General features: G+C 45.6%; 1 protein-coding gene across 1 annotated transcript; it reads right to left on the bottom strand.

Annotated features, from left to right (window-relative positions):
• Positions 1-60,364: 60,364 nt before the first annotated feature.
• On the bottom strand, positions 60,365-169,186 carry TXNRD3 (thioredoxin reductase 3). Its single transcript, XM_085624416.1, has 16 exons — positions 168,870-169,186; positions 140,019-140,079; positions 136,565-136,674; positions 123,083-123,190; positions 121,660-121,732; positions 115,605-115,724; positions 115,052-115,194; positions 114,169-114,284; positions 110,595-110,820; positions 110,266-110,358; positions 98,154-98,230; positions 79,388-79,544; positions 72,502-72,609; positions 68,705-68,800; positions 65,779-65,913; positions 60,365-61,634 (listed from the first exon to the last, which is right to left on the bottom strand). The coding sequence occupies exons 1-16, from the start codon at positions 168,978-168,980 to the stop codon at positions 61,566-61,568; spliced, it is 1,803 nt and encodes a 600-aa protein (XP_085480542.1). The 5' UTR covers positions 168,981-169,186; the 3' UTR covers positions 60,365-61,565.
• Between the last annotated feature and the right edge of the window lie 119,172 nt (positions 169,187-288,358).

Genomic DNA, 288,358 nt, shown 5'->3' with positions numbered 1-288,358 from the left:
CCTACGTGTGCCTTTAACCCTTCACGGATTGCGGCATTCGGATTAGGGTGACCAACTGGCATGGGTGCAAATTCAGGATGGGGAGTGTAAAAATTCAGGACAATGGGTCAAAAAAATTCAGGACAAAAGGTAAGTTTTACAGACACGTCAGAGGAGGTCGCGCAATAGTATAAAAGTAAGTAAATAGACAACTACTTAAGTACAAGTCAAAATAAGTTTATATTAGGTTGAGACAATCGTGCTCTTCACGGTTTTTCAGTATGCCCGCAGCTTGCTACCTTACACGATTCAAAGCTCGCATCTCGCTCTAGCAGGCATTAGTCACCAGACAATATAAGTGAGGCCCGCTTTTATTGTTGATTGAAAACTACTGGCTATACAAGGAACTTTGCAGTGCCAGCCCCCGTAACCCCCCCCCCCCCCCTTTCCAGCCTCCCAGGGAAACACCCGATGCCCAGCCCAGCCAGTCCGGGCTTGCTACCACCCTCCAATGGTGCCCCTCATCTTCACATAGACCGTCTCTCATGTCTAAAGATAGGTGGGCAATCACCCAACTATATCAAATATTATAGTGCTAGTGCTACAGGGCTGTGCCAGGGGGCGATGCCGTAGATTTAACCTGGGCAAAGTTGTTCAAAGAGCCCATATCACGAGGGGCAATTTTTGCTATGGACCCTGGACTTTCAAGGTTCTTGTCTTTGAAGAAGGTTTTCGCCTTTTAAAATTAAGTATCGCACTTGGGAGAGGATGTGGCATAACGGCCTGAGCTGCTGACTTGGGTGCCAGTGGGAACCAGGTTTGAGTCTATGCATCAACATCCTGTGTTTCTGGGGAAAAAACACCTAATCTACCTGCTTGGGGTTAAACAGTGACATGAAACCCTCACGAGCGAATTGCAGAGATATACAAATCCTGGGTTTATTTCAGTGTGATGGTAGTCACGCCGGTCTTTTAATTGTGTATGTCAAAGTGAGATGACTCACGGGCGGGCTATGGCTCATACGGAGGAGACACGGGTGGTTCGGTTCACCTAGCCTTTCATGTTTCCAACATTGAATAAACTCCTGCCAAATTAGTTGGGTAATAGCTGCAGCACTACAAAGGCGTCACTGGGAAGTCGGTAACTGCAGGGGCGGTGCCAACGCGGCGATGACACAGCCGGCGCCTGCCCCCACGTGCAGCGATTGTACAGTCAGGTCATGCCCCGGAAGTGGAACAAGCGCTTCTGGGGCAACATGAGCAAAACGGGTCCTGTTTATTTCGGATTTGGGGGCTAGGCTCCTTTAAAAGGAGTGCGGAGCGGCGGCACGGTCTTTTCCTTGCCGCTCCGCTTCTGAAGCCAGCTGATCGGTATCTCCACGGGCCGGAGGCTTTGGGAAGCCTCCATTTCTTTTTCCGTTTCCTTTTCTGCAGGTTTTCCTGACGATTACAGGCAGACAGCTGGGGGGCACTCTTCTTGGATCGTTTTTCAGCATGAGGAAAAGCGGACAGCTAGGAACACTCTTTTTGCACCCCTGGTAGGCCTGCATTCCAAGCGCAGCCGGTAGCCACTCGGGTTAGAGTACATACTCAACCGACCCACTGGATTATCTTGTGAAGTGGCTCTGGCTGTGGGGGTGCTTGTGGGCCGAGCTGGAGCGGCGCGCAGGAAGCAGAGGAGGAACTGGGCGAGAGGGCCGCCTAAGTAGGGGGGCTAGCCTCGCCCCCCCACCCCCCACGGCCCGCCTCCACCTACACACTATTGGGAGGTCTCCTCCCTGGGCGTAGCCTCGCGCGCGAAGCAGAAGAGGGGGAAGGCTGCGACGGGCGGCCACTAGAGAGCTGCCCTGCTGATGTCCCACTGCGTGGGACGCGGGCAGCGGCAATCTTTTTAGCTGGGGCAGGCTGGTTATTGAGACCTAGGCCCACATTACCCTGATTGTAGTGCAGTTTATTTGGTGGGCATTTATTGGGCTGTATTAATTCAAGCTATGGCACCCAAGGCAAGGGGGGGGGGGGGGGGTCAGGTTCCAACTCGAATGGAGGAGTGGATGGCAACAATTATGCGCACAATGAATGATTTGGGTCAGACCATGGCTGAGAAACGTATGAAAGTGGATGGGCATGAGCAGAGGCGCAACTAGAGCCAAATTTCGGGGGGGGGGGGGGGGGGGGGGGGGCTGAACAAAAATTTCGGGGGGGGGGGGCTGCACTTTAAGCAATAGGCAGAGTGGAGCTGCAGGGGCTCTTAGAAGGGGTGAAACAACAGCAAGGCCTCATTAACATGCAAATGGTCTTTTAAAGACCTGTGAAGTGCTCGGGTGCGGCTGCTTTTTTGCCCGGGAAGGTGTCTCATCCCGGGCTGCCACACACAACGGGGGGGGGGGGGGGGCTGAAGCCCTTTGAGTCCAATGGGTGTTGCGCGCCTGGGCAGGAGCAAGCTGAGGACAGGCCCAGGTGTTCCGGGGTGGTACCCAGGGAGGCTTTCCCTCCGATACCCCGGGGATCCAAGTCCAAACGTGGGGGGGGGGGGGCTGTTTCAGCAGACTTGCCGAGCAATTCTAGGACCTGCAGTCCCAGCTGGGGGTGGGGAGGGGGGGGGGGGGGGGAGGGAGGGGTCACAGCCAGAGGAGGGGAATGAAGCAATGCCATTGGGAGTGACACCACCGGGGTGCACAGGTGGCCCAAGTCAGCCTAGCGCACCGGGGGTCCTGGTTTAGAGGGGGACTCAGTCCCAGCCAGTGGTACACCCCTGCGGTACCCCGAGTTTGGTTCCATGTCAACCCGATTTAGTAGCAAATCTAGCGGCAGTGCTCCCATGGCTAGCCAAGGCAGTGACAAATTCCTTCAGCAGGCAGTGGGGCCCGGTTAGCCGAAGGGGACGCAGTGGAGAGGGCCACGAATTTGGTAATGCAAGTAAAAAGGGCTAAGCAGGTGGTGCCAGCGGGGCATGGCAAAAGAGTGCAGGGAGAGACAAGAATGGCCCAGAGCTTCCCAAAACAGTCACAGCTGCAGGAACTGAACACACAAAGACGCAAGCGGGCACGTCTGCAGGTACGGTCCAAGTGCCACCAAGTTTAGGTTTGTAGGAGATGCTCACATCCAGAGTGTGTCTGGGGAGGGGCATCGCACAGGATGTCAAGGAGCAAATCTGGAAAGGAGAAAATGTGAACATGTTTTCTTTGTTAGTTGACAAGGATGAGAAGGAGGAGGCAAAAAAGTTAAGGGAATGGGCTCACCCAAGGGATCGGGGCAATTGGCCCACTAGGAAAAATATTGATGAAACCTTAATTAGCTGGATAAAGGCATTTTCAAACTGCCATGCGATAATGATCAAGAAATTCCCAAGGCTGGGCGCTGAATTGTGCTATCAGAATAGGATCACATGTGCACATGAGGAGTACGGGGGAATGTGTTGGGAAGAATATGACAAGGAATTTAAAAGGGCGAAGGCCTCTGACCCGGCACTAACATGGGATCAAATGGATGTAATTCTGTGGTTAAGGCACATGAAAAGCCCAAGCCAGGACGCTTCAAGAGGGCAGTCCTTTCGGTCAGGTACACCCCATAGCGGGGGAGGGGGTGGCAAGAAGGGAGCGTGTTGGGATTTCAACAAACGGACATGCACTAGGCCCAATGGTTCATGCAAATTCAAGCATGCCTGCTCTTTCTATGGCTTATCCTCCCACCCAGAATACAAATGCTTCAAAGGACAAGGGAGGTAAAAAAACATGATTGAGGGTTTATTACTTACTAAGGCACACTCACCCATAAACACAATGCCTTTGATTGCCTGGCTAAATAAATACTGCTGCCCAAACACAGCCCAGATGTTGTTGGAAGGATTCGGAGATGGTTTCAGGATTCCTGCTCCTGCCTATTCTGGGGTCTCTTACTGCTGCAATCGGCAGTCGGTGTGGGAGAACATGTCGGTGGCAATAGCTAAAGTGTTGAAGGAACTGCGTTTGTGGAGGCTGGCTGGTCCTTTTGACTCAATCCCTGTTGATGGTCTGCTCACCACTGGGCGTGGCACCCAAAAAGGACCCGGGGGAGTTCCGCTTGATCCATAACCTACCCAACATAGAATGTGCTTTCTGTTTACTACCAGTCCATCCACAGGATTTCCACCTTTTGGGGCTCCAGCTAGAGGGGGGAAGTTCTACATGGACAAATGCATGCCAATGGGGTGCTCGGTCTCTTGCTCATATTTTGAGAAATTCAGCTCTTTTCTGAAGTGGGTTTTCAGGCAGGTGACCGGGCACCACTCTGTGTTGCACTACTAAGATGATTTCTTGCGGTTGGGGGAGTCACATGAGTGTGGCAGAGCTTAAGAAGCATTTTGGACACACATGAGGGAGTTTGGGGTCCCCCGGGCACAAGGAAAAACAGTTGGGCCGAGCACACAAATTGAGTTTCTGGGCATAGAATTGGATTCTGTTGTGGGTGTGTCACGCTTGCCGTTGAGTAAGGTAGAAGGTTTAAAGCCAGCTTCGGCGGAATGTTTGCGCAAAGAAAAGGTCACTTTGCATCAACTACAGAAGGCAGTGGAAATGCTGATCTTTGCAAGAATAATCATCCCTATGGCCGCCCCTTTTCACGTTCCATCGCACAGGCAATGTCAGGGCTGAAAGAAAAGCATCACCACACTCAGTTGTCCAGCGAGGTTAAGCAGGATATGCGGATTTGGACGGCATTCCTGCATGACTTCAATGGCACAGTAGTATGGCCCAGCACGGCCCAATCCAGAACTTGGCCTCATGGCAGACGCTGCAGGGAGTAAGGGTTTTGGAGCCATTCTGGGTTCTCAATGGGCGGCGCAACATTGGCCCACTTGGTGGGTTGACACCGGTGTTAACAAATAACATTTAATTTCTGGAACTATTCCCCATTTTGGTGGCCGTGACCATTTGGCCACACCAGTTTTGTAATCAGTCTGTGGTGTTCTGGTCAGACAATATGGCGGTGGTGGAATGCATCAATCAGCAGTCTACCACGTGTAAAATGATGCTTCGCTTGCTTAAAGAAATCGTGCTGCAATGTATGAGATTAAATGTGATGTTTAGGGCTATGCATGTCCTGGGAATACTCAACCACGCGGCTGACGCATTGTCTCCTTTCATGATGCAGGTTTTCAGGTCACACCATCCGGAAGCAGAGGACAGTCCACCTTTTCCGGAGCATCTGTGGCAGCTTGGGTCCCCCAACCTACCTGACCTCGTGGCAGCTAGCCTAGCACCAAGGACTAGGCGGGCCTATGAGGGGGCCTTTACCACATACTGCGCATCTCTAGGGGAAGGCTGGGAAGGGGCGTGGTACGAGCCAGCGTCTGTTATATCATTCATAATGGAATTATGGGACGGAGTGAGTACTGTGGCATGCGCAAAGCACCACATGGCAGCAATAGCCTTTTTTGCAAAGATACTGGGTCATAGGGACTCCACGGGCTCATTCTTGGTTCAAAGGACTCTGAAGGGGGGGCAACGCCTGCAAGGTGCGCAGCCGGACATTAGACACCCGATTAACATTGAAGTGCTCTCAGCCCTCATGGAGGCATTGGGGAAAGTATGTAGATCCACCAGTGAGGTCCAACTGTTCAGGTCTGCTTTTTCCCCTCCCCTCCTATGGCGCTTTCAGGGTTGGGAATTGGTGGTGCAGAATAAACACGATTGGCAGGGTGGGATGCAATTTTCCCATGTTCACGTACAGGCAGGTTTAGTATCCTCATCAATCCCCAGATCAAAAATGGATCAGAATGGGAGGGGGATCACGTCATCTTGCACATGGGAGCTCATGCTGTCCGGTGGGCAACCTGGAGACTTGTATGGCCTGCAGGCCACGGGGAGACCATTATTGATTCACCAAGATGTGACTTCCCTCACGAGGTTTCAGTTTGGGAAGATTTACACATTGGCGCTGGGGGCATCAGACCTGGATGCAGCCAAATTTGGTACCCATTCTTTTGGGATTGGGGCAGCCACTGAAGCCACGACTCGGGACCGAGGGGACACGATGTTCAAAGAATAGGGCATTGGTCTTCGGACTGCTACAAGCGATATGTGCGGCTACATTTGCTCTAAGTATCATTGCTAATGTTTGGTCTTGTTTCACTTCTCTGCAGTTTCCACGTCCTGTGCCGCAGGAGGGGAACTAGTCATCGTCTGTCGGTCAACTGAGCCTCGCCCACTCCAGGTACCCGCCTGGGGGCCAGGCAAGTCTGGATCGTAGGCCATTCATACGTGAGCAGTTTGAAACAGCATTTTTTCACAGAAAAAATTGGGGACAGGGCCCACCAGGCGGGTTTTAAGGTGTCATTGCATGATCAAGGGGGATTGTGATTGAGTCAGTTTCGTAATGTCGTTGGTGCTTTGTTGCATAGGTCCCCATCGACACCCTCTACGGTATTAATACATCCGGGAGGCAATGCTTTGGTACACATGGGTAGGAAAGGAGTGGTGGAGAAACTAATCACAGAAGTAGGATGGTTGGCCAAGCAGTGCCCACAGGCAGTATTAGGATGGTCTCACATGATCCCGAGGTCCCAGTGGAGAGGGGGGGGGGGGGAGGTGAGTGTGTGGGCTTTGAATCAATCCGTAAAGAAGATTAATAACAGGTTCGATAAGCTTTTCCGGTCGCCCAAACTGCAGACGATTGCACATGGTTGCCTCGGGGGGGATGGGGGGGGGGGGGGGGGGAGAGGAGTTTTTTTTCTACAAGACAGGGTGCACCTTTCTAAATTGGGCAATTATTTTTTCGTGGAGAATGTGCTAGCCTGGATGTTAGGGGCAACGAATAGGGCAAGACCTTTGTGTCAGCAGCAGATGGCGGGCAAGATAGTCGGTCAACTATACTGGCCTGTGGCAGTAAGGTCATGATTGCTAGGTCAATTTTTACATCTCTTAGTAGGCATCCCATTGTTTAATGGGGACGGGGGGGGGGGCACAGTGGTCTCTCATCACACTCCAGGGGGCGCTTGCAGCCGGAAGGCTGAAGGGTGCGGGGTAGGAAGTTCCCTTCCGGCAGGCCCCTTGGGCCAACCCCTGCGCAGGCACATGGGCGCCAATGTGGCATAACAGTCCCTGGGAAGTAGTATTGGAGGGGATAAGGGGTGACCACGGAAAGGAATCGGATGGGCAAATGGGCCTCCTGCGCAAGGTCACTCTGTTAAAGGGGGACCTGGCAAGTAGTTGGGAACAGTCATGACATTGTTTTCTGTGTATCCCGGATGAGCCTACGTACAAAGTGTACATATTCCAGTTTTAGGTAAGGTATGGCTATGTATTAGACTCATGTTAAGGCTAGCCATAAAAGATGTGTAAATATGTGTATTTGAAATGTTATTGAATGTGTTTGGGTTTTCTGCGTATTAAAATTGTGTCAAGTATTTTTAATTATGATTTATTAATTTAATAAAATACAGTCGGGGGTATTCGACCCCTGATCAAAGTTCTGTGTTTGGGGATGTTAGAAGCAACCATCCCGGGATCCCTGTCTGGAGGGGAGTTTGGGGGGGGGGGGGGGTCAACATTTCAACCAATGGGAGGGGACTCGGCAATACCTGGCCATATTGTGGGTATGCTTAGAAAACAGACTGGTGTAAAGAACAAGCTACTTACCTTCGGTAACGATGTATCTGTAAGAAACATTAGTTAGATTCCTCACCTTAGAATATACCCAGTCGTCAGGCTGGATCCGGAAAGATTTTTGTAGCAATACCCCTTGCGCGTCGGTACGCGTCGTCTGCGGCTCCGCGTCAGTCGTCGGCGTCATGCGCCGGAATGATGTCGGAGCACTTAGACGCCGCCCTCGCGCGCTGACGTCAGTTCTTATACATAGCTTTCCGCGCCAGGGACGCTAAGCCATGCAAGAGACCGACACTGGTGCCAAAAAATCTAGGGCCCTGAAAGGGAGAACCTTAACCCTAGATGTCGGTTCGCAGAACGGGGAGGCTGGGTGAGTCGGTGAGGAATCTAACTAAACTAATGTTTTACAGATACATAGTTACCGAAGGTAAGTAACTTGTTCATCTGAAAGAAACACGTTAGTTAGATTCCTCACCTTAGAATAGATACCCCAGCAATACCAACCCCGGAGGTGGGTCTGCGAACCAAGATCACACCAAAAAGTCCTGGAGAACAGAACGGCCAAAGCGGCCATCTCTCCGGACTTGGCTGTCCAGGCAATAGTGCTTGGCGAACGTGTGCAGTGAAGCCCACGTCGCCGACAGATGTCCTGCAAGGGGACTCCCCGTCCCAGGGCAGTTGTCGCCGCTATGGCCCGGGTGGAATGGCTCTCAGCCCAACAGGAGGGACCTTTTTCGCCAAGGAATAGCAGAGTTTAATACACAATACAACCCATCGCGAGATGGTCCGTTTGTGCACAGCTTTAGCCTTCTTAGCACCTACATATCCAACAAAAAGTTGGTCGTCCACCCGGAACTGTTCTGTGCGGTCCAAAAAGAAGGACAGCGCACGTTTTGGGTCCAGACGGTGGAGCCTCTAAACATCTTTTGAAGGAGGCGGAAAGAAGGTGGGCAGCGTGACAGATTGCCCGATGTGAAAGGGAGTCATGACTTTAGGAAGAAAAGAAAGACGTGTCCGGAGGACAACCTTATCCGGATAAACCGAAATGAAGGGAAGCTTAGCTGACAGAGCCTGGAGCTCACTCACCCGCCTAGCGGAGGTGATCGCCACCAGGAAGGCAGTTTTCAGAGTCAGTAGACGAATGGGACAGTTGTGAAGGGGCTCAAAGGGAGCGCACATCAGAAAAGTGAGAACAAGGTTCAAGTCCCACTGAGGCATTACGAATGGAACAGGAGGGAACATATGAGTAATGCCCTTGAGAAAACGTGAAACAGGGGACTTGAAAAGAGAAGGCTGATCAGGAAGCCTTAAGAAGGCAGAGATTGCAGCAAGATAACCCTTCAAGGTGCCCAGAGCAGAGCCATGCTGGGCTAAAGAAAGAAGAAAGAGGAGAACCTCAGAAAGAGGGGCGGAAAGGGGATCCACAGCCTTTGCTGTGCACCATACCACAAATTTGTTCCACCGGCAGGCGTATACCGTCTTTGTGGAGGGACGCCTGGCTGCCAGAATGACATCACAGACTTCAGGAGGCAAGTCAAATGGCATCAACTGTCGCCGCTCAATCCCCACGCATGGAGGTGGAGGCTGGACAGGTTCGGGTGGAGGACCGTCCCCTGCTGCTGCGACAGAAGGTTCTCCTGAAGAGGCAGTCGTATCTGGGGAATCAATTGACATACCGAGTAGCTCGGGGTACCAGTACCTTCGTGCCCAATCCGGAGCCACCAAGATGACTTGGGCCCGGTCGCGCCTGATCTTCTTCAGCACTCTGGGCAGAAGTGGTATAGGCGGAAAGGCGTACAACAGACCGCAACTCGACTCGCGACGAAAATAGTCTCCGAGCGAGTGCCGCCTAGGAAATTCCAACGCGCAGAACTGCTGACATTGCGCGTTCTCTTCGGTGGCGAATACATCTAACCAAGGCTCTCCCCACTGCAGAAAGAGACCTTGCGCCACGTCCGAGTTCAGACGCCATTCGTGATCCATCATGCACTGGTGGCTGAGTTAGTCTGCTCTGGCGTTGAGAGCCCGCCAGATGTTGAACCACCAAGGTGATGCCCTGATGTTCCAGCCATGTCCAGAGGCACAGAGCCTCCTGACAAAGGGTCCACGATCCCACCCCGCCCTGTTTGTTGCAATACCACATGGCGGTGGTGTTGTCCGTTAACACCTGCACAACACTCCCCCAGACAGAGGGAAGGAAGGCTTTCAGTGCAAGTCAGATCGCCCTCAGCTCCAATAAGTTGATATGGAGCCGAGTCTCCGACGGAGACCAGAGTCCCCTGATCTCCACCTCTCCCATATGGCCCCCCCATCGCAGGAGGGACGCATCAGTCACTACGACATGCTCCGGTTGGGGTAGGGAGAGGGATCTGCCGCTGACCCAATCTCGATTCGTGAGCCACCACTGCAGCTGGTTCGCAGTGCCCTCCGAGATCAAGACATGGTCGGACAGGTTGCCTCGATGCTGGGCTAACTGAAACTTCAGGTCCCACTGCAGAGCCCGCATCCGCCACCTGGCGTGAGGTACCAACAGGATGCAGGAGGCCATCAGCCCCAGAAGCCGCAGCACCAACCTGACCGAAACCCAGGACAGAGGCCGGAAGATGGAAATCAGGGCCTGAATGTCCCGGACGCGCTGTTCCGGCGGATAGACCCGGAACGGCGCTGAATCGAGAGCCGCCCCAATGAAAAGGAGCTTCTGGGAGGGACTCAGGTGCGACTTCGGCACATTGATGGAGAACCCCAGCGAGTGCAGGAGGTTGGCCGTAGTCTGGAGGTGGGAGACGACTTGCTGGGGCGAGCCCGCCTTCAACAGCCAGTCGTCGAGATAGGGGTAGACTGGAACCCCTGATCTGCGCAGATGAGCTGCGACCACCGCCATCACTTTCGTGAACACCCGAGGGGCACTGGTGAGGCCTAAGGGGAGCACGGTGAACTGAAAGTCCTCCTGACCCACCGTGAACCGCAGGTAACGCCGGTGGGCCGGCAGGACGGGGATGTGGAAATAAGCGTCCTGCAAGTCCAACGCAACCATCCAGTCTCCAGGGTCTAGGGCAGCCAGAACCTGAGCTAAAGTGAGCATCCTGAACCGGTCCTTCCGGAAGAAGGAGTTCACGCTCCTGAGGTCCAAGATCGGGCGTAGGCCCCCTTTGCCCTTCTTGGGAACCAGAAAGTAGTGGGAATAACAACCACGACCTACTTCTGGACCAGGAACGCGCTCGATGGCCTCTTTGGCCAAGAGGGCCGAAACTTCCTCTCGTAGAAGATGCAAATGATCCCCCGACATACGGTGGTTCAGCGGTGGCATGGCTGGAGGGGTCGTCTCGAAGGGGAGGGAGTAGCCCCTTCGGACGATTTGCAGCACCCACCTGTCCGACGTGATGGAGCGCCAGTGGAGCAGGTGATGGCGAACTCTGCCGCCCACTGGCATTGAATGGGCCTGAAAGCTCGGACTAGGAGGGCTTTGAGGCAGATGCTGCCAGGGTGGATGTGGACTGACCGGCACGTTGACCTCCAGTACCGCCTCGATGGAATCCACGTCCGCGACCGCGTGCAGGTTGGTTCTGCGGCCGGGCGGATGTGAGGAGGCGCCCCTTCCTTGGCCACGAAAGGCGGAAGTATGCGGCCGCGGGGCCGAAAGACCCAAGGACTTGTATGCGGCCGCGGGGCCGAAAGACCCAAGGACTTGGCCGCGGCCCGGGAGTCCTTGAACCGAGCCAGCGCACTGTCCGCCTTCTCACCAAAAAGGCGAGTGCCATCAAAGGGCATGTCCATGAGGGAACTCTGGACATCCCCCGAAAAGGACGTGGACCTCAGCCAGGCGTGACGCCGAAGCGCCACCGGGGTGGAAATCGCCCGACCCAGCGAGTCTGTGGTGTCAAGTCCACACCATATGGCGTGTCGTGCTGCATCTCGACCGTCAGCAAGTGCTTGAGTGAGTCGTGCCCGGGCCTCCACCGGGCACAAGGGCAGCACGTCCTCCACCGTATCCCACAGAGAGTGGGAATAACGGTCCAAAAGGCAAGCGGTATTTAAAGACCGCAGCCCCAAACTCAGGGACGAGAACAGTTTCTTGCCAAACTGTTCCAACCTCTTGGATTCCCGATCCGGAGGAGCGGATGGGAAGGAGGATTGGGAGGTCGAGGCCTGGATAACCAGACTCTCGGGGGTGGGGTGTTGGGAGAGGAAATTGGGGTCGCCCGGAGCAGGACGGTGGTGCCGGGCAACATTCTGGTCCACAGGAGGAACTGTGGAGGGCTTAGACCAAGTGCCCTGCAGAACGTCTATGAGGGCCTCATTAAACTGCAGCAGAGGCTCAGTGGAGCTTGCTGTCGGTTGAAGGACCTCTGTGAGGACGTTAGTCCTCACGGCCACAGCAGGCAACTCCAGCCCTAGGGCTTCGGCCGCCTTGCGCAGCACCACTGAAAAGGCTGCACCCTCCTCCGAGGCCACAGTCGGAGGAGAGATGAAACCAGCGTCCGGGAAGGTATCCAGACCGCTGGCATCCCCCAGTTAGTCTGCCCAGTCCTGTGAAAGTTGACCCTGGAGGGCCATAGGGTCCCACACACCTCCCAGTCGCCCCCGTCATCCGATTCCTGATAAACAGGAGGAACGATCGGAGCCGGACGGTAGATGAAACGGTCATCCATCGACCCGCACCGGCGTCGGGTCCGGACCAGGGCTAAACCGGGGAACGGCATCGTCCGGAGACGGCGCTGGAGATGGAACTGGTGTCGGCGCCGGCGGAGGAGGCGTCGTGAGGTCGACCGGCGCCGACCGAGATCCAGGCCTGGATCCCTCGGGGACATGCGGCGTCGGGGCCGGAGCCACCGGCACGCAAGGTCACACAGTCGAACCTGCGGGGCCCGAAGGTGCGCCTACAGGCGTTGACTGCAGAGCCAGGCCCCTCACATGGCCGAGAGGAAGGCACTGACCTCCGCCGGAGTCGCGTCAGACCCAGGGACCGGCGGGTATGGGGACGGACGCGGCTCTGACGGAGCCGCGGGGGTGGGACCACCCTGACCCTCAGCCGAGTCGCGCGACCGGCGAGGGAGTCCGAAGAGCGATGTCGTCTCTTGGACTTCTTGGAGTGCTTCGACTTAGCCGAAGACCCCGACGAACGATGACTGCGGCTCCGCGATCGGTCCTTGGACATCCTCCTGGACCGGGACCGAGAGCGGCGCGGAGCCGAGTGCCGAAGCTCGAGAAGCTTACGGGACCGCTCCTGCCTAGCTTTCGACGTCAAGGCCTGGCAATCGAGGCACGACTCCGCGTCATGGTCGGCCCCCAGGCAATAAAGGCACCGGCGATGGTGATCCGTCACCGACATCAGGCGATGACAGGCGTCACAGGCCTTGAAACCAGGCATCCTACCGGCACCAGAGTCGAGTCGATAGACCAAAAGAAGTCAAAAAAATTTGTCAAAAATTGACTAGGAGTAAGCTCTTCCCGGATCGGCGCTTACTGGCGTGGAAAAAAGAAGAAGAACTGACGTAAGCGCGCGAGGGCGGCGTCCAAGTACTCCGTCATTCCGTCAAAAATCTTTCCGGATCCAGCCTGACGCCTGGGGATATTCTAAGGTGAGGAATCTAACCAACGTGTTTCTTTCAGATACACAGTTACAAACAAGGCGTGGCAGTTAAATATGCAACTTCAGCTCTAATGAAATTGTAACATCAGATAATGTGCATTGTTAATGGTCATGAGAAGGGTAGACAGAACAGAAGTCCTATTAAAAGAATAAAATAGTGGCGCACGCTTTTCTTGTTGCGGGAGTACTGCCTGGTAAACTCTAAACTTGATGTGGTCTTTAGTACAGGTCAGCACAATCAACTTTCACGCCTCACATGAAAACAGAACGTTAATCCGGGTCTCCAAACGCATGGAGAAGACAGCTCTTGTCAGAGTCTCCATTACAAAAAATGGGGTAACCCAAAAATGTCAAGGACCTGGGTACAATGTAATACGAAAAACAATGGTCCTGGACCATAAATCAAGATAGGTAGTAGTTCCTAGCTTAGTGATATATTCTGAGCTACATATAATCTATTTTGGTAGCTCTTAGTATCCAATACAATATTGCTCATAAGGTCAACCATGCAACAAAACGATATCCACAGTTAGTAAAGCTTTTTATTCTTTTTTTATAAAAGATTTTTAAATTTCCATTAACAATTGTGTCAAGGTTGTTCCAAGGGGAACGTGCAAATAGTAAGGGTGCTTGAGTAAAGAGAGTGAAAAAGGAAAGAAGGAATTATTTCAGAGGTTGTGACATAAGAAAAATTTAAATAAGTTAAGCAATGGACTGGTTGTCATTCACCATCCAAGTGCAAAAACCTGGTCACGTGTATCGGTTTATACAATAAATAAATCAAGCGATTATACATTCATTAGAAGCCAATTCTAATAGAGCACGTGGGCAGATAGGCGTATCCCAGGTATGTATGTATGGGGCGTCGACGTTTCGATCCGTCTTGGTGGCCTAGTGGTGGTTTGAACCTTGGCCTTGCGGATCTTCCTCAGGACTGGGGAACAACCTGGAAGGGTTGGACCTAGTAGATTGCCTAAAATTAATGAGATTGAAGTAAACATGTGTTGCATGGGAAAATGATTAAAAACCCTGTAAGAAGGCCTGTGAAGGGGTAGGGAGGGCTTACCCGCTGTAATGCGCGAAGCAAATCCCTTTAATGGAAATCCAGTGGTGTACCACATATGGCTGTCCTCCGTTAGTAAGGTGCCACACAGTAGAACTGGTGGGGGCTGTAAATATGAAGAACCGGCTGTCAATTAATGGAGCCAATCTTATAATTAGTAAAATGTACGCATGAGAGTGAAGGAGGGTTACCTCAGTTGCGTGATGCCACCCACTTGCGTTCCAAAACTTGTTTCTTTTATTCTTATTTCACCACGTTTGGAGTCAATCCCGGGCTAAGGACGGGGATATATAAAAAGGGGGTGTGGTTAGAAGGCGAGTGTGCCCAGGTACTCTTAACAAGAGGCAGACGATCTTCCACACAGGCTAAAATTACCTTAGCCGTTAAGATCCGGCAACCATCCGTAACGCGTTGTGTTCGTCTACTAATCACCGCGCGGACGTCTATTTAAAAGAGGCGTCGACGTAAGGGCTACGGTACCGGGGCGTGAAAAAGGGGAAAGAGTTAAAAGACTCGAACCGGACTGCCGGTTGCGAGTCCTCCTATCATGCGTTCATAAGGAGTCAAGGTTTTTCTTAAGATTGCTGAAAACTTTAATTCGAGTTAGTAATTGTATCAGCATTAAGCCTCCGATATATATACTTCAAAACCGAGAGGTGTCCCTTATACTTCTGTAGATAGTATGGAGCAGGCATTGATTAAGACAGTCAAACCTAATTACAATTTTACATATATTAACAAAAAAACAAGAATTAATAATGAAACATATTAGCCATTAGGTAAACATCATCTAAGTACGTAGAACAGTGTTGTACAGGGATAATGGTTAAACAATGTGTACAACAGAATTTATCAAATTACGCGTGGTAAACAAAACTGGTTGGGTGTGGTACATGGTGGTTAAACATCATAGTTAGACAATATGTACAACAGAAATTTATCAATTGCACGTGGTAAACAGCGTTACAAGGTAAGCTACCATAGCAATTAGACATTGGGTGTTGGTCATGACTAACTTATTAAGAGGCATATTTGACCTACTAAGGCCCCGGTGACTACATGACCCATTATGTATGTGTTCCACAAGGGTGGACTCATCCAATGTTCATCCAATATTCATAATTGAGATCTGCTTACTGATTTCCTCAAATTCATTCAGACCCCTGGCGATCGTGTCCAGGGAGTGTATCCACCTGCATTCTCGTTTGCTGAGTATACTATTGAAATCACCACCTCTTGGGTTGGGTGTGACCTTCTCAATTACCCGCCATCTCAGGCTATCTGCAGGGTGTTCAAAAGCAGAGAAATGGTCCACGAGGGGGGCACCTTGTGTCTTGCAGCGTATGCGGCTGCAACGCTGCAGGATGCGACATTTGACTTTCTGGATTGTCTGGCCCACGTACAGAAAACCACATGGGCAGACAATGGCATAGATAACTCCCGTGGTATTACAGTTACTATGTACATTGAGTTGATATGTCTGATTGTTATGTGAAAATTCCGTTATCTCTTTTGTCAGTGTACAGGCCTTACATGATCCACATTTATGGTGACCTCTAATCGGCGGAATTCCCCAAAGTGTGTTTTGATTTGCTGTACGAGGTGTGGGGAGTAGAGATTTAACTACATAATCTCTTATATTTTTGCCCTTCCTGAAAGCGTGTAAGGGTGGTGGCATATTACCCAAATCTTCCGCTATTAAGTGCCAATGTCGATTGATAGCCTTTTTAATAGCACTGCTTTTCGTGTTAAATGTCGTGACACATACTAGACGTTCATCCTTGATGTTTGTTCTAGGTTGTGGGGCTAATAAGAACTCTCTATGGTTGTGCCAGGCCCGTTTACGTGCCTGTTTTAATAGTCTGATGGGGTATCCACGTTCTAAAAGTCTAGCTAAAAGACTTGCTGACTCGTCAAAGTAATCCTCTTTTTTTGAACAGTTCCTACGTAACCTCAGGAATTGACCAAAGGGTAAGTTATCCCTGAGGTTACGCGGATGGTGACTAGTGTAACGCAGTAGTGTATTTCGTTCACTGTTTTTCCTGTAGAGACTCGTGTGCAGTTTGCCTGACTCTGACTTGATAATGATATCCAGGAAGTGTACCGCTTCTCTATTAGATTCTAGAGTAAATTGAATGTCAGCTGAGCATGTATTGAGCCAGTGGTGGAACGTAACCAAGTGTTCATCGTTTCCTTGCCAAATGATTAGTACATCATCGATGTAACGTCGCCAAAGTGCTATATTGGCCCTATAAGGGTTGAGATCACTGAGGACAAATTGATTTTCATAATCATTCATATAGATAATGGCCAGGTTGGGAGCGAAGCTTGCTCCCATCGCTACGCCTTTAGTCTGGTTGTAGAAACTACCTTGAAAGGTGAAGTAATTCCTGGTCATTGCGATCTTGAGTAGTGAGATTATGAACTCAGTGGGAACTTCATGTGGGGCAGGTCTGGTGTTAAGTGCCGATTCCATGCTGGTAAGTGCTGAATGTTGTGGAATATTAGTATAGAGGGACGTTATATCCATAGTGGCCAATAACTGTGTATTGGAATCAAAAGGGCGTTCGTCCACTAATTGGATTGTTTGCATCGTGTCTCTAAGGCAAGTCGCAGTATTCTCAGCGATGGGTTTTAAAAATACATCTACGTATTTACATAAGGGCTCTAAAATTGACCCACATCCAGAGATTATTGGTCTGCCCGGTGGATCCTCCATACGCTTATGTATCTTTGGGAGGGTGTAAATAGTCGGTATTCTCGGGTGTTTGTTATTTAAATATTCATACTCAAGTTTGTTTAGAAAACCGGATTCTAAAGCCCGTTTTGTCACATCACTTATGATGTTACTTATCTCATGTGTGGGGTCCCTGCTGAGTTTAGTGTAATTACCTTCAACTGACAACTGTGCTAGGATCTCTTTTCTGTAATCATCCACGTTCTGAAGGACGATTGCACCGCCCTTATCCGCGGGTTTAATCACGATGTTGGTGTTCTTTTTCAGGGTTTCTAGGGCCTCCCGTTCTAGTTTGCTCACGTTATATTTCACATATTGTCTTTTAGTCAATATGGAGTCAATGTCCCTCATGACTACCTGTTCGTATGCCAACAATTTATGTGACATAAGGTGAGTAGGTGGGTTAAACTTGGAGGGTGGTCTAAGGCCACTGCCTGAGAAGACCGGGTTGTAGGGAGTCTTAAGAAAATAGTGTTTAAGACGGATCTTCCTGAAGAATTGGTGCAGCTCAATTTTCAAGTTAAAGGTGTTAGGCATGGAAGTTGGTACAAAGGAAAGGCCTTTTTCCAGGATTCCCTGTTCATTGGGTGTCAGTGTATGGCCTGATAAATTGACTATCGGGTTTTTGGGTGCATGGACTACCATCTGTAGTGCTGTCGTCGGGTCTGTATTTCTCCATGTGTCTCCTGTTGGAAGTGTTTGTTTTTTCATTTGGCCCCTCCCCTGATTCCATGTTCTGCCTCTGGGGCCCCTGGGTCTGCCCCAGGGACGTCCCCGTCCTCGCTGTCCCCACCATGGTTCCTCCACTAAAAAAGGGGGCTGTTGATAGTTCTGCCCTGTAGGGGGTGCACCTGTGTTTGTACCTGAACTTGGACCTGCACGTTCTGTGTCACTATCAGCGTTACTGCTGACTGATGATCTCGAGAAGGTTGTGTACCTTCTGAATCCACTCCTGCCTCTGCTAGAGAATGTGCCCTGTGGTTCCCTTACGTAGTAGCCCTCCTGTAGGTATGGATAAGTAGCTAGTTTGTCATATACCTTGATGTCCCTGGCTACTTTGTCTAATTTGGTGGCTTGTGTGTAAATGTCGAATTCACGAATGGTTCTTTCCAGCCTTTCTAAAGCTTCCTTAGCATTAAGTAATGCCTTGTCCTCAATGATCTCTTTCTTCAGATCATGTATCTCTTTAGTTAGACGTTGCACTTCTTCCACCGCAGTTTCAATGCCAAGCACCATCCAGTGCCTGGAACAGTTATTTGAAACAAAGCTAAAATTCTCTTTGAATTTTGGGTTATCAAGGAAGATGGCTGGTTCATTCCTTACTTGTAACCCAACAGGGATGATATTGGATTTAAGATATTTAGCTAGAGTGTGTCCATGTAGACGTGTTCTATGTCAGATAAGGAAACCTTATCTTATAGCGAAGACTACATAGATAAATTATTGCAAGAACAGGAAGGCAACACTTTTCTGGGTAATACCACTACGAACATAGACCTGACACTCAATGAAAAAGTATCCAAATTAGAACGTCTAGAGAAGAAACTGATTAGAACACGTCTACATGGACACACTCTAGCTAAATATCTTAAATCCAATGTCATCCCTGTTGGGTTACAAGTAAGGAATGAACCAGCCATCTTCCTTGATAACCCAAAATTCAAAGAGAATTTTAGCTTTGTTTCAAATAACTGTTCCAGGCACTGGATGGTGCTTGGCATTGAAACTGCGGTGGAAGAAGTGCAACGTCTAACTAAAGAGATACATGATCTGAAGAAAGAGATCATTGAGGACAAGGCATTACTTAATGCTAAGGAAGCTTTAGAAAGGCTGGAAAGAACCATTCGTGAATTCGACATTTACACACAAGCCACCAAATTAGACAAAGTAGCCAGGGACATCAAGGTATATGACAAACGAGCTACTTATCCATACCTACAGGAGGGCTACTACGTAAGGGAACCACAGGGCACATTCTCTAGCAGAGGCAGGAGTGGATTCAGAAGGTACACAACCTTCTCTGGATCATCAGTCAGCAGTAACGCTGATAGTGACACAGAACGTGCAGGTCCAAGTTCAGGTACAAACACAGGTGCACCCCCTACAGGGCAGAACTATCAACAGCCCCCTTTTTTAGTGGAGGAACCATGGTGGGGACAGCGAGGACGGGGACGTCCCTGGGGCAGACCCAGGGGCCCCAGAGGCGGAACATGGAATCAGGGGAGGGGCCAAATGAAAAAACAAACACTTCCAACAGGAGACACATGGAGAAATACAGACCCGACAACAGCACTACAGATGGTAGTCCATGCACCCAAAAACCCGATAGTCAATTTATCAGGCCATACACTGACACCCAATGAACAGGGAATCCTGGAAAAAGGCCTTTCCTTTGTACCAACTTCCATGCCTAACACCTTTAACTTGAAAATTGAGCTGCACCAATTCTTCAGGAAGATCCGTCTTAAACACTATTTTCTTAAGACTCCCTACAACCCGGTCTTCTCAGGCAGTGGCCTTAGACCACCCTCCAAGTTTAACCCACCTACTCACCTTATGTCACATAAATTGTTGGCATACGAACAGGTAGTCATGAGGGACATTGACTCCATATTGACTAAAAGACAATATGTGAAATATAACGTGAGCAAACTAGAACGGGAGGCCCTAGAAACCCTGAAAAAGAACACCAACATCGTGATTAAACCCGCGGATAAGGGCGGTGCAATCGTCCTTCAGAACGTGGATGATTACAGAAAAGAGATCCTAGCACAGTTGTCAGTTGAAGGTAATTACACTAAACTCAGCAGGGACCCCACACATGAGATAAGTAACATCATAAGTGATGTGACAAAACGGGCTTTAGAATCCGGTTTTCTAAACAAACTTGAGTATGAATATTTAAATAACAAACACCCGAGAATACCGACTATTTACACCCTCCCAAAGATACATAAGCGTATGGAGGATCCACCGGGCAGACCAATAATCTCTGGATGTGGGTCAATTTTAGAGCCCTTATGTAAATACGTAGATGTATTTTTAAAACCCATCGCTGAGAATACTGCGACTTACCTTAGAGACACGATGCAAACAATCCAATTAGTGGACGAACGCCCTTTTGATTCCAATACACAGTTATTGGCCACTATGGATATAACGTCCCTCTATACTAATATTCCACAACATTCAGCACTTACCAGCATGGAATCGGCACTTAACACCAGACCTGCCCCACATGAAGTTCCCACTGAGTTCATAATCTCACTACTCAAGATCGCAATGACCAGGAATTACTTCACCTTTCAAGGTAGTTTCTACAACCAGACTAAAGGCGTAGCGATGGGAGCAAGCTTCGCTCCCAACCTGGCCATTATCTATATGAATGATTATGAAAATCAATTTGTCCTCAGTGATCTCAACCCTTATAGGGCCAATATAGCACTTTGGCGACGTTACATCGATGATGTACTAATCATTTGGCAAGGAAACGATGAACACTTGGTTACGTTCCACCACTGGCTCAATACATGCTCAGCTGACATTCAATTTACTCTAGAATCTAATAGAGAAGCGGTACACTTCCTGGATATCATTATCAAGTCAGAGTCAGGCAAACTGCACACGAGTCTCTACAGGAAAAACAGTGAACGAAATACACTACTGCGTTACACTAGTCACCATCCGCGTAACCTCAGGGATAACTTACCCTTTGGTCAATTCCTGAGGTTACGTAGGAACTGTTAAAAAAAAGAGGATTACTTTGACGAGTCAGCAAGTCTTTTAGCTAGACTTTTAGAACGTGGATACCCCATCAGACTATTAAAACAGGCACGTAAACGGGCCTGGCACAACCATAGAGAGTTCTTATTAGCCCCACAACCTAGTACAAACATCAAGGATGAACGTCTAGTATGTGTCACGACATTTAACACGAAAAGCAGTGCTATTAAAAAGGCTATCAATCGACATTGGCACTTAATAGCGGAAGATTTGGGTAATATGCCACCACCCTTACACGCTTTCAGGAAGGGCAAAAATATAAGAGATTATGTAGTTAAATCTCTACTCCCCACACCTCGTACAGCAAACCAAAACACACTTTGGGGAATTCCGCCGATTAGAGGTCACCATAAATGTGGATCATGTAAGGCCTGTACACTGACAAAAGAGATAACGGAATTTTCACATAACAGTCAGACATATCAACTCAATGTACATAGTAACTGTAATACCATGGGAGTTATCTATGCCATTGTCTGCCCATGTGGTTTTCTGTACGTGGGCCAGACAATCCAGAAAGTCAAATGTCGCATCCTGCAGCATTGCAGCCGCATACGCTGCAAGACACAAGGTGCCCCCCTCGTGGACCATTTCTCTGCTTTTGAACACCCTGCAGATAGCCTGAGATGGCGGGTAATTGAGAAGGTCACACCCAACCCAAGAGGTGGTGATTTCAATAGTATACTCAGCAAACGAGAATGCAGGTGGATACACTCCCTGGACACGATCGCCAGGGGTCTGAATGAATTTGAGGAAATCAGTAAGCAGATCTCAATTATGAATATTGGATGAACATTGGATGAGTCCACCCTTGTGGAACACATACATAATGGGTCATGTAGTCACCGGGGCCTTAGTAGGTCAAATATGCCTCTTAATAAGTTAGTCATGACCAACACCCAATGTCTAATTGCTATGGTAGCTTACCTTGTAACGCTGTTTACCACGTGCAATTGATAAATTTCTGTTGTACATATTGTCTAACTATGATGTTTAACCACCATGTACCACACCCAACCAGTTTTGTTTACCACGCGTAATTTGATAAATTCTGTTGTACACATTGTTTAACCATTATCCCTGTACAAAACTGTTCTACGTACGATGATGTTTACCTAATGGCTAATATGTTTCATTATTAATTCTTGTTTTTTTGTTAATATATGTAAAATTGTAATTAGGTTTGACTGTCTTTTTTTTTTTTTTTTTTTGAAAAACCTTTATTGACATTGCAACCAATAACAAGTATGGGCCTACAACCCCCGGGGCCGGCCGCTAAGCAGTCAGAGTAACAAAAATCAATATTTATCACAGGCAGCACCTCGGGGAGCAGAATCTCCATGTTGGTATACTCTCGGCCACTAAACAGCCCAAGTAGGAGACATGATACAAAAGGTTTTCATTTTATAATAAGGGAGAATGGAAGGATCAGGTGCCAAACAGTTTCCCGGCAGCAAGAAATGGCAGGCAGAATAATAAACGTCCACAATAAACAGCAATTTATCTAGTCAATGGCGCTGAAACAAGAAGTACAGGATGTGGAGGAATATCACGGCCATTTACACCTGCAGTCCCCTGCCCTAAAACCCAGAAAACACCACGGAAATTGTGGCACACATGAAAACGCAGCGATTAACGACGAAGGAGTTTTACCATGCTGATCCCGGAAAAGAAAGACAAAGAAGAATAAGAGAAGAAAAAGGAGGCCATGGAAAAAAGGAGGTTAAAGACTAAAAGATCCCCTCCCCCAACCCTGCACCTCTGCAGATGAGTACGGCCCCCCCCCCCAGCAGCGTGCCTGTCGCCCCGGAACCAGACCCGAAATATAGAAGAAACAGAGAAAGAGGAGTAGGAAAAGAAACCCCACCAGACGGGGGGGGTAGAGAGAATATTAAGAAACTGGAGGAGGGCCTTCAAAACATGCCCCTGGCTTCTCCCTCCCGCACAATTTGTTTTCCCCTAAAGCAAACATTAAGCAACACAGAATCGACCAAGTCAAAGAAGAATGGGGAGCATTATGCGCCTAATACACTAACAGTTATGCCGTGAGAGCACGCAACCCCTGAGCCCGCCCGCCTATTAGATGACTACCTCTGAAGGATCAGCCTTATCCTTGGCCACTCTTTGCGAATCTACCCATGCATACCCATCGACCCAGTGCCATGTCCAATGCTACAAAGAAGAGGAGCGTCCAAAGGAGAACAGGAAGCGACACACACAGGTAGGGTGGAAGTCTCTGATCACCGACACAGTCAGCAGTATGGAGAGTCATCTTTCCCAGTGCTGCCCCAGGATCTGCACCGCACACAAGGTCCAAGAAAGCGAAATCAGCCAGAGCAGGCGACCGTTGCTTGAATGTTGCCTGGGTTGCCGGAGGCCGCGCACGGGACAAGGCCACCACCCCCCACTCATGTCCAATACCTCCGGAACAGACCAGACCCACAGCCAGCCGATCACACGTTAAGATACTGTCCGGAGTTTCCAGCTGGTCACTATCCACAGGGGCGGCCACGACACTGTCCTCTTGTGTGCGGTGTAGGAATTCCCCGTGTACCTGGGGACAGGCAGGCAGCAACTGTTCCAACGCTGATGTCACCCCATCAAGCTTACTCCCCAATACCCAGGCGCCGTGAACCAAGGTGGAATGGAGGGCACCGAGAGCCTCGAGAAGATCACCATACCCCAGCACAGCTCTCGGCGCTCGCACCGCGACGCTCCTCATAGTCGCACACTTCCAATCGTGCTGCGACCCAGTGTACAGGATAGTAGACTTCGTCCTGTCAAGATGGCCGCCGGGTAGGGCCAACCCAGAGTGGGACCAGGACTCAGGGACAAGCGCCTCAGGTTCCATGTCACTGGAATCAGGGTTTCGGGGGCAGGCAAAAAATATATCCGGCGTGTGGTCACGGGCAACAGTCATCCCCTCCACGGACCTGCGCCCGCGAAAATCCGGGAGCAGTCCGCGAAAATCCGGGCGAGTTACGGGCGGCGGCCGGGCGGCTCACCGGCAAAGGCTGAGACAATCACCGGGGAATCTTGGATTAGTCGCCTCGGGCATGCACTCGTTCCGCTACGCTTAGTGGTAGGAACGACCACGGCGAAATGTAGGCCGATATTCGCACCGCTCCGGCTAGGCCGACTCCACCTAGTCATCAAAGGCCGCTGTTGTTGAACTGCCGCCCGGCCATGTTGTCCACTCGAGGTCCCGGTTCCAGGGTTGTACAGGCCGCAAACTTCAACTGGACATTTCTCCGGCGATACCGCCGCCAGAAACTTCGGAGTCACACGATCGGTTGCCGCTATCATTCACCAACACGGACATATAGCGCAGGCTAAGGATCTCATGCAGGATATCTGTGCGGGACGCGGAGGTTCACAGAGCCGGGAGCCTACGCTGCCGTCCCGGTCGCCATCTTGGCTCCTCCCTCCGGGTTTGACTGTCTTAATCAATGCCTGCTCCATACTATCTACAGAAGTATAAGGGACACCTCTCGGTTTTGAAGTATATATATCGGAGGCTTAATGCTGATACAATTACTAACTCGAATTAAAGTTTTCAGCAATCTTAAGAAAGACCTTGACTCCTTATGAACGCATGATAGGAGGACTCGCAACCGGCAGTCCGGTTCGAGTCTTTTAACTCTTTCCCCTTTTTCACGCCCCGGTACCGTAGCCCTTACGTCGACGCCTCTTTTAAATAGACGTCCTCGCGGTGCGCGGTGATTAGTAGACGAACACAACGCGTTACGGATGGTTGCCGGATCTTAACGGCTAAGGTAATTTTAGCCTGTGTGGAAGATAGTCTGCCTCTTGTTAAGAGTACCTGGGCACACTCGCCTTCTAACCACACCCCCTTTTTATATATCCCCGTCCTCAGCCCGGGATTGACTCCAAACGTGGTGAAATAAGAATAAAAGAAACAAGTTTTGGAACGCAAGTGGGTGGCATCACGCAACTGAGGTAACCCTCCTTCACTCATGCGTACATTTTACTAATTATAAGATTGGCTCCATTAATTGACAGCCGGTTCTTCATATTTACAGCCCCCACCAGTTCTACTGTGTGGCACCTTACTAACGGAGGACAGCCATATGTGGTACACCACTGGATTTCCATTAAAGGGATTCGCTTCGCGTATTACAGCGGGTAAGCCCTCCCTACCCCTTCACAAGCCTTCTTACGGGGTTTTTAATCATTTTCCCATGCAACACATGTTTACTTCAATCTCATTAATTTTAGGCAATCTACTAGGCCCAACCCTTCCAGGTTGTTCCCCAGTCCTGAGGAAGATCCGCAAGGCCAAGGTTCAAACCACCACTAGGCCACCAAGACGGATCGAAACGTCGACGCCCCATACATACATACCTGGGATACGCCTATCTGCCCACGTGCTCTATTAGAATTGGCTTCTAATGAATGTATAATCGCTTGATTTATTTATTGTATAAACCGATACACGTGACCAGGTTTTTGCACTTGGATGGTGAATGACAACCAGTCCATTGCTTAACTTATTTAAATTTTTCTTATGTCACAACCTCTGAAATAATTCCCGCTTTCCTTTTTCACTCTCTTTACTCAAGCACCCTTACTATTTGCACGTTCCCCTTGGAACAACCTTGACACAATTGTTAATGGAAATTTAAAAATCTTTTATAAAAAAAGAATAAAAAGCTTTACTAACTGTGGATATCGTTTTGTTGCATGGTTGACCTTATGAGCAATATTATATTGGATACTAAGAGCTACCAAAATAGATTATATGTAGCTCAGAATATATCACTAAGCTAGGAACTACTACCTATCTTGATTTATGGTCCTTGTCAGAGTCTCAGCCTTCTTAAGGTCTGGCAACATGACATATTAAGCACACATGTTCAGATGTTGCTAAGTACCTTGACTTTGTTTATTGACGGTAATATCAAGAGCGCTGCGGCACTTCTGTTCAGGGCGAGTTGTCTCACATTATCTTATTTGTTAGGTGCGCTTCACTTGAAGTTTTAATTTGACTCTGTCTGCATCCCGCCATCCCGGTTTATTGACTGGCTGGTTAATAACCTTGCAGTCTGCCAGTTACTACCTTTGATTCTGCATATTAATCAGCTGTGATTCTGAGTTTGGGGTTAGTGCTTTGTGGAGTGGCAGCGGATGCCCAACAAGTTAAATGATTCTGTTTCGATCCTTGCGGCTCTGTCAAGGTGTTTTTCTATTAAATCTTAACATTGCCTCTCTTTTTCTCCATGAAATCTCTCTCAATTAAGTATCAGCCATCACAAAGCCACACCCACAACTGCACCGGCAGGGTTTTGCGCCGGGCGCTACCGGCTGCACTGTTGCGGCAGGAGGTCAAAGCCCCTATCTCTAGAGTGGTGGGGGTAGGTAGCCTAGGACTAGATAATGTCCCCAGTGTGTCTTGATGGCTCTCCATGTGCAGCAAACTATAATGTACAGTATCCCTCAAGACCTATATTGCTTTAATTATCGTGGGTTCACATTGGAAAAACACAACAACCTAATACATATATTTTTATCTTCTTTTTATTTAATTTCTTTTGTTCATTATTTTACGTACAGGTAAAATTCATCTCTTATTTTCCAAAAAGAACATAGACATTAAATTACTATTTTCATATATACAAGACTATCCAAATTATATAGCAGGCTTTTTATATAATTACACTTTTGGAAAAAGCAAAGTTGGTATAAAGTGCAATTGGCTATTGTCTTATACAAGCCTGCACTAATTGGCGTTACTTCGGAGAAGAAAAGAAAACATCCCCACACCATTTACACCTCTACACACTCCTCATTCATATCACTCTCATACATAACATACACTCTACCCACCCCAGAGCCCGGCAACATGCACAGAAAGACCAAAAACAGGGGTGAGCTGCTCAACCCTCGGTTGTTGTGCTGTGCGCTGGGGTGTGTCATACACACTGGTCGACGCGCGTTTCAATGGCTTATTCTCCGTTAGTTGCCATCTTCTTCAAGACCTGTTACTGAACAGTATGGTAACGGGCATGGATGGGGGAATAAAAATTTCTGCAAAGAGAATACAGAATATTACTTACGTGAATTATACATAAATGGTCATGTTGATTTTTTCAACCCACGAGAGAATTCTTAAATTTTCTCCCAAAAAATTTTGACTCTAGAATATACATACTGTCAGATTTACAAATGTGCCACTAGAAGAGGGTGCTCTAGTTAAATTAGGAAAAGCCTCCCCGTGAAGAGATTCTGAAGAGAACACACTCAAAGAAGAAACAAAACCGCAAGTCCTGGCACTGGGATCAGAGTCCGGTGTGGGCCAGAGCACATTACTTGTCTATATAGGTTTTTTTCGTTAAAAAACTATGATCTCTTCTCATAATCACTCTACCCCAGAGTGAACTGTTATGTGCAGAGAAAACCCATCTAAGCTATCTCCCCACTACTCACAGATACATTACTTTACAAACCTTTGTGCTGTGTTGGCCATCTCAGATTTTTTTTGGATCCAGAAATACAAAGTCGTTTTTCACGCAAAATGTCCTTCAATTATTATCTGAGGGAATGGGACTATAAGTGCCAGCCTTTTTGTGTTTACTTCATATCTGCATATAATAATAAAAAAAATGTATTTTTGTACAGAGAGAGTCACTGATATTACTGAACACCTATCCTTAGATAATTTATTGGTAATAACACAATAACAACCTATATTTTTACATTGGGAAATTTTAACCTTTAGTGAGTAACATACTTACTCAAGCGAGATTAACTGAGTTTTCCTTTTTATTTTGTTTCTTTTATTTTCGTTTTGTCCTTTTTTGGGGAATAGGCCACGGCGTTGTAAGTATCGTTTTGTTGATCCCCGATTCTCTTCTGCCAGGTGAACCTGGTGTTGCTATGGCGGGAGAGGAAAGAGGGAAAACGAAAATCAGCCTATTAGTTAATAGGGTTTAGTAAAGGACACAGGTTGTATGTGAAACTACTACAAAGTCTCTCCCTCCGCGGCCTTTATGAGTAGAGGGATGTTTTCACACGAGGAGATTGAGTTGTTATTCCTACTAAGTGCTAAGACGGACATGAATGCATGAACGAGCTCTAGCTTACATGTTTTTATTAAAATTTGTAAGGTATCTCATTTTGTGAATCACAAATATGTCTAGCAAATTGTTACGTAGGAGTCTCCTGATAAAATTTCCATAAAGTTTTCCAAAGGCCATGTGTACGACATAAGTTTGCTATTAGGCTATTTGGAAACAATTTTACCGATTTTGCGAGAACCAGTCATAGTCCCCTCTTTCTATCGCATGTCTTACCTTGAAAAGCTGGTAAATTTCATACGTGACTCCGTCCGCACGTCCAGTCGTTCTGCTAGGAATCAGGAGGTGGCTACCGCCTTTTTATATTCAGCGTATAACTAGGAAAAGGGTTTCAATGTCAAACACCTGCCGAGTACTGTGACATCATCAGACTGCGCGGAACCTCGCTGTGGGATTGTGTGAATATCTATGCTGTCAGCGTCGCCATCTTGGAGTGGATATTCCCTAATTAAGTAATGCAAAAGCGCTTTGTCTCTACGATGTTATAACCCTCAGATCCTGTATTGGCTTGACTAAATAATACATGAGGAAATAAGAAAGCTGAGATTGCCCGCAACGGTTTTACAACCAAATTCAATGAATCTGTTTGTTCGCCACTAATAATAGGCTGATTCCTCATTCCTATTGGCAAAATCCTCGCGCCATCTTGGAACGGGATGATGGTGATTGCTGTTTTCTGGTTTCAGGTCATGTTATTTAGATAAAATGTTATAGTACAATTTTCACACGGATACTAGTGGGGCAAGCACAAATTGTGACAACCATGCCACTGATATGTGCTCTCCATCATGCTTAGATAAACAGTGTCCAAGTTATCTAGTACTGAGTATGGGTCATACATCATCTTGTATGCCACACTATTTCTTCATTTAAGCCTGTCTTTACCGTATCCAAGGTATAGATCCAATAGGTTTCTCGCATTCTTCGTATTTCTTTCATATCTCGGCCTGGAGTTTGTCTTACCTTCTCTAAGATTAGCCACCTCAGTTCATTTTCATTGTGTCCAAGTTCTATACAATGTTGGACCATTGGACATAGTGTTTTTCTAGTTTTTATCGCTGACCTGTGTTCACTGTAGCGTGTCCTAAATTCACGGCCTGTCTCCCCCACGTATCCTAAATTGCAGGGACTCCATGTGCAGTACAACACCTCGGAGAGGTGTTATGTTGCAATCTATGGCTATATGTTATGCAGCTTTGCTTGAAGGTGTCCTGGCTTAGCTCTCAGGAGCTTGCTTTCTTATGAACATCATGTGTAATAAGTCTGTCAAACACATGACTTCCCAAATCGCAGTAGCTCACACGCTTTTTTACATGGGTGCTTTGGATAAGCACATGTGGGTTATTTAACAGAACTAGCAGAACCACCCCTGCTGTGGCGCCCAGTTGGCTTCCCTACACCGAAAGTAATTCTGTCAGCCAGCTCCACATCAGCTGCCGCAAGCATATCCCTGAAATGAAGGAAATGCATTAAAAAAAAAATCGTCTTGCGCTATATTGTGACATAATTCACAGGATGCATCCCCCCCCTCAAAACTAGGTTGCAATGTGGGGAATTGCAAAGAAGAACAAGTTACTTACCTTCGGTAACGATGTATCTGTAAGAAACATTAGTTAGTTAGATTCCTCACCTTAGAATATCCCCAGGCGTCAGACTGGATCCGGAAGATTTTTCATCAGCAATACCCCTTGCGCGTCGCTAGGAGTCGTCTGCGGCTCCGCGTCCGTCGTCGGCGTCGTGCGCCGGAATGACGGAGTACTTAGACGCCGCCCTCGCGCGCTGACGTCAGTTCTTGTACATAGCCTTTCGCGCCAGGAACGCAGAGCCATGCAAGATACCGACACTGGTGCCAAAAAATTCTAGGGCCCTGAAAGGGATATCCTTAACCCTAGATGTCAGTTCGCAGAACGGGGAGGATGAGTGGGTCGGTGAGGAATCTAACTAACTAATGTTTCTTACAGATACATCGTTACCGAAGGTAAGTAACTTGTTCATCTGAAAGAAACACGTTAGTTAGATTCCTCACCTTAGAATAGATACCCAAGCAATACCATCCCCGGTGGTGGGTCTGCGAACCAAGATCACACCAGAAAGTCCTGGAGGACAGAACGGCCAAAGAAGCCATCCCTCCGGACTTGGCTGTCTAGGCAATAATGCCTGGCAAACGTGTGTAGCAAAGCCCACGTAGCCGCCTGACAGATGTCCTGCAAAGGGACTCCCCGTCCCAAAGCAGTAGTAGCCGCTGTAGCCCGAGTGGAATGGGCGCGCAGCCCAACAGGAGGGTCCTTTTTCGCCAAGGAGTAACAGATTTTGATGCACAAAACGACCCACGGGAGATGGTCCGTTTGTGCACAGCTTTTCCCTTCTTAGCACCCACGTATCCAACGAAAAGTTGGTCGTCCACCCGGAACTGTTTTGTGCGGTCCAAATAAAAAGAGAGCGCACGCTTTGGGTCCAGACGGTGGAGCCTCTCTTCCTCTTTGGAAGGATGCGGAGGCGGAAAGAAGGTGGGCAAGGTGACAGACTGCCCAAGATGAAAGGGAGTCACCGCTTTCGGTAGAAAAGAAGGACGAGGCCGAAGGACAACCTTGTCCGGATGAACAGAGAGAAAAGGAGGCTTGGATGATAGAGCCTGGAGCTCACTCACCCGTCTAGCCGAGGTGATGGCTACCAGGAAAGCAGTCTTAAGCGTCAGAAGACGAAGAGGACAATTGTGAGGAGGCTCAAAGGGAGCGCACATCAGAAATGTGAGAACAAGATTCAAGTCCCACTGAGGCATTACGAAAGGAACAGGAGGGAACGTATGAGTAATGCCTTTAAGAAAGCGTTGAACCACAGGGGACTTGAAAAGAGAAGGCTGATCAGGAAGCCGTAAGAAGGCAGAGAGGGCAGCAAGATAACCTTTCAAGGTGCCCAGGGCAGAGCCCTGCCGGGCCAAAGAAAGAAGAAAGAGGAGAACCTCAGAAAGAGGGGCGGAAAGGGGATCCACAGCCTTTGCTGTGCACCATACCACAAATTTGTTCCACCGGCAGGCGTATACCGTCTTTGTGGAGGGACGCCTGGCTGCCAGAATGATATCACAGACTTCAGGAGGCAAGTCAAATGGCATCAACTGCCGCCGCTCAATCTCCACACATGGAGGTGGAGGCTGGACAGGTTCGGGTGGAGGACCGTCCCCTGCTGCTGCGACAGAAGATCCTCCCGAAGGGGCAGACGTATCGGAGGATCGGTCAACATACTGAGTAACTCGGGATACCAGTACCTTCGTGCCCAATCCGGGGCCACCAAGATGACTTGGGCCCGGTCGTGCCTGATCTTCTTCAGCACTCTGAGCAGAAGTGGTATAGGCGGAAAGGCGTACAACAGACCGCAACTCCACTCGTGATGAAAAGCGTCGCCGAGCGAGTGCCGCCTTGGAAATTCCAACGCGCAGAACTGCTGACATTGCGCGTTCTCTTCGGTCGCGAATAGATCCAACCAAGGCTCTCCCCACTGCTGAAAGAGACCTTGCGCCACTTCGGAGTTCAGACGCCATTCGTGATCCATCATGCACCGGCGGCTGAGTTCGTCTGCTCTGGCGTTCAGAGAGCCCGCCAGATGTTGAACCACCAGGGTAACGCCCTGGTGTTCCAGCCATGTCCAGAGGCGCAGAGCCTCCTGACAAAGGGTCCACGACCCCACCCCGCCCTGTTTGTTGCAATACCACATGGCGGTAGTGTTGTCCGTGAACACCTGCACGACACTTGCACTGAAAGCCTTCCTTCCCTCTGTCAGAGGAAGTCGGATCGCTCTCAACTCCAACAGGTTGATGTGGAGACGAGACTCCGCCGGAGACCAGAGGCCTCTGATCTCCGCCTCTCCCATATGGCCACCCCATCCCAGGAGGGACGCATCCGTCACTACGACATGCTCCGGTTGGGGAAGGGAGAGGCTCTTGCCCGTGACCCAATCGCAGTCCGTGAGCCACCACTGCAACTGCTTCGCAGTGCCCTCCGAGATCAAGACATGGTCGGACAGGTTGCCGTGATGCTGGGCCCACTGAAACTTCAGGTCCCACTGCAGAGCCCGCATGCGCCGCCTGGCGTGATGCACTAGTAGGATGCAGGAGGCCATCAGCCCCAGAAGCCGCAACACTAGCCTGACCGAAACCCAGGATAGAGGCCGAAAGATGGGAATCAGGGCCTGAATATCCCGGACCCGCTGTTCCGGTGGATAGACCCGGAACTGCGCCGAATCGAGTACCGCTCCGATGAAGAGGAGCTTCTGAGAGGGGCTCAGGTGTGACTTCGGCACGTTGATGGAAAACCCCAGCAAATGCAGGAGATCTGCCGTAGTCTGGAGGTGGGAGACGACTGCCTGGGGCGAGCCCGCCTTCAACAACCAGTCGTCGAGATAGGGGAAGACTGGAACCCCTGATCTGCGCAGATGAGCTGCGACCACCGCCATCACTTTCGTGAACACCCGAGGGGCACTGGTGAGGCCGAAGGGGGGCACTGGTGAGGCCGAAGGGGAGCACGGTGAACTGAAAATGCTCCTGGCCCACCGTGAACCGCAGGTAACGCCGGTGGGCCGGCAGGACGGGGATGTGGAAATATGCGTCCTGCAAGTCCAACGCTACCATCCAGTCTCCAGGGTCGAGGGCAGCTAGAACCTGAGCCAACGTCAACATTTTGAACCGTTCCTTCCGGAGGAAGGCATTTACGTCCCGGAGGTCCAAGATAGGGCGTAGGCCCCCTTTGCCCTTCTTGGGAAACAGAAAGTAGTGGGAATAACAACCACGACCTACTTCTGAGCTCGGAACGCGCTCGACGGCCTCTTTGGCCAAGAGGGCCGAAACTTCCTCTCGCAGAAGATTCAAATGATCGTCCGAGATACGGTGGTGCTGCGGTGGCATGGCTGGAGGGGTCGTCTCGAAGGGGAGGGAGTAGCCCCTTCGGACGATCTGCAGCACCCACCTGTCCGAAGTGACGGTACGCCAGTGGAGCAGGTGATGGCGAACTCTGCCGCCCACTGGCGAGGAATGGGCCGGAAAGCTCGGACTAGGAAGGCTTGGAGGCAGATGCTGCCGGGGTGGATGTGGGCTGACCGCGTCGTCCTCCAGAACCGCCTCGGCGGAAACCACGTCCGCGACCACGCGCAGGTTGGTTCTGCGGCTGGAGGCTAGGCGTACGTGAGGAGGCACCCCTTCCTTGGCCACGAAAGGGGCGAAAGGCGGAAGTTTGCGACCGCGGGGCCGAGACGCCCAAGGACTTGGCCGTAGCCCGGGAGTCCTTAAAGCGATTCAGCGCACTGTCCCCTTTCTCACCAAAAAGGCGAGTGCCATCAAAGGGCATGTCCATGAGAGTGCTCTGGACATCCCCCGAAAAGGACGTGGACCGCAGCCAGGCGTGACGTCTAAGCGCCACCGTGGTAGAAATCGCCCTACTCAGCGAGTCCGTAGTGTCAAGCCCACATCGGATTGCATGTCGCGCTGCATCCCTCCCATCGGCCAGAGCCTGGGTAAGTCGTGTCTGGGCCTCCTCCGGGCACAGGGGCAGCACGTCCTCCACTGTATCCCACAGAGAGTGGGAATAACGGTCCAAAAGACAGGCGGTGTTCAAGGACCGCAGACCCAAACTAAGGGAGGAGAACAGCTTTTTGCCAAACTGTTCCAGTCTCTTGGAATCCCGGTCCGGCGGAGCGGTCGGGAAGGAGGATTGGGAGGTAGAAGCCTGGATAACCAGGCTCTCGGGGGTGGGGTGTTGGGACAGAAAACTGGGGTCGCCCGGAGCAGGGCGGTGGCGCCTGGCGACGTTCCTGTCCACAGGAGGGACTGTGGAGGGCTTGGACCAGGTGCCCTGCAGAACGTCAATGAGGGCCTCATTGAATTGCAGCAGAGGCTCAGTGGAGCTTGCTGCAGACTGAAGCACCTCAGTGAGGACGTTAGTCCTCACAGCCACGGCAGGCAGCTCGAGCCCAAGGGCTGCGGCCGCCTTGCGCAGCACCACAGAGAAAGCAGCACCCTCCTCCGAAGCCACAGTCGGAGGAGAGATGAATCCAGTGTCTGGTGAGGTATCCAGACCACTGGCCTCCCCCAGTTCATCTGCCCAGTCCTGTGACAGCTGAGCCTGAACGGCCATGTGATCCTCGGACTCCTCCCAGACGTCCCCGTCATCCGATTCCTGGTAAACAGGAGGAAGGATCGGAGCCGGACGATAGACATAATGTGTCTCGAACGGCGCCGTACATAGACGCCGTAACGGCGTCGGGTCCGGAGCGGGGCTGAAGTGGGGCTCGACGCTGAGCGGAGCCGGCGTCGGAGGTGGTACCGGTGTCGACGCCGGCGGAGGAGGCGTGACGAGGTCGACCGGCATCGGCGGGGACGACGAATCACTCGGGAACCTGCGGCGTCGGGGCCGGAGCCGGCGACGGGGCCAGAGCCGCAGGCATGCAAGGTTGCCCAGTCGGGTCTGCAGGGCCCGAAGGCGCGCCAGCGGGCGTCGACGGTGGAGCCAGGCTCCTCATGGCCGAGAGGAAGGCACTGACTTCCGCCGGTGCCGCGTCAGTCCCAGGGACCGGGGGGTATGGGGACTTGCGCGGCGCCTCTGGCTCCGCTGGAGCCGCGGGGGTGGAACCACCCTGACCCTCGGCAGAGTCGCGCGACCGGCGAGGGGAGTCCGAAGAGCGGTGTCGCCTCTTGGACTTTGAGTGCTTCAACTTACTTGAAGACTTGGAGCCAGACGAGCGATGATGACGTCGGCTGCGGCTCCGCGACCGATCCTTGGACCTCCTCCTGGACCGGGATCGAGAGGGGCGCGGAGCCGAGTGGCGAAGCTCGAGGAGCTTACGGGACCGCTCCAGTCTAGCCTTCGAGGTCAGGGCCTTGCAGTCCGAACACGACTCCGCGTCGTGGTCGAGGCCCAACCAGTAAAAGCACTGGCGGTGACGATCCGTAACCGACATCAAGCGGTTGCAGTCAGCACAGGCTTTGAAACCAGGCATCCTACCGGCACCGGAGTCGAGACAAGATCAAAAAGGATCAAAAAACTTAGTCAAAAAAGACTAAAAGGGGTAGCTCTCCCGGATCTAGCTTACTGGCGCGGAAAAAAGAAGAACTGACGTCAGCGCGCGAGGGCGGCGTCTAAGTACTCCGACGACGTCATTCCGGCGCACGACGCCGACGACGGACGCGGAGCCGCAGTCGACGCGCAAGGGGTATTGCTGACGAAAAATCTTCCGGATCCAGTCTGACGCCTGGGGATATTCTAAGGTGAGGAATCTAACTAACGTGTTTCTTTCAGATACAATCAAGATTAGGGTAGCTTGACTTAAGTGCCAAATATTTATATGTGGAGTTTCTCTTTTCTTTTTAAGTGTCAGCAGTCTTTAGTGAGGACTTATGGAGTACAACACAATTAACGTATAGTGGGCTTTGGGTCCTCCGCAGGCTGGTGGCGATAGCTTTTTTCCATCTCAGTTCCTTATTCCCTAGTCAATTGTTTCCCTCCATCGATTGTGTTTGTCCCATCCCTAGAGCATGCTAATTTTACATGGTTTTCATATAAAGTGACTGGAGACTCTGCATTGCGGATGTGATGCTTCATACATTCGGATCAGATTATCCAGGGTGGGGACTTCTTGAAGTGAAGACCTACAGTAACATCCGTAAAATTGGCTCTTTTGTTTCTTTTATGGATGTCAGTCACCCCCAAGAAAGGAATAAGCATGGAAATAAGGTCCAGGGTCCCACTTTCCTCGCATCAGAGCCTGGAAGATGCTGTCTTCTGATCTACTTCCTTGCAGAGCTGGAAGCCCACTCTAGCAGTTAGAGATGCATTGGGTAACTCGGCCTCCCAAGATTGCGGTGGGACGGTCGACTAGTACACCCCCCCTCTCCTGACCCCCCTCTGTCTGTAAAAGAAACTGCTTAATCTGCACCAGGGGTTGCTGGGGGGCAGAAGGCATACCAGCACTCAATTTTGGGGCCTAGAGTGAGATAAATTGGTACGGGGAGACCGATGGGGGCTGGTAAGGTCGTCAGCTAGAAGCAGACTTATACAGCCTAGAGCTCAGCAGCCTCGATCTTCGTAGCATCGGCATGAGCTCCTGAGTAAAACTTGGGGGCTCAGGACTTACTTCCTTTACATCCAAAGTTGGTTCCGAGTAGGAGGTGACAGTCAGAGTACATCGATTCTCAGCACAGGAGGTAGATGCCTTCGAGGGTCATAGGAATTGTGGGCTTAGGGCCCTGAGCTAGGCTCCTCCAGGCAGTCTAGTTGGTTCCATTTTGGGTTACTGGTCCTCTTTGCTGACACCCCTGACCAGAGGCCGCTAATTTGTTCATGCATCCCACTTCTTTATGGGTGGGGGGGGGGGGGGGGGGGACATGGGTTGCTCAGTTCCTGGGTCTGGTGGGGGGAGGCAACGCAAGGCAGGACCCACCCCAGCTAAGGGTGGTACTGTGGGTAAGGAAGGTTGGAGCAGGGGTTGCCAAACCTCACCAAAGGGCAGCAACGGATCGGCAGGCACCGGTTATTCACATGATATAGGCATGCAATTTCTTAGTGGGCATTGTTGGTAGCCTGGCTCCAAGTAAGGCGATTTGCATAACTCTCCAGGAGACTTCCACATTGTTGGTGAATTAACTTCATTTTGCTGACATTTAGGTATTGTTAAGCTAGAGCCACCTTGCTTTAGGAATTCGAGTGCGGAGGTTTGTCACCCCTTTAAGCATGCGAGTCCACAATCTGCCTATAGAAGGTAGGCAGACCCAACAGAGTGACATAAGTTCAAAATAGAAGTCAGTTTTCCCGCCTGTCGTGCTCCTCTGGGGTTTAACTGTTCTTTGTATGATCAGAGGGGGAACCAGTAGGGGTTCAGGGGATGCATAGTATTTGGCTTGGTTGAGGCAGTAGAACATACGGAGGCAGTAAATGAATGTGGTGGGATACCCCCTGGCATGCAGGTCTGGGATCAGTTGAAGGTTCTTACCTGGGTCAGTTGCGCAAAGTGATGCATGCCACAAGGACATTACCATTCAGGAACATGCTGAATTCATGTTCAGTCTCCGGGTTCAGGGAGGCCAAACAAATCCTCCAGAGGCGGGATCCACCCGTTGGATATATAGTCATTAGTAGGATATGAAAATGACAGAAGGTCTGAGGAGTGCTTCACCTCTGGACAAGAGGGTTGAGCGGGGGTACGTTTACGCTTGCCTCCTACTTGGGAGGAAGCAGAGATCACTGGGAATAGTTACAGTACCGGGTTGAAGTGTAACATGTTAAAAACAGTGAGGTTGGTATGGCCTCTGCTGGTAAGGTGCTGGGTGTAGCCAGCCAGCGGACAAATACCCTTTAAGGAAGGGGAGTTAGAAACATATCTGGAGGTACCCATAGAGTGGGGTCCCGGGGATAGGGAGCGGTCCCATAGGGAGGCAGTGCTTTGGACATGCAGGGGCTGGAAGCTCTGCAATCAGGTGCACAATCATAGGGGCCTTTATGGAGGAGCTGAAGCAGTAGTTGGCGGGAGGAAGAGTTCGCCAGTGACCTCTTCGCCCTGTGGCAGAATTTCTTGCAGCAGAAATGGGGGCTACCCCAAATGTGGACCGATTTACTGAATTTTCCCCTAGGAGGGTTGTTGATTTGTGTGGGCACTGGGCAGGCAGGAGGGTGGGACTAACCTACTGGTGGTCCTGGACCTTTCTGCCCTACCCCGGGTTGCCATAACTTTAATAATTTGGGGGATTTTGCCTGGTGACCGGTATCCCCTGGCAAGGACGAAGCACTATGCGGTGCCCTGGTGGATGTGTAGGTAAATGGAACTGCGGACACTGCCCATCCCTCAGAGTGATGGAGGGGGAAGTTCCTAATACGGTATGCCCTTGGTTGAGGGCGTGGGCGATGGATAAGGTAAATGGCCTGCTGGCACTTTGCAGAATTCTGAAATGTTCTGCTGTAACGGTAGGTAGAGATACTGTTGAATTGCTTGCACAATCTGAGCTGTTTATTTGCCTCATGCCCTGCTTCTCATAACAATTATGTATGATCTGGCTGATCTTAGGGCCTGTATTCTCATAACAAGGTCTGCTTAACTACGGTTATCATTTCACAATAAGTCTATGAATAAAAGGCTACGCCTTTGGTCAAACCACACTAATGGCTGTTGTCTATCTCCTGGAGTGTTGATTCAGGGTAGGGATGGGGGGGGGGGGGGGGGGGAGTGAGGGAAAAGAGACAGCGTGATGCATGTTGTGAGTGCACTATCAGGAAAGAATGAAAGAAACAAAAAAAGTGCAGACAAGGACAAAATGGACACAGTGCTGGAAATAAGTGTAAGAGAAGGAAAATATTTAAGAACGAAAGACATGGAGAGATGAAAGAAAAAAAGTAAGTAATTGGGGCGCCATCCACATCCCCTCTATTATTACTGGGGTGAATAGTCCTTGTTTTTTGTCCTCCAGAATCAGAATATTTAAACAGCGTCCCTTCACGCCTACCTACAGACTTATCAGTTGATTTACTTGAAATCCGTGCAGTACAATGAATGATGAAGCTCCATTTCTTAAAAATCTCTTGGACACCCTGCGGAGGAGGGTCAGCCACTTAACACAAACCTCGATGCATTGATTTCATGAGGGCCCATGCGCATTCTGGGAGACTTCTATGATTCAGACCTCATTTTCTTGAACTGATGGGTGAAATAGGCCATTTAAGTACATTGTTTTCAGAATTACCATGTGGGGAGTACCTTCGCTTACTTGGGTATATGGTTGAGAGCGAGTGGTGTAATATTTTTCAGGCAACTCCCTGGAGAGTCCAGCCCTGGTCTCCTTTCAGTTTATTTTTGGATATGCGGCCCTGCTTATTATAGGGAAAATCCAGAACACATTACCCAGAGAGCAGCGATGTGTGTTTTTAAAAACCAGGAATGGATTACCAGCACTAGTCTCAGTCACTGGACAGCCAAATTCATTCCTCTTTGGTGACTGGTCAATGGGCTCAATCCTCCCAAAACCCAAACTAGTTTAAAGTATATGCTTCCCCTTTGCCGGTTCAATTACAGTTCATGTGGGCGCTCCCCAAATTCTAATTTCCAAACCACCCACCAAAGAATTTTATATATATATATATATATATATATCTATCTTGCTCTGAGGTTTACCACACTCTTAGGAATCACTCGAACAGCTGTGCAGGTTCACCTCTAAACCTTTAATTCATGGTTCGGGCGGTATGTAGCATGCAGGAAAGCAGTTAGTTCGTCTCGCCTTACGCGTTTCGAATTTCTTCTTCATCAGAGGTTTTGACGAAAGAATGCGTGCCTCTCTCCCATAGCGCTGTTACTGGCAATGACACGCCCCTCAATGGTCACGATGTCTGTGGCATTATGGGAGTTAGAGTTCATTTATACCATGGATGGTGCACTGTCTTTACTGCAATTATAATTTAAAGCTCTATATGAGCCCCCACATGCAATGCCGTCCTCAATCCATCACAGATGCCCCGCAGTGAGGTGAGTATATCTCGTACCTCGCGGCCCCCAGTGATCTTGGGGTGGTGCATTCCTTACGCCTGGGCTGCCGCAAATAAATCTTGCTCTGAGGTTTACCACACACTTAGGAATCACTCGAACAGCTGTGCGGATTGAGGACGGCATTGCATGTGGGGGCTCATAGAGCTTTAAATTATAATTGCAGTAAAGACAGTGCACCATCCATGGTATAAATGAACTCTAACTCCCATAATGCCACAGACATCATGACCATTGAGGGGCGTGTCATTGCCAGTAACAGCGCTATGGGAGAGAGGCACGCATTCTTTCGTCAAAACCTCTGATGAAGAAGAAATTCGAAACGCGTAAGGCGAGACGAACTAACTGCTTTCCTGCATGCTACATACCGCCCGAACCATGAATTAAAGGTTTAGAGGTGAACCTGCACAGCTGTTCGAGTGATGAGTGATTCCTAAGAGTGTGGTAAACCTCAGAGCAAGATATATATATAGATATATATATATATATATATATATACACACACACACACACACATATACACACATCTATATCTACACACACACGTTTAAACCTTTGAGATCATGAGGAAAGGGAGGGATAAAGCTTGTGTGGTGTGGTGAAAGGATTAAACTCAATAACTGGACTCTCATTGCCTGGTGGTCCTTGCTGAACAAAGGATGCGGCAAGTTAGCGTTGCCCATGGGTAGGGCATTAATTAAAGGGGTCCCACCTACGTGGAAAGGAAGGGGTACTCCAGGAAACAGCAACTTTAGTATGGTGTGTGAGAACCCTACCCTTTTCTTCAACTATCTGCACGGTGCAGTTGGACATTTCAGACACAATTTGGTAAAATTTAATGATTTGTGATTTCCCTTCTCTACACTTTTTCCCCCCTGTTTCCTGGTATTCACTGTATTTGTATTTTCTCATTACTGGCTTTGCCTAATGAGGATTAACTATAGAGACAATAATTGGAATATATGATCAAGTGGCAGGTGTTCCCTATTTGGATCGATTGCAGTTTGTAATTACCAGTTGTCAATTCATTCTGGAACAGTTACCAATAGAAAATCTTTCCCCATGCCCACAAGGGTTTCTTCATGTATGTATATATTTTTCTTGGTCTCTTGAAACACACTCTGCAAGATTGCCAGTATTTTCACTTTATTTTTCACTTTATGTCTATGTTCAATCTACAATCTTGGGAAGATGTGTCTTTCGATGTTCCGATATGCTTTACCTGTGTTTTACATTGATGCAATTTATGATATACATCTGCAACTTAATCTATACATTTGGGAAGCGATCTGGTGATAGAATGAGAATTGTATGCTATTCTCGTGAGTATACCGCCGGTGATTTGGTATGGAGTTCCAAGACATAACAGGTTTCCAGTCGCCTAAGCGGTTTCTCGCGGTTCCCACCACGCAGGGATACTCTGACAAGGACAAAGTATTTAAGATGGTCCAAATTGTTGTGTACATCTTTGAAGTGTCTGGATACTGGGTATGTGGGGTCGCCGTTAACAATGGCTCGCAAATGCTGTAGGATACGTAGGTGGACTTGGAGTTTGGTACTCCCCACATCTCAGGCCAGCCGCACTGGAGTACGTAGACTGCAAACTCCGTTCTGCAAGTGAGTCGGCTTATAATGACGAGGGGTTCGTTGCGAAAGGTGGCAACAACTTGGGCGATATTGATCCCAAATTTGCATGCTCTGCAGCTGCTGCATTTGAGAAACCCTTTGGTGTCCGTTAGCCGATCGGATTTTGGAATGTATTCAGGGCTGCTCTTGACTAAAGCATCATGCATGGAGAATGCACGTCTGTGTGTAATGGTAGGGCGTTGTGCTACAAGCGCTCCTAGGGTGGGGTCAGCTAAAATGATCTTCCAATGTTTGTTGATGATAGATCTTATGGCTCGCTCCTCATCGCAGATCCATACATTTCTGTGGCTTTATTTTACGGGACGTGATGCTCTCCCTGCTCAGCATATATGAGGATCTTATATGCGCCTCTTTCTCGCTGAACTATGCGCTGCATCACAATGTTTGGTTAATATATGTCACTATAACGGTGAAATCCCAGAGTCTTGAACATTTCTGTGTGGACAGTGGTTCAGATAGCAGGACGTTTACATTGTGCAGAAAATCAACAGATGGTGGTTGAGCAGCCCACATTTGGAGTGGCCGTGAAATGTGGCACGTGATCACATCATGAATTGTGAAAGAGGCGATCCTTTGAATTGAACTCCTTAATGCTTTAATTCTAATGGGCAAAGACCCGAACATTATTATTATTGTGCAGTAACATTTCTAAGTTTATTTTATTACCAATCTGTTATTGAATGCTTGCAGGTTGAAATATTTTGATTTCGTGCAGCGCGAACACTGGACACATTATGTTTAAATGGTCATTTTGTCCTGCCATTTACATAAATGTCTTCACAATTTCTTACAGGCACTGCGCGCACGTTTGAAATGAGCAAGTTTTTTCAGTGCTGCATTTAAATGTTTACATATTCGGGGTTAGCACTATGTCTATTACTAGAGGGGTCCTTTTAAAAGCTGTAACTGGGTGATTCACTGATTGAGAAAGGCTGTGTGCAGCCGAAACGAGTGTTTTCAATCTGGGTCCGGAGTGACCACACTGCATTAAATCAGCCATGATTTGGCTCCTCGAGTGCGGGCTCCCTTTTCTTTGGTGAAGTTGGGATGTTTGTTGGAGATTATATATATATATATATATATATTATATATATATATATTATATATATTCACTGAAAAAACCATAGGTTTCACACAGGTTATAGTTAGCGGAAATTTTACTGATAAAAAACCAATGAAATTCCCCCGTTATAGTTAGTGCAGGCAACTATAACTCACGCGACCGCAATCCTCTGCTGATGCTAATACTGTATTTAGACACTTATTTGCCCATGTCTTCTTCCATACATTTTTAGCTATACATATATTACAAATATTTTTTTTTCATAAAGACACATATGTCATCAGCAGAAGATTGCGGTCGCGTGAGTTATAGTTGCCTGCACTAACTATAACGGGGGAATTTCATTGGTTTTTTATCAGTAAAATTTCCGCTAACTATAACATGTGTGAAACCTATGGTTTTTTCAGTGAATTTGCAAGGTTTTTTAAATGCTAATTCCCAACTATAACGTGTGTGAAACCTATGGTTTTTTCAGTGAATTTGTACGGTTTTTTAAATGCTAAGTTACTTAACGCCATTCGTGGCGTGCACGCCCACTTAACGCAGTTCGTTCCGTGCGCGCACCGTGCGCGCCCACTTTACGCAGTTAGTGCCGTACACGCAAGGTGGGTACGCGGTGCGCGTAGCGCACCGTGCGCACATGGAGGACATATTATGCGCTTCCTTGTGATAGGTAATCTGTTAAATTTAATTTGTAAGTGATGACAATAATACGCCATGCACAGAGTGTTTTTTTATTAAAATTTTTAGCGTAAGCGCACCGTACGCGTACGGTAAGCGTAATCGGCGAAATTTTCAAAAAATAAAAATTTACCGTTTTTGGCCTTAGGGGATCTTTGAGGACTCAACTAACATGGCTATGTGCATGGGCGCTGTCTAAACAGCCCCTTTATATGTTTTTTGCCTTTGTTTACAGCCCCCCCCTCAGAGTGCGAGAGAGAAAATGGCGGCCGCCGCTTCCTGGTTTCGACCGATTCGAATGTTTACTTAGATGTAACAGTTAATCAGAATCGCGCACGCGCACGCCACCGTACGCGTACGGTAAGCTTACGGTAAGCGTACCATAAGCTGGCTCAGATATATATATTGATTTAAAGGCTATTTTCTCAGAATCTACTGAACAGATTTACACCAAACCTACAAAAGGCACTTCCCTGACCTGAGGACTACCCCTCTGCCAAATTTCTAGTAATTCTGTTCAGCCGTTCGGGCTGTAGCCCTGTCTAAAGGTCCTATGGAAAAATGCATGGGAAAAACGCGTTTTGGGACCCCCCTTTTATCTCAGCCCCCGCTTGACGAATCCCCTCGAGACTTTCAGGGTAGGAGCGGAGCGTAGCGCCCCACCTATTTTGAGAAATTCGCGAGGATTCGTCGACCGGCGCCAAAGTTATTCAAAATAGAATGTTGCGGATTTCCTATGGAAACAGGGTCCTAACTATAACTACCTACTGGCGACCGCCAGTAGGTAATATATATATATATATATATATATATATATATATATATATATATATATATATATAAAGCCACAGGCTTGTGGTCGAAACGCAGAATCCCGACATGCTAAGACAATAAAACTTCATTATTGCATCTTTAACTGGAGTCTGTGCCCTAGTTTGGTATAGATATATATATAGTATTCATTAAGATTTGACCGCTTTGACTGTTTACGAAATTAATTATGTCAGATTTTTAACATGTCATTATTTCCTCGCTATATATCGAACAGTGGCTCTTAATCAACAGCTAAACATCCAGGCTTAAACAAATAGTAGTATTTTGTTCAGGTCTATACAAGTTACAGACTAGGTGTCACATGGTATTAGGGTACCCAATAAAATATACACTTTAACGTAACGCGATCATGTGACCAAGGGCACTGAGTTGGCCGAAACGAGTCATGATCGACTGCACCTATAATAAAAATAAAAAAAACGCTACATTGGCATAAATCTGCACAGGAAGTTGTCAGTTTCTCTCGCCGTGCTTGAATGCACACAGGAGTGGTAATTGTATATATATATATATATATATATATATATATATATATATATGTATTATCTACTGGCGGTCGCCAGTAGATAGTTATAGTTACAACCTAGTTTCCATAGGAAATCTCAAAATTCTATTTTGAATAACTTTGGCGCCGGTTGACGAATCCTCGCGAAATTTTCAAAACTAATGGGGCGCTCCGTTCAGCTCCTACCCTGAAAGTCTCGGGGTGATTCGTCAAGCGGGGGCCGAGAAAAGGGGGGGGTCCCAAAACACGTTTTCCCCATGCATTTTTCCATAGGACCTTTAGTCGCAGCTACAGCCCGAACGGCTGAACAGAATTACGTGAAATTTGGCAGAGAGGTAGCCATAAGGTCAAGGAAGTGCCTTTTGCAGGTCTGGTGTAAATCTGTCCAGTATTTCCTGAGAAAATAGCATTTAAAAGCATATATATGTGGGCGGAGCCTAACCACACATCTCATCCTGAGATCTGATTGGCTGTCAGCACTTCATCCAAGAAGTGTTGGCAGCCATCTTGGGACCAATATACATGATAGCACCTCATTAAAAAGCATTGCAGTTAATAGACGGTTTTAAGACTTTAGTTACATTATAAATCATTTGTTGATGGTACTATACTCATTTTAGGAATTGTGGTATGTTCTAAGGTGATTTCACCATGTGAAAAAGCCTTCTGCTGGGATATCATGATTGAGAGAAAAATATTTTCTCATGCTTTTACCACAGAGGTTTGGAAGGTGATCTATAAGCTAAACTGAGAGCTTATTTTCTGTAAATTCACATTATCTTTCTCAGTCATGTGAGAATGAAGTCTGACATTCTCAGTAAAACATGTACATCCAACAAGGGCAGAGACAGTCAGTTGATTCCTTTGTGTTCTACTGCAGCTTCCCAGAGTGTTCCAAAGAACTACTAGAGTGCTAACAGTCCTACTTATGATAAACGTATGGCACACCTGAAGCCATCTTGCTTGGATTAAAGTGGTAACTCTTAAAACATTTAATTTAAAAAGGAACAAAATGAGGGGGTTCATTTTTCCATAAAAAGTATGATTAGTGCTGCAGAAAGAAAAATTAGGGCACATTGAGTGACTTCTCAAATCCTCTTCTATTTTATTAAAAGATTCTGACATGCAGACTGAAACATGCACTTTCAATACCAGCAGCAGTTTTCCCTGGTGAGCAGTAGCTTTACTACAGTGATCTGATGAGCAAAAAGAGTGCTAACATTCTGAATTTATGGCAAATGTGTGACACATCTGAATGCCTTCTTGATGGAATCAAAGTAAAAAACTGAAAGTATTTCCTACTGAGGAGACTGCAGTAAATGAGGAAATTAGGAAACTTCATAACAAATAAGTCTCCCAAGATGGCCACCAGAGACAAAAGAGCCCAAATGTAGCCCAAATATCACCCAGATGTAGCCCAAGTATAGCCCAATGACAGAATGTCCCAGAATGTTCTTAAAAACAACTAGAGCGCTTACTGTCTTCATTATGACAAAAGTATGGCACACCTGAAGCCATCTTGATTGGAATAAACTGGTAACACTTAAAACATTTAATTTAAAAAGGAACACAATGAGGGGGTTCATTTTGCCATAGAAATTATGATTAATGCTGAAGAAAGAAAACGAGGGCACATTTTGAGTGACTTCTCAAATCCTCTTCTATTTCATTAAAAAATTCTGACATGCAGACTGAAACATGCACTTTTAATACCAGGAGCAGACTTCCATGGTGAACAGTAGTTTTACTACAGTGATCTAATGAGCAACTAGAGTGCTAACATTCAGAATTTATGGCAAATGTGTGACATATCTGAATACCTTCATGATGGAATCAAAGTAAAAAACTGAAAGCATTTCCTACTGAGGAGACTGCAGTACATGAGGAAATTAGGAAACTTCATAACAAATAAATCTCCCAAGATGGCCACCGGAGACAAAAGAGCCCAAATGTAGCCCAAAATCACCCAGATGCAGCCCAAATATAGCCCAATGACAGAAGTGTGCAAAACACTTATTATTTTGTGTTGTTGCAGTGTTATATAGTGCAGGCTTGTCAGGTATTGGAGTGCTTTACATGAGCATTGGTTACATCACACAAGAACAAATTCATTTTGGTTGTAGACATGGGGAGACTAAGTGATTTGACCAGAATCACAGAATGTCGAGCTGAAGCAGAAACTTCAACCTGGTTCCCCAGTTGCAAAGTCTGCAGTTCTGGAAGTAACACCACATCCTCTCCCCTAAGTGCAACATTTAATCAAGTGGTCAACTAGATAAAAAAACAAAGATAACAAATAATTTAAAAGTGCTTTGTCGCGATTTGAAAACTCAGAAAATATGTCCTTATTTTAGTCTTTTAGAGCACTAACCATAATTTTGATGCCAATAAGTCCCTCTCATATGTAATTTCTAAAGGAAATGCTCTAGGTATTACAGTTTTGATTACATCAAGATGATGTCAGGCGTTCCACACTTTTGTAATAAATATATGTTGGACCCGGCCTCGTGGCGTGGTCCTTAACCCCCTGGATTGTGCCCGTTCCCCGCCCCGGCCGTCACGGGCCACCCGTCTGAACTGCACCAAGGCCCTTCACCCGGAACTGCACGTGGTCGCATACTCCTCGTGGCTCCGCCATCTTGTTGGCATCCACGTCACACCGTGCACCAGCCGGCGCGACCCCGCTCAACCCGGCCTCGACACCAGCGAAGCCCCGACATCGAGGCACCACGAACTAGCCAGGGGGTGCCGCAGGAACCATTCATCGCCCCCGGCGGAGGACAGTATCAATGGGACCCCCAACTGTCCTCCCCTCTCGAGGCGTGATCGCCCTGCACCTCCCATGGGCCTGGCGCCTCTCCTGCTGGGCGTCTGGCCACCTCCACCCGGCCACTCCGCCCCCTCGGGTGCATAGGTCCGGACATCAAAGGGCTCCAGACCTATATCTGGGGCGACCCCACCACAGCTCAGGAGTTGTATCCCGGAGTCGAGAGCCCTGCTGATTGAATCGCGGCTGACCCTACGGAGAAGAACTCTTGTCGGAACCATCACGAGCCCTGCTGACTGCGTCGCGGCTCCTTCTTGTGAACCCTTTCTGAACCACCTAGAACATCGGAGCCCTGCTGACGCTGTCGCGGCCCAACCTCGCTGAAACCTTCCTCGGAGCCCTGCTGACGACGTCGCGGCTCGAGCTGAGCAGAAACCATCTTGAGAGCCCTGCTGATTGAATCGCGGCTCTCCACGAACTGTACGCCAGAGCCCTGCTGACGCCGTCGCGGCTCGACCCATCCGAGATCCGGAGGTCCTCCAGCTTGAGGATAAGAACTGGGCCCCAGGTACCCTCGTACCGCCCTCCTGCCAAAGACTGTCCCGTTACCCCTACCCTTCCAAAGAGACACTGAGACTTTTGGTGGATCCCTTCGTGTAAATATTGACCTCGTAACCTTTTTATTGCTGATAAAGAATTGCTTGTCTTGAGACAACCTCCTTGAGTCCGGTGTGGTGGTGTTACTGTGCTAGTACGTGATAGGAGAAGGATCTCCCAGGAGACTTCTCGGCAGCGCTCGGCTACTTCGTGCAGTGAGAGGGCCCCCCTTGGTGGTCTCACCGACTCCTCGGGGTCCGCCTTCCAACATTTGGTGGCCAGCGGCGGGATCCGAGCCGAACGCAGTACGTACCAGCCAGTACCCACTAGCTACCCATCCAAACGAATAGCATCATGAGCAGCCAGGAAAACAACGCGACAATGGAGTTCCAGCCCGAACGGCTGGAAGAATATACGCACAAAGAATTAAAACAGTTCTGCAAAGACAAAGGCATTGCAACCACCAGCCTAGGTACCAAAGAAGAGATGCAGAAAGCTCTGAGGGCATGGTTGGAGGCCGGGGCAGGCCCCTCCCAGGAAGAAGGGCCCTTGCCCCTGACGGAGACCACAGCAACCGCACTGACTCCGGCAACCGGAGGAAGAAAGAGCCTAGAAACCGGCCTCTCCGAAGAAGAAATACGAGAGAGGGAAAAGGTCCGGAGCCACGAGCTAGAGCTCGCCCGACTGCGGCTGGACGGCGAACTCCAGCTGGCAGAAAAGAAACTGGCCCTCGAGCAGCTACGCCTTCAAGAAGAGATAGAAGAGAAGAGACGACACCGGGAGTTGGAGGAAAAGAAACTAACTCTTGAGCACAAGCGCAGTCTCAAGGAGCTCGAGATCAAGGCCAAGAACGGAGGGACTGACACCCCCAGTACTAGAGACACTCTACCGCCTCCCGAGGCCAAGGTACATATCCCGAAAGAGGTCGTCAAGGAGTATTACAAGAATGACGACATCCAACAATGGTTTAAGGCCTACGAGGTGGCCATGACCTCCCATCGGGTGCCCCGAAAAGACTGGGGCGCAGGCCTGTGGGGGCGATTCCTGAGTGAAGGGCGGGACACGCTACTCCAGCTACCGGAGGAGGTGATGACCTCCTACGATCACATGAAGGAGGCCCTGCTCACCCGCTACGGGCTAACAGCGGAAATGTACCGCCAGCGGTTCAGAGACTGCAAGAAAATCCCGGGTACCACATGGGTGGAATATGTGGACTTTTTCAGTCGGGCCCTAGAAGGGTGGATCAAAGGAAGCAAAGTAACCACCTACGGGCAGCTGGTCGACCTCATCGTGTGGGAACATCTTTCCAACAATTGCTTCGTGGAACTGAGACAGCACCTCCTCGACAGCAAAATGACCGACCCGCGAAAACTTGCCGTCGAGGCCGATCGATGGGTCAACTCCCGGGTCCTCCGGAGCTCAATGGGGGAGTACCAGAGGAACCCCAACGGACCCCCACGCCAGCGCGGTGGGGGGGAGGGCCGAACAGGAACCGAGACCCTCCCGCCGGGGCCCCCAGGAGCCCCCCTCGAGGGCCACCGCAGCCACATCTCTCCCCGAGCCTAGCTCGAAGGGTGGGCCCGGCCCGACCCGGATCACGGCCACCAGTGACCTGCTATGGCTGCCAACAAACCGGACACTTTGCCAGCGATCCGGCCTGCCCTCTGAACCGAAGAAACGGGGCCGGCGGGCCCCCGCCCCGGCAGCTGACAGCCGCCGCCTTGGGGGGAGGAGAAGAGGAAGAGGAGGCCCTCGACCGAGAGAACACTGAGTGGGAGCCGGCAGCCATGTCCCTGGTCTGCCTGGGTAGCCGAGAGATGGTACCCTGCACCCCCATCCCAACCAACACCCAGAAGTACCGGCAGCAGGTCACGGTCAACGGGCCGAAGCCCTTCGCGACACAGGCGCCAGTATCACCGCTGTCCGCTGCCACCTGGTGACCCCTGAACAGATTCTACCGAATGTGCTGTGCCCCGTACGGACGGCCGACAACAGTGAAAGCCTATGCCAGATGGCCCTGGTCCCCTTCGAGTGGGGAGGGGTGACGGGCCTGCTGAAGGTGACAGTGCGCGACGACGCCCCGGTCGACTGCCTCCTGGGGAACGACTTGGAAAGTTCCCCCTGGGCTCAAGTAGAACGACGAGAGCACCTCCGAATGTTGGGACTGGCTGATTGGGCCTGCGCCATCACCCGGTCCATGACCGCCCAGGCCCCCCGCTCATCCTCGACCTCCGGGACCGCGCAACCCGAGGGGCTCACACCCCCTCCCACCAGCAGCGAGGAGGAGGCGGACACCGACCCTGGGCCCAGCGAATCCTCCCCCGAAGGGATGGCTTCTCCGAGCGCCCTACCAGAACCGACGCCATGGCAACACGAAGGGGGCCCCACCCGAGAGCAGTTCCAGCAAGAGCAACAGTCCTGTCCCTCTCTCGAAGGGGTCCGACAACAGGCGACCGCGCAAGCCAACGGTGACCAGACCGGCACCCACTGGATCTACTGGGCCGAGGGCCTGTTGTACAGTGAACAGAAAGTAGCAGAACTCGGGGCCAGCCGCGTGTTGGTGGTCCCCCTCCGCTTCCGGGAGTTCCTTCTCAACCTGGCCCATGACGTACCCCTCGCCGGACACTTGGGGCAAGACAAAACGTACAGTCGTCTGGTGACCCACTTCTACTGGCCCCGGATGCGGAGAGATGTGGACAACCACTGCCATTCCTGCCAGACCTGCCAAGCCAGCGGAAAGACGGGGGGGGTCGGGTCAAGGCCCCCCTCCAGCCCTTTCCCGCCGTCAGCACCCCGTTCGAGCGGGTCGGAATCGATATTGTGGGACCCCTGGACCCCCAAACCGCCCTGGGCCACCGCTTCATCCTGGTCCTCGTGGACCACGCCACCAGGTACCCGGAGGCGGTCCCGCTAAGAACTATAACGGCCCCTGTGGTAGGCCGGGCCTTGATGGGGATCTTCTCCCGAGTGGGATTCCCCAGCGAAGTGGTGAGCGACCGCGGCACGAACTTTATCTCCAGGTACATGCGGTCCCTGTGGCAACAGTGCGGGGTCACATACAAGTTCACGACCCCCTATCACCCTCAGGGGAACGGACTGGTTGAGCGGTTCAACCGAACATTAAAAGGGATGATCCAGGGCCTGGAAGAACCGCTCAGGCGGAAATGGGATGTCCTGCTGCCCTGCCTCCTGTTTGCCTATCGGGAGGTCCCGCAGAAGTCCCTGGGGTTCAGCCCGTTTGAACTATTGTATGGACACCCGGTCCGCGGACCGCTCAGCCTGGTCAAGGAGGGCTGGGAGATGAAGCCCCGATGCGCCCCTCCTGACGTCTACCAATACCTCCTGACCCTCCGAAACCAGACCCGCAAGTTCCGAGCCATGGCCGAAGCCAACCTCGAGGCCAGCCAGGAGGACATGAAGCGGTGGTACGATCGCAACACCTCTACTGTAGAATTCGAGCCAGGTCAGAAAGTATGGGTCATGGCCCCGGTCGAACCCGGCGCCCTCCAGGACAAGTGGACTGGGCCCTTCAAGGTGGTGGAGAAGAAAAGTCCCGTCACCTACCTGGTCGATCTGGAGTCCCCCCGGAACCCCCTCCGGGTCCTACATGCTAACAGGCTAAAACCCCACTTCGCCCGGACCGAACTGAGCCTGCTGCTGGCGACCGACGAGGGGGGAGAGGACGACTCCGAGCCCTTGCCCGACCTCTTGCAATCCGACATTCACGATGGATCGATCGAAGGGGTCCAACTCGCCTCGTCCCTGACCCCGGAACAGCGCAACGACTGCCAGCAATTACTGCGGGACTACGCAGCCCTCTTCTCTCTCACCCCGGGGGTGACTCACTGGTGCGTCCACGACGTCGACACCGGGGAGAGCCCCCCCCATATGACACAGAGCCTACCGGGTGCCTGACCGAGTGCGGGCCTGCATCCAGGCCGAAGTAGCGAAGATGCTGGCCCTGGGGGTCATCGAGCCTTCCGACAGCCCGTGGGCCAGCCCTGTCGTCCTGGTGCCCAAGGCCGCAGCTCCCGGTCACCCCCCGGAGTTGCGATTCTGTGTGGACTACCGAGCCCTGAATGCAGTAACCAAGACAGACGCACACCCGATACCCCGGGCCGACGAACTCATCGACCGCCTAGGGGCCGCTCGCTACTTGAGCACGCTGGACTTCACCACCGGGTACTGGCAAATCCAGCTCACCCCCGGCGCCCAAGAAAGATCCGCCTTTTCGACTCTGGATGGGCATTACCACTTTCGGGTGATGCCCTTCGGAATGAAGAACGCCCCGGCCACCTTCCAAAGACTGGTGAACAAGGTTTTGGCCGGGCTTGAGGCCTTCAGCGCGGCCTACTTAGACGACATTGCCGTGTACAGCAACCACTGGGCCGAGCACCTCCGTCACCTGAAGGCCGTCCTGGCCGCCCTCCAGCAGGCCGGGCTCACAATCAAGGCCAGCAAATGTCAAATCGGCCACGGAGCCGTGACCTACCTGGGCCATCAAGTGGGGAGCGGGCAGGTGGCCCCCCTCCAAGCGAGCAGGTGGCCCCCCTCCAAGCGAAGATAGATGCCATCCAGACCTGGGAACCCCCCCACTACCCAGACCGCTGTCCGGGCCTTCCTGGGCCTCACCGGATACTACCGGCGGTTTATCCGAGACTATGGGAGCATTGTTGGCCGCCTCACAGAGTTAACGTCCAAAAAGCAGCCCAAGAAGGTACACTGGACACCCCGCTGCCAAACAGCCTTCGACACCCTAAAAACAGCCATGTGTACTGCTCCAGTGCTGCAGGCCCCGGACTACCAGAAGGAGTTCGTGGTACAGACGGACGCCTCCGAGTATGGGATCGGGGCCGTCCTATCCCAAGCCGACGAAAAGGGGCTCGACCGACCAGTGGCCTTCATCAGCCGACGACTACTGCCCCGAGAGCAACGCTGGAGCACTATTGAGCGTGAGGCCTTCGCTGTGGTGTGGGCCCTCAAGAAGCTCCGGCCCTACCTCTTTGGCGCCCACTTCCGGGTCCAGACCGACCACCGGCCCTTGCAATGGTTAATGCGAATGCGGGGCGAGAACCCCAAGCTGCTGCGATGGTCCATCTCGCTACAAGGGATGGACTTTGACGTCGAACACCGGCCCGGCAATGACCACGCCAACGGCCTGTCCCGCTTCTTCCGCCTTGACGAGGAGAATCCCCAAGGAGATGGGTGACTCTCCATGCCTTCGGCTGGGGGGGGGGGGACGCCTGTTGGACCCGGCCTCGTGGCGTGGTCCTTAACCCCCTGGATTGTGCCCGTTCCCCGCCCCGGCCGTCACGGGCCACCCGTCTGAACTGCACCAAGGCCCTTCCCCCGGAACTGCACGTGGTCGCATACTCCTCGTGGCTCCGCCATCTTGTTGGCATCCACGTCACACCGTGCACCAGCCGGCGCGACCCCGCTCAACCCGGCCTCGACCCCAGCGAAGCCCCGACATCGAGGCACCACGAACTAGCCAGGGGGTGCCGCAGGAACCATTCATCGCCCCCGGCGGAGGACAGTATCGATGGGACCCCCAACTGTCCTCCCCTCTCGAGGCGTGATCGCCCTGCACCTCCCATGGGCCTGGCGCCTCTCCTGCTGGGCGTCTGGCCACCTCCACCCGGCCACTCCGCCCCCCTCGGGCGCATAGGTCCGGACATCAAAGGGCTCCAGACCTATATCTGGGGCGACCCCACCACAGCTCAGGAGTTGTATCCCGGAGTCGAGAGCCCTGCTGATTGAATCGCGGCTGACCCTACGGAGAAGAACTCTTGTCGGAACCATCACGAGCCCTGCTGACTGCGTCGCGGCCCAACCTCGCTGAAACCTTCCTCGGAGCCCTGCTGACGACGTCGCGGCTCGAGCTGAGCAGAAACCATCTTGAGAGCCCTGCTGATTGAATCGCGGCTCTCCACGAACTGTACGCCAGAGCCCTGCTGACGCCGTCGCGGCTCGACCCATCCGAGATCCGGAGGTCCTCCAGCTTGAGGATAAGAACTGGGCCCCAGGTACCCTCGTACCGCCCTCCTGCCAAAGACTGTCCCGCTACCCCTAACCTTCCAAAGAGACACTGAGACTTTTGGTGGATCCCTCGATCCCTTCGTGTAAATATTGACCTCGTAACCTTTTTATTGCTGATAAAGAATTGCTTGTCTTGAGACAACCTCCTTGAGTCCGGTGTGGTGGTGTTACTGTGCTAGTACGTGATAGGAGAAGGATCTCCCAGGAGACTTCTCGGCAGCGCTCGGCTACTTCGTGCAGTGAGAGGGCCCCCCTTGGTGGTCTCACCGACTCCTCGGGGTCCGCCTTCCAACAATATAGAATGTTAGCAATCTAGTTGTTCATTAGGATACTGTTGAGAGGCAGAGGCCAGGGGCACGGACTCTGAAAATTGAAGGCAGGTAGGAGGGTGCAAAGGCAACAATTTAACCACACTGAGCAGGCAGGAAGGGCCGTGGAAGCACAACAGACTATGGAGGGCAGTGGAAAGGGGGGCAGGGGCAACAAACCAACAATACAGGACTTGCAAGAGAGGCTGTGGCAATGTAATAAGACCATTGTGGGCAGAAGGAAGAGGCAATGGTAGTACAACCATACATGCCAACAGACCCGATTCAGTCAGGAAACGTCCAATGTTTTTAAGCTCAAATGGGCTTTATTTGATCTGTCTCCTGTCTACAATCTCCTCTTTTTCAATGTAACTCAAAGGGGAACATCAATACCCCAGTTTTTTTTCAAAATCTCCCTCTTACCAAGTTCAAAATGTTCGCAAGTATGGTACATTGGATCATGGAAGGAAATGGGGTAGGGACATGGACTTGGATAACAGAGGACAGGAGGGACATGGAGAGGTGCACCAAACTGACCCTGCAGGGCAGGCATCAGGGTTTGCAGCAGCACAATACACCACACAGGGCATGCAGGACGGGAGTGCAGCACAACAATCCATAGAAAGCAAGAGGGAGGGGACAGGACCATGCACATGGACAACAGAGAACAGAGAGGCAAGAGGCAATGGTAGCTAGCTGACCATAATGGACAGACAGGAGAGAAAGCTGCAGCATAACAGACCATAAAGGGCAGGAGGGACGGATCAGGGGCATTACAATGGAACAGACAAGCCAGGAGGGAGGGAGTAGGGGTCTGCACATGTAAACAGAGGGCTGGGGGCAAGGGGGCAGGGCAGGAGCAGCAAGATAGCCATGGGGGTCAGGCAGGATGGGCACTAGAAGCAAGACACACCATGAAGAGCAACAGTGAGACTGTGATGGCAAACACACAGACCATGGAGGGAAGGTGGGAGGGGGTAAGGGGCAGCTAACTGACCACACAGGGAAGTTGGGAGGGGCCATTGCAGCACAGAAGACCATGCATGGCAAGTGGGAGGGTTAGTGGCAGCACAATGGCTATGATGGGCAAGAAGGAGGGTGCAGGGGCATGCACAAAGGACGATGGAGGATAGAAGGGAGGGTCAGGACCTGTGCACAGACAAGAAAGTTCAGGGGAAGGGGCCTCACAACAGACCACACGGGGCAGGCAGGAGGAGCAGTTGCAGCACAACAGACCAGGGAGGGCAGAAGGGTGTGGCAGTACAATGGACCATGTAGGACAGGAGGAAGAGGATAGGGGCATGGCATGTGGACAGGCAGGGTGGAGGTGGTAGGGACAGGTTACAGTCATCTGACAATGCTAGGCAGGTGGGAGTGGCAGGTCCATGGAACATGGTGGGCAAAAAGGATGGAGCAGGGGCATGCACAAAGACATCGGAGGGCAGGGGGAAGGAGAATAGGGGCAGCAAGCTAAGCACAGAGTTTAAGCAGGAGGTCAATGATGGGGCATAGAATTGGGCAATGGAGGGCAGGAGGAGTGGACTGGTACATCATACTAAATTGAGGGCAGTGGCAGCACATCAGACCATGCATGGCAGGAGGGAGGAGGCTAGTCCATGGATTCACACAACAGAGGATAGGGAGGAGGGGGATGGGCAGCAAGCTAACTGTTCAGAGAAGGCGGGTATTAGGAACTTTATTGTTTTTAAAACATTGTGTCTGTGCGAACTACTTAAAATATGAACAAGTATGCAGCATAATCTCACTTTTATTCAGGAAGAAGAGGACGTTTGTGACTGACTCTGGGCTCACTTGGCAGAAACACGCCCTGACCCTCCACCCCCTATCGCAAAATGTAATGCCCGTGAAAAGGGTAGGTGAACACAGTGTTATATAGAACATAGTCCTGAGAGCACGATTGAAAATGAAAACTAGATATAGTGTATGCTATAAACTATGCACCAAAAAGTGTGATATAAGATGAACCGGGCGTGAAATATAATATGCAATACATTGGGCGCAATGACAGATTCATTGGAGAGCGCGAGATAGCACAGGCACTAGCGCGTGATATGCGCCTTGGAGTGTAATATGCACAGGGCAGTGTTGTGTAACCTAACTAGTCTCTAAAGTTGTAATATAAAATATGTGCTGGGGAGTGTAACGTTGCATATGCACTGTGACAAAGATATGGATCCCAGATTGTAATATGTATGGCATAGCACTGTGCGTTATAACATAGGCATCGAGGAAGGCACGTTAGATGGGGCAATATAACCCGTGCTAAGACAAGTGTGGCATGACATTTTCAATTGGTGGTGTTACAGTGCACATGGGCTAGAGAGTTTCATAGCATATGCACTAGCTAGTGGAATACAACACAGAGGTGTGTGGCACTCGGCAGGAAATGGTGGGTGTAACATAGCATTGGGCTCTGTCAGGAGCGCGCTGTGACTCAAGTGATGTTCGTCCCCTTTCCAGAGAGTAAAATAAAAAGTATTACACATCCGGCAGTGGATGTGTGCTTTGTTAACCGTGAGGGGGGTTTCTTGCATAGTTTTGATAGAATTTGTCGAATCCCCTTTGAATGGCTTAGTGTGCATGTGTATTAAATGTGCCCGTCAATAGCTACCCATGTTTGTATAAATAAACGACAAGGGTGTCTACCGGGATTAGGCACGGTAGGGCATCAGACATGTCAGAGCTTCACTAGTGGTGTAAATACATTCCACATGGATTCATTGTATGCATAGTCGCCTTTTAATGAATATCACGCAAATCGTCATGGTGATAGGTACGTACGGTTTGTCCAGCATGTCCTAGGTGTGTCTATAAATATATATATTTTTTAAAATAATAAAAAACAGTGGCCGGCCCTGGGGATTGGGGTCAAAAAAATATAATTAGGAGACAGGCCCTGGGGGATGGGGTCATCAGGGCCAATAAATTAGAATAAGGGGAACCATACAGCCCCCCTTCTTAAAAAATTAAAATAAATAAAAGACTGGCATCGTGCCGGAGGCCATGCCCCCTCCGTGCAGCACTCTGCAAACGCGCCCCCAACAGGCAACTCCAGTATGCGCCAGGGAGCTGCGCTGCAGACAGGTGTTCTGAGGCCAAGCTCCTTTCTACACATCTCTGCAACGCAGCTCTGTGGCGCTTACTGGAGGTACCTAGTGGGCTAGTTTGACCCTAGGGACCCTCAGGATTCAAGGGGACTTAATCTCTCAACTTAGAACAGCCACAGGAAGCGTTTACACAGTGGTGAAGGGAGGGGACGGGGCCTGAGGTGACGTGTGCAAACACGCACTATGGCACGTTTTAAATTGGGGATATAATTTCCCTTCAATACTGAGGGCCCCTGGGGGCTAACTAGCCCACCAAGTGCTTCCAGTAAGCGCCACTGAGCTGCATTGCAGAGAGGTGGTCCAGGCCGTGCCACTTTTTACACCTCTCTGCAACGCAGCTCTGTGGCACTTACTGGAGGTACCTAGTGGGCTAGTTGGACCCTAGGGACCCTCAGGATTCAAATGAACTTAATCTCCCAACTAAAAACGGACACAGGGCGTGTTTACACAGTGGTGAAGGGAGGGGACGGGGCCTGAGTTAACGTGTGCAAAAACGCCCGGTGGCCAGTTTTAAGAGGTAGTTTTAATCCCCATGCCCTATTATATACTAGGGGCTTACAGGGGAGGTCATGCTAATCACAGGGGGACCCCAACGCATAATGTTCCCTAGTGTATGTAGGTGTTTTCACTGTATTCTAAGTGTCTTTTAACATAGCACTGGCTCTAGGACTGGTTAGTCAGACTCAGTTACCACCAGTATCCGTCTGAAAAAGTTGAGGGTAGAGGATGATTTTGCAACAAGGCTTCTTTCTGCTCTTCTTTTTGTTCTTTCTGTGCATTTTTTCTTCTTTCTTCACATGTCCTATCTCTGTAGGCATAGTTAGAAATTAGCATTTAAAAAACCTTTGAAATTCACAGAAAAAACCATAGGTTTCACACGTTATAGTTACGAATTAGCATTTAAAAAACCTTGCAAATTCACTTAAAAAACCATAGGTTTCACACATGTTATAGTTAGCTGGACATTTCACACGTAAAAAACCAATGAAATTCCCCCGTTATAGTGAGTGCAGGCAACTATAACTCACGCGACCGCAATCCTCTGCTGATGACGTCAGATATTACATCACTGATGACATATGTGTCTTTATGAAAAATAAATATTTGTAATATATGTATAGCTAAAGATTAATGGAAGAAGACATGGGTAAATAAGTGTCTAAATACAGTGATGTAATATCTGATGTCATCAGCAGAGGATTGCGGTCGCGTGAGTTATAGTTGCCTGCACTAACTATAACGGGGTAATTTCATTGGTTTTTTACGAGTGAAATGTCCAGCTAACTATAACATGTGTGAAACCTATGTTTTTTTAAGTGAATTTGCAAGGTTTTTTAAATGCTAATTCGTAACTATAACATGTGTGAAACCTATGGTTTTTTCTGTATATATATATATATATATATATATATATATATATATATATACACACACACACACATATGCACACACAAGTTTGAACCTTTTTTGAGATCATGAGGAAGGGGCGGGATAAAGCTTGGGTGGTGTGGGCGAAGGGATTAAAGGAATAAACGTAATAACTGGACTCTCTCATGCCCGTTGGACTTTGCTGAACGAAGGATACGGCAACTTAGAGTTGTCCATGGGCAGGGCATTATTTAAAGCGGTTCCCACCTGTGCTCAAACCCGAGCCTAACAAGAAACGGACTTTGAAAAGGGCCATTATGACCCTTGTATAGTGCATACTGTGAAGTGGCCCGCCTCAAGGTGTCGGGGTGAGCGCAGGGTGAGGATGTGTTCATGACAGCAGAACACAGTTAAGAGCTCTGGAGTTGAATAGGAGTAAGGGAGATTTACCTATTGCACCAGTCAGTGGGTCAGCTAGGTGTTGATTACATGCTCATCCAAAACCTGGCCTCTCTGCACAGAGCAATGGGTGCATTATGTGGCAATTACAAACTTTGTCAAAGTGTGTGAAGGAGCTATACAGAACTGTTGAAATGTGGACAGAAAAAAAGGGAAAAGAAAATGCGGTGTTTAAATAAGTTATGAGATAGAAAAGTGGTACGAGATAGAAAAGTGGGGTATGTGGGGATGACGCAGGAAAGTACACATAGGGTAGATCGAAACACTGATGAAGTGTTAGAAAAGGGCGAGAGAAAAGGAGTGTACCGAACAGTGAGGAACTGCAGAGATAGTGGAGTGATTGAGACACTTCTAACACCACTATCCCTTTGCTGCCCTTAGTATTGTTTGATTCAGTCATTTTCATAACTGGAACATGTTCTTTTCTAATCACTCACAATATCCTGGTTATTTATCTGATCAGGCTAGCAAGCACTGGCAAAGTCAATAGACGCATGTTCCTTTTATGTGATATGCATGGATGCTCTTATAGGACACAAATCACCTGCATAGTTGTCACACTGCGTCAAGCACTGGATTCTAGTTCTTACCCACATACTGGCCAGATAGCACACTGCACCAAGTGCAGAATTCTAGTTCACACGTTTTAGGGCACAATACTTGAAAAGGGAGTAAAAATACACTTTGTCCACGCCACTTTTACAGACCCCACTCCATCTTTTATATCCCAATTAAAGAACGGTCCATGGGGATTGCGAACTGCACTGGTGAGGAGGTGTGCAGTTTCTTTTGAACCAATGTAGAGGTTTTTGTTCTCTACTCAATTCTCATTTTGTGGCTACTCCATGACATGTCATTATGCCCCGCCCAGTAAGGCTACTTTTCTTTATTCAAGATGGACCCCGCCTGGAATTACCAACTAGTCCATCTGTCATTTTATGAGGTCAGCAATGACCCCCTTTCTAGTGTATGCTTAGTAATAAAATGTGAGGTCCTTGTGCTAATAAACGTATCACATTTATTCTGAAATTAGTGTTCCCCTCGACCTACCCTAATGCACTGTGCAGACAGCGTATGCGCTCTTCCGTGCACCAGGAAATTTGCCTTCAGTGGCCAGGAATGGCTATTCTTTTCAAAAACACGGATAATTTTGTGACCGTTGGAACTAGCCCCACAGGATAAACCAGGTCAGATGAGAAGGTTTCACTGACCATGGGCACTAAACTAGGCCACTGCTCTCCAGACTTAAAGAGCTGCAGAATAGTTGATGGTCTAAAGCGCCTGCCCCGGTCAAAGTCATAGCTGTACTGGGGTGTCTTTGCTTTTTTTAAATGTTATTTCTGAGTCACAAAATACTAATACATGTATCATCAACTGCAAGCAGTCAATACTAATGTAGAATGCATTATATGGTATCAAACTATTTCAGTAATCACGACTCTACATAGTTTGGGCTCTTCCTAAATAGCATACCAATGTATTAAGAAAGACTCAATACAGGCTAACTTTTTTAGCCACAACATGGTAATCGTTTCTTAAGTTGCTCAGTCATACTTCAACACCTTGTATGGACCACTGATCAACAGACATTACACGTCAGCCGTATTAAACAATCACTTAAAATCACTGACATCATTCAACCATGGTATTTTATTTAAACTCCATAAGAGGTAAACTGTAGATAAATAGTTACAAATGTTTTAAGTCGGCATGTGATACAGTGCATTCATATACAATCCTCCGAAACATGGCATTGGACAAACAAATCCGGGACCATAATTCAGTAGATAAAACATTCTTGGTTTATGGGCCGAATTAACATGAAATTGAATATATCATTTACATAGACACATGATAAGTATTCTGAATAAGAATGCCAACAGCTTCTTCCATTCGCTTACTTTGGGGTGTTGAGCACTGGACACATTCTAAGAACAGATGAAGTGAAACTTCAATGGGGAAAAAGTGTCCAGAAACTGTGTGAGGGGTATTTATTTCCTTCACGGAAACCCCCCTTTTAATGATTACCAATATACATTTTATTTAAGGAACCCTAAAACAGAGAGGCCACTGTTTAAGTATGCATAAACAGGGGACGGCTGTACAGTTAAAGAATACACTGAACAAGTAACTCTAGAAAAAACATTGTCTTGAAATTGCCGCAGAGTGTTCTCTGAGTAAGGTGCAGCTTGAAAGACAATCCGCTTTTGGAAATGCGATTAGGGTCAGGCATCCTTAAAGAAAAAGTATAGTTAATATGTACAGATTTTGTATTATGTACTATTTGATTACATAAGCACTGGCCCTTGCAATAATGATCGGAACAGCGGCAAACACTTTAAAATGCTTGCACAAAGCAGTCCGGAGACTGTTGCTATGTGAGGGCAGAGACAACCTGTTGGGACACGTGAAATGAGGTTTTCCTGCGTAGCATTATGCTACACTGCACATCTGGCAAACGTCAGCGATGGGATTAAACTGCACGAGTTAATGAAGTTTCTTTTGTAGAAGCTCAGTCAGAAAAGAGGATATTCCTTGATCCTGCAAGGTAGTCATCCGTCAAAGCCCACCTCAAGAGGCTCCAAGCTAAGACTTCAAAAATGCACTTTAATGCACCACCATGCATGTCAAGACAGCACATTCAAGGTTACCCTGCTGTTATAACGTTCCCTTGCCGCATAATTTTATCTTGCATGAATCGTTTCAAACCATCTTGCACTTACAACACCTTATCAGTGGGTGTCTAGTTTTAACCTGAGTATATTAAGATTATTTGGAAACTATCCAGAAAGATAAAGGTTCATGGGCTGGAAACATATTTAACAGCAGGGCTTAACCTCAGCAGCCTTTTTGGGAGATGTCTGCTCCAGAGTTTTTGGTAACCTCCATGGTGGTGAAGACCTGCAAAGAAAACACATTTGTTAAAAATTCGTTCATACTAGATTTAGGACATAAAATGCAGGCTCTTACATTTAGGCAAGGATCTTAAAAACACATCTAGAACAGTACTTCGGTATGGACTCTTTCTATGTAATAATATGGCTAAGACTTCACTCGATGCCCCAAAGGTTCTTAGGACTACACAAATGTAACATTGGTAAGTAGGCACCCAAAGGCTACAACCTGAATGTTTATTAAGAGCCACCAAGCTTTGCCAATTTTTTGAGCATGACAAACATGTATGGCGTCTCAATCAGAGGAAGGGAGGGGGATATATTAATACAAAGCAGATACCATCTCATTAACTGTTACAGGTAAGAGTACTTTATCACTCCAGCATTAATTTGTTTTGTATTTGCAGATAGTGCTCTGAGCCTCTAAGGGGCAGGAAAGGTTTCTGGCAGGACAACTAAACGCGTGCATGTTTAAACTGGTGTACCAACTGTGAACATCAAAAGGGAAATGATCAGAGGAATATTTCAAAACTACAGGCTATGAACGACAGCCTGAACTTGCATGTCCCCCTTAGTCTGTTACAAAGCTGGGGCATGTACTTTTAAACATGACAAGATCTAGTGAAAAAATGGTATGATGTGCGAAGATGCATAAATGCTTTTAAGGATACGAAGAAAGAGGACTAATCCTTTAAGGGATCAAACTGAAAAATCTCAAATTATACTGGAGCACAAATGATGAGGGATTACAATTTTACTAAAGCAGCAGGTACTGGGAACTCCACTGTAAGGAAGTTGTACTTCAGTCCCATAATTGTTTGGTTCAGACCAAGGAAGGAGCAAAGACTGTTCTAGCTAAGGATGTTTAACATTAGCAAAATATCGAGCTCCTAACAACAGTCAGGCTTCATCTCAAGACTCCAAGCATTCTCGGATACACTTTCTTGGTGTTCCATGGCAAGGTAACCAGCAATTTTGGAATATAAGAGCCACGCTATTTTGATCTGGATTGTCCCTACTGTGTGGAAGCAAGTCAGTAGAGTCCTTCGGGTGGGAAGTTACTTATATGTAGTAACATTCTTGCAGCTTGGGACTAGTTTTGGATGCAGTGAATCATGCTGCCATCTAGATGTTGGGCTAAGAAGAGCCTGGTCTTTATAGGAATGGTTTTTAGGCAGGCAGAGAAAAAAGCGACTTGCGATGTAGTCAACAATATCCCACACTGTAGGCACCAGCTTCAGATTATTTCCCCCTTGCATCGTTCCTTGTGGGAAGACTTGCACATATTGCAATAGTAAACAGTGTTAAATTACCCCTTTTTACCATGGAGTTGAGCACAAGAGAAGCAGATGCCCCACACATACAACATCAAATGGAACTACTGAGGGTGTGCAGAGAATGTGGAATGCCATGAAGGACCCACATGCGCATGTGGGATAACCAAAGAACTCTGAATTTAGTCAGAAGCAGTTTCCAACCCTACCACTAGGTACCAAGAGTGGCCACAAGCTAAGAATGGGAGTGTAATCTATTTAGTAGTTGCCCACACTATGCAGCTTTTTTTCCATTGCCAGGCGGTGGCACAGTCAGAAGCCAGATTTAGAGTTTGCATCCTGTTCTAGGAACAATGAGCAAATTGGGCACAGAAAGCAACTTTTTATAGGCTGGGTCCAAAACGAAAGTATCGATTTAAAAAAAAAGATACCAATCTTGCAGTAGGTAGCTTATTGAATCGTCTAGAAAACAGACATCTTCATGCGTTAAATGTTATGCTTGCGCAGCCTGTTAACACTAAAAAAGTCAGTTCATCAAGTTCGATTTTAGTTCTCGGCTACCAGACTTAGCTGGCTGTATGCGAAAGCCTCCTGGGAACCATAAAAACGATTTTTTTTTTTTTTTATAAACACACGTAAGATTGGGCTGAGTCCATCTGCTGTTTACCACAGGTTGGCTACGTCACCTATCTGCTTGCTTCGTATTCAAAAGGCTTCCTTCCTCTCCTTGGGTTTGTCCCTTCCCTGGAGCATATCCTTTTAACCATCCTTTTGATTGGCTAACTTGTATCCTTGCATTGCTCACATTCAGGGAACTACTTTATTTTTCTTACAGTGCATGCCTTGTCATGATCTCTCCCTTTTGGGCTGCTTTTTACTCCTCCTGCCCTAAGGGCTCCATGCTACTCCCTCCTCCTTGGCTTCTCTTAATATGGTTTTAAAATTATTCTATCCAACCACCCCATCCGTTGCACACCCTGCTTGTTGCGCATCCTGCCATATATACATTTACTGCCGGACCTTCCATTTTTTTTTTTTTAAGGGCTTTCGTGCAAGTAAAAAATGCATGTAAGGATGTTACTGATGAATTCTGTGACCATACAGAGGAAAGTAGACAAAGCTAGACTTCCATTAAATGGTCATGTAACTCAGAGGTGACTTGCAATTTCCTATTAACATAAGGCACTGGATATTTTATTCCATATAATACATGTTCACACGCATCCCCGTTTCTACAGGCAGCTTAAATGCTTGGTGTAAAGTTCTTCCACATGAAAGAGTATGGTTACGGACATGAATGAAAGCAAAATATGTAGTGAGAAATAACATCAAAAAGCAGTCAGTAGTTATTTGAGGTTAATGTAAGTCTGACTAATAAAAATGATGTAGCTCTGAATCCAGAATCATTCCTAGAATGACCTACAAAGTGCACACCAAAAAGTTACCAGGAGAATAAAAGCCAGTCCACGATTTCAGTGTACTTCTGCTCCGACTTGCCTTGCACTTTAGTTGTTGGCTATTTAGGAGGCATTTGGCATCACAATATCTAATACGGTATTCCTGTTCAGCAGCTACATTATTTCTTTATTACAGGTGATTAGAAAAGTCACAACTCAACTGTAAACAGGAAACTGTAGACTGTCTTTAATACAAGGATTGTAAGCTCCCCTGTATTACATGCATAATTATTTTGAAAATGTGGATTCTGTATTTGACAATAGTTATTAAATTCATTTACATGTTATGTGTAGAATGTTACAACCCCTATAGAAATAGTATGGTGAACGTTCCAATCTGCTCTACAGTTTACATTTTTTTTTAACCCACTAGCCGAGTATTTTGTGAATTAAGCATAGTTAATATTCGTATTGATCCGAATACACTTCAGACCACCTGCTAACATACAGAACAAGCTGAGGCAAAGCCAGGCATTCTCATCTAGGATACCTACAGGCTTTGCTAATGCTTTTAGTTGATACTGCACAGCATCGGGAAAAGGGAAAATGATTTTGGTTGATGCAGTGCAGCATTGTGTGTGTGGGGGGGGGGGGGGGGGGATAATAAGTGTCACTGCACAAGTGTACACCAGTGTCATGACACAGCCGGACACCATTTTCTTCATTTACAGATCCAAGGCGGCACCCCCCATGGATTTGCAAAAAGGGAAAAAAAAGGGGAAAAAAGCTTATTGCACTGCAGTGTGGTCTGGCAGTAAAAAGCAGCTGGCAGGCTATCCCAAAAGTATAAAAAAATTAAAAAGCCATGTTGGGGGATGGTGTGGTCTTACAGGAGGAATTAAATGAAACTGTGGGTGGGCGGGAGTGGAAAGGAAGCAACACAGAGGGCGGGGATTGAAGCACGAGGGAGAAAAACACAGGGGGAAAAGGAGGTGGTATACAAGTGAAAGCCAAACAGGGAATGCGAGGGGTTGGGGAGAAGAACACTAACAAGAGAGCAACACAGACATGGGGAGATAGGCACAAGAGGGAAATCGGTGGAACCCACATACACACTGATGGAAAGCAAAACAGTTTTGTTTTTATAAAATGCCCAAAATTTGAGGAATGGAAGGACAGCAGCCAGTCAATTAGAGAGATGGTAAAGAGGCAGGTGAAAGAAGCTCAATATGAACAAGCTAGGACAAGGAAAGTCGTTGAGTAAGAAGAAAGCAAACAAATGGACAGGCTATAGGCACCTGATGGCTCTTGGAAAAGGAACAGTTCTTCGAGACATCTGCCCTGCCTAGTAAGCTCCACCTAAAAATGAACGGACCGTCCAATTCCCTACTTGTAACCTTAAATGCTTAATCCATTCTCCCTTTGTAGGAAAACCTATGGTAAAGTTTCATCATGTGCGGTTTAAAAACAGATCACGTACCTCTGCATTCGTAGGGTGAATACCAATGGTCTCGTCAAGCAACTGCTTAGTAAGCCCGCATTTCATTGCCACGCCAAAACCTTGGGTAACTTCACCAGCATTTGGTCCCAAAACATGAAATCCTACGACACGATCCTATAAAAGTAAACTGGGTAGTTAATATCCACAAGGAACAGACGATGTTATAGAGTGCTACTTGCATTTAATCCAAAAGTTCTTAACAAGGACAACCTAAAGGCATGACAACATCCTACAACGGAATAAGAGTACAAATATGCTAAAGATGAACCGGAGAAGCAATAAATAAAACTTATTAGGACATATATATATATACACATGTGTAAATTCTCTAACACAAACATGCATTTTAAACTCAAATTGAGCAACACCGTAATAACTCAGCTGTCCAACCTCCAAGATAACTGGTGTCATGGACTACTGATCTACTGGGATTTTGTAAAGCAATCCACATGTCCTTACAGTCACTTCTGGGTATCATCTTTAATCCTCTGCCCATAGATTACCTTCACAACCCAGGCTTTACATTCATATCCCATTCCATTGACTAACTTCATTCAAACGTCACCTCTTCTAAACACCATTTCTACCCCGGGCACATTTAGCTGTACCTGAAAAACAAACCTAGTCTGGACCCAGACAAACTAATTACTGTCCCCTGCCGGTTTGCTTATCCGTACCAAAATCTTGGAAAAAGTAGCAGCACTTCAATTGCAAATCAAAGTTAATTTGAAGTCACTCTAATTCAGCTTTCTGCTTGACTAACAAGTCCTACTAAGCTGCCTTTCCAACATTGCTGTAGGCGAGTTTTTATAAGGCATGGCCAGGCTGCAGTCAGCTTGCATTGACAGCTATTTATATTTGCATAATAAAAGTGCACATTAATTTTTCGTAAGTCTTTCACTGCCTGTATTTTTGCTTATTTCCTTTTCTGGAAAATCAACAAAAATGAAATCTTAACTGTTGTCTTTTCCAAACATAAAATGTAATATTTGTGTTCGAGGAAGCAATGTTCAGGATGGTCCTTTATTTGGTAGCTTTCCAAAGTTACCCACTGATGTCCTGTATAGGACATTCATTAGCAGAACCAACCATTGTCCTGCTGTTACTTAAAATGTCAATTTTATTTCCTTTATTAGTCATGCATAACATAACTAATGAAATGCATTAGCATTAGAAAGAAGGTGTCTCTAGAAGCATCTTGTTTACTAAAATATATAGATCTATGTGTTTGCAACATTGCTAGTCCAACCCAGTTATGCCACATCATACCATGTACTGTGTGGGGCTTCTGCTTCCTCAAAAATTAAAAAGCTGTATTATTTTAGAGATGACAGTCTAGTCAGACTTACATTAACCTCAAATAACTACTGTATTTCTTTGGCGGTAGACTTTTTGCTTTTCTAGTGAAGTTGACTAGGTTTGTCTATTTGATTTATACTTGGGCTTTCTACGGATAACTGAGCAGACGCCGAGTTAGTCTGTTACTTGATTTATACTTCTAGTCTGCTGTCCAAATAATCGTAAAAAGCTCTACCAGTCCGTTTACTGATCTGTCCTTCCTTGGGTTTTCTTCAGATGCAGATCTTAGGTTAGTCCTCTTGTAGAACTATATTTAGATTATTTTGATTCTGCTAATCTCCCCAATGAAGTTTTGCTTTCTGGATTGATCATTTTTTGTATACACCCATGAGCTTTTTAACCTGGAACCTCACCTTGCACTTGTTTATTAGCCTTGGACTACGGATTTTCAAGACAGTCACAATGCTGCTTACCGCCCCTCTACATCAGTTATTTTGACGTGGACCAAGGGATTAGTGAACCTTTCTGGTTTCTGTAAAATCATCCAAATGTGATCCAGATCCCTCCATGCCAAACAGTCAGCCAGTCTCATTACAGGGTTAAGATATATCCTCTTCAGCTTATATATGGAAACACTGCCGGTCAATGCTGACACCCAAACCAACAATATGCAGATAACTAATCTGCTCCTAGGACTTCCTGGTGTTTACCCTGCAAGATCACGACTCAGCTTCAATGATTTATGGAATGTTTGCCTTGCACTTAGTTAAACCTCACAAAAACTGAATGTTCTCTGTACGGCACAACCCAGTGAGCCCAAATCAATTAGGACTATCCCATAGTAAAATATGTGGCTCTGGGTCTTCACTAACACTAGCAGGAATCCTTTGGTCTTGAAACCTGCATTTCAAAACTGTAAACAGGAAGATGCACTCCAGCTGGCTTAAACTAAGTTCACTGCAATTCTTAAAACTAACATCCTACTCCCTTGTCAACGTCTTGTATCATCCAGTCTAGATGGTGTTAACGACAACTCACTCAAATCATTGAAGGCTGCACTCTATGTGGTCGTCCACCTAGGCGCTGGCCACAGACAATATTACCATGTTACTTACCTAAAACCCAAGTGTCTCATCTGCAAAAGCCTTTAAACCAGACGTGTGTCAGTAAGCTCGCCCTAGCAGGGGGCCTAAGATTTATTCATGGTCTCCAATTTTGCCTTTACATTCAGGATGTCCATCAGGCAAGGTTCCTTAAGATTTTTCCTGCCTCACGCCTAACTTCTGAAGTAAAATGTGCCTCCTCATCCAAGTCTGCCCTCAAGTTTCTGAAGGACCAAAAGTACCTCCAGACAGAGAAAGGTCTGCCTTGCAGTACTCCCGTCTCCATGCCCCTACCAGTCCTTTTAACAGACCAAGATTGCAGACACTCTCTACCCTTGCTCATGAGTAAGCCACATTCCTCCAGTTTTAACTCTGTTCTATGTAATATGCTGTGTTTTCTTTCGCCATGTACAAAGCTTCACCCACCCTCCACTCCAGTCCACTGCCAAAGGAGAATAAAAGAATGGGAGTTAAAGTAACTGCTTCTCAATTGAGAAACTTACGTCATCTCTCTTGTCACAAATTATCTTTGCATAGCAGGTGTTGTTGTCTCTCCCAGGCACTGTCCATTCCAGAGGCCAGAACAATGTGTGGTATACCTTAAAAAGCCAAAGTGGTAAAATTAAACATCTCTCAACTCTAGGCAGTGCACAATGTTTGGAGGTACAAGATGTTCCATATTCAGCATCAGGCGGACGCATCAATATGGTGTTCTAAAGTGAAAACAAAAAATACACCTTGATAGTGATCTAGTACAATTAGTCAGAGGACTCTCCTTCATAGGCAGCTAATGGCCTTTGCCCAAAAATAGAACCAGCTAAGCTTAGTTAAAGAATACATTCCCTGGAGAATTGAAGGTGTAGAGGGGGGGGGGGGTCATGTGGATGCCTGGAACAGCAATCAACCCCCTCCCAACCCCCCTCCCCCCCCTCATCATACAGCAAAGACTGAAACTAGTTCCTACACAAATTTAGGTGTTAGTTGGATGAGGTCATAAGGTCAGAAGAAAGCCAACAGACAGTAATGAAAACGTAACCAAGGTGATTTTTATTTTTCATTCTTCAGTCATTCTGCTCACCTTCTTTCCCTACTGATAGGGAATTGAATTCTACTTCTGCTGGAAGTAGAAGAAAACATTCTATAGCAAGCTTCAAACAACCAGTTTGTACAGAAGTTGTGTCAAAATCTACATCTTCAATGGATGGATGATTCAATCAATTCCCGTTATAAAGAACTATTATACTTAAAAGATTTCATATGCGTGCACGCATACTAAGACTGAGTTTGTTAATGGTATAAGAGATAGGGGAGAGCTGGCTAACCCAATCCGAATGAGTGATTAACCGACTAATGTGGTACAAAGGGATAAGAGCATGCAGTCTATAATGGCTAGCATCTGAACAAGCTGGGTGTAAGATAAGGACAGATATTGGCAATCTGCTGTGTTGAATGGCATGCCAACATCTCCGGTGCCAATGTGGTAGAAGTAGCATAGTGCTTTTTGGGAAGAACGGTGCAGCTGCATTAGTGCCAAAAAAACAATATTAACATATGGTATCAAGAAACTGAGTGAAAACTGACTCCACATTAGGCTTCGGGGATTTTGTCAAAGGCCTATTCTACCTCCTTTGACGATTTTGACGTAGAAGTCTACTAAAGAATGCATTAATCAAATTGAGGTTCCTCAGCACAAGTACTTTTCTTACTAAATTCAGTGTGAGCTTGTCATTTGGTAACAAAGGACTACATGTCCTGTGCTCAAAGATGCCAAAGTGTTGGCCTGCAGAAACCTTCTGTTGAACCAGCAGTTGAGGGACCTGAAACATGGGAAAAGACATCCCATAATGATAGGTGCTACCGACTTAAATTGCAGCAAGTTCCGAATTTCTATTACTTAGCCCAAGACACCTTCCGTCATGGAAACAAATTTATCTCCAATGCATTTATTCTACATATTGTATTTAAATCAATACATTAATGGTAGGCTGCAAAAAGAGGAAAGAAGGGGGAATGTAGGCGTCGTCGTGTAGGGCAAGTGAAAGTGAACAACACCGGTTAAGGAAGAAACAATTCAAATAATTTACAGCAACAAACTGGTAAAAGAAGACCAGTGTAGCGGGGCCTGTCCCAATTAGAACATTTTTACAGTCATGTATTCAAATCAACCATGCATCAAATGCATTTTCGTAGTTTAGAACAGGGAGACAGGTACAGGCCTCATGTGGGTGGAGGGCGTCAACGTTTTGACTCGGCTAACGCACGTAGAGAGTTTTGGGGCCTCAGCTGTGAGTCTTCTTCAGGACGGGGTAAAGCAACCTATTCCTGGTGCCAGGCTGGCAACACAGTTATGTGAAGAATCCAAGATAGGCTCGGCGATTGACTGAGGCACCACTGTGAGGTGCACGGCCATTCCTAAACCTAAGAAATTCTGAATGTACTGAACTAAGAACGCCTGACTTCGGGGGCCTACACAATCGAGTAACTTGGATGGTTCCACACCTTGTAGTTAGGAAGACTCGTTCGGGCTCCTGTCATTCTGGACAATCCAACTACTGCCCCTACCACCATTCAATGGTCGTTTGACAGTTGTTACCGGCCTATCTTGGATTCGCCACATACCTGTGTTTCCAGCCTGGCACCAGGAATAGGTTGCTTTACCCCGTCCTGAAGAAGACTCGCAGCTGAGGCCCCAAAACTCCCTTGGTGCGGTAGCCGAGTCGAAACGTCGACGCCCTCCACCCACATAAGGTCTGCACCTGTCGCCCTGTTTTATACTTCGAAAATGCATTTGATGCATGGTTGATTTGAATACATGACTGTAAAAATGTTCTAATTGGGACAGGCCCCGCTACACTGGTCTTTACCAGTTTGTTGTTGTAAATTATTTGAATTGTTTATTCCTTAACCTGTCTTCACTTTCACTTGCCCTACACGAGCACGCCTAAATTCCCCCTTCTTTGCTCTTTTTGCAACCTATCATTAATGTATTGATTTAAATACTATGTGGAATAAATTCATTGCAGATAAATTTGTTTCCTTGGCGCTTTGTTTTTGCTTTCCCATTCATTGTATGCATTTATAATGTATCTGTTGATTGCATATATACGTAGTAGCCTTCACTTGGGATTAGATGCCAGTGTTGTATATGTATGTATGTATGTATATATATATATATATATATATATATATATATATATATATATATATATATATATATATATATATATATATATATATATATATATATATATATATATATATATATATATATATACATACATACATATATATATACACATATACACACACACACATACACACACACCCCCCACACAGACTATTCATCTTAGAATAAAGTTCTCTACGAATGAGTCACGGACCATTCTCTTGTATTCCCGTATTGTACCTAGGTCTGGCGACTATTCTTGGGTTACCCCATTATCTGTAATGGTGACCTTCCGTCATGGGGCAGAGTGTAGGTCTCAATCAGTAGGGAAACCTTACTTGCTATAAAATTAAGGTGGTTTTAGTGTCTATTGATTCCAGAGTATACCTGGATGAGGTCTTTAAAACATGAAATGCTGGTAAACCAAATGCAAGATACAGGGAGGAAATCCCTACTTAAGCTTGAATCGAATATGTACAAAGCCTGCCTCTTCCAAGAAGAGGAGACTGTATATGAATAAAAAAAAAAGGACAAACAATAGGTGTCAACAGGCAATGAGGGTTCCAGTGCCAACGAAAACATAGCAGTTGGGGGACCACTTGCAGAGAAATATTTATCAGTGATTGCTCTTTTTAATAAAGAATCCTCGATCTTCAATACCCATACTAACATTAGGGAGGAGTTAAGGGGACCAGGAAAAACTTTTAGCAGGGAAGGAACCAAATTCTACACTTAGAACCTTGCTTACAGAATCTAAGATGACTCCTACTTTTGTAGGAAATCCACTGATAAGGACACCAAAGAAAGCTTTATAAAAAAAAAAGTACTGTTCATGAGACTAGGACAGCGAACAGTGTGAGATGAGCAAAAAGATAAAATACATTAACCATAAAACACTGTTGAGAATGACCTTAATTAGTGTAAATTCACCAATGAAGGATGCACTTGTGTGCACAACGAAAAGAAGAAGGTTAGTGGTTATTGTAGGAGGGTAGATCAGAGCTATGTTTCTGTAAAACGACAAGTTTGAAGCAGGATACCTATTTTGAAGTGCAGATATGTATCAGGGAACAATAAAAGAAAATCTTGATTGCTATCAAAGTTATTTAGATTCTTTACAAATCTAATTTTCACCTCCAAATTCTCCTCTCCAAACTGCTCAACGGCACGATCCTCTGAATATCCACAACAACCATATTCAATTGGAGTAAAAACAGTAGTCGGAACATTGACATAGTCACACTGAAATTGTAAAAAAAATAAATTAGTTTTATTCTTATGGAAATAAATAGAATGTGCTTAAAGATTCAGGTTATACCATATTACTTTGGACTTAAAGTACAATATGCCACCCAATTGCTACTACTGTGCTCAAGATGTTTTCTTAGTCAGGCTTACCGGTATGACCCCTGTCTGCAACACTCACACGCAAAAAGAAATGCAGGAATTTACGGAGTTCAAGTGACAGAAAATTGGAGGACATAGGTAGAGTAGACGCAGATCTCAATGTATAGGACTCACTGACAAGATTAACAAACCAACTTGCTTAATTTAAAAAAATTTAAAAAAAGAAAATTCTCTTTAGAACAAAATGCCCCCAATGTGTGCCACATGCAGTGCCTCATGTATAAGGGTGGGCGTAGTGGGGCTACGTGAAGCAGCACGTAGTGTGCCCAAATCTACGCACACTACGCGCTTCGCGTAGCCCCACTACGTGCCACCCACCTCCCGCCCGCCTTTTAAATAATATCAGCAATGTAAAATAAATTAAAGTAAAGCGACTTACCTTAAGCGCGGCGTCTCCGGGGCTCCCTCTTCTTCGTTTCTAATTTCTTCTGACAAATGTGCATGCGCGGACGCCCGCGCATTTCTCGCAAGAAATGCGCATGCGCTGGTGTCCGCGCATGCGCATTTGCCAGAAGAAATTAGAAACGAGAAAGAGGGAGCCCCGGAGACGCCGCGCTTAAGGTAAGTCGCTTTACTTTAATTTATTTTACATTGCTGATATTATTTAAAAGGAGGGCGGGCGGGAGGTGGGTGGCAGGCAGCTACGCTTCGCCCTCGGCGTGTGCGTAGCGCTGCCCTGCTTCGCCTACTTCGGAAAGTGCGAAGCAGGCAGCGCTACGTACACTACGTGGGCGAAGCGTAGTGCTACGCCCGGGGTTACTCATGTATAGGAATACGCGGCAGGAACAGATGAAAAGCTACAGGGCCATTGGGCTGCAATATAAGAGCACATACGGATTTAAAATCAGTACTAAGAGTTCAGGGGGAGTGGCTTAGTTTTGGAGCATGCAAAGGAGCAAGGTTTTTCACAGCAGACTGACTTGGGACCTTGGGTTTTCCAACAAACTAAACGTCACTTGTCACCACGAGGGAGTCAAGGCAATCAGATTATGGGGTTTTAACATTAAACTTTGGTGCACCAAAATTTGCATAGGTACAAAAATTACTTTAGCTCTCCGAGGGCTATCTTCGTTTGCATTCATGAACCTAGATTATTTCTACCTACGTTTGGGGTCCCCGTTAATTTTTATCAAAGAAACATTTTCTGCTCAACTACTTCCCCTGCATGGTTAGATATCCAAAGTCAATTACATAGTTGATGTAGACTTTCACTGAACTGTTCTGCTATTCAGTTTCCCTTAACATAGTGACTGGGGCACCATGAAATAAAGTCAACCTGTCCTCAAACTCTTGTGCAGCTATTCTAGGCACTCAAACATCAAGAGGTCTTGCATGGGGGACAATAAGTATACAAGAATCAAGGAGTAGGAAAGGATATCTATCCAACAGTTGGGTGAGGAATCTGCTTGAAGCTGAAGACATGAAGTGTAGAGAACAGCCTGACCTCAACCCTCCTGGGCAGACTTTTACACACATGGATCATTACTTGCAAATGACATGGATACAGACTTTCCACACTTATCTGGACCCTCACATAGGGCCTCATGTAGGTAAATAAATTTTACCGGTTCTTAAATACCGAGCCGTACCGAATCGGTAAATTAGAATCGGTAAGTTACATGTAGGTAAAAATTCGGTAACAGTTACCGATTCGGTAACAGTCGGTAAATACGAATCGGAATTCACCGATTCGGTAAATACCGAGGTGATAATTACCGAATCGGAAAATAACGAGGTGGTATCTACCGATTCGGAAAATACCGAGGTGGTATCTACCGAATCGGAAAATACCGAGGTGGTATCTACCGAATCGGAAAATACCGAATCGGTACGTACGGATTCGGTAAATAACATCACATGACTTGACGAAACAGCTAATCCTGTGCAACGACAGCCCACCCAACCAGGAACTGCCCACACCCAGGCAGGTGTACACAATTAGCCGAAGTGGCCACACCCAGGCAGGTGTACATAATTAGCCGACCCTGGAGAGGCTCGGAGTGCAGAGGAGAGGCAGGGAGCAGTTGCATGTGCGAGCGGGAAACGAACAGCATGTCCAGCCAGAGCACACAGAAAGACGGAGGGGAAAGGAGGAGGAAGCTCAAATTCAGCCCCAAGGAACTCCAGGTGCTGGTGGAGGAGGTGGTGAAGCAGCACCAGAAGCTGTTTGGGAGGCAATCCCTGCAAGTGCCTGAGGCCGAAAAGCGCAACATATGGCTGGCCATCCAGGCGCAGGTCAATGCTGTGGGAGTGACCCACAGGGAAATTGAGGTCCTCAAAAAGCGCTGGTATGACCTGAGGATTGTGACCAAGAGGAAGATGGGCGACATCCAGAAGGAGGCCAGCCAGACCGGAGGTGGAACCAACAGGGCACCTGCCCTCACCGAACTGGAGGAGCTGGTGGCGGCCACACTCGAGCAAGAGAGCGTCGTGGGTCTTGGGGACGCCGACAGCTCTGCCAGAGCCGCAACACACCAAGGTAAGACGAAAGCACAGCAATGTAGCCGCCCCTACCCCTATCCCACATCCCCCATTGTGACACGAGAATCACACTGCAGTCCACACGTGTCAGTGCAGACAGGCAATGCATTCCGGGAGATGTAGTCAGGGCAACACTAACCATGACGTAAATGTCACAGGGCAACAAGGCATGTCACGCACTCGAGGCACAAGGAGACAGAGGACAGATTGGAATGTGAAATGATTTATTGTGACGCTTGCAATGCAGCCCTTCGGGGACACTGAGCCAATGTTGTTTTTCTGTCCACAGATGTGACATCATGCAGTACAGGGCATGCTGCAGGGGAGACGGCACACCGGCCACAAAAATCACCTCTAGCCAGCACGAGTGCAGACCAGGGAGCAGGCCCACTTGCAGCCGCACCACCTACGCAGCCAGCCTCGCCGCACACAGAGCCAGCATCACCTCACCGAGAGCCAGCATCACCACCACCAGAGCCAGCATCGCCACTCATGTTCGATTCACCGGCCACATCTCCGCTTGCAGGTGTGAGAATGAGGAGGCGTCCAGCAGCCAGGCTACGAGCCTTAGACACCTCGTCAGACGACAGCATGGGCCCAGAAGACCGCACCGGGCCCCAGGAAGGGAGCCATCCCACTGTGCCCCAAACATCACAGGCAGCACAGACGGGAGCAAGAGGGCGCCGCAGGTCGCGTGTCCAGAGTCCACCAGCACCCACTGACGGCCATGGTGTCTTCTTGGGGCTCGAGGGCCAAATGTTGAAGCAACAGCGCCTGCAATCAAAGGCAGTAATGTCAGTCCAGAGGCACATGCGGGTGATGAGGACAAGCTTAGTCAACATGGACACAAACATTGGCGGCATGGCTGCGGGCATTCGGGACATGTCCCAGTCAATCCAGCAGTTGTGCAGCAAATTAGATGCTGACATCGAAGCACGGCGCCGGGAACGCCAGAGAAGGGACACTACCAGCAGGGCACTCAACCGTCTGGCAACTGCGACTTCCCTACTTTGCCGGCGCTCTGTGACGATGCAGGAGGGCCTAACACAGTGCTGCAGCGACCTGTCACGGGGGATGGTGCAGGTGACAAGTGCACTAGGGGTGCTATTGACAAGTCAGGCGTCGACAACTGCTGCAGGGGATGCTGCGGAGAGCATCGACACCAGCAGCAGCATCACACCCCCCGTCCCCGAAGCACGCAGGAGCAGCAGGCGGCTTGGGGTTGGCTCTAGTGAGGATGCACAGGCCGTGCAATCCACCACTGCAGCGCGTATGCGCAAACATTGATGTGGCCCTGCTTATCCACTTGCCATTGGGTGACGTAACCCTGGACATACTCATTGTATAGATGGCATATTGCCAGATTGGCCTGTTCATGTGTTCATGGCGTGGTGCCACATTAAACTACGTCATGACTTCTCACGACTCGCTGTGTCCCCTCACTTACTCAGAAATAGTTGCATGTGATCTCTGCCCGTCTCTCTCTCCCATCGATTGCAGTTGGCACTCTAGCTGCGCTGCCCTCTGGCTGGCCTGACTCATCCTCGTTGTCCTCAAAATATGTTAGTTCCACATCTGTACCTTTTTTCGTGGCAAGGTTGTGCAGCATTGCACAAGTGGCAATTATCTTGCAGCAGGTGATGGGTTTGTACTGGCGTGCGCCTCCGCTCTTGTGGAGGCAGCGGAACCTGCTCTTCAGCAGTCCAAACGTGCGCTCCACCACATTGCGTGTAGATTTGTGGGCCACGTTGTATCGTCTCTCACTCTGGGTTGCTGGGTGTAGGTAGGGAGTGAGGATGAATGAACGGCATGCATATGCACTGTCGCCTGGATGAGTAAAAGGGAACCATCAGTTACATGCCTCTATACACTCTGATTTGCAGGTTTCAAGGGGCGTCACTGCAGGTATCCCTCTCCGAATTCTCCGGCTCTCAGTCGTGTGTAGATCCCACTATTCTGGAAGATGTAAGAGTCGTGGGTGCTCCCAGGAAACTTTGCAACAATATCTGTGATGATGTTCCCTGCATCACAGATCACCTGCACATTGATGGAGTGGGTGGACTTCCTGTTCCTGTAGATGTGCTCTGTGTCAGCTGGAGGACAGATTGGGATGTGTGTACCATCAATACAGCCGATGACATGGGGGAACTGTGCCATGTGATAAAAGTCTGTTTTTGTTTTCTGCAGTGCAGCCTGTGTGTTTGGGAAGCTGATGTAGTGGTGCATTCTCTGCATCATGGCATCCAGGAACTTCCTGAAGAAACGTGACAGGCAACTCTGGGATACCCCACCCACCGCAGCTATCACCACCTGATAACTGCCGGATGCCAACAGATGTAGGCTGCAGAGCACCTGCACATGTGGGGGTATGGCGTGCGCCCTTCTTATTGGCTGGTCCAGGAGTGGGTGAAGGTCCCTGATTAAGTCCATGATGGTTTCGGGGTGTAGCCTGTACCTCTCATGTATCTCTGCATCAGTCAGCTGGAATAGTGTGATGCGCTGTCTGTAGATTTGTTCCTCCCGTCGCCACACCCTCAGTCCTGCTGCCTGTAGACGTAGGCGCCTTGCAATGACGTACATGGCGGCCATGTTGTCCACGCTGTTGCATTTTGGGATTGCTTATATGCATTGTTGATGGTTACCACCTGCTTTCCATCCGTGTTAATTACCGACTCTTATTTACCGATTTTCCTGGATTTCTTAATTACCGACTGCTCCTACATGTCATTTTCAATTTTTACCACTTCATATTTACCACTTCATATTTACCGATTCGTTAATAATGTATTCGGTAAATATGAATCGGTATTTTAGAATTCGGTAACTATGAATCGGTATTTACCGCCTCATATTTACCGAAAAGTGGTTTTTGGACTCCTACATCTCACTTGTCTGATTACCGGTCGGTAACGGCATATTTACCGAAAATCGGCCGTTACCGACCGGTATTTGGCTACCTACATGAGGCCCATAGTGAGCAATCCCTCAAGTTGCCCACAAACCTGGGAGAATCTCCAGACTGGAATTCAGTCTGCTGGGTGCCCATATAAAATACTCCTATTATAACTGAGGATAGATTTGTTAAAGCACACGCATCCATCCTGAAAGTTTCCTTTTTGATTCATTTGTTTGCACTCTTCAGGTCTATGGGTTGAAATGCTTTTATTTTGGATCAATTATGCTACATAGTAGCAGGAGTAAGAACCTGCACCTTTTGTGTTCCAGATCTTTTCCACCTAAATTTTTTCCAAATCAAATGGTTGACCACCTGTAATTTGAGTTCACTAGCCGCAGACACAGACCCCAGCACCCAAAACAGGCTTCATACGAGTCCAAAGCGGTTAGGTCTAAAAGACCAGAAAAAGGGATATTTAACCTGATCTCTGGTCAACGTTTCGTGAGCAGGGACTATGCAGATGAGGTATTGCCACAAGGAGTATGGTACATTCTGGGGTGAAGATTCTGCGTAGTTGTTGATCTGCAGTGACAGGACACAGGGGTGTCATTTTTCGTTGGTGCACGGTCTGCAAGTGTGCCTTTTTTGTAATGTTATGAATACACAGCGCAGGTTATTCTAGGAGTTGTATGCCTAAATGAAGCAAGGTATGGGTTGGAAACGGCCATAAAAGCAAGAGGTGGTGCTGCAGCGGGTCTATCATCCCAAACCAGAATTAAAGGACTACTGGATCCTTATATTTTTCCAAGACTGATTCCCCAGTCACCGATAATCCTTTATTATGGTTATTAAAAAAAAAAGATTAAAAAAAAAAAATCAACCAAATGGCTGAAGGGAGACAGACCACAAAGGTCTTTCAGACATTCTTTCCACAAGATTGGTATTAAACAAAAAGGGAAGGCATACTGGAGGAAATCAGTCTGATAAAGGAAATCAAGCAATATAATTTGTTTAAACAAATCCAAGAGTAGAGCTCAGTAGCATGGATCCTAGTCCTCAGACAAAATAACTACTCTTTATCACGGCACTGCATTTTGAAGCAAATGTACAGCCCAGCTACCTTAAAGTGACTGTTTACTTTCTTCTCTTTTAGACTGTCCTTCACACCAGCCCAATATTTTTCACAGTTCTAAACTTTTTAAAAAAATAATCACATTGAACAATTGGGAGTTTTACCTTTAAAGTGGAGCCACCAAACAGCCTTCGTGCCAGCAGTCTTCCTGCCTGAATAGCAACTGGTGTGAGCTCTAGCTTCCCATCCAAAATATCTCCGATCGCATACACATAGGGCACGTTTGTTTGCTCTTCATCATTAACGGGGACTTTACCATTCCTAGAAATAAAAATTAGAGGATTAAAGGATAGAATTTTAGTACATGGCAAAACAAATGGCTTCTCTACGCCTATTGAGAATTGTAAAAAAACAGGATTGGAGACCAGTAAACCTAGCCTTCCCCACTGAATCTCACCAGCCAACATGCAACCAGAACCACACATTGGCTGCATTTGGCCAATTTTTTGTGGCCCTAGCAATGACAAACATTCATTTGTAAACAAAACTGTGGTAAAGGCTGCTGCCAGAACTCAAGTCATTAGTTCTCTTCACAAGGACTTGATGCAATGCATCAACACTAAATTAGAAAAAACATTTGGACCACAGCCATGACCCAGACACGCTCAGCAATCTTGTGTCTGCAGGGTTTTCATATTACCATTAGTCCCGTTCGAGTTTCAGGGACACAGTGGTAATTCAGACCAAGCTTTTGTTGGTGAACAACATACTCAAAGACAGCACTAAGAAGCGGGGACAAAGATTAATATGTTTATTTTAAAATCCTTAGTCTAGTGCATAAAATATGAACAGTAATGTTAAAGTGAGGGCTGTTCCTAACATCCTAGCACTATTTCTAAGCACTATGCTAAAAATTGTAGCTACAGCATTAAACAGATAGTCTAACTTTCTACCTTCTAGATGAATCTCAAATCATTCCTTCGTATCGCTAGATCAGCCGGGGGAGCGAGAATGTGTACATTTAGTCAGGAACGCCTTCAGCACATCTCCTGGAGACAAGTCAGCTCTTGCACAGGAGTTATTGGATGGGAATTCTAGGGGAACCTCTGGGGATAATTCTAGCATGAAGATCTCTCCTAATCAACAATTAAATTCTGGGGTTTAAATCTGGTTTGACCACCGATTTGTTATCCCACTGAATGAAAAAAAGCTTCCATTGTTCTACTTTTGGAAAAAACCCACTTTGGATCCGGCAGAAGAAAAGAATTACCGCCCGATAGCTAGACTTCCATTCTATGTCAGGACCGGAGGCGAGGATTATGCTCTATCTTTCTTTAATTTCAATAGCAGCACTTCAAAGTTAACAAAAAAAAAAAAACACTGTTCCCATGAACCATAGGGAACACAATACAAAACAATAGTGTGTCCATGGGTAGACAGTCCGACATCCATGCACCAATCACAGGGCTCCTGGAGGTATGTAGTCCTCTGTTCTTATCCATTCCCCCTCTTTCTTTAATGCTGCAGCCTGAGATAAGTGTTTTCATATAACTTTCCCTTGTAACTTTGTTTTGGGAATTAATGCGATATTTGAAAGTATTCGAAGCATGTAATAGTTCTGTTTTAGAGAGCGCTTCGCGCACGCTGTTTTTTTTCTGATGGTATTTTTTCATATTTAGCTTTATTATTCGACGCGTTCTTTCTGTGACGCGTTTTTTCTGTCAGTGCTGCGCGGAATATGCCCGTTTGAAATTTCCTTTTTCCTTCAAGGTTTGCGAGGGAGCCGCTACCCGGTCATCCCTCGCCTGGCCGTGGGAGCGTTTTCACTCCCTAACGGCCGGTACCTGTGGTGCCCAGGCTTGCGGCGCCCCTCCTGCCGCTAGAGGGCACCTGGCGCGCGCCGCATCGACCAACCGTCTGGCATTCCGCGCGCATTTGTCAATGCACGAGACGTTTCGTCGAGGAGCCTCCACTGCCAGAACGCCCGTGTGGCCTGTTGTCCTGCCCTGAGGCAGTGTGTGTTGAACGCCTCTCCCTGTGCTGAAACTCGAACCCTCGCATTTAAGCGAGTCTGTAACTGCCATTAGGCAGCTGTCTATTTTTTCCTTGGAAGCAAGACACTTAGCGAATCTAATCGCTTCAGGGGTAAAAGAGGTCAGTACATTTAGGCCTAACCAACGCTCTGGAGAGTCAGTAGGGATCCATATACTGTTGGCAGGGTGCCCTACATTCATCATCGCAGGGCTTTGTACCCTTAACGCGAGTAATGCCCGCACTTTATTCAGGCTGACACCCAGCCCCCCTTAGTACAGAGGTTACCCTCTCTGCCCCACTTACCGGTTTGAAGCCCTCGCCTACACATGGAATCGTACGACGAGGAGGCTTATCAGCAGGACGGTCAGTGGGAGGAGGATCCCTTAACAGCCTTACAATGGGATGAGGACTTTTATGACGCGGTGTAGGACTATCCACAAAGCGGTGGAGCAGGCCATGGGGCCCTTGGAGGATCGCCTTTCCCGTAGAATAGAGCAGGCGTTGGCCAGGGTGCAGAACCTTCCCCCTCCCTCCCCGTTTCCGGTGGTACTCTTGCTGATTCTCAGCCTCCTCCTTCCAAACGGCCTAAAGAGGCTGGAGTGGACATAGATGCCTTCGCTCGCCTTAAGCAGGCGTTCTTAGCGAGCAACCCTTCACCAGCGACTTCCACACCATCGGGGGATGTAGCAGACGATGCTGACTGCGAGGCCAGCCCATCCCTGGCGGCCATCCCGAACCAACTAGCGAAGCGCAGAATCTTTGCGCCGACATGTTAGACCCCGATGATATTTTACATCCCCGCTCCTCAGACTGGGCTCCCCCTCAGAGAAAGTCGCCCAATATGTCGCCAGCAGAATCCGTCGGCCGTTAGAGGCCACAGCCAGGAGCTGTCTTAGGGCGGAGTGCCCCCGGCCTTCTCTGGAGGGCAAGGTGGCTGCTACTCCAGAGATCGATCCCCATATGGCGACATTCTTGCAAAAGTTTGTCAAGGACCCCAAGCGGGGTATTGACAGGTCCTGGCGAGCTTGCCAGGATAAACTTCTGGATGTACTTGGACCTGCCACAAAGATTCTGGATATGGCCGAAGAGGCCAAAATATCAGGATCTTTGATTTCTCCCGACACCCTCTCTGCTTGGGCTCAGCGCGTAGTGGTGTTTCTAGGGAACGCCAACTGCGCACTCTCTACGGAGAGACGCCGAAGCTTGCACATCAAGGTGGATCCCAAGCTTGGCGACCTCGCTGACTCTGAGGTGGGCTCCGTGGCCCAGGGAGGCCTTTCCGGAGAACCCTTTATTAAGGAATTAGATAAATTTGTAAATACTTTCACCTCGCTAGATGGAAAACTTTCCTGATGGAAGAATGGGCTCTGTCCCAGTGTTTTCCGGGGGGCCTGACGAGGCAGGGGCCGCTTGTCCGGCCGTCCTAATCAGGGCAGAGGGCAAGGCTCCGGTAATGGCAACTACCAGGATCAAGCCAGATTTGGAAACTTTTACCAGACTAGAGGTCGCAGATGAAAAGGCAGAGGCGGTCGAGGCAGTGGAGCCTCCAACTCGTCCGGTGAGTGTTCGCCCTTCTTCCCTTCTTAAAGTGGGAGGCCGTCTGGCGCATTTTTTCCAGGCCTGGACTTCTGTCACGGGGGACGCGTGGGTGCTGCAGACGGTTCGAGGGTTCCACAGAGTTCCTTGGAGAACCTTACCAGTCGGTTCCTCCTCGCCCTATCTCCTTTTCGGTCGCCGACATGGCATTGGTCGACTTAGTGGTCTCCGCTTTATTGGACAAGCAAGCTATCGTCGAGGCACGGCCTCATTCCAGAGGTTTCCTCAGCAATATTTTCTTGGTCAGGTATTGTCGGACCATCTTCAAATGGCGGTGGATCTCCTTCAGGATTTAGGCTTCATTATCAACGAAGCGAAATCCGTCCTGTTCCCGGCCCAACAGGTGACGTTCCTAGGTTTTGTGATCGACTCGGTGGCAGCCACCCTCAGCCTGCCTTCTCGCAAGAGGACCAAGATCCGTCACGAGATCAGAAGGTCCCTTGCACAGTCGCGCCTCTCCCTCTGCCAACTGGCACCTATAGTCGGTCTTCTCTCAGCCTCCATACAAGCGATTTTTCCGGGCCCGTTGCACTACAGGGCTTTACAACGCCTCAAGGCCCGCCACCTTCGCAGGGGTCTCTCGTATTCCCAGAAAGTCATCCTTTCGGCCGAGGCCAAGGAAGAATTGACATGGTGGCTTGCCAATATGGAAGCCTGGAATGGGCGGGCAATCTTCGGTTCCGCGCCCGATATCGTTATCGAGTCAGACGCCAGCAGGTCCGGATGGGGCGCACGATGTGGAGAGTATGCTACCGGAGGTGTGTGGTCACCGCAAGAGCAACGGCTTCACATCAACTGTCTAGCGCTGTTGGCGGGATCCTTTTTTGATCAAGTGCTGGACCAAAGACACGGTCCGTTGGGAGGGGGGGGGGGGGGGGGGGGGGGGGGGGGGGGGGGGGGGGGTCCGCTCTCGCGCGCTATCCGACCTGGCGGCGAATTTTTGGCAGTATTGCCTCGACCATCATGTTTCCGTCACAGCGGAATACCTACCGGGCCACAGGAACCAGGTGGCGGATTTCCACTCACGGCATGTTCAGGACCAGAGCCTGTGGAAACTTCATCCGGGCGTGTTTGCGGACCTCCAGAGCATCTGGGGCCTGTTTTCAGTGGATCTGTTTGCATCCCGCTTAGATTATCAACTGCCCCGGTTCTTCAGTTGGCGGACGGATCCTCTGGCGACGTGCCCGGATGCTTTTCTCCAGGATTGGAGAGAGGAGACGGGTTATACCTTTCCCCTGTTTGCCATGCTAATGAGAGTGTCAGCGCAGGTGCGTCGCCAGGGGGCGGACATTGTGTTAATATCTCCGATTTGGAGATCTCAAGTTTGGTTTCCAGTTCTACTGGAACTTTCCTGGGATTTTCCAATCCTACTACCCCGCTTCCCAACTCTTCTCCTCGATCCCGACGGGATTCCTCACCCGCTCATAGCACAGGGGTCCCTTGCCCTGATGGCCTGGCAGATTACCGGGGACGATGGGCGATCCCGGGCCTTTCGGGAACAGCTGAGAGGCTCATGTCAAAGGCTTAGGCCGATGGTACGGTCAAGCGATACCGATCCTCTTGGAGGCGATGGGTGCGTTGGTGTATGCGCCGGAATCTCGATCCCGTGGCGGCAGATATGACTGCAGTTGTGAACTTTTTAGCCGCTTTGGCTGAAGACGGTTTGGCTTATAGAAGCATCAATACCTTTCGCTCGGCCATTTCGGCTGGCCACTCCTTAGTGGACGGCTCCCCGGTGGGCGAGCACCCTTGGGTCTGTCGCCTGCTTCGAGGCATCCGTCTTTCGTTGCCGCCGGAGCCTCGTTATTCACAGCTGTGGGACGTAAACCAGGTCCTGAACCTTTTCTTGTCTTGGCAACCAAACCGTTTATTATCTCGGAAGGAGCTTTCTGCCAAACTGGCTATGCTTCTTTGTCTAATATCTTGCCGGAGGGTTTCGGATGTGCGGGCGCTGGATGTCTCAGGAAGGATTTTCACTCCCTTTGGGGTTACGTTCACTATCCGACGACGGACGAAATGCGGTACCACCTCTGTTTCTTACCTGCCTTTCCGGACTCTAAGCTTTGCGTAGTGTCCTGCCTCTTATGAGGAAATGTCGGACGAGTTCCGCCCTCCCGGAGAACGGCAGTTGCTTATCGCGCTGAGGAAACCGCACACGGCGGTCTCCTCCCCCACGATAGCCCGTTGGGTACGTTGGGTGATGTAGGAGGCAGGCATTGACCTCCGTGTTTTTGGGGCCCATTCTACCAGAGGCCCTGGGAGCTCGTCTGGAAGACATTCTCAATGCGGCAGATTGGTCTTCGGACTCCACCTTTAAACGGTTTTATTTCAAACCAGTGCTGGATATGGCACATTTGGTGGTGAGCAAGCTTTAAACGAGCATAATCCTCGCCCCCGGTCCTGACATAGCATGAAAAATTTCCTAGCTAACGTAACGGAAAGTTTCAATTCTATTAAGGACTCGGAGGCGAGGATTATCCCGCCCAGGGTATCAGTGCTGGGATACCTTTCCCACCCTCGTACTGGGGTAAGTAACAGGTCTTCTGTGGTTGTTTTTTGCTTGTACCTATTGAATGTCTGTACTGGAATTCCTTCCTTGCAGGACTAAGCCTTAACCAAGGTTATCGCTTACGCTGTCCTTTGCTTCCGCAGACGATTCTGGCAAACAAGATTCGTGAGGTTCTGGGACTGGCTGGCCTACAGCATCGAAAGAGGAGGAATGGATAAAAACAGAGGACTACATACCTCCAGGAGCCCTGTGATTGGTGCATGGATGTCGGACTGTCTACCCATGTCACTCTATTGTTTTGTATTATGTTCCCTATGGTTCATGGGAACAGTGGTTTTTTGTTAACTTTGAAGTGCTGCTATTGAAATTAAAGAAAGATAGAGCATAATCCTCGCCTCAGAGTCCTTAATAGAATTGAAACTTTCCGTTACGTTAGCTAGGAAATTTCTCATTCCTAGCTAAAGTTCTAGAAAGACATCTTAACACCACTCTTACTACTTTTTTTTGGGATCTAAATGGCATTCTGGATAACTTCCAGTTGGGCATTAGGGAAGCCCACAATACCAAATCTGCGCTGTCACAGTATCTGAAGAGGTTAGGGCAATCCTTGATCAAGGGGATAAGGCTGTGGTGGTCCATTTGGACCTACCTGCAGCCTTTGACACCAAGTCATGAGATTATGAAACAGCAATTGAAGGAGATAAGGTTTCAAATCCCTGCCCTCCATTTACTCGGCTTCTTCCTGGACGATAGGAAGCCAACGGTTAACTTTGGAGACTTCAGCTCTAAGCCCTTCTCGCTGCCTTGCGGTGTTCCACAAGGCTTGTCTTTAAGCCCTACTTCATTTAATATTTATGTGGCCCCCCTTATGGATCTCATTAGGTCATTCGGTTTTTCCACAGTGTCTTATGCTGACGACACTCAAATCATTGCTCCCATAAAAATGATATTGATGAGGTGTCATCTCGTTTTAACAACTGTACGAGTGCAATCTTTAACTGGAGGAGCTCCCATAGTCTGAAATTGAATTCTGAAAAAGATAGAGGTTCTCCTTTTCAGTTGATACATCCTTTTGGAATAACTCCTGGCTGCCACAGGTCCTTGGCCCCCTTCCAATCCCTGTGGTCAAAACGAGAAATCTTGGAATAATGTTGGACTCCAATCTCTCTTTTAGGGATCAAGCCAATATCTTGACCTACTCAGGTTTCCATCCTTAAAAATGTTAAAGAAACTTTTCCCTTTGACCTGTTGAAGACAGTGGTTACTTCCCTGGAGCATTCAAAGTTAGACTCATGTAATACTGTCAAACAGATTGCAAAAATCAGCAGTTTAGCTTCTGATAAAGAAAACAAATTTGAACCTCTTTTCAAGGCAAGATCTACATTGGCTAGCCCATTAAAATGTTTTTTTTTCATTTTTAAATTGAGTTGCCTTTAAGGCGCTCTGTACATCTCATAAATCACTTTTCCACAATGTCCCAGTCTCTCAGAAAACAAAGTCTTGTGGTACATCCCAAACAGATCTCAGAGATCAGCCTCAGCTAAAAAGGGTCTGCTCCTTTCATCTCCAAAGCCTCCCTGGGAGGTTGAAGCTTTCATATGCTACCACTCTCCTCTGGAAACAGATTCCAGATTATCTAAGGCAGTGGTTCCCAAACTTTAAACTCCTGAGGACCCCCACTGATTCACTACAGAAAGCTGTGGATCCCCAGGCAATTTGTATGATTTAAATGTCAAAAATTAAAACTAATTCGAAAAAAAAGCACGTGTGCACATCAAAGACTAGACTTGAATTACTAAAGATTATTATTTTTATATTAAACCCATTTGCAAAATTTGAAAATCCTAATGGGAAGGTTGGTGCTTCATCTCGCGACTAACTTTTCATTGTTTGGTTTTATTTTGCAGCCAGAGGATCCTGCTCCTGCCACGGCTTGACTGGAAACTTAAAGCTGCTCTGGCAAATGTTGTAAGATCAGTCCCCGTATGGTGTACACCAAGTGCAACGAGTGAGCCTGACCACTATAAGGGGGGCTCTTGGGGCCTCTCCCCCAAGAAAATTTGGGGGTAAATGGTGCATTTTACAACACATTTGTCATTACATATTGAATTGTTTTAGCTTTTAAAGCATATTAAATGACCTTACTATGCACCAGGATACAACATCCTTATGTCAATCTTTAATGATTGACAATCTTCAATGATTCCCTCACTACTGCCCTCCAGCAGTGCTTCTCATCTCTCCATAGCCCCACTGTGACATGTATTTAATTTGTTGTATTGCACCATACCACTGTAGGGTGTCAGAACACTTTACATCACACACAAACAATGAATCATACATGTGTAAATCAATTGATAGAAAATGTTACATAAGGCAAAGGGAACTACAAGGTGTAGGATTCTACAGGTCATCCGTCCTGGTAGGCATTTTTTAAAGAGTGCTTGGTCTGGAGAAGAACAAACTAAGGATTCATAACAGAGGGGTTAGCGTTGACTTTAATAATAAGGTTTATTTCTAGCCAAACAAACCTTTTTAGCAGCATCAGGATAAAGAAAGACTGGGAAAAGCATTACTTACTAACTTGTACCATGCAGTTTGCATGCAGCTGTTTGATGGCAGTTCATAGCTCATTGTGCTAGATGATGATAGATACTTGTGAACTGCACAATAACAAAAGAGTCTCTGTGGCAAAAGCAGGAACCCACTGAGCTATGCACAAAACAAAATAGTTTTTTTTTTTAAATGCATGGTAGACATTTCTGCAGCAGGAATATTAACCACCTGGGCTTCCTAAGATGAGTCAAAGCGGCCACTGGACAAAACCCGGATCTCAAGCCAGCAGGTACATTAATCACCGAAGTTATCTAGATACTTTTATTGCTGCTCAAAAACTGCTGATTATACAAGGAACTTTGCAGTGCTTTTAAAACTGCAGCCTGAGGACCCCCTGGGAATGTGTCACAGACCCTTGGGGGTCCACGGACCCCAGTTTGGGAACCACTGAGCTAAGGCATATATCCAACTATCTGGTTTTTAGAAAGTCACTAAAATCTTGCTGTTTACCCTCGCCTTGTAGCTTTATCTGCTATTTCTTTTCACTTTACAGGCAGACACCTTAGGGCATACGTCAGGCTATACAAATTAAATCAAATTTAAGCTCATGGTTTCAATCTAAAACTGGAATGGGTGTCACTGTATCTCTCACCAGACCTAAATAACATAGCAAAATGTATGTCAGATCTATCCATGACTAACTGTGTAAAGAGCCATGTTAAGGACAAAACACGTCAACTTAGGCAGTGGCCAGCCATGATGAACTCAGCATTTTTTGAGGGCAGTTGCGAATGCCACAAGTTCCATTACAGATAACAGCCTTCAGGCAGGTAATCGAGCAGAAATAAGCGAACTAAAAATGGAGACCATCATAGTGTTCACAAAAATATAATTTGGAACGTAAATACAAAGAGAAAATATACAAAATGTTAGTTATAGAACAGCCACAACTTGAAAAAGGCCTTCCATGTGAACAAGGACCTGCTATTTAGGCAGAGGGCACAAAGACTCCGAATGTTTCTCAATAATTCACAGAAACTGGACAACATTATGCTGAACAGCTGGGCAAGAACAGATCTATGAAAGTAGCCTTCAATTCAATTTCGTCAAGTACTCTTCAAGAGCCACTAAAAGATTTAGTACAAGAGGATGCATTCCTTAGGAAAGTGCTCTGTGTGAGTCTCTATTAATCTCATTGCAACACCGGCTGAGTCACTCATTGCACATTAGCAAAACTGCTGAATCACTAAGTTAAAGGAACAGGATTCAATTTACAAGCACAATTAGTCTGGCAGAAACTTCATCTCAGACAGGCTATTAACATACCCATACATAACGAGCGAATGACATCGGCAGGCTCAGTAATTTCACAAGTTGGCCCTTTCCAGTATTATTTTAGAAAATACAAAAAGCCCACAGTTTTATTTATACTGTACCCTATTCCTCATGCCAATTCTAGTCATCATATTACTGTATTAGATTATACCATGATGCAAGGGAGCCTGCAATCCTTGTATAAGAGTCACTCTAATTTCCTTGTTACATTCCACTTGTGACCACACTGGTCTACTGTAAGAAATGACCTAGCCGCTCAACTGTAATAACTTTACAGCGCAATAGAATCTGCAGGTTAAAAAACACAAAACCTGGCTATTCCTTCTCCTGCTCTGTTTTTGTAGAACAGATACTTTGTGCAACACGTTTTATTCCACGCTTTAGTTAGTTAAATCAAAGATAGATCCTTGAGCCATGCTGCTAAGCATCCTGAGCAACAAGGGTGTTTTTCTTCTTCAAAAATCTTACTTCTATTAAACTGCTTCTAAGCAGGCCTTAGACGTGCTCTATACAATAAGTCCAAGGTTGCAATACTTGTCACTTTGGTATTTCATAAAAATCAAAACGTGTTTGCTCATTTATTGAAGCGTAGGGAGAAAGAAAACCTTTCCCCCACTTGAACGTTAAAGCACAATGTTATTTATAAAAATACATGTTCCTTGCAGCTATGCTGCACAGCACATTTCCTTTGCATAACATGAATCAAATGTATACATTTACTTTTGAAAGGATAGTGCTATTCATAACATTTATGGATAATCGTTTATAAAATATATACATTTAATAAAGCAAATACTGTGGGCCATAGAGGCAGTCTTAAGACCACACCAAGTGAGGTTTCTTGTTACAAAACGTTGTTCTTGTATTTCTAAAGTGTAATTTGAGTATTGTATAGAAATGCAAATTATATATATATATATATATATATATATATATATATATATATATATATATATATATATATATATATATGTATATATCACACACGCCGCAAACTTCTTCAAAGAAGGACTCGCACTCAGGGAAAACCAAGATTTATTCACCACGGTAACGCGTTTCGACAGACAAGCTGTCTTGCTCACACAAAGTCGTGTACATTTCAAAGGAATCTTTATAGGTACAAACATGAAAGAAAGACTACTGTTTGTCAAATGGTCTCGACCTGCAAATGTGGCGGCCATGTCGGAATGTCAAAAAACAAATACGTTATATGTTATACTCAATAGATCAGTTGGTATTGACAATACAGACACACATTGAATGTAAAACATTTGTATAATTATATTTTGTTATTGTAGACCTATAGTCCTATGTCAAACAAAGGGTATAAAGTCTGATTCATCCCCGCTTAAGATGTAAGTTTGATCGCCTGACTGCATGTGATCTGGGTGTTTATCATGATTTTTTCGAGCACTATTTGCCGTTTATAGTAATTACACTGATTCGCTCAGATTCACGTTTGATGCAATATGATTACAGACATAGGACTACAGGTCTACAATAACAAAATATAATTATACACATGTTTTACATTCAATGTGTGTCTGTATTGTCAATACCAACTGATCTATTGAGTATAACATATAACGTATTTGTTTTTTGACATTCAGACATGGCCGCCACATTTGCAGGTCGAGACCATTTGACAAACAGTAGTCTTTCTTTCATGTTTGTACCTATAAAGATTCCTTTGAAATGTACACGACTTTGTGTGAGCAAGACAGCTTGTCTGTCGAAACGCGTTACCGTGGTGAATAAATCCTGGTTTTCCCTGAGTGAGAGTCCTTCTTTGAAGAAGTTTGCAGCGTGTGACATTCACCGGGAGACCTGCCCGGTTTGACTTGCCACCTGTCTACGGGCCATAGACTTTGGAAACTTGGTCGTTTGGAAAGTCATAATACGGAAAAGTCTACCGGCCGGCCGTCACTCAATACGATAAGTAATACCTACGGATTTCTCAGGACCTACAGATCTACGCACATATCTCACGGTGAGTGTCTCCTATGCCCGGGTTCTGGGGAGCGTGAGACGGGGTAACTAACAGGAGGGGCGGGAGTACGTTTGGGAGCAGACGCGCCCGGTCCCCCGCCCGCCATACCGCTTTTTAGGAGACACGACCCCTGATTTATGCAGCAGAAAGAATAGGAACTGTGCGCCTATATTGATCGGCAACCTGAGCACAAGTAGAATCATCGGCAACAGGAACCTCCAAGTATGTGGAGGGGGGTTTAACCAAGTAAACAAAGGGAGAGTATCCCTTCAAAGTACACAACGATTCTTTTTGGATCCTATATATGCACATATAAGGATTCATCGATAAACACAGAATGAATGCAGAAGCTGAACGGCGTGCAGCAGCAGCCACGCTGCTTGCACGGGCGCCGGGCACAGGAACCAGCACGAGACAAAACTCAACAGATGTCTCACTCAATGCGAAACTAAGGAGATTGGAGAAACTTAAAAAATCAGAAACAGCAAAATGGTGGGAAGCAGTCTCACTACAGGACTATGTGGACAAACAAATGGTTCCTAGAGGCCTCCGTATTTATATCATGCCTTCATATGAATCCTTAAACCCTAGGATGTTGCAGGATTGGCAAGAGAATTCAGCCAACAGCTCCCGAACCATGCTAAATATTCTGATAAAATATGCTTGGGAAGACAGAGAAACAATTCTGTCGGAAATAAAAACATTGGAAGACGAATTATCAAAAAACAAAGAACAAGACCTAATCAACAAATTCATGAAAGATTTAACAATCAAACTGCAACAACATGAGGAAGATATAAAAAACCGGAAGCAACGCAAATTGCACAGAGACTGTGTAGACTATGAGTCTAGTCGCACTTTAACATATAGTCACAAATACGACCACTTATATGAAAATCTACCACAACCAAAGGAAACAATGGAACCTCCAATAACAGAAGCGGAGAACCCCACTGCTGAAACAAGTGGATCAGACAATGACACCTCAATCTCCACAGTGAGCTCGATTTCTGAAAGACCGATCACCTTAAAAACTGCCACTTTTTTAGACGAGTTCCGGGTCTTGAGAAAAGGCCGTCAGACACCGAGAACAACCCCACAATCAACACCAAACAGAGGAAAACAACGTGGGAGAGGCCGGGGAAGAGGCAGAGGGAGGGGAGGAGCAAACCGAGACGGAAGCGACGAAAACAGAGACAAACAAAAGAGCAATGCAAGAGAGCCCATGGGAAACGAGATACGTGGCTCCAAAGGCAAACAATAATGGATCACGACACGGTAAATAAAACAATTGTTAATCTGAGTAAGAGAAAATTAACATTCTCCGAAAAAAGTACACTGTGTCTGGGATTAACCTTTTGTCCCTCAGAAACTTTTAATTATGCGGATACACGGATTGATCTGTACAAATTCATTAGAAAAGTAAGACTAAAAAAATGGCATGCCTTGTACAAAAAGGATATTTCTAATACACTATCCAGAGACGGAGACACCACTATGAATCAACCCTTTTCCAATGTAACTATTGCTGATGCCCAAATGTTGCACATGATACAGGATCTCGCAACTGAACTTGACCCCCTATCTCCTATGGATAATCAGGAATGGGAGCTTGATATTCCCACTGACTCTATTACCTCTACCAAATTTAAACCTCGATCGATCTTTTATCCCAACCTTCCTCACGATAACATCGATACTTTCCAGGAGGTGGTCACCCAAGCCCTATTGAAACTGAAACATAAAACAAACAACCGCATCCAATCTAATCTTTCCAGTAAACAAAAAGATTTTTTTGACCGAACTTGCCAACGATACTAACATTGTCATCCGCCCAGCGGATAAAGGTGGCAACATTGTCCTCTGGGAAAAAGATAAATATATATTGGAGGCGGAAAGACAATTGAATGATCACCACTTCTATATGAAGGCCAATATGGAAATGTATAATGTCCGCATTTGTAATATTTGGGAAAAACTAAAAGAATGGGAGGAAAAAGGTTAACGTGGGAAGAATATTGTTTTCTCAAACGAGACTATCCCAAACTATCTATCCTATATCTTTTGCCAAAGATCCACAAAAACCCTACAGTACCACCTGGGAGGCCTATTGTCTCCTCAATAGGAAGTGCCTTTGAAAATGTATCCAAGTATGTGGATCACTTCTTACGTGAGTATGTTACTGAACTCCCTTCCCATGTAAAAGATACCACCGATTTTTTAGCTAAACTTCGACATGTCACCTGGCAACCTAATGATCTTATGATAACGCTAGACGTTAACTCACTCTATACTATCATAGATCAAACCGAAGGTGTCAAGTCATGTCATCACTTTCTGAAGACCAGACCCATTCAATACCTTGAACATACTAACATGTTGCTGGAGATGATGTCACTCTGTCTTACCAGCAATATTTTTATGTTCAATGGTATTATGTACAAACAAATTAAAGGTACGGCGATGGGGACATGTTTTGCCCCTAGCTTTGCCAATCTTTTCCTGGGTAAATGGGAGGAGGACATCAAATTAGATACCACACTTTATCAATATCTCTCAAAGGTCAAATTATGGCTTCGATATATTGATGACCTTTTTCTCATCTGGTCTGACACCGAACAACAAGCTGCCGAATTGATTGACAAACTTAATAACAACAACAAGAATATTGTCCTGACAAGCAATATGAGTAGACAGTCAGTTGAGTTTTTGGACCTTGTAATAACACCTCAGGTCAACACACTGCAAACCAGTTTATTTCACAAAACAACAGCTGGTAACACTCTTCTTCATGCCCTTAGCAGCCACCCCGAAACTCTCAAGTGGAGTATCCCGTTTGGTGAGCTGCTCAGGGCACGAAGAAATTGTAGTACCATTGCCGCATTTGAAAAAGAAAACGAAATTATGATTCAAAGATTCAAAGACAGAGGCTACCCTGCTTGGGTAATCCAAAGAGCCATCAAAAGAGTAGATCAAATTGACCGTACTCAGACATTAAACCCCCAGACACAAACAAGCTCTGACAAAAATGACAATATCCAAGAAACAGGTAGAGTAATTCTTACCTATAACACTAACTCCAACCAAATACACAAAATACTGGCTGACAAATGGGACATTCTGACCAGCGATTCCATCATAGGCAAAACAATGGAGCGTAGACCTAGAATTACCTACAGAAAAGGTCGTAACAGAGATATCTTAATACATAACGACATTACATCTAGGAAACCCTCAAGTGAACATAATCTAAAAGGTTTTTTCCCTTGCGGGCACTGCAAAGCCTGTCGTAACAGTAGCATGAAAAAAACTGTACAAATTCCAGGTCATAGGTCCCCTAAGAGTATTAAACAATTTCTAACGTGTAGTTCTACATACTGTGTTTATGTCTTGGTATGTCCATGTCAAATGTGGTATGTGGGAAGCACTACATTGATGGCTAAGAAACGTGTGTTGGAACACATGCGAGCCATAAACAAAAAAGATACCCATTATCCCATTGCCAGACACTTTGAATTGTTCCACCTATCAAATAGCTCGCTACTCAGCTATTTTGTGATTGACCAAGTACATACTGGTCCCAGGGGAGGCAACAGAACTCTAATGTTACGGAAAAGAGAATCTAGATGGATCATTGAACTGGAAACTAAGTATCCTAAGGGGCACAATCTTGATGAATAATTGAATACCCATCTACGGGATAACTAGTCCTTTTAGTATACTTTAGCTGTCTGTGCATATAGCTGCTAGCATTCATACTGATGTTGCTTTTATATTGAAGTACTTACTATGATGTAATAGTATGTGCCTATATATTTTAATAAGTGATTTTACACACTTTTTCTTTCATGTTTGATATTTTTTATACAGGAAGAAAGGAAGGGTTATTCCAGTTGTGGACTGTTCCATCCGTTCCAGCTACCCTACCCTTTTCTTCCGCGTCCCATGGGTCTTTCCCAGATAAGATCATTTTTTTCTTATCCGAATCGTTGTGATGTGCACTATATCAATTGTTTCTTCCTTGCATTTCTTGAATCTTTAAAAAAAAACTGTTAGATCTTCGTACTACTTATGTTTGTTTAAAACCATGGTTCATTTGTCAAGATTTAACAGTCCGCTGTAATATATTATTAAGTCAGGCACACTCTGAGTTCGTTAGAAATATATTTTATTTAGTGGGTTATCAGCCTAATATATTAGGGGCACTATGCCGCCAGCATATTTATGTAAAAACAAAGGGTATAAAGTCTGATTCATCCCCGCTTAAGATGTAAGTTTGATCGCCTGACTGCATGTGATCTGGGTGTTTATCATGATTTTTTCGAGCACTATTTGCCGTTTATAGTAATTACACTGATTCGCTCAGATTCACGTTTGATGCAATATGATTACAGACATAGGACTACAGGTCTACAATAACAAAATATAATTATACACATGTTTTACATTCAATGTGTGTCTGTATTGTCAATACCAACTGATCTATTGAGTATAACATAACGTATTATTTGTTTTTTGACATTCAGACATGGCCGCCACATTTGCAGGTCGAGACCATTTGACAAACAGTAGTCTTTCTTTCATGTTTGTACCTATAAAGATTCCTTTGAAATGTACACGACTTTGTGTAAGCAAGACAGCTTGTCTGTCGAAACGCGTTACCGTGGTGAATAAATCTTGGTTTTCCCTGAGTGCGAGTCCTTCTTTGAAGAAGTTTGCAGCGTGTGACATTCACCGGGAGACCTGCCCGGTTTGACTTGCCACCTGTCTACGGGCCATAGACTTTAGAAACTTGGTCGTTTGGAAAATATAAATATATATATATATATATATATATATATATATATATATAAAATAATAATAATAATTTAGTAACTTGACCCAAACTGGAGTGAGCAGGTCATCCACAACTAGAGTGCGAATCAAGGTCCTGTTAAGCATTCCACAAACATTTTGGGAGCTTTAAGTTCCAAATGGAGATTATATTTGCAATGTTGGCAGTAGGCAGAATGATTCTGGTTAGAGTCTTATTGGACACTCATCCTCAGCCAATCCTAAAACGAGAAGTCCGAAATCAGGCAGACAACAGAGCAACAGGAGGTTTGTTACATCAGTATTGGCCATGGCAAACTGAAGATCTTCGGGTCCTCTAAAGCCAATACTTTCATAGGTGATGTTTAAAAGTAGGCACTAATGCTTGTGATAGCGAGAGAACAAACAGGAAGCTTTGGGTAAGTATGTCTGGTCTATGAAGCTACTTCCGAACAACTCCAGTTTTAACCGATTAACTCACAGCAGTAAGGTATTATTAACCTCCAGTACTGGTGGTCTGGCTGTACTGTGGTTCAATGAATACTCCCTACCATACAATTTACTTCACGGAAGAGCCAGTGCTGTTAGAACAACCACCAATTTACGACTCTGCAAGGCCATCTAAATCATGCATTTGTTTTATCAAACATTGGAGATCCAAAACCCAGCAAAACACCACAACTTTCATCATCCGCATAGTGGTTTGTCTGCTTGGAGCAGGGTTTCCCAAACTGGTTCGCGAGCCTATTTTTTGGTGGGTCATGTAAGTCCAAGCAATTAATAAAGGTGTCTTTAAATTCTGTGTTTATCTTGTCACATTTGCTGCGCTTCAAAGACAGAGGTATAATGCCAGAGTAGGTCTTCAGACAAATTGCTATTTATTTTTTAACAAGGGAATTGGTATTTACAATCTCCTCTCACTTTGCAGAGAATGAAAAGTAAGCTAAACTATGACAATCTTGCAGGGGTACAGTGTGTGCGAGAAAGGAAAGGCTGTAGGATGCCATTTTTTGTATCATACAAGAAAGTGTAAATACTTGTAAATTAACAGGTCGCATAGAGAGCCCGGAAAGCAATATTGAAGCACATAAATTGTAATTCAGTAGTGTGATGGCAGCATCGATTTTAATAGATCAAAACCAATCCAGACACTTTCAAATGATAAGTATTCACTGATATCAGATTTCCACACACAATATGTATGTGCAAATTTAGAAGTGGCTACTTCAATGGAGTATGTGCTGTGTGCAAACGACAGGGAACTGCCATATGAAGCTTTAGTTACATAAAAAATAAAAAAAATAAGAGACTTATACCACCCCCATTAAAACTAGGTGGGCCGCTAAAATGTGTTTGAACTTAAAAAGAAAGAAGCACTGGCTTGGAGCTTTTTGACACAAAGCTGCGGCATATCCTTAATAGACCCAAGCAAACTCCTGAAGTTATTCTCTGCTACAGCTTTCAGCCTTGCTGCTCTGAAAATCCAGAAAAGTTTGTAATCCTGATGATGGAAAGAAAAAAAGAAAAAACGACTGAATGAAGCATGTCGTCACAGTCCATTGCGAGGCGGTCACGAAGGATGTGCACGTCCCAGCCTACCAATGTTCATTTGATCAAAACCGCAGATTTTAATGAAACGTTAGTTTGTAACATCTGAACCCTATATCTGATGGTCTTCATTTTTGTGGCTTTTAATCAGCAAGATTTTCGCTGTTCAACATACTTTTGAAATTTAAAATAACTTTTAGTTTGTTGTATATGTAACACAAGCATCTCTTTGGGGAAAGCCTTGCAGCATACGCCAAGCGGTCAATAGAGCGCACGGATTGATCACAGAAATAAGGATACTTTCAGGAGTCAGAGTGGTTGGTCGTTGTGTGGGCCAAGTAAAGGCTTGGGGTAACTGTCCCCATAGCTCAGATTTCTCACACATTCAAAGTCAAACTGTTTCTTCAATATTTTAAATAGGAGATGTTATTTCAAAGTTGGTTAACATGATTGCGCAGTTAGTTTCAGAAAACTTAACTCAGAACACATTAATACCATAACAAGGAAAATGTACTCATTCATGCAAAGGATGGAAAAACACAATACTTACTTCTCATTGATTTCAACACCAATCTTGTCCAGGCCAATGTTCCTAGTGCAGGCATCACGGCCAACGGCTATCAAAACCTAATTAATAACAACAAAAAATATATTATATTACATTACACTTGCTCACAAATAAAACAGTTTTTATCATGGGGATAGTTTGAGACCGGTTTAAGCTCAAGCCCTTTTTTATTAGGCACAGATAGTGTGAACATCTCAGTCCAAGTTTTATTTCACACTATTAGCAACCTGCAACACAAAGTTGTATATATGTGCTTCCTACATAGGCAAAGTTTCACTTTTATGGGCTTTAGACATACAAGATTAAGAAGTCTGCACAGATAAGTTATTTTTCGGGGGGGGCGGGATATCTGCAAATGTCAGGTTATAAAACGGATTCCCGTGTAAGTAACCATGGTAGCAAGTCTTGTATCAGGCACAAATTAATAAAATGCAAGTGAGCAGATTTAGAACGATGTGGCTACAGTTTAATGGTACATTTAAAATAGATTTATGAAGGGTCACGGTTTGATATTCTGAAACTGTAAATGATAGTTACCAGAGGATAGATACCATGAATGCACTTTTAAAAATGCCCTCCACAAAGACTTCCTAAAATTTAGAAATTAGTAAAAAGGCTGATTTTGGAAATTCCCTGTAAAAACATAAGTTTAGCGTAAGTGCTACTTTCCCATGAAAATGGATAGAGAAGTCAACCAGTGCCACAGTACTGAAAATAAGGAAGCGTGCAGACATACTGGCCTCAACTCTGGGCCAAAGACTTGCTGATCGAGGAACACTGAAAACATTGTGGAAACCTGAAAATAATTACCTGACCACGTGGTCAAAGTGGACATGCATAACAAATTATTCTTGTTCTATTGGAATAGAGACAAAGGTGAGGGATTAACCTCATTTAGAACCATGACCGTGTTTGGTATAACTATGGGCAATAGATAATATAGAGTCTTAGGCCCTGAAAATTATTACTATCTATATTTAATTAGATCACATCTGTATTTACAGACACGTCCCTGTAATTACAGGACAGGACACATCCAAGATGGATGGAGTTTTCTACTCTCCAAGCTATTCTCCCACAAAAAATGTCAAGAGAATAAAACAAAGAAAGGTCTTACCCTTTATCTAATCAGGAAACAAAAGGGTGAGCATAGCGAAAGAATAAGCGTCCATTAGGACAATAAGATCGGGACAATTCGGTCCTAGATGCGAGTGAGCGCCCTATAATTGGGGGTTTGTGTCTAGTGTCTCCAGGGAGAGTGTATGGATATAGAGGGGTATAATGTGAAGCCCAGGGGGATGGTGATAATTGGAGAAAGGAAGTCTGTATTTAATGGTTTATTAATATTAATTTCTCTGGTTCCAATTTTTATAAGCCCGCCCCTTTATTTTTTTTAACATAGAAATGCGTACATCATAAAATGTGCTAGCAGTATCGCTTGATACACGCTTATGATGCTTTGCGATTTGAATGAAGTGAAACAGTGGTTGATGGATAGCCAAATATATGTATGTTAACATTAAGGTATTTTTATTCTAGTTTTCTCCAAAAAATCATTTGACCAAGACTCAGATACAGTCTTGAAAAAGATTGTGCTACAATTTCTTTCATCGAAACAAGTCAACGCTACATGACACAATCAGTCAAAAAGGCTGGAACCAGAGATTAATAATTAACTTTGTGGTATCGGGTTCTAGTGCTTCACATTATTTCATGAGGGATGTGTAATTTGTCAATGACAAAGTGTACTGTCTTTTATGTGTACTCTGTTAATATGTATAGGTTTTTTTTATTGTGTCTGTTAGGTATTGATCAGTTGGGCCAGATCATATATGAATATTACCAACCATGTGTGAGTTATATGCCGTCTTGTTTTTAATTTAGTACTACAACAAAGTTCTTAATATGGTTTTATATTGTTCTTAACTTTAGAAATAATGTGCATTTTTTTGATACAATGATCAATAACTAGATCTATTTTTATACATTTCTTGTGACATTGGGCTTACTATTATACCTCCCTTGTGTGTATGGTGTATGTGGAGTGGTTTAGAGATTGCGTGGTCTAGGCCATTACGAGTGGGTGCGACTAGTAGTTATTTTTCTTATAGGATAGCCCAAAGGAAATCGCCTTGTTGATATAGTTTTATTGTACCCTATTCTTTTGGTCTCAAGGGGTCCCTCTCTTTCATTAGAACTTAAAGTGGACATGCCACATGAGCACAGCTCAACTTTCAGTAGCTACTGCGTCTCAATATGTCTGGAGTAATGTATTCTCCACAATAGCAAGACATGAGAGTTATTACATAAACAGCTCAAAAGGAGATGAAGGGAATTACTTGGGAGTTTGACCAAAATGTAGTATATGTCCTATCTGCTGTATTTAGAATGCCACCTGATATCACAAATCTTAGTACAGCAGACACCAGTCAAACGCGATCAACAAATAGAAAGATTGGAAGGTGCACTCGTTTCGGAGTCAAAAAAATGAAGTAAATCTCTTATTCCATACAAAAGTCCTTTTATTCAACAAGTTGTCCAAAACTGGCACACAGCCAACGCGTTTCGTTCCCAATTCTTTGCCAGTGGGAACTTCATCAGGGCTGTAACATTATAGATAAAAGACGACATAAATAACACATAATATTGAACGAATAAAACAAACATAATAATACTAACATACATATATAATATTCATAGATGACCCAACAAAAAGACAACACCACAGATAAATCCATCAGCAAAACTAAACAGACAAACTCTGGTGTAGGAGAAATCACACCCAGAGGGTTGAATAATTTGCGGATTAACTATTCAGGAGGTGAGATCTTCTATACGAGTTCTTTTGATATGCTTAGAACCCAGTTGAATTTACCTCTCAATTAATATGGACTTTTGACCTAGTGAAGGAGATTTGGGTTTCTGATAAAGCTTCGGAGCAGGGCACATCATTAGTTAGGTGGGCCAGCATATTATCAGGTACCTACCCTTTAATGACTTGCTGTATATATGTTCTTATTGGAATATATGTGTTTTTTAATGTGGTATTATGTCGTTTTTTAAATGTTTCTTAATTGTTCTTTAAATATGTTTTCATTTTGTGTTTTTACGTCTTCTGAAATGTTATTTTTATGTATGCATATATTGTTGCTCGTTCTTTGTCCCATAGGATGTTTGTATTATTCAACCCTCTGGGTGTGATTTCTCCTACACCAGAGTTTGTCTGTTTAGTTTTGCTGATGGATTTATCTGTGGTGTTGTCTTTTTGTTGGGTCATCTATGAATATTATATATGTATGTTAGTATTATGTTTGTTTTATTCGTTCAATATTATGTGTTATGTCGTCTTTTATCTATAATGTTACAGCCCTGATGAAGTTCCCACTGGCAAAGAATTGGGAACGAAACGCGTTGGCTGTGTGCCAGTTTTGGACAACTGGTTGAATAAAAGGACTTTTGTATGGAATAAGATTTACTTCATTTTTTTTGACTCCGAAACGAGTGCACCTTCCAATCTTTCTATTTGTTGATCTTGACATAACACCCTTGGACGGCGGGTGTTGGAAGAGTCTGCACCATCTTATAAACCACAGCTACATATGGACTGGAAGTGCTTGACCTTGGTTTGCCGTTAGCTTTTTGTTTACCAGTCAAACTCGAAATAAGTCCAAGTTCTGACTACGTGGCAAACCACCCAAAACTTTACAACCCCAAAAAACCAGGAAAAAGACAACCAGTTTTAAATCAGTATCGCCTTTAGTATGTATGTATATATATATATATATATATATATATATATATATATATATATATATATATATATATATATCTATCTATCTTTATTTGCATTTTCTAAACAAAATAATCAAACTTCTTAATCGTCCAAAGCAGTGCTTCCAAAACGCATATAATACAGAGTAGAAAGCGTGCGACATCCAAGACATTAAAACTAATAAAGCATCAGGAAGGGGGAGGAAAAACTCCAGCGACACACACGCAATCAATGACTATAGTACTCCACAACATGGGAGATCAAGCAGCCCCTGGTACACCACGAGTGCAAGTCTATCCAGACACCGCATCCACAATTCCCGGTAACAAGTCGCCAACCTCAAGCAGCTTGGGTCCCAAATAAAAAAAAACGCATCTAGTGTCCCCATACTTGGCTAAACTTTTGGGAACCCCCGTCCCAGACTCTAAAACATGCTCAGTGGCCATTTACATGTCCATACACCTCTTCCCAATTCATGAAGGGTCAGGATCACCGGAGAACATCCCCCCCCCCCCCCAGACATCTGACCACCTCCCTCTTCTCCCCAACCAGACCAAAATAACATAACAGGAGTTGGGCTCTCGTGACATCAATCTCAGTCAGAATTGCAAAGAGAACATAATTCGGGTCAAGTGGGATATCAACCTCGGGGATATCCTGGAGTTCTTGGACAACCTCTGTCCAATATCTCTGGATGATGGGACAACTCCAGAGCATGCAAGAAGTGTCCAATAGACCCCCACACAGCGCATCATGGTAAGCCGCCCACCATCCTATGTAGCCAGGATTGAGCATAATGGACCCATTGGAGGACCATAAACTGTATCAGCCGGAGGCTTGCCCTTATTGCAACTTCCCTGGGATTCATCAAGGCCGCCAGTTAGTAGCGTCAATCTCCCCAACATTAGTCACCAATTTCTCCTGCATTGTGCCTAATGTATCAGGGATATTATTGTTGATGGTTTTTTAAGTGTATGAGATGGCCTTGTTCCCCAGTTCTTCCATAAGCAACCTTCCCTCAAGCGGGGCAGGTATGCCAACCTGTGCAAATTTCAAATATGGATTTCGATGTAGGCAGTATTCCCATCTAAAAGAGGATGACAGCTGCACCATTATCATTGTTATTGAGCATGTCCTTCGGGATAGTAGAATATGTACTCTGCAGGCAGTATACCTCTTTGGTATAATTTGAAACCTGGGCTAGGGAGTCTGGCGCTTACTGAAGCTTACCAGTGAAACCTAACTTCCAACAAATTTAAAAAGACTGGTTTTACCAACTTAAAGAATGGCAGACATGCCTCTAGCTTTAAAGCACTGCTGTAGAGGATGCGAATCAAGAAGGCACTGCTAGACTAATATGAAGAAAATGTGGTTTTAGGAATAGTACTGAAGCCCACACCAGAGATCCTTCAAAACACCGATGACAAAAGAGATGGAGGAAGGACATAACTATGGATCTTCATTAGTATTCAACCCTGAATATCTGCAGGCACGGTCACCATCCCAGAATCTATTACTTGAAATAGGTTGGCACACTTAAAATGCTCTCCTTTCAAAATTGTTTAGAAATAAAACATTTTCTGGGCGGAATAGCATGTCAATTCTCACCTTCATGTAATAAACCTCTATATTTGGAAAGATGGAATCCTCAATTCATGAGATATCTGACACTCACTAAGGAAGTAAGCTAGCCCAACATCCCAATAATGCAATAGATCTACATTAAGGATCACAATCACTTGCCCACATGCACTGTGTTTAAAAAAAAAAAAAAGAAAAAAAAAAACCACGATTCTAAAGTAATTGGTTTGCTTATGAACTAAATTAGTTGACAGCAGACTTGTTGGTTGGCTACTGGCTGATTTTCTGGCAAACAAGATACCATGGGGTGACATGTCCAGCTGCAATATCTTTAACAGGCAGGTCACACTGAACTTTATTTATTTTAAACAAACATTTTTGGGGCTAATCATGAAGGTAAAAGCCCATTGAAGAGCTATTGTTTCAGACCTTCTCAATCATTCCATGTGGTTCCCCACATTTTTAGGTCTCGCCTGGCGAACGCAGCGCGAAGCGCTGCTATCGCCAGCGAGATCTATTGTTGCTGACTTGCCTCAGAAGGGGGACAGGAGATGGGCACGCGCAGGCTCTCGGCGGATTTGAGTTGGTGTACGCGCTTACAGCCATGTGGCGTGCACATCTCCTGTCCCCCTTCCCTCGCAAGCCAGCAAGCAGTTTCACTTTCGTCCTCACCAGCCTCATGTAATTTTTTTTTAAAATGCGCCTGGCAGGACCGTAGCAGGTGTATTGTGTGACCTTGTACAGATGTGAATCTGCTGTTTTACTGTGTTTAATGTCCAAAAAAAAACACATTTCACTAGCGGGCAGAATATTTCTCTTAATTCACTCCGACTTCTGAGTTTTCCATTACATTTGGCGTTAGGCTGCCTCTGACACCCTCAGGCAACACTCACCTCTAGCAGAGAACCCTCAAAGTAATAACGCGTCCGATTGTTGAGCGGCGACAGCTGCCGCTCTCTCTCTCTGCCCAGCCCTCTCTCGTAACACGATGGGATCTGGGACGCACGACAGATATTGTTCTCGGGCTCTACTTAAATTGTCGATTTACCCGGAGGATTTCCTCTGTTGTCAAAGTCTCACGCGCGTTCCTACTCTTTCATAAATAATGCAGCCAAACGCGAGGTCCGCACAGGTGCATCCTGGGATGAATGCCTTATGCAAATGACGGTCAACAGGGTGGGGTTAGGTCCCTTTTGATTGGACAGATTATAAAAATGGAAATATTCCGGTGAAAGCTCACTGGCCTTTAGTGGATGGAGAGTGGTTCGGAACGGCTTGCAGGGCTGGGGCACAGTGAGTTTCATGGTAGGTGGATGCCTCTGACAGGCTGCAGGCTTATACATCTTGAAGACCAGTAGGGAGCCGTGCTAATGTCATGGGAGCCTGCCTCCTAAAAAGACAATTGGGCTGGGGCAGAGCAAGTCATGCGGCAAACTCTCTAAATGACAGCGTGGCTGGGGTAGAGCTGCTGAAAGGACAGCTGGGCTGGGACAGTGGCCAGTGCCTCTACAGGGTGGCCAGTCTTTACTTATTTGTTTATTTGAAGAGTTTTATATAGCGCTGGCTAGACCCGTAGGTATCAGAGCGCTTTACGTGAGGATCGTTGCGTTACAAGTTACAAATCATTGCGTTACAAGTTACAGGGATCAGGGTGAGCCACGTGCCAGGCTAGTGCCCGATAAAGGCAGGGGGACAGGCAGCCACATGTCAGGTTTACCTGTATGCCAGACTCTTATTGAAAGGACAAGTGTGGGTGGGGTAAAGTCAGTCATGGCAGGGTCCCCTCGGAAGGGCTTCGGAGGAGCAGACTGGTACCTCTACAAGGCCGATAGGGGTGGATTCGTGCCAGGCACATTTCAGGGGAATGGCTTCCCACAAAGACAACACGGTGGGCGGGTTGGAGGGGAGACCGGAAAGGCGTCCTTATGAAACCTGTTTCTAATCCCGCACACAGCCTCAGCGGTGGGCGCCACGAAGCAAAGCGCCCCGCCTCTCAGCACAAAACACGCAAGTTGAGTTCACACTAGTAACAGGCATTGCTAATGCATCGGCTTCGCCTATGTGATGAATAACGAGCGGGTCGGAGTCCGAGACGAAGAAAAGAGCTGATTTTGGTGCGTATGGATGAAAGGCTGAGTCAAGCCTGCTCAGACCAAGATGACCGTTGTTAACAGTCCAGTATCTGTAGAGGGCAGATTTACAGACAAGTAGTCCAAACATTGAGCCCATGCATTATTAGTGTGCAACGCTCCGCCCCTCCAAACCTTCAAGTGTCCCGGTCCATGCGTGAGAAAACCGCAAAGAAACAGTTCCCTGTTCAAATAAAACAGCAGCTATAAGAAAGCGTACGGTATGGATGTTCCATAACATAGCGTACGGTATGGATGTTCCATAACATAGCGTACGGTATGGATGCTCTCTACGGATTGGTGCTTGTTGTAACTGTTAAGAGTCTGTGTTTGGACTCCTGACTCTACTCCGACGCATTGCCTGATCCTGAGCAGATGCACATATCACCCTAGACATAAGGCTTCTGTGGTTGGTTAGGATCATACCACTGCCGCCCGCGTTATGCAGTGATACCAGCTGGGCTGATTAATCTGTGTTTCAGAAGTGTACATTTTTCCCCATCTGAATAATTGGATTTTTCCTGCACTCTACCCTCAGCCACACCCCGATAAGTGCACCTTCCTCATGAAGGCGCTGCTTCCAGGGATGGTCCAGGAATGCACGGCTCCTACAACACCCACCTTCTGGGCATTAGATAAACTCATAAACAAGTCACCTTTTTTTGGATTGAAGAAACCGTGTCCCGCCCCACCCTAGGGAGCTCATGAACAGTCCAGCTGTTCATGAGAAAAATATTTGACAAACTTCCAAAAATTGGAAACGATGACCTGCATCAGCCAACGCGAGTATAGTAACAAACCTGGTCATTTCATAAAGCGTGCGCGACACATTTACTGTCTGTTGGCGCTAGAGGCACTTTATTTATCCACTACGGATGGAAAGCAGAGCTGGGATGGCAGTGACAGCATGTTACACAAGCATTGGCAATGCATTGGTTTTGCCAATGTGATCAGTAAAGACCTGTTTTTATCAATCATCCTCCGGGACGAAAGAAGGAGCTCCATGAAGAGGATGTGGCGCAGTGGCCACAGCTGCTGACTGCGAGCTGGGGATCTGGTTTGAGTCTCTGTGCGCAACATCCTGTGATTCTATGCAAATCACTTAATCTCTCTGGGTGGGAAATTGCGCGAAGCGCTGCTATCGCCAGCGAGATCTATTGTTGCTGACTTGCCTCGGAAGGGGGACAGGAGATGGGCACGCGCAGGCTCTCGGCGGATTTGAGTTGGTGTACGCGCTTACAGCCACGCGGCGTGCACATCTCCTGTCCCCCTTCCCTCGCAAGCCAGCAAGCAGTTTCACTTTCGTCCTCACCAGCCTCATGTAATTTTTTTTAAATGCGCTCCAAGCGCGTCGCGCTTTAAATATACAACATGCAACACCAGCCTCATGTAATTTTTTTTTTTTAAATGCGCTCCAAGCGCGTCGCGCTTTAAATGTACAACATGCAATTTTTTTTTTTAAATGCACACGTGCGCTCCAAGCGCGGCGCGCTTTAAACGTACAGCATGCCCCACTTACCAGCTCTTGTTGCATAAGCTAAGGCTGTATCGGGGTGTGCAGCTCCGGGAAGAGAAGTACCTGACTGAGGAGAACAGGTCAGTGCTGTCTCTCGAGGCTCCGAGTAGCAAACACTAATGGGATTACTCGAGCACTTTGCCAGTGCCCTTAAGAGCTGTGGTGACGTCACGTGCACTACCTCCAGGGGAAGGATACCGGTGTCCCTGGATGTGTGCGGGCGCGCGCTCCGCGAAGGCCGGATCCGTTCAGTGCGTGCACAGAGGGCCGCGCGCGCCCCCGGTGCTTGTTCTTTTCCCACGGAAGGGCTCTCCTTGGTGCAGGGCAGGCTCCGCCCCCACAGCCCATTCCTCCTCCCCCGATGAGGAGCAGCGACGACCAGAGAAACTTGCAATGATGAGCAGGGAATGTGCAGGCTGCTGCGGGTGCAGGAGCGGGCTGAACTTTCCTGGCTCCGGGAGGCACTTCACGGCTGGGGACGTCTAGGGGCAGCCAGAGCCTCGACCCGCAGACAGACCCTACCCGCGGGCACCGCAGCTGCTCTACTCCAAGATCTGGCACCACCCAGGCTGTTCTCCTACCCCTTGAGCCTCCCTCCCTTCCTGGGATCTCCCTCCTTGGGGTCACCCACCTGGAAGCCCCAGGGCTCTCCCCGGCGGCACTGAGGCTGCTCTGGAGAGAGCCGCAGTGTACTGCGGATTGCGCTGCTCGGGCTCCCCGCGTCTGCTGCCCGAGTTGTCTGCTGGAGGATGGCGGTGAAGGGAGCATGTTCGGGCACCGGGATGCTGCTGGTGACGGCCAACGTGGGCACGCTATTCGATGATGTGAGTACTCCGATTCTCACCTTGTTTTTACCTGCACGAGACCTGGAGCTGAACGGTGCTGTGCCATGACAACTACCGCTCCATTGTGCTGTGCTTACCCCGACGAGTCCGGGGTCAGGTCAGCAGGGTGAGAGCGACAGCTGCACTCAGGCCCTCTCACGCTGGGGGCGGGGGTGACATAGGGTGTGCATGTGGAGGAAGAGAGACAGTAAAAAGAAACTGCAGTTTATATATAGAGGTGTCAGTGTACAGGGAATAAATACACTGCATGTTGAAAGTGTATACCTAGGCGGAGTGTAAATTCAAACAAGCATTTGCAATGCATTAGGTCTCGCATTTACGCGAGTTTGAGCTATTGACATTGCAAATAACAATGCCTATTGGCATTGTCATTTACAATGCCAATAGCTTTAACTCGTGTAACTGCGAGACCTATTGCATTGCAAATGCTTGTTTAATGGAGCTACTGCAATAAAGATGACAGCCCACCGGCGGCCAGCCCCTCCTGCCAAATTCCATGCAGGACCGCCATCGGATACCAGGCTATGGTCCAACCAGGATTTTAAACCTCATATGCACTGTTAATGAGGAGAAAATAAGGGCTTGTTATGTGCCCTGCACCTAGACTTCTGGAAAGTGGGTTGTTTGGCCAAAGGGAAAGGGGATTTTTTTTCTATTATTTATATGTCACCGGTCGAAAGGGAAAGTTTATTTTTTTATTTTTATGGCACAGGGACACAGTTCTTCGCCCAATGAGCCAGATGCTGTTTGGATCCAGGCAGCACCAGATCCAGACAGCACCTAGACCCTTGGTACGGCACAGACACGCACACATAACTGAGCCCCAACCAAGATTCTAAACACCATTTTTGATCAACCTTTGAAAAAATCTAAACCACATTAATCTCTACACTGCTGTGAAAACACAGCTGTGCACTCCAGCAAGGAGCCCAAAAACGCACCCTGCTCCTGGAAAACAAACACATCCAAGGAAACCAATCAACCTCATATTTCTGAACAATAGACAGCAAAGAGTTCTGCATGATGTGAATTTTGTTGATACCACCACTTTTTTTTTTTCAAAATGCCTTGCAGATGTCAACTGGGTAAACACTGAATTTTTTTAGATTTCTGAGTGAGAAAGTTCTGAAACTTCCACCACCCAGTGTTTCCAAACTTCTACCAATAAAAACATTACCTTAAGTTTAGGAGGGCCTCTCGTAAATGACAGGAGCAGACCAAATGTTACTTTATAAACAAAGTTTTAATGAGGGTCACAATTTTTGGCCTATGCACACACGTAGGGTACTGTTTTTATCAGGACTAATGTGCGAACATTACAACGTAGGACCTTAGCCGTTTTCCTAAAATTCTAGACTTCCAGCGCCACAATTGTGACATCTGTAGCGAATTGAAAGCTCCATCACTCATAAGTCGAGGTCTCTAGTTGTCAAAAATGCATGAATTTGGTAGGTTCCCCGAGGTGCTGGCCAGCCCTCCACCCAAACGCCACAGACTCTCCTTACAAACTCTCCCATCAACAAAACACTCCCTCCTGTCTAAAGAGCGAGTCCCTGGTAAAACCAAGGGAGGCAAAGACTGCTGCTACCAAATCATGCAAGTTCATGAACAGTGAACACACAAGCATCTCCGTAGAGGAAAACACCATGACAAATGGACTGACGAGGTGACAAGCCAAGTAATAAATAACCTTACTACACATTTTACATAGAAGCTTTGCCTATTTATGCACGTTTTTGGGCTGACAATTAGTGCATTTTTTATGAACAGTTAAGATAAGTCTTCTGTAACAAGCAGCGAAATTTGCAAAAAAGCTCACTGAAAGCTCACATCAGAACAAGTTGATTTTCAGTTAGGTTTTTGAAAATGTAATAAGAAATGGGGGGTTGGGGGGGGAGCTCACATTTCGGGAAGGACAACACCACAGAAAAAAAAACAAAAAACAAAAAAACCCCAACATGAACTAGTCAAATACAACAGTGCCATCAATGGCTGGAAAGTGGGCCTAAAGGGCTCACGGCACAGTGCAGGCTCTCTTCCCTACTTAATTTTTTTTTTTTTTTTTTTAAGTGCACTCAAATATTAAGTTTGGTTTATTGAAAACCTCAAAAAGAAAAATGCTTTAGACAACCATATAGAAAGACAAGGAGCCCATAAATATCAGTGAACATTATATATGGATAAAGGACACTCGATACCAAGTTGAATCTACATTTGTTTGATTTCTAAAACACAACATTACTTAACTTACAGTGTTATATTCTCCTTCAATTACGTCTGGGCCCTCTGTGGACTTTGCCACCACTTTGATTTTCCCTGGTGCGCCTTCTTCCAACCTTTCAATCTGTATAAAGAAATCAGAGGGGTCATTCAAAACAAGCATACATGCATGCACTTTTTTGTGCACTTTGATCTGCTACTGTACTTTTAAACTTTGCAATTGCATAACAAAATGGCTATATGCCAGTTGAAACTGAACTGCGTTGCTAGGCAAAATGCAGTTGTGAAATCCTTGAAGGCATTTAATCTGCATCTACACCTCCACCTCTTCAGACCTACGTCTCAGAAATATATTCTTACCGCAGTTGGAACAAATTTCCGAATGAATTTCACACCATGCTTTTCCATGTAGGAACCTGCTCTTTCTGCCATTTCTTGGTCAAAGCCACGCAGAAGGATGGAGCGCACCATGACGGTTACATCTACACCAATTCCAGCAAGAAAGCCGGCACACTCCAAAGCTACGTAGGAAGCACCCACAACAAGTGTCTTGCCAGGACAGTAAGGAAGAGAGAACAGGTCATCACTGCAAAAGGAAAGGAGGGGAAAAAAAAACACCAAATAAATAATACTATGTTCATTTTTCTTAACAAAAAAGAAAATATCGACAATTAAAGCAAATTCAATGAGTTTTAGAAATTCTCATTTATATATGGTAAAAACACGCAGGTTGATAACCACCTGCCACACCCCCTTGCTTATCTCCTTGATGCCTAATCCTACACCACAAGATGTACGAATATATATATATATATATATATATATATATATATATATATATATATATATTTTACACACACACGAACCAAACATCCACCTCCCACAGTGACACCATGGTATGGAAACATGGACACGAAGTGGTTCAGGATTCGGCATCTTTATTAGTTGGTGTCGCCCTCAATCCCAAGTACAAGGAGAGATGCGTTTCGGCCTCAAGAGGCCTTTGTCAATCTGGTTTGGCGCCGTTTTACAAAAGTATTATATAGCCCCTCCCACTGGACTTCTGAGTGAACATAGACATACTATGGTGTATGTAATCATTTTCCAACAAAATAACATCGTATACATGCTGTCTGCAGCTGAAAGTCAGCAAAATGCAGGAAAGGTATACCTTCAAAACTTATTATACACAGTGCATATATTGTAGTTGCCCAAAATACCAACAATTCAGACTGCATGGACAGTTATGCATATAAATCACATCAGACGTTATACATAGTGGGAATTACTGTGGGTATTGAAACTCTGTAGCCAGACCATAAATCCTGTGGCGCTTTAATAAAAACAGATATATAAAAAGCAATTTGAAAAGCCGCTGCTGCAAAACATTTCTATTCATGTCCCATAATCTCTGCCAATGTCCCGGAAAGCTCTACCAAGCTGATAAGTTCGCAACAGCCCGGCCTCTGACCCAAACTATTAGATCACTTCGAGTTCTGCCGTAATGTTATTGTCACGCTCTTATTAATACAAGACCCTGGGACCGGATAAATACATTCCCCTCTCTGGGTCACCAGACTGGACAAATATTGAACTCTTAATCCACAGTCCATCGAGCCAGTGCTCCCAACCCCACTCGGGACTCCAACTCCCATAATGCCACTGGATAGGCAGCTGCATAACCGGTAATCAAAGCCAAATGTTACTGCAGGGTCAGTATCCAGAATGTCTCAGGGCAAAGGCACATGCATTCGGAAAATAGCGGCCAACTTTAAAATAAAATCCAAGATAGCACAACCTCGGGGTTGAAGGGGACTCATCAGCAAAATTGATAGCGCCAAAGCCACCTCACCGCATCGGCGGTGCCCAATTACCAGCTGGTGTCAGAAAGGCATTTCTTTTTTTTTTTTTTTTTTTTTGAAACCGTTTATTACAAGACTCAAAAATTATACAAATATGGGCCTACAACCTTCCGGCCGGCCGCTAGCAAGAAAGGCATTTCTTGTTGGCGAGAATTCAGATACCATGCGGGCAGTCGCAAGAACCGCCCCGCTACAAGACCCACATCCTCATTCCTGATAGAACTCCAGTACTCCTCCAAACAGCCACACACATACACACACACACTCCAGAAGTTGTGTTTAAATTCAGAAAGCTTTTTCATAAAGCATAAATTTCCGCCACCATTACCACCACCCACCAACGTTTCGGCCAAGAAATGGTCTTTATCACGGTTAGGTGAGCCCTTTGTCAGTTTCAACCTTAGTGTTCATTTGAATTGCCAGTTCTGATGCATTCTGGTCTTTTTATTTCCAAACTGAGTCACATTGCTTGATTCTGCATTATATACAGGTCTCTTTGTAATGGCACAGATGAAATTCATTAATCACGATGTCCTATGAGTTTTCCAACAACTTTTAGTTATCATAGGTTTAGTACCAGAATTTGGAAATACAAAGACCAGAATGCATCAGAACTGGCAATTCAAATGAACACTATTTAAGGGTGAAACTGACAAAGGACTCACGCAACCGTGATAAAGACCATTTCTTGGTCGAAACGTTGGTGGGTGGTGGTAATGGTGGCGGAATTTATGCTTTACTAAAAAGCTTTCCTAATTTAAACACAACTTCTGGAGTGCGGTGACCCTTTTTGTTTGAATAAATTGTTGCGAGGCGCGGTCTGACCTAGACACTGGCACCCGCAGATAGAGCGCACCGATTACAGACTGTTTGTTTTACAGATACACACCTACATGCATACACACATACACGCACGCATACACCTGCATACACACACACCCACCCACCTACATACACACCCACCCACCCGTACATACATAGCGCCGCGGCCAGGGCGACTGACCCCGGAATCTGGGGATCACGGTTCGATCCCCAGCGGCAGATTAGCCCAGCACCATGTGACTCTAGGCAATAGCTTGCTTAATCTTCCCAACGGCCCCCCAGCGCCTAGAGACCCTTACGGGTGATTGTTCACACTTTACAAATGTGGATTATTATATTCTGGGGATCTGCGGATCCTGCCAAAAATAACAATAACGCTTTTTGGTCCTGCAGGGTCCCCGTGGAAGGAGTCCTATGGGAATTAACATGGGAAACTGACTTTTTTGTCAGTTCCCCCCTCCCTTGCCCCCCTTTTCTTGGCCCCCGCTTGAGTGATCACCCAGAAACTTTCCATGCGCATCAAGAATCACCGGGCCATTTTTCATCAAAAAATGTCATGAAGATTTGTCAAAGACGCCAAAGATAGGCAAGTCAAAACAACAGATTGTATTATATCTTAAGAGTACAGCATGCATTTCAGAACTTAAAGCCGACCTATACACTTAAAAACAAACCAAATGGGTGCCGGAACGATGGACAGAATACAGTGTGCACAACCAAGAGATGGTTTGGTAGCAACTGACTGGTGTATTTGGGTAGAGGGATAAAACACCCAGATGTTACGAGTGCTTGCATTTTCTTAGGATGATCTGATCAAATGCAACATGCACTGTAGTTCGTGTACACGGCTTGACATGATCTAATCTGTCTAATTTGAGAATGTTAACTGAAGGGCAATGGCTGGTATACAAAGATGCCCTACATAAGGAGCCATGGGTTTAAAACTTTGTTCCCAGAAAGAGTTTCCCATTAGGGTGTGCTCTGCACATTTGCCACTGCTTCTATGCAGATGCATTGCACTTACCACCAACTGTGACACAAAGCACCGTTCTATCACCAAAGCATTCCAATAGAATAGAAATAGATAAAATGGTAAAGATTAAAATTCTGTGACAGTCTTTAAAGCATTTTTTGGTAGAAAGTGCACAACAACTAGAAAAGAACAGTAATCAACAACAGAAAGGAAATGGTGATACGTCCATGGTTTATACTGGGTAGTTATTTAGGTTCCCCTATAGAAGTGTTCTTACCTTGTGATACAATATTCCTTGTCTCCAGGGATGCCCAAATATCGTGGTCTCTCTCCTGTTGCCACCACAAATTTATCCGCAGTGAAGAATTTTTCCTTTTTGTTCCTGCCGGTCGCCTGAATTACAGAAAGTGAGGGTTTTACAATACTTAGTCCATAAAGGAGATATTATTGCTTTTCACCACTTCTAATTATGCACATATTTTTCTGTTCATGTAGAAACAATTTTAGTCAAATTGCCTTCATGTCAATTTAATGGCAGATTTAATCTACATCCTTAGCAAGGTTCGTAGTCAGTGTATTTTTCGGCTCAGAATCACTAAGTGTTAAAAGGTCCATCATTAGACCAACATTACAATTTTGATTTCAGTGCAGACAAGGCATGCATGAAATTATTGAACATAAATACTTTAATACATTCTGTGCTCCTATGCCAGAGTGAAAAAGTGTGTAATATCTGGGGCAGCAGGTGTACTAAAAGAAAATAGGTTTTTGGTTATGTAGATTTAAAGCTATGTTCAAACAATTTCGAAACCAGAACAGTTTGACAATTACAATGCATCAACAAAAAAAACAAAAAACATTTATACACACATCAAATTAAAATCATTACCGCAAAAGGTGAGAAAAGGCAAGCGGTTAAGAAAAATAAAACCACGTCTAGGGGCAGTAATTGCTTGCCTGTTACTGTCCTGCAAATCACGGTAATGATTTACGCAGTTACACTTTCTTCTGCCAAGGACTTCTCTAAACCACAAAGGTATGTTTTATTAAAAGAAGGAATATTGCCATTCCCCTACATTTTGATAAACAAAACTAACCATACAATACAAGGATATTAGTCTGAACCATTAAATTAGCAACATCATAAATGCATTACATACCCTGATCTTGTGTGGTTCTACAAACTCTGCGTAGGCGTTTTCATAAGTCACCTTCTTGTCACGCAGAGACACCCTGTATCCCCAATTAAGGGATCCGATGTAGTTCTGAATTTCTTCGGTCATGGTTTGCCAATTGTGTTTAACTAAAACAGAAGTATTTGAGAAAAATATCAAGGCACTTGTTAAATACGGAGGAGAAATTACACGGTTTGGTCTAGTTTTAAGGCTCAGAATGTGGGGATAACAGTAACTAGGACTATACTTTGTGACACTGCTTAAATATTTAACCAACAGGAGCAGGTGGTTTGTCGGATGAATAAACATCAAAAGCCATTAAAAGCTTTCCAGCAGCAACAGTTCCCATATACAGAAGAAAGCTTCACACAGAGGGTTGCATCAATGGACATGCTTTTGCCACAACGAGTTTCTTCCAGTGCACTCCTATAGACTAAAATGGCTTTTGCGAGTAGTCTTCGAAACCAAAACCACCTGCTCTATAGCTACTTCAAATTACACTATGGTCAAATAATAAAAAGAAACCAAAATGAGTTACCCTGCTCGTCATATTCCCAGCCAAACTTCCTGGAATCTCGCAACGCTTGCCCCAGTAGTGCTGCTTGGTGCATTAACTTCTTAGGAATACAACCTACATTCACACAAGTACCTCCGAGACCTTGGAAAGAGGAATGAATATCCATTTATTATCGAGTCCTTTGGGAACACTGAATAAAGTAAACTCAAATGGTGAAAGGAAAACGAAACAGATGATGCAACGCGGATCCTTTTTGTAATCAACAGTGGGGTGGGTTTGAGAGTCACAACAGCGCAAACATGATACAGAAACAAACCAAACGTGCTTGCTTTGATCAGCAAGTATAATTCTGACCTTATCTCTAGAAAGGCATGTAGCATAGGGTAGTATATTGATATGCAACGTCAACATTGAAATAAAAAAAAAAAAAACATGACATACAGTCTACAGCACGCTTAAAACCAAGCTAATGGCAGAATGTTCAACAAATATGAATCTTTAGTAATGGTACTCCAGCTCAAACGAGTCCATTATGGAACAAATGTGATTCGGAAAGTTCTTCAGAGAACTAAACGCTGTTGGAGACTTGTGCTGAGCAGCAAAGTTCGTTTTAGTCTTTATACTACAAACCCTAATCAGATGAAATCACTACAATGCCAAGAAACAGTCATTCCTCAAAAAAGGTTTCCTACTAAGCCAGAACGTCCACGTCCGATGTGAAGGACCAGACCCAGCCATGAACTAGGTTTAAACAATCCAAAGGGTGGCAGTTTCCCTGAAGACTGTTTAGGTGTACCAGTAATGTATGCGGTGTCCTAGTTTCTGGTAAGAAATGGTTGTTTTTCATTTTTGCTACATTTGTAAATAATCTCACGTATAAGACCAACCAGCTTGTGAGAATTCACGTTGAAGGGCTTTCTGGAACTGCAACCACAATGGAGGCACTTTCATCTGCCTATGAAACCGGATTTCCCCTCAGGTACTTTGCCAGACTAGAAAGGGTGTTTGCTCTGCTAACCACACAGTAAGGAGTGGCACCTGGGAGGGGGCTTAATAGTGCATCAGTGGGGGAAGTAATAGCTACGTAAGCAGCTCCTCTAGCATGGTACCTTTCTAGGTCGCGCTTAGGCAGCGCCTGCGTGGTCTCTTTCGAGACATGCTGTATTCAGGTATGGACTTTAGGCTCCACCCATCTTTTCAATTGGTTACTGTCCTTTGTAAACAGTGGCTTATGATTCATCAATAGGCTTAGCAGTCCCTCCTTACTCCCTTTTCTTCTCCTGTTGTAACCTCCCATGAGGATTCCCCGTTACATGCGTTTACTCTACATGTTTTAATTACAGCCTGCGAGCACTATTTTCTTAAATCACCTTCCTGGACAAGCTCTCCACTTCCCGCCCCCCCCCCCCCCCCCCCCTTTAAAGGGACTATGTGCCACAAACACTCCACTCGCACCGCTCATCTAGGCATGAGCCAGTTTGTTCAGTATTTTGAAAGAAATGCCACAATCTGTCCCACAAATGCGTGCGGCAAACTTCAACTGCTGTCAGTGACTCCACTGAGTCCAGCGCAATTCCAGGTCATGGCACATTCTCTTCAAGGTGGGAAAAGCACTTCCAGGGCAGGAGCCTCCCTCCCTCTCCGGCTCACTGGCGTGCTCGAAAATGGAACCAGTGCAGCTCGCCCCATGACTGCATGCCAGGATCGCATCTCCGAGCTGATGGTTTGACCGTGCTGGGGAGCTCAAGGAGGTACAGTGGAAAAAGCAACAGCAGCTAGGTCCTTGTTTCTACCTCCTAAAAGGACGAGATTTTGCAATTTGAAACCTGCCTTAAATGGAAACAGGAAGATTTACCAACATGCCTTCTTTCTGAAGGGTCGTAACGCAGGGAAAGGGTCGCTTGCTACCTCACAGCCCACTGACTCCATTCCAGCCCTTCAGAAGCAAGGGCATCGGGAAACTCCCCCATTTTCCACTAGACCACACTTTCTCTTTTGCAGTTCTTGATGGGTTTTTTTGGGGTGGTTTATTGCGAGCCACCGGTCAGGGTTTGTCGTGGGCTCTGGCCTGGCGTCCAGTCACTGATACCTGCATATTCTGCCCTCCACCTCTGAGCTGCTCACACTGGTGACAGCTTAAAGCTTGCCTGTCTGGCGTGATCCAGGCTCCCAGTAGAAGGTTCCTGCTCGTGCTGGCATACAGTAGTAATATTAGTACTGTCGGGTCAACAGCAGCGCGTCCCACAAACAGACTGGTTTCATGGCTAATGAGTGGCATCCAACCAAGCTGGAGTGAACCTAGGACGACAAAAATTGGACATGCCATGATGGACGCGAAGCTCTGATCTGCAAGCAACACAGATTTCTGCTGCATGCGCTTAACCCACTGAGCTAACTAATCGGAATTAATCATTCGGTACATGTTATCTGCCATTGTAGACCATGCAGCTCCAGGAAAAGGTGTTTGAGTGGGCAGGGACGTGCACACCGTCGCCGCACTGCTCCCCTTCCTTTCTTTGTCCCTCTATCCTTCTTACCCAACCCCTCGACAGACACACGTCTTGCTGCATTCTAGTCGCTGTCCCACAGCAGCTCCGGGGAAAGCACTACGATTCAATGGTCTGCAGCTCCTTCCCTGGAAGCTAAAGCTCTTCAGTTGGAATGCAATAAGGGCAGGTAAAACGGTCCTGGACCTCAGCCCCAACTAATCTCCTGACCTGCGCAGAGACACACGTCGTACCCGCGCCGGAGGGGACTGCCCTCCGACATCACTCAGACTGCACGTCTGGTGTGATACTGGAGCAGTCTCCAGAAAACGTGCACACAGCGTTTGGAAATTGAATAATATGTAGAGTGTACTCGTACCACCACAACGTAGAAATGTGTATTCACTTTTCCATCATACGTAGTTTGTACATTTTCCCGGGCCGTAACATTAAAAAGATCTACCTGTAGAAAGGCAGAAACTGCAGCCTGCACTAACAATATGAAGTACAATATCTGTGCAATAAAACTGAAAATGTATTTTCTTTCTGTGGCCAGTTGAAAAGTGTGCTTTGCCACGATAATTTCCAAACGTGGATATTATTCTTTTGATAAAGACAACGGTGTGTATCCGTGCAGTGCGGAAGTGGTCATTCTTTGTATGGACGCTGCTACATGCATGCTTTTCTCGATGGGGAGCGGATGTAACGTTACAACCAGAGCTGCCGACTCTGGAACAAGGAAACAAGGTTCCAGTCTTGGCATCGGCTAAATATCCTGCAATTTTGGGCAAATCACTTAATCTACCCATGCCCCAAGAAGAAGAAAAAAAATGACCACCTCGTTTCTTATTACCGTCTCTGTGGGTTTACAAAAAGTGATACACAAACAGTTTCAAGAACAAAATTATTCATACAGGTAATCGTGTAGCTAGGGCTCAAAATGTGTAATAGACAATTCGTCCAGTTCTAACAAACGTCCGAAAAAAGCACTAACATTTCTTTCAAATGAATATTTTACCTGTCAACTCTATTCGCATCGGACATACTGCAGTATTGGTTGTCAATCTTGTATTTTACTAATGCATTTGCTCCCCTTTTGTCATTATGTTTCATTGACTAGCCCATTCTTCGCTTACCCCAGATTTATATATTGTCTTTTATGTGTGCACTATTTGATTCAATACCTATGTAGATTTCCTATTTGACTCATGTACTGATCTGTTACCTTCATTTCCTTCAAACTGTAAAGCGCTCAGATATCCTTCGGTATCAAGTTTGCGCTATATAAAAAAATAAATCCATCTTTCCGTTTCCATACCAGCCACATGAAACTATCCTACCCAAACATCACCCATTATCTATTCATTCATCTAATCAACCAAACATCCATCCATTTGCTCATACAGGTATCCATCCAGCCAGTCAAGCATTGATGTAAACATCTATTATTCCACAAACCCATCCAACCTAAACTACACCTCTGCTTCTTAAATGCTCACATTAGCCGGAGGGGACGTATACGATATTTCATAACCTGGACACAAAGGTATAGAAGCGAGGACAAACCGATTCAGACTAAAGTGTATTTTCAATGCTGAGCCTGATGCCATTAAGTAGATCTCTCATGAGATTTTCCTGTGTAGAAAGGGGCTGTACACAATCGGGTTGCCTCGTGTTTGAAATAATATTGGCTCAAAGTTGCTGTCCTCTCCAGGAGCCACATTACATAGTACACTTACATTTCCAGATTAAATACAGTGCACTACCACCAATGCAAGTTTTGCTTTGACAACTGGACTAATTTACCAGTGCAAAATGTCATTTTTCAATTGTTTAGTTGGTGCAAACGTAGCTTTTTCCCCTGGACAGGTGTCGCCAATGTTGATTTAAGGTTGCACCAACATGAGTGCAAGCTATATGAACTGGAATAGTTAATGCACAGATTCCGCCCCCAAATGGCAATGTCAATGATATAGCCATAACAATGGACTTTTTACATACATGCCCATAGGCTATCCAGTGAGAATCCCTCATTAATACTATTTATCCTTCATCATGGATATCAGCTGACAGTCAGACCCTTTACTGAAAGACTGGCTGAGTATACAGATCCCAAGCTACCAGTCACATTCTAGAGTCAGGCAGAGTTAAGCACAACATTCCAAACCACCCAGCAGAATTACACTACGCATACCACAACACAACATAATTCAACTTCGCATAATACTCAAATTACTACCACATAAATACACACCACATAAAACTAATCTATACCACATAGCAACCATCCAAATTAACACTCCACACCATGCCACGTAATTCTAACCCTACTAACCAACACTGGGTCCTGGCTCAAAAAAACTCAGTTGGACTGAGCCCAATTAACTGAAAAAACAGAACAAATTGTCCAGACTGAGACTGACTACACATTTCACTTCGTGACTCCTATCATGAAAAATAAAACATGGGAGGAGGGCTTTATGAATTTCCGTATTAATCAAGAGAATGTTTATTATTTATTTCACATTTCTCTGCTATTGTGCGCTTTAACAATACTTCATTGCGCATTTATCTTTTATACAATGTGCATGTGTATTGTTTGTATGTAAGAGTATATTGGCCATGAATGCCTGAAGAGTGAATGTGGTTTGTAATTTTCATCTAGGGGATCAAGATTATTATGTTTTTGATGTGAAATGTATTGTATTTTGTATAAAAGATAAATGCGCAATGAAGTATTGTTAAAGCGCACAATAGCAGAGAAATGTGAAATAAATAAACATTCTCCACGAAGTGAAATGTGTAGTCAGTCTCAGTCTGGACAATTTGTTCTGTTTTTTCACGCAATTCTAACCAGCATAATATCACTCAACGCCACACAAATCAACTCAACACGTTTCCATTTCACACCACAATTCAAGAAACCGCATATTAAAAAACACAATTAGACAACACCAAATACAATACACACCACATAATTCCACATCACACCATAAAATTCAATAGCATGCGATATAATGCAACTCCACTACATAAGACTCCACGACACAAAATACCATACCACATAATTCCTCTCCATAACATGCAATCCCACTCCACATAATTCCAATACACTAAATAACACAAATACTACCCACATAATTCCACTGCACACCACAAACATTCGCTCCACAGCAAGTAAAAAAACTATTTACAATGCCAATAGATCTAACTTTCACAAATGCAAGACCTATTGCACTGCAAATGCTTGTTTTTTTGGGGGGTGGGGGGGGGGGGGGGGGGGGGGATATTTTTAGTTAGCTTTTGTCGCATTTGAATTTACTAAATGTTCGGCAGTGTTCCAGTAATCTGATCAAGAAGACACAGTAGGAGTGCTCAGTTTAAATTACAAAATCAGTTTCATATTTGACTCACATATTCCGCAAGGAAATTTTCATTTGGGGTGGTTGGGGTCATGTTGAGTACAACTATATACCAGTTAAGGTAACTGACTTGAAATTCATAACCAATTATTTGCAATCAAACCGGAAATAAAAGCAACCTCGTTCAATATACTATATTAGAGACTAAAAATGTGATAAAATTCTTACCCCATGATACACCTTGAGGTGTTGGTACAACAAAATCTAGCACCAGGACCTTCTTACCCAACGCAGCAGCCTCCTGTAAAATAACACACGCATCACCACATTTACTTCACTGGTGCTTATTGGCGTATGCACTCAGTGTTTAAGACATGCCAATTAAACTTCAGTGAAGGGGGTCAAACAAATCAGGCCCTTAATCACAATATAGTTTAACATCCCATAAGAACTTTAAAACATTGCAATATCAAACCAATTATCACACCCCTTCAGTGAGTGAGAAATTTATTAAGTTTGTTTTTTGCACATATACTTAAGTTTGCACCCGAAATTTGAAATCACTCTCATGGGGTGTGGGGGCATATTTAACATCAGTTTTGTTTTTTGACAAGAGAAGGGGTTTCTCCCTCCTAGTTCATTAGAGAAAACAACCGTAATATAATTAACACCCTCAAGGAAAAATGGCAAGATGAAAGTTAAGCCAATTACCATTTTGTAGAGAAGACTGGACTATTAAAGTGCAAGACAAGAAAGTTAAATCTAGAAATTAAATTCACCAATGCAAAATATTGGTATCAAAATAATCTTATTCATGGTGGTTAGTTCTTTTTAATCACTGAAAATTTGAAAAAAATACCCTGAACTGTAGGTGGTAGGTCTCAAGTCAGTAACTCAACCAGTGGTCAAATCCAGGAATTCTTTATACAATTCATGTCAGAGGATTAGATGACATACAAACTACACCAACTTTGCATAAGATTTTCTGCATACAGAAAGTCTTTTCGGGAAAAATAAAAAATGTAAAAAATTGAAACTTAAACTTTTAAAAAATCCGCTGTGATCACACAAAAGTGTTATGAATCTACCATCATAAGCCGGAGCTCAATGATCCATCCATCATATCTGGTATTTTGCCACATTGAATTTTAAAGAAAATCTTAGTATTCAAACCTGTGATTTGACACGGTTTTTTGTTTTTTAAAGCGGTCAGATGGCAACCATGGACAAGGTCATCCTAAGAGGCAACGAGCTAGCGGTCATGTAGTTCCCATATATCACAGGAGTCTAATTATATGAAAAATCAGTCCCGACTCATTCCCGAGGGACAGTCTAGCCATATTTGAGGCTTGTTGCGTTCAAACAGATTTCCTATGGCAAGGAGGAGGCAACTAGTGCCGACTCACTGACTGATAAAAAAACTTAAATGTACCAATACAAGTTTTGGATTTTGAATCCTCACATTTGCATAAGGAGGGTTTAAGCAGCACTTTTTCCACAACATCTTGAAAGTTGCAGTCTATCAGGCAACAGGATGCAACCAGTTTAGAACACGAAAAAACATTTGGTTGGATTAGTTAAAATTAAACTCATTCATTATTATGTAGAAAAATAAAATCATTAACGGACAATGAATGTGTCTCCCTCATACCTTAGAACATGCAAGTCCTCCAGAACCACCACCAATGACAATCAGGTCATAATCATACACTTCTTTGCTTTCATTCAAGAGTTTTTGTAACGAGCCATTTCGGTGAGCCTTGAAGAAAAAGAAAAAAAAAGTCAATTTAAGAGTGTTGTGCTCAACACAAAGTTGAGCATAATAAAGGTCGGAACACAGATTCAAGAGCTTAAAGGTTTTCAAATGCAGATTATTAAAACATGTTTAACCTGTGAAAACAAGCAGCAGCAGAAGTTTAATTTTGTTAGCATATCACAAAGTTGGATTGAGGCAAACTGGATCTCTTCGCTTCTTGAATTGTACTAGAGACGAGACAGTAGACGCGAGGTATACAAAATGGATATGGCAGCAGCACAGCTGCATTTTGCAACAATTATTCCCTTACTTGATAAAGATTTGTCGAAACAAAGGCATGGAGTTTCAGGAGGAGCAGACGAGCAACTTTTACTTGATGTTGACTCTAAAGCATTTGGAACACGTCCCTTCTCAAGTTAGCTCCATGGGACATTGCTGGTTTAATTTGGAATAAAGAAACCCAGCTGGATTGCAGATTATATTTTTTGGGGGGGGGGGGGATTGGAGTTATGGGGTCAGTTTTTGTAGCAGCCCTTATCTAACCACCCCTGCACAAAGTTTAGGTGCTCCTATTTCAGGAAATACAAATGAAATACATACACATAGCAGCACACTTTCATAGGTATTTGGCGAGTTTGAGATACATCACCAAGAAACGGGTTCGTACCTAGACATTGATCATAGCAGCCTCTGTTTTGGTGATGTTCAGCAACAGTTTTGAATCCAGAAATGGAGGTGGTCAAAGCATTCCATGTTACAAGGATGGCCGCAAGGCTGCCTTTTGAGTTTGTATTGACAGAGCGAGCTGCAGATGCATAGCTCATTTACACAATAACCCGGAATAAGGAAGCAAAAAGGAAGGATTTTTTTCAGCACCTAAAAAGAAAACTTTAAGCTAAAGAGATGATGGATGATAGCACATCTTCAGTTCTAGTGATATTAAGCCTAGGAGAGCCAAGACGGATAGAGAGGATTTTGACCAAGTAACCTAATTAGTCTGCAATCGATGTGAAAACTTCACTGAAACACCTTTTATGTTCTTCTGAGACAAGAAAAAATAAAACAATTCTAAGTTGGACAAACAGGGGCTTACAGCAGGCAAAACAATTGTTGAATTCACCCTATGATGAATGGGGTAGGCAGGGTGCTACCGTTACAAGAGGGTCAGCTGTCTTCAAGGTCTTCAAAAGTGACAATGCAGGGGGATGAGTATAGGATAAATATTTATTAGCAACCTGAAGCCGCACGAAAAGGGCATATAGCATGCGGCGGGGAGAGGATGGGAGTAGTGTGGAATTTAACAGGAGTGAATGCTCTGGAAAATGAGAACCTTGTTTTTAGTTTATCTGCGGTTAACATTGATTATTTAGCGCCAAGACATCCACAGGTCAGCTCAACATGCACACGTTCTGTTACACAGCATTACATTTTAGAACAAGCATTGGCAAAGCCAATAGACCCATCTATCCCTTGGGACCTATTGGCTTAGCCATGCTGCACAGCAGTAATCATTTTAGTGGACAGCTTTTCTACTCTGCACCACTATTTTGGGGAAATTACCAGGAGGACACAATAACACATAATTATCCAGTTTTCCCAGCAGATGTTTGCTGATTGAGTGGGCATACTAAATGAAGACTACAGGTAAGTAAATGTATGAATCTTCGGGGAAGGAAAGATCACATCTGGTGATCCAATCAATCGCTCTAAAGTTAAATCCTTTTACCTCAAGCAAGCAGGAGAATAAAAGCGTGAATGCTTACTTTATTGCTTGGATACACAAGAGTCATGAGATCTTAAGTTATGAAATAAAAAGGAAAGATCGGAGCTCAAGCGGTTCCTCACTTGTGCAGAAATACGAGCAACAGCAGCAGGTCTCTGGTTTGAATGTGGCAGGGCCGACTCCGCTTTTGAGGTTTTTAAGGTCAATAAAATAGATTATGTTGGGCAAAAGAAGCATCTGTCTGTTAATCATAGGGCTGATTAAAGGCAGCAGCAGAAAGTTCTAAAAAAAAAAAGCGATTGCTAGTTTTTCACGTTGGAAAGCTCCAAACTTTTAACCTGGTTGAAACAGGGGGGGGGTGGGGCACCAAGTGCAAGTGGGCAAAACAAATCACCAAGGTCCAATATGTTCGCAGGCAGCCGCAATTTTACGTACATAGGTAGGTGAATACCGCCCTCGCCACACTTTTGACGATTCCAAAGACGCCAATCGACCGGCACACAATGCTGGACATGCACACAGTGTACTGGAAACATCTTCCTTCATAAGACCAGAAAAGATACTCACTTGAGGAACCTACCCTGTACACTCTCTCGGTGTCGTCAATTGCACGATACAAACACCGCCTCTCTCACCCAAGGTGGTCTAAAAACTGCCAACTGTCACCTAACCCGTAATTACACCAAAATAAGTCTCGAGTAATCCTAAACTCCAAGGCTCAATGTTTACCTCGGTTTGGCTAGATGAAATTGAACGTCGTTAAATATTTGCAATGAAATACGTCCCTATTAAAACTAAATAAGGGTGGAAAAAGGAAGGCCGTGGCCAGATTGCAAATAGTTTTTATGCATTAAGCAGCTGTCCACACACGGAGGGCGGGCGAGGGGAAAAAAGCGCTAATATACCAACTGTCAGGGGAAGGAAGGAGCAACAATGACTGATTCCAATATGCATCACTGCACTCCATTGTTTTGGAATGCTACTGCTGGGTATAGCTTCTAGATTTCCCTCCTTCCTACTAGCTGTTGCTCGTTCTACATGAAAAGAGTGAATGCATACAACCTCTGTGGGGTTGGGGGGGGTGGTTTGTTGGGCAGCGAGGAGGAGTTTGAGAACTTTGAATGCTTTTGCTGAATTTAGGTCTACTTTAGACTTAAAGATCAATCAGCAAAAGTACTATGCAATGGTTTGTGGGCCAAAGATAACTAAAAATACGAGGATATTCTTTATAGAGGGTGCTCTAGTTACTTGGGGTTGCCATTTGACAAACAATTAAACTGGGAACCTCTACTAGAGTTGAGAGTGCAGCAATTAACCAGATCGGTTGAAGCTATTTTCCATTTTGCATGCAAGTTCGACCATAGACCAGTGGCGCTCAACTGCTACCTATGGTATCGGGACTACTCCAGACTCCAAGAATTTGAAAATCGCTTCCTGTGAAGATTCCTTCTGGTTCCACAGGGCGCGCACACATTTCTGTTCAGAAGTGTTTTTAAATTACGAGGGGATGCTCTCATGCTTGCCGCATTGTTTTTATGGCTGAAAATCTGGCAAACACCTGAGCTAGGTCTCTCTAAAAGTATCCTTTTGGACTGCCTAGTTCTGGGCAATTGAGACCCCATTCCTTGGTTGGGGTATCTTAAGAGTAATTTTATGGATTTGGGAATCCCAGAGTTTAACTACCCTGATCAAATCCCCTGCGTGACTAGAGCCAGGACAAAAAAAAAAAAAAAAAAAAATTAACGGCTTTCTATGATCATGTACAAGACAGACCAACTTCCCTCTCTGATTCATTACCATACTCTATCTCTTAGCCATGAGCTGAAAATTTATCTTACCTACATAGAGAATGCCCAATTTAGGTTTAATCTGACCACGTTACAAATTATTTATTTGCCCTTTCTTTTAGCCTTTTGTAGGAAGCTGGCTCTGTATGTGGTATACCACTAGGTGGTTATACTGTGCCCAGAGTCCAGAAAATCCTTCAGAGGAGTACAGGGCTTAATGCAAACCCAAAGTGCTCTATTTGTTGTAGTGTGGGCGAGCAGTCTTAGGCCTAACGTAGAGGAGCACAAGACATTGGTTGTGCACACAAGGACCAATAAATTACACAACTCATAACCAAGAACTTTGCAAAATGGTAAGGTTTTAAACAAATTCTTTTCAGTTTCAAAAGTTGACAGTGCAATTTTCAGTATTTGCAAAGTCAACCTAGGGAGGCCAAAAACAATGTGGTTTACAGGTAACTAACCAACTTACAAATTCAGTCTTCAGGTTGCAGGGTCAGCCGAGGGCAAGGTTCAGGTAACGCAAACACTACACCACCAACAGCAAAGGTGCAGAAGTCAAAGTTGAAGATCAGGCTTAATGTTACTCAATGGAGACTTGGGGGGGGGGGGGGGGGGGGGGGTTTGAAGACGCGTTGCTTGCAAGTAGATCGGTTGCAGAGCTCTGTGGTTAAAACAAGCACTGTGTGTGGGGGTGGAAGAGGGGCCACAAGGCAGCACCAAACATACACCACCAGCGGCAAATGGGAGGCAGAGTGCAAACAGTGTCAGGCATCCAATGCAATACAATGGAGAAACGGTTTGGAAAACAGGCTACAGGTGACAAACTAGAGGCTGCACGAAGAAAATCAGCGACAGCAGAGGTAAGTTGAGATACTGTAGGTCGCAGGGACACAGTCGGTCGAGATCACCAAGGCCCAGGGGCTTCAGGTTCAGGAGTGTCCTTTGACGTTGGATTTTCTTACAGAGGTCGGTCAGGGGAGCCTTCGGAGTCACACTGCAGGCGTCAGTGTGGAATCCAGAAGGGGTGGGAGGGAGGTCAGCCAATGCTGGACTTAGACTCAGGATCACTCGGAAACCTTTTCTGGATCAGTGAGCCACCTGGACACAGGCCAGAGGAGTCTGGTGCAGAAAGGTTAAGGATCGCGGATCTAGAGGTCACCAGAGTCCTGGGTGTTTGCTTCATGTGGACAGAGCTGCTTTCCTCTGGAGTTGTGTTTTTTCTCTAAAGGCAGGCAGTCCTCGCAGGGTTGTAGAATCCACAGACTGCAAGACAGGCAGTTTATTTGCAACTTCGAGGGCTGCAGACCAGCCGGTAGGGCTGGAGACAAGTCAGAGGGCGTTGACAGTCTTCCCGGCACTGTCTTTGTTCTTTTTCTTAGGTCGGCAGCAACTAGTTTCAAGATCTGGGGAGAGCCACCTAAATAAAATACTAAAATTTAGGTGCGTTTCAAGGGAGTGACAGGTAGGGCCAATGGTTACCTTACCTGGAGTGCCTACAACCTCAATTATGCCGCAGTCCTGTGGAAGGGGGGAAAATGTCCTAGACCCAATTGGAGGACTCAAGCCCCCCCCCCCCCCCTTCAAGACGACAGGGGCTGAAAGATGTGCTTCACCTCTCCTCTTAGCCCTATTCCTAGCTTTTCCTGCCCAAAGTGGGGGCTGCCATCTGCTTCTAGCAGCAGAGGTTGGGTGGTGGGGAGGGTGGAGGGGCAGGGGTCTAGAATCGTGTCTCATGGTGGCAGGCTGTCTAAAGTCAGTATGTGACCACAGCAGAGTGGGTAGGTTTTCAAGGGGCACCTCTGAAGTGCCCTCCGAGTACATGTTTCAATAAATCCCACATTAGAATCAGTGTGGGTTTATTGAAAGTAGTTTAGTACCAGTCCTGTGTTCAGAGAAGCCATCATGGTGCTGTGGACCTAGAGTTGTCTAATTTCCAGCCCATGCACTCTATGGCTTCTCTGGCACTTACAATATCTAAGAATACACAATATTATAGGGGCATATCTGCTCACACAGATATGCCACACCTGTGATATAGTGCACCATGTCTTAGGGCTGTAAGGCATGCTAGAGGGGTGATTGACCTATACCGTAGGAAGAGCTAGTTGGCATGGCACACAGACAATGTCCCATGTCGACTGTCGTTTTGCCTGCACCAGGGCATGCATGCTGCATGGCCTAGTTAGGGCGTCCCTAAGGGACCCTCTTCAGGCCGAAAGCCCTAGGTACCATTCACTAGGGACTTATAAGGGGCCTAAAGGGCCAATTGAGTGAATTTTAGGGAAGACTCACTGGCATAGGGGACTTGGTTGGCAGGGATCCGGTGCACTACAATTGAAACCACACCCTTCCTCAGCCGAAAAGTGGGGGGGCTAGCCATGTCAAAAGAGGTACTTTCTCACACCTTTCCACAGAAGGGTAGATAGATTGAAAATTTACTGCCATGCCCATACAATAGTTTTTCAAGGCAAATCACACTGCACTTTATGCTTTTTTTGTGCACTTTACAAATCTGTGAGAACTAGTTTCATAGCTCTTTTTATGCATACTCTACACCCTATTTCCTATAATAATGATATTAGAATTTTTTCAGCACCAGGATTCACCTGGGGTTTGCCACACTCTGATCAGTTATATTAGAGGTTCTTTAAGCATCAGGAAAAGATACTGTTGATCAAATATGGTTGCATGGTTGCATTGTTTTAGCAACTGTATTTTGGCTAGGCTAGAACTTTGTTTGCTGAGTTTCACGCTCCGAGCGAGGAAAATCCAACACTAGACTGCTTCCCAGTGAGATCTCAACGCGTGTAGTCACGGATGGTCACTACCGCTCACGTGGAGAAACCTTCCCTTTGCGTCACGGATGGTCACTACCGCTCACGTGGAGAAACCTTCCCTTTGCGTCGAGGAAGTTGCTGCTCGAGTAGAACTTCTACTCGAGTGGCAGATAGAAGGTGCGCCCTCTTGCGCTGCACGCGATACCGTTAGCGCGGATCTTAAAGCGCAGGCCAAACACTCGGCGCTAAAAATCAGTGTAAACGGCGTTTGGTAACACTCCGCTGTTCGCGGAACTCTGCGTAGCTTGGTGGAGTTTGTCACTTCACGGAGTTCTGCATAACAGAACTTCGCCCAGGCCTAATTTTGGCACTTGAGCTTTTATTGTTGTGTTAGACTTAAACAAAGATGGATATATTTTTTTTATACAGAGATTATATTTTCTATGTCACTTGTTATGCTATTAATTTGATGGTGTGCGTAAACTGTATTTATGCTGACCGTTTATGGCTTTATAGTTGAATAAATTTATGACTGGCAATTTTGTTGCTGGTGCAATAATGAAGATTTTAACCAGCTATGCTGCAAACGCTTGATATGATGAATTACATCAGTTTCCCTGCTCCCTGCAAGACATCCTTAACATGCCTACCTCTGCTGCCAAGCTAGTCCAGGTGGGGTGACTGTCCATATATCAGGTTTAAATGAGAGTCGAACTGGATCTGACCGATAAGACATGATTATTGAAATAAACTTGGAGCATCTTTGTAAAACAAGGGCAGAAGACATCCACAAAGGCCAAAAATAGTTATGTAGAGAAGAAACTGACTGTGGAATGAAACCAGAGGAACACGAAATCCCTCATGCTGCAGTACTTCGTAGCACCATTTTCATTCACATACCAAGTCCTTGATACTTTGTCTTATCTCCAAACATGTCACTAGTGTTTGTAACCACCCTGGAACATCAATAAATTGTATTTGTTTTTATATTATCATTAATTTATTTTTTGAAACTGTATTCCTAGAGCAGAATACATGACAATTTTATTTGATCTGAATAATGACATGTTCTTAAACTAAGTAAGGCATTCCTCTTGTCCATATTGGTACTCTGTTCGACTCGTGTATTTCAAACACAAAAAAGCATGGCACACAAAATTACACTATTTTATATAGGTGTTAGTGTCTAACATACAAATCAGATCACGACACTGCAAAGCGAAGACTTTAGGGTAAACACAGAACTGTAATATGTGAGAAACTTTGTGGCACACCATCAGGTCAGATTTTATGAATACAGTGCTACTTTTGGTAGACCAATATTTAAAATATAAATCCAATTGAGCAATGTATCAGAATATAAGAATGTATCCACCCTTCCAAGAAGTGAGTCAAGCTACTGGCACTTAAAACACAAGCACTGGCAAAACATGTCAGAAAGTTTACATAATAACTTTTTTTTTAAAAATACAACGACATGGCCAGCACTGGCCATGTCAGCCCTTTTTTATTTTTTTAAAGCAGGTGTGTGTCAGGCATCATGGATGGGGAAGAAAATAGGGCGGGTAGGGGAAAGCAAGCAGTAGGATACAAACATTGTAGGGAAGGATGGGAGTGGGAAACAATGCCAAGGTGATAGAGCAACAAGGAAAACTGGAGAGTGGGCGAGGCAACAAGCCCTATGGGAGGGACAATCGGGTAGCCAGGACAACGGGAGCAAGTCAACACCGACGAAAACAAAAAATGAGGGTTTTGGAGGGCACATAAATGGGAGAAACATGGAGTGGGAAGAAGCACAGGAGGGAGACAACTTAAAACCAGATATACACTGTACAGCGCTTAAAACGCAAAGAAGCCTGCAAAACATGCATTCTTATAAGTTATTCAACAAAACCAAGGAACATTAAAAAATAAAAAAATAAAATAATGGAGCACCCAAAATGTGCGCGATAGAAGAGAACAAGTACTTGGGTCATGCTCCAGGGAAGGGACTGTAGTGTAGTTCCTATTTCCCTTATAGGCTCTGCACATTGGAATAATATACACTATAGTTGTGACATAGGACTGAGGTCAGTAGGCCTCTATCGAGTACATTAAACTTAATTACTTTGTGTGCCAGCTAGCACAGAGGTCACTAGAAACTTCTCGAATAAACAAGACAGGAGTAGTCTCTGACAACTGCAGAAACATGACAACTTTGTTTCCCTTAGCATCGGAACGGGTCTCAGAATCGTGAAAACAATAGATAACAGTTTCACATAGTCAATCGTGCAAGCTTAGTTTCTTCAGAGTTACACAGAAATAGATACTGGCGTTTCAATAAAAGGATTTATTGAACAGTCTTGTTTCTCGTGTAAGAGATATGACCTGTTACAATCATTAGACAGTAAGCAAGATATAATACGCACAGCATAAGCAGTAAGAAGAAATAATACTGCAACAGCATCGTCTTTTAGCTACGACATGTATTCATATATACACATACATAAATAACAGGCTAAAAAGTGAATACTCGTCTGATGCTTCTAAATAGTTCTACCCCAGTGTACCTAACCTAAGTGGAGTACAAGGTAAGAAGTAGGTGCTGTTTTCTATAGTATAGTATATACTAAGTTTATATGCCATGAGTCCCTCAAGGTTCTGGTCAGGTCCATACCTTAGAATGAGAGAGGTGGGAATCTCTTTCCGAGTCTCAATCTCTAACACCCCGCGAAGGGAGTCAGAACACTGGAAGCTGGATTCTCTGCAAGCAGGGATGACAGCGTCTGGTCAGTGCGTCAGGCGGGGACTCTAATTCTTCTGAACTTACCGTGGCGAGCCATATCGAGCTGTGTAGCCGAGCCGTCGTTTGCCATGGTAAGGGAAGGTATATTTATACCTGGAAGGTACTTAGGAATGCTAGCATTGACGTAAAGTCGGGCAGAGGAGGACGTCATGAATGAACCCCTAAGGAATAGTAGTTAATGCATAATAATGAGTTCTTGGAGAAATCAATAATCCTAGCTAGGGAAAGTCCCAATGGCTTAATGGTCTGGTTTCTAAGAATTTGTTGTGACGTGGGGATGGACGGATGTAGGTGACCATGCCTGTATTTGGATTGCATGGCTAATGCCTAAATAAGGACTAGGATTCTATGCCGAAATAAGGGCAATGCGAATTGTGCCTATATAAAGGACATGATTCAGGGAAACCTATATCTACGGGCATCTAAATCGAAACACAACAGGACAAACAGCAAAAAGATAGTAACGGACACACTAGCTGACAAATGAGAAGCACTTGAGTGACGAAGGCAACAAATGGTAAACAATGGGCAGGCTCCAAGCCCACAATATGGTAGCAAAGTGTCTCACAAGCATCTGTGCATGCACTGTCTCAGGTAAGACCTAAACAGGAGTCAGAATTTCTGCAACTCGTAGAGAATCTCATACCGTGTCAGAGATGGGGAAATCACGATTGCTCAATCGGAGTCTTACCAAGGCAACACCTCTAACCTTTATCTTTCTATTCAAGATAAGATCTGTGCTCAGTAAGACATTCGGCTGCACGTACCAAGGGATATCATAAGCAAACGGAGAAAAGTCATTAAGCAAATAGCTTCTGCATACACAAGACCACTAGGTAAGGGATTAGTTTTCTTTTTCTGCAGTAAGCATGACCAAGCAAACCATGACTGCATAAAATAGGAACTGCACAAAAGATAAACTAGATGATCTGTAGCCTTTAGAGCACATTTTCGCTTGAGGAACTCGTCAAAGTTTAAAACCGTGTTGGCCCATTTAAGAGTATCTTCACATACAAGTAGTTTTTCCCCCCACCTTTACTTCACTTATATCATTTTCAGCTACAGGAATAAAAGGGACACTGCAGAGGAGAGCAAATTATCTTCCCCATTATCCTTTAAGGCCCTATGCTAGTGTTAGGATGGTTAGTATTCTGTCCACATTATGTGAGAAACAGAGATTTTCCACTCTGTCCAGCATACCATTTGACCACAACCACCATGACAGAATCCAAGCTGTTCTTTAACAGAGAACAGTACTGTGGGAATGTTAACAATTTCTTTGGCAAGAAATAGAAACACACACATAAATGGTGCACAGACCAAACAGCTTTTGTCAAGTTGTGCAGTGCAAGTCCGTAAGCAGTCCTGAACATAAGCAGTCCCATCAGCTTGCAATAACCATCTCAGCCAATTCAGAGCAACCACAAGGAACCAGCTTTATTTCTTTTAAAGCACCACCTACCACCACAGACAGCACTATAAGGCTAGAAGGTTAAAATATACAAACAGAATTCACTTGTCAAAACAAAATTTCATTCTACGACAAAGCAGATAAAATAGGAGCAAATTGAGTGACATATGAGTCTGGAATGCACAGCTACTTTTCAGAACATTTGTAAACTGCACTCTCGCTCTTAAATACCCTTCAAGAAGTATGACAAAAGACATCCGCCGCACGACCATGGGAGAACACGGTGCCCATCCTTGATGAAAGTTAATACCAAGCGTCTACATCACTCGAACAAGTCTGGTTTAAATGACTTTCTAAACAATTCTTGCAAGTGGACACAAATATATTTTAGTTTCCAATCTGAAGTACTACTGTAAGAGGAACAGAGTCAGAATAAGCAAAATAATGTGAGACTACTTAACACCCAGGTTGCAATTTCATTAATTAAATTCAACATCAAACAACTGGATGATCATTTTCCAATATGCTACAGATAAAGAATTATTCAGTTTATACCTTCAAATATTAGGCATTAAATAAACGTTTCCAAACTAACAAAGTCAAGCACTGAAGAGCCAAGACAGGTGTGTACACTGATCTGTGTCTTATATAAAGCAAAAACTATTGGTGCAAGCTTTTGAAGAGATCCAAATATGGACTCCCAACTTAAAAAAGAACATTAAGCGTTTTTCCACTGTGTGCGGTGTACAACTTCAGACTTATTAAAAGACCAATTCAAAAGGATGCTTTGCAGAGAGTGTTTGCTAATGCATCATAACAGCCACCAACTATGTCTTGCAATACCATTTAAGGCAAAGTTTGAGCACAAGCATTTACAGGGAAAGATGTGAGATTGTGCAGATAATGTCCGAATGTAACTTTGCAGTAACGTCTATTGTTACCGTGTCATCTGAAGTTAACATCCACATTACATAGAGTTGTGATACGGAAAGTGTTCTGGAACAAAAAATTACAATGAGAGAAATTAAGACAATACTCATTGCCTCGCGGTACTGGATTCTTTCAGTGCTTCCTTTTTTCCTTATGGGTTAGGAAGGTAGGGGTACTACAATGCAAACCTATGTAATTTCAGCATTTTTGCCATGTTGGAAACATTTTAGGCTGCATGTATACGTTTTCACATATATGTATATATATGCATTTGCTATATGCTCCGGGATCCCGCATATGGGCGGGGATTATTCATAGATTATGACTATTGCTGAGAACAGCTTATTATGCATGACATAGGCAAAACCGATGCATTTCCAATGCTTATTGTTATCGGTGCTTCTTCGTACTTTTTAGGATTTCTGACAGTTTTACAGACTTTTGGTGCTAGCACAAAATTTTTTTTCTTTCGGCCAGCCATGCTGAAATCAAGCTCGGTTTTCATGTGAGAAGGGCGAGCCAGCATCGTTTACCTGGGTATGTTACATCTCCCTCCTCACAGCATATAGCTGCCAGGAGGTCAAACATTTACATGAAAGTGTCTGTGGTGTTTGCAGATACCTTGTGATCCTGCATGGGGGAAAGTTATGAGACAATGGTCACTGAAGCTAAGTATCGGTCATCTGCTCAGAAGAAGGAGAGAAATAGTGTCTTGTGATGGGGTAAGCTGCAGTTTTTCTGCGATAGGAAGAGTGTACTCCCAGTAGATGATGAAGTAGATGATTAAGTAATGTTAGTTCAGTCGGGTACAGAATTGCTTTACCACTTATTCAACAATAGATAGTGAAGAGAAAAATGAAGAAAAATCAATTGCTCCAACACTTAATGGGAAAAAGAAAAAAAAAAAAAAAAAAACGACCATCAATCATGAATAAATCATAAGAATGTATTGAACAATGAATCACTTTTACATTTTTTGATACAGAAATTACATAAGGCTGTCACAGGCAACAGACAAAGATTTTAACAGCGCAAGGGTGAATAAGTGACAGAAGTGCAAAAACGTGCTGAATGTGAATACAGTATATACAGTGCTGTTGAACTGGTTTAAAATGGTTATTCAAAAGTAATCCATCCCCAAGTACATGAATCTCCAGTCCGACTACGACTTAGTTTGCCACTGAAGTAGAATTAATCTGTAACATCAAGGGAAGGGAAAGGAGGAAGGACTAGGGTGATCACACTTAAGAGGCAACATAAAACCCTCATGCATGGTCTCCAAGTACCCAAAAATGCTTTGCATGCACACAACCCCGGTCTGCACATGTTCAACTGCACACAGGCTCATTTGTGACGAGAGAGAGGCTCAGTAGTTGTGAGGAATTGCAAATGTGCATCACAGTTCTCGCTGAGACAGGCAGCGGAAGAATAACCAGGTCAATAGCAAGACAGTCAAGCAACTCCACAGAGACGTCACAGGAAGAAAAACAATCTTGTATGCTCGTGTGTAGGTTGCTCGGAGTTGCAGTGCTGTTCAACACTAATGTACACACTGCCTTGCTAAGAAATTCTGAGATTTGTAGGGATTGTTTATTAGTGCACATCCACAGAATCATTTATCAATATCTGAAAACGCAATTCTTCAGATAAGGTCAGCCATAGCAAATGGAAATTCACTTGGCCTGTAGGGCTAGCTGTAGTGTAGATGCACACCATTGAGCCCTGCCTCTAACCGTCAAAGTAAACGACAGGATGTTGTTGCCTGGAAAAAAAATTAAAAACATTTACTACCTCACTGTTTTAGCATAAATGGGTGTATGGCTCATCTGTCCCAAATGTTGAGCTCTTCTAAGCTTAAAAACTCCCCAGAAAATGATGCATTTACAATTATGCATTCAGTAACAAGAGGGTAAGTCACCCAATAAGAACACCAACCGTATGATTGGATAAAAAGACATTACCTGTAAAGTTTTATCACATCCGCCCACGTGCTCTTTATTTACAAACACGTTTGGGACAGTATTTTGTCCAGTCATTTCCAGCAGTATTTCCTGAATGGTCGTTCCATCCTCTAAAAGAAAATGAAATACTGTAAGCTATACTGCAATAAGATCAAAAAACAATTTATCATGCACCAACCATGCTGAAGATACACATTTTCCAATGCTTCACATGATCCCTCTTTTGCCCCAAGTAGAACAATAATATCGAGAAGCAAGACTATTTATTCACCATGGACACAATGGTCATCTTTACCACTGACAAATCATCTACACAAAGCTAGATACATCTCCAAAATACATTTAAAAAAACGAAGGAAAAAAACCACAAAAGAAAACCCACGAATGGCTAGAACATACGCACTCACAAAACAGTAGAATATGCTGTACAAGCAAACGCAACCAACACTGCTTCCAACGGCAGGTGTACACATCTCCTCCCCCCCCCCCAGCCTTTAAGCTGGGCAAACCGAACAGTTATACAAACTTTAAAAAAAAATTTAAAAAACCCACACTACAGCTACAAAAAGGCAAGCAAAATGTTTAGCTATACTATAGCCACAGTTGGCCAAATTTCATGAAAAGGTTCACGTTAAGCTAGTAATAACCAAGATAAAGATCAGTTCGAAGAGCTATAGAGGAAAGAAAGTAATTGTAAGCTACGACACCATCATGCTCTCAAAACAGGAACATGGTAATAACGCTGGGTCAGGTACAATAATTTCTGAAGTATGCAAGGGTAGATAACATTTAAACAAAACCAAAATGTACATAGAGCTTGCTGGTACACATGAAAAATAAAATTCTACCATGGAGGGCGCCCTAGTGTATCTTCAGAAAACAAAGTAGCTTGCATCAAACCCACAGCAATACCCTGGGAATGAGGCCAAATCTGAAATGACTAAGCATTCTTACTTTAGGAAGGTCACTTCCGTGAAAACACTAAAAGGAGCAATACTCCATAAACGAAGGAAAATATCTTTATCTACGTGCAAGAAGGAAAGGCAGAAAAACACGGCAGGTTCTAAGGAGCTGATGGTGCAAAGGTTCAGACAGCATTCCGTAATGGAGGAGGGGTGTCTAATCAAAGTCTTATACGGCAAAGTGTATGTGGAAGATAGCAAGACTGACATTTTCGAATGGATTTACAGGAAAAAAGCTTGTTAAATTCTTTTTTCTTTGAGGGCTTTTTTTTCCACAGCCGAAAAACACGCAAGTCGAATGGCAAAGATTTTCTATTTGACACAAACACAAAAATAAACATACAAAATTAGCTGCAACTGTTGCTTTATGTAACGGGTGAAAATGTAAAATTGGCAAATATTCAGATAAATAAAGAACAGTAAAAAATATAGACTGGTATTTGGTGGAGGAAGTGAGAGAACTTTTACAAATAGGAGAAACTACAAAAAAAAAAAAAAAAGAATTGTCAATCGCCTCCATCCCAATTTTATCTTAACCAAATAAAAGTCTGGTGGAGGACTTCCTTATTTACTTCATTCTATAAAGGAACGCAAGACTTGTTCCACAATTCACTTGGTTGTGGTACTAACGGTTGAATTACTACAATTCCACTTCAATTACAATAAACTCTATACAACATCCCACAAATAACATCCACTTAACCAGGAGACAGTCTAAACGTAACAAATTCATACTCCTATCCAAGCAGACCTGAACTTATGTCCAAACGACTTCTCCAAAACTACTTCTAAGGTATAATACATTACCCTGGAACAGATTCTTCAGGGTGCTTAAGAAGTTAACTCACTCCTATCTACTCCCTAGATTTGTTTCCAGGGCTCCAGATTTTTAGCTAGCTGTAAGCCTATTTTCTGGTAAGATCAAACCAGTGTAAAATGTCTTATCCCAAGTGACATGGGTCCTACGTACACAATGACAAGACTGAATAAACACTCCTCAGTAAGAATGCCCAGCAACTCTCCTGACAGTTATGTTCCAGATCTCCCAACCACTGAGGAACTACTCATATTATCCCCTAAAGTATTCTTAGCTCACCTGGAAAAAAAGGCAGTAGATGGATCAAAGACACCCTGAGCGAAGGCAGGAGAAATGAAACAGAAGGATTCATAAGCAATGTTGGTCTACATCCCTATAAACGGACCTCAGACCTCAGTTTGCCTGATCTACATCTCCAGCTACAAGTGCGCTCACACCAGACACATGAGGATTCATTTTAATTGCTCTTAGTAGAAGCTATAAACTTGTTCTGCATCTACAAACATGAAATGGCAACAACAACCCTGCAGAGCACCAATTCTCATCGCCAACCTCTGCAACAAACTCATTAAATTCTTTTGGAGGCAAAGATCAAGCCAATCCCCGCAAACATTCGGTGAGCATCTTTCCATTATAGCCATCCATGGGGTAACCCCTAGATCACATAGGTGTTTTTTTTGGTGTTTTTTGTTTTAATAAACACAGCATCAGACCCACGGGACATAGCTTGAAACTTCTATGCTTCAACGCTCACACAAAAGCATACATTGACTACAACCTACTTCTTTTAATCAGATGGCGACACTATTGTTGCATTATACAGGTCCTTAAGAGGAGTGTATAGAGGGCAAGGGCAATGGCAGAGTAGATGCACCCCTCCACAGTTTTCCAAAGGTCCAGGCAAAGATTGGAAAAAAAAGCCTGGCACTCAAAGTTGCCTAAACCCTAACTGAGACATCTCCTGCCTCGACCTCCTCTTCACCTTTTCTGGCAAAAGCCAAAGTCCTACTTGATCTGTTCTGCATACAAGCAATCATTGTTTGCCCCGTAACAATCGTGTTTTACTCTATTTATACCAAGAGTGTGCTAAAATTCAACACCTAGTGCTTCTTGAGAATGACTGTCAAGGCATCGCCATCTTACTAACCTGCACTGGCCATGAATGTTGACACCCAATCTCAACGAAGCACCCAACTCTACCAATTTTTTAAAACATATTGTCCCTGTATTAGGACCTCTACTTTACATAGCGCTCAGAGACAGCAAAATACAGTGCACAGTGTTGAACAAAACAAAAACAATAAATAGAAATGCGTGCTGCACTCATTAACAATGGAAGAAACTCCTTCAAAAAGTGGCCCTAAATCAATGCACGTCGTATTTTAAAACGTCAGGTCAGTATAATACAAAGTTGCAGATTTGAGTAATGTAGTGATGAATATGTTAAGGGCGCACAATATTAAACCCTCAGGGTTTTTTGTTATTTTCATCCATCACTATGCAACGTTCCATCGTCATACACCACAACATCCATGTAGGCATATAAACTCAACTACCCATACCAGGTCCTTGTCAAACAATCCAATACAGTTATTTCCTAGAATTACACACAGGCATACATTTCTTCTGAGGGACAATGCAAGTAGCGCACATGGTTCACACTAAATCATCTTACCGCACTGATCAAGTTCCAAGGCATTATACTCAACGCTGAGTGAATTAAAGAGTTCCTTAACCTGTGGAAGATACAAAAGGTTTTTAAACGTGATAGTGGGAAATCGAAGACAATTATAAACATTTTGTTTAATAAAACTGATCAACTCAATTATATATTTGCCAAACAAGGTCATGTCCTCACTAATGTAATCTAAAACGTCAACCCTTTTGTATCCTAAAAATATTTTGGTTGCAAGGTTAAGGAGGAGGGCGCCTTGAAAAAAAGAGGGGATGAGATAGGAAGAGTTAGTCATGCACTTATAATTTTTTCCACTACAACTGGGTAGCATCAATTCCAAGACTGTCTTTATTTGAATTATTAAAACAAGCACTTACAAAGTCAATGGGTCTTTCCTGTAGTAACCAGCTCTGCCAATTATTATTTGCTTTAGCATTGTGTTAAGAAAAACAAATAACGGAACAAAAAAAAAAAAAGGAACGAAAAAAAAAAAAAAGGCATGGACCGCAGGATGCCATTTAAAAACGCTTTTTTAGAAACATGCTAAGATTGCCACCCATGTGTGCATGATCACAGACAAGTGGCCATCTTGGAATTCATGAGGAAAAACATTTCAAGATAGCTGTACATGCATGGGATGATTTTCTTTTTTTCTTTTTTTTTTTTTATTTATTTATTTTACACAAAAAGCCTTCTAAGCAGGCAACAAGCGTGTACGCAACCAGGAGTATTCGGTATTTATCTTGAACAGCACCTTCCAGCTATACTCTTTAAAGCAATGCATAATAACGTTAACCCTTTTTAAAAAGCTAAGAACAACAACTTTTTCAGAAGAAAAAGGATGGCTGCGGGTGCACCGGCACACTACTGAGGTAGTTGTAACCTCAGGGGAAAATATGGTTTCATGGATGCTCCGAATGTCCAAGAAGGTTTGTAGAAAGTTGAACTGTGCCCAAAATAGTTCAGGAGGTCAGACCTGGTCAGAGACCTGCTCTCTCCCCCAGCAGCTCCGCTGTTGTACTGCTGCCGATGACCCAGTTCACCTGTCTGGTAGGTGTTTGAGAACCTCCTCCACCCGCAGGCTCCTGCCTGCCCCTCATCCCTGGTGGTCCAGTGGGAGAGCCTTGCTCTTCTGCTGGTCCGCTGCAGTCTATTTATGCCTGTTTTTTCTGTCCTTGCGAGTTTTTAGTTATTGTGCCTTTGATTGTCTTGGTGTTTTGTTATTGCCTTTTTTCCTGTTCGTTTGTGTCCTCCATGCCCGTTTCCTTCCCCCCGCTGCTGCCCAGAGGCACCTAACCCCTGCCGGTTCCCACCTGCGCTTCCCTCCCCCTTTTAATTGAAGCCGCTCTGTGGCCGCGCAGCGGCCGGTGGTAGTGCGCCATAGGCAAGCACATCTGCGCCCATCCGCAACCCGACCAGCGCCGGGGACCCTGGCTCTCTGACCTCCCACTACTACGACTCAGCCGCCCTCCTTGCACTCAACCCTGGAAAGAACAACTGCCAGCTGTCTATGCTGAAAGCCACCCACGGCCAGTTCTCCTGCAGACAATCCTTCACCATTCTCCCCCCCTGCTGTAGAGATCTGGGACCTCCTCGACACCCTCCCGCCAGAGGCCGCCTTCTTCAGGGAAACCTGGACCAATGCCTCCTTCGCTCCGACATCACCACCACCATCCCTGACAGATACAAGATCCAGAGGAAGGACCGACCCAACCAGCCAGTAGGACGACTCTCCATCGCACACAAGATCTCCCTCCAACTCTCCACCTCCAGCATGAGCGACTCCCCTTGCACCACCAAACACCTTCACTTCCAGATCCAGACTAGCCCCAGAACAACGCTTTGCGGCACCCTTGCCTACAGACCCCCCGGGCCCTGTGCCTCATTTACCACTACCATCACCGACCTCATCGCACCCCACACCATCGCCTCCAAGGACTACATACTCATCGGAGACCTGAACTTCCACCTCAACAACCCCCAATTCCACTGCCCTACTAGACAACCTCGCCAACATCAGACTGAAACAGTGCCCCTACCCACAAGGCAGGACACACTCTACCCCATTCTAGGAGTGAACAACTTCCGCTTCAGCCACACCACGCAGCCCCTCTGGACAGACAACCACTGCGTACACTTCTCATTCAACACTGCCACCACTCACAAACCCACTCCACGCCCACCACAAAGGAACTGGAGCAAGGTCACAGAGAGCGCATCAACTCCACCCTCATCCACAACACCCCGCCCGCCTCGACCGACGCCAGCTCTGCAGCCAATTAACTACACCGGTGGATCACCAACTGCGCAGACAAGCTTGCACCCCTCCGCAACCCTGACAGACAACGCCCCTTGAAGGACCTGGTTCACCACCGACCTCCAAGAATCCAGACGCACCTGCAGACGCCTCTAAAAACGATGGAGTAAAAGCAGTATAACCAGTGTGGACCAGACCACCTACAAAAACGCCATGGCTCAATACCACCAACTTAAAAGATGACCAAAAGGCCCTTCATCCGGAACAAAATCCTCACCAACTCGCAGGAAGTCTTCAGCATCATCCAGCAATACAACAAACCACAAGGCGAAGTCACGGACGTCACACCCTCCCAGGACCTCTGCAACATGCTCTGCTCCTACATCCACATGAAAATCAAGGCCCTCTATGACAACTTCAGCGAACAGACTCCAGAAACCACCTTTTCTTCCAGCAATGACAGCCAACCCACACTAACCGCCTGGACCCCAGTCACCACCAAAGATACCTCCACGACCATGAAGAGCACTTACTCAGGAGCCCCCATTGAACCCTGCCCGCCACACATCTTCCACAGAGCTGCTGCCGCCATAGCACCCAAGCTACGACACACCATCAATGCCACCTTCGAATCCGGCACTTTCCTCGACGACTGGAAACGCTTAGAAGTCAAGCGCCTCCGCAAGAAATCCTCTGCAGACCCGACAGACCTGAAAAACTACCGACCCATCTCTCTCCTTCCCTTTGCAGCCAAAGTCACAGAGAAGACAGTCAATGCCCAGCTGACAAACTTCATCGAAGAATATGCCATCCTCGACCCTTCCCAATCCAGATTCCGCAGTAACCACAGCACCGAGACAGCCCTCCTCGCCGCACAGACTACATCCGCACGCTCCTCAACCAAGACCACACCAAAGGATCAGACTCCTGCCTTTCCTCTCCAAACCCACAGAGATCAACTGCGGAGTACCCCAAGGATCATCGCTCAGTCCCATGCTATCCAACATCTACTTGGGCCCCCCTCGCCGCCATCATCAGACAGCATGGACTCCGCATAGTATCCTACACCGACGACACCCAGTTCATCCTCTCCCTCACGAAAGACCCCAAAGCCACCACACTCAGCTTCCAGGAAAGAATGAAAGACGTTGCAGCCTGGATGAGTAGCAGCGGTCTGAAGCTCAACTCGTCCTTGGACCCACCACCTCAGCTTGGGACAACACCTGGTGGCCCACATCAACCCCCCCCCCCACACAGACCACGCCAGGAACCTCAGCATCATACTAGACTACACCCTCACCATGACCTGCCAGATCAACATCGTCGCCTCCACCTGCTTAAACACCCTCCACATCCTTCGCAAGACCCTCAAGTGAATTTCCCCTCGCCCCATAGCAGGAAAGGCCATCACCCACGCACTCATAACGAGCAGACTGAACAACAGAAACGCCCTCTACGCCCTCTACGCTGGAATCAACAAAATCTCTGCTGCGCAAACTCCAGACCTTCCAGAACACCGCGGCCAGACTCGTGCTCATGTCCTGGGATGCCAAGGACTTCACCCAACACCTGCGAGACCTCCACTGGCTCCCCATCGAGGAGAGAGTAACCTTCAAGCTACCCAATCATGCCTACAAATCCCTCCACAACATTGGCCCCCAATACCTCAACGAAAGTCTCCTTCCACATAACCAAAAAAACCTCCGCTGACCTCGCCCTAGTAGAAACCCCACACATACGCAGAACCAGAGCAGGTTGAAGAGACTTCTACGTCTTGTCCAAGGCCTGGAACGAGCTCCCAGGCAACATCAGACGCTCCCCTACTCTGCACACCTTCAGGAAGAGCCTCAATATCTGGCTTTTTGGCTAGCCTGTAGCTCCACCCCCCCCCCCCCCCCCCCCCCAACCGCCTTGAGACCCTCACAGGTGAGTGCCGAGCTTCCCAATTCCCCGATTTATTAAGCTTATCTATTATTCTAAAGTCATCCCTGTAATTTTTTTAAAGTTTAATTTTCTGTTAAAGAGATGAGAGCCGCGTGCAAACTCGAGTTAAGAAATAAAGTTCACTCAGGGATACAGCATAAACAGTGTAGCCCAGTAGAAGTGAGCAGCTGCAGAGTCTCACAAATACAAAATATAATCCCAGGTGAGGGAAGAAGAGATAAAGGATAACAAATAGAGTGTGAATGTGACAGGGGGTGGGGGAGCAGGCCAGTGGAGAGTGAGATTCGTAGGCTATACTACAGACCCCTTCACACAGAATATTAACACGAGTGCTACCTTGACATACTAACAAATGTGTGGAAACCAGTAGGTGGGGATTAAAGGCGAAAATCTTACACACACTAATACCAGGAGCTTTCCATCTTAGCGCACACAAAGTGCCACTTTATATGCAGCACTACAGACCCATTACCAACCCTCCTCCAACCCCCGTTCCTTTACTCTAATGCTGACGTAAAGGCTATGCAGAAGCATGGAAATAGGGGGGCAGTCACATAACAGGCATAACACGTAGCAGCAGACCCGGTTAATGTACTTCATTGGGAGGGTCACAAGGAGCTAGAAGTGTGATAAAGCACGGTTTAGTACACCAGAAGCAAATCGAGCAGTAGGGAACTTCAGGGTGTGACCTGGAGAAACAGAGCAAGCAACCAGCAGACCAGTGCCCATGTCACAGCACACAGCCAGACTCAAAGTAGGTAAAAACCATTAGTGGTGCCCGTGAAAAGGACATATAAACGAGGTTTTTGAAAGACATGCTCAAAGCTGAAAAGTTCAACTCACCAGTTACATTTAATACTCACCCCAAAAGAGCTTAATGTTCTTTTTCGCAGTCCTCGACAGTCTTCAGGATATGCGGAGCTCTACTTCAAGATAGACACCGAAACTTACAAATGACCCACCTAAACAGATTCAATGGTTGCTCCCGTGTTTTTAGCGAAGCACAGCAATACGAGAAATGTGCATCAAGCGGAACAAGTGTGCTGCGTTTGCACAACAAGCTCTGTGGTACAGCTACTTGTATTTGGATGCACCAAGTTAGGAACACTATACACACGTGCGCCACCATGCCAAACTCCTGTAATACCAATGGCGTTGTCCCTGATGGAAATAAAACATACGTTTTCTGTAGTGTCAGACATGAAATTAGCGTGTACGTGACTGGTTTATCTCATTGCCATGCTGTTAAACATTCACTTTTGATAATTGTCACATTTTAACTCGTACCCTCTGAGAGCTTGCCCAGATATATTCTACTGATAATAAATAAAAAATACAAACGTAGTATACATCTCAAATTATCAATATACTATCTGAATCAGAGCAGATCCACTGATTACTTATCAGGCGCATATGAAACTCTAATGTCAAGACTAGCAACATCTTCAAGCCACCAAAATCCTACAAGCAGCCCGCATATCCTGTGGGGTAATATGCACAGCCATGCTGTTGCACACAGCTCTCAAATTACTTCCGTCTAAAGTACCCAGTAGTTATCTATTGCAAAATACCATTTCACGACGCACAGCTGAGTTGTGACTAAGCCAGACTCCAACATTTAAAGGGTGTTTCTTATAATAGTAAAAAAATGCACTCATGAAACGACAAAGAGCAGATCATCTTTTTATACCGACTAGTAAAGGAATATCAGTTCACCTCAGTTTTAAGATAGCACCCTATTGTACTTTCAAATCATGGCCCTCTCTCTACTCTAAAGACAGTACTATCAGTGCAAAACCCCTCTGTTTTTCGATTTCCCCCTGGCAATCATACTTCGAATCTTTCTTGGTTTGAGGGCTTACTGTGTCTTTAGCATCGGTCCAGAGCTCTACACTGCAGCGCAACAGGAGTGGTACCGATATGCTTTTTATGACTTGTAAGCCCAGTTTAAACAAAGTAGTCGAAAGTAAGTCATAACCAGCACTAGATTCCTATTACCTAGTCTTTTCCGTGCATGCCCCAGCTCCAGACGATGCCCTGCTGTGTGCAGCATGACGTGCCAAACAACAAGAGACAGGCTCCTTTAAAACACACAACCCGCAAAAAGGGGGCCAACAGGGGTATTCTGGAATCCATAGGGCTTGTTTAGGCTTGCTACTCATCTTTTATTGTTGAAGCTGTGCTCTTCAAGATTCAGGTAAAAAGCACTAATTGGAATTTGAATTTTTAGATTGAGTTTACCTTTCCTGATTACGGTTGATAAAAAAGATAATAGTCGACGAGAATGGAATTATGCAATTCAGTTACATTTAGCGCTTTTTTTATCAATTTGTCAACAATTGCAACAGAAAATGTTTGTAGGTCAAATGGATTAAAAAAAAAAAAGTCAGAATAGGCCGCAGAATTTTAATTTTCTTACTGCATAATTTAAATACATTTCTGAATGATATGGTCTACCACTTACAATTATTTCTGGTCCAGTGAAATACAAAAAACGTATCACTGCAGTTTATGCAAGGAAAGTACCCAAACATGAAAATGCTCTCCAACTGCACGTTATAAGGACATTTCAAGTCACAAATGAAGTTGATACTGTATGATGGAACAAGGCCAAAGTGAGTGAGTGCCGCTATATGTACATACAATGGAGAAGCGAGTTGCACCATTCTTTAAAAGTAGTTGAGTTAATTCATTATCCCCGTATAAGTGGCTTTCTCCACTCCCTTCTCGAATTGTGGTCAAATAGTAGCACTTAATTCAATGCAACTGCCCACTAAAGCATTTAATAATTAGATGTGGTAAACCAAAATAGCCCCCTAAATTGACCAAAATTGGCAAATATTTAACTGTTTCCACTAACCGCACATACGAACTTAAGGAAATTCTGGAGTTGTGAGAGGACATCTATTAGTGACATGGGCTCAACTTCTAATATGAGTGTTTGTTACACACGTTAAAAAGAAACAAATCAGTTTAGTGTACGAGAACATCTGAACTGCAATGTAAACAAAAAAGGTTTCAGCCTCACTTTGCGTAATCCATGGTTTACATGAATGTGTGTCTCAAACAAGGCCCCTGAACTGGATGGGGTCCCCATGGATCTGTAAAAAACCCTACCAGACCTTTGGGCACTCCTGCTATGCAATTGCTTTTAAACGCATTTACCAAAACAGAATTCCCAGAATCATGGCATAACACCACCATCGTTTCTATTCTACAAACAAAAAAAACAAAAAAGGTGGGGGGGGGGGGGGGGGGGGGGGGAGTGAAGGATGACCTTCAATCTCCAAGTTGCTATCGGCCAATATCACGGCTAGATTACGCTGTGAAGAAAATGGGGGCAAGTTATGCTGGAGTTCATTTTGTTACGGATCAGGGAGTTGGACACGCTGTTGGAGTCGCAGTATGGTTTTCAGGAGGGGCTAGGTACGATGGACGAATGCTTGGATTTGCCTTTGCTGAAATATCCGGTTTAGGGAGTTGGTCAGTTTTATGGGGTAACTTGGACTGGTTACCAATCACTCAAAAATCTTCACTACGGTCTGCGGCCCAAAACATCACAAGATAAGGAGTGTATATATTAAGGTCCACCCTGTGGCTTCCACCATGAACTTCTTGTACACAGGCATAGTCTTTGCTGCCAGGAGGAACTTGTAAGCTCAATGCGCGTCACAGATTGGCAAATGCGCTGGCTAGATCTATAGCTTAGCCTCCCACATCGGAAGAAAATCTGTTGCACCCCTGTTGGAGGTTTTTGCAACTAAATTCCTCCCTAATCTTAACACATAGGGCTATTCGAATATCAACTCCCTCCAGAGTGAATAGAACCGGGTGAGGAGGCGTCTCTTGGGGAGTTACCCTGGAATGTCCAACTTTCATTGTACACCAGGAGCTTGGGGTTGAGTATGTGGAAGACAGTATTAAACTGGCCCCCTCCTGCCTTGTTCTGGGGGAATCTGTAGGCTGGTTTCAATAGGGAGGTTATTCGATTTCCTCTCGTGAAAGAGGCTTGAAAATGTCCTGGTTTCACTTCAAGAACAGAACTAACTAATCAGGGGAGGCCGGAACTCTTCTCCAGGCCCTATTTCAAGTCCAAATTCGACCTAGTTTCTGTCAAGAAGTCTTTTAAAGCTCTGAGCAAACAGCAAAGAGAGGAAACTGAAATCCTATGGATCCCTGTCAGGAATTATGTGAAGCTCCAAAACTCCACAGTATTAAAGCTATACTTAGTATAGGTTGACAGTACCTGGGATAGAGAGCTTTTAACTAGACTTAGACTTGGCATCTGGGTTTCCCTGTTGGTCAATTTGACCGATGTAAAATGGTAATCTGCCCCTCCTCCCCGTTAGCTCCATGTAATTATTCCCCCAGTTTTATATGTTTAAACCAAGAGGTTTTAAATACTAAGCATAAGAGTGGAATTAGAAGGTGTGGCGATGCTCTTGTTTATCTACAACAGCTTAACTCTCCCACTCTGTGTTAGCATTTGCTCTTTTGCCAAAAGAATGATATTTTAATTCTCAGCACCTTAGCAGCGTAGGGCTATCTCGCCGAATGGCCACCCTAGGTTAGATCTTCAGGTGGGCTTGTTGAAATCTTAGAATGTTACTCATATAGGGTGTTAACACTGTTCAAAGTCAAATCACTTTATTTTGGCTACCAAAAGCCATATGAGTACATGCAAATACTTGAAAATTCAGGAACACAAATAAAGTGGAAGCGTGACATTAAAATACGTAAAACAGTTAATAAAAAAAAAAATTACAAGGTCAGGCAAACGCAGACATTTTAGCTGTGTAATATAGTACATGAGACATGAAACAAGTTTAAAAAGCAAACTGTCGGGGCGTGGCCACGATGGCGGAGTGAGAGGACGTGCATTCCCTGAGCTCTGCTCCTGCCGGGCCTACAGCATCTATTACGGCACACCAAAGCTTCAAACCCCTGGTTGGTAGCCCCGTCACTGCCCAGCACGCGTCGGAGGGTGGCGAGCTACACTGCCTGCCCGTGGCAGCCCTGCCTGCGCGAATAATGCACAACCCGTGGCTCCGACGTCAGAGGACAGGGCGGCTGCCTCTGATGTGCGGCTCTCTGGGGCACATTAGAGCTGTGGTGCGGCCGCGCTGCGGGAATCGTCTCTCCGTGGGAACTGACGGGGGCCGACGAACTACTCTCACACTATGTCCGCAGCGCTGGGGTGGCAGCAGGCGCCCGGACCCGGGCGAGGCCACGCTGGCCAGAAATCTACACGAGCCCACGGCCCACTGCAAGTACTGACTCAGGCTTACGACGGCAGAGGGTGCTCATTTGGAAACCTAAGGAGTCAGGCAAGTGCCCCCTGAAGTCCCTCACAACGTCTGACCCCAACCGCAGCCCTCTTGGGGCCTTGCCTTATCGACCCTCTGTTTGTGGCCTGATTGCGGTATATGTGAGGCCTACGGTGTGGAGAGGTGCCCCTGGTGAATTGATCCATCAGGGGGCGCTGCCGCATTCTGTGGGGGTTACTACCTTCCGGGGCCGACTTGGGGGCCCCTGGACGCTAACACTGTGATGGTGCTGGACCAAAGTGCTGCTTGTGGGGGAGCCACGCAGGATTTTGCAGCGTAGGAGGCCTGCTGTACAGAGGAGCCACAGGTCCATGACTGACCCCCTTCCTATTCATTGTGGATTGATCCGGTGAGGGCCTGAGATGTACGTCCATGCATCTGGGTGTTGGGGTCACCTTAGGGGCACTACATGCCCGCAGTATAGCAGGACAGCGAAACCTGGACTGCGTGCAAGCTGTCCCTGGGTGCTGTGCGGAGCCGCGTGCAGTTGACCGGAGCTTGCTGCTACTTGAGCACGGAACGGCCTACCCACGGCTACTACTTAGCGCTTTTGCCTTGGGGTCAGGCGAGCCTGCCTATCTCACCCATTGCCCGCTGGTTTTGGGATGGCTACCACCAAAGGTAGAAAAGACAGATCTGTGCGAGATTTCCTGCTGAAAGCGATAGGGGACGACTCGGGTTCTGGGGCAGCATCAGTGGGAGACAGTCCGGACAGCGTGGTCACCAGAGAATTCCTGGAGTCCCTATTTGTCTCACAAAGGGAAGATATCTTGGCCATCAAGACAGACCAGCAAGCGGATCTCCGTGAGGTCAGGAAAGATGTGGATGCGGTGGGATAGCGGGTTGCCGCCCTGGAGGACTCCACGATGGCGCGAGATGAAGAGATAGCAGTGCTCCAAACGGGAAGTCCAGAGACTGCGGGATCAACAGTTGGATCTCCAGGCACATTCTGGAGGACTTTGAAAATAGGTCTTGGAGGAACAATATTCGCATCTTGGCGGTACCCACGGGGGCGGAGGGAGAGGGCCTCCTGGGCTACGTGCAAGACCTCTTCCACTGTATCTTGGGCTCCCCGTCGGAATCCTCCGTCAAGATAGACCGTTGTCATCGAGTTGGCGCCCCCTCACCAGTCGAGTCGTCGTCCTGATATGCGTTCATAATTACACAGTGAAGGAGGAGATTCTCAGGGCAGCTCGTGCCAGTCAACCTCTCCACTTCAGGGACCATACCCCGCACCTTTTCCAGGACTTAGCGGCTAGTACGCTCCAAAAGAGAAGAGACTTCCGCCCCATAACAAACCATCTCCGCTCACAGAACATTTCCTATGCTTGGGGCCACCCCTTTCGCCTCATATTTTGTCTCGACGGGAAGCTGCACCAGGTCCCTTCCTTATGTGACGCCTGCAGAGTGCTGAAGCTGTCCCTTGACGACCTGCCCTCTCCTCCAAATGCTGCGGAACCTGATCCGCGGGGGATCTCGGGTCGCGGCCCCCAAAACGCCCAGGCCCTGGACCGCCTTCACCCTGATTCGGCCACTATTCTCAAGGAACGATCTACTGTTCTCCGAACCCCGACAGGTGCAGAAGGGGGCTCATTGGACACTAATGACTGAGGGTAATGTGCCTTTGGGTTTACACCATTTTTTGTGGGCCGGGGGAGGGGGGGGGGGGGGAATCCTTCCTATGGTGCGCTTTATAGTCATGATCTCTGCGATAAGTCCTACCTGCCAGCACGTACACACCCAGTCCTTAATGTCCTTCACTCTTTACTTGGGCCCCTGGCCTTAGCTATGGCACTTATCGGTCTCTCTCCCACTAATGGCAGTCCGGGTTGTTATAATGTCAAAGGCCTTAATAATCCCACTAAAAGGAAGGCTGTGCTAGCTTTACTTAAAAAAACACAGGGGGGGAATGTGTGCCTACTCCAAGAAACGCACCTCCGCCATAGCGACACCCACCACATGAAACAGAGCGTTTCCTGTGCAATTCTGGTCCTCGGGGAAACAGAAAACTGGGGAGGTGGACATTTTACTTTCCACACACTTTAGAGGCTCGGTTGTGGGACTAGTAGCAGAGATTCCAGGGCGCCTACTTGCACTGCGACTTCGTATAGGGTCTCTCACTAACACACTAGCTTCCCTCTATTCCCCTAATGACCCTCAAGAGGGGTTCCTGCTGCATGCTCTGGGGGGGGGGGGGGGGGGGGGGGGGGGGGGGAGGGGAGATTTGGTTATGGACACAGGGGTAGATCGCTCAGCGATGGTTGCACCACACCTCTGGCCTCCGTTTGGGAGGCGCTTAATCTAGTCACGCAAGGGGCTCTCACCTCTGGGCGGCCTAGAGATAATGAAATTAGGCACGAGAAGCGCCAAGATCTTGAGGGCCAAGTGAGGGAACTAGAGGCCATTCACAAGCGCACGTATGCGCCCTGTATCTAGCGCCAGTTGGAGAAGGAGAGACTACAATTGAAACGTCTGGACCTGGACAGGGCCGAATACACGGTGCTCTGACTAAAGCAGGAGTATTACGTAGGCTCTAATAGGGGCGGCCGCATGCTGGCGCATTATCTCCACTGCCAGCAGCAAGACCCAAGCCGTGAAGGTGGTCCGGGCCACCCAGGGGTCAGAGGTGACCGACGACCTTGCTACATCGGCGGCCTTTCTGGCTTTCTATGCAGGACTATATTCCACCGAGTCCTCAAGCCTTCTAGACCCTAGAGTACTTACGCGGCGCGGAAGTAATCCCCTTCCCAGTACTGGAGGCGGAAGGGTTGGAGGCCCCCATTCGAATTGAAGAGGTGACCTCTGCCATTGCTCGGCTAAAACCTCTGAAAGCGCCCGGTCCAGATGGGTTCAGCGTCCTTTTTTTATAAGACATTCTGCACAGGACTGGCACCTGTGCTCACCCGACTAACTCCTTCCTAGACACAGGCACCCTCACGACCTCTATGCTCCAGGCCACGATATCTGTCATTCCCAAACCAACGAAAGACCCGGCGCTCTGTAGTTCCTACCGCCCATTTCCCTGCTTAATATTGACGCAAAGTTATTCTCAAGCATTCTGGCCCACAGGCTAAAGCCTCTTATGCCCGGATCAGTCAGGGACATACATACATACACACACTGCAGCCCAAAGGTTGCCGCCGGCGCTCAATTTTAAGATGGTGCATTTGTCTCCGGCAGGGCCACGCCGGTTTGTATTCAAATGGAGAACAAAAACTGCTGCCACACGACAGGTCGATTGTTGAAAAGAACGCACTCACTCGTATTTCCAGAGGTTTTAAGGCGGCTTTATTTTACAATCATTGCCGTACCCACCTCTGGAAATACGAGTGAGTGCGTTCTTTTCAACAAAATCGACCTGTCGTGTGGCAGCAGTTTTTGTTATATATATATATATATATATATATATATATATATATATTCATATTCACTGAAAAAACCATAGGTTTCACACATGTTATAGTTAGCTGGACATTTCACTCATAAAAAACCAATGAAATTCCCCCGTTATAGTTAGTGCAGGCAACTATAACTCACGCGACCGCAATCCTCTGCTGATGCTAATACTGTATTTAGACACTTATTTGCCCATGTCTTCTTCCATTAAATTTTAGCTATACATATATTACAAATATTTTTTTTTCATAAAGACACATGTCATCAGCAGAGGATTGCGGTCGCGTGAGTTATAGTTGCCTGCACTAACTATAACGGGGGAATTTCATTGGTTTTTTATGAGTAAAATGTCCAGCTAACTATAACATGTGTGAAACCTATGGTTTTTTCAGTGAATTTGTACGTTTTTTTAAATGCTAAGTTACTTTACGCCGTTCGTGGCGTGCGCGCCCACTTAACGCAGTTCGTTCCGTGCGTGCACGGTGCGCTTCGCGCACCGTGCGTGCACAGTGAGCACGCGGTGCGCTTTGCCAAATTTCAAGTAACTCTGTTCAGCCGTTCGGGCTGTAGCTGTGTCTAAAGGTCCTATGGAAAAATGCATGGGAAAAAACGCGTTTTGGGACCCCCCCCTTTTTTCTCAGGCCCCGCTTGACGAATCCCCCCCGGGACTTTCAGGGTAGGAGCGGAGCGTAGCGCCCCATTAGTTTTGAACATTTCGCGAGGATTCGTCGACCGGCGCCAAAGTTATTCCAAATAGAATGTTGCGGTTTTCCTATGGAAACAGGATCTTAACTATAACTACCTACTGGCGACCGCCAGTAGGAAGGATATATATATATATACACATACACACATATATACATACATACACACACACTTTGAGTCACTATGACTGAAATATTTTAATGTTGAACAGTATGTGTGAAAGTGATTTGAAACAATATATTATGCACCAGGAATCATGTGGCGAATTCTGCCCAATCACAATGAAAAACACAAAAAGAAAAAAAATGTAACCTTTTAAAACCAAGAGCCATTGGTAGATCTGCGTCATGTGATCAAGTCCCCCAGGAGGGATGAAACGCGTAATGGCTGCCGTTTGTCTGTAAGATTCAGCGAATAAACCCGATTTCACCCAGACTGCAGAAAACTCTGTTACAACGCCCTAAGAAAGATGGTGGGTTGGCCTTACCTAATCTCACTCCTTATTACCAGGCCTTGCTTTTGCGTATCTTGTGGAATGGAACCATCCCATGACAGAGAAACACTGGGTATTCATGAACCAGACAGTAGCCGGTCGGCATATCTGGAGGGAATGTTGGCTGCCCAGACCAGCGCGTGCATGGGGCCTCTACTCATCACGTCGCCCGCCCCACCATCATAGCGTGGGACAAGGTGTCTAAACAAGCCAATCTTACCACCTATCCCTCCCCCCATATCTCCCATCATTTCGAACCCCGATTTTCCTCCTGGGATGATCATGGGTGTGGGAGTCCGATGGGTGGAAGGTGGGTGTCAAAGACTTTAGACAGTTTGACCTAAAGGGCCATGTTTCTTTTAAAGAACTCCGAGAGGACTATAATCTAGCGAGCCAGGACCTCTTTCTCCACATACAAATGCGGCACTGGACTTCTAGCCCTCTAGTGCGTCCACTGGTCAGCAGACCGATGCTTCCATTCGAGAAGTGGAGTTTCCTGAAAAAAAAAGACGACCGCAGGCTTATCGACAAATTATACGCCACGCCTTCCATACGCCTGGAACGAAAGGGACTCGCTCTGTGGGACAGAAGTGGTGGAGATAGGTTGCACCCGGACTGACAAAGAGTGGGAGGACATCTTTTATAGATCACATCATTTTGCACACTCCATGGGGTACATAGATACTGCATATAAAATTACATCCTACTGGTACTATACCCCGGCCCGATTGGCTAAGTGGAACTCCCAGAAGGATGGACTCTGCTGGCGTGGGAGTCCAAGAACCCTTCTGCATTTGTTATGGAATTGCCCCAAATTAACACGATTCTGGAACACAATCCTTGATGAGATTGACAGGGCCTTTGATACTGCTATTCCGAGATTTCCCGCCTACACTACCCTAGGACTCCCCAATGCAGTGACCTTCCCTTTGCGCTCACTCAAAGGCAAACAGATCACCCTAGCCTTGAATGCTGCTCACCAGGTTATCTTGGCAGGCTGGAGGACTGACAGGATCCCAGATCACTCCCACTGGTTGCTCCAGTTGTGGTCCCTTCTGGGCATGGAGCCGTTGTCCATGGCCACCCTGGGAGAAAAATCTGAATACTCTAAAAGGTGTGGGTGCCCTTTATTACAATTTTATCCTCAAAATTCCAGGAACTAACTTGTCCTGCCTACTTGCGGCTTCTGCAGTTGATCACAGAGAGCCCGGTAGTGGATCAAGGAAATCGCCCCCAACGTAATTGCCTTCACTCCAATCGGACTGATATCGTTATTATAGGTACCCATGTGTAGGTCCCAGTACGCAGGTGGCTCACCAAGAGGGAGGAGGGGTGGGGCGGGGGAGGCTACCGGGTTCATAAGTTTAGAATTTGTTAGTTCTAATTTTTCTTTTTTGATCACTTAAAGGCAGACGTACTTGCTCTCCATGTGCTACAGTGTGCCCGGGTAGTACTGTCATATAGCCATGTGTGGTGTCTTCGACCTGGCATTGGTTCTATTCTCATGATGTTACATTTATCACTCATTTCAAGATGTGGTACGCGGCCGGCCTGAGATGGGTTGTAGGCGACATGCTGTGTTACTTTACGGTTTAGTTGCTCTGTGGACCATTAACCACGCTCTTTACTTCTTGTTTGTGAAATCGCCGACCCACAGGACTATAGGCAATAATGCACTGTATGTTTTTTTTGTCATGTGTTCTGCCAATAAAAAAACCCGATTTAATTCTAAAAAGCAAACTGTCATTTCAGGAAAGGCTTTCCTGCAATCAGCCACACAGCACCCAAATACACACAGCACCCAAATACTTGGCAACGGAACAAGAATATAAAGGCCAGTAATCAGATCTAAAAATACAAAGAGCAGTGCTAAGGCGTCTGGTACCCAATTGTCTGCATACAGGCACCAGCCAAAATGTTCATGCACGGGCATTTGCAGGTCAAGCAAGAACACCACAGGGAACCTTGTTTATTTTTAAATTGTAGTGCCAGTGTTGCCCGACCTGAGGCTTTTTATCAATTTATTGTGCTTGTTACTTTTATGATCAAGGTTTACTTACCTACTTTTGTGTTAGGATGTATTAAGTAAGTATGTAATGTCTTGGTCATTTTTTTGCTGTACTTTTAGGGTAGCTTTTGTGGCCGAAGTAAAGTTTTTGATGGTATATGTGTCTCACTTATGCTTAGTACACGGAAAAACTACCTTTGGCCCTCATTACGAGTAGCCCAGTTAATTGCGAAGCGTGGTAACTGCTGTTACCACAAATATAGCGTTAATGAGTTGTGATAAATATCATAACTTGCTGTTTATTGCGGTAAAAATGCTTAATATTTACCATAACACGAGAATTTGAGGATCTTGCACCCAAATCTGTATTGGAACTGGAACCAATAAATGCAACATTCAGATTTTAGGATGTGCAAAAAATATTGAATTGTAATTGCACTTGTATAGCGTTTACTACTCCTGACGAGGTGTCAAAGTGCTTTTTCATCAAGTAGCACGCTACTCTGGAACCCATAAAGGATTAGTGGTGAATTAGTAAAGTGAAATATCAAAGTAATTTGAGTGGTGGATAGGTTAATCAGTTATTTGGATTCAGAAGGATAGTGGAGGTATAGAGGGAAAAGGTTTGCATTTAACGCTTGCTACTCCTGATGGGGTGTTGAAGCGCTTTTTCGCTGAGTAGCACGCTACTCCGGAACCCATAAAAGATTTTTGGTGAATTAGTATAGTGAAATATGAAATAATTTGAGGAGTGGACATGTTAGTCTGTTACTTGTATTGAAAAGGATAGTGGAGGGAAAGATTGACTTTTTTGCGTTTTAGCAGTCATAGCAGTAGGAGGAGGCTTGGGATGAGTAATAGGGATGTGGAAAGGGAACAGTCATACGGAAGAGTTTAGAAAGGCTTCTTTTGGGGGATCGGAATAGTAAAAAGGTATGAGATGGTGCAAGGAGGGGTAGAGTAGGGAAGAATTTAGAAATGGTTATTTTAGGGATCATAGTAGTGGTATGGGATAAATGAGAAAGCAGAGGTTGAGGACATATTGATAGAGGTATAGGGTGAGAAATAGGGTAGTGCATTGGAAAGTGTAGAAAGAGGTTTGAGATGAGTCACAATATACTGAGAGGGGTATAGGGTAGTGAATTGGATATGCTGAATTCAAAGAAAAGTAATAAATATATTGATCCATACGCACATGGAAGGTATATAGATCCATAAAGGAAGCCTGTATATGTAGATTAAAGATGCATTAAATAAAGTCCAGCTTTCAAATGTTCTACTTTATAATGTATTTTATTTGTTTATATATAATTTGTGTAATTCAATAGTGAAGCAATTGTAGATAAATAGTTAAGTTAAAAGATTTACTTATTTATCCAGTCACTTATATCACACCAATTACTAGGCCAGTCGTAATGAGCGCCCCAGACAGTCACAATGTATGTGCCTTGAACCACCCGGTGCCACCTTCCAATGAAAGAATCACTAGTTGCAATGTAGTTCAAGCAAGAAATGCAAATAAGTTTATCTTCAAAGGCTAAATGAAAAGCCTATTTCATGATAACCTAGGCAACAGTTGCCCAAACTAACTTTTTCAATGAGAGGTGAATAGGTAATAGCCTACGTCCAGTAACATGTTGGATTCTGCTATAAAAAAAATAAAATAAAAAAAACTATGGATATAATAAATAAAATAGTCTGCTAATAGTTCAGCAGTAAGCAGACAAGGCACGCACTCAACAGCAGCAAATTCAAAGCCCAACATTGCCAAGTTATAACCAGTTCAAGTTAGGGAATGCTACTAAAAATCTTTTCTACCAATTCACAGAAGAAGTAGAAACATAGGGTGTGCTGGGATATATAGGAAGCATCAGCCAGGTGCCTCTAGTTTTCACCTTTAATTTTTTCTGGTTTTGAGCAAATGTTGCATATTTGATGTTAAACAACATTTCAAGAAAACACGACACTCAACTTCAATTGTAAAGTGTGGTGCGCCAGTATTTTGCATGACTTTTAAGTGAGGGCATACATTACACTGGCAAGATACCAGTAGCAGACTGGTTCAGCAGAAAAAGGTCTGAAGACATTTCTGCACAAACTAGTCTCCCATGGATATAAATTATCGGAAACTAATATGACATCTGGCTTAACGTGAAAAACTAGAATTTCACAAATTTTGTTGGCATAATTAAAACTTGACAGACCCACATTCTTCGCACATTTCGCAGATTAAGTTCCTCTGCCCTGCAACAAACACTACATTATACTACAGATCGCTCCTTAATCTGTTTTGTGGTCAGACCAAAGATGGTGTAAACAAATACCTTGCTTTAGATCGGTTTATCACGGAAGGAGATATGCATCTACCTGTTGTGCGTGTGAACAAAGGTTGGAGGAAAAAATTGGGTCACTGATTTATGGGGTATGGTGGTTACTGAGAAAGGGTAAATTAAAAACACAGGTTAGCAAAGAGAAGTGGAAGCCAACTCGGAATTACTGTGTCCAAGACAGTGACAAACTTAGTGACAATCCAAACAAAAATGATAAGCAAATAAGTCGCTTCTGGAAGACATATTCACCCTCAATAGAAAGTGAGGTCATCAATCAGTTCATTAACTGATAACATCACAGATCCATACATCAAACTCAGGTAACTACCGAACTATTGCTCGGATTCCTCTCACTTTGAAAGAAAAATAGAACAGTGCAAAAGAAAAAACACAATTTATCTGCAGGCCAGGTGGGACACAAAGCCATCTGGGTAGTCTGAATGGATATCTTAGATGCAGCAGATGGAGGGTGCTTTTTGGACCCTAGGTCAAGTTCAAGGCAGTGGACTATAGAACTCTGTTCTACTTGCTTTTCATAGCAAGAGTGGCAGGTGGTGTTCTTGAATGATTTACAGCCTCGCAGATAGTACTCCCCCAGATTCAGCGTGGAGTGTCTGAATCAGCAGGAAACAGGCTACAATGTGGAGTTACACAGGTGTAACCACTGTTTGTTATTTATTATTGGTTATTCATCCATCAACTCCAGAATTAGATCAGTGCTAAACTAAAATCAAACAGATCAACAAGCTAATCTCAAGTTAGAAGAAAGCGGGGGCACTTGTACTATGTATTAACAATAGACATACATTAAACTCAATTTCCTGCTGCTACATCCTTCTGAGCAAGAGCTAACCATCTCTTCAATCTACAATTCATGTCTTATTGGGCACCACTATGGTTTTTCACCACAAAACGCAATTATGAAGTCTTGGCAAGGGCCAGTCGTCACCACTAACTTAACAGCTGTCAATAGTAGAAGCACTAGTAAATTCAGACCAAATAATTACAGACTACCAATGGCCACCAATCTTTGCTCAAGCTCCTGAAGGGAACGATCCGTATGTTGCCCCAGGAATAGCACTTTACATACCTTGCTTCACCACAAGCTTGACTCAAACCCCAATGCCACCACCACAAAGGTCTGGATTTTCAACTTGCTTGGGCTTGCCTGGTTCTTTCAAGTAGCTACATTTGTGAAATGTTTTGGCACTCTGTCAAATACCCGTGTCCTATATAAAATGAAAATATGAACAATTTGAGAGAAGTCAAGAAATGTGGTGGACTCCAAGAGAGTTGGCAGTGCAGGACATGCATGCAGACTTCGCTCAGTTAGGAGTGAGCTAATGCAGTATCCAAACACGGTGGGAAGAGATGCTGCCAACATAAGGCACAACTAGACCCTTGAAACTTAGGGCAGATAAACACAGTAGACATATGTGAATAGGTGAGTGTAGAATACAAGAATCAGCAAGAGGATGAATAAGGGATATACAGACTTGACCTTAACAAGTGGCATGTATTTAGAAAATTAGAACTCCAGATGGCTTTGTTATACTGAAGCCCTCGAAGCAACTCACGGGCAGCTCATCATATCAGCTAAAAGCAAAGTACTATACTTTCACCGTCAATTAAGCCACCAACAGCAGCAGAACGTTTTAAAGACTATCTGCCACTCCACTAGTCCGCCTGCCAGGCTACCCTATTCCTCACACTTTAGAAAGTCCAATGCCATCAACCTTTTCTTCATTGAAAAAAAATACAAAAGATCCAACGGCACATTGACGATACCAAGCCTGCCTCATCTATCACCTTCACTCCTCCCAGTAAGATCAGCAATAGCCAGCCTTTAAAAGCCTACCTCTCACACATCTGGCTGAAACATTAGCACTTCAAAGCCATTTCCTAAGAAGATTATGTCTTACCATTTTTCATTTCATTATCTTTATTTCGACTTGAAGTCATAAAAGAAATAGCAATACATTACAAAACAAATCTTTACCGATTATAAAATTTACAATCACAGTTAAAGATCATAACAGTTTGTTCATTTATACATTAAAACAACGGGAATGCAACTCCTAATTTAAAAAGCCTCTAGCCCCATTCACTAAACATTGATGGAGCAAAACTCATTTTGCCACAAGGCATCTTCTGATGTTCCACATAGTAGCTAGGAATTTATTAACAGCAAAAACAGTTAATGGGGATAGGTCAGTTTTTAGTATTTGGTATGAGAGTGAACAGTGCCTAATCCCCCAGTTTCTACATAAGGGAATGATCCACTTCTTCCTAGGCTTTGAACAGGAAGGACAAAAAAAACATAACATGGATATCATTCTCAAACTCGTCAGAGCAAACTGGGCAGTTTTTGCTGGTAGATGGATACCATCTACTAGTAAGGGCTCTTATTGGTAAGGAATTATATCTCCATTGGAGAAAGAGTTTCTTTAAACCATTATGGCTAATGTTGTCCAAGACAGTCTCCAACTTATTATAATCGTTCGATGTTATAAAGGTGCTGGACATTATCCCCATTTGATCATTCAGTAGGCTACTAGATTAGATTATACTCATAATACCGATTAACCAGGTCCTTGTGCGATATATTTCTACTGGCCTCTTCCGGGTTAATCCACATCAAAGGGCAGCCCAACCTCTCAAATTCCTGCTTAATATGTTTTAACAAGGGGAGTTCCCGTACAAGTGGGATTTGTAATAGTTCCTTAAGCTCTTGCCTATAGCTAAATAGTTCGGGGGTTACCCATAAACGCCTCCAAAAAGTTAAGGGGCTTCAGACCCAATTCCTCCTTTAATGGTCTTATTCCCAGATCAAGCCTGAGAGGAAGAATGGGTGAACTAATAGGCTAGGAAGCTAACTGCCTGAGGAACTTATTTTCCGTGACAGTAATTGCAGGGATACACTTATGTCCCCACAATTCGCCACCATATATTATAGCACCACGGGCCTGCATTTTATAAATTTCAAGGGGGGGGCCCAATAGGTTTTATCGTCGACTTATTCCACAGTTTAATAATCCCCCCAGCCTTTTGTATTAGCTTAAGCTGAGATTTAGTCTGGTGTTGAGCCCAGGTCATATTCTCGTTAAGAGTCAAGCCCAAATACTCAAACGTTTGTACTCTTTCTAGGCTCACACCATTTATAACCGGATTTGGTCGGGTTGACTTAGAGGGGTTAAAAATCATAAATTTCGTCTTGGCCGTATTTATTTCCAGCCTCCTATCAGAGCAGAACGTGACGAAACCCTCTAAAACTCGATGGATGCCCATAGGCGTTTTGGCGAGTAAGAGGGTATCGTCAGCGAACATAATAGCTGATATCCTTATGCCACCAAGCTTTGGTGCATCTCTGTTGGGGACCGCATTCAGGTGGGACATAACACCGTTTACATAGAGGCAGAACAGGGTTGGCGCCAAAACGCAACCCTGCCTAACCCCCCTGGCGACAGGAAAGCTAGATGACAAATTGCCTTCTCTCCTACACCTGACCTTTGCGAAATTATGAGTGTGGAGTCTTATAATAATATCCAGTAGAGGAGCAGGTATTCCTAGGTCCCGTAGGACATTCCATAATTTCCTACGTGGGACTAAATAAAAGGCCGCACGCAGGTCTACGAAGACAGTGTAGAGAGAGCCACCCTCTACCTTCGCTGTCTTCCAAAAAAGCATAGCCAAACTAAAAATCTGGTCGATGGTTGATACACTCTTTCTAAAACCTGCCTGAAACTGGCTCAGAATCTCTGCATCTTCCATCCAGTCCAAGAGGTGATCAAGGATCAGCCTTGCAAAAAGTTTTTGTTCTACATCTATTAGGCTGATTGGCCTATAGTTGGCTGGGAGCAGGGGCGACCCCTTCCTAAAAAAAAAAAAAAAAAAAAAAAAAAAAAAAAAAAAAAAATCGGGACTACCTCCGCTCCCAGCCAAGTATCAGGGACCGCCATACCACCAGAGATAGCATTAAAAATTGTCAACAAGTAGGGCACCCAAACCTTAGGTTCCTGTTTGTAAAGATCTCCCGGAACCTTATTCAGCCCTGGTGCTTTACCCACAGGGAGTCTAGATATCGCGAGGTGAACCTCGCTTAGGGTAAAAATAAATCGCTTCTAAGCCATCGGTACAACTCGGCAATCTATCATCCGAAGGGTCTTCCAAACAGGGGTAATCCCCTTTGTACAGGGTACTAAAATGATCTTCCCATACCTCTGGAGCAATATTTGAAGTTACTGCAGGGTCGGGGTCAGGTGAGCCTGTGGTCACAATCTGCCAGAATTTGCGTCTGTCCTGGACGGCTAGCGCTGTAGTTAACCTGGCCCAGTTCTCATTGCCCCACTCAAGCTTAGCATGGTGTATTAGGTGGCAATATACTTGCCTCCTTTGCTGGATAGTTTCCCTGCTTGCACTATTCTTTACTGCATCAAGGAGTCCGCTCTTTTCTAGTCTGCATGTCCTATTATACCAGGATTGCTTCCTTTGTGTCCTTTTCCCACCAGAACCTGGGGGATTTAGAATATCAGAGTCCTAAAAATAGTAATTTATTCAATTCTCCCAGTCTTTGAAAGATATCAGACACGGGCTGTTCGATAAGGACAGCCACATCTGCCAGTACTGAAGCAACCCTAGCATAAAGACCAGATAATTCCTCGGGGTTGTCAGCCAACTTATCCCATCTTACCCTACGTCTATTACTAGAAAGGGTAGCCCTACTAGATATACCAGAGAGCGATCGTAGTCTGCTCTTGCAGACATCTGGGACTAAAAAAAATCCAAAATCAAGGGATTATGGTCGCTCTCACCCCTAGGAACCACCCTAAAATCTGAGACTCTATTCCAGGCCCTGCACTGGACAAAAATGTAATCAAGACGTGCCTCCCTCCGCGCCTTATTAAATGTAGGCATGGAGGGGTTATCAGATTTTGCACGGCCGTTACAAGCCCTCATCGAGTGGGCAAGGGTCAAAGATGTAATTTGGACGGCAAGAGGAGTCCACACATCCGTGCCACCGGGCCTACAACTGGTGGAATTTTCCAAAGATCATCCTCCTCCTGATTTATACCGTCCAACAACCCTTCAAGCAGTTCGAAATGGGAGTAGAAATCACCTCCCACCACGAACATGATACCCTCTGGGATTCTAGACAGGACTGTGGACAGCTCTTCTATTGCCCCTGACTCAGCGGAAAGACTCACAGGTCTAGAATAGACATTGACCATAGCAAATCTAAAGCCAGACCGCCACTCCAGAAACACACACTGAACATCATCAGTCTCAGTGTCCAGGACTGTGGGTCTGCAGCCCAAATGGGTTGCAACCCAGATTGTTAGGCCCCCCGACGGTCGGCCCTTTCCTCCCCACCTAGCAGGGACTGAAAAAGAAGCATATCCCAGACGGAATAGCTCTTCCCTTGCCCATGTTTCCTGGAAGAAACAGATATCATGGAGATCTATAAAAGATCCCCATTCAGGACAGGCCAGCTTGTTACCAAGGCCTGCTACGTTCCAGGAAAGAATTTTAATACTGGAGGGCCTGGGGAGGTATCAAGAAGTTGGACGGGAGAATGCTCATTTCCTGGGTTCACCAATCGGAAAGGCGATTGACCTCGCGGTGAGTGCCCGATGCAAGGGGCAACAGCCACTGCCCCCGACTGCGCTAGCTGGCAATTCCCTCCTTCAGTGCTCTTAATGCCGTCCTCACTAGAAAGTCAGTCAACCTGTTCAAGACAGCTATACCTATTAATGCATGAGTAATCACCTAAATTGGGAGTCTCATGCTGAATATAGCTAAATCTTCTGCCTAGAGGTCTAGGTCCCACCCTTGTCCATTCATCAGCAGTCCCTGGATGGTTGCGGAAATTACATGGGGGATAAAAAAAGGAGAGTGGAAAAGGTTGAATGGATGTACCTTCCTTACTACCCAGCCAATTAAAAATGTGGGAAACAATTTGTGGATTTCTAAAATGTACCAGAATACAATCGCCCCTCAATTTCTTCTCAGTATGTCCTAGCCAAGTTACCCTCCTAACCATCAACAATTCACCTCTCATATATAAGGTTTTTAAAGACTTATAAGTTTCTAATACAGAATTTTTGAGCTCAGGAACACCAGTTAGGACAATTACATAAGGTGCGACCTCTGGAGGAAGGTTTACTACATTTTCCCCGCTTAAGCTGGGTAGGTCTTGTGTATTACGGCCACCAGTGTCATTCGGGATCTTCCCTAGTTTGATCACATTTGAATTATCTACCGGGTTAGAATTCCTTGCACCGGAAAAGGGCTGACCATGGGAGGGAAGTGGGGTTACAGATGTACCCGATAAAATAGAGTGCCATCCTATCGTAGGTTTTGTGAGGCCAATAGGATTAGGCAAGGAGGAATCAGCAATATTTGTTAACACCACACTTAGAGTGCATCCCTTGGACCTCAGGCAGATCTCAATATCCCCTGTGACCAATTCTATTTTATTTAACCTGGCATCAATAGAATCAAATCTAGCCATCAGGGGGGCAAGGAAATCTTTTAAGACATTAGTGATGACATTAATGAGGTACTCTCCACCCCCTCCAAGCCCCACTTCAGAAATACCCAAAAGAGGATGTGGTGAAGAGGATATTTGTACCGGGTCAGGTGGGACTGGGGTAGGATTAGAATTTAAAGTTACCAGACTATCCGCAGGAGGAATCATAGTTGGTGGGTTGCAACGAGGGCAATCTATCTTAGCCCTTTTACCTCCCTTAAGCTTCCTCACTCCCTTCCTCTTTGGAACAGCACCCTCCAGAGACCCACATGCAGAAGATATCTTTAAGTCACTCCCGCCTTTATCAGTCAATACAACTTCAGAGGTAGAGGGAGGAAGACTCTCAGGGATGGGTTGGAGTGAATCTCGGCGGGAGGATGTGCTAGACCCGAGTTCTTGCAGGACAGAGTCTATTGTTTGGTCAATACTGTCCATGAGAGCAGTATGAGAGTCATCTAAATTCTCGAAGGTTTTGACAGTTGACATTAGACCCAGAGACGATCTTCTAGTACTTGCGATCCCATCTGACAACCGATTTCCAGAAGATCCAATTCATTGTTCACCACAGAGAGAGCCCTAATAAGAAAATTATCAACCATAGAAACTACTGGTGTGGCTTTGCTTCTCATTTCCCTTGAGGACATCACCTAATGGTAGAGAGTACGGGTAAGAGGGGGGGCCCGGTCCGGTCTTGCCCGTGCTTGAACGGGCTTAAACGGGCCCGCCCTTTGCCCAGGCTTCGCCCCGCACGCGTCCCGCTCACGCGAGACTGGGCGTGGCTAAAATAGTCGAGAGGAGGAGTCGGGAAGAGGACCCAGGTGCGATAACTGAAGAATGTGCAAGGCACGCTGGTCCTCGCAGTCCCAACAATGAAATGTTCCTTTTAAAAACACTTGTTCGTGAACAGCAGCCGGTCAGCTCCTCCAGGGCAACCCCAGCGAGTGGAAGATTAAAGAGCAAGCAATGTCCCAGCCTACGAGCGGCACCATTGTCTTTCATCAAAACACTCTTTCGGGATACTCTTACCCCTACTTACCATTCTAAATGCCTCCCTCACTCAAGGCATCTTTTCAGAAGCTTTCAAGAATTGCCAGATAATTCCACTCCTAAGAAACCTACATTAGACTGATGACTTCATGAATAAGTGCCTACCACTCACCTACTGTTAGTCAGCAAGATCACTCTACAGTAAACTCCAAGATTGCAGCAACACTAACCATCTGCGGCATGGACTACCAGTCTGGCTTCAGATAATAGATGCAGCACATGGACCGTTCCATTACACATTGTAAACTATGCACTTTTGACCACAGATGAAGACAACCTCCATCTTCTCATATTTCTGTAAGTTGCCTTCAACAGACTAGCATCCTTCCCTCGAGTCACAAATGAGATTCATCAGCAATGTCTTACTGGTTCTCCTCCAACTGACACCAGTTTTTTCATAAAGGCAACTCCGGGTCACAATAGACCCCCATCACATGTAGAGCGACAGAGCTCTATATTGTCTCCTGACAGCTTGAACCGCTACACGAAGCCTCTTGGTGGTCTTCTCACAGATAACACCAATCTGCTCATGATACACAAATCTACTTAAAAGTCTCCTCTGCTTTGGAGATGCAACGCATCAAACGCTGCTTACACATCACCTAGACCTGCCTAACTGAAGCTCAACCCAGAACGCCTGCTATTAGCCTAGAACAACAGTCAAGATACAGTGCAAACCTGTCTCAATGATATGACCCTCAACTGCTTTAAACCCAAACTCTCACTGAATCCCAAATCACTGATTCACCCTGAACACCAATCTCTCCCTCGAGGAACATGGTACCAAAAAACACAAGGATAGCCTGGTACCTGGTCTCCCTTCTAAAGAACATCAAACTGTATCCTCTAGAAAGGAACTTCAGAACCACTGTTTGAGCCCTTTAAGTCTATTATCTGGATTTAAGTAATGAAGTACTCCATGACCTCACAGACTCTACATTGGCACCCCGTAGGGGCATCACACATGCTTCAGCACATCTTATCCACAGCCTGAAGAAATATAATCCCATCACCCCAATCTGATGGAACTCCTTTGGCTGACATTACCAGCATACACCATCTTCAAGACCAGCTGCATCATTTGCAAATCTATCACAACCAGCACTCCTGCTGATCTTGAAGGCAAGCTCACCCTGTATGTTGGTTCTCAGCATACCTGTATTTTTTTTTAGTGGGAATTTAAGAGTCAAATATGTTCACTTTCAGAGTTCTGATGTGTGCAGAGCACCTACCGGGAGCTGTAGATCACATAACTAACTACATGACCCTCCTAACCAACCCTTTATTTGATTAGAGAAACCACTTTGGAGAGAAAGTGCTGCTCTGCTACTTTAAACCACTAGTCTGCCTTCGTGTATTTTGGAGTTCTTGTGTTCATTTTGATTTGTTTGCATATTTTCCCAATGTCAAATACTGTGACATTTCCTACGATGTGGCAGTTCTGCCTGACTTAATAGTTTTGAAAACTTGCCCACTGACTCATTAACAATGAGGGGTATAAAACACACTTACACAACAGACCTAAGCGGTCCTAGGGCAGAATTCTAGTTGGTTCTGCGTCTATTTGCTTTAACTATAGCTGCATCCACGATGACGAAATAATTTGCAAGGTGCATAAAGAGAGACCTGTCGCAGAAGGGCAGCGCATGAACCCTGCTTAGGCGGTGAGGATGAAGGAAACATGCTTGTAGTGCAGGAATTCACATAAGGTGGAGGAGCTGAGGGCTAGCACTCCTGATGTGGATCGGGTATACAGATGAGAGGGTGGTCTCTGGATGGATGAGGGAGTGATCTACGGATCGGTTATAGAGATGAGAGAGGGTGGTCTCTGGATGGATGAGGGAGTGATCTACAGATCGGTTATAGAGATGAGAGAGGGTGGTCTCTGGATGGATGAGGGAGTGATCTACGGATCGGTTATAGAGATGAGAGAGGGTGGTCTCTGGATGGATGAGGGAGTGATCTACGGATCGGTTATAGAGATGAGAGAGGGTGGTCTCTGGATGGATGAGGAGTGATCTACGGATCGGTTATAGAGATGAGAGGGTGGTCTCTGGATGGATGAGGGAGTGATCTACGGATCGGTTATAGAGATGAGAGGGTGGTCTCTGGATGGATGAGGGAGTGATCTACGGATCGGGTATACAGATGAGAGAGTGGTCTCTGGAACGATGAGGGAGTGATATACTACTATTAGGCATGGCGCAAAGACGGAAGAAAGGATTGGGTAACACTTAACGGGGAAATGGCATGCTTAAGCAGGAAAGTGCAGAGGATTACACAAGAACTACATACAGTACGGGACGGTCGAAGGGCCACGGTGACTGCGGGCGAGGATCTTCAGACTCGCTACTCGGGCACATTAACGGGGGGGGAGCCGCAAATGGCGGGAAGACGACGTGAGCTCTGACAGGAATGTCACCCGCCAACGAGCCATTCAGTCACGAGCAGGAGCGCCTAGTGCCCCCTGCCCCCGGCCTGAGGAGCGCCGCCTGCCCCCGGCCAGAGGAGCGCCGCCTGCCCCCGGCCAGAGGAGCGATTAGTGCCCCCTGTCTGAGGAGCGCCGCCTGCCCCCGGCCTGAGGAGCTCTTCCCTGCTCTTCCTGTCCGCTCCTCCCGTGGTACACCAGCAGTAGGTTAATGCCCCGCTCCGGCTCCCTCCACACCGGCCTGTGGCCCGGCGAGTAACCTTAGACTCCGCTGAGGAGACGAGGTCCCTCCCCCGGCACCTGTCACTTTCCTCCCCAGGTGCCATTCTCCCTTTCCCGGATCCTTGCCGCCCCGCAGCCTCCCCTCTCCCGCCGGACCCCGCGCACCTTGTGGCAGTACGGGCAGCTGGTCTTGCTGAACACCACGACCCGCTGGGCCTCGATCATGCCCCGTACGCGGCTCCTCAGCTCCACGCGGCTGCCGGTGGTGGGCGGCATGGCTGTGGCGGCTCCCTGCTCTCCCTCTACCCGGAACCCTGGGCTCTGGAGAGCGTGGCGGCGACGGAAGGAACAGGCCGAGTGAGGCAAGAGCCGCGGTCGCTTCCTTTTCCACCGCTCCCGCCCTGCGCGGCGGCTCCTCCTTCCAGGCCGCGGCCCTCCTCCTCCGCCTAGGCCCGGCCCCGTAGCCCGCTCGCCTCGTGCTGTGCCCGGCTTTCCTCACGCTCCTCAACTGTTATCAACTTTACAAACAATGTACAGAAAAGAGGCGCAACTAGAGCCAAATTTCGGGGGGGGGGGGGGGGGGGGGGGGAGGGGGATTAAGAAAAAATTTCGGGGGGGGGGGGGGCTGAATCTTTAAGCAATAGGCAGAGTGGAACTGCAGGGGCTCTTAGAAGGGGTGAAACAACAGCAAGGCCTCATTAACATGCAAATGGTCTTTTAAAGACCTGTGAAGTGCTCGGGTGCGGCTGTGTGGGTGCCCGGGAAGCTGTCTCATCCCGGGCTGCCACACACGGGGGGGGGGGGGGGCGGAAGCCCTTTTAGTCCAATGGGTGTTGCGCGCCTGGTACAGATGGTTATTCGGGTTCGTTTTTAATTTTTTTTAGGAATATCCTCAAGCGCTGCTAGTCTATTTATAAACATTAGAGCGCTAGACGGGGAAAATTCAGCTAACTGGTATGTATGTAGAAGTGCACAAGCGGCCAAGGTATCTGATTGCTTATGTGTGCAATTTGTATAATTTAATTGTAATTATGAGTGGCATTCAAGGACTTTGAGTGACACTTTATCGCGAGCAAAAATCAAGCAATGAAAACGAGGAGAACATGTAAATATAAGAAATTACACCCATCTGAGCAACGAGAAATTCTAAAATCTTTAAACTGCTGCAAAGCCCCAGAAATGGAAGGGCACTGTGGGACCCAACTGTAGCAAACAAGATTTTAGAGAGTAGAGACCCCGTTGCAGATGATCTCAGGTGTCTGCTAATAATTTTTCAAAATTGCTCAGTCACTACAGTCACCTGACTCGTGGACTGGGAGTGCTACCTAGTCCGCCGCCGCAGCATCGGGCAAGCCTCAGGAGAGTGCGAGGTTGAGGCACACAGGATGTAATTTTTTCAAAAGACTTTAGCTCAGCTCCTAGCTCTCTAAAGTAATCAAAATCAATATTACTGTAGGCAATAGGCCTGATCAGTTTATTATGAAAAGCTATGCAAAAACATGAGGTTGGATGTATTGATTGTGAAAAGCATATGTTAAAAGTGATTAAGGATATAATATACGTAGATTGCTATTACACTGCAATAAAGCAAGCAGAGTTATTTTATTTCCCAGAATCTCACATATTACCACAGTCACTCATATTTGTTCTAGTGATCAGCTTTGTAATACACAGCTTCCAAGTTTTAAAATTGCTTATGTGTGACATTTGTAGGGTTTCAGTGACTTATGAGTGACACTTTAGTGCCAAATGTGTGACATTTCGAGTGACACTTTCTTGTGAGTAAAACAAAGCCATAAAGTCCCTATAAAAGATGAGTATCAGATATGACTCATTTTTGAGCTAGGAGAAGTTCTAAAAAGTTATTCAAAATACGGAGAAACCCCTATGAAGGAAGGTCACTGACCATGATTAGGGAGGGAGGAGAGCTGTATCTGACAGTGTGGTGCGACTGTCTATGGGGTCACACTCCAGACAAACTTACTTCAGCCAGGTTAGCCTTTCAAAGCCACACACATTTGAGGACATTCTATCGTCTTCTTGCACCAATGTAAAAATGGCCCTCTACAGAACCATCTAATGCTTTGTCCTTGCCCCGGAGGAGGGCCTGTGCTGGGTCCATATCAAATACCAATGGAAACTTCTTAAAGAAAAGGCTGCCAGGAAAATAATTGTCATTGATGGGAGTGCGTGTGGGCCACAATTACAGTGATCTATGCTGCTGTGCTGTCCTTCCTGTGGTGTCAAGGGACATGCATGACTGTGCTCACTAGTCTGACAGCACAACTACACCACCTAAAATCTTGACATCAGTGCTTTAAGTGGGAGGAAAAAAGTGGGTGGTCTCTAAAAGGGGCATGCATGGCCTATTTAATTAAGCGTATGGCTTAACCACATAAACTAAATTTCTGTGATTTCCATAGTGTGCCGTCTGACCAGTATTTTGGTTCCTTTCTTAAATTTGACAACTGACATATCTCTAAAACCAGCCTGGACTATTGGCTTTGTCAATAGTTGGTAGCAGTTTAAGATAAATGAGTAAAAACAATGATTTTGTTTGTAAATAATACTGAAAATGTTTCAATTATGAAACAGCTAGGCTTTGAATTAAACAATGCTGAGGTCTGTAGAAATGGCAGTGGCCTTCTGGGTGTCTCAATCACTCCTGTTAAGTTCAACCTATGTTAGTCACGTACGCCCTTTGCATTCTTTTTCTCTCCCCATCTGCATATCTAACACCTCACCACTTTCCTCTTCACACCCTCTTTTTCCCTCACTCTTGAATGCACTTCCTCACAACTCCTTCATTCCACTGCCAAAACACAATACACACCTATAAGCACTGCTGTTTCTTTCACTTTTGCCTTGTAAATATTTTGACAACTGTATCCCTCCTTCACACAGAAACACAGTTGAAACTGGAATACATGACCATTACATGGCAAGTAGGCCAAGGATTGGATGGCAATGGCGGCTCCTCGGTTAAGGCGGAGGAACGTCGTCCCGCTGCTCTCTGAGCAGTGCCAAAAGGAAAAATAAAATGATAATAACACAATGATTTTTTTTTTAAATTTCTATAGAATTTTATTGAGATTTTGTCATATACAAAAGCCATACAAAACAAATACAAATAAACATAAAACATGCACTTTGTATCGCATGATGTTACAGGGCAGCTCATGTTGGTTGTACTAGTTGAGGTACAAGTTTTTGTTTCCTTTTTAGGCTGCCCCCCATCCTCTGTTCTCGTAAAAGGTCACAGGAAGCACAGATAGGGACAGGGAAGAAGGGACCAGAGCGGAGAGAGAAGAAGCCTGCTCGCCATTGTCTAAAAAGGGTTGGTAACCAGGTTGTTATACTAGACACCTTCGGGGTGGTTCATAGGGGTCTAAGTATTTGTCCAGGGATGCCCACATTTTCCTGGCGGGCTGTCTCCACGGTGAGTCTCGTAGGGCCATCGTATCTGCACCTCTAAGGTACGTCACCCAATTAAGCTATCCCTTAAACAATGCCTTGGAGGTGTCTTTCCATTTATTTAGAACCATTTTACACCTGCTGTTAGTAGGAGATCAAGTAAGAGACACAATGATTTTATCATTTAATTTTTCAGTACTGAGATAGGGTGGGACAGGGCTGTGCTATCCTGATGGACAGCAGCAGCCAGCAGAGGAGGAGGAGTGGTGGGCACCATAAGTGCACATGGTGGTTTGGCCAGCTGTCGTAGGGCGGGCAAACTGTCAAGCGTACTTAGCATTTCTCCACCCAGCTGTGTTGCACAGCTTGGTAAGAGAACAGTCTCAGGCTACCAGGCACTGTCTGAGTGGCAAACCAGGCTGCTCAGACCAATCACAATGCTGCAGTCATGCTGATAATAATAATTGCAGCTTCATGATTGGCTTAGGGGATTCTGGGAGCCTGTGCGGTGCGGGAGTCAGGAACAGAAGAGGACGGAGAAGAGGTGGCTGTGGTACACAGGTAAGAGACCTTTTCTTTTTTCTTTTCAGCCCTCCCCCGACCCGCTATCACCATTTCGAGACCCTAGCTGTCACCATTGTTGGATGACCATGTGTTGCGAACACTTTTTAACCCACTGACAAGCACTGTAAGGGACTCTTACTGCCTTCATCTTTAACTCTAGAGCTCTTGATTGTGGCTTGTTATAAACATCTGGAGGTGAATAGTATTGATAGAGATCAGGGTGTGTACAAAATTCCCACTACCACGGATAGAGTAATCTCACAGTTACACGCACATGTATACATCATACGCTAGGGCCCATTTCACTAACATACGCTCAAATACTCTACCAGCAATAAACCTGTGCAAGGAAAACACTCCTAAACACCCTGCATCTATATCGAGGTCGATAAGACCTGGTTTTTGTGACTGTCCCTAAGCATAATCTATACAAAATATACAACAATAATCAATAATGCAAACTCAATAATTGACAAGAAAGAATATCCAACACCATGTTTAAAATTATATTGCTTTATCTAAAATTAGTCAAGGAAAATCAATCAGAGTAAATCATTTCTCATAGTTACCTATTCTAGCTAAATGTCAGAACGGGTCAGGACAAGTCTCTCGGTAAATGTCTCTCAAGACGAAGTCCCTTCAGCATCAATCCTCAGCAACGCAGATTCGATACGCGGCAAAGGCAAAATGGCAAGTGGCAAAGACCCTCTCTAGGCTAACATCTTATAGACTCTAAACAATAGAAAGATACATTGGGAACATAGAAAAAATCATAATGTCCGCCGGACTTGCTGAGCAGAGCGAGAAGGAAAGGATGTAACATTGCTACATTTGAGAATCTCCGCTCAGAAAAAATACACATAGCGAAAACTACGGAACAGGAACCAAGAAAATAAAACATGTATCACAATTATCCTGCTTCTCCTCGGCCATCAAGCCACAGTTCAGAGCTTCTTTCTAAGGCTCCTTTGTTTCCCAAGGCTGCCAAGGACACTTTCACTTCTCTTGGAGATCTCCCAAAAACTGCTGCCGTCCTCATGGAAAGTTTTCGACAAGGACCATGGTCAGTTAGCTTCAGAACCATTTCCAGCAGGGGTCTCCCTCGTCTCAGTTTTCAAATTATAATCACAGCCAGGCTCACTATTCAGCCATCTTTCTTTAGCCAACATAGGCCTTAATAGACCATCTTAATTAAAAGAGACAAAAACAACGTTACTACAGCATAGTGATTAAACAGTGTTAACCCCACTAATACCCTTATGTGTATGCATTTATCTAGCACTTGCAACATAGAAAAGCATTAATTCGAAAAGCGTTTTGTGCTCAAAAAATAAACAGCACATAGCAACGTTTAAACATGAAAACACATTTAACTCGCGTGTTATTATCAGTCAGCACATTTAAGCACACTCACGTGTAACTCTCTCTTGTTAAAACAAACGGATTGATTAATATAAACGCACTTGCACAAGACAAATAATTAATTATTAATTATTAATAAATGGGGGAGGAGCCAAGATGGCGACCGGGACGGCAGCGTAGGCTCCCGGCTCTGTGAACCTCCGCATCCCGCACAGATATCCTGCATGAGATCCTTAGCCTGCGCTATATGCCCGTGTTGGTGTATGAGAGCGGCAACCGATCGTGTGACTCCGAAGTTTCTGGCGGCGGTATCGCCGGAGAAATGTCCAGTTGAAGTTTGCGGCCTGTGCAACCCTGGAACCGGGACCTCGAGTGGACAACATGGCCGGGCGGCAGTTCAACAACAGCGGCCTTTGATGACTGGGTGGAGTCGGCCTAACCGGATCGGTGCGAATATCGGCCTACATTTCGCCGTGGTCGTTCCTACCACTACGCGTAGCGGAACGAGTGCATGCCCGAGGTGGCTAATCCAAGATTCCCCGGTGATTGTCTCAGCCTTCGCCGGTGAGCCGCCCGGCCGCCGCCCGTAACTCGCCCCCTGTTTTTTGCGGACTGCTCCCGGATTTTCGCGGGCGCAGGTCCGTGGAGGGGATGACTGTTGCCCGTGACCACACGCCGGATGTATTTTTTGCCTGCCCCCGAAACCCTGATTCCAGTGACATGGAACCTGAGGCGCTTGTCCCTGAGTCCTGGTCCCAATCTGGGTTGGACCTACCCGGCGGCCATCTTGACAGGACGAAGTCTACTATCCTGTACACTGGGTCGCAGCACGATTGGAAGTGTGCGACTATGAGGAGCGTCGCGGAGCGAGCGCCGAGAGCTGTGCTGGGGTATGGTGATCTTCTCGAGGCTCTCGGTGCCCTCCATTCCACCTTGGTTCACGGCGCCTGGGTATTGGGGAGTAAGCTTGATGGGGTGACATCAGCGTTGGAACAGTTGCTGCCTGTCCCCAGGTACACGGGGACTTCCTACACCGCACACAGGAGGACAGTGTCGTGGCCGCCCCTGTGGATAGTGACCAGCTGGAAACTCCGGACAGTATCTTAACGTGTGATCGGCTGGCTGTGGGTCTGGTCTGTTCCGGAGGTATTGGACCTGAGTGGGGGGTGGTGGCCTTGTCCCGTGCGCGGCCTCCGGCAACCCAGGCAACATTCAAGCAACGGTCGCCTGCTCTGGCTGATTTCGCTTTCTTGGACCTTGTGTGCGGTGCAGATCCTGGGGCAGCACTGGGAAAGACGACTCTCCATACTGCTGACTGTGTTGGTGATCAGAGACTTCCACCCTACCTGTGTGTGTCGCTTCCTGTTCTCTTTTGGACGCTCCTCTTCTTTGTAGCATTAGACATGGCACTGGGTCGATGGGTATGCATGGGTAGATTCGCAAAGAGTGGCCAAGGATAAGGCTGATCCTTCAGAGGTGGTCATCTAATAGGCGGGTGGGTTCAGGGGTTGCGTGCTCTCACGGCATAACTGTTAGTGTAATAGGCGCATAATGCTCCCCATTCTTCTTTGACTTGGTCGATTCTGTGTTGCTTAATGTTTGCTTTAGGGGAAAACAAATTGTGCGGGAGGGAGAAGCCGGGGGCATGTTTTGAAGGCCCTCCTCCAGTTTATTAATATTCTCTCTACCCCCCCGTCTGGTGGGGTTTCTTTTCCTACTCCTCTTTCTCTGTTTCTTCTATATTTCGGGTCTGGTTCCGGGGCGACAGGCACGCTGCTGGGGGGGGGGCCGTACTCATCTGCAGAGGTGCAGGGTGGGGGGTTGGGGGAGGGGATCCTTTAGTCTTTAACCCTTTTTTTTTTTTCCATGGCCTCCTTTTTCTTCTCTTATTTCTTCTTTGTCTTTCTTTTCTGGGATCAGCATGGTAGAACTCCTTCGTCATTGATCGCTGCGTTTTCATGTGTGCCACAATTTCCGTGGTGTTTTCTGGGTTTTAGGGCAGGGGACTGCAGGTGCAAATGGCCGTGATATTCCTCCACATCCTGAACTTCTTGTTTCAGCGCCATTGACTAGATAAATTGCTGTTTATTGTGGACGTTTATTATTCTGCCTGCCATTTCTTGCTGCCGGGAAACTGTTTGGCACCTGATCCTTCCATTCTCCCTTATTATAAAATGAAAACCTTTTGTATCATGGTCTCCTACTTGGGCTGTTTAGTGGCCGAGAGTATACCAGCATGGAAATTCTGCTCCCCGAGGTGCTGCCTGTTATAAATATTGATTTCTGTTACTCTGACTGCTTAGCGGCCGGCCCCGGGGGTTGTAGGCCCATACTTGTTATTGGTTGAAATGTCAATAAAGGTTTTTCAAAAAAAAAAAAAAAAAAAAAAATTATTAATAAATTAGTACAACGAATAGACATGCCAGAGCTTCAAAAGCCCCAGAATTTTCAAACTGAAAACTCTGCTCCAGCAATCCCCCCTTTGGTGATTTTATCACCAAATAAACCCAAAAAAAAAATTAGTGAAAATGTAGTCCCATTTTAGGAGAAATCAGAAATGTCTTTTCCCCTTTACACAACATTAAACACCAGTCACTCTTTCATCATCCCTTTTTGTCTCTAAGTAAACACTCTCCCTCAATTCTTCTAGTTCAATTTCTTGAGGTTCTCTCTTCAACCTCTTGTTTTTCTTTTCTTTATTCAATTTCTTCCTCCCTCCCCTGTTTTTACAACACACACACACCAATCTTATTATTAATAAAGCCACAATTATACAAGACAAGGGAAACAATATTCTACCTATAATAGTACTACCTATCTTTGCAATAAAATCCTTAACAGCTATCATTTTATTAGCTATTTTAGTCCATAAACTCTCAGCTTCAAGTGGTACTAATTCTTCATGCAAATCAGTAATATTTTTGATATAGACCTTTAGGTCTCTGCTTTCGTCTGGAATGTAAGTGCAACAATGTTGAACTTTCAGCATTCCACAGACTCCACCCTCCTTGGCCAATAGAATATCAAGGGCAAGTCGATTTTGCATAGACATGGCACGTACGGCACTTAATTCCGTATTTACCAAAAGAAACCCTCCAGCGGTATTTGTCGATAAGCGATCAACCACTGTGGACAGTTTCCGAATTCCATAAGCATTCAAAGAAATTCCCACTGCTGGAATCAAAACCCCAAAAATATCACCCACTATTTCAGACCAAGTTTCTCTCTTAAAACGCATTAGTAAGTTAACATCTTATACATCTGTTACTTTATCTATATGAAAAATCTTTGGAAAAACTAGGCCCACATAACATGTGCCATACCAATGGTCAGGCAACTTGTAATAAGCCTTATTCCCACAAACATAATATACTCCTGGAAAAATCGTATCTTCTCCACCTTTGAAACCCCAACCTGTTGCAATGAAGTATGTATCATGGCACTCACTAGTCCCGACAAAATATGTATCATATTGGGATTTCCTTCTTGTAATACAAAGTTTACCCTTCTGTGGTGCATCTAGAGCTAAAGTTGGACTAGCCCCATTCTTCAACTCTTTTCCCATCTCAATGTCCCAAATTGTCTCACTCACTTTATATTTTCCTGCTTTCTCATGCATGTTCAATCTCCTTTCTTCTACCATATACAGGAAAGCTTTCTCCTCTCCTTTCAAACTGCAAGTTAAATTATTCTTAAAAATGTAATCTAATGTTAATCCTTTTTCTTCAATAAAAATCTCAGCAAAAGTGTTAGCTTCTTTAGCTGGATTCAGCTCTTTGTTCATTGGCAAATGCCCAAAAATACTATCTCTGTTAGACATCTTATAATCTACTTTCCCTAACAAATAAAAAACACTACTTAAAATACTACAGGAAATACCATATGTAGCTGGTAAATGATCATAAGTAACACCCTCTGGGACGGATGCAGGTAATTGCATACAGACGTAGCAATCCCTTACTTCCATTGTCTTCACATATTCATATAACAGTTTCGAAAAAACATTACTAGAAAAGTTATTAATTGATCTATCTTTGTGTGTGTAAGCATTACTAATTCTAATTGGAACTACTTTTTGTGAATTCTTCTCTACATTTGTCACATTTTCTATATGCATTCCAAACTCTACTTTAAAAGTAACTAATAAAACTAAAACACCCCATAGAAGCATTAATAATCCAGTACAGCAGCAGCACATCCTACACCACCTCTTAAAGAAGGCACATCTATTTCTATTATCCTCTATGTTAGCCATTTTAGTTTAGCCTCTACTACTCCACTACTGTTTGAACTTTTCAATTTCAATTCTTCAGCAATTCTTCAGCTTTCAGTTTATCCAAATGATCTCTCCGTTCACTTGATCCAAGTGAATCCTTCTTTCACTCAGTTTGGATACTTGTCATTCTTCACTTCAATTTCTTCAACATCAAATTGTATTAGATCTCCAACATCAAAATCCTCAGTACTCGACTCTTCTCCAATGTCAGTCAAGAGTACTTTCAGAATTTCACCAGTATCTTCCTCAACCACTTCTCTCAAGATCTCTTCCGGATTATCTCGAGTCACTGCTTCTTCTTTTCCTCCTTCAGACAGTGCCACATAAGACCATTCCGGTGATCTGTACTTTTGGTTGGGTCTTCTTACTCTTTTTATTTCTACTGGTTCGTTTGACTCCTTTGATTCTTCTCCTTCAGCTTTTGAACTTTGACTCGAAACTTCATTCACTTGTTCAGCTTTCGATGTATTTGCTCTTATTATTTTGTATCTCAGCCTCTTAACTCTGTTGTTAGGCCAACGGTCTCCTCTTAACACCTTTTTCGGCTTTATTTCTTTATTACTTCTTTCTCCAATCCAAGTTCTCTTTCTCAGAACTCGACCCTCTGTTTGTTCATCTTCATCATCTGTTTCAAGTGCCTCTTGTTTCCGTTTTCCAGCAGCTCTCTTCTTTTCCACAGATTTTTTCACCACTGTTTGAGACTTCCCTACTCCTGTCCCTCCTCGGGTCTCCGACACGCAATCTTCTTGCTGTCTACTTGTCCCTTCACCTGGCTCATCAAGAATGTTCCCTACACCTCCTCGGGGGTCTTCCGCAATCTGTCCCTCTCTATCTTTTTCTGACCCTACTTCTTCAAGTATAATCTCAAGTGGTTCTTCAATCTCCTCCTCTTCTGATTCAGGAGTAGTCTCTGTGTGATTTCTCTTTTCTTTTCTTTTTCCTTCGCTGCTGTTTGAAACCTCAGGCTCTTTTACAGAATTTGATCTCCTCTCTGATACTCGCAGTGGTTCATTCGAAGCTCTTCCTACTTCTTTCCCCACTGATTCTGTATCTTCATCATCGCTGGAATCTGACTCTTCAAAATACTCTTTACCAGTCCCTTCTTTTGGGTTTGGAACTCTCAGAGTATGACTTGCATGTACCCAGTGCTTCACTCCAGCACACTTTACTGCAGTCGTCGTAGTCAGAATAACTTGTCTTGGCCTTCCCCACCTTGGAATCAAGCAATTTCTTCTTCTGTGAACTTTTATCCTCACCCAGTCTCCTGGACTTAGATCATGGGCTTGCTTCTTCTCAAGTGTGGTAGCTTCTTCTCCAACCTGGTGAAACACAGAATGAACTGCGTCAGCCAGGCCTTTACAGTAATCCAAAATCATGTCATCAGTTATTGTCACCAACTTATTGACAGGCACGAATGCATGGCGCATAGCACGTCCCATGATTATCTCGTGCGGACTCAAACCAGTAGTTCTATCTGGAGTAGATCTCATTGTCATCAGAACTAGAGGCAAAACATCTGGCCATTTCATGCCAGTGGCTAAGCACATTTTCCCAATCCTATTCATGATTGTGCCATTAATCTGCTCAACCACACCAGAAGCCTCTGGTCGGTATGCACAATGTAGCTTCTGCTGTATTTTCAATGCTTCACAAATCAAACCTATGAGCTCATTTTGAAAATGTCTACCTCTATCAGACTCAACTGTTACTGGAAACCCGTACCTAGGAATCAACTCCCTTAACAGTAACTTTGCCACTGTTAATCCATCATTTCTTCTAGTCGGGTAAGCTTCCACCCACCTTGAAAACAAACAGACTACCACTAGAACATACCTCAGTCTGTTTACTTGGGGCATTTCAATGAAATCAATCTGCATTCTTGTAAAAGGACCTCCTTCTCTGCCTATTGTTCCCAGACTCACCACTGTCTTTTTCCCAGTGTTAAATTGCTGACAAACTAAACACCTCTGACAGATGCTTTCTGCAATTGTCCTGAACTTTGCATTGTACCAGGTCTGCTTGAATGACCTAACCATCGCGTCCCTCCCCAAATGTCACTGGCCATGATACATCCTTGCCATTGACGACAAGATGGAGTTGGGCATCACTGGTCTGCCATCTCTGTAGACCCAAACATGGTCTGTTTCTCTTGGAGCACATTCTGCCTTAATCCAATCTTTTTTCTCTTCCTCTCCTGCCTCATCTTGCAACTGTTTCACTTCATCCCAGGTCTCTAGGACATTAGTAAACATCACAGAGAGAAAAGACATTTCCCCTTCTCTGTCCCTGTTGATGGACTGATTCGTCTTGGCACAGTATTGCGCAACATCGTTGGCATATCTGTTTCCGACCGTTATAAAATCCTCCCCTAGACCATGGGCAGCACATTTTACAACTACTAACTCCTTAGGCAGCTGTATCGCCTCAAGCAATTTACCAATCATTTCAGCATTCTTTATTGGAGTTCCACTCGATGTCAAGAAACCTCTTTGTAGCCAAAGTTGGCCAAAATCATGCACCACTCCAAATCCATACTGACTATCAGTCAACACAGTCGTCCTCAAATCTCTCCCAATTTCGCAAGCTTTTGTCAATGCTATCAATTCAGCAACTTGCGCAGATTTCACCCCTTTCAATGGTGATGCTTCCATGACCTCTGAAACTTTGCATACCGCATATGCTGCACATAGCACACCATCATCATTTCTCAGGCATGATCCATCCACAAACAACACATGATCACTCTCATTCAAGGGTAAATCTCTTATGTCTGGTCTTGGTTTTGTACAGTACTCAAGCACATCCAAACAGTCATGATCATCTTCCATTTTCACACCCACATTTTCAATGTCTGGCAAAAGCGTCGCTGGATTCACATTCACACATCTCTCGAGAGTCACATTTGATGCTCCCAGAATCACTTTTTCATATTTGGTCAATCGACTATGTGACATGTACTGAGTTCTGCTTCTTGTCAAAAGAATTGCCACATTGTGAGGTACGAATACCCTTACAGGATATCCCATTATGATTCCTTCACTCTGTTCCAGGCTCCTGCATGTTGCAGCCACAGATTTCAGACAACCTGGTAAACCCACAGCTACAGGGTCAAGTGTCGATGAGAAGTACGCAATAGGCCTTCTCAGTAATCCATGTTTCTGAATTAACACTGAAAGTGCACATCCATTTCTCTCACTGCAGTACAGCTCAAATTCTTTCTCATAGTCAGGCATACCCAAAGCTGGAGCCTCACACATTTTATTCTTGAGCTCTTCAAATGCTGCCATTTGTTCTGCATCTAGATCCAATGGATCCGTCATTTCACTTTTTGTCAGCTTAATCAGTGGCTTTGCTATCAGGGAAAAATTAATTATCCACTGACGACAATAACCCACCATACCCAGGAACATTCTCACTTCTCTCTGGGTCTTTGGAGCTTTCATTTCTCTGATTATTCTGATCCTGTCAGTAGTCACTTTTCTCAGACCTTTTTCAATATTGTGTCCAAGATAATGAACCTCTTTCTTGCAAAACTGTAATTTGGCTGGAGATACCTTTAACCCTCCATCTGCCAGATGATTCAGTAAAGCTATGGTATCTACTTCACAAGCTTCACGTGTCTTTGATGCCACCAGTAGGTCATCAATGTACTGCACTAGCACTGAACTTTCGGGCATGATCAAACTTTCCAACGATTTCTTCAATAACTGATTGAATATCGAAGGACTCTCCGTATACCCCTGTGGGATTCGACACCATGCTAAAATACGCTGGCCAAACCTAAATGCAAAAATCGGCTGGCTATCATGATGCAATGGAATTGAAAAGAACGCATGACACAAATCAATCACTGTATACCACTCAGCATCATGTGGAATTTGATACAGGATCACTGATGGATTTGGCACAATAGGACAACATGCCACCACAATTTGATTAACTTTTCTAAAATCCTGTACGATCCTAAATTTCCCATTGGGCTTTTTTAGTCCCATTATCGGTGAATTACACGGACTACTCCGTAGTTCTCTCAGGACTCCTTGCTGAATCATTTTCTCAATTATAGGAGTTATCCCTTCAATTATTTCTGGTGTCATTTTGTATTGAGGAATGTTAGGATATGTGATTCCCTCTTTTACTGCAATTTTCACTGGATCTACATTATTCATCAATCCCACATCCTCTCCAGTAAAATCCCAAACTGTCCTTTTCACTGTGTCTCTCAGCTCTTGAGGCAAATCCTCCGGATTAAACACAGCAAATGCACCAATTAACTCACTTTCTCTATTTTCTAGAGTCACTCGGTACAAAGCATCTTCATCTGGTGTCTCAAAGGCTATTCCATCCGGTGTACAAAAAATTGTGCAGTTCATCTTGCACAACAAGTCCCTACCCAATAGGTTCACTGGACTCGTGTCACAGACAATGAATCTATGCATGTCTGAAAATTTCCCTATCTGTACTCTTACAGGTTCAGTAAGACGTGTTTTGATTTGTGTATTGGCCACACCAACTACTTGGATTGCTTCATCCGAGAGAGGAAGATTTCTAACATCTGTTGACCTGACAGTTGATCTTGTCGCACCTGTGTCTACCAAAAAAGTAACACTCTCCTCATTTATTTTCCCATCCACAAATGGTCCTGCCTGGTCTATTTCTAGAGTTGCACCAAGTATGCACTCTTCTTCCTCTCCTCGGCACCGTCAATAATCACCCTCAGACTCACTCCCTTCACTCTTTAACAAGTACTGCTGTACTTTGTTAGAACGTCTTGGTTTGTTTACCTGCTCATCATTGTAGAATCCTGAATCCTGATTATACTTTTGTAACCCTCTATTCTGCGGCAAGGGCGGTTTTGGCTCTTGACTCTGCTGTCTCACAACTTTCTGTTGTTGCTGCTGTTGATTATTTCCTTCGTTCTGGTTCTGCACCTGTTGATTTAAAGGTTTACTCTCATTACTCACTAATGGTGGATTAGGACACTCCGATCTCCAATGCCCCAATTGGCCACAGTTGTGACAAGGGAACTTTTTCTTCGCTTCCTCAAGACTTCCTTTTCCTTTTCCTGCATATCTTGGTCTATTCCCTGCATTATTTCCTGGATTATTCGCCTGTTCCACTAACTGTGCTTCCTGTCTCTCCGCAACTTTCACTTGTGCCCACATTGCTTTCTCTTTCAGCTTTCTTTGTTTTGCTTCAATTTCATCACTGAAGTATTTTGCATGTCTCAGGATCTCATCTACTTTCTTACTCTGCCAATCCACTGTGTGCTCACGAATTCTCTCACCAATTTCAGGTCTAAGGCCATATACAAATCTGTATACAAAGTGACTCAAATCTTTGTCACCCAGGTGTTCATCTCCACTGAATTGTTTAAATGCCAGTATCAGCCTCTCGTAAAAAGCATGAACTGATTCTTTCGCTTCCTGTTGTGTTCGATCTATCTTTACCCAGTCTGTCTCTTTTGCAGGTACTTTACTCTTCAGGTATACCATCACCTGATCATACTTCCTCATTACTTCTGGATCTGGTGCCCCTGTTCTTGGGTCTCTTGGATATTCCTCAGTAGGCCAACTCACAACTATTTTACACTCAGTCCACAAGTCCGCTGGAACAATTATATCAAACAGACTATTCAGGTCAACCCACAGCACTTTTGACAATTTCACAAACCTATCTACCTGCCTATACCACTCGACGGGCTTTTCTCTCAATCGAGGGAAATCATTCGTAAATGATAAAATATCCTGTCTGGTCCATGGAACATGTACATATCCTCCTCCAGGTATTTCTCTCATAGGATAATTATCCACTGGTTTCTCCTTTTCTCTCACTGGAAATGCTGAATAAGTTGTTCTATCTTCAGTCTCATCTCTTTTCTTGTACCACCTATCCTTCCACTTTTCAACATCACCCCATCTACGCAATAATGCTACCATTTCCTTAATCTGTCCTGTTCTACCAGTAGCATTCAAATTTTCAATGTCCTTCCCTGTAAAATCCATCCTGTAAGTTCTCTGTAAAGCTTTCACTTTATCAATGTCAACTCCCTGTTCATTTGCTATTGCTCTTAGCCTGTCATGTGTATTCCTTGCTCTCCAGGTAACACTCTTACACATAAACATTAGTTCACCATCATGATGACTCTTCAGAATTTCTGTTGGAACTGTCCCTGTGACAAGCTCTTCTAGTTCTACACGTAACTTAGCTACATCAATTACTTGTGAATCTTTATCTTTTTTCTGTAGAACCTTCATCCAATCATTCAAATCATCAACTGTTATTTCAGCAGTTTTTCTCACTGGAACCACTCTCTTTTGCGGTTCTAAAATCGGCATCCCTGAACAACTAGCTTCACTAGCATCCAATATTTCACTACATGTGTCATGTCTTGATTGTCTCAGGTCATTTCTTTCTGCTCTTTTGCCTGAATCTCCTGAAGGACCAACTGAATTTGTCAGATTATTCCCAACATATGGAATCACCAGTCCATTCTCACCTGCTCTCTGTTTGTCAAACACAGGCATAACTGGACCTATTGTTACAGGCACCGTAACAGCTTCTAGATTTTTCGTTAACTCCCTAATCTTCTCAGTCAACTCTGTTGTAGTTCTGGCTAATTGTCTGGCATTCTTATCAAGGTAATGATCACTTCTCACTTCAGGTGTCTCATTTTCTGTCTCACTAACACAAACTGTATCTCTTATCGGAGAAACAACTGGTGTACTTTTGTCCGGTTCTGGTCTATATGGAGGTGGTCTTTTGTAAATCATGTCATTTAAGACCTCATCCTCATACTCATTAACTCCATATTTTCTTATTTCTGACTCAGGAACCCTTTCTGCTCCTCCTTCAACTGTTCTCATCGGATATAATCCCTCTGACATACTAACATCTCGCCACCTTTTCATTCGATCATGATGAGTTTCACGATCATGTCTCCTCCCAAACATGTACCTATAGTACCCCCCAGATCTTTGTTTCTCTCTCTCATGTACTTCCTCTTCCCATTCCACTAAAGCCTCGAACTGTGTAGGTCTCGGCTTCGGGTCAAGACATAACATCTTTTCCCGTAAATTTCTCAACACGGCCAGATTAAATGAACCATGTTCTGGAAATGCTAGAACACCATCTTCTTTAGTATACCTAACCCAATTCTCCAACCATATACAAGTATGAAACCCATGTCTCGCAGCCATGAAGGATGCAGGTGTTTTCGGTGGAGGTAACAACTCGCCCTCTCTTGTTTTAACATCTTTATCCTTGCTAAACCACTTTTTAACTCTACCAAAAAATGTTTTCTTCTTCTTCTCTTCTTGATAATACATTTTAACGTTTACAAAGAACTCTCTACTCTTTCCGTATTATAAATATACAATACGAATTTTCAACCAATTGCAGCGCGACTCACACTAACGCACCAATCCTGGAACGTCTACGTCACTAGATAGCTCTTCCAATCCTTGCGCGGCTCACACTAACGCACCAATCCTAGCGCGAGCACTATTCTGATCTATCATCCAATCAGAGCGCGGTCTTTCTGACGTCAACAGTCGCTGCAGTTTGTCTCTTGTCTTCTGTCACTCGTCTACCCCTCCTTTACAAAATCTTTTCAGTAGACTTCGTGTCAAAATTTCTACAAAATCTATTAGTTACAACATAAAAACATCTCCATTGTCTGCTTCGCTAACCACAGAATAGTAAAGAGAGTCTATTTCATAAGAAACCTTTCATTGACACAGTAGCACTTCTTCTACTCTGCCCTACTAACATACATTCATTAACTGTTTCCTCTAGGACTTGTCCAAAGAGTCTTACAATCAACTAAATGTACAAACATTCACGCACATTCATACAAAGGAAATATAGTACATACGCACAGAATCCTGCTTCCCGAGAACAGACAATCTGCTCCACTACAGAATTATAACACACATTAACTAAGCAAGCTTTCTTTGCCCAGTTCTTCAAATAAGCTCAGAGAATACCTATTACTCCTCCCGCGATAAGCTTTAACGGAAATCCTTACGGATCCCTGGGACTTAAGACCAGAGTTTCACAGATAACCTTCACTATCATTCACACTCCTTATATACCAGAAATATCTAATAGTAACATACGACGATGTCACTGATTCCGAACCCAGACAATGTGACGCGCAACTTCAATTGTCACACGTTATTCCTTACAATTCCGTCTTTCCCGAGAGCAGCATTTACTTCCCTCTGCCCTACTACGGAACTGCTACAGCAGCTTCCAAATTCCAGAAGCACTACATATAACTCAACATTACGACTCCAACATATAGTATTAGTACATATACCAACATGAACCAATAATCAATAATCAATAAAAACAATCTTATCTAATCAAGACAATCATCAAAAACCATCAATCTCTGCTACCAGGAAATTGATAGAGATCAGGGTGTGTACAAAATTCCCACTACCACGGATAGAGTAATCTCACAGTTACACGCACATGTATACATCATACGCTAGGGCCCATTTCACTAACATACGCTCAAATACTCTACCAGCAATAAACCTGTGGAAGGAAAACACTCCTAAACACCCTGCATCTATATCGAGGTCGATAAGACCTGGTTTTTGTGACTGTCCCTAAGCATAATCTATACAAAATATACAACAATAATCAATAATGCAAACTCAATAATTGACAAGAAAGAATATCCAACACCATGTTTAAAATTATATTGCTTTATCTAAAATTAGTCAAGGAAAATCAATCAGAGTAAATCATTTCTCATAGTTACCTATTCTAGCTAAATGTCAGAACGGGTCAGGACAAGTCTCTCGGTAAATGTCTCTCAAGACGAAGTCCCTTCAGCATCAATCCTCAGCAACGCAGATTCGATACGCGGCAAAGGCAAAATGGCAAGTGGCAAAGACCCTCTCTAGGCTAACATCTTATAGACTCTAAACAATAGAAAGATACATTGGGAACATAGAAAAAATCATAATGTCCGCCGGACTTGCTGAGCAGAGCGAGAAGGAAAGGATGTAACATTGCTACATTTGAGAATCTCCGCTCAGAAAAAATACACATAGCGAAAACTACGGAACAGGAACCAAGAAAATAAAACATGTATCACAATTATCCTGCTTCTCCTCGGCCATCAAGCCACAGTTCAGAGCTTCTTTCTAAGGCTCCTTTGTTTCCCAAGGCTGCCAAGGACACTTTCACTTCTCTTGGAGATCTCCCAAAAACTGCTGCCGTCCTCATGGAAAGTTTTCGACAAGGACCATGGTCAGTTAGCTTCAGAACCATTTCCAGCAGGGGTCTCCCTCGTCTCAGTTTTCAAATTATAATCACAGCCAGGCTCACTATTCAGCCATCTTTCTTTAGTCAACATAGGCCTTAATAGACCATCTTAATTAAAAGAGACAAAAACAACGTTACTACAGCATAGTGATTAAACAGTGTTAACCCCACTAATACCCTTATGTGTATGCATTTATCTAGCACTTGCAACATAGAAAAGCATTAATTCGAAAAGCGTTTTGTGCTCAAAAAATAAACAGCACATAGCAACGTTTAAACATGAAAACACATTTAACTCGCGTGTTATTATCAGTCAGCACATTTAAGCACACTCACGTGTAACTCTCTCTTGTTAAAACAAACGGATTGATTAATATAAACGCACTTGCACAAGACAAATAATTAATTATTAATTATTAATAAATTAGTACAACGAATAGACATGCCAGAGCTTCAAAAGCCCCAGAATTTTCAAACTGAAAACTCTGCTCCAGCAGTATGAAGTATGCACTCGCTACACAAGTGTAAAATACTACATGAAAAAAGATACAGAAACACATCCTGGAATTATCTAAAAATCTTAAGGAAAGAAAGATTAAGGAAAATGTGAAATATACACAGAAACTAAACCACTGACATCAACTTGGAGCGAATCGATTCTGGTGCCCATCTTCAAAAAAGGGGATAGGCACAGCCCGGCCTGTTACAGGCTGATTTCATTATTAGATTCGACAGTTAAAATTATCGGGAGAGTTCTTTTAGCCTGATTACAGGATTGCGCAGATGATCACCAAATAATTAGTAACATCCAATATGGCTTCCGTAAAGGGCTGGGGACCATTGATCAATGCTTAAACTTGGACCTCACAATTGGAAAATACACTAAGGCCAAGGGGGGTAATTTGTATTTGGCGTTCGTGGATTTAACCGCGGCTTTTGACTGCGTTATCCATGACAAACTCTGGGTGATTTTGAAACGTATGGGAGTGGACCCCAGTCTCATTCCTTTTATTAGACAATTTTATATTGGAGCCAGGGCCAGAGTTCGTTATGGGGCAGGGGGTGAGCTTACTGATTCCTTTACCATTGGAAGAGGAGTGAGACAAGGTTGCGTCCTGGCTCCCTTCCTATTTACATTGTACATTAACAACTTAGGAAAAGTTCTGATGGATGAGTGCCAGGACCTTCCACTGGTTGTGAAGTGTCCACTCCCTGCATTTATGTATGCAGACAATGCCGTCCTTATGGCCCGCACCCGGATTGGCCTACAGAAAGTTATCTCTAGTTTCGCTAATTTTATGTCAAATCTGGGTCTTTCAGTCAATACCTCCAAAACTTTTATTTAAAATTGTGGACGAGGGAGTATGAGCTCACGTTCGTTCTTTCTTGAGCAAAACCGCCTTAAACGTTCTAATACCTTTTCCTACCTGGGGGTCTTATTCGACCACATTGGCTCATGGACCCAGGCTATTCACTCTAGGAAGTTGTTATTTTTAAAGGGTTTGGCCGCCCTGACTAATTTTAGTAGGAAATTGGGTAAACGCCCGCCCCCAGAATTACTCCAAATTTACAAAGCCAAATGTGTTGCTATCGCACCCTATGGGGCTGGCATCTGGGGTCACGCTGATGTGACCGTTCTTCAGATGGTGGAAAATAGATTCCTTAGGTTTTTATTGGCTGTCGGAATGCGTGTCCACTTTTAATTGCCATATGGAACTTGGCTTACCATATTTAACGGACATAATTCGTATCCAACCAATTCTTCTATGGTATCGTGTCTGGACTACCGAGCAGACGTTTTAAATCGTCAAATTATTACCGATTGCTGTGGGCTGGATGGAATCTCTCGTATTGGATGGCTGAAATATGTCAGAGATTTTTTGCGGAGAATGGGCCGTCAGGAATATTTTGAAGACCCTTCTATTTTAGCCAACTTAGACAAGAAAGAATTTAAAACAAAGTTGTCTTCACTTTGTAGAAAATCTTAGATTCAACTCGAAGTTCTCCAAAATTACTGATATAGCCTATCAGCATATCTTGATCTCTCCTAAAATGCAGCCCTATTTGAAATTGGTCATCTCTGATTACGAAAGATTCTTGCTTACCCGATTTAGACTGGGCATTAACCACAGATCCCTCAGCTTTCCAGCCAGAAATGACTGGTCCAGAGTGCTAATTAAATGTCCATGCGATGAGTACTCAGCTCAGACCACCATGCATGTTTTATTTTTTTGCAAATTTGATCAAGTTCAAAGAAAGAGATGGATTTTCCCTGTTCTTTAAATCCTTAGGTCACCGACTATGCCGCCCAGCCTTTTTGGTTATGCAATCACTTGGGGATGAACTTTTAATTGCATCTATATCTACATTTTTAAAGTCGGTTTTCACTTGTAGAAAGTCTATCCCTAGGGATATGCGGTTTAACACCTGTGATTAGCCAACTTACGCTGTAGCTCATCTGATTTTACAGCATTTGTATTTTATATGCCATGTTTTAAATTGTTTTAACTTGTAGAAAGTTTACGATCAAGTAAACCGCCGTTTTATTTTGAGATTTGAATGATTAATCAACTCATGCTGATGCACATCTAGCTTTTGTGAGAATGTATTTCTATATGGCATTGTTCTAAATTGTTTTTATCTGTATGTGCTTTTATGATAATTTTCTAATAGTCAAATAAAGCTTGATTTGATTTGATTTGACATCATGTATTACCTTAAACGCTCTGTGATGCGGGCGGGCTGAGCAGCATGGCCACAGGCTTAAGCAGCATCACATTGCGCAGACGATCAGTCACAGTTCTCTCCTCCTCACTAAGGACAGTATGTCTGGCTGTCCAACGGCGCTGGACCTTACATTCGTGCAAGTGAGCTTGACTGGAAGAATAACTCCCCGCCCAGTCTGACACACATGTGTCAGATGTAATATGATGTTTTTTAAAAACACCAATCGTTCCAGTGAAATCAGGGTGAGCTGGGAGAGTAAAGTGCAATCACATGGCTCTCCCCGGTTGCAGTAAACACAATTCTATGGCCCGCCGTCGCTATCTGGTCTGACCACTGCCGTCACCCTACCAGGTCTGTTTCCACCACTTATGGGTTGTTCGAGTCACACAGCACCTCTTGTTTGGGCAGCCTGCAGAAAAGAGTCAAAACAATCCCACTGGTGCACAGCGCTGATCGGCAGGACCAATCCTCCGCAGTACAAGCTAGTCCTGGAACACAATTGAAGACGCCGGATCTCTATAGGTCATGCTGGACATGGTGCTTCTGTTTTTATATTTCCCAAGTGGAAATTAATGTATCCAACTGCAGTTTAGGACTACCGGGTCACCACAGCAATGACTCATAAGTCTCATGTGAGCTTCAGGACTGCAGCAGGAGAATGTTAACTATTACATTGCCTTTACAGGGTAAGAACTGCGGCAGTGCACAGAAAGCGCTGCGCATAGGCTGCTTTCATAGAGCACAGAGCCACATGATCCTTGAGGAGCTTTATGCGTGATAAATGCTTTTTAGTGTGATGATGCTAGTCTAGCCCCTGATGCTTGGTACGTGGCAGGGCTGTAGGTGGGCAAGCCACTGAAAGCTGGAGGCTGAAGCCAGGCTTTGGCTCAACTCAAAGCCCCGTTGGAACCTTGAGCTCAAAACGAGATGAGCTTTTGTGTGGCTTCTGCCTCCCTCCACTCATATGTGGTGTTATGGCCAGAACTGCAGACCAGGGGCGGCAGGTAATTTTTGATGGGAGGGGCGGACGGGACACACTCTCACGCATACATACACATAACACTCAAAGCAATGTATTCACGCACGCACGCACACAAACTCATCCTTTCACAACACTCTTCACCAAACATTCTTACAAGCACGCACACATGCACACAAACACATCCATTCACAACACTCTTCACCAAACATTCATACATACACGCACACGTGCACCAAACAGTTCAAAAGGAAAACAAACACTTACCTGCAGCCAGCTCTGCCCTCGGAGGTTCCAGGAGGTTTGAGAATGCTGCCTTCCTCGAGACGAAAGGTGGAGGGGCGTGGCGACTCAGCCCCAATGGACCGGCCGCTCCTGCTGCTGACTACGGAACTTGGGAACTAGGTTTGAGTCGGCTCAACATCATGTGATTCTGGGCAAATCACGTAATCTCCCCTTGCCTATACACAATGCATTGACCATGTGTAATGTAACTGGTGTAAAGCGCTCTAAGACCTTCAGTTTGAGTTTGCAACTTTATTTTAAAAACAGCAGAAGAATGCACAAAGAGGTAAAAACAAAACCTTAACATAAGGAAAGACCTATAGATACTGTTGGAAATGGCGCTCTGCAGGGTTATCCCCAAACGTTTTGCCTTCCTCCTCCTATTTCTGCTGAATTTGTTTTTTTTGGCTTTGGGGCTCTGGGCATTACCATTGCTAAACAGAGCTAAAGTGCTTGTGTTCTCTCCTTAAAATATGCTAACATTGGCTTATACCCATTGGCACATTTAGTTTACTTGTAAGACCCTAGCAAAGTGGCATGTACATGTGCCCAGGGCCTGAAAATTAATTTCTACTAGTGGACCAACAGCACTGATTGTGCCACCCTACTTAAGTAGCCCTTTAAACGTATCTCAGGCCTGCAGTTGCAAAACCTGTGTGTGCAGTTTAACCTGCCATTTCGACCTTTTCCTAGGCCAAACCCTTTCTTTTGAATACATATAAGTCACCCCTAGGGTAGGCCCTGGACAGACCAGGGGGCAGGGTGTAATGTATTTAAAAAGCAGGAAATGTACTTTTAAGTTCTATATGTCGTGTTAGTGAAAAACTCTTACATTCGTTTTTCACTACTGCAAGGCCTATATCTCCCTTAGGTGAACATTGGGAATTCCTTATTACATTTTATAAGGGCAATTTCCAAATGGGAAGATATGACTGGTTCAAGTTTGGTGTCTCTGGAATACAAATTTAAAATCCTAACTTAAGGTGAAGTCGGATTTTAAATTACAATTCTGTAAATGCCACTTGTTGGCTTTTTTACCTTAGCCATGAGGTGCCTGCAGCCTGACTCTCGACACATGACTTGGTGTAGTTGGCACTTGGACTTTGTGTATTCCTCCCAGACAGCCACACACAGTGGGAGCTTAGGTGTGACTGCATGAATCATCACTGGCAGGGTGGGATGGAGGAGCTAGGCCCAGCTTCACTTAAACATGAAAAAGCTGTGTTCTGTTCTCCACACAAAGGGCTCCATATGCCTGTAGTTAGTCTGGAGCGGAGCCAGGACAGGGAAGGTAGGGCATCTGTGCACTTCAAAGGCATGCCTCTAAAACACAACTGTGTATAAAAGAAGGACCTCAGACACCACCACTTCAGCACACTTCTGGACTTGTGGATACTCTTCTAGGGAAACTGACTGCTTTGCTGCTGAAGGACTGCCACTCTGCTGAACTGTACTCTGCTGGACTCCTGCTTTGCTGTGCTGCCTGCTGCCCTCTTGCCTGAGTGAGAAGTACTGGGGCTGGATCTCTTGAAAACAGAACCCAGAGTGACCGCAAGGGCTAGTTGGATGCTCTTCTGATCTGAAGCTTTAGAGACATAACAGGTTTTCAACCCTCTTGCACCTGCACCAGGACTCTGCCATATGTGAATCTGCCCTGCCAAGTGGTGCCACCCCAGTCCTGGACCCTTGGAGGTTGTCCTAAGGTGCTTACCAGCAGAACTGATACGTCCCATCTGCTGAGCAATGCATCCTGAGCAGAACTGGTGCATTTCCTCGGCTGAGCGGCGCGTGCCAAGCATAAATTTGGACCCGTTTTAAAGACCTCTACCGTCTCCTCAAACCTCGGAACTGACACATCATCCCAACGGCGCGGCACATCCACAGTCCAGGTCATCGTAACTCTCACTAATAGCAGCCTCAGCGACGACGACAGACTCCACATCACAGCTATGCAGCACCTTGGAACCAACGCATCACCAGCTGCACGCTGCATCCCCAACTCTGGACTACGTATCGCACGGCCCGTCTACGGGATCCTCCACGATGACGCAAAAGGACCTTGCACCGCAACCCGCCCCATCTTGGAACCATTGCTCCACAACCAGGATTCAAGGTACTCTGTTCAGCGGGCCTAACTGGGTTGCTGTAGCTGGCCTGCGCTCCATCAAGGTTGACTTGAACTTGTGACTTTGTCTCGGTCAGGCACGATTGGATATCCCCAATCAGCGCTTTATGCTTTTTCACTACAAACTTTAAAATTCAATATCTCAGGTCCTACTAATTGGATTTTTGTCTTTTTGGTCCTGTTTCACTTTTTAAAAATTACTCTATGTTTCTAAATTTGTTGTGGGCTCCTTTTGTGGTGTGATTTCACTGTTTTATTGTTTGAAGTGTTGCAAAAACACCTTACACATTGCCTCTAATTTAAGTCTGACTGCTTTGTACCAAGCTACTAAGGGGGTGAGCACAGGTTAATATGAGGTTTTCTTGTACCCTTACTTGGATTGTAGTTGCTATTTGACCAGGGCTTATGCCCAAGTCAACAAACAACCCAGTATCTTACAGATACCCATTTACTGGCTGATTTGCACAGAGTAAAACCAGAAATACTGAATAAATCACAGCTTCCCTGCTTAAATTGGTGATCTTAGGCATATATTTTATTTCACTAAAACACTTTTTTCTTCATTATCGTCTATGAAAGCACTTTCGAATATGCGGGTTCAGCTTACCAGTTGTACAAAACGATCACTTTTAACAAGTACTTCTCAGTGCTGTGTTAGGATGTGCCCTATTAATAGCAAAGCTACCGTCTGTTAAAGAAATACACTTATTTGAACTTTGATTTGGTTTGCTGTATGATTTACATAATGGGCTCTAGTTGGTAGCTTACTTTCTTCCAAAGAGTAATTTGAAAGGTAACTGTTTCATAAGGAATACAGAAATATTGAGAAACGATTGATGCATTTGTGACAGGACTGAAAAATGTGTGCAGCACTGTGAGTTTAATAGTTACAACAGTGAGCAAGCAGTACGGTCTCAAGTCATAGCCGGCTGTGAGTCAGCAGTTTTTAGATAGAAACTATTACAGAAGCCAAGAAAGGTTGAAAACATATTAACCATGGCTAGAACCTTCCGTGCTGTCGAACTCCAAGCAGAAGCGATGGTTTGTCGCAAGGTTAAAACAAAATTCGGAGAATCTCTAGGCAGGGTTGAGAATGCTCAGCCGTCAGAAGGTGATATAAAATGTACCTTCTCACAATGTGATTTCCTTTTCCGGCACTCCAGCGCTTACCCTGTGGCTCGGGGTATGTGTCTCGCCTGTGGCATGTACGGTAGTTCCTGTTAGTGTGTCGGAGCAGGGGTGGGAAACCAGGACTCCGAAGACAATTCACCCAGGTGAGACAAACCAAAACACATATCTTGCCCGCATGCTAGCCTAGGCGTATCTTGCTAAGGGATGCATTGGGTGGAATAATCCCCTAAATATTTACAAAGTTGGGTCACAGGACTATTGTGCTTTGTGGCAGTTATGTTCGGCTATCAAGTTCTGCTTGTTGCTAATGGATGGGTGTTCACCGTGCCAGTGGCGAGACTTGATGTGCAGGCAGGTCCAAAGTGACTCTCACACTGTCACCACTATGACCCAGTAGGGACTGGCAGGGAACATGGGTGGCGGGGTGGGAACAAAAAAAAAACAACAAAAAAATCTTACCCTTTGCTGGCTGCCATCTCTCCTCCGCTTCGATCCCTTCCCATGTTGCCTTCTCCTCAGCTTCGGCAGAAACAGTAAGCACACAGGCTCTCTCCCCTGAGACAATCACAATGCTGCAATCAAGCATTGTGGTTGGTCAGAGCACTATATTCTGCACTCAGACGGGGAATAGGAGCCTGGGCATGTGCCTCACCATGCTGTGTAATGCAGCCTGGTGGGGAACATACAAAGTGCGCATAATGGTTTGGCAGGCTCATGACAGCCGGCCAAACAGTCATGCCCACTTAGATATGCCACCAATCCCCCCCTGCCCCCACCCCCGGGGCCCCAGCTCCACCACGCCCTAACCTAGCCCCATAGTGAAAAATCTAATGATAATACCAGGGTTATCATTTTATTTTTCCTTTCTCCTGCTCTGAGAGCAGTGGGGCGACGCTCCTCCGCCTTAGCAGAGGAACCGCCCCTGCTATGACCCTGTAGCATCATGCAGAGGTGGAATCCAATGCTGAGCGGCAGTCTGGCTAATGGTATCCTTGTGGTATTGCACTCAGCTTGGGGCAATGGAACAGTAAGAGATTCTAAGCAGTCAGGTCTCTCCAGTACTCCACACCACCTTCGTTTATTGGTTTCTTCAAGCTGCTGTGATGTCACCCATCGGTCAATGCACTTGTTATTCTAGCAGTTGACTGTGATCGCTCAAGGTGCTGCCAGGGCCTTATATTTCAGCAGTGCAACAGTCATGCGGAGCCCTGGAGACTGGTAATTTGATCCAAAATTTGGTGACATAGGACAACTAATGTGTGGGTTTTCTAGCTGCACTTCATGCCTTGTTATATTTACAAAGCACTAAACATAATGATTGATTATAGTGCCTAGTTGTGTTCAATGGCTCAAGGGGTTAATGTAGTCACTAGGTTGAATCCTCATGAAATAGTTTGCCGAGTTCAATGACATCACCCTGTTCTCAACCCTTTGTCACCTTAAAAAAAGGTTCATGCACTTTCTTAAGCACTTGACTTCAGCTTTATTTTAGAGTCAGCAGGTTGACAGGTATGTCGGCGCACTAGTAGGCTGTCCTACTTTCAGTATTTACTTTTGTTGAGGATTTGATAGGTTTTTTTCTCGGTATTTTCCAAACATTTTGAAATCTGTGCTTATCAGTGTTTATACAGCTGCCTAACTCCCAAAATAGACGAAACTGTTTTTCCATTGTTTACAAAATCTATTGTGTTTTTTTCTTTTTGCAATCATTGGTATAAAGAGCATATTTAATTAAAAGAGGAAGTAATGCAGGCCATGCAGTGCTTTGCATTGGAAGTATGTCCAACTGATTTTTAGGTCTCGGGACCATCCGGTCGGCAGACCGGAAGTCCGGAGATTTAATGTCTTTGAGAAGAGGGGCTTGCACCCGCCCCTCTTCTCTCCTGTTCTCCATTGGCTGGCCTCTTAAATGCTGGCCAGCCACTGGAGAAGAGGTCCAGTCACTCCTATAATGCCCCGTCCTTTTCGGATCGGGGGGCGTGTTTTTTGCGAGAAGTCTCAGGGAGGAGACAACAGCAAAACACGCCCCCAAATCCGAAAAGGACGCTGCGTTTCTCCGAGGCAGTTCTTCTCAGCCTCGGAGAAAGGCGGTGGTGTCCCTGCGGCTCGAGCCCGTAGCTGTTCAGCCCTTACCTTGTATCCCCGGAGCCAACTCTCGGTTCTCAGCGCTTTCAGGCCTCCACAGTACCTCAGGTGCTCCCGGGGCATCTTTTTTCCCTCTTTCCTCTGTTACGTATTCAACGCCCTCCCTCAAACCCTGCCCAGCAACAAACAGGAGTACTTTCGTAACTGGGAAATACTATGCAGAATTCCGACGATCGATGCAAATTTAGTATGCACAGTAACTCCCATTAACTCATAATTCAATAAATTAGAGATTAAACTGCCGAAAGATTCGCGTGAAGCACGAGTCACCGACCACTACTGCTCACGAGTCTCGGTCATGTGAGAGACCGGCTGTCCTTGTGAACAGGTCCTTTCGACTGCCGCGGTGACTTCGAGTCGTGACAGAGTTCAAGCATCGCCCACTGTAGACCACCATGGATCAGCCAGCAACCTTGACTAAGCCGAAAGAGGCTGACTCCCCATCAAGAGCGCCAGCCAAACCACAAATAAAACGATCCTGCCGAGTATCTACCCTCTGAAGAAAGGTAGGACAGGAGGCACGTGTAGACTCCGTAACCAATCAGCACATTGAAATTCTTTGCGGAGCACTAGGATTGGCCGAGGTGCCGCCAATTGCTCCAATGATTGCCCTTATTGCACATTACCAGTACCTCCCACTCTCACAAGACTCCCTGAATATGTTGGCTGTCCTTGTGAACAGGTCCTTTCGACTGCCGCGGTGACTTCGAGTCGTGACAGAGTTCAAGCATCGCCCACTGTAGACCACCATGGATCAGCCAGCAACCTTGACTAAGCCGAAAGAGGCTGACTCCCCATCAAGAGCGCCAGCCAAACCACAAATAAAACGATCCTGCCGAGTATCTACCCTCTGAAGAAAGGTAGGACAGGAGGCACGTGTAGACTCCGTAACCAATCAGCACATTGAAATTCTTTGCGGAGCACTAGGATTGGCCGAGGTGCCGCCAATTGCTCCAATGATTGCCCTTATTGCACATTACCAGTACCTCCCACTCTCACAAGACTCCCTGAATATGTTGTGCAATGGGATCTGTTTGGTATGCGACCCGGAAGTGCTGGATTTACAGGCAAATGACATCCGTGAAAAGATCAACAATGGACCATAGACTTAAAGCTGAATTCACGGGCGGCTCTGTAAGTAGTCTGGTTGTCACTTTGCCTATACCAGATTTGTTTATTCAGACCGTAGTTTCAGGTTGTATCTGTAGTCTGTCAGATTCTCGCTCGTAGAGAAGCTGACATTCCGTAAGGCGAAAGAGCACTTTAACTTTTTCATTTGTTGTGCATTGATAATAGTGCAATCATTCGATATATTACTATATTAAAATAACTTCAGCATTATTATCCAGATCTGAAGTGGTAATCTTTAAAAAAAAGTACTGCACTAACGTTTTATTCGATTATTATATTTGCCATCGCTTCTCTGCTTATAACAGTCCAGTAATCGCCATATATGACTAAGCAACATGTGTGCATTGTTGCACCTGTTCATGTAGTGTACTCTGAAGTGCATTTTCTGTGAAGGAAGATGAGTCTATGTTTGTAGCCACTCCCCGCCGCACAGCGCCTGATTTCCGGCTCAAAGGTACATTCCTGTCCCACGTTCCTCTTCTGACTGCATGCCAGAGCTCTCCGCTTCTAAAAGTACTTCCTGCATTTCAGCAGCTCCGGCCTGCCGGCTCTACTTAACTGATAGATTATGCGTCATCAGACAAACGAAATTGTCAACGTGCCTGGTTCCGAAGTTGCAGCAGAATTTCTCGATCATACCATTTGCTCCCCTTTAAGTCAGCTACTTGTTTAGTCTGTAGAATCAAAGCCTTGTTACCAAACCCCGCGTATTGTGCGCAGCTGTGTCTCAATCTAAAAAAGCTTCACAAATTGAACATTATTTAAAGTGATGTAGTGTGCACAATAGCACAGTACAGGAGTGTGTTCTTGGATGTATGCTTAGTAAATACATCCATCGGTGTGCAGTTTACGTCCTTCCACCTTGAATACCACTTCAACGATTGTGTGTGATTCTGGAGGAAAAAAAACTCTTGAGGACACCGACTCTGCAGAAACTTCCTCCACAAAGCTGACTCCTCAATGTTTCCTGATTTACTGGCATTCCTAGGACATCAGGTTTTAAAAAAAACCCTGCAGTTCGTTTTTTTCCAGTATCATAGATCCCCTGTTTCCCTTTCACATGGGAGCTCCCTTTGGTGGGTTTGTGAGGTAATCCTCACGCTGGTTGGTGCTAGCTAGCTGTACCACCACAGACTGGCTTCTCCACCTCTGCGCCATGGCTGGGGTGCTCTGCTGTACCAACAGCAGCCCTTCACACCCACGAGCCGCTTCCCATCCGTGCACCTCAGCACCGTGTCAGGGGAGGGACATCACAAGAGGGGGTCAAAGGGCATTATGTGCCCCAGCTACCGCGCCATTCCAGGGCCCGCATCCCTAATGTACAATGAATGTTCTTTCACCTGTATCCCTGCTGTGCCTGTATAAGGCCTTAGCATTCTAATAATACTTCAATGTCTGCCCCTCCCTGACACCAGCCCTTTGAGGGGTCGATGGGTAGTATTGAGTTTACTCTAGCAAGCCAGGACATCTCGAGTCCTGCTCTGGCTTAATCTCTCTGCACATAAGTGTTCAAATTAATTTACTCGGCAAAGCGCACGCTCGGGTACTGCGTCCTTCCTACCCACCCGGAAATACCCAAAGGTCCCATTTCAGCTGTCTCCGTGACTACCTGGTATAGACTGCACTCGCCTTCAGGCCACTCTACTCGATGCACCAGAAGTTCGCAGTGCCTCCTGGAAGCAGACATGGGTTACGTGAGCCAGGACTTCTCCCTCAGTAGAGAGAACGCAAGAATGCACCCCCTCTCGGTTTATGTACCCCCTCTCGGTTTATGCACCCCCTGTGAGTGTATGCACCCCCTCTCGGTTTATGCACCCCCTCTCGGTTTATGCACCCCCTCTCGGTTTATGCACCCCGGATCAGTGGGTTAATGTGTTTGCTGCAGAGGTCTCTGTGTGTGTGTGTGTGTATGTGTGTGCCTATGTGTGTGTGCCTCTGTGTGTGTGTGTGTGGCTTTTTTTGAAGGTGGCTCTATGCGTGGGTGGCTCTGTCTGTGTGTGGGTTGCTCTATGTGAATAGCTGTGTAGGTGGTTCTGTGTGTGTGTGGGTGGCTTTGTGTGTGTGGCTCTGTGTGGGTGCAAATGCAATAGGTCTCGCATTTGAGACAGATTAAGCTATTGACATTGTAAATAACAATGCAGTTTCTTTAAAATGTTTCAAAAACAAAAACATAAACAAAAATAATGTCATGAGCAATGCCAATAGCTCTAACTTTAACAATGCCGAGACCATTGCATTGTAAATGCTTGTTGTTATACTGTTCTAAGCGTAGAAAGGGCCTTATTATGAGTGGTTCATTAAATTCTATCCGAAGCATTAATCCCTGTATACGCACTGGGCGAAATTACATGTTTCGTTTTATTTAAGGCATCTGATAATTATCATATGTGTTAAATAACCCAACATTTGTTAAATTTCGGTAGGTCAAACATGGAAACACATATGGTAATTACCAAACCATGCATATTTTATTGCATGAAATACCAAATCCCATGCTATTCCCCATAAACTCATAATAAGTGTTATTTGTTGCACCCGATAAATAATGTACTCTGTGGAATTGTTATTTATCACGGACGATAAATAACGCCTCAACTCGTAATCAGGCACAAAATCTGTGTATTGCACTCACACTCACATCCCATCATCCTCCTCACATCTCCTTGCCTTTCACACACACATTTTCTGGGCAATTAATGGATAAAAAATAAGAGTGCAATAGTCAAATGTTTTAATAAACAAACTCCTGGACACAGTTGGGAGTCATTCACATACTCCGTACTGAATATTATGACACTGTAGGGTTGGTCAACCCTGCCAAAAGCATAGTACTGTGTGAAACCTTTCCAATTTTGAAATACACCACATTAATATTTAGCCTTGCATTATTAGGCACTGCTTTTCTACTCTCTTTGCCTAACTACATTAAGGTGGTGCTGCTGTTGTCTGGCCTTCCATAGCTTCCAAGTGCCCCCATGGCAAATGTCTCACTTTAAGTCAGCCCTGGTCTCTTAACAGACATCCCATTGTACTCTGGGACTTGAAATGTTGCTATTAACACCATCAGCTCAAAAACAGCAGCTGTAAAGTGCATCCGGGTAAAAAGCCAGGATTAGCTGAATGTATCACACATAACATTGGGGCACTGTCGTTTGGTTCATACTTTCTCAGTAAGACTGCTCATTTTTGGACAACATAAACCTCAAAACTGCGCAAGGCTGAGTCCACGCACACATCAGGATATGTTGCCCGTAGTCCTAGCTAGCTCACAGTGCACCACCTGTACCCCTAGCCTACCAAGATAACAGGTGGTATGTGCAAACTCCTGACAACCCTGACTCCTCAAGGAAATCATGGAAACCGATCTAAACCCTTTCGTTTAGTAACTCATTAATGCCCAAAGGAAGACACAATAAATACTTGAATTTATTTAATTAATAGGATTCTTGTGTAAAATACATGTGTTACAAGTATTAATAGAAGGAAACAAAACAGAGCAATCAGCATTACAAGAATGGTAAAGAAAATGAACAGTTCAACCATTGTTCTGTTAGATGGATTATATGCTTGCATATAAGTATAGTTATGCTCCTCCCTAGCCATCCCTATCCTAGTGTGCCTAGGGTGGGTGAATCTGCCAGGACCCCTTAGGGCAATCTTACTCCCCAGTTACCAGTGGGTATGTTTCATCTGGGAGCCCGTCTTGGTGTAGAGCTGGGCACCATCCTTCTCAGGAGGTAAACAGAATTCAGCAGGCCTGGAATTCCGGCATGGTCATTCTGACAACATGTTTTTGACAGGTACCTGTCACTACACCTTGCATTGAATGTGTAAAGCCTAGGGTGCCTGGCAGTTGACCTACTTAAACAAATTGACCTGCGAGAAGAGGGGGGCAGATGTATCAAACAGATTTACCCGTTCTGTGTTTGTTGCCAAATGTGATGGGAAATATTAGCCAAGATTCTTATGAGCCAGGCATTTCACCGATCAGTGACAGAATTAAATGCTGCCAAAAGATCGAATATGATTTTAATATTCCCAGATTCCATACAGTGTATAAAATATTTAGATCAGACCAAAAAAACATGCTTCAAAACCATGCACCTTAAATCCAAGCACACAGAACTGGAGGATACAAAAGGAAGAAGAAATGGCATTTTAGTGGCATCAATAAACAACAAAACGCTCACAGAATAATCTTAGACCAGTCTTTCTTGCTTCTTACATGTATAACAACGTTACATTGTTGTGGCCCCCTTAGAAAGAGATACAAATTACTAATTCTCTCTCTCACTTTACTCTCTTTGAATGGCATTTTAGTTTATGCTTGTGCAGAAGTGTATATGTTTTTATATATTTTCACTGATGAGGGTAGTTACCTTTTCAGGGTTTTGTTATCAGTTATTATAGGTTTAAACATAAAACAGGACCGCCGAGTAATTGCTTGTCAATGATGAATGGATAGTAATGGCTTCTACATGATGGGAATTCCGTTCATTGGTATGTCTGTGTTGGTGTCTAACGAGAACATTTTGTCAAAGCTCATTGTGCGGGGCTCAGACATGGCACGGGCATGTCTCTGTATGTGCCCATGCATGCATCTGTGTGTGTGTGACTGGGAAAGCTCTATGTGGCAGGGCACTGAATGTCGTGGCCTTGAATCCTCAGGATCATATGTTGCTCTATATGATCCACCTCCTGATAGCCCAAGGTCTGATTGAGTATACAGACTTAATGGAGTGATCAAGTGGGGGAAGGAAAGGATGGGAACAGCGGGGAAGGAGACCTGTAACAAGAGCAATAACGTTGAGAACACAGTACACCAATACATGCACAATGATACCTTTTTATATCCACCTTGTTTTCTAAAATATACCTGTATACAAAATTTTCCTGATTCATAGACCGCTTTTCGTGCGGAAAGACTCCATTATGTTCTAAGGATGGAACAACATAATTAATGACCCTTCCTGTCAAAACAACCCTCCTATTTGGAAACCTAACTCTCTAGACACAACACCTACCAAAGATTTTGTAGAGTAGGTCGGAACAGGGGTGGAGAGCTGTCTTCCAGTATGCTCAAGTACCCCTGTTGTGAAAGAACACAAAGAAACAAACAAGTGCCACAGCACTATTAACGTTGGTACATAAAAGTTGGATAACCCAAAGGAAAAATCAATCCACCTCAAACATCAATTCTTCTTGGTATTTTCTAGATTCCACACTTCTCACAGAGGCTCATAACTGTTGCTCCGTTATTCAAGGTATACCATTCACAAAAGTCAGCATGTAACCCTTGGTAGGAGCTCCCCATGCGTAATGATATATAGAAACACAACGTGTCACAAAGAAACAGGATATTCCAATAGTTCCTTGGATAGCGATACTTCTCTCCTCAGAAAGTAAACACTAGTACATGCCATTATAGTCCGGCCTTGTGTATTCTCTCTGCACGAGCTGGGACTCAACTCCCCAACGCAAGAGAACACCAATAATGTGCCTTTTCTGCTGGTAACGGCAGCCGTGTAACCCAGCGTGCTGCAATTATTCATAGGTATTGTCAGCGGTTAGAAAGACGGCATCGGCCACACCCTTAGTGCAATTCCACAAATCTCCCACATAAGGTAATCCTTCAGCAATGTCAGGATATTAGTTGCTGCTCGTTTTTGCTCCGCATGAACCGTGAATAATGGTTCAACCGACGGGGCAAAACAGCAGACGGAAAAGACTCCCGGTGAAGTCAGGCCACTGCCTACTGAGCACACTACAAGCAACAAAAGGACTTGGGAGTGGTGGTGCGAGTAGCACCCTTACCGAACCTCCTCTTGTCTTGGACAAAGCTCAGCTGCAATAGTAAACGGCACCCAGCCGGTGCCCCGGAAGCGATTGAAACCAAATGCCTCCTTGAACGGGATGACGTCAGCAATGTCGGACACCCATGGAATCATGGGAGGTGTAGTTCTTCCGGGTTCTGTGGAATATCTCCGTACTGCACCTGTCTCTTCAGTGTTCCACGGATGCCCTTGTGATGCGACTTGACACTGAAGCCGTGCGTGTGCTACCTGCAGGTCTTGTCCAAGGAGCTCTGGTGGAGCCATTTTTCCAGGAATAGCAGGCACTGCTGATAAGCATGCGTAATTGTGTCAGGAGAAAGACAGAGGAGCACTGGACTTGGTGCACATCACAAGTATGTACTGTTTGCAACTGCAAAAATGCCTTTTTAATGTACAAACATGGAATCGCAATTTGGGTTTGCGATTCGGTATTTGAAAGTGGGGTGTTGAGGGCATCCCTTCCATGTACTGAATCATTTTGGTATATATTAATGTTTTGCAACCAAATTCCAGTCGCAAAACATTATTATTTTACCATCAATTCAAAATTGACGGTAACCCATTCGCAAATGGGAAGGGGTCCTCATGGGCCCCCTTCAACTTTGAGAATGTAAAAAAAAAAAATCTTTTAATAGCAGCCAGTAGTCACATGGACCACTGCCTGTTCCTAGAAAATGAAAGTTAAACATTTCATTTTTTTTAAACGCATCCCGTTTTCCTTTATGGAAAATTGGCAGCATTTAAAAAAGGTTTGCTTTATTAAAAAGCAATCAAAGACATGATGGTCTTCTGACTCCAGCAGGACATCATCCCTGTGATGGTTATCATTCCTAATGGGTCACAAACTGCAATTGGTAATTAAATAATAGTTTTATACATTAGGAATAGCAATTTCCTAATTGCTATTTAGAGAATATTGTAATTCGGAATAGCTATTCCCAGTCTTAGTACATTTGGCCTCTGGTCTCTTTCAAAGCAGCAGCAGTGCATATCAAGACCATCCGCTTGCAATGGATCTGTACTTGTGCCCCCTGCTGGCCATTTGTATGAAGACGACAAAACAGGTTGATACACGCACTACCAGTTTGTTCAATAAAGTTTGTATCAGTGTAGCGTGCTACTGGAGATTCACTTTCTGATCCGCAAAGTGTAAAATGTAGCTAACAACCAAGTTGTATCTCCTATTAGGCGATGTCCCCCTGTGCACAGCTGTCTGCCCCAACTGGTGGGTGAAAATTATAAACTGAAGTAATCTTATCGATGAAGTCAGTTGAAGGTTGACATTTTATTCACATCAAGCCAACGCGTTTAAATATCTTCAATAAATCTTTGTGAATATAAACAAATCCATTCGAATATAGACGTTAATATACATTAATCCCGATGCATTTCGGGCAACAGTGTGTCCTTCGTCAGGGAAACATCTGAAAAATGAACCAAAAAATACGGCGCTTACAGGAAGAACACACCCTGTATGGGTGTTAATAGAGGCAAGCTAGGGTTAAAAAACCTTATGACCCACAAGTACAGAGTAGACCAAATTCCACCACGTGAGCGAAGGTGTGGCCTGGTGATGGAAATACGAACAAGATGTGATTAAGTGTATCTACGTGTATTAGTGAAAAGTGACAATCGAAACGATTTTTAACACTAGCTTGACACTTATTAACACCCAAACAGGGTGTGTTCTTCCTGTAAGCGCTGTATTTTTTGGTTTATTTTTCAGATGTTGTCCCTGACGAAGGGTACACCGTTGGCTTGATGTGAATAAAACGTCAACCTTCAACTGACTTCATCGATAAGATTACTTCAGTTTATAATTTTCACCCACCAGTTGGGGCCGACAGGTGTGCACAGGGGGACATCGCCTGATAGGAGATGCAACTTGGTTGTTTGTATGGAGACAACACCTGTCCTCGTCCCCAGACTGTGATCACACCCTTTCAAAGTTTCACCCGGGGGGGTCTGTAACTCCCTCATTGCATCATCGCACATGCCCACCATGTTGGGTCTCCATTCTCCATTCTTACAGGACAGTGCATTTTCCTAGCACAAGTTATGGAATCAGAAAAAATTCTGGTGAAATTTAGATTACATTATTTGCATGAATCACAGAAATCCTGGAACCCCATTATGTCAACAGACCAGCAGAAGAAGTCGGACATCTTCTGAATAAAAAAAAGGCCTTTCTAGTGCTAACGTTGGCACAATAGGGTCAAAGTACCACTGTCACATCACTTGCACTGGCCACACAGTTTTTGTAATATGACGTAACAGAAAAGATAATCTCTATAACGTTTTAAGTAGAAGTTAGAGTAGAGGGAACCTCACAGGAACAGTGAGGTTTAGGCTGCACCCCTTAAATGTTCTGCAATTGATTATGCATCTCCTGTACCCAGGTGATGTTATGTGTTAGGTCTTGCATTCTGAGCAGCTAGCCAGAGGAACCTGTCCCCAGGTCAATGATTGTCTGATGACCAGCTCCACAATTCCCTCCAATCAGCTGTACTTCCTTGGGGTTGGCTCACTCCTGGTAGTTGCAATTCTTTTTCTCACAATGGCAGTCTTTCTTTTCACACAAGCTAGCAGCGGCTCTGCAGGGTTTTCTGGATTTCTGCTCAGACTGGGCGCATAAGAGAGTATTATCCTGCAGATATTCTACACCTGGACCTTCTGTTGTCTTTTTTCTTATATTAGTATACAGGACCTCCTTGGAAGTGGCGAGGGGACATTGAAGGGGGTACTGGCCACTGACCCAGTACTTACCTTCCCCTGATAGTCAATCATAAATAATCAGGTGATCTGCAGTTTTTTTAAATCTTGAGGGTCCTTTTTAATCTTATGGGAGCAGCTTTATCTATGATCTGCTCATGCATTGGCCATGCAGCCTGACTAGTCACCCAGAGACCAGTTTGATCCGGCTCAAATACACTTGTGGAATGGCTCCAGAGAAGCCATCCTCTAAAGGAATTCAGTCTCAGAAAGGTGGGAGGGGATTGGTTTCACCCAGACGGGGAATTGCAATTACATCAAGGGTCCGATGAGCTACCTTCTTCTCATCCATTGTAACAAATGGTTTCTGGAAGGAGGGGCAGGAGATTCTGTACATGCAATCCTACCAGTCCAAAACTGAATGTGGACAGACTTACATACAGCAGCCCACCGTGTTGAGCCACACATGCATGTGGTGTTTAGAAGATTCCACCAGTTGCTACTCAAGGTACACCCACATACTCATACACGTAACTAACATGCTCACAACATAATGGAGTCAAAGGATTCGGCATATGTAGGACTACACCAACATTATATGGTCCACACATAGCCTAGGTTGAAGGAAGGGTGGTCACATTCGCAAATAAGCATGCAATTTGGGTGCCCCCTCAAATTGAGAGTCTAGCTTTGATCCCTTTTAGTCACTAAATGGGAGAATAGTCACTTGACTTGCATGATTGTCAAATTCACTGAGGGAATAAGGCACAGAACTGTCCAGAAGTATACATGACAAGACAGCAAAGCTTCAGAATTCCTGCCAGAGGACATTCATCCCATATCGACCTGTTTATCTGTTTCTAAAGTTTTGGGAGTGGTTCTTGCCTTCTCTACTTCTTAGGGAAAATTGGCCTACAGTGAGACCAGTATTGAAATTGGCTTCAAATGAAAGTCAATTCAGTTTTACTTTAATTTGACAGTGAATGCTTTCTGACCATCTGCACGTGCCTTGTAACCCCCCATTACTGTTTGTAGGTCTTGTGCAACCATATCTGCAGCTTCAGAAGAAGTGATAGACCAATAAATGTGCTCTCCTACATTTGCGCTTACTGGTAACTTCGAACTGGGGTGGAATCCACAGATACATAAACGTTTGCTGGATTGTGTATTCTGGAGATGATGTATGATAGTATTTTGTCTGACAATAATATGAAAAAACAAGCATTAAGAAAGCCAATAGGCCTTTTGATTTTGACAGCTCTTGCTTCAGCAGAGTGCCGCGTCGCTGTTAGCTGTTAGCTGCTGCCGACGAGAGCCAGAACTGGAGTAACAAGAGCAAGAGCAGTGAGGGGAGACACAGAGACATGGACACTTGGCGAGCGGGTACTGTGGCAATGTGCTAGCTGGAACGGCGTAGCTCACCACTCACCACTCACAGCTCACTGCTAGCCCCACCCGCCTCACCTCAAAGGGCCACTCCAGATCCTCTGGCCACCAAGTGGTGGGTGCGGCATGCTGTGTGTGGCCTGAGCGTGGCTGCTTTAGCAAGCCGCTGCAGAGTGTAAGCCCCGAGGCTGCCATGGAAGTGGCCCAGCTAGGCCTGAGTGCGGCTTGTGGAGTCTTGAAGTGCCCCACTCAGCCCTGCAGCAGTAGTGCCTCCGACCCACTTCTTTGGCCGTGAACTCCTGAAGCTCTGAGGGGAGTAGCGGGGGTAGGCGAGGTCCATCTCAACCCGCACCTTCCTACTGTAGCAGCAATAGCAGCAGAAGAGCAGCTGAAGAACCTGGTAGTCCGAATCCTCCACCCTAGACCCCGGGCTCCCTTAGCACAGCAAGTGTGGTGGCTATAGTCAACCCCCACGGGGAGCGAGCCCCTGGACCTTGCAAAAGTGGCCCAGTTAGGTTGGGTGCAGCTTGTGGGACACTGGTGTGCTCCATTTGCAGTACCACCACTGGAATCAGGTCAATAATCCTAGTCACCCAGAACCTTCCGCTTAAGGACAAGCCGGAGGCCCGCAGGAACAAGTTCTAGCAACTTTTCTCACCCTTTATGCCTTTTACACAGCCCATTGAACAGCCCCTAAATCTACCACAGAAAAATCAATAGGTGGCATAAGCAAGGTTCAAGAGGGCCTCAATTGGTAAGCTCTCAGCGGAAGCCTGTGCCGGCCCCTCCTACTACCCATTGTATGAAACCTCCCCCCCAGGAGCTCACATAAGGAGCCTTTGCTACAGTACTATGGCGCCTAAAAGGAAACCTGCCCTTTGCTCAAACTTAGACTCCGAGGAGAAAACCATCTCACCACCAATAATTAAAAGGGTTACACGGAGCACCTTTTCAGCTGCAGTCACCTGGGAAACCTCTTTTTAAATCCCCTCAAACAGACCTCATCACGCAGTTTTTTCAAATATCTGCCATACCGAGATTCACTTTGGCTTCCTCTACTGCCGGTAAAGCAGAAGGATTAAAAGCAATTAACTCCATGGCTTGTCCAAGCCTGAGCATGACTACCATTGCCCATTCTAGCAAGCTCAACTCGAAGCATAGATCACATTCGTGTCCAGGGGAACGGGGTGCGCCTGAGCATGGCACAATTAATGCCCCAAGACCCCAAAGACTTTAATACCTCCCTCATAAGTCAAGTTAGGGAGCCCTTGACGGTAATTCCAATGAACACACACAATTTAGTGTGTGCCAGGGAAGCCTCTAAAACAGAGGGCGGTATTCAAGTCATATCTGCACAAATTCATCACCATAGAGCATCTGGACCTGAAGAATTAAAGTGTAAAAATCTTCTTAGCCACTCCAGGTCCCACCCTACCCGCAGCTGGCCTGATAGTTGATCCCACCGACATGGGTAATCTCACAGACTCCTTCCTACAAAACTTGGAGTCAAAAATAGAAAGCACACCAGATCTAATACCAAAGTTGTTTAGAACGCTGGAAGGGGTAAGGGAATCACCCACCAAGACCCAAGTTTCCAAGCGCAAGGAAGATCTGCACTTGACAGCCACAAGCGTTGCACAAAACTATAGCAAGAGCCCTAATATGGCAGGCCATAAAAAATGGAGGTTGAAATAGACCTTCTACAATCGATCGCGCAGCACCTGGTGAATCAACGTTTCAGAATGGAGGCAATGGAAGAGAAAATCCTTAGCAATCTGGACCCAAAATCTGAGTCCTGCTCATGTTCAGCAATTATTCTTAGGTGGACCACTCTCCCGCAGATTCTTGAGGAAATCATAGCGACACAGGGTGTGGGAGGGCATCCCAGCAATCACCAGACCAACAGCTCCAGACAAATTCATGCAGGCCCCAGCAGCTGAAGAGGGGTCTCCCCCCCCCCCCAAGCAACAGCCACAAGTCCATCCAGGGTCTTTTGAGCCCAGTATCACAGCTCAAATGTCTACCCGCCCAATCAGGGGCTAGCCCCCAGGGCGCAGTTGAACTAAAAAGGAAATGCAGCAACACTGTGGCACCAGTCAGCCCTGTGCCGCCAGATACCCCTCTATCTAGGACAGCCAAGAAAAAGGTGAAGAAGCAGCATAAAAAAGCCAAAGCGAAAAGAAGGATGATACTGCCATGTACCCTTAACAGATGCACCCCAGGAAACAACACTTAAATGCCATTACACCTTCCAACAGGGGGCTAAATTAAGGGCAATAAAAGAGGTAGCGACTCCAGGGCATAAGTCCTCTCTTCATTCCAGTAACACACAGGAATTCCAGGCTCTCCGCGTGGCAAAACCCGACCTGAGCTCAAAGATTCACTGGTGCTAAATCTTACGACGATGGATGCCAGTACTCAGGCCTTTACAGCAAATGCCTCATGCACAGCGGCGTCAATGTGTCTGGTAGGGGCTCCCATATTTTCACAGCCAAAGTCCATGATGCCAGAGAGGCGGTCCCTATTTCAGGAAGATTAGCTAACTGTGAAACTGGATACGTACTGAGGGGTCCATCTGGCCCTGACTCCCCAATTATCAACCAAGAAAGTGTCTCAGGAATAGAAACATCACCAGCCTCCAATGAAACCCCCACATCTATGAGGTTGTGCTCACCCCCAAATATCATATTAAGGGCCTCCATGATATCCTGAATAGGGGCAACATCCTTCGTCTATTTAAACATATAACATCTCTGGCTCAAATTCATTCAGATGACTTGGAGTAGACAAGATTCCTGAACCTTTCTGGAGACACCCATGGTGACTCAACGCTGGAAGGATTCCGCCAACAGAGATTTCAACTCGCAATACTTGAGGAATTGCCACAGCTGACCGACTGGGGCATAGATATCCAAACACCCCGGCAGGAGAAACATCCCTATGTCCTCTATCCTACCAAGGGAGCGAAGTGGGTCTCTTTAGTTCTGCGGGCCACTAATAGCAACAACAAGGGAGGCAAAATCAGTCAAATATGATCTTGCACTCCCACTGACATCAGGATTACTTGCTGTAATAACCAATAGGCAGCGCACCTTCAGCCTCCTCTGGATGTCCCCATAGAGGTTCAAAGAACACAGAGGCAGTGTTCCTAACAACAGGTCCAGTCAGATGCCTATACCTACGAGGAGCATACCACTTGATTAGACTCCGGGAAGGCGACAAGTGGAAGACTGCGTTCAGGACCAAATTTGGCCTTTATGAGTATCTTGTGATGCCATATGGTCTCTCTAATGCACCAGCGGCCTTCCAGTACTTTATCAATGATGTTTTAAGTGAATTCATTGACCGATGCACTATAGTCTACATAGATGACATCCTGATTTATTCCAACATGGTTGAAGAACATCACGACCAGGTCAGAGCAGTTTTACAACATCTACGAGAGAACTCTCTATACGTTAAATTGGAGAAATGCCTCTTCAACACAGATACAGTAGAATTCCTAGGTTTTGTGTTATCACCTGCAGGAGTTCGAATGGATGAGCAAAAAGAGAAGGCGATAACGGACTGGAAATCTCCTACCAGTATCAAAGAGGTTCAAAGCTTTATCGGATTCTAAAATATTTACAAACAATTCATTAATGGATTCTCCAAGAAGATACTTCCGCTGACTCGTCTTCTGAAGAATGGAGTTCCGTTCCAATGGTCAGAAGAAGCAGAAGAAGCTTTTCAGTTGATGAAGGACAGTTTCACCACAGCACCGGTGTTGCTTCATGCAGATCCCTCTGAGCCTTTTTATTTGGAGACAGACGCATCGGACCTAGCCTTCGGAGGGATACTTTCTCAGAGGCACAAGGACACTGGACAGTTACACTCGGTGGCATATCGGTCCCGCAAACTCAACCCTGCGGAATGCAACTATACGATTACAGAAAAAGAACTCCTGGCAATCAAAGATGACTTCAAAGATTGGAGGCATTACTTAATGAGGGCAAAACACACCGTAACGGTGTTTACGGACCACCGCAACCTAAAATTTTTGTGATCTGCTCGGACTCTCATACCACGTCAGCTGCGCTGGTCTCTTTACTTCGTGAACTTTGATTTTGTTATCACCTTTCTGGATCCAAGAATGGAAAGGCTGATGTCCTCTCTAGACTCGATTTAATCACCAAAGGAGCTAGAGAGGGAAAACCGTGCCAGAACGCCCTCCAATCAACAATAGTTTCAACAAAAAAGTACTGGCACACTGTAGCAAAACTTCCTTGTTATTCTGGACTAGGTAGGAGGAAGTGTGCTTTATCACAAACCTCCAACACTCATTTATATTGTATGGAGACAGCCCATCCAGAATGCTACAAATTTAAAAAGTTAAGTAGATAAGAAAAGTCAGAAGAAAGGAGAATGTGCAGTCAGTCCACAAAAAGATACACTCTACAGAAACCCTCAATAGTAACGAGGTGAAAAAATGTGTAGAGAGAGAGAGAGTACCTCACGTGCGCACCACCAGAGGAGCTACTGGTTGGTTCTCACCAGCTTGCCCACGTTTATTTCATCATCGGTCACTCTCTCTCAAGAAAAAAGTGTGCAGTGTCCAGTAGAAAAACACATAACACAAGACAGTGTGGTGTGAGAAACAAAAAAACACATAAATTGTGCAGACAACAACAGTAAAAAATGGTGAGGGTATATAGACTCACAAATGATTGTTTTATTCTGGTTAGGAGTCTATCACCCTGTTTAAAAACACAGCATGTTGCATACCTTAATAATGACGGCCAACATGTTTCATTGCCAATAAAATTTGTGGCAAATTCATCAGGGCAAGAAGGGGTCAAGGATCACCTTCTCTGGACACACACCTTTAAAAGGACTGACAAACACAAACAGACAAACATACAGCATAATCAGTACGGAGAGGGATGAGTTCACTGACCATCCTGAAGATGGTGATGGTAACAAGCTTTAATTCATTACCTAGTTGGGGCTATGGGCCCACATACCAGCCACCAACCAGTCGCAGGGGCGTTCTAAACTTTTTACTATCGCCTTCCTGCTCGCAAAGCACGACCGTCGTTGGTGCCTGCACCTGTGGAAAAAATGTATAGACCATCTATACCTGATTTAATCCGGCAAACTCTCTGTGTGTTTACTCTTCCTCGATCTCTAAAAGATCATTAACCTCGCTGTTTGGTAGTTCTACTCACAACAACTAACCCATTAAAATCTGATGTATCACATCAGCGCAACTCGTTACCAATATCGTTTTCACAGCTCGACTGACTTCGAGGATCACAACCGTCTTGTACATACCATGCTTGAAAAATGTGTAAAACCATGGTCTTTACGTACCGCACCAGCCACGCAACAACCGAAAGTGCAAACAGCATTTTTCAGTAGCTCATCCACCCCCGGCTTACCCTGTCCCTTGTACAACCAGGCGGTACCTCAACACTGGAGCAACTAGACGCGTGACTTCGTCTATTTTCAAAGTGTGGCTCTGGCGTCATCTCGCGAGACTACGCGAGTCCCCAGGTTGTATCGATCTACACTCGTGAATGCCGCGGCCATTTTGAAGTGGTCCAGGACCCCGATTTAAAGCCATTTCAAAATCAAATGGAACAAACTACTCTGGCTACAGAGTAGTAGGTGATTGTGCCATCTTGTTTAGTTCATGAACCCCAATCCATCAGGGTAGCAACCCATATGTGGAGGACGTGATCCTCATCCAAACCAGTCTACAAGCAAATCTCTTCTAAGAAAAGACAAACATGGCAGACATCTTGCCCGAGATCGGTATAGTGTGTAATAAAAGGGAGTTAGTCCGCGATTGATAACATTTGGGACAAATCAGGAACAAATTAGGAAAAAATTAGGAAGCCTCCAGAATGCATAGTGGAGCGCATATGTGCCCCATGAACATTTTGCATACAGTGCACCCACCAATAACGCCAGGGAGAAACTAAACCCATAGCCCATGTGTCACCCGGTGGGCACACCGGGGAGCAGTTGAATCTCAACCAGATCATTAGGGAACATGCAACTTCACTTTACAAGGGCTATACTACATAAAAAAAGTACATCAAGGGTGCGTGGAGGTAGTATGTTCATAATTACATGATGTAGTACTCAGCTTATTAATAACCACCTATCTGCTTACTTTGTTCCACTCGATTTGGTCATTAAGACCAATGGTGTCCCCCTTCTCAGTAAAGATCCAGCAGGCCTCCTTCACGGCCAGTCTCTTGTCAATATCGCCCATGTCGCCCCAAACTTTCTCCAGAACAACCCACTTTAAAGATCTAAATTGATGTTGCTGGTCTTTATAGTGTTGAACCAGTCGTGTAGTGAGCTTGCCAGCCCTAATCGTGCTCAGATGTTCCTGTATGCGTACCTTGACCTTTCTAGATGTAAGACCAATGTAATGTAGTCCACATGGGCATGTCAGTCTGTAAATTACATGGCAAGTATTACAATTGGTAAACTGGCGGAGAGACCAGGTCCTCCCACTACCTAGTGTGATCTCAGTTGTTTTCTCCGTCAGTTCGCATACTGAACAGCTCCCACAGGGATGGTGTCCTGGAGGTAGACTTACGTTCTTCTGTACATGGGCAGGTCTTGTATGCACCAGTCTATCCTTAAGGTTTTGAGTCCTTTTAAATGCGAATCTGGGCTGGGGCATCTGAAAGTCACTGGTGGATAACAATGACCAATGTCGCTTGATTATTTGTCTGATCTTATTAGACAACGGGTCAAATGTAAGCACCACTGGCAAACTCTCCTTGGCTTCCTTCTTGTTCCTCTCCAGCAATGCCTCCCTAGGTGTATTGTGCGCCCTTTTGCGGGCTCTGGTGATGATTTTCTTCGGGTACGCACGTTGTTCCAATTTCATGCTTAACACCTCTGATTGATGTAAATAATCAGATGTAGAGGAACAGTTTCTGCGGTATCTCAGAAACTGACCAACTGGGAGATTGTCCCTCAGAGCTCTGGGGTGGTACGACTGGTAGTGTAATAAGGAGTTTTTATCGGTGGGCTTATGATGAACGCTGGTACTAAGTTTATCATCCACCACAGTGATATCAAGGTCGAGGTATGTGGCCACCTCCCTACTGAACTGCCAGGTAAATTTTAAACAGATGTCAAGTGAATTCAGCCATTCCAGAAACTCACAGAGGTGTTGTTGAGTGCCCCTCCAAATACATAGAACATCATCTATATATCTCTTCCAGAGGCAGATGTGCCCCTGGAAGGGATTGGAGGGGTGGTCAAGGTAGTTTTCCTCGAATTGGCCGACGTAAATACACGCCAAGCTCGGCGCAAATGTAGCGCCCATCGATGTCCCCGAGATCTGTAAATACAGGGCATCCTTGTGACAGAAATAGTTACGGGTGAGGGCCAACTCCACACATTGCATGACAAAGGACTGGGGAGTGTCGTAAAACCACTCCTGGGCCCCCAGGGCGCGAGCTGCTGCCACCAGCGTTGCGTCCTGGGGGATGCTAGTATACAAGGACTCGATGTCGATGGTCACAAGTAACTGCTGGGAGGGATCAAAGTCCATTTCATTGATGATGTTGAGGATATCGGTAGTATCCTGCACATAAGACCGTTGGGTGATTACAGATTCCCTGAGGAAAAAATCAGAGAACTGGGAAAGGGGCTCCAATACCGAGGCGATGCCCGATACAATGGGACGGCCTGGGGGTGGACGCTGGGCCTTATGAATCTTCGGCAGAATATAGAATGCCGGTGTCCTGGGGTTGACGTTGACGAGGAACTCCGCCTCTTTCGCAGTGATCCACTTCTTCTCCCGCGCCTGTGCCACAATGATGGTGATCTGTTGTAGCAGTTCAGCCGTGGGATCACGTGCAAGAGGACGGTAGTTCCTCCTGTCGCTCAACAACCTCAGAACTTCCGCCTCATAGTCTCTGGTATTCATAAGAACCACAGCGCCCCCTTTATCAGCAGATTTGATGGTGAGTGCAGTGTTATCTTGCAAGGATTTGACTGCAGCCCAATCTAATCTGCTCATGTTGTTATAGGTGTTGGCCTGTTCTGATTCCTCCAGAAGTCTGATCTCATTCAGGACCTTGTTCTCAAAAACTACCACCTCAGGACCAACTGAAGATAATGGTGGACAAAACTGGGAGGGACGGTGTAAATCCGTGGAAAAAACTGAAGCAGGAGTCTGTTCTTTATTGGCAAAGAATTTTTTGATCTTGATTTTTCTCACCATTTCATGAAGTTCGGTCCGGCATCTGAAAGAGTCATGTTTGGGGGTTGGAACATACCCAAGGCCACGGTTCAGTACTTTCAATTGACCTGCTGTTAATTCATGTCCTGAAAGGTTCACAACAGAGCCAGACAGAACCAGTCTCAGAACTGGCAGATGTTCTCCCCGCGCCAAACTCGCAGCCGAGGTCGAGCCCCGATGTAGATGTGAACAACATTGTTGTGAACCTTTCAGGACATGAATTAACAGCATGTCAATTGAAAGTACTGAACCGTGGCCTTGGGTATGTTCCAACCCCCAAACATGACTCTTTCAGATGCCGGACCGAACTTCATGAAATGGTGAGAAAAATCAAGATCAAAAAATTCTTTACCAATAAAGAACAGACTCCTGCTTCAGTTTTTTCCACGGATTTACACCGTCCCTCCCAGTTTTGTCCACCATTATCTTCAGTTGGTCCTGAGGTGGTAGTTTTTGAGAACAAGGTCCTGAATGAGATCAGACTTCTGGAGGAATCAGAACAGGCCAACACCTATAACAACATGAGCAGATTAGATTGGGCTGCAGTCAAATCCTTGCAAGATAACACTGCACTCACCATCAAATCTGCTGATAAAGGGGGCGCTGTGGTTCTTATGAATACCAGCGACTATGAGGCGGAAGTTCTGAGGTTGTTGAGCGACAGGAGGAACTACCGTCCTCTTGCACGTGATCCCACGGCTGAACTGCTACAACAGATCACCATCATTGTGGCACAGGCGCGGGAGAAGAAGTGGATCACTGCGAAAGAGGCGGAGTTCCTCGTCAACGTCAACCCCAGGACACCGGCATTCTATATTCTGCCGAAGATTCATAAGGCCCAGCGTCCACCCCCAGGCCGTCCCATTGTATCGGGCATCGCCTCGGTATTGGAGCCCCTTTCCCAGTTCTCTGATTTTTTCCTCAGGGAATCTGTAATCACCCAACGGTCTTATGTGCAGGATACTACCGATATCCTCAACATCATCAATGAAATGGACTTTGATCCCTCCCAGCAGTTACTTGTGACCATCGACATCGAGTCCTTGTATACTAGCATCCCCCAGGACGCAACGCTGGTGGCAGCAGCTCGCGCCCTGGGGTCCCAGGAGTGGTTTTACGACACTCCCCAGTCCTTTGTCATGCAATGTGTGGAGTTGGCCCTCACCCGTAACTATTTCTGTCACAAGGATGCCCTGTATTTACAGATCTCGGGGACATCGATGGGCGCTACATTTGCGCCGAGCTTGGCGTGTATTTACGTCGGCCAATTCGAGGAAAACTACCTTGACCACCCCTCCAATCCCTTCCAGGGGCACATCTGCCTCTGGAAGAGATATATAGATGATGTTCTATGTATTTGGAGGGGCACTCAACAACACCTCTGTGAGTTTCTGGAATGGCTGAATTCACTTGACATCTGTTTAAAATTTACCTGGCAGTTCAGTAGGGAGGTGGCCACATACCTCGACCTTGATATCACTGTGGTGGATGATAAACTTAGTACCAGCGTTCATCATAAGCTCACCGATAAAAACTCCTTATTACACTACCAGTCGTACCACCCCAGAGCTCTGAGGGACAATCTCCCAGTTGGTCAGTTTCTGAGATACTGCAGAAACTGTTCCTCTACATCTGATTATTTACATCAATCAGAGGTGTTGAGCATGAAATTGGAACAACGTGTGTACCCGAAGAAAATCATCACCAGAACCCGCAAAAGGGCGCACAATACACCTAGGGAGGCATTGCTGGAGAGGAACAAGAAGGAAGCCAAGGAGAGTTTGCCAGTGGTGCTTACATTTGACTCGTTGTCTAATAAGATCAGACAAATAATCAAGCGACATTGGTCATTGTTATCCACCAGTGACTTTCAGATGCCCCAGCCCAGATTCGCATTTAAAAGGACTCAAAACCTTAAGGATAGACTGGTGCATACAAGACCTGCCCATGTACAGAAGAACGTAAGTCTACCTCCAGGACACCGTCCCTGTGGGAGCTGTTCAGTATGCGAACTGACGGAGAAAACAACTGAGATCACACTAGGTAGTGGGAGGACCTGGTCTCTCCGCCAGTTTACCAATTGTAATACTTGCCATGTAATTTACAGACTGACATGTCCATGTGGACTACATTACATTGGTCTTACATCTAGAAAGGTCAAGGTACGCATACAGGAACATCTGAGCACGATTAGGGCTGGCAAGCTCACTACACGACTGGTTCAACACTATAAAGACCAGCAACATCAATTTAGATCTTTAAAGTGGGTTGTTCTGGAGAAAGTTTGGGGCGACATGGGCGATATTGACAAGAGACTGGCCGTGAAGGAGGCCTGCTGGATCTTTACTGAGAAGGGGGACACCATTGGTCTTAATGACCAAATCGAGTGGAACAAAGTAAGCAGATAGGTGGTTATTAATAAGCTGAGTACTACATCATGTAATTATGAACATACTACCTCCACGCACCCTTGATGTACTTTTTTTATGTAGTATAGCCCTTGTAAAGTGAAGTTGCATGTTCCCTAATGATCTGGTTGAGATTCACCTGCTCCCCGGTGTGCCCACCGGGTGACACATGGGCTATGGGTTTAGTTTCTCCCTGGCGTTATTGGTGGGTGCACTGTATGCAAAATGTTCATGGGGCACATATGCGCTCCACTACGCATTCTGGAGGCTTCCTAATTTTTTCCTAATTTTTTCCTGATTTGTCCCAAATGTTATCAATCGCGGACTAACTCCCTTTTATTACACACTATACCGATCTCGGGCAAGATGTCTGCCATGTTTGTCTTTTCTTAGAAGAGATTTGCTTGTAGACTGGTTTGGATGAGGATCACGTCCTCCACATATGGGTTGCTACCCTGATGGATTGGGGTTCATGAACTAAACAAGATGGCACAATCACCTACTACTCTGTAGCCAGAGTAGTTTGTTCCATTTGATTTTGAAATGGCTTTAAATCGGGGTCCTGGACCACTTCAAAATGGCCGCGGCATTCACGAGTGTAGATCGATACAACCTGGGGACTCGCGTAGTCTCGCGAGATGACGCCAGAGCAACACTTTGAAAATAGACGAAGTCGCGCGTCTAGTTGCTCCAGTGTTGAGGTACCGCCTGGTTGTACAAGGGACAGGGTAAGCCGGGGGTGGATGAGCTACTGAAAAATGCTGTTTGCACTTTCGGTTGTTGCGTGGCTGGTGCGGTACGTAAAGACCATGGTTTTACACATTTTTCAAGCATGGTATGTACAAGACGGTTGTGATCCTCGAAGTCAGTCGAGCTGTGAAAACGATATTGGTAACGAGTTGCGCTGATGTGATACATCAGATTTTAATGGGTTAGTTGTTGTGAGTAGAACTACCAAACAGCGAGGTTAATGATCTTTTAGAGATCGAGGAAGAGTAAACACACAGAGAGTTTGCCGGATTAAACCAGGTATAGATGGTCTATACATTTTTTCCACAGGTGCAGGCACCAACGACGGTCGTGCTTTGCGAGCAGGAAGGCGATAGTAAAAAGTTTAGAACGCCCCTGCGACTGGTTGGTGGCTGGTATGTGGGCCCATAGCCCCAACTAGGTAATGAATTAAAGCTTGTTACCATCACCATCTTCAGGATGGTCAGTGAACTCATCCCTCTCCGTACTGATTATGCTGTATGTTTGTCTGTTTGTGTTTGTCAGTCCTTTTAAAGGTGTGTGTCCAGAGAAGGTGATCCTTGACCCCTTCTTGCCCTGATGAATTTGCCACAAATTTTATTGGCAATGAAACATGTTGGCCGTCATTATTAAGGTATGCAACATGCTGTGTTTTTAAGTAGTGGGATAGACTCCTAACCAGAATAAAACAATCATTTGTGAGTCTATATACCCTCACCATTTTTTACTGTTGTTGTCTGCACAATTTATGTGTTTTTTTGTTTCTCACACCACACTGTCTTGTGTTATGTGTTTTTCTACTGGACACTGCACACTTTTTTCTTGAGAGAGAGTGACCGATGATGAAATAAACGTGGGCAAGCTGGTGAGAACCAACCAGTAGCTCCTCTGGTGGTGCGCACGTGAGGTACTCTCTCTCTCTCTACACATTTTTTCACCTCGTTACTATTGAGGGTTTCTGTAGAGTGTATCTTTTTGTGGACTGACTGCACATTCTCCTTTCTTCTGACTTTTCTTATCTACTTAACTTTTTAAATTTGTAGCATTCTGGATGGGCTGTCTCCATACAATATAAATGAGTGTTGGAGGTTTGTGATAAAGCACACTTCCTCCTACCTAGTCCAGAATAACAAGGAAGTTTTGCTACAGTGTGCCAGTACTTTTTTGTTGAAACTCTCTAGACTCGACACAGAAAATCAGACTTCAGTCATTGAAAACCAGCAAATCATACCTGATGGAAAATTCATTGGAACTATCTCCTTAGAACCCTTTGAACATCACGTTCGAAATTTGATGACCGACCTTGAAATGGAGAACTGGGCCACAGAAGATTCACAACGTTTCATGCGCAACGGCCTTCCCTATTTAGGTACCACTCTGTATTTACCCACCAAGGAGCGTCAGCTGATGTCAGGCCGAGCACCCGGTAATCACTGACTGCCTATTACTCCCGCTATAACAACGCCGAGAAACTACATTTCCCAAGATGCTCGGCTCGAGGCACGAATCACGTGACTCTGACACTGGGCGCGTTTCCGTTATCTACGCTACCGGAAGAACACTCAGTGCTGGTTATTCCCTCAGCTAAGAGCAGTCACGGCGTTCCGAGAAAGCAGCAACCCAACGGCCAGCAAATCTTGATTCCAGTATAAGTACCATGAGTACTACCCAGCTTCGTTGTTCCCGGTCCTGATTCCAGAGGCCTTCCTCGCCCGTTCCTCTGTTGGTGAGACTTCCTTCCTAAGTCTCGTGCAGAGGAACGCTAAAGCGTTCTGTGGATTAATTCCCCGTTCCTCTGTTGGTGAGACCTCATTTCCGAGTCTCGTGCAGAGGAACGCACGTGCATTGTTTTTGTCCCGTTCCTCTGTTGGTGAGACCTCATTCCCAAGTCTCGTGCAGAGGAACGCACGTGCATTGTTTTCGTCCCGTTCCTCTGTTGGAGAGACCTCATTGCCGAATCTCGTGCAGAGGAACGCTAAAGCGTTTCGTTGTCTACATCCCCGTTCCTCTGTTGGTGAGATCTCATTTCCGAGTCTCGTGCAGAGGAACGCTAAAGCGTTTCATTGTTTTCTTCCCGCTCCTCTGTTGGCGAGAGTGCGGTCCGCATCTCTTGCAGAGGAGCCTCTCCCGTGCTCCGGGCTTTCCAAGCTGCCCTCCGCTCTCAATGCAAGAAAGGCATCAGGGAAGGTCATTGGTGAGATCCCCTGCGCACCTAGATACCGTAAGATACTCCCTAGCGGGAGACGCCACGTATCAATCATTAGTATTGGGTACTCAGTTGTGGTGAATGAGCAAGACTGGGGCTCTGTAAAGACGATATTACAGTGCAAACCTTGCCGGCGCCCACATTAGTTGCTACACACTCAGGTAGTGGAAAGACGTATTTCCATATCGGGTGGTATAACTATTACATTCTCTGATTCCTACATTTATGTACATATTGTGATGCACGATTCCTGCTGAATGAGTAACAAAATCGTTTGCTCGTTATCTATCCTTTTGCCTAGGAAAGAGAGATATAAGGAGTATAGAAGGTCACTGTGTTGCTCTACCTCCTGGGTCATATAAGTCTTCGGGTACGTAAGGGGACTCATTTCTTTCATTCATGTAAGAAGGGAACTCGTTGAGTTGTGGCTTGTAATCTATGTTGCCAGTGGAGGTAAATGTTCTCTCTTCTGGTTACATTACAGGCTAAACCAGTGTAGCCCTCCTCTTCTCTCTTCAGGCAATACAGCTGCGTTTTTCTTCTTTTCAGGTAGTGTGTAAAACTAGAGCTATTACTCACCTGTTAGACTGTGTCTGCTGCTAGACACTGTTCTTCAACAACAAATATTGATCGTGTTCCTTTCTCTTCTCAGATCTCCTTCCCTGCTGTCCCTACCCTTTCCTTCCCTCGCTTGACTACTTCACTAGTCCGCGTTATTCTATATTCCGGACTTGGGGAAGTCAAGAGGTGGACCCCATTAAGCATCAGCACAGCTCCGAGGAAACCAGGAAGATTGGAACGTGACAGAATAACCAGCCCACGAATTCTTTTCCTCCTGGTTGTGCTGGTGTTGTAATGGCCACTCTGGAGGATGTCATGGCAGCCCTTGCTCTGGTTCGGGCGGAACTTACGGCCTCACGTACTGAGACCGCCACTCTCCAGGCTCGTGTAGATCGGAAAAAAAAGGAACTCATTCGATGCGGAGGGGGACCCTCGCGTCCTACGCCAGTCCCAGTAGTAGTAGAAATGCCTACACAGATTCCGTTAGCCTCTCCCGAGCGCTTTTATGGGGATAACAGAAAGGTTCAGGTATTCATGACACAGGCCCTGCTTCACTTTAACTGCAAACCAAAACTATTCGCCACAAATCAAGCTAGGGTGGCCTTTGTAATATCATATCTGGCCGGAGAGGCAGCACAGTGGGCTGTACCCCTAGTAAGAAGAGACGACCCTTTGCTCTACGACTGGGACGCTTTTCGTACAGAATTTGAGAAGACCTTCGATCGTAGGGCTGAGTCCTTCGCAGCATACAGAGATCTGTTAGAACTTTGTCAGGGAAACTCTGACTTGATTACGTACCTAAACAACTTTCGGCGGTTGGTGGCAGAGACAGACTGGCCTGAATCCAAGCAAGCAGCCATCTTCTATCAAGGGTTGAAGGATGAGCTGAAAGACGTTCTAGCCCAAATTGACCCACAACCCCAAACATGTACGGCCCTCATTGAGTTGACCTTACGGCTGGACCATCGTCTCAGAGAAAGGAAAGGAGACCATAAGCGAAAAGACAGAAATTTCTCGCAGCACGAACGTAGTCCTGCTATGGAATCTTCCGCTAACAAACCAGAACCTATGGAATAGGAGCCGTTGGAGCCTCTTTAACCTTAAGTGACAAGGACCATCGAAGAAAGCAAGGTCTCTGTCTATATTGCGGGAAAAAGGGACACTTCCTCCGTGACTGTCCAGTTAGACCAAAGTACGGACGCTCCCGACCAGGGCAAATGGCCGCAGTAACTACAGAAAAGGATGCGGAAAACTTCAAAGCTTGAAGGTGCAAGAAGGGAAACCATCAAGCAAATACACGATCCCTTCAGTTAATCGCCACGGTGTTGTGGAGACTAATCACTTTTACATAGCGTTACACATTCAAGTGGACTCAGGAAGCAAACCCACAAAGGCCATGGTGGATTCTGGAGCCACGGGGTGTTTTATTGATCACAAAGAAGCTCTGAGACTCAAGGTACGGCTAATACAAAAAACAACCCCTGAAAGAGTCTATGCTGTGGACGGCAAAGAATTGGAATCAGGCACCATCAGCTACGTTACCCAGGAATACGAACTCATCTACGGTGGGTATCACCGTGAATGGATATCCTTTCAAGTGATTCAAGCCCCTCATTATGGAATCATACTCGGTCTTCCCTGGCTGCAAAAACATGAACCCACAATAAATTGGACCAACAAGACCCTAACCTTGCAGTCCAATTACTGTCAGAATGTGTGTAATCGGACACCCACACGGCCCTCAAAAACCCTAGCCACGTGTCATCATGTTGCAACCGCGGCAGAAAAAGACGTAATGCTGCCCGAATGTTATGAGAAACGTGCAGAGGTGTTTAGCGACAGTAAGGCCGAAGAGCTTCCCCCACATAGGTAATATGATTGCCGGATCGATCTGGTTCCAGGTGCTGAGATACCGTGCGGTAGAATATATGCGCTGACCACTCCCGAAAACCTACATCTCCGGGAATATCTTGATAAATATCTAAAATTGGGGTTCATCCACCCCTCCAGATCGCCGGCGGCCTCTCCCCTCTTTTTCATAGCCAAAGCCAACGGGGATTTGCGATGCTGCATTGATTATAGGGCGTTGAATGCCATCACCGTCAAGAACCAATACCCGTTGCCCCTAATTCCGGTTCTCCTTGAACAAGTGAGGACAGCGGTGATATACACCAAATTGGACCTTACAGGGGCATACCATCTGGTCCGCATGCGAGAAGGCGATGAATGGAAGACGGCCTTCAAAACGCGGTATGGACTATTCGAATTCTTGGTCATCCCCTTCGGGCTGTGTAACGCCCCAGCCGCGTTTCAATTTTTTCTGAATGATGTCCTGAGAGAGTTCTTGGACCACTTTGTAGTAGTATATATTGACGACATCTTGGTGTATTCCACTACCGAAGAAGAACACAGAGTCCACGTGGGACGGGTATTACAAGCACTTCAGGATCATCAATTATATTGCAAAATAACCAAGTGCGAATTTCACATGACCACCGTGGAATTCCTTGGGGTCATGCTTACCCCTTCAGGTCAGGTGATGGCTGAAAGAAAAGTGAAAGCCATTATCGAATGGCCTCAGCCAAAGAATGTGAAGGAAATCCAGAGTTTTCTGGGTTTTGCTAACTTCTATCGGAGGTTTATCTACAATTTTTCTGATCAGGTAACACCTCTCACCAGACTCACCCGAAAAAAGGTCCAGTTTCTCTGGTCTACCGAGGCACAAGAGGCTTTCGATCTACTCAAACATGCCTTCACGTCGGCCCCTGTTTTGGCCCATGCTCGTCCTGAGGTGCCTTTTATCGTAGAAGCGGACGCCTCTGAAGTAGCGGTGGGAGCAGTATTGTCACAAAGAAACGAAACCACCGGACACCTTCACCCAATCGCTTTCATGTCCCGAAAGCTCAATTCCGCAGAGCAGAACTATACTATCGCGGAAAAAGAGCTCCTAGCAATCAAGGATGCGTTTCAAGAATGGAGACACTGGCTGTTAGGGGCCGTTCACCAAGTCACCGTCTACACGAATCATCGCAACCTTCAATTTATGCGAGCCGCGCGCCATCTCACCCCTCGTCAACTCCGTTGGATGCTGTTTTTTGCAGAGTTCCATTTTCTCATTACGTTCCGTCCAGGCAGAGAGAATCTAAAAGCAGATGCTCTGACAAGACAAGAAATTCCAGCGCAACAACTCGGGATCGCGGAAAGGGCCATTATCGAACCAAACATAGTGATTGGTGCCATCCATACAGACTTATTCCTACAAAAAAACCAAGCAAGGATTGAACTCCTTTACCTGGAAAGCCTGGTCGAAATTTCACCCTGAATGGAGAAACCACCAAGGCCTCTTGATGAAAGGTCAACAACTGTTAATTCCAACCCAATCCATGAGAAAGATGGTGTTCGCCTGGTGTCATGACCTTCCCTGTGCAGGACATCCCGGAGGGAAGAAAACCTTGGAAAAGGTATTAAGACAATTCTGGTGGCCAACGGTTCGCACAGACGTGTTGTCATGGGTAAAAAGCTGTGTCACTTGCGCTCAGATGAAGACAGCCCATCGCCCCATGCAAGGATTGTTACAACCCTTACCTACACCAGACACCCCATGGGAACGGTTTTCGGTGGATTTCATCGTGGGCTTACCTCGAGACCAGGGGTACACCTCGATAGTAGTCGTGGTTGACTATCTATCCAAGATGGGACATTTTATAGCGTGTAAACAAGTTCCAACGGCGAGTTCATTGGCCAAATTACTGTTAACTCATGTCATCCGGCTCCATGGACTTCCGAAAGTCATCGTATCGGACAGAGGGGCACAGTTCACCGCCTGTTTTTGGAAGACTTGGTGCTCCGAACTCAAGATAGAATCCTCAATGTCCACAAGTTTTCATCCACAAACAGATGGCCAAACCGAGAGGCTTAATCAGACTCTAAAACAATTCCTTCGGTGCTATGTCAACAACAACACAGTAGCCTGGGTGGAGTGGTTGTGGGTAGCAGAGATAGCGTACAATAGCGCCAAGCGTGCCTCCACACTACACTCCCCTTTCTTTAGCACTTATGGTTTTCACCCTCGGTTTACCCCCTTGATCCTTCCACGTCACACCTCCAACCTGCCCACTTTACAAGACAGACTCGAACACATCCGTAACACTTTACTAGACACTCGTGACAATTTACTTCTCGCCAAAAAGAGATACAAGGCCCAACCAGACAAACATAGACGACAAGGTCCCACATACAAAAAAAGGGAGTGGGTCTGGCTGTCAACAAAAAATATCCGGTTCAAAAAACACAGTGCTTTCCACCCCAAATATATAGGCCCTTACCGTGTAGTCCGACACGTCAATCCAGTAGCAGTAAAACTGAAATTGCCTGCACAGTTTCATATCCATCCTGTCTTTCACGTTTCCTTACTCAAACCTTCTCATTGTCCAGTAAAGAAACCTCCCATTCCTATATGGGTACAACAGGATCTGGAATACGAGGTCCAGGGTATTTTGGACTCCAAAGTGGTAAAGGGCGAGTTATGGTACCTGGTGGCATGGAAAGGATACGGACCGGAGGAGAACTCTTGGGAACCGGCTGAAGCAGTACATGCGGCTCGTCTGGTTTCTGCTTTTCATGCAAGATACCCGGGGAAACCTAGAGTCAGTCAGTGTTCTCGGAAAGGTGGATGTACTGTCAGGCCGAGCCCCCGGTAATCACTGACTGCCTATTACTCCCGCTATAACAACGCCGAGAAACTACATTTCCAAAGATGCTCGGCTCGAGGCACGAATCACGTGACTCTGACGCTGGGCGCGTTTCCGTTATCTACGCTACCGGAAGAACACTCAGTGCTGGTTATTCCCTCAGCTAAGAGCAGTCACGGCGTTCCGAGAAAGCAGCAACCCGACGGCCAGCAAATCTTGATTCCAGTATAAGTACCGTGAGTACTACCCAGCTTCGTTGTTCCCAGTCCTGATTCCAGAGGCCTTCCTCGCCCGTTACTCTGTTGGTGAGACTTCCTTCCCAAGTCTCGTGCAGAGGAACGCTAAAGCGTTCTGTGGATTAATTCCCCGTTCCTCTGTTGGTGAGACCTCATTTCCGAGTCTCGTGCAGAGGAACGCACGTGCATTGTTTTCGTCCTGTTCCTCTGTTGGTGAGACCTCATTTCCGAGTCTCGTGCAGAGGAACGCACGTGCATTGTTTTCGTCCCGTTCCTCTGTTGGAGAGAACTCATTGCCGAGTCTCGTGCAGAGGAACGCTAAAGCGTTTCGTTGTCTACATCCCCGTTCCTCTGTTGGTGAGATCTCATTTCCGAGTCTCGTGCAGAGGAACGCTAAAGCGTTTCATTGTTTTCTTCCCACTCCTCTGTTGGCGAGAGTGCGGTCCGCATCTCTTGCAGAGGAGCCTCTCCCGTGCTCCGGGCTTTCCAAGCTGCCCTCCGCTCGCTATGCAAGAAAGGCATCACGGAAGGTCATTGGTGAGATCCCCTGCGCACCTAGATACAGTAAGATACTCCCTAGCGGGAGACGCCACGTATCAATCATTAGTATTGGGTACTCAGTTGTGGTGAATGAGCAAGACTGAGGCTCTGTAAAGACGTTATTACAGTGCAAACCTTGCCGGCGCCCACATTAGTTGCTACACACTCAGGTAGTGGAAAGACGTATTTCCATATCGGGTGGTATAACTATTACATTCTCTGATTCCTACATTTATGTACATATTGTGATGCACGATTCCTGCTGAATGAGTAACAAAATCGTTTGCTCGTTATCTATCCTTTTGCCTAGGAAAGAGAGATATAAGGAGTATAGGAGGTCACTGTGTTGCTCTACCTCCTGGGTCATATAAGTCTTCGGGTACGTAAGGGGACTCATCTCTTTCATTCATGTAAGAAGGGAACTCGTTGAGTTGTGGCTTGTAATCTATGTTGCCAGTGGAGGTAAATGTCCTCTCTTCTGGTTACATAACAGGCTAAACCAGTGTAGTCCTCCTCTTCTCTCTTCAGGCAATACAGCTGCGTTTTTCTTCTTTTCAGGTAGTGTGTAAAACTAGAGCTATTACTCACCTGTTAGACTGTGTCTGCTGCTAGAGACTGTTCTTCAACAACAAATATTGATCGTGTTCCTTTCTCTTCTCAGATCTCCTTCCCTGCTGTCCCTACCCTTTCCTTCCCTCGCTTGACTACTTCACTAGTCCGCGTTATTCTATATTCCGGACTTGGGGAAGTCAAGAGGTGCACCCCATTAAGCATCAGCACAGCTCAGAGGAAACCAGGAAGATTGGAACGTGACAGCTGGAGGCAATGCAGGAATGTCACGACAACCATCTGGCTGGCCACAAAGGTGTTGTGAAAACCGAAGAATTACTCAAACGTTGTTTCTGGTGGCCATACATGTGTCGAGACGTCTGTCAATATGTGTTAGGCTGCGAAATTTGTGCACGGGGAAAATCGGACAGGCAAGCTCCTAAAGGTCTCCTACAAACCATGCCAACCCCCCCATATCCTTGGCCCACAGTCTCCTTAGATTTGATTGTTGATCTACCTTCTTCCCATGGGTATGATACCATTCTAGTAGTTGTCGACACCTTTAGCAAGATGGCACATTATATACCCTTCAAAGGTACACCCACTGCTAAACAATTTTCCCAACTTTTCAATCAACATGTTATTCACCTACATGGGATTCCTAGGGTCCTCATTTCAAACAGGGGCTCTCAGTTTCTATCACGATTTTGGAAGGCTTACATCAAAGACCTTAATAATGACCATCGTTATTCCACCAGTTTTCACACAGAAACTGATGGTCAGACTGAACGCATTAACCAAGACCTAGAACAACACCTCAGACTTTATTTGTTAGATGAGGAGGGTGACTGGCCTGACCACTTATGGACTGCGGAGTATGCTCACAATAATGCTCTAAATGTATCCACTGGCCACTCCCCTTTCTTTATAAACTCAGGCAGACATCCCAATTCTCATGTTAACTTTGATGATGTTAATGTTCCTCAGTGGCGTCACTAGGGTTGGTGTCACCCGGTGCGGGTAACTCATGGTGTCACCCCCTCACGACTTACCGCATGGACCTCCTCCGCCCCGAGTCCACCAGTGGACACAGTTGGCAAATAACGGGATCATACAGAATCCTTAGTAACGTTTGTAAATGTAGGTCCTATATTTACAAAATGTGTCTGTTAAAAACAGTGTGATAATGATTCATTAATCAGGTTGTACAGTGGGCTACCTGCTAGTCAACAGTTTATTGGAATTTATAATATCATAGGTATGGTACTTTTTACTGGTGTGGTGTTCCCACTATCCAGCAACACGATATATCAGTGGTCGAAGTGGGGGGAAAAAAGTAGGGGAACTGTGGGCGGAGAATCAGAGGGCGGGAATAACCCAAGGATTGGATCAGTGGGCAGAGCCAGAGGCATGGCCAGAATGCGCAAACATCCCAATTTTTTGTATTTGTTTGGTTTCACTGCCCAGTTTTATCAACCATTGGATACACATGATTATTTAAGGTTATAAGGAGTTATTGACAGTAAAATGTATTCACAAAGTGGGATATGCTTCTAATCACAGAATGTCCCCAAATACGATAAAATGTGGAAGCACAAGCCATTTGTCTCCGAGCCATGGAGTTTCTGTCATCAGCACTTCTCCTTTTTCCAAAACAGCAGTTCAAACATAAATGGCTAAAAATCCTAGTTTGCAAATGTTTTCTAAATAATAATGGCTCTGCCATATTTGCTTCATAATGCAAGATCTGCAGCATGATCTGACCATTTCAACTAATAAATTGTTTGTAGCTCAAACGTATCAAAAGTTAATAAAACATGTGACTTGTGTTGCTGCGGAGTAGATGGCAGTTAATAGCTTACTGTTCTATGTTAGGATTTTAACTTATAAACTGCAAGTAACAAAAGGATCTCTCTGACAAAAGCAGTAGCCCACTGGCCTATTTACATTATGTGCACTTTGTGATCTGCATGGTACATGTTCTTTGTAGCAGGTACATTAACCCTCTGAGCTACCTTTCCATGAGTCAAATCTTCCATTAGACAAAGTTCCGATCTCTCTCTAGGAAGAACATTAATCACCAGAGTCATCATGACATTTTTATTGTTACCGAAAATTACTGGAGGCCAGGAAGGAGGCAGCAAGCGCTTTTAAAAGCATAATATACTTGCAAAAATGATGCCTCCACCTAAAGTGAGCACCTGGTGCGGTCACACCGGTTGCAGCGCCTTAGAGCTGGCCCTTCTCAAGGGTCCTGTGATCTCAGTGACAGGGTCACTGTTCTAGGGTGTACTGCTTCATAGGCCTGCCCGCAAGACTGGAGGTGAATTTCAGTATGAATAGTGGTGGACAAGCCTTGAAGGTTAACCTACACTTGTCAGAGTGCAAAAGAGGGTGAGCATCGTCGCCGGCTTCAGTGCATCTCTTTTGAAAAAGAAGTGTAACGAATAGGTGGCTTGCAGGTAATAGAAGTGATAGTACAGGAGTGGTGGGGAGTACTGGGCAGAGGTAAGCATCACTGGAGATTTGGTGGGCTTACAGAGCGATATGATAATATGTACTGATGGGGCTACATGGCATAACCTGAACAGTGTCTACATCAGGACGTTGGTATGAAAGCAGCATCATCTCCCACATCTGCGGGACAGCTGAAATCCTGAACCCTGGGGCTGGCCTGAGGCTACTTGTTTTGTGTGGGAGCTAGACTTTCCTTGATCATGGGGTCCTGATGCGGGGTGAACTCTAAAAAATTCTAAAAAGATAACACCAGGTGCTAAACAATTCCTGGTTGGTGGTTATCAAATGAAGTGGGCAGTCAGTTTAGGTCATCTCGTTGTTAAATGCCTCTCTGGTCGCCTGTAAGTTAACTCAAAGATGTGTTTATTTAACAAGCAACAAAATTCATACTTCCAACAAATATCCGTATGGAGTCCTTTTTTGAGCTATAATCTTATATATAACTAAGAATACGCTGGCTATGGTGCCCTAATGCAGCCTCTGCGCACCCTATTGTACCTAAAACATGAGCACTACTGTCATAAGATATACTAATATGTTACGTTGGAAAATTAACCATTGTCTGTCTTGTTTATCATTATTGTGCACATACACCAACGCAGGATGCAAGCAACTGCTTCAGAAAGGTAGAGGCTCCTAACTAGGTTAATTAGGCGAAACTGTGTGCCTAATCCTTGTCCACTCTCAGTGGTATAACTGTGACAAATAGCAGAAGCTGATTTAACAGTCGTACGCGCTGCCGTGAGCTCGCCTGCCACCCAGCTGCTAATTTCAGCCGGGCAGCCAGCGAAGAGTGGGGCTCTGCAGGGGTCGGGGTCGCAGTGTCAGCTATGGATACTGCCACACTCCCTCGTGCCGCATGCAAAGGCATGCCCAGGGCTCTTTCAAGCTTCTGAAGTCCACTGGCCAATGAGAGCTCTCGGACCCAGGAATTCTCCCCCCCCCACAGTTTTTGTTCAAAACTATGGCCATGTCTCTTAGAGATCACAGCCCCTCTCCATCTGCATGTCGAATGACTCACAATACAACACTTTTGCACGCCGCAATAAAACGAGTCTCTAATGGCATTAAAAAACACAAGAACATTCAATAAAACAGACGTCACTCCTGCAGCTTGTACGCGTTATGCCTACTGAACATTTTACTTTCAACATTCCTTAAATGAAGATCGAAAACACATCCCAAGCGTACATGGAGAAAGAAGGCAAGCCGCACCAGCCCGTCCTTTTAACCAGCGTTGTCTATGTCAAGCTCCGAGAAGCTGTTTGCACACTGCCGTTCCATAGCCTACATCTGTGCTTGGTGAAGACAATGTGCTAACTCACAGCGGCCGGCCTAAAAGAACCTAAAACAGGCCGAAAAACAGTCCAAAAATGCCCCACACACTCACTCATCTGTTAGATCAGCTCGTCGGGCACTGCCAGATTGCTCTACAGACCAATCCCGAGCCTGTTTGCTACTTTTGCCGGTCTTGCAAGGAAATATTATTCCATGATGCGAGTTTTTGTAATGTACGTCCTAATCATTTTGTGTAATCTTTGCACCGGAACTGCCTGATAGTTTATTATATATTTATCACAATCTACATACAGAGGTAAAGCACAAAGCAACTTTACATACGCAATAAGCAACCTGTAAAAGCTAAACTGCAAGCGGCTGAAAAGTGCACTCACATCGCGCCTTTCACAGTGCAACCACCACAGCCGGTCCTCGGTACTGCAGGAGCTCCGTATGTGAAGCCTCAGGCCCCGGCTGCCTACGCCCACCACAATGACTTCCTTTTGTCCGCTTTTCGACCCCGCAAATCACAAATAACTAAAAGAGAAAGTGAGGGTGGAGGTCTACAGACTGCGCATGCGTAAAGAGTAAATCCGTAGGAAGATGAGCTAAATACGTGGCGCAGCGCGCGCTCCTGCAGTTGTCCATGTGTTGACGTATGCTATACAACTCCTACAATTAAACAAGTAATTTTATCTTTACCGCATCGCAGAAATACTTTTAGTGTAGATTTTCCTCACTATTTTTTCAGCTGCAAACAAGGAAAGAGTCGTGATCACTGAACGCGTGTGCGAGAAGTGTAGTGCCCCGTACCTCCGCACTTCGCTCTGCCCCTACCGCTGCAGTCCCCTGTACCCACTGTCACCGGGTGTCACCCCATGTGATGGTGTCACCCGGTGTGGTGCGCACCCCCCGCACCCTCCTAGTGACGCCACTGATGTTCCTGCTGTTCAAGTTATCGCCCGACAGTTAGCTAAAAGTCATCACTCAGTAACCCAAAATTTGTCGATCGCGAAGGATTGTTACAAACACTGCGCTGACCGAAAACGTAAAAAAGAACCTGAGCTTCATGTAGGAGACTTAGTCTGGTTGAGTACTAAAAATCTCAGACTCAAAGGTCCCCGTAAATTTAAGCCTCGTTCTATGGGTCCTTATCCAATTGAGAAGGTCATAAATCCAGTCACTTATCAACTATCTCTTACTGGTTCTACCAAAATTCATCCAGTCTTTCATGTTTCTCTCCTTAAACCAATTCAACCGGGGTTGCGTAGGGTTTCCCCTCCTGATCCTCTGATGGTTAATGGTGAGGCCGAGTACGAAGTTAAACGTTTTGGACTCAAAACTCATCCGCAATGACATTTTCTACCTCATTGATTGGCAGGGTTATGGACCTGATGAACGTTCCTGGGAAAAGAGTACTAATGTCCATGCCCCCAGAATTAATTAGAACCTTTTTATGCCAAATTCCCTGCCAAACCACGACCGGAGGAAACCCCGTTGGGAGGGGGTACTGTCAGGACTCACGGGAGGTTTCCTCTTTCTAACTCTATGCTGGCTACCATTTTCCCTCTACAAACTTACCAAAAGTCTGATAATCCCTCAAGCTGGAGTGCTTGTTGGCACCGATGGAACTCCAAGATGGCTGCCAACATGCACATACTGTGACAGCACACCGCTGTTAGCAGTCTAGTCTTTTAGGTTTCATGACATCTGGTGAAGTGCGCTTCAACATTCCACTGCGCACTTCACTGAAGAAATAATTGGAAGAGCACCTGCTTTCCCAATCGTCGTGGAAGTCAGTTAGAAATATAAAACATTCTGCGAGAAAAGGTTATCGTGTCAGTGGTAAATTTCTATTTAAAAAGGAAGCTAAGTCAGAATATATTTTCCTTTGTTTGAGAACTGGAAATACCTTTCAGTAATTGCTTTCCTTTGCCAGAAGATTTAACAAAAAGCTTTTTGAATCAGCAGTCTTTTTCAGCTGTTCCAGAATCTGTCAGACACGGGCGTGACCTTTCAACACGCCTTTGCCTTCAACACTCGGCGTCTTCTTTGACTGAAACTTGTTCAGTCTTCTGAGAATTAATTAAAAGGTAAAGTGAGGGTCAAAAGCCGGGGCATATTTCTTTGAAGAAAAATAACGTGAAGGCCCAGTTAAAGAACTCCAGTAATGTTCTCCTCACGTATGGCCAGAGTAAATTAACTCTTCAGCAAACATTAAAACCGGTAGCAGAATAAATTGTGCTTCCAGCACACATTAAAACCAAAGGCCTGAATAAAACGAACGCTTCCTTTTAACATTTAACCTAAGTTCTGAAGCATTGTTTAAAGACTAATTAAAGACATTAAAGCAGTCATCCTACTCCAGAAACCCCAGTTCAAGGCCCACTCCAGTCTCTTAACAATGAGTTAATAGAAAGAAAGAGAAACCCAAATAATACATAAATTAGGAATACAGAAATAAATACTCAAAACCCTATCTTTCTTACATTAAGGAATAGCACGATCAAGTGCAGATTGTACCTGAGAACGAAAAGGAAAGATATCTGAGTGAAGACTTCTCATACAACCTAGCAAACAATACATGAGAAGTAGAAGAGAAGTAAGCTTTAGTAAACATTCTGGTAAGATAAGTTATTTATACCCCATAGAAAAAAACAGTTAGTTAAAAGGCACAGTAAAAAAAAGGTTTTTACATGTAATGTTGCAGTCCTGTAAGAAGAAGAAGAAGACGTAGCTGAACAGGCAGAATATTGGAGCAGTCTCTTCTCTGTCCCCAACCCCTTTTTCCCCCTTAGAATTTACCTGCAATGGAATACTAAAAGACCTACCAGGATTGGTTCTGAGAAGGGTATTGGGACCTAGCGTCATTCTGCTCCTGTGTGGTTCAGACAGCAATAAGTATTTAGACCCTGACACCCGCTTACCTTCCTGGTGCCCGAACCTCACTTTCAGGAACACATCTACAGTAGACTATCCTAGTTAGTGATAGGATCTCTCCTATCCTTGAAGACTTTGAAATTGATGACATAGACGAAAGTGATCACATGCCCCTGCGTGCTATTTTGCAACTAGCTATCCCCACAGCATTAACATTTCCAGTGATTGGGGAAACAACAGGGGAAGAGTGCCACACTGGTCTCCAAAGAATCAAATGGTCTGCTAATCTAGGATATAAATTGCTTGCCTGGATGGGAAAGAGAAATTCTGGCTTCAAGTTATCCACTCCAACTTCAGTAATAGAAGATTGGGAAGCTCTTGTTGCACACCTCCAACAAGAGCTTGGGAATGGCCAACGCAAACCTCTAAGCAAGAGCCCCGCAATGACATCACACATCCCCCGCTGTCCTAAGGAATTAATCAACTGTAAACGGGCTCTTCACGAAACCTTGGATGCCAGGAGAAGAGGCAGAAAATTGGCTGACGGCCATTTTCTCACCGCTCTTAAGACAGCCTACAAAAATAAAGTATGGGAGTTCAAACGGGAGCACATTGAATCAGAGTGGCTCAAAGTCTTCACTCTACTAAAAAAGAAGAACCACTCCCATATGTGGAGGCATATAAATCGGCTAGGCAACCCAGGAATGACAAAGGAGTATGGCGTTGCGGAACGTGTCTGGATACAGTATGTCAAACAGCTATACTCAACTGATCCTTTGGCTGCGGTAGCCGCTTCAACGCACTGCTCAGAACTAGCCACCTGCACCCTTCAAGGTATTTCAATTACTGAAGGAGCAGGAATAGCGAACATTAAAAAAATGAGGAATGATGGGGCCCCAGGGCCAAATGGGATTCCTGCCCCTGTTTTTAAATCGGCAGAATACTTTTGAGCGACAACTGTACCGCCCCTTTTTAATCATGCCTTCGGTATTGCAACGGTGCCGGGTTCTTGGAGTCGATCAATACTCTTTCCCAACCATAATAAAGGTGACAGCTCCATCCCGTCAAACTATAGGATTGTTGCCCTGCCTGATTTAGAAGCTAAGGCTTATGCACGTGTTCTCTTGAAGGAGCTGGAGACATGGGCAATGGAGAAATTAATCCTTCTGTTTTTTCAGTCAGGATTCAGGTCCGACTGCTCAGCTATGGACAATATCATAGCACTGGCCTACTTATCTACACAAGCCATCAGGAGGAAGCAACCTCCTTTGTGTTGTTGCTCCATTGACTACAGCACTGCCTTTGATAGGGTGGATCATGCCACTTTATGGGGGATTACATCATTATACCATGGGACATGGGTTCGGGTTAAAACAAGCCCTACCACAGTAACTGCCAGAGTTGCCACAAACAGCGGGCTTAAACAGGGCTGCTTATTGGCCCCCCTCCTCTTTAACCTCTATACCGCAGATCTGTGGGCAGCCCTGAAAGGCACAAGTCTAGTCACCCCAAGGCTGGGCAGGGTGTGAGTTCCCATCCTGCAATATGCGGATGACACAGCACTTATAGACCCTACCAGAGCTTGCCTACAGAGAGTCCTCAATGCACTCCATCGTTACAATCAGGAGAACAATTTGCAGGTCAATCAGAGCAAAACCAAGGTAGTAGTGTTCATCAAATATCCCCATAAAAAGCTATCTCACTGGCAGCTGGGAGACCTGTCAATAGTGACAACGCCAACTTACAACTACCTTGGGGTTTGTCTTTCTGATGGGGACAAACCAGCCGCTCACTTGAGACACCTCAGTATAAAGTCCAACTGTGTCATCCGGACATTGAAGAACCTAAGCAATCGCTTACAAAGTTCAACTGCAGAACCCATGCTGACATTCCAGAAAGCAAAATTCATCCCGGCCTTCAACTATGGCCATCTGGCTTTTCCAGGCGCCTTGGACAGGCTTTTAACAGTCGCTGAAATTAGGGCATATAAGACAGTGTTATTAGCCCCGCGGCAACCCAGAAGAACGAGACTGAGGCTGGAGTTAAGCCTTGAGAGTCCAGACTTGGCGTGCCAGGGGGACTTAATAAACATTTTCACCAGGGTCCTCCAAGCCCCATAAAATTCACTCAAACATCACCCGAGGACAATCTTTGAGGAGGAGGGCTCCCCCTGACAACTCGGGCTTTCACGGGCAATCAGTAGCAAGAAGATCAAGGCAGAAAGTTTGCACTTCCTTGACATTCCCTTGTCTGCCTGGAAAAAAGCAGTGAACAGGTAGGTGTTAGTAACCTTCTCTGAAAAGGATTATGCAAAACTTTGCGCTAGTCCCATCACAGCGACATTGGATGCATTATACATCTTAGGGAAAGCACAACCTTACTTCTGTCATGCCCTGACAGTCCAGGCCCGTAGGAAAATCCTCTCCATGAGGCTCATCGCTCTTCCAATCTCAGACTTTAATCCTACTGAGCACACAAAGTAGAGGCATTTTCATGCAGGCGATGCACCTATCGCAAAGAATCGTGGCTGCATCTACTGTTGCTCCAAATTGACCAACAAGCAATGCCGCCTGCTTTTCCCATCTTAAGGGCAAGGGAAGTCAGTAACTGTAGGGAGGCTTTGGATTTGTGCTTCTCTGAAAATGCAGCATGCACCCTGGCAAGACTGGGGAAATCCACAAACTCCATTAGGCTGGCACTCACTGAGTTGCCACAGATCAATACCAGTCCCTGACTGGCCAGCACATTGCACTTTATCCTTTCCCCTCCATCAAAACTGAAAGTCATCGGCAAGCTGGAAGGATTCTAATCCAGCATCTGTGTGCGGTAAAATCAATAAATGGAAGCTAATAAGGCAGTACTCCGCAGTCCATCCCTTCTTTTTAGAGCATAGCATGCTCGCCCTCCTGCTAGAAGGAGCTTACAGCAAGGGCCTTAATTGGACACCCCATTTAAAGTTATTTATTGGTTTTAGAATGTGGCATGCTCCTATCCATGACACACAACTGAATGTATTTGAGAACACGCCCATACTAAACAAAAGTTGGCATCCCCATTTGTTGCATCTGTAAGTGCAATGCACTTCACCTTAAAGGCACATCTGAGGCAGTTTAGGTGCCCTAGGGTAAGGAAAAAAAACTTAGTGCAATAATGTTTGAAGATTCACCCTTCGGGCACTGAAATTGTGAGGAAATGCTTTTACCTTAACAGAAATAATGACAATGGGTGTGAGCAAGAAATGGAAAGAGCCCTCGGGCGCCATTAGTGCAATAATGGGCTCTGTGTAATATTTACTGAAAGCTCACTTTTTGGTAACATTGAGTGCAATATTGGGATTGGTGGAAATTATTACTGTCTGCTTAAATATGATATTACTGAGACGGGATTGTAAAAGAAATGTGGAAAAAAAGGTTAATTGGTGGGTCTGCTATTATTTCACACTTTTTTTCTCTGCGTGGGTGGAGGGTTGCATGGATGTACACACACACACATATATATATATATATATATATATATATATATATATATATATATATATATATATATATATATATATATATATATATATATATATATATATATATATATATATATATATATATTACATTGAAGTTCTCCCCAATATCCCAGGAAGAAAGACGAGCCACTCCGTAGTCTGCAGGAAAGTGTAGAGTTTATTCACACCAGACGACGCGTTTCGGCTGACAAGCAGCCTTGGTCACATGACCTCGCTCCTGAACCAGGAAGTATATATCGTCATTGGTTCCGGGCACGTCGCAGCGTGCACAAACAAAAGTAAAAACAGACTTAATCTCAGTCTTTCTTCTCACACAATAATTTCGTGATTGAAAACAAATTACATTTGATACATTTAATGCTTTCCCTTTAGTATCCATGTTAGACGACCAAGTTACAAATGTTGTGAGCATTGTTGCATTATACTTAATTTAATGTTGTTCGTGACAGTCAATGTTTTTAGTTTTCCGCACATAAGTTGTTTATACATAGACTAATATCGAAAACCCTGCAGCTGGGTGATATAGTATAGTACGCGCAGTGGCAGGTAGAAAAAATTCCCAAGGTTGTGGTCACCTATCTATATGTCCAAAAATCAATAAGTCCAAAATTAATATCAAAGCTACTGGTAAAGTACCAGGGAGTGCTTGAGCCTAATATTTATTTGAAGAAGGCCACAACTGGAAATAAGTGCATCCAAATATAGGTATAGTACCCCAAAACTCCATACGAGTCCCATAAAGTGAACAATGTGCGCATACCAAGGATTTAGCCAGTATATTCTATCGGTGACTATTGGTGATGAATTCATCTATTCATAGGCCCCAAGCTGCAGAAACGAAAAAGAGAAGGGATAGTCAATCATTAGTGTATGTTACATTAAAAAACAAACTGTCACTAAACAACCCATGTTTGTATCCGGCCATGGGGTACATTCAGAAAGCATAACAATACAATTGAGAACAGAACCATACAATCAATAATCAAAAAGGGGTAAACAGTCATCAGAATTCAGGTTTTAAAACTGGTTACTATAGCAGCGAGGGAAACAGAATAAAAAAGGGGGGGGGGGGGAAAGAGGGGGAGCGAGGGGGAGATGAAACTTACCCTCAAGCCTCTTTCAGCAAACAGTAATACAATAATATTTACAAATGTGAATACATTTCCTCATCATTGTTAAGACCAATTGGAAACAGACTGCCTGTTTGTAAAATAAAACGAGATTCGAGTCGCCTCAGTGATTGTATTCTATTCCCACCTCTAGGGTGTTTGGGCACACTGTCTAGAGCAAAAAATTTTGCTTTCATCCAATCACTGGAATGATGCTCCTTGAAGTGCCTGGCAGTGCTATAACTCAGATCTTGATTCGTTATAGCCCGCCAGTGCTCCAAGATTCGTTTTTTTACTGGGAATGTAGTGGACCCTACATACCATTTGGGGCAGGGACATGTAATGGCATACACTACATGGTCAGTGTTGCAGTGGATCAATTTCGGGATCCTCCACAATTTGCCTGTTTTTTGTGGTACAACTTCTTTCATATCTTCAGAGTGGCTGCAAGCTTTGCATTTCTTGCACCGCTTAAAACCCTTTCCCTGTTCCAGCCAAGTTCCTTTTTTGGGGTTCAGATGGCTATTGACCAACATGTCTTTCAGGGATGGACACTTTCTAAAGGAAAAAGAAGGGCAAGATCCAATTTTGACTGATAGCATACTATCATGTGTTAGAATGTCCCACCTGTTTTTCAGAATATTCTTCAACTGATTAGTTTGTGAAGAAAAGGTGGTTACAAACCTGATAGGTGTCAAATCAGTTGGGGCGTTAGTTGGTTTTGTAGATACTTTAAAAAGGGCCTCTGTTCTACTGATATTGTCTACTTTTTTTGTACCTTTCATGAGTATTTTCCCAGTGTAGCCCCTCTCCCTCAGTCTGTTTACCATCATTCCTTTGGTGTTTAGATATTCTCTCTCAGTACTACAATTTCGTTTTGCTCTGAGGAATTCCCCATAGGGTAGACTCCACCTAAAACTTGGGAGGTGTCAGCTGGTAGCATGTAAAATGCTATTTCCAGAAGTTTCTTTTCTGAAGAGAGTGGTTGTCAAGATATTATTGCTGACCATGAGTTTAATGTCCAAAACATTTACGGTCTGTTGACTATGTACCATCGAAAACTTTAAATTCATACTGTTCTCATTGAGAGTGTCGTAGAAAGTAAAGAGTTCACTCTCACTTCCTTCCCAAATAAAAAAGATGTCGTCTATGTACCGTAGCCATAGATTGATCTTTTGGGTCCATTTGTCCATATCTTCATTCCAGAGCACTTGCTTCTCCCACCAGCCCACGGTAAGATTCGCGTAGCTGGGAGCGAAGCAAGTGCCCATAGAAGTACCTTGTGTTTGTTTATACAGATTGCCATTAAACAAAAACACATTCTCAGTGAGACACATCTCTATCATTTGGAGAATCATGTGTGTGTGGTCAGACAAGTGTGTGCTCCTTGTCTTTAGGAAATCATGGCAGGCTCTTATCCCATCATTATGACGTATGCTCGTATAAAGGCTTTCTACGTCAAGGCATACCATCCAACAATTGGGTCCCCAATGGAGATTCTCAATTTTCTGGAGAAAATCTTTGGTATCCCTGACGTAGGAGCTGAGATCTTTCACAAAAGGGAAGAGAAAGTGGTCGATGTATATTGAAGTGTTCTCGAACAAACTATTCTTTGAAGACACAATGGGACGTCCCGGTGGATTTACGGGGTTCTTGTGTACTTTGGGTAATAGGTAGAAGGTGGGTGTAGTCGGTGTGGTGTTGATAAGGAACCTACTTTCATCCCAATTCAGAAGCTCATCTTGTGTCCATTTGTCTACCATTTGATGGTATCTTTTTTGCAATTTATCAAGATAGCCCTTGTCTACTCTCTCATAGCATACACTGTCCGAGAGTTGTCTATTAGCTTCTTTAATGTATGCTTCCCTATCCATAATGATCACATTGCCCCCTTTATCGGAAGGTTTGATCACAATGTTTTCATCTTTTTGTAGAGCAATTACCGCATCCCATTGCTCTTTTGTGATGTTTCTCCTATTTGTGTGCATCAGTGTGAGTTTGTTCAGATCACGGATCACAGCATCCTGGAAAACATCGATATTGTCTTTGGGCATCTGTGGGATATACTTAGACTTAGGTCTAAAATTAGTTTTCACAGAATGGATGTGTTCGTGATCCTGTTCTGTGTCAGCCTCACTATGTAAGGTTATGTCCACTAGTTCTAAAGGAGTGTTGTCCAAAGGGAGAGACTGTGTCAAATCAGGGTTATCATTAGCCAAATCACATAAGGTATTCAAGAGTACAAGGTCATTATTCTTATGGGCACTGTCCTCACTCGTGATGGTGTTAGGTACCCCAGGACAGCGATTGACATTTTGCATTTTTTTGTTGCTAGTGTGTATTTTGCATAATTTCAATTTTCTAATGAATTTGTACAAATCGATTCGTACTTGTGCATAGTCAAGAGGGTTATCAGGGCAAAAAGACAAACCTAAGCTAAGTACATTTCTATCAATGTCAGTTAACACTCTCTTAGATAGGTTCATTACCGTTAATGCTGCTGCTGTATTATTCATGTCTGCTTCTTTGTCAGTTGCCCACGTGTTCCCATGCTGACCAAACTCTTCTTTCCTTCGACGTTGTCTCCTTTTTGTGCTCTGGTTGCGCCTCCTCGACCTCTTCCTCTTGGTCGTCCCCTTTCCGAATGTTCCATACTCATTTGTATGAGGCGCATTTCCTCGGAAAAAGAAGTCACTTCTGGTGTAGTTGATGCATTGCTGTCCACAGACTCTAAATCCGAACTTAAATCCGTTGTTGAGGCATAGAGCGTTTTTTCGGCTCTACCCATAGTTTTCTCCTTAGAAAGTTCGTTTCTTGCTTTGTCAAATTTTCTCGCAAACGTGAGAATTCTTCCCATCATGTAATCATGTTCATCGCGCTCGAACTTGTTCTGTTTACGTTTCACGATATCCGACTCAAATTTCTTCATTCTTTCTTCGATAGCTGACAATGTTTTACGAACCTCTTCTTGGTCACTTTCTTTGTCAAGATCATCCAGTAAAGTCTGTATTTGAGTCATCAGATCTTCATGGTCTTCCCATGCGTTTTTAATCAACAAGTTCAACATGTTCTTTGAGCATTCATGTGAATTGCTCATCCAATCTTTAAGCAGTTGTGGCTTAGGGTTGTTTAAGGTAGGTATTGTAAAAATTCGTAATCCTCTCGGGATCCTGTTTACCTCGATGTAATTTTGTAGCGAGGTTGCTTCCCACCATCTGCTTATTTCTCGTTTCCTGAGTTTTTCGAGCGCGTTACCCTTTTGTTTGATGTTCAGACTCGTTGCTAGATGTCCGGTTTCCACATTGGTCTGACTTGAATCCTGATTCGATTTTTTCTTGAAAATGTTGTTTGCTGAAGCCTCCCGGCCCTTTAAATATTCCGATGCCATTTTTTGGTGTGCCAATCGTTAGCTTGCTCCACCGAGCAAACTTTAGTTACTGCAGACCGCAGTATTTATATATATATAATATATATATATTTTTTTTTCTTTTCTTTTTTACTGTAATAATTTTAATTAATTGAACATTTATTAAATAAACTAAACTCTTGTTTTGATCGTAATGATTTTTACAAAACCTTATTATTGGGGAAGCTGCTGTTCCCTAATCAATCTAAAATAAATCCATTGGCTGAATGCAAAAATATGTTTTTGGTCTCAAAGTTGACATTTTATCATAGTATTTGCTAACACAGAAGAAAATTACTTTTTGAGTGGATCTTCTCCCTGTGAAAAGACAGCATGCCATAATTCACAGTGAAGTCATCGAGTGGTTGAAGGGAGCTGTCCCATTGCCCCATGATACATGCAGTTGTGGGTGGGGAAAATGTGAAATACACAATAACAAACTAATGGGTGAAATCTGTTTGAAAATTATATTATTCACATAATTTTAGTAAAATCAAAAGGTCTTGGCACCAGATCTAAAAAATCGAATAGTGTGGCAGTAGCTGACAGCCTCTTACCTTTGCTAATGCTTTATTTTGTAACATTTGTGTAAATCTTTATTACTAATAGATAGACAGGGTTGAAAAAATAGATATATAGAGAGGCTTGCATTGATAGATAGATAGATAGATAGATAGATAGATAGATAGATAGATAGATAGATAGATAGATAGATAGATAGATAGATAGATAGATAGATAGATAGATAGATAGATAGATAGATAGATAGATAGATAGATAGATAGATAGATAGATAGATTGGACAAAATGACCACTTTAATTAGTAACATAACAGTTAAATGTCTATATTAGAGCAACACACAGGAGCACTGAAAGCATTAGGGCCTGATATGGATCCATTTTTTATTTTTTTATTTTTGCTGCATCTGAGACCTGGCAGGACCCGACCCACATAAAGCCCTGCAGGCAGCACACTGATGTGGAGGAAATGGCGGGCAGAGGCCCAATGAAATCTATGCCCTTGATGCTGTCTGTGCATACATATCTTTGTAGGTCACTATGCAATATCAGGCCAAGCCTTAGATGTGGGCAAAAACTGAATCCCCAGCCAGATGCCGCGCTCAGACTCATCTCAGGCTCATCTCAGGCTCTTCTCAGGTCTTCTTGGACTATCCAGTGCACAACAAGCTGAGCTTTCATGTGGTTTCTGCATGCCCTCAGATTCTATACTCATGCACCAAAAATTAATGACAAAGCAGTCACCTCTGATGTTAAACGGTCAAGAAAAAAATGGTACCCATCTAGTTGCTGAATTGCACAATGTGAAACCAGCTTCCTCACTTGAACACATGTCTAATCGAGGCAAATACTTTATTTCACCAAGCCTTCTTTTACTTCATATCACAAATAAGAATATCTTCAAATGCCTGAGTTCAGGAAGTGCGCTGTACAAAAGCCGCGTGTGTTTGATTTAACAGACTATAATGTTGCTCTGTCCATAAAAAGAATCTAGGACACATATGGGGTAGAAGACAACTGAATTGCCCCTAATTTCACTAGTAGCATTGTTGTTTTTAAGTCTGTTTCAAAACTAACATTAATAAATGCCTCCCAATTAAGTGATATAATTTAAGGTACTAAGGTGAAACGCATCCATATGTATGCAAAAGAAATGCTTTTGAAAGTGACTTTATCATATTTTTATGAGATGTTTGCTACTTGATTTACCTACCAAATATTTTAATGTCTCAGCTCGTGCACAGTCTTTAAGAGTCCGGCTCCGCCATTTGCTCAGTTCTGACTCGACTTTCCCTGTTAAGATGTTGGTGGCCCATCTTTACCCATTCTCCAGCAACAATGACCTAATGTCACTGTTGCTGAAGACTGCCATCCCAACTGAAATTATAAGGCCAAGCCGGCCACAAAATTATTGGTATTAGTATAGTACCACTTAATACATCCCTCGAAGCTACATCCCTGTTTTACAACGGCATTAGCAGGAGACAGGAACTGATAACGCTGGAATGTAGCCTCTGCTCACTTCAAAAACAACATGAAGAGATGGTAAAAAGCGTCCTGCTATCACACCAGGCTCTGAACACAAAGGTAACACTGAAGTAATAATAAAGTGAAAACAAAAACATTGGAACTGAAGGGGACTATCTTGTTTGAGGATGTGCTCCTTGTGAAAGAGCAAAATGCAGTCACTCAAAGTGGTCAGCCATTGGTTTAAGTAGGTTGACCCATTGCTGCATGCTGTGGATGACAGAATACCAGACCAATGAATGAAGAGCGGTGGCTGAAAGTCCCTTAAAGAATGTATATTATGCATATCATTTTAGTAAAATCAAAGGGTCTAGGCTAACATCAGATCTAATAATTCCAGTAACATTTGAAGGTGTTGGCTAACGCCAGACGAACACGGATGGTGTGTCATGAGATGAAGCGTTGCTGCCACCACGTGGTCAATCATCAGACTGCATTTAAACAACGAAAATCAAACGTTTAACCCAATCGATTGATGACGAGTGCGGCCTTTGATATGGACGATAATACCGTGGGCTGGGGGTTGAGGGACCCTAGGCTAAACTGTTTGACATTCTTTACTCAACACCTTCCACCCGTCCGGCGGAGAAAGACTTTAAGCAGGGTTTTGGACAGGTTCAGGATGATCAGAAACAGGCAGAAAAGAGCTGTCTTCTCGCAGGGCGACAACAATAGCCAGCAGTGCTGAATGGATGAACATCCTCCCACCGTCTAGTCACACTTTGTTTGCCGAACTGCGTGTAAGTAAATAATGTCCATAAACTAAAACAAGTTTATTTCACAAGCCTTGCAATAGCCGGGGTCAGATTGTGACAGAAAATAGTCATGGGGGCCAAAATAAAAGTGATGCCCCGGCCCCCTTGCTGAATTAGTCACATGGTATAGGTGTTTTGCAAGGTGTGGGAGACTGTATACATTTGTGCTTACTGCAAAAAGAACAATTGATGGACAGAAAGCAGAAAAATGTCATATTTTCACCCCAGTACAGAGATCTGGACCTGAATCTATCGTTTTTTTGCTCCCCATGCCATTCCAGTTTGAACCCAGCCATATGCAAATCAGTCTTGACCCTGCACCCAATGGGAACAGTCCAGCCCGAACTGCCAGGCCAGGTCCTCCCTGGACTGGAGACAAGCATCCTAGGACCGGTTTCGGGGTTTCACCCCTCATCAGCCAGGATAGCATGACTCCATTGGTATGGAGAGCACGGGACCCACGTCTGGGCATACCCGTCCCACATTTTTGCTTACTGCAGGCGATTTTTGTAGTGATATCAAAGACATAAAGAGTAAAATCCAGCCCAGCAGAACGTAAAATAGGCCCACCACTCACTGCCAAAAACCAGCCAAGACACTGACTTGTCAGACCAGCACTTCTGGCACCGTAACACTGCTCTATTGGCTAGACCGACCATCTCAAACACCAAAACCCACTGCTTCCAATCACAGAGAGAAGCTCTCACAATTCTGTTGGGTTACACCCTCTTCATTTATATCTCTTTAGCCATTGATCACAGATCACACAACCCTCTTCCACATTATTTGTGGGGCAGTGCTTAATTTGTAAATAAATAAGAGTTGGGCCCTTGTCAGAAGGCCACTGCAGCTACACTCTTGCCAGCATAGCCAATGACGTGACTTACACAACTATTGACCATCACACTCCCTTAAGTGTAACAATTAAGACTATTCCAGGCCACCCAAAGCTATAAGAATGGCTTGGGTGGCAGGTATTAATGCTCATTTCAAAATTAGACAAACAGCGCCACTATGTGGTGATCTGTAACCAGTGTCGGTGTTGATAATTAAGTGCCGGTGCCGAGCACCAGAAACCACCGGCCCACATTAAGAACTGGTGGGTCATCGCAACATCCCCTGCAGCCGACTGATAAATGGGTTGTGAAACTCCAAAAAGATCATATCACATTTGCCTACCGTCCAGATGTTTGCAGCCCACCGACTACCTCTCCAGATGCCCTGCAGTCCATGATGTGAATATACTGTGACATAACCACAGCATGGAAGAACACCTACAGCTCGTAGTCCACTTCAAATGCCCTTTGACAATGAAAATTGAAGACATCAGCGGCAACAATGAGTGTCTACAAATGGTACTCAGAAACATACTGAAAGTTGTCAAAGTTGTACCTGACCACTCAAAGCTAAAGTACCCTCATAATGCTAAGGCATTTAAGATCCAAATTGAGCATGGAGCATGGTAGGTATTAAGAGGACTCAAATCAGTCATTCTCAAAACTCTCCAAGCCCAAGTGACCTAGCTGGCACAGAAAGGACACCAAGGGACAGCCCACACCGCAGCAATTATGAGAAAAACAGTTTTCAAAATGTGGATAGCCTATTCCAGACCCTTTTCCAAGAATGGCACCTCTGCCAACTCATGGTGGAGCAGAATGTCTGACCCCGATCATCCTGGGTGATGGAGATGAGCAGCTGTGTTGCAATGTTGAGGATGATTTCTTCATACTCCTGGATGGGAGCCAACTACTAGTCTTGATCAACTTGTGCACTAGGTCACAGAGATTGTTCCATCTCAGGCTTTTGATTACATAAAGACCAAGCTAGAGAAGATCATCATGATTTTCGGCACACCAGTTGAAGCCAAAAAAAACAACGTGGTGCTGTTCCAAGGTAGCAAGTTTCAGAATTACCTTCAGTGTCTCCGCACTCAATTGGAAGATTACCTCCTGCTGGCATCAATTAAACGGGGAAGTGGAGAGGTTCATGAGAGCTGTAAACAAGGCCCTGCACAAAAAGGTTGAACAGAGGTGGCCAGCCAGCCAAACTCGGACCCACACCCAGCGCTCACGTCAGGAACACTGGAATCATCATCGACAGGAAACAGAACATGACCGCACAAATCGGAGACGTCACTAAATCCTGGTTCCACACCCTGAAGATCCTGAGGAGGATCTTCAAATGGCGTCCATGCACACTACAAAAACCATCACTCATGACCTAGTCAACAGCAAATTGGTTTACGGAAACCACTTATATGCCAGAATGACAAAGCAAATCACCAGAAGGCTACAAATCACTCAGAGCTCAGCAGACATACTCATCCTCAACCATCACATCACACCTTAGGAAGCCCCCTTTGCTCCTGATAAACAAAAGCTCTCGTCCAAACTACACACCCACACTCACATGAATGTATGACGTTACAATGCGGTCTTTACACCGTGATACATTTACAACGTGGTCATTACAACACAAGTCATTACAAAGACTTGCGCTAGAGGCGCTGGACTTAGGAATAGTATGATTTACTATTCCAACTCCAGTGTGTGCAACAGTATGGCAGGTGTTGGCATACTAAATCATATAATTCCTTAATGTAGAGCGCCATCCAGTGCAAGTCGTTGTAACGAGTTGCGTCATAATAACCACGTAGTAAATGTATCGTGGTGTAAAGACCGCGTTGTAATGGATGTCTCCCCACACACACAAAAGGCACTAAACAACTTAGGTCCCTGCCTACCTGAACAATCGCATCTCCTTCCACCAACCACCCAGATACCTTTGCTCTACAAGACTCCACCTCAAACACATCCCACGCATACACAGAAACAGATCAGGAGGATGGACATCCTCTTACATCTCTCCTAAAGCATGGAACGACCTCCCACTCTACATCAGAGCCTCCTCCTCTCTCCTTGAATTCTGCAAGAAGCTGAAGACCTGGCTTTTACATTAACCAACGTACCATAAGCAGGGCTCGGCACACACACCTGCTCAGCGCCAACATACCCTAGCTGGTGATAGTGCACTTTACAAATATACATAACATAATATACCAAGAGGGTATGGAGTGGTCCTCCGTACACAACTTCCTCAGAGGGTACAACACTCATCTCTTCGTAACTCAATGTGCTAACAGGGAGTTTGCTGTTTGGGAGACCCCTCAAAGAAATGTTCCTGAATGCACCCTAGTGGGCTCCTCCCCGCTGCACTAGAAGCATGTCAAAGGCAGAGAGAGAACACAAACACCAGCCAAAAGAGACCGGCCGCAGCACCCACCATCCGGGAGGAGATGCAGTCTGGATCTGGGATGTCAAAATTGTGCTTTAAAATACATTGTTTGACCCCCCCTCCCCTCCCCACCACCCCTTCTTCAAAATGTCCAGGAGGAAGAAATCCTATCCATCCCTAAAGTTTCCTAAAAATATGTCTTTCCTTTGCTTTCTGGTATTCAAGGTAGTGTTGCTTCCCACCAGTTTCACATGCCACGAGCCACCACTGGTGAGCAGAAGTAGTGGAGAGCGAAAGGACAGTGAAAGAGCAGAGGGGCAGTGTGCATGCAAAGTGGGCAGGAGCAGAAATTAAGAAATTTAATTAACAGCATTGTCCACTCTTCAAATGGACACACTTGTTAACGTTTCTCAAGTGGATAAGATAACTGCACTCCCATGCTATTTGTAATTCTTTCCAATTTATCTTCAAAATCGGGTCGTGAAACTGGGTCCCCTCCAATAATTTGGTGAACCTGCCACTTATGGCCCCAGTGCTGCATTGTGGGAGTTGTAGCCTTTTACATGAGACAGCCTAGGGCATGTAAACCTATTGCTTTGATATCAAACGTGGAAACAGATTTTCTAATCGTTTGCACTCGTTTTTACAGAATTACAGATTCGTGCCATAACGTGCTACTTGAGAAATCGAGGTGCATTTACACTCTGGACAGGGGGGCGGCCTCCTCCCGCCCCCAGACAGTGGCCATGCAGAGAGGGCCTGTATGTGCAGTAGTGACTAGCTCGTCTGTTGCTTTGGGATCACGCTTTTCCTCTCAGCCTGGCACTACGAGGGAGGAAGGAAATTCTTAAACCCATGTGATCTTCGAGCACTGAAAGGCTGCATGACCCCAGCACTCAAAGCTGCATGACCGAGCACTTAAAAGCTGCATGACCTGAGCACTCAACGCTGCATGACTCTGGCAGGAGCTCAGTTGAGCAGTGCACGGGTGAGTGATGTGTGAAAAGCGGACTCTTCAAATCTAAGAAAAAGAGCTTTTGTTGTTGACAGGAATCTGATAATTAGCTGGATCAGGAGAGCAACATAGTTTAAACATTTCTTGAAAGCTGCACCCTGCGGGTTTAAAATAACTTCCGGGTGCAGCACAAGGCTGTAAAATGGGGGTCAAAATCCACGGTCAGCAGGGTTGCTTTAAAAGCGTAGTCTGTTGCTTAAATCGGTAAATGTTTTCAATAATGATCTTGCTTTATGATAAATAATTGTAAAAGAACCATCACTATAAAAACAAGCACTGGCAAAGCCAATAGATCTGAGTTTAATGTGCCATTGCATGGAAACACAGAGTTAACATATTAAAGGCAGAAGAAATACTGCCCGCAATAGAGTTCAGGCAGGGCTTTAACCCCTTCCACGTGTGGCAAATTCTGCCGCGATGCGAGGGAGGGCGGGGCTGGGTGTGGCGCCCAGGTACCCAGGACGGCTCCCGGCAGTCATAAATCACGGTGGGCGTGTGCTCATGACGGCCGGGAGCCGTCCGAACTCCGTTCACTAATTAATTCACCCGCACAGGCGGGGAATTAGCTGCACGTGGGCGGAGTGGCAACGGTCGGACGGCTCCCGGCCGTCATGAGCACCAGACCACCGTGACTCATGACGGTCGGGAACCGTCCTGAGCATGGAAGTGGTTAAGTGGGCCGGATCCTGTCAGTGCTCAGCACCAACACTTCTAAAAAGCAGGGGGCGTATTTACAAGGGCATAGCACCACCGAAGTGTCATTTTTCCCGATGCTCCATTGACGCTGTGCCTTGCTCAATATTAACAAGGCGCACTAAGCCACTTTACATGGCTTAACACCACCTTATAAATATACCTTCCTCTACGCCGTTTTCTGTGGAAAAGAGGCATGCAATGGGTGTTGCTGTGATTGTACCCAGGATCTGTAAATCGAAGGCGGCACCAAAAACGCCTTTGAAAAGGAGGTGTTAGAGTGTCACAACGAGGAGAAATACTTTTATTTCTCATAGTTTTCTGCTCTTTCTATGCCCAGCACACATAGACAGAGCAAATTGACCCCAACTACACAAACACAATCATCCCTACAACGCACGTACTCTTGCACCATGGCTGTCAGTGCTCAGCACCAGCACTTCTAAAAACCAGGGGCATATTTACAAGGGTACAGCGCCAGAGTGTCATTTTTAGGTCTCGCCTGACCTAGCGCATGTGCTGGTCTGGCTAGACTTTTTGAGAGGGCTCCAAAAAGTGCTACCAGGCCAGCCTAGACCTACAGTGCATGTGCGCGGGTGCGCGCGCCGCGCTTGACAGCGATTGCTTTCACTTTCGCGGCCCCACGGCCTCTTTGATGTTTACTGCGATTACTTTCACTTTCGCGGACGCTTTGATGTTTGATCGCGATCGCGATCACTTTTGCGGCCGCACGCCCGCTTGTTTGACTTTCCTGTTCCTTTGGTGGATCAACTTCTTGGCACGATTTTAATGTTTTATCACTTTTAAGTTTGGCAGGCAGCCTGGATACTATTTGTCCCCTGCATGCTTCACAACTTAATTATGGCCGGATGCACTAATATGGTGAAAAGCTGTTCTCCTTTCTGTTACTTTTTTTTATCGTGTATGGTGTTTTTTTTTTTTCAATTGCTAAAGCATGAAACACATTAATTCATAGTGAACCGGAGGCTATATTGAAAAATGTAGGCCACACTTCAAAGAACTCAAAGACCACAGTGTCTGGAAGACAAGCGTTTTCCCCTGTAGGCAACCTTACTGGCCTCTTCCCGTTTTTTTAAATTTATTTTTTTAACCATTTTCATTTCTTTTCCTTTCCTCTGTGGATGCATTTCATAACGTGAAGGTTGAACTCTGAAATTTTTCTTGACCTGTTTTAATATGCCAGTTCAGCTGCATCTTTCGAATGCTATTGGTTCGGCTTTTCTTACAAATGTATGCAATAAAGAATGTCCAAGCAAGGGGTGGATAGTGAGAAATAAATGTTTCTTGTAGTAATCGTGACTTTTCATTAAACATTCTATAAAACACAACTCCTAAATAGAATGTACTTTCCCAAATGCCTTTTCTTTTTTTAGTTGTATTGATTGTCGTAGACATTTAATCTGGTATCTTCAATTTGTCTGAAAAGTAACAACTGTTCGAAACGTGACCTGAGCATGGAAATTAATCCAGTCTTAAAATTTAACAAGCATTTACAATGCAATGGTCTCGGCATTGTTAAAGTTAGAGCTATTGGCATTGCTCATGACATTATTGTTGTTTATGTTTTTAAAACATTTAAAGAAACGGCATTGTTATTTACAATGCCAATAGCTTAATCACTCTCAAATGCGAGACCTTTTGCATTTGCACCCACACACAGAGCCACACACACAAAGCCACCCACACACACAGAGCCACCCACACAGAGCAACTCACACACAAATAGAGCCACCCACAGAGCCACCCACACACACAAAGCCACCCACACAGAGCAACCCACACACAAATAGAGCCACCCACAGAGCCACCTACACACACAGTGACCCACACACAGAGCCACCACGCATAGAGCCACCTACAAAAAAAAGCCACACACACAGAGCCCCCGTGCATCCCTCAGCATCCTCCGGACCTAGGCAGCTGCGCGCGCTCACAGCCATTTCCTATAGATTGCCTTTGCTGTGTACAATCCAAACGCCTTTGGTGACAGAAGACGTGGTATTTTATACACAGAGTGTTGCCCCAGCCTGCCTTTGAAGTGTGTGAACTGGGCACGGGAACGGTCTTCCTCTGCTAGTGGGCACATATTGTCCCAGAGATGTGAGACCTTGGTGACTCCCATATTGCCAGCCTCTCGGGATACAGGTATGGTGAATCGAAAGCTGATGGTGCACTCGTGCCCGCTACAGCACCCCACTCTTTACCGTAAACAAACGGCAGCCTCGCCTGTAATCTGGGGCAGCCTCTGTGACCAAAGACATCCGCTATCTCATCACTTACCGCGCTGAGGCGAATTCCTCCGTGTGTCTGCGCCATCTTCGCTCGGGTTGTGGTAGACCGGAATCCGGATGGATGCTCGAGCAGCTGCACCACCTACAGAATCAACACACAGGGACAGCTCGAAACGAACAGAGAAGAAGTACTAGCTTCTAGCGGAGCTAAATGGCAACAAGCGCGACGTCCATATTGAAATGTCGTCACCCAATGCGTTGAAAAATAATACATAGAGTAACATTAATTTTGTGGATTCGATCCAAGCAATAGATACTTACATACTGTATGATTGTATTATTCTAATTCCAGTGTGTATATACATGTTATACTTATTAGTTAAATATTAGTTTTCTTAAGTTAATTTGATAATAACATATACTGCAAAGAGCGAGTAAAGCCTTGGTCTGCGTTTCTGATCTGCTTTTTAAAAGTATTTCAATGGGACCATTCGAAAATGGGACCTGGTTAATTCAGAGTGCTTGTTTTCCATTATTACTGCGTTCCTACTTTCGTGCAAAAAGTGGCTCAGTCTTAGCCTGCTCAACGCCCCGCTGCAGTTTTAGTTACCATATCCGAAACAAAAGAGGGACTCAAGTCCCAAAGCTTTCAGACTATTTTTCAGGGCGTCAGTACGATGGCAGAAGCTTCTGGCTAGCACCCGCTCTGCGCAGACACCGCCGCCTTTCTCCGAGGTCAAGCAGAAATACCTCGGAGAAAGGCAGCAGCGTTTTCGGATTCGGGGGCGTGTTTTTTCTTTCTCTCCTCTTGCCATTGGCTGGAATGTTTACATTCCAGAGGAGAGAAAGAATCGAAAAAACACGCCCCCGAATACGAAAAGGACGGGGCTTGTTTGGAGAGACAAACCTCTTCTCCAATGGCTGACCACTATTCAAGAGGCCAGCCAATGGAGAAGAGGAGAGAAGAGAGGTGGGTTCAAGCCCCTCTTCTCCAAGTCTTTAAATCTCGCGAGCGAGACTGTGCAAGCGCAGCCTTCGCTAGCCGAGACCTAAAAAGGGCAGCTGCACAAGTGAGAATCGGGCAGTACAGTGTGTCGCCAGACAGACATTTTAATCCTCATTCTTCTTTTATTTGTGCATTGGAAAGAGATTTTTATTCCCCACAGCTTTTTAGAACTGTTAGAATCATTTTCTTCCTTGTGGGGCTTTCGTCTCAATTGACCTAGTTTGGTCGTTTAAAACTGGACTACATTTATCATGTTTCTCTCTCTATTCTGTTTGCCTTTTTGATTTCTTTTATGTTTTTACTAGCATGTCAGTATCAGTATACACACTCAACTTTGGTTTCTTTGACATAACAGTTACCAATGCTCTCCTCTTATGACATCTGTAAACCAATATTTCTGTCCATGTAGTTGAATTATTTAAAGATATGTTGCATGTATTATAAAATGTCCAACAATATTAACACTTTTTTCCCCAGCATGCTCTTCCTTATACAATAAAACGCTTTTTGTGGTAAATGTGAACAATTGGCTCACATTATGGCAATCTACTGGGCTGATGGGCGGACATTTGTCATTTTCAGTTTTTGCGTGTAGTGCTGTGAATATTTCCTGACATCACTGAGTTTCTTCTCTTTTCCTCTTTTCTGTGGCATGGATACATTTTGCAGTTCTAGCATTGGTTGCATGACGCAGCATCGTGCCACACTTCTGCCAAGCCGGTGTGGTGTCTGTCGACAAGGAAAGGGAGCCCAGTGGATGATCTTTATTGCTGGGCTTTAAGTCAGTGGGCTGTACATTGATGGGGCCCTGTGTGTGTTTTTTTTTGGAGGGGGGTGTTCTTTTTGATTTCTGGTTAAGATAATACCTCTTTGATGGTCTTTGTCTTCAGGTGCCTGTCGGATGCTCCCTGGGTAGGTTGCTTAAGTGTGTGCTTAACTAGGTACCAAATTGTGTGCCCAGAAATTGAATAGTCCTCACTCTGTGTCTTCAAACCCATGCCATTGAAAGTTTTATGGATTCCCTTAACTGGAAAAGGTGAAGAAGCCTTAGCATTATAAGTTAATGAATATTTGTGATGAAATTTGATGTGCAAAAGGGCACTCGCACAACCATTTACTGAGGTTTTGCTCCCTTTCTGCTGATAAAGGGGTGGCTCTTAGTAAAATAAGACAGTTGAAAGTTAACCTATATTGTGGGGTCTGACCAGTTGAAAAATACGGTTTTGTACCATTCCAGTAAAGCTTGTGCTCCCTTTTCCCCGGGTGAATGAGGTTCACACAAGTGGTGCTGATATTGGTTTTCTTATCTGTGTGATTGGCATAGGTAACATTTTCTTGAATACCATGCTAGTAGTTAAAAGATGATTTGAGCCAGTGTTTTCATACAGATATTAAAAGGGGTTGAAGATAGAACTTTGATGGACCTTGTAGGTGATCGAATTCAGAGTATGAAGGTCCCATTGTGATCTATTGACTGATCTGTAGAAGCACTGAACCCATTACACTATTCCCGCCCCCCCCCCCCAAAGTGTTAAATGGCGATTATTTGGTCTATTGTGTCATGGGCTACTGGTGGGGTAGGTATGATTAACATAGGTATGATTAGCACGTTTTCCTGGAACCCGGGGAGTCAAACTGTTTATTATCTGTAGTTAGTTTCCATTCCCCTCCCTGTTACAGGATTGAATTTATTTAACCAGTTTTATTTTATATACTTAAGTCTTGGAGTTGGTACGTCGTCTCACTTGAAATGATTTTGGTTAGGAGCCACGTTTGAGACCGGTCTGTAATTTTCGAATTCTGCCGCATTAACGAGTAGTTACTTCCTCCGACGGATGATAATTGCTTGTTTGAATAAGTCTGCAACTCCGCCTTGTTCGAGCAATGCATTTAATATTGGCAAAACCTGTTCGGCTCATCAGGGAATAGTTTTGACTTGTCTACTCCAGCCCCTCTGGCCTAGGCTTCCTACATTGTAGTCCACTTCACCATTGCCACTGTAAATGTATGTAAATGTATGTGTCTTGTAAAGCGCACTGCTGCCCTGAGGCGTCCTGGCGCTGTAGACCGCTGGGGAACCCGTCCTGGCTATCCCTGTGAGATGGTCCCTCCAGGGTATCTCCAAGGTGAAACCGGGCATCCCCGGCGAATGTGGGGGGCCGTTGTGGAGATGAGGCAAGCTAATGCCCAGAGTCGCCGAGTGTGATCCCTGGTTAGAGTAGGCACCGAAGCGAGAATTATCGAGTCCGCTGGCCCTGGTCCACGACCCTGCCGCGTCGGGGATTGAACCCTGGTCCCGGGCCGTCCTCTGCTTCTGGGTCTGCTTCCTCTAACCAGTGAGCCACACCTCTCCACTGTCACTATCTCAATACTCTTGCACCCTCCTCCCCAATTGCAACAGCTCAGTTTACTGATTTCCATTCACTGGCAATAATTCCAGCACACCCAGTCACCAACCAGGAAATGAGACACTGACTTACTTGCTAGTTTGTTACACTTGAGCTGTGGCTGTCTTTATTTAAGAAATTATTTCGGTCTCACTCTGTTGCACCTCTCCATCTAGCATACAGGCTCTGAGGTGTACTGCAGCCAGAGAGAGTTTCAGCCTGTTGGGATTTGACAGCCTACAAGTCAGTGTGCTGTCCTGCTGTTCTCGGAGCTATAATGTATGCATGACTGAGTGGACGTGTAGAGAGAGTGGAACTCGCAAAGCTGTGGACGTTTTCCTACCCACTCTTCCACATCCTACCACATTAAAAAAAAAAAAAACTTTCCTACAGTGCACCTTAGTTGGTCTCTTTCATTTGATACTAGACTGGGAATTGAATTATTTTCTGAATCATACTGAATAAACATGCCATTCTTCCCTCATCACGAACAGGTCTGGTCCGCCCTTCCTCCTCTATCTAAGCATTAGAATGAGTCATGGCAACTGGTCAAACAGTAGCGGGGCTGAGCTGTAAGAGATGGGGAAGGTGATGCAATGTAACAATTATGCTTTTATCATTGAACCCCTCTGTCAGCGTCTCCATGAACATTGATCCATTCCCACCAAATGAGAAGTTTGCCAGGGTCTTCCCACAAACCTACTTTAGACCCAGCACTGCTAAAATAACTGCTTTATGTTCTAGTTAAAGGGATGACTGTGTGGCTTATCCCACTTCACCGCTACAGGGGTTCCAGATTAGCTTAATCCTTCATTAGTAAATTCTCACTACCAGAGCCCATAGTGCTCTCTGTCAAAGACTGCAGAAATACTCTTGCGGACTATGACTGCTGCTCTATTGTTGCTAATATTTCTAAGATAGTACTCAGACCATTTCAATGCCACCCTGGCCAGAAAACCCGTTTGCATCTGTACATTCTGCACCGTGCCCCAATATACATCCCTTGCTCAAGATACCCAGGGTGACGCACTCTGTTCTGTATTATTGGAATTTACAGTTTTCCTTCTTGACTTCCAGGCAACATTTTTTCCTTCTTGGGTCATTCCTCACAGTTGAACCTTCTCTGATCTCAACATAATTACCTCCAGGTTTCTTATCATCCTGATTAAAATTGTCACCGTCCTTAAATGGTATATAACCACATGACTCTTGTAAACTGGTACATGTAGAGTATTTACAATTTTACTACAACCCTTCAAATACAACACACAGTAGGGAATGCCTTGCAAAGATCTTCAGTTAAAAGTTGGCAACAGCTGTGGACTTTAAAGGGAAAAATACTTCCAAAGTAGTATTGCTGCCGTACATTTGTTGAGTATTCTGATGAATAGGGCATTTTTTCTTTCTTTCAGGCTAGTTAAGAACATTTTTGGGTTCAGATTGTGTGCAGCTGTTTCTCTTTATAGATTAACTAAAATATTACATTTCCTCTATTTATGCCCCCTCATTGATGGTCTACTAATTTCCCTTCATATGAAGCAGTGTTGATGAATTTTAGTCAACAGCGTTTTCTGGGAACTACGGATTACTTTTGAGTTTTTGGTTGTGATATGTCAATGCTATATTAGTTGTTAAAGTAATCTAAGTTGCTGGGAACCAGTAAAGAATGAAATCCTGATCTAGGTAGATTTCTGTTTGGATTGGGAGGGAGTCATCCTAATCTACATGTGTTCATTAGGTCTCGCATGCGCTGCATAGGAGGGCCTTTAGCCATCGATCTTCACTTTCCAAGCACCGCACTCGTGCTTGTGGCGGCATCCACCTTGCGGGAACGAGCAGCGGTGCGCCACAAGCATGAGTGCAGTGCTTGAAAAGTGAAGACTGCTCTCCTAAGGGCACGCGCGTCTCTCTTTTTGCCCACACGTCCCAGCCACACACTCGTTCCGCCCTCTCAGTCTCCTTTTTTTGCTCGCGCTTTTCTCGCGCTTCTTGTTTCAGCATGGCGCCCACTTTACAGCTGCCGCGCATCATGTTTTAGCCGTGCCCCTATCTTTTATCTACATGACGCGGTGCCGTTCCCCCCCCCCCCCCTCCGTCCCTCCCCCACACACCTCCCGCTAAAGTGCAGGATCTGAAATGTACAAGCTGAGGGGCTCCGGTCTGTTCAGTCGAGCCTTACTAGAGGACACGGTCACAACGCTCTGCCTGCTGCTTACTGTGTGACACTTGGCTCACAGACTGTGACTCTTGCATCCTCGGACAGGAAGTGATGACTCTCCCGAGCCGTGGTGCTACGAGCAGACACCAGTCTGGTCCCTTCAGTGAAGACTAGAGGGGTGCGGTCACAGTGCTCTGCCTGCTGTTCACTGTGGGACCCTGTGCTCAGAGGCTGTGATTCTCGTAGCCCCTCGGACAGGACGTAATGACTCCCCTGAGCCGTGGGGCTGCCTCTGTTGAGCGAACACGAGTCCGAACCCTGCAGTACAGCTTTACTAGAGGAGTGTGGTGACAGACTGTGTGGAACTAGGTAATATTCAATAAGTGACACCCTTTTCGGTTATTTATTAATGTGATGGTTGTGCAATACCATCACATATTTATTTGATCAGCATTTCTCCATGTTGCCCCCCCCACACACAGAAAACGAATTGTGTGTGTCCCATCCCCTCCCTACAGTGGGTGACTGAACATGGTGTGTTCTGCACTGGGTAAACATTTTTAAGACTTCCCCTCTCCATTCACTGCCATTCTATCCACCTGTTTCACATTCCCTCTGTTCTTTGCCTGTTCACACTCTGCCTGTCTACAAACCCCTCGCTAGCAGCGTGTGCCACTCTTCAACTTTAAGCCTGTCTCTCTTTGCTCTTCTATGACTACATGCCTTTCTCAACATTTTCCATCTCACTCTCTGTGCGCACTTCTCTCTGTCCCTGTCTATCGCTTCTGTGCCTGACATTGTTCACCCTCTGCCTCCCACGAGCATGCCCTTCCCTTACTCTTCTCTGCTGGCTCACCCCCTCAGCCATCACTCTGACTCCCATCCCCACACCCGCTTGAGGGCGTATCTCACACCTCTCCTCCTGGCCTTTCTGCGGCTGTCATGACCCACCTCCCTGTCTGTTCCTACCTCCCCTGCCTGCCATTCTTTCTCTCACTCTAGCTTTGCATGGCTCCCTCCCAGCCTGTGCCTCTTCCTTCATGCCTAGCGCCCAGTAAAGCACTTGAGAGAGAAAAAAAGTGTTATAGAGCAAAACAGAACGAATTCTACACCTTGTGTCTAACACTTAAGAAAAGCCGCTTGCTGAGGTATTCATTCGGGGAATGGAAATATTTAACTTACAACTATTAACAAGCATTGGCATAGCCAATAGGTCTCACCTTTGGGACTTTTAAGTGTTTACCCATGCAAAATGTGATGTTGCACCAAGGATATTGTGCTGCATAACTAAATACTTATCAGGTCCCAAAGGCGAGACCTTTTGGCTATGCCAATGCTTGTTTCCAATGCTCCGGTGGCACTGTTCCCTGCTCCATATTTACAAGCCGGTGCTAAGTCACTTTGCGTATTTTAACACCGCCTGGTAAATATGTCCTCCTCAACACTGTTTTCTGTGGCAAAGCAGCGTGCAATGGGTGTTGCTGTGGTTGTACCCAGTGTAGGAAGCTGGCTCTGTATATAGTATACCAAAGTAAGGTATAGTGTGCACGGAGTCCAGTGGAGCCCCAAAGGTAGGCAGAGGTAAAAGTAGATAGCACCTTACTCTCTATTTGTGGTAGTGTGGGCCAGCAGTAAGGCTTTATCAGAGGGTAGTGTTAAGTATTTATTGTAAACACTCTGGCAAGAAATGATGTCACACACTCAAAGACTGAACTCAGACCAATTTGTTTGTATAAAAATATAATTTAGTTTTATTTTTATTTTCAGAACCAAGCCAGGCCTGGTACAGGTAAGTGATCAGTCAAAATTACTTTTCAGTTTCTTTGTAGATTACTGTGTTCGTTACTTATTGGATAACTTTTTAGGTTACTTTTGCTAATCAGTGTGAAATGCCTAGATATCACACTGGGACATTTCTTAGACAAAGGGTAAGTAATTCAGTTTTTACACATATGCAGTTTCTTAGGGTGTTCATACAAACCAACTCCTCACAGAAGATGTTTTACAGAAAAGCAGTCAATGCAGTCCTATGGGAGAAAACAGTGTTATTGGTAAGTACTTAGGTTTTGAAGTAGGTATTCTGGGGGTTAGAGCCAGGGTTACCCCAGGGTCAAGGATGCACTCTTGAAGCACCCTCAGCGGCACTAGGGTGGCTGGGTGCAGCGTGTTGAGGCCCAGTGTTATCCAATGAGGAATAGGGGGCCTCCGGTTGGTGGCTGCTCACGAGCAGGCCGCAAGGTCGAGGGAGCAAAGCTTCTGGTGTTAGGCTCAGAGCAAAGGGGGATCCGATTTAGCACACAAGGTGCACCCACAGCAGCACAGGGGCAGCCGGATGCAGAGTGCTGTTTTGGCGTTGGGTGCCCTGTTGATTTCAATGGGGATTCTCCGGTTGCAACAAACACTGCAGGCTCGGGACGAAGATCTTCTGGAGGTGACCACCGGTTGGAGAGGTAAATTGGGATACTAGGGATGCTGAGACACCGTCGGTTGGGCCACCCAAGGCCGTGGGACGTCGGGTTCAGGGGTGACTTTTGGCGCCGGGTTTCTCTTACCGGCTCCAGTCGTGGGCGGGGGGATCCTCCGGAAAGGGGCTGCAGGCATCTGTTGGAGACTTGAGTTAGGTCAGGGGTCACTAGATCCCAGGTCAGGATCGCCGGCAAGACCTCCTTGTGGTGTTGGGCCACTCGAACTAGGGCCGTGGGCGTCAGGTGCAGAGTAGTGCAGACTCGCGGATTTGGCTGGAGGCAGAGTCTGTGGGTGAGCAAATCCGGTGCTCACGGCAGATAAAGTCTGGTTAGTGAAGGCAGGTCAGGTCCTCTGGGTTCTTGGGGGCTGCTGGCTGCAGGACACATCGTGATTACGCTGTAGTCGGTTGAGGTCAGGACAGGCCGGTAGAACTGGGGCCAAGTCAGTTGGTGTCTTCCTCTTCTTCTTCAGCACGGCTCTTTGATCCTTCTTCTTCTTGTTTCTTCTTGTCTGAGGAGGCAAGGTTCAGGGTTGCCCCTAAATACGAAATGTAGGGGCTTTATAGGTAGGTACAGGCCGGGTCCTTGGGGTAGGGACACCCCCTTTTATGCCACCCTCCAGTGGGAGGGGGCATAAGCCTCACTCTGGTTGGCTGAGTCCCCATTCTGCAAGATGGCGGGGACTTAGAGTTGTGCTTCACCTCGCCTCCCCCAGCTGAGGGGTGGGGTTAGCAAAGGTAGGCACACCTCTCCTCCTAACTTGGTTTTTCCGCTGATTCTCCCGCCCATAGTAGGGGTCAGAACCGGTGGGTGCCAGTTGTTGGGAGCAGCAAATGGCTGGGGTAGCTCACAAAGGCGGCAAGACTTTGAAGCTTCCTCTTCGTGGACCGTGCCCATCCTGGGGGAGTAGGCTTGGCACCTCGTCTCAGGATGTGCTCTGTTTCAGGACCCCGAGAGTGGCAGACTCTCGACCCAGGGGTTCAGAAACATGTCTGGTGGTGGCAGCTGGAGAGCAGCCACTCAGCCAGGACATTAGAGCTAGGTAGGTTTTCCGGCAGCAGTGTGGGTTTATTGTGCTGAGAAGTTTGTTACCAAACGTCCCAGTTTTCTGTAAAGTCATTATGGTGCTGTGGAGTTCGTAACGACAAACTCCCAGACCATATACTCTAAGAATTGACACTGTAGGGGTAAAGGACTCATGCACCTGTACCCTCACCGCTGGTATAGTGCACTCAGATTGAGGGGTGGCTAACCTATGCCAGGGAAAGTGGATTGTAGGCATGGCACACAGGGATTCTTTACTTTGTTCTGCACCAAAACACGCAGCCTGCAATGGCAGTGTGTGCGTGTAACGGTACAGGAGCCTCTAAGGGTGGCACAATAAGTGCTGCAGCCCTTAGAGGCCTTCCCTGGTCACAGTACCCTTAGTACCTATGTTACCTTTTACAAGGGGCTTACATGTGGCCAGAGAGTTGCCAATTGGGATTTGCAACAGTACAGTTTAGGGAAAGAACATAGGCCCTGGGTACCTGGTTGATAGGAACCCAGGGCACACTCAGTCAAAGTACATCAACCTTAGGCAAAAAGTGGGGGCAACCGTGCAAAAAGGGGCACTTTCCTACTTCCAAGATCTGTAAATCTGAGGTAGCCCCAAAAACGCCTTTGCAAAGGAGGTGTTAGAGTGGCACAATGATGAGAAATACTTTTATTTCTCCTCGTGTTTTGCTCTTTCTATGTCCAGCACACATAGAAGGAGCAAATTGCTTTTAATGTTTGTTTTTGTGCAGGAAGGTGACCCTAACTGCACAAACACAATCATTCCTTCAATGCACGCACCCTTGCACCATGACTGGTGCTAGGCAGCTTTTTTAGTGCCGGCGCTGGGGAGAGCACAGGGATGCGCTGCAGTCTTGTTAATACGGTGCATCCCTGTATTTTTTAAATGACACAGCTCGGCACAGCTAAATTGCTTGCTGTACTGTTTCATTGTAAATATCCCCCCAGGTGGTGAGACTTGTCCCTGTTGGGCTCTCCATGTTTACCCTCACTCTCTGCTTGTAATAAAAATCTTAACTAGGCGGCAGTACCACCCATCACTGGCCTTTGATGGAATTTGGAAGAGGCTCCTTTGTTATGCAGCTTGCCATGATCAGTAGCTAATTGGAAGATATGATGCCGAATGATCCGCAGTGCCGCAGGAGGGGTGGTAGGCAGCGCTCAGGCTCTAAATATAACACCTATGCAGGCAGTAGCTGCTGAAGACTGATGATGCTGCTGCACGGGTGGCTGCTGTCCAGTATTAGCAGCTTCTAGCCCAAAATAAATAAAAATAAATATTCACAACGATTTTGATTTCTGCTCCTATTGGACGGTAAAGTCACTGTTGTTACTCATTTATTTCATGCAGCTAACAACCATGACAAAGTCAATAGTCCTAGCTTGTTTTAGATGTAATGTCAGTTGTTGTATTGTATCTGGGTGCAATAACACAAAGAGGCAGCAAAATACCTTTCTGGTGGAACACTATGCTAAGCACAGATTTTTAGCTTACATGTTTAAGCCACGCTCTTCACTACAGAGGCCACGCCCCTTTGAGAGACACACCCCCCCCCAGAGTACAGGAAGAGTGCTGGTGTGGGAGACTGCAGATGGGGAGCAGGAACGAGGGAGTCATGCTAGAGGATAGTGTAGGAGTGGAGGTGCAGGTGGGGAGTCTGAAGTGATGGCAGGGTAGAGGGCTTTTGGGAAGGAAGAAGCAATTTCAGGGGAGAAGAAACTCAGAGACATCAAAGTGCCGCCTGGAGCAGACGTTCACCGCACTGCTGGCTGCCGGAGTTGCTTCTGTTCTTCCCGATGGTACTCTGCAACAGCCCGCCCTTTAAGGTTTCACAGCTGTACGCAAGCTAGTGCTATCGCGCCAATTTAGGTTGGCATAACCCCAGTACTTGATCTATAAATCGGTATGCTAGTTTTATGTAAAGATATAGAACATAAAATACAAATTTAATACAGTACAAAAACAAGAAACATCTTTACTCCGCAGTCTGAACAACAAACAGCCTTTACAATGCAGTCACTACCCGACTGCAATGTGACCACGCATTACTTTAACCCAAAAGTCGTTACAATGACTTGCTGTAGGTGGCGCATTGTTGGACGGGTGTTGAATTTTTAAGACTAACACCTTCCCTACAGTTGCATGGACTGGAGTTGGTATTGTAGTTTAGATGGCTTTTCATGGCCTTATAAATATGTGCCCCTTTCACGCAGAAAACTGCTTGAAAGGGGCGTTCCATAGGTGTTGCTGTGGGTGTTCCCATGCAACACCCATGGAACCTGACACATTCCGAGATTTACGAGCAATCGTAAACCTGGAAATGCATCAGAACCTAATGCCACCCCTAGGGTGGCGTCAGGCAGGCGCAACAGAGAAATGAACATTTTTCTCCTTGTGCTGCAGCACACATAGAAAAAAGAAATTGCCTGAATTTATTGATTTTGTGTAGGAAGGTGTCCCTTACTGCACAAAATCAATTAGCCCCGCAACGCAGGCATACTTGCACCATTGTGCAAAGTTGCCTGCGTTGGTGCACGGCAGCCCATTGTGCGTCGGTGCAGGCAAAAAGTACAGGAATGCGCCGTATCACATATATAGAGTACATTTCTGCCCTTTTCTTTTGCCGTAAGGCAGCGCAGCAGTGAGGCCTGCAGCGCTGACCTACGGCAAAAGCCCATATATGAGGCCGTCAGTACCTGGGGTCGGTACCCTCATTCCTTTTATCCTTGGACTCGATTCACATGCTTCATCCATTCACCGTAGACAGGAGAATGTGGGTACCCATTCCAGAGGAGAAAAACCCACACCAAGGAGCTACAGATTGTTAAGGAATCTTTTCAAAGGCAGGGACTTAATCTAGATGGATCAAATTGTTATACTATTCACACCTCTTTCATCTGCCCCTCCAGCAGGATCAGACCCACACCAATACCTCTCTCCTTGTCCATACGTCCTGCACTTCCACCATCTGCTCTAACTGCACTGACAGAGTTTTTACATCTTTCTTATCCTAAAAGACTATAACAATTAGAGAAATGACTAGAAGACTCCTCACTGCCCCTTCTTGTATCATTGGATTAATGAATGAATGAATGAAGGGAAATTTTAAAGTTGAAACAGCTGCTCCAGCTACAGCGTCCCAGCGCTAGTTGCAGGTCCAAGAAAGGGAAAAAACGACTTGCTATTCCTTTCAAAAAGGAACAGAGATACAATTCACAATTCTTTAGGAAGATGAGTTTTTAAATGGGCTTTGGATATAGCCTCTGAGGATATGTTTTGAAGTTAATCAGGAGGCGAGTTCCACAATTTAGGCGCCAGCGAGGAGAAGGCCCTCCCTCCAGCTCTGCATTTATATATTCTTGGGATGCATAGAAGATTTTAATGGGTTGACCGTACATTTCTGTTAGGGTGATACCTTTCAATCTAGCTTTGAATATACCTTGGGCCCGTCAAATTCACAGCCCTAAAGGTAAATAAGAGTGCTGAAGTGTTATTCTTTGGCTAATAGGAAGCCAGTGAACTGTTTTCAACTCTTTTCGGATTAAGTTGCATTATGGAATATTCAGCAGAAGGCGAGAAGAGGTTTTTTATCATTCTTCCCAATGTCTCCCACGGAACTGGTCCCTACTCTAATACCATCCAACCCATCCAGCAACTTATCCCACCCATCGTCCTCCTAATTAGATCCAGAGGCCTAAACTGGATCACCTCTCATTTCACCCACCCCTCCCTGGCCCCTCAGTGGACTGTTTCAGGCCTGTTGCTGCCCTCCACTTCAGCTTATCAGAGAGGTGACTTTTTTCAAGGTGACCACCTTGGCTTATCTTATTTATTTTATTTATTTTTAAAGTTTTATATAGCGCGGACATGACCCTCGTGGGTATCAGAGCGCTTTACATATGAGTTGCAGAACACATCGGTAGATAAATGTGGGAGAAAAGCAATGATATATAGAACTAACAGCAAGTACAAAAGGACATACTAGAGGCAGGCATTGGGTGCTTACAATTGCCAAGTAGCAGAATAATCAGTGGTACATGAAAGTGTTGGAAGGCGGACCCCGAGGAGTCGGCGAGACCACCAAGGGGGGCCCTCACACTGTACGAAGTAGCCGAGCGCTGCCGAGAAGTCTCCTGAGAGATCCTTCTCCTATCACGTACTAGCACAGTAACACCACCACACCGGACTCAAGGAGGTTGTCTCAAGACAAGCAATTCTTTATCAGCAATAAAAAGGTTACGAGGTCAATATTTACACGAAGGGATCGAGGGATCCACCAAAAGTCTCAGTGCTCAGTGTCTCTTTGGAAGGGTAGGGGTAGCAGGACAGTCTTTGGCAGGAGTGCGGTACGAGGGTACCTGGGGCCCAGTTCTTATCCTCAAGCTGGAGGACCTCCGGATCTCGGAGGGGTTGAGCCGCGACGGTGTCAGCAGGGCTCTGGCGTACAGTTCGTGGAGAGCCGCGATCCAATCAGCAGGGCTCTCAAGATGGTTTCTGCTCAGCTCGAGCCGCGACGTCGTCAGCAGGGCTCCGAGGGAGGTTTCAGCGAGGTTGGGCCGCGACAGCGTCAGCAGGGCTCCGATGTTCCAGGTGGCTTCAAAGTGTTCACAAGAAGGAGCCGCGACGCAGTCAGCCGGGCTCGTGATGGTTCCGACAAGAGTTCTTCTCCGTAGGGTCAGCCGCGATTCAATCAGCAGGGCTCTCGACTCCGGGATACAACTGCCGATCTGTGGCGGGGTCGCCCCAGATATAGGTCTGGAGCCCTTTGATGTCCGGACCCAGGCGCCCGGTGGGGGCGGAGAGGCCGGGTGGAGGTGGCCAGACGCCCAGCAGGAGAGGCGCCAGGCCCAAGGGAGTTGCAGGGCGATCACACCTCGAGAGGGGAGGACAGTTGGGGGTCCCATCGATACTGTCCTCCGCCGGGGGCGATGAATGGTTCCTGCGGCACCCCCTGGCCAGTTCGTGGTGCCTCGATGTCGGGGCTTCGCTGGGGTCGAGGCCGGGTTGAGCGGGGTCGCGCTGGCTGGTGCACAGAGTCACGTGGGTGCCAACAAGATGGCGGAGCCACGAGGGGTATGCGACCTCGTGCAGCTCAGGATGAAGGGCCTCGGTGCAGTTCAGAAGGGTGGCCCGTGAAGGCCGGGGCGGGGAACGGGCACAATCCACGGGGGTAAGGACCACGCCACGAGGCCGGGTCCAACAGAAAGGAGACAAAAAAACAAAAGCTTCTAGCTCAGCGCGGTGCTCATCAGTAAAGCTTTCACTTCCCTTATCTGTATGTGTTTGTTAAGGATTGTTTTCTAGACTTTAATGTTATCCTCAAGACTGGGTTTTAAAGATCACTAGAACATCTTATCTCTGTGGAGAATGTTTTGGGGCATTATCTGGGGCACATCTTTCCATGTTCTTAGGTTTATCAGGAGAATCTTTCAACCATAAAACGTCTACAGAGGAAATAGCATCCATTGTAGAAAAAAGTGAATTGCCTCTGGTAATGTAGGTTCTGGTAGACATTAGGGCCAGGCATAGATATCGCATAAGCCGCCCTCCTTTCATTTCTCATTCGTAGGATCTTCGAAATCCTTCTGTGGCTAAGAATATCTGGAACTGAGGGACATATATTTATGTACCCTAGGACGTCATCCTATGTGTTTAGTGTTGTGCCATGCCATTGCAACAAAATAGAATAGAAGGTTGGTGGCATTTCTGGTCCTGTGAAAGCTTGAAAAGCATTCTCAGTGTGCGGGCTGGCAGAGGGCTCTTTCTGATATACGTAATCTGCATAGGAAACAGACTATCTATTAGAACTAACATTACAAAAGAAAGGTAATTTTCCTGTCTTAGAAATACTTAAAAATGGACAGATTTTCTAAGTGTATCTAACATCAAATCTGTTGAGCCATGAGTCGTTTGTCCTCCTCTAATATCTTCATGAACCATCAATGCATCATCACGTGTTGGGAAAAATGGGAACAAAAAGGCATAAGGGGGCTGGTTGTAGCGGGGCTGGGGCAAAGGGAACCCCTGGCAATATGATAATGATCAAAAACATTAATGTGATATTAAAACATTTACAATTCGTCAGAACCACTTTCAGAGGGCTACGGGACAAGCTGAGAATACTGGGCCCAAACTTATGGGTTAGGTTAAGGCCTTTTACCCTTGATACCCTGGGTCCTGACCTACTATGGGCCCTGACCAACTAGGCCAAGTACCCGTTAAGCCCTTGACTCACTGGAAGCAGGGGTTGAGCAGTCCAAAGCTTCTCTGGGGTGGTGGTAGGTGTAACATATGCACAGGCTCAAGACTTAAAACACGTCCAGCACCACAATGAAGGTCCAGACAGATATTAGCTTTTATGATAAAAGTGGTATTTAAGTGCGAACACAAAGTGTAATGCAGCACAGATAAATATTACACACAGCAGTCCTAATGTGCTTTGTGCAGGCACAGATCTGAGTTCCACAAGCCTGTCTACTGGTTGTGGTTATTCCCCATTTACAATAACAACATTCAGGTTAGGTCCTGCTACCAGTCAGAATATGAGAAGTCCCACTATGGCTTTTAAAAGTCAAAGTGTTCCAGTGCTGCAGGACCCGTCAGCCCAGCAATAAGTTGTACCCACTCCCTCTGGTGATTCTGGACAGAAGACCCTGGGAGTGTTCGGCACTCTGGTGTCTCAGTAGACTGGAGCCAGTGCTGGTGTCGAGCGGCAGTCTCGCCGCATCCAACAGGGCAGCTGGTTCTCTGAACAATTCCTATGGTGAAGCAGTAAGTTCCTCTGATCCCACTGTTTGGTAGGCTCCTTCCATCAACCTCCCAGGCACTCCCTTTCTACCACATCCCGTAAATCCACAGAACAATATTGGAGACTGGCCTTCTCACACATTACTCCTAAAGGATATCATATCAGAGCCTCCTCCTCCCTTCTTGAGTTTTGCAAGAACCTGAAGACCTGGCACTTTTAATTAAACTACATCCTAGGCAAGTCTAGGCACGCACACCTGCTCTTCACCAGGTTACCCTCTTTGGGTGATAATGTGGTAAACAAATACACATACGCTAACCTAACAAAGAGGTGCTCACGTGGCTTTCAATACCTCAGTTGAGTGTCCAGTCACACCGATTAAGACCTGCATGCTGTCGTGATCCTACGATGGTCTTGGTGATGGCCCTCTTTCCTGGTGGACAGTTTGTCCAGGATGACAGCTCTTGCTCTTCATGGAGGCCCTCCTCCTTGGCACACGGGGTAGCCGACTTTGTTCAGCACACATGTGAGGGACCAATTGGTGCTACAGCAATTTCCTTTGCATTGGCCCTCTTTCACATCGAGGTCACCAACTCAATTCTGCACACAGGTGCAGCCACAATACTATTGCACTCGCCGAAATCCCTCACTGGACCTAGCTCCCTCTAGGTGGTCTCCCTCTTCTTCACTGGGTTCCTCTGGTCTCAGCAGGAAGGCAAACATTGGTGCCCCAGGCTCCAGGTCAGGCAGTCACGAGTTCCCTTTGTGATCTCTCCTCACCCAGCTGCGAGACTGTCAGACATAGATCCTCAGTCCTAGTCGCACATGGCAGATCTCTTGCTGAGCTTTTCCACTTCGCTGTCATTGTGTTGTAAATCCTTACAACTGCAGAGTGATTTACTATAAGAGATTCGTGTCAGACAGGCTTCTCCATTCCTCTACATGAGGATTGTCGGTATATCTTTGTGTATACATTTTTCAATAGAGTAATGGTCTGGTGTTGAATCCCACAGGGCTATACAGAGAGTCCATCAATTTTCTCCCAAATTTTGAAGAAAGATCCGGAGAGTTTTTCATCTATCCTTAAATTCAGTTCTGATACAATATATGGATGACCTGATGGTCACAGCTTCTGGGCTGCCTGAGGAGCATTACCTCAACTTGTCTTGCCATTCAACAGAGTAAAGGGTTTGTAATGGGTTATACACTTGGGGGCTTATTTACCAGCCCCTTGCACTGCCGATGCACCGTTTTGTATGATGCTCCGGTGGCGCAGAGTGCAGACCCATATCTACAAGACCACGCAGAGCCACTTTGCATGGCTTTTCATCGCCTCGTAGATACGGTGTAAGGCAACACAGCGTGAGTTGCTGCATTGCCTTACACTGCATCGGGCTTCGGGGGGGTTGCTCCAAGGGCATTAAGGTGCTTTTTCTCACGCAACACTCATTCCCAAATTTACAGGCATCTGTAAACCTGGGAATGCGTAAAAACGGTTCACCTACCCAGGGGAGGCGTCATGAGGAGAAATATATTTATTTCTTCTCGTTTTTTCCTCTTTTTTATGTGGGTTGCATGCTGCAGCCCACTTAAAAAGAGGAAAAAGCCTTCATGGATTGTTTTTGTGCAGAAGGTGTCCCTTCCTCCACAAAAACAATCCAGCCAAAAATACAGGCACCCTTGCACCATGGAGCAAGGGTGCCTGTGGTGTTGGCGCTAGGCACCAAACTGTGCACCGACACTGCCTGAAAAGACAGAAATGCACTGTATCTTGGAAATACAGTTCATGCCTGACCTTTTGAAATGGCAGCTAAAAGACTTGCGGTAAATGAGGCCCTTATTTTTTAAGTCCTGCACTCAGTTGAGATTTTGCTGACTAGTACTTGAACTCAGCATCTGGCGAGTGGCCACTTGAGTATGAACAGACCATTCTTCTGGCTAAAAACATTTCAGTTAAACATTGCAATTCCTTGAAGACTGCTGCTGATGATGGAGACAATTATTGTGACAATGATTGCATTGAAGTGACAGGATTGTGTACCAACCGGGGACAAGAACCCCTATTGTTGCCACCAGTAAGTGCAGCACAGTAGGTTTGCTGACAACTAATCAGCGCCCCCACCCTTATTCTCAACCATTCTACAAACACATCTCCTGGCACACTACTGGTTGGGGGATTAAGTCTCCTTGGCTGCTGAGGGCTCTTGGGGGCCAAGAAACCCTATTGTTGCCACCAGTAAGTGCCCCGCAGTAGGATTGCTGAGACCTCATCGGAGGCCCTGCCCCCTTTCTCAACCATTCTGCAAACACATCTCCTGGCACACTACTGGTTGGGGGATGACATCTTCTTGGCTGCTGAGGGCTCTTTGGGGCCAAGAACACCCATTGTTGCCACCAGTAAGTCCCCCACAGTGGGATTGCCGAGAGCTCATTGGAGGCCCTGCCCCCTTTCTCAACCACTCTGCAAATGTGCCTCCTGGCTAGGGGTGAGTGTGCCGGGAAACTCCGCTCCTCCAGTAGTTGGTGAAGTTTTCGCTCAACTCTGCATTCCAAGCGGAGCGCTGTATCTCAAAACTCTGTGAACTCTGCCAGCGGAACAGAGTTTACCACCCTCCCATGTCTTTCTGTCTTTCATTAGTTTTCCTCTCCTCATCACCAAGAGCTGTGTTGCTGTCTTATCTTGTGGCAACATAGCAGTCTCCTTGATTGCACGTAGTCTATCTGTCTCCTGCACTAGTATAGTTCTGTAGCGCTTGCAGGTCTTCTGTTTTTGAAGAGGCGCTACCATGTCCTTGGCTATAAAAGCATGGCATCTCATGCTAGTGCTGCTTTGATGTGTAGAATGGCTGTCAGAGCGCAAAAGGAGAAAACAATAATGTATTGGACTCCCACAACCCATTTCTCATACCATCCATCTGGAAGGCTGCTGGCTATATATCCATATGTAACACCTAACCCCCATCTGGAAGGTTGTTGGCTATGCACACATATGTAACCCCTACCCCCCTATATGGAAGGGTGGTGGCTATGCACCCTTATGAAACCCCTACCCCACCTGAAAGGTTGTTGGCTGTGCACCCATTTTTAACCCTTATGCTCCATCTGGAAGGTTGTTGTCCTTGAACCCACGTATAACCCCTACACCCAATCTGGAAGGTTGTTGGCTATGCACCCATATGTAGCCTCTACTCCCCCATATGGAAAGTTGTTGGCTTTGGACCCATATGTAACACCTATCCCCCACCTGGAAGGTTGTTGGCTATGCAGCCATATGTAACTCCTACCCCAATCTGAAAGGTTGTTGTCTATGCACTCACATGTAATCCCTACCCCCTTCTGGAAGGTTGTTGTCTATTCAGTCATAGGTAACCCTTACCCTCCCTCGTCTGGAAGGGTGTTGGCAATGGACCCATATGTAACCCCTACACCCCCATATGGTAAGTTGTTGGCTATGCACCTTTATGGAGCCCCTACCCTTCATCTTGAAGGTTGTTGGCTATGCACCCACATCGAATCCCTACCCCCATCAGGAAGGTTGTTGGCTATGCACCCGTATGTAACGACAACCCCCAATCTGGGAAGTTGTGGGCTATACACCAATATGTAACCCTGTCAAGAATTCCTGTCATGCGAGGGGAGGAAAACGGTAACCAGCGAAAACGGACTACATCTCCCAGGATGCTTAGCGGTTGAGAGGTTATGTAAACAGGAGAGCTGTTACATATCTCAAGGAAAACACGCCCTTATGTAAACAGGAGAGCTGTTACATAACTCAAGGAAAACACGCCCTTATGTAAACAGGAGAGCTGTTACATAACTCAAGGAAAACACGCCCTTATGTAAACAGGAGAGCTGTTACATAACTCAAGGAAAACAACGCCCTATAAAGGGAGGAACCGGGAGGTACAACGCTGTCGGATATTGTGTTTACAACCGACGTACCTGCTTAGTGAAGAGCAGTGTTCCGGAGTGGTGCTCCAGTAAGGCAAGAACGGAGGTAGGTCGAGTCGTTACTCCCTGGGCCGTGTCTTGCCCCATCGTCACCTGTGAAGGTCCCGCAAACTCAACGACGCCGAACGCAACTACCATATTGCGGAGAAGGAGCTTCTCGCAATCAAGGACGCCTTCACCGAATGGAGGCATTGGTTGATGGGGGCAAGACATGTGGTATCGGTGTACACGGACCATCGGAACCTACAGTTCATGACGGCCACAAGACACCTTTCTCCCAGACAGCTGCGGTGGATGATCTTCTTTGCGGGGTTCAACTTCCGCATCACATATCGGCCGGGGACGGAAAACCGGAAGGCGGACGCCCTGTCCCGTCAATCTGCAGTTAAGGAACCATTGCCTGCGACCGAGCATTCCATCATTTCCCCGAGGATGGTATTGGGGGTTATCCAACCGGATACTTTCCTAAGGGGAATAAAGAGAGGGATCAGGTCATTCGCATGGCGGAGGTGGCTCCTCAGTCACAGAGAATGGCAGCTGAAGGACGGGATACCCCTGAAGGGCAGGTGCCTATTGATACCCACGCCTAGGCTAAGGAAACAAGCATTCATCTGGTGCCATGACTCTCCATGCGCAGGTCATTTGGGCTTTGAAAAAACGGTGGCTAGCATGGGACGGCATTTCTGGTGGCCAACCATGAGAGTGGATGTCAGGAGGTGGGGACAGGAGTGTCCTACGTGTGCTACCATGAAGGCCGACCATGGCCGAACCCAAGGGCTCTTACATCCACTTCCGACCCCGGATAGACCATGGGATAGCATATCACTGGACTTCGTGGTGGGCCTACCGGTAGACCAGGGGATGACGGCAATACTGGTGGTGGTGGATTACTTGACGAAAATGGGGCACTTCATCCCCTGCAAGAGAGTCCCTACGGCCGGGGAATTGGCGTCACTACTCCTAAAGAATGTGGTACGACTGCATGGATTACCTGGGGTGATCGTGTTGGACCGGGGGTCGCAGTTTACTGCGCAATTCTGGAAGACTTGGTGCACTGCGCTGCATGTTAAGACCGCCCTGTCCACCAGCTACCACCCTCAAACGGACGGCCAAACCGAGCACCTGAACCAAACGCTCAAACAGTATCTGCGATGTTTTGTGGACCAGGGCAGGGAAGAATGGGTCGACTTGCTATGGGTTGCAGAGATCGCCTATAACAACGCCACTCACAGCTCCACACAGTCATCTCCGTTCTATAGCAACTATGGCCAACATCCCAGGTTCTTGCCATTTCTACATCCGTTCAGAGAGGACAGGATTCCCGCCACAGCGGACAGGGTGGCACACATAAAAGACACGTTGACGCGCTCAAGGGCTGTCCTAATAGAGGCCAAGAGAAGATACAAGGCTGCGGCAGACAGGAAGAGAAGGCCCGGGCCACTGTACCGCACTGGAGACTACGTCTGGATATCCACAAGAAACATGAGGTTTCGAAAGAACAGTGTGTTCCATCCCAAGTACATGGGCCCCTATCGAATTACCAAGTGTATGGGTCCCGTGAACGTGAAGGTGTGCTTGCCCCAGTCATTGCGGATACACCCTGTCTTTCATGTATCAGTGCTCAAACCAGCACCCTCCAAGCCGTCTGGGACACCTAGGCCGGTATGCGTGGAGTCGGAGGTGGAGTATGAAGTGACGGGCATACGGGCGTCCCAATGGCGCAGGGGGAAGCTGTGGTACCTGGTTGCATGGAAAGGCTATGGCCCGGAGGAGCAGTCATGGGAACCGGCTGAAGGGGTTCATGCTCCGCGCTTGGTCTCCTTGTTCCATCGGCGTTTTCCTGCCAGCGCTGGACCCGTGGGGAGCCGCTGAGAGGCAGGATGTACTGTCAAGAATTCCTGTCATGCGAGGGGAGGAAAACGGTAACCAGCGAAAACGGACTACATCTCCCAGGATGCTTAGCGGTTGAGAGGTTATGTAAACAGGAGAGCTGTTACATAACTCAAGGAAAACACGCCCTTATGTAAACAGGAGAGCTGTTACATAACTCAAGGAAAACACGCCCTTATGTAAACAGGAGAGCTGTTACATAACTCAAGGAAAACACGCCCTTATGTAAACAGGAGAGCTGTTACATAACTCAAGGAAAACACGCCCTTATGTAAACAGGAGAGCTGTTACATAACTCAAGGAAAACAACGCCCTATAAAGGGAGGAACCGGGAGGTACAACGCTGTCGGATATTGTGTTTACAACCGACGTACCTGCTTAGTGAAGAGCAGTGTTCCGGAGTGGTGCTCCAGTAAGGCAAGAACGGAGGTAGGTCGAGTCGTTACTCCCTGGGCCGTGTCTTGCCCCATCGTCACCTGTGAAGGACCCGGAAGCTCTACCGGATAACCATTGAGCTTCGCTTTTTGACTCGGCTGAGTCAAAGGGCAGTGGCGCTTTGCTGGTTGGAGTCGTAACTCCCAGCCCGACCAGAGATACAGGGACTGCCAGCTGTAACGCACACCAGGAGGTGTTTGCCGCGTTACAGACTCGGAAGTCCACAGGATCGATCGAGCGGCTGCTCTCGGTTCAGTCTTCTTTGCTTGTGATTGGGGTATCGGTGACGCATCACCAGGAGGTGACTCCGCGTCCCGGTGCAGTCTGAGGAAGAGGTTGAGCGGCTGCTCCCTTCAGGTAGAGACCCCGGCTGGGTGTTTCCCTGACTCCTCGATTCTCCCCAACACTCTTCGTGCCCCTCACAGCCTACCGATTGGCATTCTGCCCTCTGTTGGCATACGCCGGGATCGGCGTATATGCAGAGGACGGTTAGGACCATCCGTGCTGTGGGCTGGTAACGTACTTAGCCTGGAGGATTCCAGTGACTATAACCTTTGTTTATTCCTTGTATTATTTTTGCCTTCATTAAAATAACTAAACCTTCACAAGTGGTTGCGTTCTCATTATCGTGTCTGTTAAACGATCCTGAGACGTTCAGGGCGTTACAAACCCCTACCTCCATCTGGAAGGTTGTTGGTTATGCACCTATATGTAACCCCTGGCCTTCATCCGAAAGGTGTTGTCCATGCACCCATATGCAACCCCTTCCCCCAATCTGGAAGGTTGTTGGCTATGCACCCATAAGTGAACCCTGCCTCCCGGCCTGAAGGTGTTGGCTATGCACCCATATATGACCCCCTACTCCCCCATATGTAAGACTATTGGCCCATGTGTAATCTTTATCCCCATCTGGAAGGTTGTGGGCTATTCACCCATATGTAACCCCTAGCCCTCATCTGGAAGGTTGTTGTCTATGCACCCATATGTAACCCCTAACTCCAATCTGGAAGGTTGTTGTCTTTAAACACATATGTAACCCCTACTCCCATCCGGAAGGTTTTGTCTATGCACCCATATGTAGCCCCAACCCCAAATCGGGAAGGTTGTTGTCTATGCACCAATATGTAACCCCTATCCCCATCTGCAAAGTTGGTGTCTATTCACTCATATGTAACCCTTACCCTCTTCCCGTCTCGACGTTTATTAGCTATTCGCCCATGTGTAACCCCTATCTCCCATCTGGAAGGTTGTTGGCTATGCAGCCATATGTAACCCCCACCCCCAATCTGGAAGGTTGTTGTTTATGCACCCACATGTAACCCCCTACTCTCTTTCTGTAAGGTTGTTGTCTATTCACTCATATGTAACCCTTAGCCGCCCCTTTCTGGAAGGTTGTTGGCTATGCACCCATATGAAACCACTACACCCCCATATGGAGAGTTGTTGGTTAGGCACCCATATGTAGCCCCTACCCTTCATCCTGAAGGTTGTTGGTTATGCACCCATATGGAATCCCTACCCCCATCTGGAAGGCTATGCACCCTTATGTAACCATGACCCCAAATCTCAAAAGTTGCTGGCTATGCACCCATATGTATCACCTACCCACAGCTGGAAGGTTGTTGGTTATTCACCCATATGTAACCCCTACCCCCTATGGAAGGTTGATGGCTGTGCACACATATGTTACCCCTAGCCCTCATCTGGAAGGTTGTTGTCTATGCACCCATATGAAACCACTAACCACAATCTGGAAGGTTGTTGTCTTTGACCCCATATGTAACCCCTACCCCGATACAGAAGGTTTTGTCTATGCACCCATATGCAACCCCTACCCCCAATCTGGAAGGTTATCAGCTATGCACCCATATGAAAACCCTGCCCCCGTCTGGAAGGTTGTTGGCTATGCACCCATATGTAACCACTACTCCCAATCTGGAAGGTTGCTGTCTATGCACCCATATTGTACCCCTACCCCCTTCTGGAAGGATGTTGTCTATTCATTCATATGTAACTCTTACCCTCTTCCCGTCTGAAGATTTATTGGCTATGCGCCCATATGTAACCCCTACACATCCATATGGAAGGTTGTTGACTATGCACCCATATGTAACCCCTCACCCCCCCCCCCCCCCCCCCATCTGGAAGGTTGGTTGCTATGCACCCATATGTAACCCCGACCCCCAATCTGGAAGGTTGTTGGGTATGCACCTGTGTGTTATCCCTACCTCCATCTGGAAGATTGTTGGCAAAGCACCCATATGCAACCCATACAACCCATTTGGAAGGTTGCTGTCTATGCACTCATATGTAACCCTTACCCCATTCTAGAAGGTTGTTGGCCATACACCCACATGTAACCCTTACCCTTCATCCGGAAGGTTGTTGGCAATGCACCCATATGAAACTCCTACATACCAATCCGGAAGGTTGTTGTCTCTGCACCCATATATAAACCCCGCCCATATGGAAGTTTATTGGTTTTGCACCCATATGTAACCCTACACACACATCTGGAAGGTTGTTGGCTATGCACTCATATATAAGGGAACGCTTATGTTTTTTTAAAAACATAGACTACCAAGAAATGAAAGTAAATAAAAAGATTACAGAGCGAAATCGAGATTTATGCACAGATATTTGGTCAAAATAATAGCCCAGATAGAAAAAGTGTTTTAAAAGGTGGTTTGGAAATTGAAAAAAAACATTTTTAAGCAAAAGTTGTTTACGAAACAATTTTAAGAAATGGTAAATGAGAAAAGAGCATGAACCACGAAGTAGAATATGCTTAGGTGGTGGTAGTTTCATCCTTTGAAGAGAAGAAATAGATTTTATTGGTTGATTTGATAAGCATGGGTAACTATTTGTTTAAAGTGAAGGTGCTGCCAGCATGAAGTCTAAGGACGGTTCTCTCCTTAAGTTATTGACTTGTTATTTTGTGTGATTGCTAGTTCTCGAAAATGTTGTGCATCTGTGCCCTGTGGAAGGGACTTCAAGAAATGTGTATGCTATCTTGTCAAGACTGGTTTTTGGGATAAAACCTGTTGTTTTAATGGAGATAGAGATGTAGGCTGGTAGCAATTACCCTTTTGTTGTTAATATCGCTGCTGATGAGTTGAGAGAACAATCACAATAATAGATTGTTCTGCATATAACTCTGTTAGACGGTACCTTTGAGCAGAGATACTTATATGATGTTGTTCCATATGTAGTTTAGGGATTGGAAGTTTTTACTTCTGGGCCGGATACAAGGACACATAATTTCCTTTTATCTTTGGTAGGGGGTAGTATTTTGGCTGCCAAAATGAGCAAACAATTGAAATAAGAGCAATTATTTCATAGTGACCAACCATCAGGAATATCCCATGACTAACTAGAGGAGAGTCTCTGTACCAATGAATCAAAAGCCATTCCAGCATGGCGCACTCTTCGGACAACAAAACAGATCCGCTTGGGAGCATTGGCATGTTAACGGATTGCGAAGCCCTGTAGCTACTCGTTGACTGAGGGCTTTTTATGTATCGACAACTCTGATGGTATTTTGACATGCTGCGGTTCCATTTAAGGGACGTGATACTGCACTAGCAGCTCAAGTAGATGGCGATGCTTCATTATCGTACCGTGGTTGGGAGATCGATTCAATCCATGCCTAGACTTTGCGTAGCCATCCTCCCACCCCTGTAGCTTGTCATGTGTTAAAGTAAACCAGATGATGTATGAATTGGTGTAGTTAACCCCTGAAGAAGAACTTTAACAATTGTACATCAGTAAATCAATCATTAATATAAAAAGCCTTTTTTGTTTTGAGATTTCATATTGCTTTCAAACACTTTTCAAAAGCTATCAGGAACTTTATCAGCTTGCAATTAATTATGGGGGATGTTGAGTCCAAAGCACCAATAATGGCAGACTTGCAGGTACGTAGTCTCTTGGCCCTAAAAATGTGCTTTAAAAAGTACGTACGCTCCTGGTTCAGAGACTTACAGTGGCATACAATGTGGATTAAATTTTCTTTTGTAGTGCCACATAGACGACAGACATCTGAGTCTGGTCGTTTCCAGTCCGGTTCGTCTGCCAGAGTTGGTAATTTACCAAATCTCACGGCCATTAGCCTCTTTTTGATGAAAACCGAATATGTTGTTTCTAAGTAGGCAGCCGGGGTGAGTTTTTTATAACTGTTAATCACGGACCAAGAATGGGAGCGGTCTGAAAAGATGGCTTTGTCTGTAATTAATGAATGAAATTTAGCCCCCTTATTTAGTGCCTGTTTAAAGGAAATATATGGCAGATCTTTGTCCCAAAGTTTGGCGGTGCATGTTTCCTCCAAAGCACAAGTCAGATATTTATTAGCGGCTGAGTTTTGTTGGCTTTCTAGTTCCTGCCACAAGAATCGGTTCATAGTATTATTTGTAGAATTCATTTTAATTCGATGCCATACTCTGATGCTTGTGTAAAGTCGTCCCAGTGACTCATTCATTACGCCAAATTCTAGACGCACCTGAGCAGGTGAAGCTGAGCTTGGTAATTTTAAGACCTTCTTATAAATTTTTGTGATGAGGTTGTTTAAAATAACTGCGTCCTTGCGATGCATTGCTACACTGGCATACGCTAGGGTAGGAAGAACTTTGGTGGCCATCACTGTCAATAGGGGAGTAAACGAAGGACCTTCCAGCTTTTTTGAAAGTATACTTAAAGCAAATATTAAGGCTCCTGCTCTTTGCGTCATGTATTTTTTTTGAGCGTTTAAGTTCAGTTTGTCGTCGATATAATATATATATATATATAATATCCTAAATATTTGTAATTTGATACTCTTTCCAGGAGTTTTCCTTCAAGCATGATATTAAGATGCGCAGATCTGCGGTTGGTTATTAACATTATCTTTGTCTTGGACAGATTAAGAGCTAGATTATTTGCCTCCAGGAACTCCGATGTTACTGCTAATAGTCTAGACAGGCCCACTTTGGTTAGGCTCAGAAGCACAATGTCATCGGCATAAGCCATATGAGTGAGTTGGAGGTTGCCAAGTTTCGGTGCATGAGCATTACAGTTGTTTAATTTGCCTGAGAGGTCAGAAATGAATAAGTTAAATAGTTGTGGTGCTAGGACGCAACCCTGTTTTAATCCGATCGATGTATAGACTTTTCTTGATAGATGTGAACCGTCACCTAGCTTGATTTGTGTCCAGGTCTCAGAGTAAAACAGGAGTAGGCCCCTAAGTATCCCTTCCGGTATGGCACATCTTCTTAACTTCGCCCATAGTAGCTTGAGGTCAACACTGTCAAATGCCGCCTGCAGGTCAATAAAACAGAGGTTAAGATACTGTTTAGCATGCAGGCATTTTTCAGCTATCATGGTTATTGACAGTATGTTTGACATATTTCCGATTCCAGCTCTGAATCCAGTCTGGTTAATTGGGATCATTACTTTGTCTTCTGCCCAATTTACCAGATCTTTTAGAAGGAGTGATGCAAAATATTTAGCTTCTATATCCTGGAGTGTTATTAGGCGATAATTTAGAGGATTAGCTCTGTCTCCTCCTTTATATATGGGCGTGATGATAGAGCCTTTCCAACTTTCAGGAATGCGATTACGGTTTTGAACATCTGCAAAAAGTTTTTCTAGCGATGGGGCCCAAAATTCTGGTGCTTGTTTAAAGGCAATTTGCGGGATACCATTTGGTCCCGGTGCCCCATTGCTTTTACCCTTTCTAATAATGGTGATTATCTCCTCCACTGAGTAAGCGCCAGCTGTGGTCGCGGAGTGTACCGAATTCCTTGGGACCGTTGTCGTTGGATAAATACGGCATTGATCTTTGCTATTAATCGTATAGGAATCCCCCAAGACGAATGGCTGCCCAAGTGCCTTCATTGGGTTTTCTTTAAATTTTGACGACAAAAAAGTTGCCCATTCGGATTCTTGGATATTTGATGTCGATACGTTTCGCGGTCTTATTAGCTGGTTTATAATTTTCCAAAATTTATTTGAGTCCTGAAGTTTAGTGCTGGCCAATAAATTGATCCAGAATTCGTCATTCGACTCCCTTTTATGATCCAAAATCTTTTTTTTATATAACTTTCTTTGAGCAAGAAAGGTTTCCAGATAGCTCCGGTTGTTAAAGTTTAGTTGCAGGTTTTTTTGGCTTCTTTGCAACACCCTTCTTAGTTCTTGTAGCTCCAACGGCAAGTTCTTTCTTAGGTTCTCTCTCTTAGCCCCTATTTTAATTGATTTCATTTTTGTCTGTAGTTTCTCTAAAAAAAGGGACCAGGCTTGAATTTTGTCCATTGTTACACTTTCCAACTCTTTCAGTATGACCTCAATTATTGCGATCCAATTCTCATCGTTCAAGCTATTCCAATATATACGTTTTAGGTTGAGTGTACCTAGTTGGCCCTGTAGGGAACAGGCAGGTTGAAGTGGATCTGCAAAGGAGTTGAGTTTAAGATGTTGCATCCCGTGATCACTCATTGGTGTATATTCTATGTAAAAGGGGGATCAATTGAAGACTAACAATGGTAAAGTCCAATATTGATTGGGTGTTTGTCCCATAATATATTTTTTTCGGGGGTCTATCTTCCTCTGTCCTGCCATTCAAAACTCGCATGCCTAGGTACTCCAGTTCCGTTACCAGATGTTTGGCTAGGGTGTCCTTTCGGCTCTTTATTACTCCATTTGACTGCTGTGGGACATTCCAATGCATGTTCTCTTCAGTTAGTATCTCATCTTCCTCTGGAGTGTATATCAGGTTGGAATTAAAATCTCCTGTTAATATAATGTTCCAAGTTGGCTCTGTACTTCGTAGATTTAGTATTTCCTTACATAGCATATCATTTTTTATCTTTTTTGCTTGACGATTTGGTTGAATGTAATAATTGATTAAAATTGTCGTTTTGTGGCCGTATGCATTTTGGCCAGATAATTTTACAAGCTGAATGCTTGGATCTGGAGATGTAAGTTGTTCTGAATTGATTTTTAGGGTAGTAGACACATAAACCGGAAGACCGCCAATTGCTCGGCCAAAGGTTTTGCCTTTTTTCGCAGGTACCATGTATTGAATAAATCCAGCCAACGCGATGTCTTCCTGGAGCCAGGTCTCTTGGAGTGCAATTATGTCGGCATTGTCCCATTCGTCCGGAGCAAGGCCGTCCTCCAGCAATCTTTTTGCTCCAGCTATGTTCCATGAGATTATGTGTATATTGTTCTTTACTGCTTTATTTATTTCTGAACCGTTCGGTCAATTCTTCTGATTATTCAGCATACCGGGAAGCCATTTCCAATCGTCAGATGGCTCTACCGAGTCCCCCATTCTTTCGATGTCAGATACTTTGCATATGGTTTCTGCCTCACTTCTGCCTTTGGCGTTGTGTAAAATAGAATAAACTGTTTTTTTCGGTGCAATGTCCGCCATGCTCATTGTCAGTTGTTGGCAACTCTTTGTCTTTAGGGGAAGCGGGTATCTTGGGGTGATTGGCTGTGATAATTGAATACCCCACGATTGGAATATATCCGATTTCCCTAGTATTAATTGTACTATCGCAGCGGTTTTCCAAGTTGTCATTGTTTGTTCATTTGTTAATTCTTTTGTGCTACTTAAAAATTGTACTCGATCTAGGTCGGAAGATTTAATGGCAGTCAGATCCTTAATTTCCTTCATCAATTTTAAAATATTACTCCTATTTAGAATATCATGGCTCCCTTAAGTTACGTACTCCGGGGTAAAAATAATTTGCAAACAAACATCGTCTAAATTCATGCTGTCTGTAATGTAATGTAATGTAATGTAAAATGTATTTCTATAGCGCCATTATCACTCGAAAGAGTATCATGGCGCTCACCCAACCCAGATGAAAAGGGTCTGACGCAGGCTTCGTTACCACCTCATGCTTTGACTGCGTATTTTCTTTATTCATAATGCAGAAGCTTAGTTTTGTCTGGACCTTATTTCGCTGGGTGACTGATGTTAGGTTATGAAGTGTTGGCCCAGAGTTTTGTGCAATGTCTTGTGTTCCCCATGGGTGAGCTGTTTTTGAATTATTAACTATTGATGCCGGCTTTTCCGCATCACCCAGGTAGGCCTTATCTGGTTGACTGCTAGCACATTCTTGGGCCTCTTTATATCCCTCTTGGTATGCACCGATTTGAGCAGTTTGGGGTATTAGTATTGGTATGATATTGGTTAAGTTAGTGTGCCGTGCCGCATTTTTAATTACCAGGACTGGCGCCGTGTCTTGAAAAGTTGACCCATTTAAGACAGTTTTGATGTTATCCCTTACTACGGGAATTTTTTGTTCTGTGCCCATTGGCGGTATGCTAATCAATTTTTCTGCGTCATTTAGCTCGGTTTTTAGCGTTAATAGATGGTTTGAAGGACTTTCTAATGAACGTGAAGCCATGGGTTCCTTTTTTGTCGATGTATTTGTAATAGAGCACCTTCTATCTTTTCCTGTTGCCTCATGACTACTTCTCCTTTGGCAGTCCTCTGTCGTTTTTTGTTTTTTCTGGTTTGTAAATATTGGATACATGCAAGTGCGTGAAAGAGGGTCCTCTTTTTTTTTGTTTCTCGCTTTCCGTTCTTTTTTCTTTTGTCTTTTTGTTAATATTTGTTTTATCGGCTCAGCAATAATGGACTCAGTCGTTGATTTTTCCATGACGTCATAAGACTCTGTATTAATCATGGACTTAGCTGGCTGTTCTTCACTCATTTTTTCGCAGGACTTGTTGCTGCCTATTTGTAGACGCTCGGTTATGGTGATAGTTGGGCGATCTGTTCGAGGACCATTGGTAAGGTACTCATTTTGTCGAGGATAGGGCCGCAGGAACAGGATAGTTGCAAGTTGGTGGTGTTAGCTTGGGCTCTTTTGATTAGAGTGTTAAGATTATCTAATTTTGTGTTTATCCCAGCTATGTAGGAGGCGATTATGTTCATTAGATCAATTTGGATGTCCAGTTTGTCGGATTGCATTATTAACGTAGCCGTCGCTGTTTGTAATGCTTGCAGGAGGGGAGCAACGAGAATCGGGGACCCTTCGCCTTTATGTGAATTTATGTCAGCTTCATTTATTGACGGTTTCATGTGCTGCGTTTTGTCTTCTGATGGGGCATGTACTCCGGCAAGGTCCATTAATCCGGATAAAAATCTGTTTTTACTCAGATCTAGTGAGTGTAACGCCTCATTCTCCTTGAGCTTTGTGGTCTCTACATTAGATAGTCCCTGGTTCAACCGATGGGCAGGGCCTTTTTCATCCAATAGATCTCTGACTTGAGATGGGCCAGTGTTAGACCATAATTGAAGAGGCTCATCAAAGCTAGAGTGGAATAAATGGGTATGATTTTGTTGTAATATATCCCCACTTTCCATACTTAATCTAGGAGGTCCACTTATTTGGCTTTCTTGAGAGTTTTGTTGCTCAACGATGTCTAGGTCCTCTTTGCTCGCTGTATGTATTAATGCTGATATAGTGAAGCTTGCTTCTTTATAAGGCGTTTTTTTTTTGTGCTCACCGTTTTGTTGATGGACCTGAGCTATAGTAACCGGACAGTGTTTGCAGGATTGTACAACTTGATTCGCGAATGCTTTCCCCGGCCAGTCGTTTGCTTCAAGTTCTTTTGCTGGGACCATTGGGGTCAATAGTCCCACAGCATCTGCTGTTGAAGAAAACAGTGCTGAGCCCGGATCTTTCAGGAACTGAAGTCGTGAATCCTGTAAGGAGTTTTTGCTCGCTTTTGACTTTTCAAAGAAGGTGGCAATTGGTGAAATTAAGGGTTTTTTAAAGGTGTTATTTGCCTTGTTTACAGTTGTTTTTTCAATTCTTCTCCTTTTGGCTGTACCCTTAAGAGTTGTTGACTTCTCGCCTGGGGATTTTCTTACTTTGCCAGACCTCATGTATAGGCCGGAAAGGGCTGGAACGCCCGCGGCTTGGGTCTCACAGCTTCACCACTATGCCCAGCGGCTTCCTCCCTGTGGTTTTTTTTTTTTTTTTTTCCTTGTTTGAGGATTCTCGCTATTAGCGACGGGCTGTGGTCAGCAGCGAAGATGTTCGCGCAGCACTGGACTCAGTGCTCACTCCTACATACAACCTACCTCCTCTGGTTTCCCGGCACAACTCACTCTTAAAACTGGCCGTGACTCCCAGGTTCAGAAAATGATTTTCACCTATGTGGCCAAATGACTTATGCGTCCTCTCCGTTTTCAGCCCTTTGTCCGCTGATGCTCTAGGTTTCAATTCCACCTCCGCTCACCCTTTCAAGCCCGTCGACCCCCTTACAGTAGTAGGGCTGCTGCCGTCAGGGGGGGGATCTGGGGCGGATAGTGGACCAGGTGTAAGATGGGGGGGGAGGGGAGCTCTGAACGGCTTTGTATGGGCTGGAGATAGCCCTGACTTGCCTTGACCTCTGCTTTCCACTTCCGCCCGATAGCTGCTACCGCCCTTCCCCTCGTGTAGCTAGGAGGGGGGGGCTTGCAATCTCCGGGGCAGAGTGCAGTGGCTGGCCGTGGAGTGGCTGGTGGCGGAAAGCAAAAGGCAGACTGGTGCAGGAGACGGCAGCAACGCGCACCCAGGCAGCGCCACTGAAGATCCCTGCACAGCCTCCTCCTTCCTTTTTTTTTTAGCCGCTCGGAAAATCAATGCCCCCCTACGGCTCTCACCGGTTCACTGTGGCAGGCTATCGGCAGTGTCGGCAGTGGCGGCAGTGACGGCGGCCGCGCTCAGTAAATCGGAGCCCCCCGCGGCTCCCACCGGATCGCTGTGGCAACCACCGGTGGCTCGCCGCGGCCCCCGGCAGCGGCGGCACTCGGCTCCCGGCAGTGGCGGCTCCCGTCTGTTGTGGCAGAGGCGGCCGCCCCGATGCACACCTCTCTGAAGGTCTGACAGTCTGCAAGTTTAGAAGTCGCAGCGTCTACAACAGCGCCTGCCGCACCGCACCCCGCACGCCGCTGTAGCTGCAGCTCCGTTTTTTTTCTGCACTGCACCTCCTGCTCCTCCTGCTGTGGCTATGGTCCGCTGTAGCGCCACCGGAAGTCTGTGGTCAGTCTACCAAGATGCAGTAGGTCACTTCAACTGGACGTCCCAGGCAGTTCACATGTATATAATATTGTATATAGCACCAGTGCACTATTGATTGACTATATCACTTTTCACTACGCCATCACAATGTAGGAGCACCTTGTTTTTGCAGAAGATATTACCTTATCTTTGAAATAATGATTTTTTGAATGAGAAATATATACATTGAATACACAAACCTTGCTTGCAAGAAGGGTTCCTTAAAAAACTGTTGCAGTGGAAGTCAAGGGTGACACTTCCCCATAGGGGTCATCTGTGCTGATAATTAAGAGTCTAGACTGGCAGAAGTGTCTGTCGCTGTTAGCAAAAACCTACTTAGAACTAAGGGGTATATTTACAACTGAATGGAAAAGCGTGGTGTTAAGCAAACATTGCTAACGCCACACTTCTCCATTCTGAAAACGCAGGGATGTGCCTTATTCACTAGAATAAGGTGTATCCCTGCGTTTACCCCTGCACTTGCGCTGAGTTCAACTCTCTAGTGCCAACGCAGGCACCCTTGCACCATAGTGCAAGGCTGTGTTGGGGGAAATAATGGTTTATGCTGCACAGGAAGGTCTCCCTTTCTGCACATAAACAATTATTCATGGCATTTCGAAACTTCTACGTGTGCAGCACACATAGAAGTTGCAAAATGTTATTTTGTTTTTAATTGTTTATGTGCAGGAATGGTCACCTTCCTGCACATAAACAATCACACACATTGAAACAGCAAAAACAAGGAGAAATAATGCATTTTTCCTCGTTTTGCATGTTTAAGAGCAGGTATTCCCTGGTCTTAATTTTGGTGCTGCCTCCTATTTATGCCACCCTTGTATAGGGGGCAGCATCAAAATCAATGGGTGTTGCGGCGGAACACCCACAACAACACCCATTGCCCTCCCCTTTCACGCTAAGTACAGCATGAAAGGGTGCCTTATTTACAAGGCAGCGTTAAGTCACGTTAAGGTGAAGCCCCTATCGCCAACACAACGTCCCTAAAAGTGATGTTGTGGTGGCGATAGGGGCTTGCAAAGTTGCAGAAGAGAGAAGTTAGTGTGCAGGTTAGTGATGCCTGAACCACAGCCGCAGTGTGATTTCTCACCTTTGTCTTTAAGAGGGTTGCGGCTGAGAGCTTTGCATTCCCAGGATGGGGTGAGGATGAAGGGCTGCCATTTCATGTCCAGAAACTGACGATTCCACAATGGGCATCATCACGCGTGTATTATTAAACCATAGCATTCCTCGGGACTGAAACAGAAGTAGGACCAGGGCAAAGCTCTCCCCTCTATCCAGGGCGCCTCCTACGGGACATGAATAGGATGGAACCAGAGAACACACCTCAGCACACCACAGACGTCTTCGGTATTTTCTAATATGCTCATGAGCTGCACGCTTTTCTAACATGCCATGGCCCAGGGATCATGACAGTGAAAAAATAAAACTCTATAAATGAAAATGTTGAACTTACGAGCCAGAACATGCACTATTTTAATCATGCCACAAAATACTTTTCTCCCTGAGGGTATCAGACAACTTCACGTCTTGCATAGGCGCCAGTCTGTCCAGACACCAGATCTGTACATGGGGAGATACTGCCATCTAGTGGTTTCAACCTACATCACTGTGCATTACATTGGAACAACACAATATAAACACAGCCTATCCAACAAATAGCTTCGAGGATAAATGCAGGGGTATACTGACACCTAGTGGTTTGCAGTGCACTTTACTGAAAATCCAAACAACAGTTTCAGAAATCCTGTATCACTCGTCATGTTAATCCCAAATCACCACATGAGTTGTTTCCAAACAGCGAGTTGAATCTTTGTATTGTATTGTAATTGCATTTATATAGCGCTTACTACCCCTGACGAGGCATCGAAGTGCTTTTTCAGCAAGTAGCACGCTACTCCGGAATCCATAAAGGAATAATGTTGAATTAGTATAGTGAAATATGAAAGTCATTTGAGTGGTGGATATTAGTCAGTTATTTGGATTGAGAAGAATACCGGAGGGATAGAAGAGGGAAAAAGGTTTGCATTTATATAGCGCTTGTTACCCCGATGGGTTGTTGAAGCACTTTTTGGGTGAGTAGCACCCTACTACGAACCCATAAGGATTAGTGGTGAATTAGTATAGTGAAATATGAAAGTAATTTGGGTGGTGGATATTAGTCAGTTATTTTGATTGAGAAGGATACCGGAGGGATAGAAGAGGGAAAAAAGGTTTGCATTTATATAGTGTTTTCTATCCCTG

The sequence above is a fragment of the Triturus cristatus genome, chromosome 9 (genome assembly GCF_964204655.1).
Source record: "Triturus cristatus chromosome 9, aTriCri1.1, whole genome shotgun sequence".
Classification (NCBI taxonomy): Eukaryota; Metazoa; Chordata; class Amphibia; order Caudata; family Salamandridae; genus Triturus; species Triturus cristatus.
Note: the sequence above shows the minus strand (reverse complement) of the source record. Positions and strands in the feature narration are given on the sequence as shown.